The 288,358-nt window shown below is 42.1% G+C and overlaps 4 protein-coding genes, 2 non-coding genes and 2 pseudogenes across 10 annotated transcripts in view; 3 read left to right on the forward strand and 5 right to left on the reverse strand.

Moving 5' to 3' along the window:
- Positions 1–4,097: 4,097 nt before the first annotated feature.
- UBE2H (ubiquitin conjugating enzyme E2 H) lies at positions 4,098–113,455 on the reverse strand. 2 transcript variants are annotated; one of them, XM_059711784.1, is made up of 7 exons: positions 112,946–113,453; positions 50,657–50,733; positions 49,983–50,057; positions 31,526–31,565; positions 30,033–30,085; positions 14,342–14,470; positions 4,098–6,349 (listed from the first exon to the last, which is right to left on the reverse strand). In XM_059711784.1, the coding sequence occupies exons 1-7, from the start codon at positions 112,996–112,998 to the stop codon at positions 6,225–6,227; spliced, it is 552 nt and encodes a 183-aa protein (XP_059567767.1). In that variant the 5' UTR covers positions 112,999–113,453; the 3' UTR covers positions 4,098–6,224. The 2 variants fall into 2 exon arrangements, with proteins under 2 accessions (XP_059567767.1, XP_059567768.1); XM_059711785.1 differs by lacking the exons at positions 30,033–30,085; positions 31,526–31,565 and having other exon boundaries at positions 112,946–113,455.
- Positions 95,586–96,085, forward strand: LOC132242750 (large ribosomal subunit protein uL15-like; annotated as a pseudogene).
- A 27,511-nt stretch (positions 113,456–140,966) lies between the features above and the next one.
- On the reverse strand, positions 140,967–141,124 carry LOC132211569 (U1 spliceosomal RNA). Its single transcript, XR_009447483.1, has one exon. It is a non-coding gene; the product is annotated as a U1 spliceosomal RNA (small nuclear RNA).
- Positions 141,125–159,767: 18,643 nt separating this feature from the next.
- On the reverse strand, positions 159,768–182,460 carry ZC3HC1 (zinc finger C3HC-type containing 1). The gene is made up of 10 exons (XM_059711787.1): positions 182,265–182,460; positions 179,907–180,018; positions 172,451–172,601; positions 171,839–171,922; positions 166,229–166,356; positions 164,618–164,775; positions 163,632–163,875; positions 162,858–163,070; positions 162,337–162,543; positions 159,768–160,179 (listed from the first exon to the last, which is right to left on the reverse strand). Exons 1-10 carry the CDS (start codon positions 182,408–182,410, stop codon positions 160,111–160,113), a joined length of 1,512 nt encoding a protein of 503 aa, XP_059567770.1. The 5' UTR covers positions 182,411–182,460; the 3' UTR covers positions 159,768–160,110.
- Positions 182,461–186,135: 3,675 nt separating this feature from the next.
- On the reverse strand, positions 186,136–186,689 carry LOC132211337 (heterogeneous nuclear ribonucleoprotein A1-like; annotated as a pseudogene).
- Positions 186,690–201,614: 14,925 nt separating this feature from the next.
- KLHDC10 (kelch domain containing 10) lies at positions 201,615–253,730 on the forward strand. 4 transcript variants are annotated; one of them, XM_059711788.1, is made up of 10 exons: positions 201,615–201,908; positions 227,021–227,107; positions 235,382–235,603; positions 237,485–237,639; positions 239,673–239,821; positions 243,662–243,746; positions 244,794–244,860; positions 245,394–245,441; positions 247,705–247,844; positions 248,453–253,730. In XM_059711788.1, the coding sequence occupies exons 1-10, from the start codon at positions 201,737–201,739 to the stop codon at positions 248,660–248,662; spliced, it is 1,335 nt and encodes a 444-aa protein (XP_059567771.1). In that variant the 5' UTR covers positions 201,615–201,736; the 3' UTR covers positions 248,663–253,730. The 4 variants fall into 4 exon arrangements, with proteins under 4 accessions (XP_059567771.1, XP_059567773.1, XP_059567772.1 ...); XM_059711790.1 differs by having other exon boundaries at positions 201,617–201,812; XM_059711789.1 differs by lacking the exon at positions 227,021–227,107 and having other exon boundaries at positions 201,617–201,908.
- A 27,910-nt stretch (positions 253,731–281,640) lies between these two features.
- Positions 281,641–288,358, reverse strand: part of TMEM209 (transmembrane protein 209) — a 30,312-nt gene continuing 23,594 nt past the window's right edge. Inside the window, exons 12-15 of the mRNA XM_059711792.1 lie at positions 288,247–288,358; positions 288,055–288,152; positions 285,699–285,772; positions 281,641–283,054 (exon numbers count right to left, since the gene is read on the reverse strand). The exon at positions 288,247–288,358 is cut by the window's right edge and continues 3 nt beyond it. Of these exons, the coding sequence (XP_059567775.1) occupies positions 283,000–283,054; positions 285,699–285,772; positions 288,055–288,152; positions 288,247–288,358 (339 nt within the window). The 3' untranslated portion in view covers positions 281,641–282,999. The remainder of the gene's footprint in view (positions 283,055–285,698; positions 285,773–288,054; positions 288,153–288,246) is intronic.
- Positions 286,870–286,975, forward strand: LOC132211576 (U6 spliceosomal RNA). The gene has a single exon (XR_009447487.1). It is a non-coding gene; the product is annotated as a U6 spliceosomal RNA (small nuclear RNA).

Genomic DNA, 288,358 nt, shown 5'->3' on the forward strand with positions numbered 1-288,358 from the left:
GTTGTTTATAGAACTGGATAGAACGAAATCTGGGCTGAAGCTTTCAAAGGGAGCTGCTTGCTCTGCACAGGCTGACGTAGCTGGCAGGAGCCATGGGAAGAGCAGCTGAGACAGACCTGAAGGCCTAACCCCATAGCTGTCCAGCAGTCCCTCTCCAGGTCAACTGGCAATGACCAGGCAGCCAGAAGGTTGAGGTCTCTCTTAGGAAGCCCAAGGCTGTTCCTGCCACCACTTGACACCAGTCCTAGGAGCCAAGTTTGAGTCCCAAAGAGCTCTGAGGAACCCAGGTCCAAGAAGTGCTCCTTCTTCAAAACTAAACATCTTCCACCATGGGACACACACACACACACACACACACACACACACACACACACACCCCTCAAACAGAGCAAGAGGGGAAACACTCCGTCTTTTAGCTTCTAGCCATCAGGGTAACTAACTCTTCAGTTCCAAGTTCTGTGTGCATAAACCCCAAGAGAGGCACTGGACAGCAGGGGCGGCTCAAGATGGATTGATAGGCTCATCCTGGGATCTGGGTCCCTAAGAAGCCTGCGAGCTTTTCTCATCAGCAAGGCTGCTCATGGCAGGTGCTGCAGGGCCTCTGCAGGGCCGATTGTGAGCGCCCCGTCCCCCCTGCCCTGTTCTAGGTGGGGCGCAGGAAGTACCAGGCCACGTCATGGAAACGCATTCCCGGGGGAGAGAGCAGCCTTCAGAGACGGCAGAGAATTTAATTCCCAGGACAATATGCGGCAGAAACCCCAGGTGCCCTTCTCGAGGAAGGGGCAAGGCCTCAGGCAGCAGCAGGGCCGAGGATGAGGACGTGATTACGGGTGGGTGAGGAGATGAGATGCCAGCACCCCCCGCCCCCCCAACCCCAATGCACTGGGACTCCCCATAGAGCAGCTTTTAAAGGAGCTGCCGTGTGTGACCGCCATGGAATGGCTACTTTCATGACCCACAGCTCCAATCCCCCTTCGGCTGGAAAACAGGCGCTCTGAACTCCCGAAGCTCTTTGGCTTCCCAAACTCAACCTCTGCTCGTGAGCCTTGGTTTCTCGGGTTGGCGTGCTTCCTCTCTGAATACATCCTGCGACGTTTCAGAGCCTAGGTGGAGCTGAGTCAGTGTCAGAACCTACTAGTTTAGGGAACTTTATTTTTACAGATGAACCTGAGGCTGTACAGCTAGTTAGTGCAAGAGAGGAGACTAGAATTCACACTGCTGGTTCGGTCCTTTGGCCCATCCCACCCTTGGCTGAGGGGCCAGTGAGACCACCTGCCAAGAGCCTGTTCAATGCTTTGCTTCTGAGCACTGGAGGCAGCCAGGGTAGCTTGAGGTTTACTTGCCACTCGCACGGGACAGTCCCAGATGGCTTTACCTCTCTCCCCCTCGTAGATACAAAGCTGGGCTTACTGCAGAATACATGAGGACGCAACAAGAAAAAAAGAAAAAGGCGTGTGGGGGGAATGAAGAAGAAGAAACAGTGGAGAGTTGGGGGAATGAGAACATGTGATCAAAGGAACCCTTTGTCTTAAGAGTCTGCTGACAAAATCCAACAAATATTCTCCGATAAACTAGGCAATATCTCCATCTGGTGGCCACTGAGGGCATACGCCTCAGGAATGGAAATGCAGCGACAATGCAGTGGTCAACTTCTGATGAATACCCACTGCTCTCCCCTCCCTGGTTGAGGCGGGCACCTGGCACAGGGGGGAACCGGGTGAGGAAGACTGGCCCCCAGCAGGAAGCATTAGTTGCTGGGGTCTAGAAGGTTTGGGCTAACACAGGAGCCATGGCTGCTGATCCACTTGGGGTCACTGGGGTCCTTCGGGCTACAGGACTTCACAGAAGAGATGGCTCTTCAGGGCCCCGGGGAAGCCTCGCGGCCAGCCCTGTGCACAGCCAGCAGGCACCTGCGGCTCCAGGGACAGGCCACGGGAGGCAAGGCCTCTTGGTGATTACTGCCCTGAAGTGACACTCCCGTCCCAAGCTAATCCAGTCTGCCTTGTAAGAGCTTCTGTCAGGAAAAGGACAAGGAAAAGGAAAGAGGCCAGCTGTGGGCAGAGGAGCCAGAGGAACAGGGCGGCCGTCAATAAAAACAGGCTAAGTAATCATGGGGCCAATCTCATTCATCAAGGTCCAGCCATTTGCCAAGGTATATGCACATTTTATTTAAAAAAAGTTTACAGTTTTCATTATACACAACTATTAAGAGGTTATAGTCAGAGGAGGCATTTGTCCTGTTGACAGAAGTGCCCACTAGATCATCACAATGCAAGGAAAAAGATGGGAGGGAGGAGCTAGGGCGAGGAAAAAATAAGTGGTAAAGAGCTCAGATTTCAACTAAGGGCTGGCGAGTCCCTTTTATCTCTTCAAGTATCACACAATATGTACCAAATACAATCAGTAAATGATGGCCATTTCTTCCCAAGGCCACAGCCAAGGCCAGTGTTTGCTGAATTAAGAGTCCTGGCCCTTCCTCCGGTGAGTGGGGAACCTTCACACCTGCGGGCCCGTCAGCTCCCCCTCCCCCTCCCCTCCCCCTCCCCCAGAGGCCTCCGCTCCAGCCAGTCCCTAATGGAATCGCCACGGTGTCTGTGGCCAGAGGAACAGGAACATGGATTCAGAAGTCCAAAGAAGACCAGGTGTTTGTGCCCAGTCAGAAATGCTTTGATTTCAGCCAACAAGGCTGTGAACCCAGTTAGGGAGCTGGTGAAATAAAACTTACTTTTGTTAATGGCTTTCGCTTTTCTAACCGAGTTCCTAGAACACAGAAGGGTCACAGGCCACAAAATCAAACACTAGCTCCCGGAAGCTTGCCGCAAGGAAGCTAGTGAAAGCTGAGTCTTTCATGATTCTCAGCCATCCCACCAGGAGGCGTAATAAAAAGCAGGTGTCATAGGCCAAGGCCAAGTAGGGCTTCAGGGAGACTTTTGAGAGGGAACAATTCCTTTGAGGGGAAACACCCTCCAAGAGCTTAGATCAGCCAGTTGGCAATTAGAACAGCTTCTGAAGTGGAAGAAAAATGTTAGGTACATGGCAACTTCTGGTAATTATCTCACTAGTATAAAATGCTGGTTGAGACTGCACAGTCAAGTCAAGGAGGGCAATGAGACTGAAGACTGAAAGAGCAAAAATGCCATAGTCCAGGCTGGCTACCAATAAAGGCAACCCACAAGGCTGGGGCTCGGGCTGCGGAAAGCTGTGGGTCCAATGCCACAGCCACCTTGCTCGGTGTTGGCGAGAGCTTGAGTCGGTCATTTGAATAGGCGCTGGTAAACCACAAGGTAGGGTTTCAAAAATGATGAGTATTAAGGAAGGAAGGGAAACTGCCAGAAGCAACCCTGACTTACCACCGCCACCTTTAAAAGCAGGAACATGCAGCCCTTGTGAGGGGCTCCAGATGCGTCTGAGTGTTGTGATGGGACAGCTGGAAAGGTGCTTGGTGCAGAAACACCCCTCACTCAACCATCTATTTCTGGGGGCCCCGAGTCCTCAGATCCACGCCAGGCCTCTTCCAGCCCCCTCTGTACCTGTTAGTATGGTCTCCTACTCCCACCTCTTCCAGGTACTGGGAAGGGACAAAAAGTTAGCATTAAGAAGGGATTCTGTTCAACTTACCCAAAGTCCACTTCGAAGTGGAGAGGTAAAGACCCACACAGAGTGAAAAACATGCATGGGACCAAGGTTAGTGCTCCGATGAGACAGACTTGCACAGAATGAGTGATTTGAGTAGCAATTCTGGAAGCTTCCAGTACTAATAAAGAAGCCCTAATTACACCTTCACCCACAGACTCGGAGACCACACACACACACACACACACACACACACACACACACAGCAGCCACAGTCAGGTCTGTTTCTTAACGTCTGCAACCCCCTCCCCGTCTTCACTTGGGATTCTGCACCACCACATTTCCAGTGCCGAGCTTTCTTCACAGGCAAGCTGGTGTCTTTTCGTTAGAAAAACATGGATTCAGTTGCGGAGCAGAGCTGTGGCACATAACTTTCCTAAACTTGGTTCTGCTAGTTTTTGGGACAGGATTTAAAAGGATTATTTTTTTGGAAAGGTAATTAGAACACTATTGTTTATACAATATTGAAAAAATACAATTTTTTATTGTTTGAACTCAAATCACCACCCAGCACTTTAAGCCTACCCTAAGTCGCACCTACAATAACGGTTATAGCACAAGCAAACTGCTAATTCAGCAGGTAAGCAAGTTAGACAGTGCCAGCAGACCCTCCCTCCCCCAAAGCAATGAGAAGACAACGTGCTAGATAAGAGTTAAGTACACCGTTACATGTTAAAAAGTTAACACTACCCTTCCAACAAAGCCACAAATGCTAGATCGGCAACTCAGTACGGTTAACTAACCACAGCCCTACGTAACTGCACTTTTAATTTTTGTAAAGAAAACCTTTTGCTTCATGCCCGTAATTAACATAAAATAAGTAAATTCTTTGTCTTTTTTTTATTTAGGAAAATAATCATGCTAAAAGCAAGTTGTACTTTATATAGATTTTCAAAGAAAAGATTGATTGTGCTTTTTGACTAAAAAAGATAGGATATCTTCCAACCTCATTGACTCAAATCTTGTGGAATATAGCACTTCTAAACTAAAAACACACACCAGAAAGAAAAATTAAATTATCCCAGTGGGACATTCAAAAATTGTCTTTAGAAAGTTTTAGAATTGGCTATTTCTGTTCTTGTCCTACTGGTTGCGACACAAAACGAATACAGAGGTGCTGTCTAGAGTTCTCCAAATCCAGCAGGCAACACTCAGATCTGAGAGAAACTGCTGGCAACCTGGACATATGGTTAGCTGAGTACATATTTCATTAGCAGGCGCTGTAAACAGTCTGATTTCCTCTTAACATACACAGGGGAGGGGACTTCTTCCTTCTCACCTGTTTCACTACTACGGCACATTTTTGATCCTCTCCTCTATTCAGTCACACTCTGAAAAAAGCTGTGTTTTCCCCATGTACAGTCACTTTGGGTACAAGATACTTTATTTGTTCCAATTATTACTCATTTGAAATTTAGAATACGTGTTGGGTCTAAACTACCCATTTCCCACTCCCACAAGCAGATGATGACCAGGCCGCTGCCAAGAGCAGCAGCAGCAGCAGCAGCAGGAAAACCAAAACCAAAACAAAAACCAAAACGTGGAGGAGAACCCAGGAGTCGCAGCCACCAGAAGGGTCTTCCTCCCGAGTCTAAGGGTCCACCGAGCGGCTATCGAGGAGGAGGCCCTCTCTTGGCAGGTGAAGATTAAATCTGTAACCTAAGCACAAGTCACACACACACCAAAACCCAAACCCAAACCCCAATCAAAGAACCCACAGCCACCCTCCGATTTAAAGCTCTCAGCCAGGGGAGCGTCTCAAAGTGGCCAATCGCATGAGGATGTGACTGCACGTGCTGGAGAGGACTCATCTTCCCAGTCACTTTTCTCTTCCTGGCCTGTCCTCTCAAAAAAGGTCTGGATTGCAAGCTCTACCATAGAAAGAATCAAGTTCAGAAAACACTTCCCACAGGTTCTCCAAAGGAATACACTCGTGGCTGCAGGGCCGAGTAGCCAGAAGGGCAGGAATCTACATGTAAAAATGTACTTAAAATCCAAGTCAAAAATTGTTTTAAGTTTCAACACTCCAATCAGCTCCCTGTTTACACTGTTACTCCACAGAAACGAGGCCACCTAGGTCGGATCACAGGAGGGAGCAGCTCCGTGACGTGCTGGCTCTACACGCTCCCACAGCAGGCCTTTGCCTCCCAGTTTCCTCCTTCCGTTTTGAAAAAGCACTATTCTATCTTCACATCCAAGAGCTGGTTGGTTTGGTTTGTTTCTTTGGAACCATCAATAAAAGAAGCAACTTTTTCCTGTTATTTTTACTTGTCTACCTATCAGAGCGGCTATTTCTTTTGACAGTTAGTAGCACACAGGCTGACTTGGCCAAATGGACTTATGAATGCATGCATCCAGACCGCATATTGCTACCAAAATGGAATGTGGGAATATGCTATGCACCTCAGGTTGAGAAATGACCAAGAAATCAAGATCTAAGGGGTGATATATAATATATATATATCAATGCTATTATTCATAAAAACCTTGTTTAGTAATAAAAAAAATTGCTTTGTTTAAATATGAATATTATAGTCTGCTTCTCATGGTTAGGAAATAATAGTCTTTCTGAAAAGCAGGTGCCTTTTCTACTACAACTCCATATCCTGGGCCTCGTCTTCTGAAAAGTCAGACATAGAACTCTCCGACGAGCTGTCACCGGTGCCTTCCTCCTGCTCCTTCAGTGCCTCCTCCGTGGCGTATTTCTGGATGTACTCTGCACAGGGGACAGGGACAAAGAGAACACAGGGCAGTGAGCAGGCAGGCATGTGCTTCATGACCCCCATGCTGGCAAGTCCCAGCTCTCCCAAGATGGGTGGGTGGGTGGGGGGTAACAAAGATAACATTTGTGGTCACGAAAACGAAGGGAAGACTTTGGAGTTTATGAATTTTACCCCATTAGGCGGAGAGGCAAAGCAGGACGGGGACTTGTAGGGGAATAAATACATTGTTTCACCATCTGGAACTCCCCGGGCCATCACCTCTCAGATGTAAGAACACCTACCAGGTGGGTGAACACCCTCAGATGGATGTACACAAGGCAGCCAACCACCCTTGGGCCTTGGCTGCAAGGCACAGGAAGGCCAGCAGATATCCAGGACGATGCCCAGCGTGAAACGGCCTCCCGCCCTCTAACCTCCAGTGCGGCTGCCCTCCTCCAAACTTGATGGTTTGGGAAAATCTGTTCTCTGCACTTTCTTGTAACTTCCTATATTAACAGAACTATTCACTTCCAAGATAGCACTGGACTAGTTGTGATTCCATAGTAATTTATAAGGAAATCCCCCATCATTTTTAGGTTTGCAGTGATATAATTATAGCCGGCCAAATCTATTATGTTAGGAATAGATTTTAGTTTAAACAGGTCCTGCCTGTCAGGTTTCTGAAGCAGCTGGTGAAGCTTCTCTCAATCTGCTCAGGAAGGAGCTGCTGTCTGACAGCCACCTGGAGTGACTTCACCATGTGTTATCTACCTGAAGATTTGTGCTGCTGTGACCTAGGCTGAACAAACAGTTAGGAACTGCTGAACACACAATTCAACTTGTTCCAAGACCTCTAAGTGCACACTGCTCTCAAGTAAATAGCCTATGCACAATATGAAGAGACAAGACAGTTAGATTCCTGTTCGGAATGCCAGCAGGGAGACACACACATCCTCATATCCTTACGCTTTGTTTTTCCTCCCATGGGATTACTTAGGGGCTAAATAAGAGGAAGATGAGAAAAACGGCCAAATGGGCCTGCCAAATCTGAGTAAGTTAGTGTGGGAACCTAGACAAGGATTTTTAATTTTTTATTTAAATGATGAGTGAGAATCATTGATCAGCTGCCTCCTGCATGCTCCCCCCCACCCCACCCCCCGCCGGGAATCGAGCCCACAACCTGGGCATGTGCCCTGACCAGGAATCAAACGGTGACCTCATGGTTCATAGGTAGATGCTCAACCAATGAGCCATGCCAGCCAGGCTAGATAATAATTTTTTAAAAATATTTTTTTAAAGGGTTGTTTAAAAAGAGAAAAAGAGTATGTGACAGAGACTATATTGGCCAAATCTGGTATTTACAAAACAAGTTTACAGATTTCTGACTTCAAATTCATAGTGACAAAATTTTACGCTGAGATAATGAGTTGGGGGAAAAAAGCCCCTAACTAGGTAGAAACTGACATTAGCTTACCTTTTAGAGTGAGAGAAATGTTTATTAAAGCCCTAGAAATTTTATTTTTACTCTCTAATGGGCTGGCTACTTCGCAGAAATAAGCTGCTGCACTTTGACACTGTAATTTGATACTATCAGCCTTCTTAATTAAGTATATTCAAGGAAACACTTACATATTAAGTGCTTACTAGGACAAGGCCTTTCAGGAGAGAGAAAATGAAGAGCAAGGTCATTAATGAGGAGAAACCCATGAGGAGAAAAGGCAGTTAGTTGCTGAATTCATCAGAGGGAAGGAGTCGTGTCTGCACTGACCCTTGAAGGGCTTGGCTTCTCCACTGCAGCGCAGGAGCCACCAATCCAGGGGAAAGCCAGCGCCTGGCCAAAAGCAGAGGGAGACGGAAGTGGCTGGGATGTGAAAATACAACCTTAAGAGAGCTACATTTGTTTTCTTTCTTTAAAAAAATTTTGAAGCAAATAAGGCAAAATGTAGAGGTTCATCTAGTTGGGGGGTGGGTACAGAGTTATCATCTGTTTCTCTGTAGTGCTGAAACTTTCCCTGACTAAGGAAGAGGATATAGTTGGGTACCTGAAACTCATCCAATTTTACTGTCATATATTGATGGATTTAGAGGAATAAAGGCAAAGGTGTAGATCGCACACAGTGGCAGAGCGCCTGGATGGCAAGCTGAGATGCCACTCAGTGAAGGCTGAGCGGGAAATGACGGTGCCAATGATGGCCTGTTCCACAGACAGTCCAATATTCACAGTTAAAACAGCATCAGCTCAGTACAAGTGCTGGTAACGCTCATGGTAAAGGGTGCACACACCGACCTCTGTGTGATGTTAGGTGTGGAAATGTCCACGAGCAGCTCAGGGGAGAGTCACACCTAGACACATGTTTGTTTTATTTTTTTTTAAATCCTTTTATTGAAAGTATTACATATGGCCCATTTCCCCCGTTAGACACATTTTTGGAAATCATCTGCCTGAAGGGGATTAATTAATTTTAAAAAGTGTGTGTGTGTGTGTGTGTGTATATTTATTTATTTTTATTTTTATTTTTAAAAAATATATTTTTATTGGATATCTAAAAGATGGCGGCATAGGTAAACACCAGAGTTTGCTGCCTCGCACAACCATTTCAAAAATACAACTAAAAGACGGAACGGACATCACCCAGAACCACAGGAAGGCTGGCTGAGTGGAAATTCTACAACTAGAAGGAAAGAGAAAAGCATACCGAGTCTCAGAGGAGGTGCGGTGCGGAAGTAAAATACTAAGGTACAGAGGCGCACACGTGCCGGGAGCCGGTCCATCCTTGCTGTTTCAAGGGACCTGGCATATATGGCATACGGTTCTTAATATGTTTGCTCACCTTCCTGGCGCTGTGTTTTAACCAAGGTCACCTCTCCGAGAAAGGTTGAATCCCCAGGTAGGGATTTTCCCCTGAAGTTAGGGAGGGAATAAAACCCCTCAACTAAGTGCCAGGCGGGTAATTAATCACTTTAACTATGAACAATCATGCTTAAGCTACATAATCTTTACTCCCTGGAATGGAGATAAGAAACGCCCTAACCTTTGTAATAGAGATTGATAGGATTGAATCAACTGGTATGAATACAGATGTAACAAGACAGCAAAAGACAGAGCTTAGAAGAGAACCAAGAAGACAGAACCTACAGACAGAAGAACTTCGCTGGAGAGAACATGGCAAAAGATCCTGGACTGAACCTGACTACAGAAATTGGCAAGAGAACCTGACTACGCCTTTGGTAACCCCTGGACCCGCTGGGGCTGGACCCCAGCACACACGGAGCGGGCTGGCGGCTGAGGGCGCAGTTGTCGTTTTCAATCAGGAGGGAGTCTCAGGCTCTGAGCTCCAGTTCTGGGCGAGTCTCTGGGGACCCAGACTCATATGGGAGAAGCGGGACTGTCTGGCATTGGTCAGAACTTGAGGGCAGCTTTCTCTCGGAGGTGCTTGCAGCGATTGCTGGGACACTGAGAAGCAGAGCCTCTGAGGGCAGAACTGAGAGCAGCCATAACTGCTCGCTCTGCCCTGTTGATCCCGTGGGACCCACCCCGCCCAAGCCCTGCACAGAGGCTTTTGCTGGGTAGCCTCAGGCAAAGGCTAGATTAGCACCTCCCTAGAGATCCAGGAGTGAGTGTGCCCAGTGGTCAGAGTGGGACCAACCAGTTTGCAGCTCCTCGGACCCTTAAAGGACACACTCAGGGGGCAGACCCAGTGAGCACTAAAGTCCCATTGAAGCAAGTCTTGCCCCGGAGGGGTGTCTCCAGCACAGAAGTTCTCCCACTGCAGACACAGCTGATTCTCACAGCCAATTGGCCTGGAGGTCATTCTCTCCCAGTGATAACTACAACAATCAAGGCTTAACTACAACAAGACTGTGCACAAAGACCACAAGGGGGTGCACCAAGAGTGTCCTCCTCAGGTAATTGGGGAGCCTGGGCCACTGGGACCTAGAGGACACTTAGCACAGAAAACCACTTTATCAACACAGGGAAGCATAAAAAAATGAGGAGACAAAGAAACAGGACACAAATGACAGAAATGGAGGAAAGCAAACTACTGGATATAGAGTTCAAAACCACACTTTTAAGGTTTTTCAAGAACTTTCTAGAAGCCGCCGATAAATTTAGTAAGACCCTCGATAAGACTGGTGAGACCGCCGATAAATGTAGTGAGATCCTCAAGAAATCTAGTCAGACCCTCGATGTTATGATAAAGGACCAACTGGAAATTAAGCATACACTGACTGAAATGGAGGATATTATACAGATTCCCAACAGCAGACCAGAGGATCACAAGAATCAAGTCAATGATTTGAAATACGAAGAAGCAAGAAACACCCAACCGGAAAAGCAAAATGAAAAAAGAATCCAAAAATACGAAGATAGTGTAAGGAGCCTCTGAGACAGCTTCAAGCGTACCAACATCCGAATTATAGGGGTGCCAGAAGAAGAGAGAAAGCAAGATGTTGAAAACCTATTTGAAGAAATAATGACAGAAAACTTCCCCCACCTGGTGAAAGAAATAGACTTACAAGTCCAGGAAGCACAGAGAACCCCAAACAAAAGGGATCCAAAGAGGACCACACCAAGACACATCATAATTAAAATGCCAAGAGCAAAAGACAAAGAATCTTAAAAGCAGCAAGAGAAAAAAAGTCAGTTACCTACAAGGGAGTACCCATATGACTGTCAGCTGATTTCTCAACAGAAACTTTGCAGGCCAGAAGGGAGTGGCAAGAAATATTCAAAGTGATGAATGCCAAGAACCTACAACCAAGATTACTTTATCCAGCAAAGCCATCATTCAGAATTGAAGGTCAGATAAAGAGCTTCACAGATAAGAAAAAGCTAAAGGAGTTCATCACCACCAAACCACTATTATATGAAATGCTGAAAGGTATCCTTTAAGAAGAGGAAGAAGAAGAAAAAAGTAAAGATACAAATTATGAACAACAAATACATATCTATCAACAAGTGAATCTAAAAATCAAGTGAATAAATAATCTGATGAACAGACTGAACTGGTGATTATAATAGGATCAGGGACATAGAAAGGGAATGGACTGACTATTCCTGAGGGGGAAAGGAGTGTGGGGGATGCAGGAAGAGACTGAACAAAAATCGTGCACCTATGGATGAGGACAGTGGGTGGGGAGTGAGGGCGCAGGGTGGGGTGGGAACTGGGTGGAGGGGAGTTATGGGGGGGAAACAAGAGGAACAGATGTAATAATCTGAACAATAAAGATTTAATTAAAAAATATATTTTTATTGATTTCAGAGAGGAAGGAAGAGGGGGAGAGAGAGAAACATAAATGATAAGAGAGAATCGCTGACTGGCTGCCTCGTGCATGTCCCCTACTGGGGATCGAGCCCACAACTTGGGCATGTGCCCTGAGAGAAAACTGAACTGTGACCTCCTGGTTCATAGGTGGACACTCCACCACTGAGCCACACCAGCGGGGCTGGAGGGGATTGTTTAAAGTTGTGAGGGTTGAATAGGCTTCCCAAGGAGTGGGGTAGGCGGAAGAGGGGATGAAGGACAGAATCTTAAAGAGAATGACCATGTTTGGGAATGGAATGAGAAATGTTTTCAGAAAGGTAAGAGGTAAAATACCAAAGCTGCAGAGAGGTCCATGAAAACAGGTCTTGAGAAGGCTCCAAAAGATTGGGAAGAAATGAGATCATAGATTCAGTATAGGAGGGAAAACAAAACTAGACCTCAAAAGTCTAAGGCAAGGAAGCAAGAAGTTTGAAAATGAAAGGAATTAAATGGCAAGACTCCTAAAGGAATCCACAGGAGCAGATAAAGGCTTCTGAAATGAGGGTGCCTCTGATAGTCTAGGGCAGCGGTTCTCAACCTGTGGGTCGCGACCCCTTTGGTGGTCGAACGACCCTTTCACAGAGGTTGCCTAAGACCATCCTGCATATCAGATATTTACATTACGATTCATAACAGTAGCAACATTTCAGTTATGAAGTAGCAACAAAAATAATTTTATGGTTGGGTCACAACATGAGGAACTGTATTTAAAGGGCCAGAAGGTTGAAAACCACTGGTCTGGGGGAAGAGGTGGAACCAGGAAAAAGGGGATCCATGGGAAAACAAGATCACAGGTTGATGGGGGTAGTCTGAGAAGTAAGATGGGACATCTCTTATTTCCTATTGGAGGGAATAAGGGTACAGTAGGAAGTTGGGGTGAGCTCAGGTCTGACAGCCATGATTTTCTCAGATTACTAAGGAAGACAAAATGATAGCCAGCATTAACATTTCAGAAAGCTAGAGTTCCCTAAGCTAGAGCTGGCCATTCTAAGATAAAAATGTAGGCTAGGTTCCTTTTGCAATTGGTATTACAGCAGATATGTACTAAAACAGTAGTGTTCAATTGCTGCAGCATAGTTAACACAGAACTATAGACATATGTTCTGCACCAAGGTATCTGTGGGTTGTAGACACTGTTAAGTGATTCCTTTGTCAAATTTTTAATAGTCTCATAATAGGATTTTATCTGGTTGAAACTGACTGCCTTTTTCTTGATACCTGTTTGTTTGGCTATGTACATATTCTGCCACATAAATCAGATAACTTGCAAAGCACCTGAGACCTAAGTAAATTAGAGTAGATTTATTTCTATTTTATCTCAATAACAGTACTGAACAATACCCTGTAGAGACCAGAGGAGATGAGAAAACGAAGAGAAGGAAACCGACCATGATCCACAGTAGCCCCAAATGCTCCTGAGTGTCTCAGACCTGCAGAGTGAAGACCTATGTATTCAAGTTCTCATGAATTATTTCTACTGCCATCTCTTACAAATGCACCTCAGAGGGCACTGCTTTGCAGAAGATAATGTTCTGAACTGCTAGGCAGATGGGCAAATTGTGCTAAATATTGGGTATATACCAATGCCTTCCATTTGTTAAGACGAACAGGTCTATGAATTCTTTTCTTTTTTTGTAGAACTTTATGTATCTAGACTTTTCAATATGAAAGTTCTCATGACATTCATGTCCCATTAACATGTAAACAGTTTAAGATGGGAAAATGGTATTCTAAATCCTAAAGAATTAGAAAACTAGTGCTGCCATCACTAACACATTTCTAACTTTAACAGTACATTTCAGGTTTTAACAGAAAAATCCATAGATCAGGGGCAAGGTATGTGCAGTAGCAGAGAAATATGCCTACATGAAAACTTCCCAAAGTATTGGACCAAGAAAAGAAGCCAACTGAGTATACTTTTTTGGTTGTTAATCCTCACCGTAGGATATTTTTCCCATTGATTTTTAGAGAGAATGGAAGGGAGGGTTGGGGGGTGGGGGGGGGGAGGAATAACAAGAGAGAAACATCAATGTGAGAGAGACATATCAAGTATCTGCTTTCCACACATGTCCCAACCAGGCCCAGATCAAACCTGCAACCCAAGGTATGCGCTCTTGACCAGAAATCGAACCTGTGACCTTTCAGTGCATGGGTCAATGCTCTAACCACTGAGCACAGTGACCAGGGCTTAACTGGATATATTTAATTCAATAGGTAAAATATAATTCTTTAAAAGTCTAATGATGGATTTGGCAATTATTTTTCCAACTCCCAAAGGTAACTGTTTTATTGAAAGGCCAGGATGATTAATTATCTATTAAATTCATGTGAGATTATACCTTCCAATTAATCATTATTCTCAAGTCTAATTTTCTAACTTTACAAGATAAGAGGAAGTAAATGAAGGCAAAAATTCTTTTGGACATGTGTCCACATGGATTTCTGGCAGGGTTATACCTTCTACCACCCAACAGTTAAGCCTCCCACTCTCTCATCTTTCCATCTTTCCTTTTGCTCTTTCTCTGCTTCCCTTCTCTCGTGTTGGTACTGCAGCTTCCAAAGGTTGCCTCTGACCCTCAGCCAGCAGCTATGTCTTTTTAGGCCTGAGAAAAATTATTAGTAACTAAGAAGGGCCATCATTGATCAAAGCTGAATAGACTTAAGTTCTTCTTCTCTAGGTTAAACGATTTGCCTTCTTACCTTTAATTTTCTGCTTGTATTCTTCTGGTCGGTGGAGGTACATGGCTGCAGCATCACCATTGAGAGGATCTATGGGATTGGGATAGGCCAACAACTGGGGCAGGAAGGACTCAAATATATTGGTAAGATCTGAAAAAACAAACAGAAATACATCATGCACGGAACAAACAAGTTCACCTAAAATTCACTTGAATTCAGTAGTCAAAACTGCTTACCTTCCTAGATATTTAACCACATGGACATGTGCTCCATTATCTGTGCTGTACACTGTATATCCCTTTCAGTACCAATAAAAATTTTTTTAATTTAATTTTAATTTGAAGAACTAAAGGTATGCCTGATATTCACTTTGAAAGGCAATTTTCCCAATTCTAATTCACCCCGTTTTCTAAATGAGAATTCAGAAATACTATATACATTGTTTATTAATTAAAACCTGTGCCCCAATACTCTACTTCCTACAAAGTGAGTACTTGATCTCTTAACATAGCTTTTTTCTATAGCTTTGAAAATCACCACTCTGAGAAGTATTCAAGCACCAGATCTTAAAAGAACTGAACACCATTTTATAGGTCTTGACATTTAATCCAGTTCTCATAACTTCTAATGAAGGTAAGTACAACCAGTTATTCAATTATTTTGGGTAATGAGGGTAAGAACTTATATGGACAACTTAAAATCACAAATAAGACAGATAAGTACTAATTTACTGCATTTATCAATAATCATTTAATAAATATTTACTAATTCCTTCTGGCTAGATTCAGCACAAGGTACTGGGTATATACACATGACATCTACACACCCAGTTAACAAAAACCCTGCAGTTATATTGTGTTTCATCAAGTAGACCAGAAAGCCTGCAAAATTAACCACAGGTCCCCATCAACTTCAAAGATGATGTGACTTCCATCTTATTTGCTCCCCAGTTAGCAGACAGTGAACTGTGGAACCTCAGTGCACCCATTCCCCTGCCCTACTCTAGTTACTCTATCATGCTAAAGGAAACATTTCTGTTTCTGGAGAGATTGCTAATGTAGCATAAAATGACTTTTTAATTTATTCAGCTCTCTAAAGATTTTTTTTTATAGTATTATAAATGGATGTTTTGTCAAGCCACATCACTTCAGATTAGTGGTTCTCAGAGCAGGGGGTGGGGTGGTTTTGCTCCCCAGAGATGTCTGCAATGTCTGGAGAAATTTTTGGCTGGGTGTGGGAGGGGGCAGTGGTGCTATTTGTATCTCATGCACAGAGGCCACGGATGCTGCTAAACATCCTACAATGCACAGGACGGTCCTTCAAAACAAATAATTAATTAGTGCTGAGGTTGAGAAGCCTGGTCTAGACCAAAGGATTGGCAAACTTTTTGTAAAGAGAGAGTGAACACTATGGGCTTGTGGGCCACATTTGGTCTGTCATAACGACTCAACACAGCTCTGCTGTTGTAGCACAAAAGCAGCCATAGGTAAACAAACAGGTGTAGCTGTGTTCCAATAAAATGTTACTAAAAAAACAGGCAGACAGTATTTGCTGACTTCTGCTCTAGAAAACCCCACAAATAGGTGGCTCTTCCCTGTCACTGTAAGATTAAGGAACTGAGCAGTCAGAGAATAAGCTAAGGCTACATTATTCAACAGAACTTTCTGCAATGATGACAATGTTCTGTATCTGCACTGTCCAATATGGCAGTCACTAGCCACACGTGGCTACTGAACATATGAAATAGGCCAGTGTGACTGTGAGGAACTGACCTTCATTTTACTTAATTCTCATTAATATAAATAACTACAAGTGACCAGTCTCATATTGGACAGCTCAGGTCTAGCACAGTCCTGGTCTCATGCAGAGATATTGACACACAGCAGGTTTACCTTTAACCCCAAGTTATAGGCTTGGTATTATTACATGGACTGGGGCTATTTCATCTTCATAAAGCTAATTTTCCAAAGAACCACGTTACAGTAAGATTCCCATGTATCAGGAAACAAATACACAGATTCCTAATCAAAACAGAAAAAAAAAAATCTCCTAGGATAACCCCAACCATTTGCAGTAGATTTTCACTGCCATTTGACTTATAATTTTTTTGAAGGAGGCAATATATACAACAAACCAATAATTATCCATGATAAAAAAACAAAAACAAAAACATTGAAAACTGTTTGCCAAGGCTAAGAAACAGAGAAAAATGCTTATGTTGTAATGCTGGGAGGTGAAAATCTATAAAATGGTATGTCCTCTAGAATTACAACTATGTACAATATGCATTGTATACACAGAATATTTAAAAAGTTGGGTCAAGGCAAAAGGCTTGTAATTTCTACTTTCCACACCTCAAATGACACTTTACACTTTTTAACCTTTAAAAATAGCACTTTCCTATAAATATGTCCTTTCTACTCCTATATATGTTTGACACATTTAATAAAACATGACAAGCCTGAAATTTTTTCTTTTCCTCTCTTTATCCTTGGGTGGGTTATTAATACAGTGGTAGAAAATGCTGAAAGTAGGGCAAATGAAGAAGGAAAAACAAGGACTGTGGCAGTTCTACAAATTAAACATGATCCCAGAGCAAGGAAGAATTAAGAGTTACAATAACACTAATAGTAATAACAGCAGCAACAGTTTATACTTAGCACTTACTACAAGCCAGGCAGTCACCAATAGTTTACATAGACACTTTCATTGCAGCCAATGAGGTAGGTATCATTATATCCTCATTTTGTATATGGGAAAACTGAGGCAGAAAGAGATTAAGTAACTTGCCCAAGGGACTGGTTTTCAAACCTGGGCCTATCTAAAATGCTGCTGCTGTTACCAGAGAAAATGAATACTGACTGTCTTAACTTCATGATGGCATAAGCTCTCCATGTCTGCATCAAAATCACATACCCTCAGAGAGAGCCACCCTCTCCTCAAAGCTTTTCTTTTTCACAAGTTCAAGACCAGCAAGATGGTCTCTAAGTGTTTAGGCGTTTCTGTGGCTGAGCTGCCTATATTTCACAGAGGCAGGTGCTTGTTTTCAAAAGCGCAACCACAGGAAGTAGCCCAGGCTGTTCACAGATACCCACACACAGTGCACTGGGGGCTTCTCATGTCCTTACTACATGCCTGTGCAGAAAGATTAGCATACAACAAAATTTTAAAAAAAGTACAGGTTTTACTTGCTCTAAGTAATGTTCAGAAGTGCTTCAAGCCTCAAATATTGCAGACGTGTTTCATAACTAGATATTTCATGTGTTCCAGGAAGATTTTACTACTTTAAGTTCCTCAAGCTCCCAATAAGTGGCTCTGCCTAGGTATTTGTTCCAAACAAATAAAAGAACCCTCAATAATTGATTCTTCCTTCGTATGTCTACTTCCCGCATTAACATACTTTTTATCCATTTCACAGATGTGTTGTCACATCTGTAACACAGAAGAGCAGAAAAGGGAAGTATGGCACTCTCCCTCCATGGAGCATGCCTGTGCCGTTCCCTCCCCCTCTTCTTCCCCCAAAGGCACATACCCCCTAAACTCTAAGGGACCTCATGAGACTTGCAACCAGGGGAGCAATGGGCAGCAGCAGCTTATCCCAGCTAATCCCCTAAACCTGTCTCCAAGGCGCCCTATTCTCTGACTTCCCAGTGAGCCAGAGGAGCCCAGCCAGGCTCTCCTGTTGCTTCTTCTATGCCCTTCTGTGTTTCACACTCCTAAGTATATTTTTTGCTGTGGTCAATAAATTCTTGCTTGCTTCTCTACACTTTGTCTCTTGATTGAAATCTTTCCCTCAAGAGGACAGGAACCAAGGTCTTGTCATCTCCCTGGTAGCATCTTTTTGGCACAGACTTCACAAACACTTGCCTGCCCCTGGATTCCCAGGCAGGTCTGTGGAGATACTTAACACCCAGCATACTCCTTATATTAAAAAAAATAATAAAATTAAGTTTAAAAAAAAAGAAAAGAAAAGGGAAGGTATGCAGCCCAGTTTTGGCTATCGGTGGCAGCCTTTGAAGGCCAGGATGTTAAAGCAATGAAGCATTCCTTAAAGGGGCTAACAGAGTGATTCCCACCAACAGCATCCTCCCCAAAGAAATCTCTCAAACATGCAGATGTGCACAAAATCTTCTTTCAAATAAATATGTTGGCAGAAGAGACCTAAACTATAAAAAATGAAATAAAGATACTCATCTTTGGAAAAATGCATCATAACGAACATTTCCCCCTAGAATTGTTAATAATAAAAACATCTATCATTTCAAAAGTCTTTTTAAAAAACACACACATTAACTTCCACTTTTTGAAAGGGAGAGAGGCAGACATGGGTCACCCAATCTACACACTACAATCAGCTGGCTCCACTACTGGCTGCCTTCATTGTTAAGGAAGTCCCAAGATTCCTGAGAAGTATGGTTCACGATGAACAAACAGCTTCGAGTTCGGCCTTGGATTAAATCAGTACTTACCAAAATGCAATCCATTAGGACGGACTCTTCAGCCTGACCTTATTAGTATTCATGTTAACAATATTACAACATTCATGCCTCCATTTAGACACATAAACTAATCATTTATATTTAATTTTTAGGAACACTCAAATCATATTGATCTCTCATCTAAAGCAGCATCATTTATCCCAGTCAAGAGCAATGGCTTATGGGTGAATCTAGGTCCTGGCTGTTTGTCCATCAGATTTACTCACAATACTGAGGTCTCATACCCACCCCGAGGACTCTTAGGATTGGATGAAATGTGTGTGTGTGTGTGTGTAGAAATACAAAGCCAGAAAACACTACCTACCTATGTAACCTCTATCCTCAAGGACTGAATGAGAAGATGGCTATTTGCTTGTGGCTTCTTTGGTTCAAGAAAATACTGTCTTGGCAGCAATGCTGAAGAGGCTCTAGCTGAGGATCCCTCCCTGACCCTTTCCTCTTTCTTTCCTGTCTACCCTTTAAGTAACTATCACTTCCTCCAAGTGGAGGTATTCCAAACCACGGGCAGGAAAAAGTGGATCCATTTTAGCGAGGCATTAAAGGGATGCTTTAAAGTAGAATAGGTGGTGATGGGTATCACCTAACACACTGTGGACATCGAGTAGAGCAAAGTCCATTAAGTTGAACTGTTTCCAGCAAAAGGGGAGCTGGCTCCTTAGAAGTGAACAACAGATGGAAAACCTAGAGACCACAAGTCTAATTTCAGGCCTTCTACTGACTGGTTCTTAGGCCTTGGGCAGGTCTCCTTCTCTCTGCATCCCCAAAAGAAGTATAATCTGCAAAAAAGAAGTATAATACTGCAGTTCCTTACAAGGAAGAATTACATATTACTATAAATGACTACAAAATAGAGTTCAAACTGCATCAAAGAGGACTAGTCTAAAATAGTTATACAAATATGCCATTTTCTTAGAGTAGAAATTTCATCTACTTGTATCCTTTAAGGAATACATGTTAATTAAAATGAGTCACACTGAAAAAAAAAAAAAAAAAAAGAAAAGCACCAATTCTTAAAGTAAAGCTACCCTACTCCAGGTAACTCACAAAAAGATGGTTCATTGCTTAAAGGAGAAAACACGGGAGGGGTGAATCACACATCTCATGTTTTATTCTTGGCTGTTTATGAACCAGTGATCATAAGTTATTTCTTCTTTATTTCCTTTGAAAATTAAGATGAAAACTCTTGTAAAGCATGCTATATCTTCAGGTAAAACCCTGTGGACGCCCAAAGTTTCAGGTGGTCTGCCCCTCCAGACACCACAATTACCACGCAGGCAGTCATCTCAGAGACTTCAACTTGCATAATCTTCATTTGTTTTTCAGATTTAACACCCAATATGCTGTAACTCAGAAAACACCACCATCATACAGTAGTCATGGTCAGAAGCCTAGAACCATCAAATCCTTCTCAAATGCCACCTCTCACCCCTTTTCCAATTCTACTCCTTGTCTCCCAGATGCCCAATGACCTGGGTTCCTTCTTTTTAAAACCAACCAACACAGAAAAGCTTGTTTGGAAAGACATCAGTATTTAGAATTACCTTCTCTCACTCTGGGAAGCTCATCATCTTACAGTAAGCCTATGCTGATAACTACCAATTCTTTTTAATCAGTCTTTTGTATTTTGGTCTTATCGAACTCAACATGCCTAAAATTATTTCTCTGAACATCAATTCATGCCTGGATGATGTGTCTCAGTGGTTGAGCATTGACCTATGAACCAGGAAGTCACAGCTGATTCCCCATCAGGGCACATGCCCAGGTTGTTGGCTCGATCTCCAGTATGGGGCATGAAGAGGCAGCTGATCAATGATTCTCTCTCATCACTGATGTTTCTATCTCTCTCTCCCTTCCCTCTGAAATCAATAAAGATATATTTTTTTAAAAAATTAATTCCTTTCTCCTAATAGCTAGGTTGACCCTATTCCTTGGCTCCAAATCTCTGGAAGGACCATGATTAGGCTTTTCTCCTTTCTTCCTGTATGTCCATTTCCCAGACTTGCTATTTGTCCTAATAAAATGCTTCTAGTTCCTCTTCTGTTACCCCTGCCATGTAACGACATTAAGCTAAATATAACATTCCAGCCATGAATCAAGGCAAACATCTGCTGGTTGACCTTCCAGGCTGTTAACTCTTGCCTTTGTAATCAGCTTCCTTAAAACACTCATGTCAATTCTCATCAAGAGCAAGTTCTCCTTCACAATTCTTCATACTCCAGAAGCATGCTATGCAAGGGCCTAAGCCGCAGTCGGACATCCTCAGCACTGCCGCGGAGGCGGGCTGCTGCGCTTGCCAGCCATCAGCCCGGCTTGTGGCTGAGCTGCACTCTCCCTGTGGGAGTGCACTGACCACCAGGGGGAAGCTCCTGCATTGAGCGTCTACCCCCTGATGGTCAGTGCACGTCACAGTGACCAGTCATTCTGCCGTTTGGTTGATTAACATATTACCCTTTTATTACATAGGATTATTATATGTTATCCTTGATTTTCTACAGAAAATTAGCAGCTGACCTTTCAAAATCCCACTGACTGACTTCTGCTCATCTTTGAAGGAACTTTAACTAATTCATTATGAACTGTTAAGCAAGTCATGAATTTATAATGTATCCAAAATAAAACCATAAAATTCCATTTCATTCATTCAACAAGTGTTTGTGTTTGTTTGTTTGTTTGTTTTTTTTTGGGGGGGGGGACTATCTATTATATGTATAAAAAAATACATCCAAACATATATGCAGCCAAGTTCTTTGGTAAGATTGAAACAGGGCAAAGAAATAAAATTTCCAGATTTTCTTCAGTTACTTAAGAATTTGGGATTACAGTGGGGCCTTGACTTACGAGTGTCCCAACTAACAAGTTTTTCGAGATATGAGCCGTCGCTCGGCCGATTTTTTGCTTTGAGTTGCGAGCTAAAATTCGGTTACGAGCCAGCTTCAGATACCCCACCGCTAGTTGGCGCAGCGAACGTCACAGTGAACGCCACAACATCAGCCCAGCATCACGTGTCTCACTCGTTCCCTTTAATGATTTGACATACGAGTGCTTTAAGTTATGAGCTCGGTCACGGAACGAATTAAACTCGTAAGTCAAGGCCCCACAGTAATTAATAGATCTTTACTTTTCTACTCTTATCAGTTCCTAAGAAGTTACAACTTAACAATGTATTTGAGTGTCCTTTATTTTAATGTTCTCCTGCTTACAGTCTGTGAACACTAAGAAACAGTGAAATTCTATCCCTCAAAAGAGTAGTAGTCAGAAACCTATACACTCAATTGGAGGGTTAGCATTGTATCTGATCAAGCAGGTGGTATGTACAGAGTAAGCGTGGGCTAGAAGACTGACATTCCATCAAGAACTTCAATAAAGCCAATCAGGAGAGATGCCCTCAGACAGAAAGGGCATGAAAGAAGAAACGGCTTTGAGATTAAAAATTATTTTCTAAAATAAATAATTTGAACCCAACTTCAACGAGGAAAAGCTTATTTCTATACAGCTATAGGCTGTATCACCTAACACACTGTGGACATCGAGTCCATTAAGTTGAACTGTGTTCCAGCAAAAGGGGAGCTGGCTCCTTAGAGGTGAACAACAGATCAAAAACCCAGAGACCACAAGTCTAATTTCAGGCCTTTGGGCGTCCACCTGAGGCAAACATGTGGTGAGCTGAAGCAGACCACCACAAAGACTTTCAGTAGTACCAAGTCAGAACCAGCAGGCTATAAGGCTAGCCATGCTATATTTGGTTTACCAAGTGCTAATATGCTGCTAATGGAATATATCCAGCCACCAATTTACTAGATGATAAATTCGAGAATGTATCTGGTTACTTAACTGAGAGGGTCTTTTGTGTGGATAAAATATACAAAAAGTCTGAACTCATCAGATTTACGTATGTTCTCAGGTAGTCTATGGGGATTTTTATTTTTTAAATATATTTTTATTGATTTCAGAGAGGAAGGGAGAGGGATAGAGAGACAGTAACATCAAAGATGAGAGAGAATTATTGATTGGCTGCCTTCTGCATGCCCACCACTGAGGACCGAACCCTCAACCCAGGGAATGTGCCCTGACCAGAATGGAAACCATGACATCCTGGTTCATAGGTCAATGCTTAAACCACTGCGCACACCAGCCTGGCATCCACGTGGATTTTAAAAAGACAGAATAAGGTCTCATGAAAAGAGTCATGCAGGTACAAAACAAAGCACCTCCTTCCTCATCCCTCTCAAAAGGAGAAAAAAAGGACAATTAGTAGGAATTAATAAGAATTAGTAATTAGACAGTCAAAGAATTTTGCAATATACAATATACCTAATCTCACTAGTGGAAGCATTACTGTTTTTAAGTATTCCAAGCTGAAAATAGGTATTTCTGTTTTACGTGGGAAAGGACAATGTCAAAGATGTAGGGTACTAAACCCTGGAGGAATACCAGACACATTTAGCTAAGTGCCAGATTACCAATGAAAGGTATGTAGTTATGTAACGCCAACAGTTTAAAGCATTCCACCAACTTAGAAAATCATCTCGCATCCATTACCTCAATGCGGCTCCCTCTCCACAATGTATTTTAACTACAGAGATCTACAGAATAAAATGAATGCGAATACTTAGATCAGAACGATGAAAACAGGCTTTTGTTCATGAAAAACAATCCCTTTGTTGCCATGTCAATCTCAAAACACTTTCCACTTTACTTAAGTGTTCTTTGGAGGTCATCCTAGTTCTCCCACTTACTATCCCTGCTTACCATAAACCACTGCAAGCTAAGACATGGTGATAGGGTTTGTTATTAACCTTCCAGAAATGAGGGCAGTTAATGTTTAATTAACTACTTGAGTATTCTTACAGTCATACTAAAACTCATTATTCAAGTTTTTAATTACTAAACAATAACTTAATTTGTCCTTAACATCAAAAAAGAGCAAGATAATTTCATGCAATTACAAGATAACTGGCTATGCATGGAGACTTTACCTATACACAGTGATCACATGCAAATAAAGAGAAAACAAATCCATATAATCACAATTGAACTCTGAAACTATAGCCCCAAAGAAAGTACAACAGCCCAGCTGGTGTGGTTCAGTGGTTGAGCATTGACCTATGAACCAAGAGGTCATGGTCTGATTCCAATTCAGGGCACATGCCCAGGTTGCCAGCTGGTCCCTAGTAGGGCACATATGGGAGGCAGCCGATCAACGATTCTCTCTCATCATTGATGTTTCTCTCTCTCCCTCTCCCTTTTGAAATCAATACAAATATATTTTTAAAAAACAAAAGAAAGTAGAACAAAGTTGTGGCTGTCTCTCATAGTCTGGCCCATGTCCCATGATCTCACAGCCTGGATCACGCCATGGTTTTAATGTTGACCACCAATGAATGTGAATATGGTATTTTTAATGAATTTCTGCTAAGTTGTTCAAGAGACTCCATTTTCTTTTTCTTTTTTTAAATATATATGTTATTGATTTTTTTACAGAGAGGAAGGAAGAGGGATAGAGAGTTAGAAACATCAATGAGAGAGAAACATCGATCAGCTGCCTCCTGCACACTCCCTACTGGGTATGTGCCCGCAACCAAGGTACATGCCCTTGACCGGAATCGAACCTGGGACTCTTGAGTCCACAGGCCGATGCTCTATCCACTGAGCCAAACCAGTTAGGGCCAAGAGACTCCATTTTCTATGTATAGCTAAATTCTTGGGCCTCATACCCATAACACATCTGAATGTCTCCAAGCACACGAAGGAAGTGGATGATGGAGCTAAGTACTGCTGAAACCGTCAAATCCAAAACTCAGCATATCTCTCCTTTATCTACGACAGCTGACATTTCTCCCACTGTACCTGGCCTGTCTCAGAGACGCATAACATCCAGCTGTTCAAAGGCAGGATCATGTTTGTGATTCCAACATGGATGCATCAGTACTGTGTTTTCAAGCCTGTTCAAACAGTAGTTGTAGGCCAATCATCCATGCAGACAGATACATATATCTTTTGTCTATTTAACTACACTAAAAAGTCTAGAAACATAGTTAGAAAATACTAATTCAACATAAAGCATTATTTTAAGACTAGAGGCCCGGTGCACAAATTCATGCACGAGTGGGATCGGCTTGGGGGAGGGGCCACGGGTGGTTGGCTGGCCAGCCCTGCCCCCTGGTCAAACTCCTGGTCAAGGGAACAATTTGCATATTAGCTCTTTATTATAATAGGATATTTACATTCAGCCAAAATTTGCATTGTTTGGAAAGGTTCACAGGCTAACTGAAAAGAGGGATGGAATAAATATTTCCAACATGGGAAACTTAGTCATTTAGCAGCTTAAATTCATTAGGCCACAGTTCACTAGTAGTACTAGTAAATAAATTGTTTAAAATTTTTCTAAATGTCTAGTAAAAGAAACTTTGTTTCTTTTCTCTAACTAATCTCAAAATCTCTGAAGCATTCCTTTTGTTGTAGTCACTTTGTTATTGACTCTCCAGATGACCCAGGGAAAGTAATTTCCCCAAAGTTGATTTTTCTCACCAGGAAAATAAGAAGAGTAGCCAGTCCATTGGCTAGTAACCTAACGGTGAGAATAAAATTATAAACTGCCTGATTTTAAAAGAAAATTGCCTTCCACCTTCCATGTTCACAATTTAATCTACAAAATAAATAATTTACCAAGTCAGTTGAGAAATTAGTAAAATGAAAGTTGGAAAGATAAACACAATCTGCAGGGGTCAAGTATGCATGGCCCAGATGGGTGGAAGGGAAATTAAAGTTGTATTGCAGCAAAGGTACTTGAGCTTCCAAGAATTTGGGTTGAAAAGACAACTATAGATAAAACAGATCTTGGAGTAAAAAGAAAAACAAAAATACAAAGGGGAACTTACAAAGCTACCTATGGCTTAATGAACTTGGCTTCTATCAATCTTTAAAATTACAGTTGTTTTTGAAACTGAAATCCAGATGCCCTTGGCTGCATTTTAAGTTTTCCAGAGCTTTTATCACTGCTGTCTGGAAAAGCAAGCAGGAAGGGATGTAAAAAAAAAAAAGATGCTATCATACAGGAAGCCAAAATAAATCTATTTTGTGATGGCATCTGCTACTTTCCTTTTAATGTCACAAGTATAACAATAGAAACTTCATACTCAATAAGTAACTTCATACTGATGACAAATATTTTTAGAAAATTAGCCAAATTACCCACTGTAATTAGTTTTCTTACAAGGTTAAATAATATAAAATTAAAAATTGCTGAGTGATTAAACTACAATTATACCAATTCTGAGCTTCTGAATTAACACACTGCATGTATACTTGGCTAGGAAAACCAGGATGAGAACAGGAGCTATGAATAAAATGGACTACCAGAAATCAAATTTCTTTTTGAGGGGTGGGAAGAATAGAGGACTAGACTTGCTACGAACATGAATGCTGTTTATTTCCAAGTTATGATGAGTATAAATCTGAAATTTCTACTGGGAATTGCTATTATACTAAACAAATGTATATCCTTTGCACAGTACATGCCCTGGGGCAAAGTTAATTGCAGGAAATTCCCAAATAACTCCTTGCTCCCCACCAAACTGTATAGTAGAGGTGCTGGGTGGCCAGGCTAAGCCTTTTGCTTTCAGTTGAGTATTTGTGCTAATATGACAAAACTTTCTCATATTATTTGTTTTGTATTAAATTAGACTTTTTTTTGTCTTTTGAATAAAGATTCTCTCAAGAATTTATAGCACAAATTAGAGTAATTCAGAATTCAACACAATTTTGAATTAACCTTCAATGCCAGAGGCTTTAGCAACTTATAATAAAAATTCAGTTTAGATCTCAAGATCAGGTAAGTCTAAAAGAAACAAGGTAGCCCTGATTAGGTAGCTCAGTTAGTTAGACTGCCACCCAATGTCTGTCTGTCTGTCTCTTCTTCCTTTCTAAAATTGATAAAAGTAAAATAAAAGAAACAAGGTAAATTGAACCAGCCTTTTCTATCAGGACTTTGATGTAAATTGTATTTATCTGCTCCTAAAACTTTTTATGAAAAAAAAAAAAAAAACTAGTTTAAATAAAATTCTAAAATCTTCTTGAGGAATAGTTTGGGTTTGAGCAAAATATTGAAACAATTCTCCCATGCACAATATACTTCTGACTATATTCTAAACATATTTCTTCTGGTTTCCTGCACTTACCTGTAATGTTAGTATGTCCATGCTCTTGTATCATGGAACATAATTCATACTCATGTAATACAAAAATAAAAGTTCACTTTGACCGATCGGGTTTAATTTATGTTACTTATTAAATGCTTTGCAAGGTAATACAAGAACATGTTCTAACATTTTATATATGTGATGAAAACTTAGTCATGTTGGCCTTCTGCTCTTTTTCTTTTTTTAATATATTTTTTATTCATTTTAGAGAGGAAGGGAGAAGAGATAGCTGCCTCCTGCACAACCCCCCACTGGGGATCAAGTCCACAACCCAGGCATATGTCCTGCTGGGAATCAAACCCAGGATCTCTTGTTCCGTGGGATGACGCTCAATCGACTGAGCTACACCAGCTGGACTGGCCTTCTGCTTTAAAGTGTGTTCTGAACCTCTTACACTTGACACCTGCTGGTGGGAATGTAAAATGGTAAAACCACTTTGGAAAACAGTATGTCAGTACCTCAAATGGTTTAACAGTTACAGAAATTCCACCCAGTAATTTTGCCCGTAGGTAAAACACCCAAGAGAAATGAAAACATATGTCCACATTGAAATTTATGCACAAATATTCATAACAGCCAAAAAGTAAGAACAACCCAAATGTCCATCATCTGACAAATGGATAAAAATGTGATATTCCATTAAGGAATGAAGAACTAATACATGTTACAACATAGATGAATCATGAAGAGATCATATGCAATGGGGAGGGGGAGAGCCAGTCACAAAAGACCACATATTGTATAATTCTATTTATAAGGAATGCTCAGGATAGGCAAATCTAGAGAGACAGTAAGTAGATCGGCTGTTGCTAGACCTGGGAGGATACAGGGGTAATAGCTAAAGGGTAATGGGTTTCTTTTTGAGGTGATAAAAATGTTTTATAATGAGAATGTAGTAATAACTGCAAATATACTAAAACCTATCAAATCACACACTTTAAATGGGTGAATTTAATGTATGTAAATTATAATTCAATAAAGCTGTTATTATAAAAAGAATCTGTTCTGAGATGTGAGGTGCTTGAGAATTAGCAAACCTCTTCCACAAAGGTTATCTAGTCAACAGTAAAAGAATTAGTTAAACTAACGTCCAGTTTACTTTATTGTAATTGGAACCAGCTTGCAGTATTTTGTTATGTACATTTCTAAAATGTGAATGCAGTTTAAGAAAAGACATCATTACATCAGATATTCCAGGCAGCCTGCCATGAGACACTTTTACCCCCCGCCCATCCCCCTCAAAAAAAATCTTAAAAGGAATCCATTTAATCAACTTCAGAGTATATGTTCTTTCTTGTCACTTCTTTTCAGTAAAGAAGTGTAATTTCCCCAAAACTCTCGTTAAACAATACTGGGCACTGTTTTAGACATGTGTGTGTGTGTACATGTGTGCACAAATGTGCACACAAAATCCCTGCTCCAGTGGAGCTTACAATCTAATAGAACGAGATAGCCAGTAAAAAAATACTGGTTTGAAAGACAGGTTTTTAAAACAGAGTGCTGTGCTATGCCTGGCTATTATTTTAGATGGAGTGGCTAGGGAAAAAGGCTTCTCTAGGTAGGAATGTTTGAGGTGAGAAAAGTACAGTCACACAAAGATTAGAAAAGAACTCTAGGCAGAACACATAATTCTTTTAAAAAAATATTTTTATTGATTTCAGAGAGGAAGAGAAAGAGAGAATCAATGTTCGTCTGCTTCCTGCATGCCCCATATTGGGGATCGAGCCCGCAACCCAGGCATGTGCCTTGGACCGGAATCAAACCCAGGACACCTTCAGTCCACAGGCTGACGCTCTAGCCACAGAGCCAAACTGGCTAGGGCCAGATCATTCTTTAATGGCACAATTAGGAGGAGAAAAAAGGACTAACTGTGCGCTGCTGGTAAGCAACTTTCCTCTGTGATTCTCATGTACTATCCTTGCATAAGTGTGCCTGGTAAGGTTCTCACAGACTGTGGCTGGAAAAAGATGTCTTAGATACCTTAAACCTTTAAAAGGTCTCACAACTCTTCAACAAGAGGAGGCCCTCCCTGGTTAACCCCAACCTAAAGTGATCTTTCCTCCCTCTTCTTGTATCTCTCAACGATTGCTTGTTTGTATCACTCATTCTTTCAAATGCATTGGTGCAAGGCACGGTGTTAAGAGTGCCAGGACTTAGACAAATGGGACATGCACACCTTAGACAAAAATTAAGGCAGGAAAGAATCTAGTAGCTCAAAAAACATAGACAAAACAACAAACACAAAGTAAATGCAGGCCACAGAAAGAGCTATAACACATTAAGAGCAGCCAGAGGTTACTGCCAGCTTGAGCATCAGGGGAAGCTTTATGGGGTAGGGCATGAGAGCAGGGAGAGTCTGTGATGTCTGAGGACTCAGATATGTGGGGGGAAAAATATACTAATTTGTTGTATTCCTAATTAACTTTAAATATATTTTAAAATATTTTTAGCTCCCCAATCAAGTTACAAGCTAAGGGAGAAAAGGCCTGATACTCCTTATATTTCTCTGTGATATTTAGCATAGTATTTTGCAATGCTAAATTAGGGAATTCATTGTTGATTCACAGTACATAGATGTCAACTTCAGCACTAAAGGTAAAGCTAAATTATTATTTGCTCCATAGCAACGTTTAGGCCTTTGCAACTGATGATACCCCAAAACTCTTAATATATCATTTAATGTTCTTCTAAAAAATATTACAGATAAACATGTATACAATGTGCTTCTGAATACACACAGATATGCAAACATTTTAATATGTATCTCTATGTCTGCATATGTATATCACTATACCTTAATTTCAGAATCACACAAGATTATTTTAAACTTCTGCTAAACCAAAGTTTGAACTTGAGAAAAAAATTTTCTCACTGATCAAAACTTTCCCATCCAGGCCTTCAAAATCCCTTCCCATTCCCAACAAAACATCTTAAATCAGAGAAGAAAAGCCAAACAACATTTTTTTAAGGCAGTGTCTCAACATCTCTAAAAAAATATTCCATGGCCAAACTCACCATAGAGAGCTGTCCAAGTTTGATTAATTACATCTAGACACACAGTTCCTGACCTGAAACAGATGGAAAGAATGGCAATTTTTTAAAAATTAGAAAGTTAGTTGCATGTATCTGGCAACTAATTTTATTTAGCAAGAAAAATACTTTTAATAGATCATTAAAAAAAATCCCACTTGGGGAAAGTATGAAGAAAAGCAGAATACAATACAGGGTAGGGCAAAAGTAGGTTTACAGTTGTGAGTATGCAAAACAGAGTTTATTTTGGTATTATTATTTATTGATTATTTATTATTTTCCATACAAACAACTATAAACCTACTTCTGCCCCATCCTGTATGCAAAGTCTTAAGTGTCTCCGTACAGATTGAAAGGGAAAAACAATAGCTATACAATGGAGAAACCAACACCTGAGCCAGGTGATGAGAATTAACACTGGTAACCAGGGGCAGACAAACCTAAATGCCTCTGAACATTATACCCTGAGGAGGACACAATCTCACTTTGTGGTTTTCTAGACTTAAGTGAATACTCTTAAGAAATGTCAAACAAACCCAAATTGAGGTATAGTTGTCTTATAAAATAACTGGTCTATATTCTTTAATAATGTCAATTTTATAAAAAGCTGAGGAACTGTTCCAGATTAAAGAAACATGACAACTAAATGCAATGCAATACTGGAGCCTTTACTAAATGAAAAAAAAAGAAAAGAAACGAAGTGCTAAAAAGTACATTGCGAGAATATGGCAGTAGGTTCAAAGTACTACTACATTAATATTCAATTCCTGAGTCAGATGACTATATTGCACTTACATAAGAGACTATCCTTGTTGTTAGGATGACTGATACATAGAAGTATTAAAGGACAACGGGGCATGATGCATGTATACAACCTACTCACACAGTGTTTAGAATACCCCACATGTATGTGTATGTGTGTATGTGCATGAAATATCAAAACTTACAGCCAAGACAAGAAAAAAAATGCAGAATAAATAATCATGTATTCTAAACATCACCGAAGTAACAAAATAGGAGGCACTGGTATCACATTTAAAATATTACTAATATTAGAAGAAATAAAGGGGTAATTAAGATTCAATCACTGAAATGAAACTAATCATGTTTGCTTTACTCTCATGAACTGAGAAATACCTGAAAGGGCTGAAAATAATAAATCTGTATATTAAAAACAGATCTCTGAATTGTGTCTAACAGAGAATGGAGATGTGGAATATTACAAATGCTAGTTGGCTCTCAGGGAAAACGAAAGACCCATTCATGACAATGGAAAAACTAAGCATCCAATAGAATTTGACCTAAGTGGTTTAGAATGTCATATTCCTGGGACTTTATAGTCTAAGTGACCATTCAGATAGTCCTATCTGCTGATAAAATCCAAAAAGATAATTGAAGCTTCTGTATAATGAAGAGAGAGATGAACTCTAATCAAGAGCAGTTGCTGCTAAGATTTAAACATTTTTAAAGTTACTTACGCTTCATCAATGTTGGGATGGAAAATTTTATTCATGAATCCTGTAAAAAGAGATGTTAATTAGCAGCAAAAAGTACCCAGAGAACAATTAAAGTATTTCTGTATCGGAAACATTTTCAGATTGGGAAAAGGTGATGATACTCATAACTCATTACCTTTCAATCTTAGATCTTTTTTATACTGATAAGACTATATATTCTCCTTACAATGGCATTTACTTAAAATACATTAGAGTTCTATTTTAAAAATGCGCAAACTCTGAGAGCAATGCAGCCTCTTATACAAAATGATCATTAAAAGAAATGGTTTTCAGAGTTATGAAGGTACTCGCCAAGAAAACTGACAGTCTTAAATGGTTTATAACTAGTGTCCTGATAAAAGTTAAGAAAGCTACTGTCTGACTCCCCTCCCCCAAGTTTTATTGTTCAATCTCTAAATTAGGAGGTTCTGCATTTGAACTTCTCTTTCAGAAGCTCAGTTACTGGTATCGTTCTGCTACACTGTGTGCGGAACATGAATGAAACTGTTGAAATGCTAAAGGAGTACTGCTTCCAAACCACAAGGATTTCATAAGAGCGGTGACCAAAATGTTTCCTTTAACTTTAGTCTACTCATTCCAGGAAACCCAATTTTGATTAAAATTTGGGCAACCAAGGAATGAGGCAAGGTGTTGAAGAAAAAAAATTCTGTAAGATGGCTATGTCTGTCAGGGATCCAAGTTTTTTGTTTTTTTAAAAAATTTATTCCTAGAAAAAGAAGTATAAACTTTAACAAATGTATCGATATTTCAATTCCAAGAAGAAATGAATTTTTGTAATGTAAAACTGGTGATTTAATCAGCCTGTATGTATGCAGATGGCAATATTCTAAAACAGAGATCCACTGTCAAAGCTGTCATTTTACCACCCTTATCACCTTACTTCCTTTCAAAACTTCCTATTCCATTTCACTTTCAATAAATTGAAATTCCTTACTAAAGTGACCATCCTTATTTCCCACTCCCACTCTCTCACCCCCCCCTCACATGGTCTCACTTTCCTTTATTCAAAATATATTTGGTCAACCCCTATGTTTCAGGCCCTGTGGTTGTTTAGGGTACAAAATAAGTAAGACTACACTAGTCTCAAGGAGGTTGCTGTAGCAGTGGGATAAGAGACATGAAGAAGAGGCTGTAATGTGTGCACAGAGCTGATACAGTCAGGGAAGAGGAAGCTGACAGGAAAGATGCAGAGAAGTGGCGTCAGAGGAAGACCCTCAAGGATGAGTCATGACAGGACATTTCAGAAAAACCTAAGAAACTTCTTTAGACTTAGAAAAGGGGGATAATATACGAAATCCCAGGTATGCCAGTCTCTGCTTGCTTTAGCCACTCCAAGAATTAACTATGCTTCTAATTTTTACTTTTTAATCCTTTGTGTTGAAATAGCTTAATGTTTTATCTACTACTATTAAGAGAACCCATGCAATGTTTAAATTACTCTGATGTAGAAAGAAAAGCCTTATGTCCAATTACAATTTCATATTAATTTTTCATTATAGAAATGAAAGAGGTCTCAAAGTCTAGATTTAAGAGTTATGTGTTCATGAAGAGATTATACGAAAGCCAATGGAAATGCTCATGTTTTAAGGTTAAGAGGAGAAAAAGCAGGATACCAATCTACATGATCCTAGAAAAACACTAACACACGTGTTCTAGAAGGCCTATGAGGATTACTCGCTGCAGCATTATTTATAAAAGCTAAGAAACAAATTTAACCCCATCAAAAGGGACTGGAGAAACTGTAGTATATCCATATACTGGGAGTCCTATACAGCCAAAGTAATGAACTAAATCAGTAAGTACCAACTTGGATAGATCCAAACCTGAGAGGGAAAATAGTTGCAGAATGATATATTTACAGCATGACACCATTTAAAGAAACTAAAACAAAGCAACGCTACATATTCTCTATGGTAGCAAGTATGGAAACTGTACTGGACCAATATATATCAAACTTACAAAAGCAATTACTTCAGTGAGAGTGCAGGGCCAATGGTGGAATTAGGAAACAGAACGGGGAATGGTAATTAACACTAGATTGCCCAAGGAAGTCATTTTGACTGCTTTTTAATTTCAATTAGAAAAACAATTATGTATATAAGGACACAATGTCTTAGAATTTTGTGACTTTTTGTACAACATATAAATGCATTTATTAATAATTGTAGTTACCTCCCCCTCCTTCATTTCCGGTATATATATATATGTGTTATACCTATATTGCCCAAAAGCAGTCATTTTGACTGCTTGGGGAAATTTTAACTCTTATTATTGAATTGAGTAAATTTCTTATATGACCAGTTCGGCTCTGTATTGAAATAACAGTTTTCATTTTTTTTCGATTACTGTCACATGATAACATACAAGTACATGATAAATTGTCGATACTTGATAAGTTGCAGTTGCTCAATAAGCTAAACTAGTACTTGTTATTCGAATCTTTATGCAGTGATACTTGTTCTAATAAGTTGTTTATTTTATTTCTTTTGCGCCCTACATTCATGAAAGAAATGTCGAATAGAAGTGAGTTATTGGAAAAGCTAAGGAACATAAGTGAAGAGTGCTCCGATATTATTCTTTCACAATGCAGTCATTTTGACTGCTTTTGGGCAATATAGGTACATACTAAATTTCAGTCTTTCTATTGTTAAAGATGAATTTATCTATAATACTTATATGCCTTTTAAAAAGACAGAATGTGCTTGTATATTATTTGCTCCATTTTTTAAAACGTGTACACATAAAAGGAAACTGCAAGCAAATATGTACAACTGCTAACAGTGCTTAATTCTTCGTGGTGGAAATATTTTCTCCCATTTTCAAATCACACTCCCATTTTTAAATCACACTCCCATTCCAGACATAGGATCACAAGCAATGTAAAAAGGTCAGAGGGAAACAAACAAGTGTCCATGGCAGTCAACTTTAGAGACCCGCATTATTTCTACTACTACTTTTCTGACTTGCCAAAATGTCTACAATGTGAAGCTGAAAAAAAACTGACAAATTTTTTTGTTGTTGTTAATCCTCACCTGAGGATATTTTCCCATTGATTTTTAAATGTAAATATATATATAATTTTATTGATTTCAGAGAAGAAGAAGGGGGAGACAGAAACATCAATGATGAGAGAGAATCATTGATCAGCTGCCTCCTGCACTCCCCCCACTGGGGATCGAGCCCGCAACCCTGACAGGAAATTGAACAGTGACCTCCTGGTTCACAGGTTGATGCTCAACCACTGAGCAACACCAGTCAGGCTCCATTGATTTTCAGAGAGTGGAAGGGAGGGAAAGAGAGACAGAGAGAGAAACATCGATTGATGGCCTCCCACATGAACCCTGACCAGGGCTGGGATCTGAGGTCTGTGCCCTTGACCAGAATTGAACCCGGGACCCTTCAGTCTGTGGACCGATGCTTTATACACTGAGCCAAACCAGCTAGGGCAAAAAAAGCTTTCAAATAAAAGTTATAAACAGTATAGCAAACATTCTAAAATAAACCTAATTAGCCTAGCTGGTGTGTCTCAGTGGTTGAGTGTCAACCCATGTACCAGGAGGTCACGGTTCGATTCCCGGTCAAGGTGTGGAGGAGGCAGCCAATCAGTGATTCTCATTATTGATGTTTCTATCTCTGAAATCAATTTAAAAAAAAGTTACGGTTATTAAAAAAATATTAAAGTAAACCTAATTATACATAGGTTATCTAGTGCTGCAATCTTTTAAGGAAAAGCATCACTGAAATCAACTATTTTATTTGAGGTCTCACATTTTAAACACTTTGTTTAAATAATACAAATTCATTACAAAAAAACCAGAAGATCCTCAGGTTGTTAGGCACCTGGTCCCCAAGATTAGTTACATATATTAGGAACATACTACTATCACAACTGCCAAGAAACTTTCTGGTGCATGGAAAACACTAATGTTTAGGCACTATAAGGTTTAATTCAAGACACTTGTTCTATTATGTGAAAAATATTTTGCTTGAAGCTACAATTAAGAACTTAAAAATTCATCTTGATACTTAAAATCCTGCTTCTGCTAGAATTCTCCTTTATAAAACCTACTGAAGCAGCACGTATGGCAGAAGTTTCCTGTGCTGTAAGGAAAGTGCTGCCCGTGCGGGTCTTGTTCAGTGGTTAACGCATTGGCCTGCAGACTGAAGGGTTATGTATTAATTTCCGGTCAAGGGCACCTACCGTGGTTGTAGGCTCAATCCCGCATGCGGGAGGCAACCAATCAATGTGTCTCTTTCACATCGATGTTTCTCTGTGTATCCCCCCCTCCCTTCCACTCTCTCTAAAAAATCAATGGAAAAAACAAAAACAAACAAATGCTTTGCAGCGGTTCTCAACCTGTGGGTCGCAACCCCTTTGGATGTTGGACGACCCTTTCAGAGGGGTTGCCTAAGACCATCCTGCATATCAGATATTTACACTACGATTCATAACAGTAGCAAAATTACAGTTATGAAGTAGCAACGAAAATAATTTTATGGTTGGGGGTCACCACATGAGGAACTGTTTTAAAGGGCCAGAAGGTTGAGAACCACTGCTTTAGAGGGTGGCAAGGGTTATGGAGAAAACACAGCAAAGCAATGGACCCAGTGGGGGTCCTAATATATGGTGACGGAAGAAGATTTGACTTTGGGCGGTGGGCACATGGTGCAATATACAGATCTTGTAACATAGAAACCCACACCTGAAACCTATATGTTCATGTTGACCAATGTCCCCCAATAAATATATTTTAAAAAATTAAACTAAATAAAAAAAGAAGGGGACTCAGAATAGGAATGCTGGGGTGGGGGCTGAAATGTTAAATAGGATAGTCAGGGAGGGCCTTACAAAGAAGCTGACTTAATTTGACAGAGATGAGGGAGGATTATTCATTATCTAGGAGGAAGAGTGTTCACAAAGCACAAATAGCCAAGTGCAAAGTGCACCAGGAGTTTGCCTGATGTGTTAGAAGACCAGCAAAGTACGTAAGTAGTAAAACTAAAGGGGAGTGAATAAAGGACAGAAGACTAGTCGTGAGAACAGAGAGGTGATGCGTATTTGTGGGCCCTTTTAAGGATGCTGGCTTTCACTGAGTAAGGTGGGAAGCCTGCTGGGTAAAGAATGATGGGGAAAAGCAGATCCCAAGACTGAATGAAGTTTCAGCAACTTATGTCACAGGGAACTTCAAAAGTATACGTCAAGAAAAAAGCTATGATGAAAGACCTCTATATGTTTATCGAAACTGTCTCTGAAAGGTTAAGGTGCCTCCCTCCTTGTACAAGGCCTGGAAATTATATTTGGAATCAATACAGTTTCCACACTATTTTCAATTAAATCTAGATTTTTGACTTGGTTGAGTCTAAGAGTACATAATAGAGAGGGGCAAAAAGGACTTAGTAAACATATTCTTAAGTAATAAATGGTGGTTGGAACCCAGTCCCCAGTGCCCCTACTAAGTATAAAACACTATCTGAGACAGGGATAGAATCAGACTAAAAAGAGAAAAGTACTAACAGACTTGGGGCTAGTCTCAACTCTGCTATTAACTGCAGCAGACCCAGTGGGGGTGCTAATATATGATGACCTCACTTCTGTGGGCCTGTTTCCCTACCTGCAGAGAGAAGTAGCTAGACTATATAATCTCTACAATATCCAATATTATTCTGTTTGTAAAGGGATTATCAGCTCTAAAAATGTAGGATTTAATAACAATGGCCAGAGTTCTGAATACAGAAGACTTAAGGGGAAATGTCCAGAGATTAAGTCCTTAAAGAAAATTTATTCTATAAGACACATTTTTAGGAAAAGAAGTATTCTGGACAATACAAAGCTACCAACATGCTAAAATACCACCAAGAGACACAAAATCTGCTGACTCTTCCAAAGTAGGCAGAAAACAGGGTTTATAACCTGGCCTCTGAGGAGCAAGCACAGCCAGACCAACCAACTCTAACCATTTCCAGACTACAGTGCTCGCTTCCTATACAGGGCTTCTCAATTGTTAGAAAAATACCCAAAGCAAATAACTGGAAGTGAGCATATATATCTCTTGCACATCTGTTCTCAGAAAAAGCCATTCACATTCTGGATAACGAGGGCAACAATGGAACTGAACTTCTGGACGAGGAGGGGAGCCGATGAGAAAGAACAGGCTAGGAATTCAGAGAAGGAACGTTCTCAGGGCTGAGCATGTTTGCCCTGGCATGTTCTCCTTCCTTTTGGCAACGCTCACACCACACTAATGAATACATCTGCAACAGGAGAATTTTCCCAACACTTGTTTCCATTCAACCAGGAACTATTTTGAAGATATTTTAAGAGAATATATTTTGAAAACTGCTTTTATGGAAACATGATAAGTGGACGCAACAAGTCACTTTTAATCTACATGACAAGATTTTAGTCATTACTAGATATTTCCTAATTATTTATTTCAATGATTTAACCACAGAAAATTCAGAACTCCTTTGTTTTAAATCTTTTGGACAATTATTCTCTGGCATGGCTCAAGCACTTGTGAAAAAGGGTAGATAATAAAACAAATGTTTAACTACAAAGCTCACCACCTCTTTTTTTTCTTTTAGTAAAAGGGAATCAGGTGATTTATAATTCTGGAGGAGAAATGCAAATCATACTTAGTTGATGCAAAACTACATATTTAAAACAATAATTGCATAGAATATTAAAATAGAAAATGCCATGCTTTTGGTTTGTTTCACTCTAACACTCAACTGCTCTAGAATAACAACTCTCTTGACCCATAGGCTAATCGGCAGAGAAAGTAAACAACTTTGTGCCCAGTCATGCTGAAGAACTGTTTTTCATTTCAGCCTGTTTCTGTGTCAATTTCAAGAGGGGATCTGTACAAAGTTGCACACACTTTTAAGTAACTTCTGATATTGGGGTCAATATGTAAATAAAAGAGGCAAAGACTCCTTGCATTTTTCACCTTTGCTTCCTTTACTTATGAGGATATTTTTAATGATTAAATTTGTGGATAGAATGAAAGACTACCTAGGGCCAGTCATCTATCCAGAAATTTCATTTAGAATAATCTTCAAAATATGAGAGATCAAACGAGTGACTCATGAAACAAAGTAAACCAACTCTAAGGTAAATAGGTGAAAAAGTGCCAAAGGCAAAAAACAATAGCTCTCTCCCAGGGATAAAATGATCCTGGACTGCAGATGGTTGAGGCAGCTGTGGCTGATGCAATTTAATTATAAGCTTATAAAGTCCGTGAGAAACAAGAGAATACATTAAATTATTCTAATATTCCATCATCAGGACAAATGCCCACATAAAGGAGATCATTCAGAATCAAACTGATTAATTCTATTTTTTAAAGTAGGTATAATTATTTAAAATATACTTAAAGATTGAATCTTATCTTGCCTATCAGTATATCAGACTATATACGCTTTAAGGACAACAACCTGGATCTCCATCCCTAGCATGCAGGAGGAGGTGATTAGAGTTGGGGACACTGCCAGCTCTGTGCATTAATGCACATTTGATAGATTATCATCTTACCTCAGACAGCCAGGCTCAGCCCATGGCAGCCTGCACCTGAGTAGAAGTCTCTTCAGAGAGCTGAGCCTTCCCTACTCGGGAGAGATGGACCTGGGCCGGTCTCTTCTTGGGTGAGGAACCAAGCAAGGAGCTCACTCTCAATGCCCTGTGTCATGGGAACTTCTGAACTGATCCTGTGTGTGTTCAGGAGATCTAAACTCAAAAGGGGTCCTCTTTTCTGTTTCTTCCTTTCTCTCTGATAATATGGAGTCTGAGGAGGACTGGGCTGGGTGGATAAGAAAAGGTAATTTATAACTAAGAAAGGTGAAGTGTTATCCTTCAACAGCATAACCTTCTACCAACCTAGCAGATTACCAAAACCTACTCTTCTGTAGTTTCATTTTAGAAGATTGTAATCACTTTCCTGTTTCCACAGTTTATCTTTCACTTTCCTAGTCATTCATATAACCATACTGAGTCAGGCGGTATTTATTTTCATGGTCAGAGGCAGTAAAATATAGAAGACACTGGACTTCAAATTTCGAGACCCAATTCGAAGTCTCTGCCACTTATATTAAACAAAGTCATGGTGGAGGAAAAAAACACACAAAGTCATGGTGGTTAAAAAATCAGACTCCAGTCAGACCGCCTAAGTTCCCCTCTATGAACTTTGGGCAAGTTAGAGTTACTCAATCTCCACCTTTCTATTTCCTTAATCACAAAGCTAGGTTAAATAATGGTATCTACACAGAATAGGACTGTCATGAAGGTTAAATGAATTAATATATATATCTATATATCGCATTTGACCAATAAATGGTACACAGTAAGCACTCAATAATATTACAATTAGTTTAATGAGCTCAAGCAAGTAATTTCATCTCATTTTCCTCATGATAAAAATAAAAATACTACTTCTACATACCCATCCATATCTCAATCCTGTAGGAATTGTAAAGAGTAGTAGAGGATATTTTGATTATGGGACACTGGGTTTCCTAAAACCCCATCACACTGAAAATGGAAAAGTACAGTTGTTCTACTATTTATTATTAAAAAGAATACTCTGATTGCATTTTGTTTTTTGGTGGAAAAACACTAGCCTGGAGGCCAGAAGGCAGGCTCTGCAACTAGTTAGTTTATATATCCTCCACCTTCCTGAGTCTCATTTTTACCATCCTTAAGATGAAGCACCTGGATGGTATAATCTCTGAAATTCCTTCAAGTAATATGGTTTTCACCGGCATCAGAAATATAAACAAATCTTAAATTGTGTGAACAAGCTTTACAAAGGGAACTAGGACAATATTCTGACTTGTTTTTATTTTTTTTCTGACTTGTTTTTAAAAGAATTTCACTTTAACTAAAGAAAAATGAAGCCAAGAATACATGTTTTCATTGTACTAATCCTCAAGTGGAAGGAATGGATTTAATGCCAAAAAGATGACAGAATAACCAGGTCAAAAGCTAGAGGTCTCCTGCTCTAGTTAAAGCAGGGGCTAACCTAAACAGCAAGTTAGATAGGATTTTTATATAACAAATAGACAGTATAGAATAAAGAACTGCAAAATTAAAACTGACATAAGCCAGGTTTAAGAAGGAAGTGGACACTTCTAACAGAAGCAAGCATGTGCAAAGGCAAGGCTGCCCTTAGAGGTGGACTGGAGGAGGGGGAAGGAAAGCTAACTAGTATTTTTACTCTGGCTAATAAGAAGAAGAAGTTGAATGAACTGAGATATTACAGACCGCTAACAGCAGGTTTTCATTAATAGGGCCAATCTGACCACTGGTTTCTTCGGTCCCTGAACACCCGGCCCCCAAGTCTCTCTTTCCCCCCAACTCCTGTCATTTTAAGTGACATTATCACCTTTACAGACCACACTCCAGACACCCTGGCTTCTCAGTCAGTTCCTTAAGTTTCTCCTCAGTGACCTTTCCTCTATTCTATCTCTTTCATACTCCCAGGACACATCTTGAATGTTTTCATCTCCATAAACAGCCTTACCTCCCAACTCACAAATTCAAACACCCCCTTCCCCACCACAGTCTCCAATCCCTGTCAAAGAGCTTCCTACCCCATCAACAATTCTTTCATCTGTGAACTCTAATCCATTGATCCTCCCTTTTCTTCCTACCTATCAGCCCTATCTTTCTCCTTCGCTCAACTTAAGATTTAAGAGCCATTACCATCACCATTCTCTAACAATCCTTTGCAAATCCCTGACCTTCTCCCCAAATGCCCATCTACAACTGGAGGAAACCAAACATTCACATCCTCTAAACTTACGACTTGAGGATGTCACTAAGTAAGCATTCATTTATTTACTCCACAAATACAGCTGACCCTTGAACAATGTGGGTTTGAACTGTGCAGGTCCACTTATACGAGGAGTTTTTCAATTGACCCATGCAGTTCAAACCTGCATTGTTTAAGGGGCAACTCCTTGGTTGGGAACCCGCAGATTCAAAGGGCCAACTTTATATGTGATTTTCAACTGTATAGGAGGTCAGCACTCCTAACTCTGCACTGTTCAAGGGTCAACTGTATTCTTCTACAGAACAGGCACTGTATCAGGTTCTGAGACAGAGAGAAGGGCTTGTTAGTAAAACAGACCCAGAGACAGCCTTCATGGAGTTTCTATGGGTTGGCAAGGAAGAGAGATATAAGTAAACAAATGTACCGATTTTGGTCAGGCTGGCATGGCTCAGTGGATAAGCATCAACCTATGAACCAGGAGGTCACAGGTTCGATTCCCAGTCAGGGCACATGCCCAGGTTGTGAACTCGATCCCCAGTAGGGGGCGAGCAGGAGGCAGCCAATCAATGATTCTCTCTCATCACTGATGTTTCTATCTCTCACCCCCTCTGTCTTCCTCTCTGAAGTCAATAAAAAATATATTTAAAAAAAAAAAAAGTATGCTCAGCCCAGATGGTGTGGCTCAGTGGTTGAGCATCAACCTATGAACCTGGAGTTCACGGTTCAATTTCCAGTCAGGGCGGGCTATAGGGGTTAATGGGAGAAAAAGAGGGACATATGTAATACTTTCAACAATAAAGATTTTAAGATAAATAAACAAAACAAGCAAAACCTCCCTTATATCTTCCTCTTGGTATCATGCACATTTGTATGACTTCCTTAATTTAGCCAATTTCTTCAAAGCAATGTATATCTACACGGGAGTTTCTTCTCAGCTTTGGCCTCTTGATCCAAAACCATGATCCAAACTATGAGTATCTCTACTCTTTCCCTACATCAGTCGAGTGACCATTAAAATATGCTTAAAATCTTTCAATGGCTTTCCCATTTCATTAAAATGAAACTCAACCCTTTAACCTGGCCTTAAAAGCCCTAGGAGACTGTCAGCTGCCAGACATAAATCTTTTTAAAAATCCATCCTGAAAAACATTTTCAAAAAATCAGTAAAAAGAACTTTTGCCAATTTTTACATTCTCATAGCATTATCTAGAAAGTTTATAAAACTTCCCTATTAGAAATCTGTTTCTCTCTACTGGAATTCAAAAGCTATAGATCACTCACTACCAGAGTAGCAATTATTTAACTGTTTGAGACATGAATTAAATTCAAACCCAAGTTCATGAAAGTAGAGAACTATACAGGTGACCTTAATGGAATTATGCTCTCTCAGTCTAAGAATTCATTCTGTTTCTGGAAATACGGTGATTCAAGCAGGCCTTTATTAAATGACTAATCCAAAACCTCTCATGAATGACACACACTCCTCTAATCTAAATTCTGGTCCATCCCTGACTAAACTTAAGTTACTCAAACTAGTTCCTGAAGGAATATAATGTTTCCACCTATGAAGACACAAAATAAAATGGTAAATATTCTAAACTTTATAGTTAGTTAAGTTATACCATATTAGAAGACTCCATTCTAAAGATATTGTGAGGCAATTTCTGGTCATAGTGAAATAAAAATAATAATGACAAAAGAGTATGCCATTTGGGCAGTAAAGGAGGTTTAATCAGCCCAGCCAGTGTGGCTCAGTGGTTGAGCATTGACCTATGAACCAAGGGGTGAGGGTAGGGTGGGGTGTGTAGGAGGCAGCCAATAAATGATTCTCTCTCATCACTGATGTTTCTCTCTCTCCCTCTCTCTCTGAAATAAATAAAAAAATATTTTTTTAAAAAAGGTTAAATTGCTTCCCTGAATTGCTGGCATAAGTAAAAAGAATATGATGCAATGATTATTAGAGCATCTTTTAATTAAGAACCGATGGCAGCCCTGGTTGGTGTGGCTCAGTTGGTAGGAGCATTGTCCTGTACACTGAAAGGTTGAGGGTTCAATTCCCAGTCAGGACACATACCAGTAACCAATTGATGTTTCTCTCTCACATCGGTGTCTCTGTCTCTCTCTCCCTTTTCCCCTCTCTCTAGAAATCAGTGTACTTGTCCTTGGGTAAGGATTAGAAAAAAACAAATAAACAAAAAAACCTACAGCAAATTGGGAGATTTAGAAAGGGACTCTGACATGTTATTTAATCTAGTTTCCCTTGGAACAGGATGATCTCCAGGGGTCCTCAAACTACGGCCCGCGGGCCACATGCAAATACAAATATTGTATTTGTTCCCGTTTTGTTTTTTTGCTTCAAAATAAGATATGTGCAGTGTGCATAGGAATTTGTTCATCGTTTTTTTTTTAAACTATAGTCCGGCCCTCTAACAGTCTGAGGGACAGTGAACTGGCCCCCTGTTTAAAAAGTTTGAGGACCCCTGATCTAAACCATCCTATTTAAATGAAAATCTGACCTAATTGTGAAGGCCATTAGTATAGTGTCATATAGTATTTTAACTATTATTATTGCCTATGACTTTCTCACTTTGTCTCCATTTACTCAGTGGGTGTGGCTTATTCATGCTATATGCTACTGACATCCAATTCCACTGCAGAATGAGCAGAGGTTTTTCCTGGGCATTCTAATCAGCATTCAGCAAACCATTGAGTGGTCCCTCCAAAATCCTGTTCTCAGCCAACCATTCCTCTACATGCTCAGCTTTGGTATCATCAAACTGCAGTCCAGACACACAGCCTGCAGTACATACAGCCTGCCCCTGGGAGAGGCTGTTCCTGACTGTTAATATAGAGATACACATAAACAGCATTTCAAAAGTTAGTTTCTAGACTTGTTAGCTGGATCTTACAACATAGTTTCCTATTAAAAAAAAAAATAAGTAAATAGTGACCGAGTACCCAGACTGGTCATAAGGTTATTTACAAAAGATTCTAAAATATTCTATAGTTCTATCTGAAATTAGTAGAATGCAGTTCTGTTACTATATTAGCCAGTAATAATTTAAAAATAAGGTTAAATGACAACTCTCTTAAATGCAAAATGTTTAAGTAAAGTAGGTATGATCTGATGAAGACTACGGTATATCCTGGAGGGGACTTCAAGGTACTTTCAAGACCATTAGACGCTAAAAAACTCAAATCTACTATTTCGTGTCTATATTTTATTAGAAGATATATTATATTTTCCCTCAGTTTTAATGAAAGTAGTACTGTTGTTATTATTAGCTACGTACAGGGCCCTTTTTTAGTTCAAATGAAGAGAAAAACTGAGCAAGGGGGAAAACAAGTGGAACAGTCAGACTGAAGAGAGAAGCAGTAGGAACTGCTAGAGACAACAGCCCAAGAGACGGAAAAAGGTAAGCAAAGAAAGGAGTAAATAGTTAAGTGTAAAGGTGTAAAGACAGTACACAAGATGGAGTAAGCTAAACTATAGTCAGAAAGACAAAGGAAAGAAAACAGTATTTACACTTATGCACATAAATAATTAACAGTGAAAGGAAAAAAGAAAGGAAGCTGGTGGGAAACCGTGTGGGGGCAATAGGTCCTTAGCAAGCCACCAGGTGGGCATTCTAGCCACAGATAGCTTGATGGCTTTCTAGAGTAGAAGACAAGAAAACTACAGGCTCATACAAGGATGCAGACAGGATATTTAAAAAACATGTATTTGCCATATGTTTAAAAACATTTACTTTTAGAACAAAAGGGAACTTGTAGAATATTTGGAAATTTACAGAAAAATGTCTTTAATATACTCAATATTTTGTCATTCATACTTGGAATGTACATGGAAAAAAATAGTTACACTATATAAAGTTACACATTTTTCTGTGTGTACCTTTAAAGATGTGTTAAAACATGAGTAAAGGCTGTAAAACGTTTTGTTCATTAGGCTGTATCATAATTTAACTGTTGTCAACTGGGTCATTTAGGTTGCTTCCATCTTTTAAGTTTTAAAAACAACACTGCAATGTACATATTCTTGCACAGTAATCTTAGAGCACATCTCTGAATATTTCCTTTAGATAATTTAATTTTTAAGTAAAATGACCCAAAAAACATAAAATCTTTATTGATCAGTATGTCCGGCTAGGTTGGCTACATCTCATACCTTTTACCAATAACATCTAACCTATCAATTTGATAAGTCATATATTCTCTCATTAATAAATCTGCATTACGTGATTAGACATAAAACCATTTTATATCCTATGCTTATTGGTTATTCTTTATTTTTATAAATAATTGCTCTATATTTACCCTCTTTATGAAATCACTTATTTACTTCACCCCCACAGCAACTGTAAGTCTGTTTTCTTTGGTAAAAGCTTTCTCTTACTAGATGAGCACATCTGTAATGGCTGACTACTGTGACTCTGAAGTATGGAATATGGCAGTCTCTGTAGCAACTTCTTTGCTTAGAACAAAATCTTCATGGACTGAAAATTACTTGGGGTTTCAAAAGAGTATGTCTACAGATCTCATGTGCACTTTCACATCTCTGAAGCTTTGTAAAGACTATATTCTCAACACATGAAACACGTATCTCCTCTACACACTCTCTCCCCCTCAAATGAGGGGCCGCCTCACCCCTCTCCTAAAAAGCAATGGCACACTGTAACTAAAACATATGCAATATTTTATTTATTGATATATTTTATTTATATTCATCTATTGATATATTCTCTCCCTAACTGGTGAAAACCTTAAACCTTCCTAATTATCCAGTAGAATGCCAAACATCCTGAGTATTTTATACACTGGTCAATATCAAACATGCAGAGTTCATTTAATTATAATATCTCATTTTCTAGAAGAGGAAGCAACAGTTCAGATGGTATCATTCTCACGGTCAAGGAAAACCAGGGCCAGAATCACTCCACTGACCAATCACTCTCCTAATGCTACAGTTGGAGACACCCTGCAGTACTGCTAAGCATTCTAGGAATGTTTCTGAATGAGAAAGATAAAAGTAACTGAACTTTCAAATAAATCAGAACTGAAAGAATCAAAGATGATTTATTTCAAAGCAGTCCACCAGGAAAACTAAGCAAATATTTCAATGATGTTAAAGGGATTAAAGGAGTTTTATAATTTCTCGTTGAAAACTCCCATAGAGTCAGTTTATAAGAAAATCATAATCCTTTACTTAAGTCAATTTCATAATCATACATAATTTTTTATTCCAATTAATGATACTCAGTTTTCCCATTCACCTTATTCCCTGGGATTAAATGACCATTAGCCATTTCAAAAATTTATATCCAGCTTCAAAGCATCAAGGTTTGCCATCATTTACGACATTCAAAGAGAAAGTAAAATTCCAAAAGATGAGCTTACGATGTTTGGAACAATGATGGCATTGTAGGAGTAAATTCATAACCTCCCAAAGTGTCTATTTATATCCCTTTTCTTTCCAAAGAGGATCTGAGGTAGCTTTATTACTATTTTGAAAAAAACATTTAAAGATGCAAATTGTTTTTAAAAGGAAATTTTTAGTTATACCTCATCAAATCATGTAAATACAGAAAACTCTCTCAAACTATGTTTGGAGGACACCCCAAAGATAAGCATGTCAAATTATATTGAATATATACTTAAATATGCAGAAAAATATTTTAAAGTACATACACCAGAATGTAATAATGATATCCAGTGAGGGATAGGATTATGAGACATTTTAATTTTTGCTCACCTGGACTTTCTTACATTCCTACCATGGATATGGAGCATTTATACAATTAAAAAGTACGTGTGTGGGTGTGTGTGTGTGTGTGTGTGTGTGTATACACACACACACACACATATACACACATTTATATTTATATATAAATATAAAACAAAAAAGAATATATTCATATATATTTTTAATTCTAAGATCTAGGTATTAAGGAGGCTTAATCTAAATTCCTACATCTTAATATTTAAGAGCTCAAAATTTGGCTCAGGAAGGAGTGTATGCCTGCCTAGACCCTATAAGAGGCAGGGTTTATAAAGAACATTGAGGCTGGGTTTTTCTTATCTCCTTGCCCTTCTGTATAATTCTAAAACTATCTATATTACTTGAAAAGGAAGGCTTGCTTATTCTAAGTGAGCCACTACCCCTTGAAGTGTTTAAAGCATATTCCAACAGTAATTACATTGTTGATGACCTGAAAATGGGTCACCCAACACAACTGATTAAAACTCTCTTATGCAATCTTTCTTTGGAGGAAACAAGGGCAGCTTGTACAAATATTTCAACTACATCTACTTCCTTAAGAGAAGATGGTACACATTTGTAGGTATTACAAAGTTCTAAAAGCATTCAGAAAGGCAAAGGAAAAATTATGAAGAAGTTAAATTAGCCTAGTCATTTGTCTCAACCAATTTCACATTACATCATTAATATAAGAAAGTGCATAGGTTTCTGCTACATCATTAGTTAATAAATTAACAATGTCTACAGTGTAGATATTTTCACTTTGAAAGTTATGATGAAACAACTTTATTACCTGAAAAAGTATGTTAAGACAAGATTTGAGAAATAACTACATTTCTTCAGGATACATGTAATTGCATTTCTATAGATTCACTGTTCGTTTCAACAAGGTATACTGTTTCTTTTCTGATTAGGAATCTAGGGTAACAAAACTAGATTTAGCATGCCAATTTTTAAGTCTAAGTAAATAGGTCTAAGTAAATTTATGAAATGTCTTTGAATGAATTTATATGGTTTGGAATTCTGTTTGTAAAGGTTTAAAGATCACATCACTCAACCGCATAAGGGTTTAAAATACCTACATAAAGAAACACCCTAAAGTCCAGAAGTAAATGGGGGATAGGGTAGCACAACATGATAGAAAAGTTGTCCCAAACTGAGTGGAACCTACTACCCTAGAATGGCACTGGGATAGGGCTGTTGCCCACCACACAGATAGTAAAGCAGACATCCTGTCTCAAAGACTCAACACCTCACAGCTCCCTCCGAGTTCAACATTTGATAACTCTGCAGCTTAGAGACCCTTGTAGCAATGGGGATACTTCCAATTCAATTATCCACAAAGTACTTCTTCTCAGTTACTGAGTTTAGAAAACTCACCCAAGAGACCATAAGAGGAAATCACCAGTTTGTTCTTCAAATGAAAACTAACAGTTCCTAGCCTGAGAAGAAATGAGAGATGCTCTGTAGCATTTTTATAGCATAGAGCTCTAAAGCCTATAAAATAGCTAAATGTCAGGGGAGAGGCTGCTGCATTCAACTGAGAATTAGTCTGTGACTATCCTAACTTTTCTGCATTATTTATCCTAGGCAGAATTGTGGGAGCTTAAAATCAAAGCATAAAGCTCAGAATGTCTTTGATCTACCTCTTTTAAAAACCCTATTGTTGGGGCAGGCGAATGTGTCTAATTTCCTATTAGTTCCAAAGACAAGCCCACAGCAGCAGCAAGATGTTTTAAATCAGGCAATTATGAACATGAGGCTCGGTGTGACTGTCAGAGAATGTCCAATATATTCCAATTTTATATTCTCCTTTTCTTAAAATTGGCCAATATTTTAGAATATTTTAAAATAATCTATAGAACGAAATTTTAAAAAAATGGCTTAAGCCATAGCCGGTTTGGCTCAGTGAATAGAGTGTTGGCCTGCGGACTGAAGGGTCACAGGTTCAATTCCAGTCAAGGGCACAAAGGGGCTCAACCCCCAGTAGAAGGCATGCAGGAGGCAGCCAATCAATGATTCTCTCTCATCACTGATGTTTCTCTCCTCTCTCCTCTCTCTCTCTCTCTCTCTCTCTCTCTCTCTCTCTCTCTCTCTCTCTCTCCCTTCCCCCCCTCCTCTCTGAAATTAATAAAAATTGTATTTTTAAAAACTGGCTTAAGTTACTACCTTAGCTAAATTACTACCATTTTATAATCTCAAAATAATTAAGGTGTCAACCTTCAATCAGATATACCTCTATTGCATCTGACACAAAAATACCTAAATTGTCACAAGGGCCTTACTAGAGGTGACACCTTAAAAATATCACCCCTTTGGGCAGAAGGGAGATGAAGGTGAGGAAAACTTCTTTATACAATCTCACTGGGGTTGCTACGTGAGTTTCTTCAGCTGTTTAAAGGACTAAAGATTAGGAGTGAAGAGAATTGAAAATGGTCATTTCATTGTTAGGTACCCAGAGCTAGAGTGAAAAAAACAACAACAAAGTAGGATACAGAGAGGATTTTTAAATGACAGAATTAAAATAGAAACTATATAGTATTAATTCCAACAATCTGGCATTTAAAATGAAATTTGAGATATATTTATTATTGTATTGCTTGTAGCCTGAATAGACAGTGAGTGAGCCTTATAATTTGTTTAATCTGACCCTGAAAAAAAAAATCTAGAGTTGTAGTCATTACAATCAGGCAAAGGGTATATTTAAACATCTTCTGTCACACTATGGAAGCCCCATAAAACATCACTGATTAATTTAACCAAAGTAAAAAAAGGAAAAATTCAGTTAACAAGCCATTTCTGGAATTATCTCCCACAAAACATAGGATTTTTTTTCTTTTTCTCTTTAATATCAAAACTCTTTAAGGAGAGAAACTGGGTAATTACCTACCTATAGATGGAGATTTGAAAGGGTATTTATCAGGAAGATCCACTCTAACTTTCCATACTCCGCCTTCATAAGGTGCTAAAAGAAAAGTAAAAGTGTTACACATTAAAATATGTCTCCAAATTAGAAAATAAACCCGAGTGTAAATTAAACATTAAATCATAATCTCTTTTGATAACCTTGCAAATTCCCTTGAGAGTCAGGGACCTCTTATATTTCTATGTTCAGATTAAAGTACTTTTCTTTAAAAATCTACAGTTAGAAAATGAGAAAAGATTCACTTTCTCCCTTCAGGTTACCTGATTCTTTAAAGTATTAAACACTATCCAATTATTTGGTAAGTAATAACCTCTTATCTCAATCCAACCCATGCCCCCTCCCAAACACACATATTATAAACAAAAATAAAACAACAAAACACATTTCCCTAAGCCATCATTATAGTCATCCATACAAAACCCAGAATCTACAGTTCATGTTTAATACTGTCACATACAGATAAGAGAGAAAAGCATATGAAGTAACTATGATAACAGCGAGATTTCCTCTCTGGTTCTAAAGTTCAAAATTTACTTTTCAAAAACCACATATATCACCACCTGTCTTGGATATTTTCATTGTCTATTAAAGAGAATAAAAACTGTAATAGAAGAACACAGACCAACGCATGTACTTACTTCCTTGTGGTCCATAAAACTTCACTACAAATTCATTGAGTCCTCCCAGGATCGTAACCTCATGCTTACTCTCAATGCTAAGGTGGAAGGTAAAGGAAATCACACAGGCTTTATATTATCTAGAAGAACTAAAGATGACATCTTAGTTATGCCATTTTAAGTGTCATCAACATTTATATAAAACTGATGAAATATTTAAGAGATATAATAAATCTGGTAATTTAGAAGGCAATATATACTCTTGTGAAAAGCATATGAATGGGCTTTAGATTCAGAAACTGGAGTGCAAATCCCAGAACTGCCATTTACTGGGTTTGTGGGCCTAGACAAAATAATGTGAACTCACTCCCAGAGTCTTTGTTCTCTCCTTACAATTCAGGAAAACACCATTTCATAGGATTTCTGTGAGGATCAAATGGGTTAAGTATGTAAAATGCATGAGACGGCTTTTTGTACATCCTGCACATAAATGAAAAACAGGTACTTAATTTTTCTCCCCTCATACTCTCTCCTTTCTAGCTGATCCCCAATGAGCCTTTAACATAAATCCATTATCCCCTTTTAGTCGAATTCGAATACTCAGGGAAAACACCCATTCTCCTAAAATAAAAATGCTATGCTCCCAAAATTATGGATTTACTAAGAAAAGTCCCCACAATTTTCTCCCTGGCTTAGCAAATTGTCAAAATACAGACACAACCTTGCTACAAGTACTGTGCTACCAAATGCAAAAGACCAGCAAAATAAACAAATCATAGTTTAAATCTTGTCTGAAGTGTTTCTTTTCACCTACACTTTCCCTCCCTCGTGAACCTCCATCCCTCTTAGACTGGGGGGCTCTGGGGCTATAATCACAAAGGACTAACACTTCTGTGTTCTCTTCCTCAAAAACGTACCTTTCCTTGAGATTCTCACCCCTTTCAGGTACTAGGATTCAATTACACAAACCAAACCAATCCATTTCAGTAGAGGAGAGGGCTACTGGTCTAGTATCTGTTTTATGTCTCTGCTCTATGGTCTAAATAATAACTCTGATAGGAATTTTAGGTGGTGGTAAGGGCTTTGGGGAACTCACAAAGCCCACTCTAACGTTTATTTTTAAAAATATATTTTTATTGATTTCAGAGAGGAAAGGAGAGGGAGAGACAGAATCATCAATGATGAATCATCGATTAGCTGCCGCCTGCACGCTCCGATTGAGCCCATAACCCAGGCATGTGCCCTGACCTGCTGATTCACAGGTCGACGCTCAACCACTGAGCCACGTCAGCTAGGGCCACTGTAACATTTAAAAAAATATATGACAGATTGGTCTCATCTAAATCAGCAGTACAAACTGCATGTACTATTATGCAAAAGAGAAATAATCCAAAACATTTTTAAATGATCTCTTAAATAGAGAAAAATTGTATTTTTAAAGGTTTGAAATGAAGTATTGGTCTCTCCAATCCTGTATTGTAGGCCACAGAACAGAGACCAGGGTTATTTCTGGCAAAGTCTTGTTGAAGAGCCTTGAACAATATCCACTATAGACATTAAATAAAATGATTTAGTCTATGCTAAGTTGATCTAACTACTTTAGTAACATGCACACTGAAAGGATTCAAACAGTATCCACAATGGAAAACTGGCTTTATGTCTCATGGTCAAATGACACATACACATATGCTTTGGTGTACTACATTCTTCCTGACCAGTCACCCTCTGACACCTGCAAAATATTCCAAAGCTAATGCTAGTGAAATAAATAGAAGCGTACATGTTTAAATTGTTTTAAAACTTTAAAAAGTACCCTTGTGTTAGTGAAAGAAGTCAAATATAGTTACACTAAATATTAAATATAACCAATAAAGTCATCAAAGAAAACACTTAAAAAAAAAATCTTGGGGGTAAAAAGGCTTTCCCAAGACTGGCACCAAAGCCAGAAACCACAGAAGAAAAGAATAGCAGATGCAAGCACACACACACATTTAAAACTTCTATACTGTAAAAGACAGTTAAATCAAAGGACAAACTAAGAAGTAAAAGAAGTATAGCATATGACCAAAAATTTTATTTTAAAAAAATAAGGAGTTGTTACAAAGCAGTAAGCAAAATTAGAAACACCCCAACAAAGAAAAGGCCAGAATAGCAAAGTTAACAGAAGAAAATTCAAATGAGCAAAATTAAGCTATAAAAAGTTCAGCTCAGTTTAGAAATGAGACATCTTTCACTATAAATTGATAAAGATGAAAGCTAGATAAAACCTAGTGTTCAGTGGAGTATGAATTAGTATTCCTGAGGACAAATTTAGCACTATATCCCAAAACTTAAAATTAATTTACTCTTTTATTCAAATTTCACTCCTACGAAATTATGCTTCAAAAACAACCAGGCACTGCTGGTGGGAGTATGAAATGGTTTCAATCACTGGATACTTGACGCTGTAAAGCTGCACATATGCACACCCTATGCGCATCAGTGCTTCTCCTGACACATATGTATCGATCAGTTCACCACAACACATGCCTAAGGATGTTCACAGCACTATTTGTAATATTCAAAAATTAGGTTACAACCCAAAGGTTCATCAACTATAAAAAGTATAAATTATGGTATCACCCAACAGACTATAAATATACCCCCCAAAAATGAACTGCCACACATAAACGTAGATATTCGTCTCACAGATATAATAGTGAAAGAAACGATATAGCAAGGAGCATACACAGTAAGATTCCATTTACACACATTTCAAACAGGCTAAATGAATCAATGATGTTTAGATAGGATAGTGGTTAGGCTAGTGGAAACTGATAATTGGAAAAGAACTTTGAGCACCCTCAGGGACTTTGAGGGCGCTAGTTACACCTTTATTGTTCCATTTATCATTGAGCTACAAAAATTATTTATGCAGTTTTTGTATATATTTTATTAATAAAAAGTTCTAAAGACAGTGTGCCTGGTACTATGTTTATTAAAATTTTTAAATGGAAATAATCTAAATATTTATCAATAGGATATTGGTTAAATGAATTATAAACCATTTATACAATGGGCTGCTACTAGTGTCTACCTCTACCCACCCAGAGCTCCACTGATGTATGTTTCCACTCAATGTGGGCTATCCGAAGCAATCAACTGAATACAGTAGTATAGATAAAGATATTCCAGCCATTAAACGAAACTAAACAAATTTACAAGGATAATGAAAGAATGGAGTAAGGTAGAAGAGTAAATAAGTTTAACAAAAAGAAGTAGTAACCTAATTTTATAATATAAAAATCGGTAGAAGAAGAATCTATCAACCAAAACTAATATGCTATGAATGGCACTGATCTCTGGCAATTACTCTTTATTAATCATTTAAAATTATGAATTATCCACATGGATGTCTCTTCTAGAAAATTGAAGTATCTTTTCTACCCTTTACATGATGAATAAATCCAGGTTTCTTCCATTTTGTAGTCTGTTTGGGATACAGTCCATGCTTTTATCCATTTTCCAAAGATTCTCCTTTCCAAATAGTCACTCCAAATCTCTCTTCCATGATTAGAAATCAATGCTCCAAACCCCCTTTCCCATAATCCCTGATATAATCCACATGCCAGATACACTGGGTCTGTCTTTAACACTATATTGTTAATCAGGGGTGGGGAACCTTTTTTCTGCCAAGGGCCATTTGGATATTTATAACATCATTCTCAGGCCATACAAAATTATCAACTTAAAAATTAACCTGCTATATTTGGTCAAACACTTAATTAACTCACCCCTAATGCCTTGGCAGGGCCAGACCAAATGATTTCTCGGGCTTTATATGGCCCAAGGGCCAGATGTTCCCCACCACTGCTGTAAATTAAAGAGTTATTATAGTCCATTTCATATAAAAAGCTAAAAGGAAACTAAGTGAAACCTTAAAAACTTCTACCAAGTTGGTAAAATGAGAAGCTATGCTAAATTTATGCTGCCTTGGAATGGGGTACAGATACTAAGTTAGATGGAAAAAAGGAATTTAAGTTTAGTTGAATGAAAAATTACATTAAAAATAAGCCATTCCATCATCACAAATGAATGACTTGTCCACAAAAAATATATAAAGTTACTAGACTGCTGTTACCATGTGTATTTATGGTAGAGGCCATGACTTTCTCCTCTCTGCTGCAAGGTCAAGGGTAAGGAAGGCAATGAGAAGGCAGGATACAATGACAAAAGTAATGATCTATTTCTAAGATGTGCTTGTCAGGCTAGCAGACTGGTGAGAACTCACTAGAAGCTTCCTTCATTACTTTCTCAGTTTCAAAGCTTGAAAATATCCTTCAGATATTATTCTGGTAAACGTGTGTTAAACCCGTAAAATTACATTTTACTTATCTCTCATCTAAGTTATTTGTGAAATATTGCTTTTTTTGTTAATCCTCACCCAAGGATATTTTTCCCCCACTGATTTTTAGAGATAGAAGAGAGAGGGGGTCGGGGGGAGGGAGGGAGAGATAGAAATTAATGTGAGAGAGACACATCGATTAGTTGCCTCCTGCATGCTCCCTGACCAGGGCCAGGAATTGAATCTGCAACCCAGGTACATGCCCTTGACTGGAAATCAAACCCACAACCCTTTCAGTGCACGGGCCGATGCTTTAACCACTGAGAAACACTGGCCAAAGCAACAAAATACTGCTTTTTATTTACTTATCATTTCGCTATTAAAAAATAGTATCAGCATTTTTTAGTAGACTAATGATTAACATTCCTAGGAACCCAAGTTCATTTTACTTTTAAAATGCCAGCCACCCACTGCCTTATTTTCCCTGAATGGCATTATGATTATACAATCTAATATTTAAAGGCTAATGCCAAACTGTCAAGAGATAACTGACATTCTTGGCAAAACATGTCTATCAGGATTTTAGAAATGATTTTTATATAGTTCTGGAATTTTCCAGAAAGGGAGCCAAGGTGTAAGCCTGTGTCACAGGACTGGTGTTAACTGATCAAGGACCTAGGGTTCAGACAGCATTGTTTCCGAAGTTTACTAATAATGAGTTTATAAAATAAAAGAAGGTGGTCTCTCTGAACTATATCCATACAATTGAGGAACTGGGGTGAAGAAATGTGCTTCTCTGAAGAAGGTAGAAGCAATTTGTACACTACTCTCTTTCTCTGTATGTTGAGACCAGTTTGTTGACAATTCTCCTTGAAATTAATCACACTACAGAAGTTGAAGAAACTCAGCAACCTTCACTACCTTGTTGTCTTGAAAACAGCATGATATATTCGTTAATCTGTTAATGTGCAAAATATCATAAAAACAATACTTTGGGGTTATGTTTATAAAGAATCCTTCTCACCCTACCTGGTTTGGCTCACTGGATAGAGAGTTGGCCTGCGGACTGAAGGGTCCCAGTTTCGATTCTGGTCAAGGGCACATACCCGGGTTTCAGGCTCGATCCCCAGTAGGGGGCATGCAAGAGGCAGCCGATCAATAATTCTCTCTCATCCTTGATGTTTCTATCTCTCTCCCTCTCCCTATCTCTCTGAAATCAATAAAAGTATATATATTTTTAAAAAATCCTTCTCTTTTAGAGTTATAAATGGAAATATTTACAAATACATTATGTCTTAGATTTGCTTCAAAATAAGCCAATTTAGTGCCACTGGTGTGGCTCAGTGGTTGAGTGTTGACCTGTGAACCAGGAGGTCACGGTTTGATTCCCGATCAGGGCACATGCCCAGGTTGTGGGCTCAATCTTCATTAGTGGGCATGCAGGAGGCAGCCAATCAATGATTCTCTTTCATCATTGATGTTTCTATCTTTCCCTCTCCCTTCCTCTCTGAAATAAATAAAAAAACATTTAAAAAAAAGCCAGTATGGCCCAGCCAGTGTGGTTCAGTGGATTGAGCATCATCCCATGAAACAAGAGGTAGTCTGTTTGATTCCCTGTTGAGGCACATTGCCTGGGTTGCAGGCTGGATCCCCAGTAGGAGGAGACAGCCAATTGATGATGTTTCTCTCTCCTTGAGTTTCTATCTCTCTATCCCTCTCTGTGAAAAAAAAAAAAAAAAAAATCAATAAAAAAAAATCAATAAAAACATTATTAAAACCAAAAAAACCCAGTGTGGATAGAGTCAAGAGAGAAAGGTTTAGAAGAAATGGTATTGGCCCTGAGTTGATAATTACTGAATCTGAGTAATGGGTACATGGGGGTTCATTCTATTGTTCTATTTTTATTTATGTTTGAAATATTCCATAATAAAAGTTCTAAAAAAATTAATGTAGTCAATATCATTAAATACTAAAGTATTTAACAAGCATAAACAATTTAGAAGAACTTAGCTACTATAGCTCTCTTGAAAGCTCATGAAATGATCCAACGTTTTCCTAAGATCCAATACATAGTCTGAGGAAGAAAAAAATAGCAAGTATATAAGAAAACAAAGACTTTATATTGAAAGATAAGACTAGTCTGGGGGGTGGGCAAAATGGGTGAAGAGATCAAAAGGTACAAATTTCTAGTTCTAAAATAAGTCATGGGGATGTAATGTACAGCTTGGCTATTATAGTAAATACTGTATTGCATAACTGAAAGTTGTTAAGAGTAGATCTTAAAAGTTTTCATCACGAAAAATTCTGTAACTATGTTATGATAGACTAGAGGCCTGGTGCACAAAAATTTGTGCACTTAGGGGCGGAGGGAGAGCGGGGGTGGGGGTCCCTCAGCCTGGCCTGTGCCCTCTTGCAGTCTGGGACCCCTCGGGAGATAACGACCTGCTGGCTTAGGCCTGCTCCCGGGTGGCAGAGGGCAGGCCCAATCCCTAGGTGCAGCCCCTGGTCATGCACAGAGCAGGACCGATCAGGAGGTTGGGGAGCTCCCCCCGTCACGCACAGAGTAGGGCCCATCAGGGGGTTGGGGAGCTCCCCCCGTCACGCACAGAGCAGGGCGGATCAGGGGGTTGGGGCACCACCCTCTATCACCCACAGAGCAGGGCCCATCAGGGGGTTGGGGCGCCACCACTGTCACACTCAGGGCAGGGCCGATGGGGAGGTTATGGCTCTACCCCGTCACACACAGAGCAGGGCCCGTGGGGTGGGGGGTTGGGGCACCGCACCCTGTCACACACAGAGCCACAGGGTGATCAGGGGGTTGGGGAGCTCCCCCCTATCAGGCACAGAGCAGGGCCGATCAGGGGGTTGGGGCACCTTCCCCTGTCATGAACAGAGCAGGGTGGATAGGAAGGTTGTGGCCCTGCCCCCTGTCACACACAGAGCCACAGGGCGATCAGGGGGTTTGGGCGCTGCCCCCTGTCACGCTGATCCCGGTGCTGGGAGGCCTCTCAGCTCCGCTGATCCCGGTGCTGGGAGGCATATTACCCTTTTACTATATAGAATAGAGGCCTGGTGCATGGGTGGGGGCCGGCTGGTTTGCCCTGAAGGGTGTCCTGGACCAGGGTGGGGGTCCCCACTGGGGTGCCTGGCCAGCCTGGATGAGGGGATGATGGCTGTTTGCAGCTGGTCACACACCCTTCAGGGTGGGGGTCCCCACTGGGGTGTCTGGCCAGTCTGGGGGAGGGGCTGAGGGCTGTTTTCAGGCTGGGACTGAAGCTCCCAACTGCTCCTTTTTTTCTTTTTCTTTTTTATTCTGGGCCAGCTTTAGCTCTGAGGCTTGGCTCTAGCCTCTGAGGCCTCAGCTGCTGAAAGTAGGTATCTGGTTTGTTTAGGTTCTATAATCGAAACTCTGTATCACCTCCAGCTCTGAGATCCCAGCCGGCTGAAAGCTGGTTTCTGGGGTTTTGTTTAGCTTCTATATTTGTTACAATGTTTCTTAAACTGCAAGCTCAGAGGCCGGCAAGGCAGGTGGGGAACATTGCAGTCCTCTGTCACTGAAGCAAGCAAGCCTCATGTTCAGTTTAAGCTGCCTGGCTGCCGGCCGCCATCTTGGCTGGCAGTTAATTTGCATATCTCGCTGATTAGCCAATGGGAAGGTTAGCGGTCGTACGCCAATTACCATGTTTCTCTTTTATTAGATAGGATGTTAAAACTACTCTTATTGTGATCATTTCACAATATATATAAATACTGTATCATTGTGTTACATACCTGAAACTAATATAATGTTGAACACCAATTTAAAAAAATAAAATAGAATACTTTGCCAAGATAGTAAATCAATAGCTGATATTCTAGAAAAGTAAAATTTCAGTGCCTTCAAAAGGATGTCTAAGAAAAATCCAACCACACTGAGGGAAGATGAACATGGCTTTTGAATATCTATGACAAACAGCCTCTGGGCAAAATAATAATTAAAGATGTATGTGCCTTTGTTTAAATTGTAAGGAAAAATAGTCATGTACAATAAGCAAAGGCTCCTGGTTGAGAGGCAGTTTAATTATTTTAAAGTTTTTTAAAGGTTAGTGTTGGTCATATTAGGAGGACAGGGAACCCCATTCAAAGGAGAAATAAAAGCTACTGAGAAAACAGACATGGGGAAAAGAATAACAGACAGAAAGAGGGAGGGAAAAGGCTTCTACCAGTGATGAAATACATACATATAAAGAATAAGAATAAGGGCATCTTTTTATTCATTTATCTTGATCTGGGAAAGAAGCAATGATATAACATGAAGAGCAATTAACAAAACAACACCTGTGTCATAAGCTCAAGCAGTTTTAGTACCTGCATCCTTCCCCCCAAAATATTTTAAGCTTTCTACAAAAATAGATACCTGTTATGCTGACTTAGCATCTATTCAATCCACAAAGGTCACAGACTCTATTTCTATTAAAGTTGGTTTACTAAATATTCTACACATAAGTGCCTTAAGGAAAACAAAAACTCCTCTTACAACACAACCTGCCTTCAAGAAGCTTAAAATTTATCAAGGGAAGATGAGATCTGTCCACTAAGGAGTAAATGCTAAAAAAGAGTTTGCATAAAATGCTACTAGAGTTTAGAGTAGGAAGAGATTTCTTACAGCCTACAGGCAAAGACAGCAATGGTTTGCCAAGGAAGCCAAGGATTTACACAGGCCTTAAAACCAGTGTGTGATTTGGACATGCAGAGGAGGGGGAAAGGCATTTAAAGCAAAGACAGAAAAGGCACAGAATAGGTCCAGAGAACAGGGACCACTGCATTTTTATTTTGATGAGTGGACCATGGGGAGAATTAGAAAGTAGGTCAAGACCAGATTATAAAGAGCCCCAAACAGGTTTTATCAGGCAAACAGGGAGACAGTTGTTACTGCGCACATAACTGTGCTTTACAGAGATCACTGAGCTATATGTGCAGGACTGGCTGAAGGTGTGATCAACAGAATTAAAGCAAACAAGCAGAAGAGAAATGTTTAAGGTCTCAACTAAAATAACAGCTGTGGGAATGATTGGAGAAGATGAAAAGAAGACTTCATAGGCTCTGCAACTGACTAGACATGGGACAGCCACAAGAAAATCCAGTGTTGCTAGAATGTCTCATTTTCATGAGGAACCAAAAAACTAGAGTTCTATGTCAATCTCCTAATTTCAAAATGTAAACAAAGTACATGTGCTCCAATGTGAAGTTCCTGGGATCACCCTATGTATAACAGCAAACAGCTGCATTCCCACCCCTAATGTACTATATAGCCTACAGGATTGTCTGGTTTGTGTACTGCTACATTCCTAGAGCCTAAAAGAGTTCTGCCATATTGTAGGCACACAAATTAGTATTTATAAAATGAACACATGAATGAAGATGCAAGACAGCCACAATCTGAAGCTGCCAGTTTGAGATCTAAGAATAGCTTTAGCCTTGTCAGACAGGTGAAATGATACTATTAATAACAAAGTGGAACACAGGACAGAAGGAACAAGTTTTTTATGCAGGATGCTAAATTCAGTTTTGAACACATTAAAATTTAAAGTATAAATGTATAAACCAAGTGGCAATATGATAAGCAGACAGAAAACTCATGATTTAAAAGGAGTCACCTTGTAAACCACTAACTCTGAGCCTGTTTCCTAACCTCTAAAAAAGGTGAAGAAGATGAAATAAAAGATCTACAAAAGTACCTGACCCTACATCTGACACAATAGGAATTTTTTTAACGTAAAAGAAGTACACAAAACTCTAACTAAATTAATTCCCATACGATATTGTAAAAACTTTGAGTGTTGCTTAGGAAGTTTTAATCATATGGAAATTAATTTGTATTTTGCCAAAAGAAAAAGAAAACAAAAAAGAGGGTAAGCCTGGCTAATGTGGCTCAGTTGGTTGGAGCATCCTCCTATATGCCAAAAGGTTTCAGGTTCAATTCCTGGTCAGGGCACATTCCTAGATTGAGAGTTCAGTCACTGGGGTGCATATGAGAGGCAACCAATCAATGTTTTCTCTCTCTCTCTTCCTTTCTTTAAAATCAATAAAAATATATCCTTGGGTAAAGATTAAAAAAAAACATTCTAAGAAAGACATCCTCCAATAAACAAAATACATAAAGTAGGTAAGTTTTAGTTGTTCATTTGTGGATTTACAACTAGGTTAGTTAGCTGAAGTTGCCAACAACCTCTGGGGGAGGTTTCATATTTAAAAAGAGCCATTTCAAAATAAGTATGTATTGTCCAGAAGAAAAGCAAAAAATTTTGACAATTTACTATGATATACGAAACACTTAAAGGCTCATTATCTAAGCGGTAAAAAGTAGTACATATTTTAATATTTTTATATAGATAAGTCACAAAATTTAGTTATACAAAAAGCATGTTCATTACCACCCAGGAACCCAAAAATCACACTGCCTTAGAAAACAGTTTTTTCCCCACTCAAGTGTTATGCTTTCATTTAAAGCTTCCATGTCAGAAACAAAATAAACACTGGCAGGTTCCAGGTAAATGTTATTTTTTAAAATGAGAAAATCATCACTATTACTTAGTTCTTCCCTGGATGAATCATTCTGCAACCAGATTCCCAAGTAATGAGATTAAAAAAAATTTTTTTTAATTGAGTCATAAGTTAAGGAAAATACTTTTTTCAAATAGATTTTAGAAAAAAAGTGTTTAAGATATATAGGAAAACTAAGCCCCACTCCACCCCCAACAGAATGTTTTATAAAGCAGATTTACAAAGTCAAATAGTCAGAGATAAACCAGTTGCAGAGAAAGTAACAGAGAAAAGCAAAGAAAAATATGGTAAAATGATGCCATCTTGAGATCAAAGAAATACAGTCAAAACAGAAATAAAATTTATATTTTCTAAAAAGTTCATATTCCAGTTAAGTACCTCAAAATATTTAGAAATCAGAAGGCTATCAATAAAATAGAAATAGATCTTTAATAAACAAACATCACTGCTTTGCTATTTCACAGCAACAGTGAACCTTTGTTTACTTTTAACTGAAAATTTATAAATCCATGTATATAAACTAACAGTATATTAGCTAATTAAAAATATATTACTGTTAACTCATGAAAGGTTAATCAAAAGCTTAATTTTCACAATTTGGTTTCCTTGTTATAGCTTGATTCAAAGGTAGGAGATACAGTATGTTTAAAATAAATCATCTTCCCAAAGAATTGCATATTTTCTTAAATGTAATGGCATTATGGTTATTTAAGAAAACCCCTGGGATATGTCCTAAAATATTTCAGAAAAAAAGAGAAATAGGTACGTGAGAAAATACCAATAATTGCAAAATTTTAATTTGGGTGATGGGGATTCATTAAACTAACCTTTAATTTGTACACTTAAAAAAATCCTATATAATAAAAGCCTAATATGCTAAGGGTCTGACCATTCGACCAGTCACTATGATGAGCACTAACCACCAGGGGGCAGACACTCCAACTAGTAGGTTAGCTTGCTGCTGGGGTCCTGCCCATAGGGACTGGGCGAGACCCTGGAACCCTCCCGTGGTCCCTCCCCAGTCCCCGATCGTGCACTGGTGGGGTCCCTCAGCCTGGCCTGCGGGGATCAGGCCGAAACTGAGGGGTCTCAGATTGTGAGAGGGCACAGGCCAGGCAGAGGGACCCCACCGGTGCACTGGGCCTCTAATCTCATAATAAAAATAAATTATTTGCCTTTATTTAATTTCCCATACCTACCATTTCTTCTTTTTTAAAATCAGAAAACTGATGTATATATCTGACTATACCAGTACTTCTATGAAAAGGTGATACTCACTGTCAAAGAACTATTAGCCAGTCAAACATCCAGTTTAAAATGTGCAAACTTGGAATACAACTCTGAATTGCAGAGAAAAAAAAATTCTCAGGACACAAGACACCCCAGGCACATCAAGTCCTCAATGAAAATCCAAACAAATGATCTAGAAAAACTCTTTAAAAATATATTTTTAAAAAAATTTTAGAACGCACTAAGTTCCACATTAAAAGGTACTTAATCACAACTTCCAGTTTTTCTGTTCTCAGTATAGAGGCAGATGAACCCACTGTCCACATGTCAGAGAAGTGAAGAGAAGGAACCCTGTCACTCCAAAGGCAGACTACCTAATCACAGTAGGCTAAAGAAAAACAAATCAAAACCTTAAGGATGACAACAGCATCTGAACTTGAAAATTTCGAAGTCATAGGCAGCATACAATTTCCCCATGATACAAAAAAATGCAAATAGCCAGGTACCCTCTACAAAATCCTAATGGTAACAGCTATTTAAAATTCTGACCTCCCCTTCTGGGCTGTGCCTTCTGTGCTTTTTGCTGCACCATCCACAAAGGACAAAGCACACCATGAAGTAGCTTCTCATAAATATTACTAAGCGAAATTTATTTATTTATTTATTTTTTAATATATATTTTATTGATTTTTTTACAGAGAGGAAGGGAGAGGGATAGGGAGTTAGAAACATCGATGAGAGAGAAACTATCGATCAGCTGCCTCCTGCACACTCCCTACTGGGGATGTGCCTGCAACCAAGGTACATGTCCTTGACTGGAATCGAACCTGGGACCCTTGAGTCCGCAGGCTGACGCTCTATCCACTGAGCCAAACCGGTTAGGACACTAAGCGAAATTTAATAGGGCTTTATGGAATACCTATGCAGTGCACTTGGTATTCATGCTTCCAATGTCCTTCTCTTCTCTGAAAATCTTTGAGAACTTTACTTCCTTTATTCATTTTATTTATTATATAGTTTATTATCTCAGAGAGGAAGAGACGGAAACATCAATGAGGAGAGAGAATCATTGATTGGCTGCCTCCTATATGCTCCACACTGGAGACTGAGCCCACAACACAGGTATGTGCCTGGACTGGGAACTGAACTGTGACCTCCTGGTTCATAAGTCGATGCTCAACCACCGAGCCACGCTGGCCAGGCCACCATTATTCACTTTAAATACACTGGACCAGTTTTTACCCAAACACCTGACATGTGGATTGCAATGAAAACAGTATTAAGCTAAGTGTTTAATAATCCTTACCCACAAATGTTCTAATCAAGGGACGTGAATCATTCACAGTAATCAGTGACATTTTAAAGAAAATTTTTCTTTGGCCCTCTTTAAGTGACATATAATACAACTGCAAAGTGATACATAAAAAATTAATAAATACCAAACAGTGGTACCCATTTAGCAGATGAAGATTACAGAAGAGTGAAAAACAATGGATCACAGAAATGAGCAGAAACGGGGTGGGGGGGTGCGGGGTCTTAGCTATGTGGTCATCCTCTTAAGTAAACACATCCCAAAGTCATGGAAATACTTAAAGACCCAGGTCCACAACCCAGGCCATGGCTCTTCTTTTCTTTCTCTGTACTATGAGCTTGTATCTCTAGAGATCAATGATTCCCCATCATAATTTTATGACTTCAATAATCTCAAGGGAAATTTCTTATATAATTTTTTTATTGATTTCAGAGGAAGGGAGAGGGAGAGAGAGAGAGAGAGAGAAACATCTATGATGAGAAAGAATCATTGATCGGCTGCCTCCTACACGCCCCGCACTGGGGATTGAGCCTGAAACTCGGGCATGTGCCCATGACCAGAATCAAACCCTGGACCCTTCAGTCCGCAGGCTGACACTCTATCCACTAAACAAAACTGGCCAGGGCTCAAGGAAAACTTCTTAAAGCAAGCTCTTTCAAAATCAAATATACTGCCTGTAAACTCAAAGATAAGGGGGAAAAATAACATACTGCACATACAAAATGACTTTACCCTTACAAATCATTGCTCTCAAGCTCTGGTCACAGCGCCTCCTCATTACCTAGTGCTTGTCCAGAACATTAATGACCGACGCCTGATTTTGGTACTGTCCCCTTTACTACTCCACATGCATTAAACAGAAAGTGTCAAATATTAATAACTTTGATTTCATAAAAATTATAAGGGAAAAGAAAGCAGCACAGACTCAGGCTTTTTAAAGCAGTAACTGTGCAAAGAAATACGTAAAGGTTCAAGATCACTGTCAAGATTTTATACTGAAAAAAGGCGAACTATGGATGAATACATTGGATAAAATGCTAAATTGCTGTCTACCATAGAGAGAACTCTGCACTCCAAAACAAATGAATTTGCCTTCATTCTATTGAGCCTAGTTTCTATTATCCATTTGGAAGACTTATGAGAGGCAGAAGCAATTATAAACAGTATAGAAAAACAAAAGGATGAAAAGGTAATCTAAAGTGACATGGAAAAGAGCAGTGTCTTCTTGTTTGAAATTCTGCTAAAAAATTATCCAACGCCCTGACCGGTTTGGTTCAGTGGATAGACCATCAGGCCTGCGGACCGAAGGGTCCCGGGTTCGATTCCAGTCAAGGGCATGTACCTTGGTTGCAGGCATATTCCCAGTGGGGGGTGTGCAGGAGGCAGCTGATGGATGTTCCTCTGTCATCGATGTTTCTAACTCTCTATCCCTCTCCCTTCCTCGCTGTAAAAAAATCAATAAAATATATTTTAAAATAAAAAAATAAAAAATTATCCGAGACAACTATACTTTAATAAAAATATGAGTAAAATTATGTATTTAAAAAACTATATGAAAAGGTACTCATTAGGCAAATATCCTATTTGATATGTTCAAGTAGCTATTATAAAATACCTGTATTTATTATCTTTATAAATAATTAGAATGAAAGAACTAGGATAAAAACATTCAACAAAAACTGGGATGTTGCTTTTTTTTTTTTTTAAGTCCATAGTGAAAATAAGCCAAAGAAGTAAAAATTTTAAATGGTAAAAAGTTGCTTTAAAAAAACACATCCTATTATAAGAAAACTAAGATGCCCGGTGCACGAAATTCGTGCACTTGGGGGTTAGGGAGTTGGGGGGGGGGGGGGAGCAGGTCTCCTCAGTCTGGCCTGAGCCCTCTTGCAGTCTGGGAGCCCTCGGGGGGTGTCTGACTGCCACAGAGGCGGGAGAGGCTCCCGCCACCGCTGCTGCACTTGCCAGCTGTAGCCCAGCTTCTGGCTAATCAGTGCTCCCCCTGTGGAAGCACAATGACCACCGGGGCAGCTCCTGCATTGAGTGTTTACCCTCTGGTGGTCAGTGTCCCTCATAGTGACCGGTCATTCTGCTGCTCAGTCAATTTGCATATTAGCCTTGTATTATATAGGATAACCCTATAATATTATTAAATAAGCAAAAGACCCTAGAGCAGTGGTTCTCAACCTTCCTAATGCCGCAACCCTTTAATACAGTTCCTCATGTTGTGGTGACCCCCAATTTCATTGTTACAAATTGAACATAATTAAAGCATAGTGATTAATCACAAAAACATTATGTAATTATATATGTGTTTTCCGATGGTCTTAGACGACCCCTGTGAAAGGGTCATTCGACCCCCAAAGGGGTCGCGACCCACACGTTGAGAACTACTGCCCTAGAGAGTCAAGAGATGTGAGGTGAAAGGGGACTACAAACTAGGTGTGCAATGTGACACAGGATGAAGAGTGATTGGAGCTATTTTAAGCATCACACAAATAACAGTGATAGAGCTGAGGAAGTTTTCCAGTTGTGCTAGCTTAAGACCAATAGAAATGATTACCACATAGTAAGAAATGGGTTGTCAGGTATAATTAGATATGGAAGTGATAAATAATATGGAAGCTAGCCTAATAATTTAAACAGAAGTCTGAGATTTAAATATGTATAAACAGCAAGAGAATAAAGATCGTATTGTTATGCAGTACAGGAAGGAAATAAAAAATCAAGTTCTCACAAAGGGTGCTTCCTGAATAATTAAACAATGTGAAAAAAAAATCAAAGTTATTTAGCAAAACAAGAGAAAACTAACCTGACACATACGACAGTGGGTGTATATATAGTAAGAAAATTTGGCATTGAAAAGGTGACAGAACTATAAGGTTTCCCCTTCTCATGTTTGTACCATGGGGACAAGTAGGACTGATAGGCTCAGGTGCCACTGAGACAAACAGTTCTCTGGTACCAAAATCAGAGGGCAGAGCACAGTTCTGAGAACACCTTTCAACACAAATAAATAATCTCATCTAGTGAAGTATTGAGTTTTAGGCTTTAAACTGTGAATGGGGGATAAAGCAGCTTTTCCGCCCCCTAACCCTCTAGTCCCCCTGCCCAGACACTACAGTGTTGCCTAAATACTACCATTGTTTGTATTTTATACAGAAATGTTTATACATAACTACATTCACATCACCACAGAAACACAGATGTAAACTAGTCTGTAAACATCTTTCTCCAGGTACTATTTAGAGGACATCTTTCTGTATCAATACTTATAGATCTAAGTCACATCCCCCCTTTTTTAAAAAATATATTTTATTGATTTTTTTACAGAGAGGAAGGAGAGGGATAGAGAGTTAGAAACATCGATGAGAAAGAAACATCGGTCAGCTGCCCCTGCACACTCCCCACTGGAGATGTGCCGGCAACCAAGGTACATGCCCTTGACCGGAATCGAACCTGGGACCCTTGAGTCCGCAGGCTGACACTCTATCCGCTGAGCCAAACCGGTCAGGGCCACATCCCCTTTTTAATGCCTACACAATATTAATTTTTAAAAATATACTTTGATTTTTTACAGAGAGAAAGGGAGAGGGATAGAGAGTTAGAAATATCAATGAGAGAGAAACATCTATCAGCTGCCTCTTGCACACTCCCCACTGGGGATGTGCCCGCAACCCAGGTACATGCCCTTGACCAGAATCGAACCTGGGACCCTTGAGTCCAAAGGCTGACGCTCTATCCGCTGAGCCAAACCGGTCAGGGCCACAATATCAATTTTAACTAAGCATCCATTAGTGAACAGGTAGGTTGTTGTCAGTTTTTTGCCATTACAATGTTATAATGAACAACCCAGTACATATTTCTTGCTATACTTTTCCAATTTTCTGTTTGCAATTTCTGAAAGAACTTTAAAGTCAAAGGGATAAATACCAAATTTTGATAGTGCCTAAATGTCCTTCAAAAGATTGTATTCAGTTACTTTTTAACCACCATTATATCAGCCAATGGGTTTTCCTCACTCTCTCTCTAATACTGGTATTAAAGCTTTTAAACACAACCCCAATTGCCACCTGTACCCCTTGGAGGATGTCCACCCCAGTGGGGACCCTCACCCCATGGAGGTTTGGCCAGCCTGGGTGAGGGGCTGATGGCTGTTTTCAGGCTGGCCAAACCCCCTTTAGGGTGGGGGGGTCCCCACTGGGGTGCCTGGCGAGTCTGGGTGAGGGGTTGAGCGCCGTTTTCAGGCTGGACAAGCACCCTGGTGACGTAAGCTCCCAGCCTCTCCTTTTTTTCTTTTATTCTGGGATTTACCTTCTATAATTGCAACTTTGTTGCCTTTAGCGGAGGCCTGCGGAAAGCTTGGCTTCCTCCATCGCCAGGCGCAACCCACTCCTGCTTGCTCCAGCTCCGTGGCCACGGCAGGTATCTGGGGTTTATTTACCTTCTATAATTGAAACTTTGTTGCTCTCAGTGGAGCTCAGAGCTGGGCAGCGGCAGGCGGGGAACCTTGGCTTCCTCTATCACTGGAGCAAGCAAGCCTCCTGCTCGCTCCAGCTCCGTGGCTGCCAGCCACCATCTTGATTGGGTTAATTTACATATAGTAGCTCTGACTGGCTAGTGGGCATGGCTTAAGGCGTAGCAAAAGTATAGTCAATTTGCATGTTTGTCTTTTATTAGTATAGGATGATTAAGTTTTTTCTTTTTCTAAGGAAATAATCACTGCCTTAAAAAAAACTAAGCAAACAAGAAGCCAATGTATCTATCATTAATCTGCCCCTTAACTCTGATAGAACTGTCTCAACATGCTTAAACATGTCAAGATGAATATTTGAATGTTTTCTCTCACAAATATATTTTTCTTACTCTTGGGCTTGATCAGGTAGCATGCATTCTCTAAGCACATGCTGGCTAGATGGCAAAGGAAAGTGACTCATGAATATGCTAGTTGACAAAAGGAAACGAGACAGGGATCAATACCCGACTGCAATCTGCCCATGACTAATCCACAATTTTTCTGTTAAAAGGAACCACTAACAGCAATTTAAAATAAATAGAAAATATTAAACATCAGCATTATCTACATGGCAAAATCCAGGACTGAAGAGTCACATTGAGGAGACTGAGAAGACAGCAAATAAGTCCTAATACCCAACTAACCTTCCTGCCACTCATTTTCACAAAATCACCAGATTACAAAGCTCCCCCAATGCCAAAGAAAGAGGGCTCTTTTCAATAGAGATTCTGTAATATCATAAGGTCAGAATTCTAGTGGTTACAGAGTGGACTCATTCATTAGATTTAATCTCAGCTTCATCATTGACTTGCCGTAATGGTCTCGGGCAGGTCACTTAACCTCTGTGTATCTTGGTTTTCCTAAGGGTAAAAAGGGAGTAATAGTAAATACATCACAGGATTAAGAAAGGCTCACCGAAACCGGTTTGGCTCAGTGGATAGAGCGTCGGCCTGCGGACTGAAAGGTCCCAGGTTCGATTCCGGTCAGGGGCATGTACCTGGGTTGCGGGCACATCCCCAGTGGGAGATGTGCAGGAGGCAGCTGATCGATGTTTCTCTCTCGTTGATGTTTCTAGCTCTCTATCTCTCTCCCTTCCTCTCTGTAAAAAATCAATAAAATATATTAAAGAAAAAAAAAGAAAAAGAAAGGCTCAGTATCTGCTATTATTAATATACCAAAATCAGTATCCTACAATTTAACAGGGTACATGTTAGTTTAGTCTACCTTAGTTAATAACCTCCAAAATTGAAATTACATCTCTTCAATCTTGAGAAGAATTAAGTACATGTGATTTTTTATCTTTAAGTAGAGGCCCAGTGCACAAAAAATTCACGCACTGGGGCGGGGGGTGGGGGGCTACCCTCAGCTCGGCCTGCCCCCCTCACAGTCTGGGAGCCCTCAGGGGATGTCCTACTGACTGTGGGGAGCGACCGGCCGATCAGGGGAAGGCGACACCCCCATCATGCCTCTGCTGCTGCCACTACCAGCCGCCGCAGCTGCCTGAGCCTCAGCTCTCGCTCAGCCATCGTGACTTGCCTGAGCTTTGAGCCAGCCCTTGCAGGGGCAGCCATCATCTGTGGCTTGCCCGAGCCTCAGGCAGCCACTGCAGCTTTGTCCAGGATGTCCGGAAGGATGTCCGCTCTAATTAGCATATTACCCTTTTATTAGTATAGATAGGCTCAGTCTTATGCTGATATTAACAATTGCTAATGAGGGGATTATTAACCTATAACTTGTTCCAAAGCTGGCATTTAGCCCAACTTCTAGGCTGGTACAGCCCCTTCCCAATTCTTTAAATTATTACTTCCTCTTTTCAGTCACAAATATTAACTACAGCTAGCCCTTTTAGCATTTACAATGTGCTGGAAGCTACTCTAAGCCTTTTTACTAACTCATAACCCTCACAAGAGCCCAAGGAGACAAGTTATTATTACAAAGACAGGTTAAGTAATCCACCCAGGCCCACACAGCCTGTAAGTTGTGGAGCTAGGGTTGGAACATAGGCAGTCTAGTTCAAGCATGTGCTCTCATTACCCACGCTACACTCTATATCAGGAGTGGGGAAAGTCTGGCCCAGGGGCCACTTATGGTGCTGTGAAATCATGATTTGGCCCTGCTAAGGCATTAGGAATGAGTTAATTAAATGTTTGACCAAATAAAAAAGGCTAATTTTTAAGCTGATAATTTTGTATGGCCCCCAAATGATGTTATAAATGCCCAAATGGCCCTTGGTAGAAAACGTTTCCCCATTCCTGCTTCTATATCACAAAGCTGTTGGAGAGGTGTGTAGCATAATCAAACTTGTCCTGAAGATTAACCCCAGAGTGACTGCAGAGGATGGCAGGGAGACAATGGTGGGAGAAAGGCCAGAACAAGGACAGGGAAGAGGTGAAGGCAGCAGAGGCTGGAGAAGAAGCTACATTTCAATAAGATTTCTAAGAACTGAAAGAACTTCATGACTAATCGTATGTGAGGGAGAGAGAGAACTCAAGAGTATCTGATGTTTCTGACCTGGTAGATGACATTGTTCCCACAAAAGGAAAAGGGAAGGCAGGAAGAGCAGCAGGTTGGCAGTGGGGTAGATAAGAAGAATATGGGACATTAAAAGGTAAGATAATAAGACAACATTAAGTAATATTCCCTCATGTTTTATGTACTCTAAAAAGATTCTAAGTAATGATGAATTAATGAATGAAATACAACTTCAAGTTCTTACTAGTCTAAGGGATTATTAAATAAACAACTTACAGGCCCCCAATAAAACCCGTGTTCCACTGATGAGTTAAGGAGGATCTATAGAATGGTGGAAGGCTCTGCATTCAGCAAAACTGGGTTTGAGGCCCAGTTCCACCACTTCCTAAATAAGTAGCCTAGGACCTAGCTATTCAAGGTGGTGAACAGAAAATGGCCCCATCCCAGACTAATTAGGATCCCCCAGTGACTAACATGCACATTAAAGTTTTTGTGTGTTTTTTTAAATATACTTTTTATTGATTTCAAAGAGAAAGGGAGGGAGCAAGAGATAGAAACATCAGTGATGAGAGATAAATCATTGATTGGCTGCTTCCTACATGCCCCTACTGGGGATCAAGCCCGAACTCGGGCATGTGCCCTGACTGGGAATCAAACGGTGACCTCCTGGTTCATAGGTCAATGCCCAACCACTAAGCCACACCTGCCGGGCCACATTAAAGTTTGAGAAGCACCAACCTACAGCAAGTGACATTTTCTCTAAGTCTTGTCTCTTTCCTCACATTTACAAAAATGGAGATAATCATATTTACCCCACAGGGTAGTTGAAGATTAACAAATGCCAAATATTTACCAAGCCTCTACCAAGAGATGTTAGTGTCTTACATATGTTACTTCACTTAAACCTCTCAACAACCCTACTGTGCAGATACTTTTTCCACTATACAAATGGTCGGGCTGTGCCACTTTCCAAGGTAAGATTGTTGGTGAGCAGTAGAGCTACTACTCATTGTCTGCCAAAATACTCTGCTTCCTCTTAAGCCCAAGAATGCATATTCAATCTGGTGTAGTGAAAGACACAAAACAAGCTTGTGAGAAGGGAAGGAGAGAAGCCTTGCACTTAGAGAAAACCCCCCCAAAAAATATTTTAAAGTAAGTTAACACACCAATAAACATAATTCAAATACAGTACTCACACAAGTTTAAATTACTCGGCTGTGCTTATCTTGAATTGGTTTTCAGATGACGATTCTGCATTAATGCAGAAAATAACTATGGTCAATCAGTGAAAATTCTCAATATGATACAGATGGCTTATTTGTCTTTATTGTAAGTTCCCCAGGGATAGAAATGCAGGCACAGAAAGAAACTCCCTAAGAGTATCTGGCCAATTGTAGGATATACTGCACATAAGACTAAAATTCGAAGGGTTTTGTTCCAGTCATTATTTGTGAAAATTAACTTTCCAGAAAGGAATATGCAAAATAAATATTTAGAATCACCAATTCTAACAGATAACCAAGTACTAGTTCAAAACAAATCTAATCTACACAGATCACTGTATCAATAGTTGCCTAATCTCATTTATGTGAGCCCACAATATACTGAAACAGTATATTCATACCATATTCTTCCTCTCTGCCTTTCCAGCCACATTGGTCTTTCATTTCCTAATGCACAAGCAGCTCTTGTCCTCCTTAGGGCCTTTGCAATGACTACTTCAGGCTAGTCCTCACTTCCCTCTTCCTACAGATAGCTTGCTGCTTCTTATCCTTGACAGTGTGTCTTTTTATTTCCAAGAGGAAGGGAGAGGGAAAGAAAGATATAATCAATGAGAGACATATGAACATCAGTGATGAGAGAGAACCATTGATCGGCTGCCTCTTGCACACCCCCAACTGGGGACTAAGCCTGCAACCCGGGCGTGTGCCCTGACCAGTCATCAAACCATGAGCTCCTGGTTCATAGGTCGATGCTCAACCACTGAACCCCACCAGCCAGGCCCTTTATGGTCTTAAATGTCACCTCCTTTCTAGTCACCCGAAGTATACAACCCAACATACTCCACAAATATTCTCTACTTCAGCCTATTGTCTGTTTCTCTGTAGGTCTGGCCATAAGTACTATTTTATTTAAATCCTCTTCACCTCCAAAAAAATTCATATTCCCAGAGGGCAGGAAATCTTATCTAACTTGTTCTTTGTCTGGCATAGAGTGGGTGCTCATCAAATACTGGTTACATGGATAAAGTGAATGGGTGCCAAGCACTATGCTAGACACTGGGATCTGGAAATAAGAGAGTTCTTGCCCTCAGATATTCAAGTTCTATTGGAGAAGTAGACAAGCAAACAATTAGCAGTGAAATAAATGAGTGTTATAATAAGGGTTACTTGGAGAGTGCTAAAGAGGCATACTGAGGATGCTCCAAACCCCAGGAGGGTAGGGAAGGGAAAGGTGTTTGTAGGAGGTAGTGATGCCAGCTGAATACAAGGGAAAATTAGCCTTTTGTTCTTACATAGCAGCTACAATCAAGTTTTCTCCAAACACATGTAATAAGGTGGGCCTCAAAGTTTAACCTGAGATCAACGCATAATGAGTGAAAAAGAAGAGGTTGTAAGCCATCTGAAAGAGAAAACTTGGTTTCCCCTGGCAAGATTCAAGCAGAGCCAAAATGAATGTACTCATACATGTAAAAAAACAAGGTATCAACCCTAGGTGGTTTGGCTCAGTTAATAGAGTGTCAGCCTGCAGACTGAAGGGTCCCAGGTTCGATTCCAGTCAGGGGCATATGACAAGGTGCGGGCTTGATCCCTGGTGTGGGGTGTGCAGGAGGCAGCTGATCAATGATTCTCTCTCATCATTGATGTTTCTATCGCTCTCTCCCTTCCTCTCTGAAATCAATAAAAATATTTTTTTTTTAAAAAAAGAAAAGAAACAAGGTATCCGACAGCAAGGGTCCACCCTGCAAGCACTGAAGAATTTAAAGAAAGGCTGGCAAGGGCCATGGAAGCAATTGGGCAGGGGAGGAGGCCGAGCATTTGCTCACAGACATGAGTTTTCTGGTCAGAAGGAATTGCCCTATTAAGAGATGGTGGCGCCCTAGCCCGTTTGGCTCAGTGGAGAGAGCATCGGCCCTCGGACTAAAGGGTCCCAGGTTCAATTCTGGTCTAAGGGCATATGCCTGGGTTGCAGGCTCGATCCCTAGTGGGGGATGTGCAGGAGGCAGCCAATCAGTGATTCTTTCTCATCATTGATGTTTCTCTCTCCCTCTCCCTTCCTCTCTGAAATCAATTAAAATATATTTTAAAAAATGGCCTGTCTTAATCATCTGATTAAGACAGGCCATTAAACATTTGATTCACCTCACTGCTTTTGTTCTGATTCCTTCTCAGATAACCTAGTTATGGTATGGTCTCTTAGCTCTGTCTAGGAGATAACACACTGGTACACACTGAAAATTGCATACTGGCTTTCCAATTTTACCTTTCAGACTCATAAGCTTGGCTAATCTGAGGCCAGGAAAGTAGACCTGCTCATAGTTCACTAACTGAATATTTGGGGAGGGGGAGAATCTCCCTCCCAACAAAGATGACGTTAGCCTGACTTCAAACGGAGACAAGGAAAAAGACTTAAAAATATTTGAGGTAGAGCCCTAGCCAGGTAGCTCAGTTAGCGTATAGTCCTGATACGCCAAGGTTGTGGATTCGATCCCTGGTCTGAGCACATACAAGAACAATGAATGCATTAAAATAAATGAAACAACAAATTGATGTGTATGTGTGTGTGTGTGTGTGTGTGCGTGTCTGTCTGTCTCTCCTAAAAACAAACAAACAAAATCAACTAAAAAAGAAAATTTGAGCCCTAGCCAGTTTGGCTCAGTGGACAGAACATCGGCCCTTGGACTGGAGGGTCCAGGTTTGATTCAGGTCAAGGGCATGTACCTCAGTTGCAGGCTCCATCCCTGGCCCTGGTCAGGGTGCGTGCAGGAGGCAACTAATCGAGTGTGTCTCTCACATCGATGTTTCTCTCTGTGTGTCTCTCCCCCTCCCTTTCACTCTAAAAATCAATGGAAAAAATATCCTCGGGTGAGGATTAACAACAAAACAAAGAAAATTTGAGGTGGATCTGACAGAGAAAGTAAGGGAACAGGAACAAGCCAAAGATGATTCCAAGGTTTTAGGCTCAAGTTATTTGGGGATGGCAATATTGTTCAGCAAGAGAACAGTACAATAAGAGAGGTCTAAGATACAGAAATGTCCTGCCTGGGTCACATTAAATCTGTAGTCTGTGAAGGGCAACTAAGTAGAAATGTCCAGTACTCATTTGGCCATCCAAAGCTGAAACCCAAGAGATGCGAAATCTTAATTTTTGAGACAATTATGTTCAGGCAATAGATGAAATCAGACAAGAAAAGTGTTTCAATTAACAAGAGATGAGGACCAACTGTGGGACGTGAGTAAACCCATATTTAAAGGACAGAAGAGGAACCTTGCAAGGTAGACTGTGAAACAGAGACAGGCATCTAAAACTGTTCTAATTATTTGTTGGGTTATTGTTCACTGCCAGATTTCAACAAGTACATGTGCAATTTTTTTTTTTTTTACAAAGAAATTACCAAGTTTCAAAATAAAAAGAAAAACTATTTGCTAATAGTAAAGTTACCAAAAAAGAGACAAAAGTTCTTTCAGAATACCATAATATGGCTTTCCTGGGACAGGAAGGAAATCAATGAGGTACACCCTGACTTCTTACTAGTACTTCAAAAAGTAAAATAAAACTGGCTGAAAGGAACAAAGAATTTTCTTTTGGGACTATTTTAAATGTTTAAATCTTGCCAAGAGTTCAAAGTCCATGATACTAACCACCTTTGGTTGAATTCCAAGACAGAGATAAAAGTTCCAATGGGTATTTTAATGACTAACACTGTTTTTGAGAGACATTACTCTACTCTGAGACAAACCAAACCTTTATCCTCTAAGAGGTCTATGATATAGCAATACTATTCTCCCCTACACTATCATGAGTTGGAAGAGCCACTGAAAAGTTTATTGTCATTAAGGACCATTTACAAGTTGCAAAGTTAAGTGCCAAGTAGTAGTACAATAGGTCGTATGAGGAAGTTATTACTAAAGACTGAATTGTATAAGAAAAAAATGGGGTTTGAACTAGACTCATAAGGAAAGGCAAGACAGTCAAAACAAGAAGAAATATGAGGTGACAGGGTTACTGCAGGCAGGGTACAGACATGAGCAAAGACATACATGTAGGATCTGTGCTAGGAACCAGTGATTTTTTGGTTGTTGTATTTTTGTTGTTGTTTTTGCCACGAAGGTGTGTTATTTTAATAAGAAATTTATGTAGGCAGGCAGTAGTCCATACAGCCAGAAAAGCAGGCAAGAGGCAAGACAGTAGAGGACCAGGCTGCAGAATTCTGTACTTTATCCAATAAAGACCATGTAGCCAGTGATGGTTTTATATAGGTGGATGCAAAACAAGATGCTAGAAAAATTAATCTGGCAACTGTGTGTAGAAGAGGTAATACAGTATATCATGACTGTGGTGGGGCATACATCTGTTAAAACTTATCAAATTTTATGCTTAAAATTGTTGAATTTTATTGTATGTAAATTATACAGCAGAATGGCCAATTAAAACAACAACAAAACAAAAGACAAAGGTAAAAACAGGAATGAGATAAGTATTAAAAATACAGGCTGAAAAAAATATATAGGCTATAAAATTCTGAACGTTTGACAGCTAAGGTTTTAATTCAGCAGTGTGAACTAACCAGGTGCTTATATGCATTTCTTTCCAACTTCAAGTTCAGTGGCATCACATTGGTAGCCTAAAATCAGCCATGGTGGGGTTTCTACATCTTAGAACTCAGCAAATGCTACAAATCAGGCCTTTACCCCCACCCCCACCCCCACCCCAGTGGCAGGAAGGAAGTGATGATTAGGTACCATTTCATTTGGTTAATAAAATTAAGTATCATTCCTTAATCTGACCATCAGATGATGGTTACCAAAAAAGTAAGATTTAAGAGACTAACATTTTATTAAATTCAAGAACAAAAGGATGCCTATGAGTAAGACAGAAACCTTTGTGTCTCTCAATCAAGGTTTTCTAGCTATTATGTGGTTCCCCTGGGACTAACACCAACTGATAAAGATAACACACAAAAAAATTCCAGCATTTACTCTGTTATAATAACGGCTAATTGCATGGGTCCATTATTGGAATATGCTTTCCTATTTCAAACTAGTGCACTTCAATAGAGTAAAGAGCAATTTCTGGTGAAACCCTACTGTGAAAAGATGAACTTTGTGTTAACAACTTTAGTTTCAAAAACTATTCATTTATAGATGCCTATTTCACATCTCTGAAGTAAAATGGCTCATTTGTTATGCAGATTACTAAGCAGTCACTTAATAAAGAGGTTTCTTCTTTAGCGACTCCAGCTAACTATCTGCATAGGCTCAAAACCGGCTAAGTGTTCGTATAACTATGACAGCGAATAACGGATTCAGCTGCAGAGAAATCTCTATTGAAATGTGCACCTCCTTGAAATGTGAACCAAAAAAATTTACACCACTTTCCAACCCACCTTCCAGGAACACCCTGGGGTTCCTCCCAAGAAAGGATGCCTACATGGAGCTCCTGAGTCTCTATCTGTAAATGTAAATCGGGGTACAGAAGGGGGATGCAGTCAGAGATAGAGGATGTTGTTTTCTACAGTGACTCCATGAGTCCTTAACAGACTTCAGTTTTGTTTCAAAAGTTCTTAACTCCATTACTTACAATTCAGAATGTAATTTCTCAAAAATAAAAGCCAACTTAACTCATTTGTATCTGAGGTACATTATTTTACTTTAGCACATTAATCCTCATCTATACCAATGTTTCTACTAGAAAATGTAAATGCATTTGGAGTTCTAAAATGAGATGCTAACATGTTCATCATTTAGACTTCATTGCACCGAGAGCCCCTCTCTCAGTGGAAAGGAACTAAGAAGATTTAAGGAGAATATTCATGAAGAACTATGAGAATAAGAAACAGGGAGAGAATGTCAAGTGGGAGAAATAACTGGAAATAGGAAGAAACGTGTGTTAAGTATCACTATGGTATTGACATCCCCTGCCCTAATGATAACTAGGTGGGGAGAAGGGGTGGTAGGTATTCATTAGACATGTATACTCTGATGAAACACTCCATGAATTTCTGATCTGCACTCCAAATTAAGAACCACTGCTCTAGGGTGTGAGCTGCCAGGCCATGAAGAGCCAACAGGGGATAATCATAAGCCCCAGGCCATCTTTGTACCACAGACCCTAGCCCAAGGGTCTTTTCTTTCTCCCCTTCCCTACCCCCCTCCGTTAAAACTCACCCAAGGACATGCTTAGAGAGTGGAAGGGAGTAAGAAACATCGATAAACTGGCTTCCATACATGCTCCCACGGGGGATTGAACCCGCAACCCAGGCATGTACTCTGACCAGGAATCAAACAGGCAACCCTCCGGTGCACAGAAAGGCGCTCAACACTGGCTGAGCAAGGGTCTTTTCTTTTTTTGCTATTTTCCTTTGGCTTTTAATTCCCCTGGGAAAGTAGAAATAAGAAGACACCCCCAAAATGAAAAAAAAATTATACATGTGGCCCCAACTCTTTTCTACTAAATATTTACCCTTCCTTCAAAATGTCGAAGCCCAGATGTACAATGTACAGTTTGGAGTTGGGGATAAAGGTACAGAAGATACAGGATTTATCCTCCAATGAACAGCTTGAAAGCAGTGGGAGTTGGACCAAAGCACACAGTGGATTATAGAGTGGTAACTAACTGCTTATCAGAAGGGAAAACAAAGAGTGCTATTATTAAAGCATGCAGAAGAAAAGAAAAACATCTAAGGCAAATGTAGAGATGTGGAGAGAGGTACAAAGAAGGCTTTGAGGTAGATGCAAAGCTGGAGATAAATACTGAAGAATAAATGAAAGTTCTAACGCCAGAAGTGCAAGGGAAGGCTGGTGTACTGCAGGAGTGGGTGCAGCACCACAACTCGGACCTTCACGGTAGGAAGGCACTACACCTCTATTGAAATGATTCTTAAACCAAGATCAGCCTGAAACCACAGGCACTAAAGAACAATTAAGGGGTTTTAAGCAGGAAGTGGCATGATCAGATGTACTAAAAACAGGAGAGCAACAAAGAGACAGCCTAGATACAGGGAGCCCTGAAGTTGTGAGATGTTTTGCAACAACAGTCCAGGGAGAGCATGAGGGCCTGAATAAAGGCAGGGATGAAGAGAAGGGGGTGCGTAACAATCAAGGGGGCAGAATAAACAGGATGAAGGAGGAGTTAAGAGGACCTCAGGTTTCCCACTTGGGTAACATATGAGTGCGCGCGCGCACGCGCGCGCGCGCGCGCGCACACACACACACACAATATTCTGATTTTGGAGGATATAGCAATGAAATCAGTATGAGACATATTTAAGTTTTAGGAACCTGTTGAGATATTCTTGGAGAAGAGTTTGGAAGGCAAGCAGCTATATTAATATAGAGTTGGAAAATAACTGAAGGTGTGTATATATATGAATCAATTTATAGCAAATAATGTGCTATGTGAAAACTGAGGATAAAGCCCCATGGGAAAACCCTTTAATAAATCTACTTCAACCTACAGAGAGATTGTAGGATAATGTAGGATTTTTATGATGAGACAGAATTAAGTATGCTCCTTTAGTCTATGGGCCCACAAACTATAGCCCATGGCCTGTTTTGTAAATAAAGTTTTATTGGACCATGCCAAGCCCATTTACTTACATACTGTTGGCGGCTGCCACTGTACTATAATAGCAGCAGTGAGTATATGACCCACAAAGCCAAACATTTTACTATTTGGCTCATCCCTACTTCTTACCTCAGTTTCTCCATCTGAGAAACAAAAAGTACATTAAGTTTAAATGCAACAAGAACTTAAAAGGCTCATGAAAGTTGCTGATTTAATATCAAAGCCATTCATCAAAATGCATGTGCAACACTTAAAAATTTTGTTCAATAAAACAAGTGAATTTACAGTTAAAGTTAAGATTTTAAAGTATATGAAAATTTACAACATTTAATTAATAGATGGATCACAAAGCAGAATAAATCACCATCTCCACCATTACTGCCATCATTTCCTGAACATCTACCATGTCCGGATACCATGCTGAACATCTAATGATTGTTTGTGCCATTCAAAGTCCTATAATAACCCATGGGGGCATCCCTTCATTTTAGATGAAGAAACTGAGTCTTAGAAAGGTTAATAGTCTCATCTCAGGTCATCTAGCAGACAGGGGGTAGGAGAACAGGTAACACTGGTATAGCCACACTCTGAACCAGGTCTGACCTCAGAGGCTTCGTACTCACCCTCAACCCATACTTCATAGTTTGCTACCTACACCAAGGGAAATAACATTCATAAAGTGTCAAATGGAATCTGGAAACAACTAGGAACATCTATCTGTTTCCCTTCCTCCTCTGGAACTGGAGGCAAGTCTTAGAACCCAGGTTGGTATCACAGGCATAAGAAGGTGAAGTCTGCAATGGGGTATGGCCTGGGAACCACAACCAGGTACAGCACCCATTGCTAGCAGACAATGCATTCTGAGTTCCAAACCACCATCTCACAAATGAAGTTTTTAAACCAACCCCTCTATAAACTGATGGCAGCCAACACAAGAAATAAAAAGATCCTAGTAAATCAGATATTACAGTAATGTACCCTAAGAGGTAATATGATACGCTCAGTGGAAAGAACACAGGCTTTCACTTCGAGCTGACCCAGGTTTGAATTTTGGTTTCAACACTAGCCATGAGAGTAAATTACTTTTATCTACGCTGAGCCCGCTCCCTTGGGAAAACAAGACCACCAACCTTGCCACATGGTCCAAGGAAATATAAGCAGTGTAATGTAGAGTTCAGTGGTTTAGAGTCAGGCGTCCTGAGTTTATCCGAAACTTACTTGGCCTGAGACAGGGGCCTACACCTCAGGTTTCTCATCTTTAGAAGAGGAAAAATGACAAGATGAGCTACCACTCGGAATTATTTTGAGGATTAAATCAGATATCTAAGGTGCTTTAAAAAAAAAAAAAAAAGCACAGTGCCTGGCACAAAGTAAGTCCTCAAAGAGGCTTTTTATCAATTTAAGTTATAGACCAAATGACAACTCAGTTTCCAACTCTCCTAAAAATGATCTTTAGGGGAAGCAATATCTTTCCCTGAGGCTATGAAATTAACTTTTATAGCTTTAAAGGCGTGTAGAAACACATTTCCCAAGAAAAACCGGTGGCTTGGCTCCATTTTGTTAAGGAAGTTTAGAAAGTTTTCTTCATCTGTTGTCTCAAATCTTAAAATAAATATTAAATAATACTTCTGGTGGCCCCGCTGGCATGGCTCAGTGGTTGAGCATCGACCTATGAACTAGAAGGCACAGGATCGATTCCTAGTCAGGGCACATGCCCAGGTTGTGGGCTCGATCTCCAGTGTGGGACTTGCAAGAGGCAGACGATCAATGATTTTTCTCTCCTACTGATGTTTCTATCCCTCTCCCTTCCTTTCTGAAATCAATAAAATTATATTTTTAATAATAATAATAATACTTCTGGTGCATTCAGGCAACACCCTTAACCTATAAACAGAATGAGACTACTCCCCCACCTATGGTCTTCAGAATACCAGGAGGAAACACTGGAAAGGTGGATGTTTGGAAGCAGAACTTCAACACTGTCAAACAGCCTGATTGCACCTGTGGCCAAAGCAGAAGCAAACAGGCTTGGCTAAGTGGCCCATGACCCCAATTTGCCTGTCTTCCAAAAGATACCCCCCAACCCCCAGCATGCAGTCACCTTTGAGCCCCACTCCCATCTAGAAAGCAATAAGATATTGAGTTCCACAGGTTTTTCTTTCAATTGTTAGTTCAGGACATAGGAACAGAGCAGAGACAGTGACAATCTATAATAAAAAATTCTTGTCCTTTAGCAGCCTCATAAATGCATCCAGCCAAAATGTGTCTTTCACACCAAGTTCAATTATTAATGACAAGCCAGAAGAAATCCATAAAACCTTCTGACTCTCAGAAGGCTTTCTCAGATGCACTTTAAGTTTTCAAATGGCTTATATTCCCGAGCCTGCTAATTTTTCTTCAAATAACTTCAGCTTTTTTATAGGCAGATAATCACATTGATTTAATTCAGGATTTTAATGTCTAAAACACAAAGTTGTTGTTGTTTTTAATTTTTAAAATGTATTTATTGATTTTGAGGGGGTGGGGGAGAAACATCGACTTGGTCCACTTTATGCATTCATTGGTTGATTCTTTTTAAAAAATATATATATTTTATTGATTTTTTACAGAGAGGAAGGGAGAGAGAGTTAGAAACATCGATGAGAGAGAAATATCTATCAGCCACCTCCCGCACACCTCCCACTGGGCATGCGCCTGCAACCAAGGTACATGCCCTTGACCGGAATCGAACCTGGGACCTTTCAGTCCGCAGGCTGACGCTCCATCCACTGAGCCAAACAGGTTACGGCTCATTGGTTGATTCTTGTATGTGCCCTAACCAGGGATCAAACCCGCAACCTTGGCCTATCAGGATAAAGCTCTAAGAAACTGAGCTACCCGACAGGCGAGAACACAAAGTTTTCATGGGCACTATTACTGGCTTAACATAGAAAGCCTCTACATTAAACATCTCCACTTCAAGGGGGGAGCTAAGAAAAATAGGAGAACAGTCTTCAGTACTGCACTGGCTTTATCCACCACAGAAATCAACATGCTCATGGAATACAGACGTTAACAGATTTGTTTAAACTTCTCAGCCATTTGCTACAGAATATGTACAAGTGGTTAATATTCTTGTTTCCATCTCACTTTTTAATTTTACTTTTAAATATGCTTTTTATTGATTTCAGAGACAGGAAGGGATAGGGAGAGAGGGATAGAAACATCAGTGATGCAAGAAAATCATAGATCAGCTGCCTCCTGCACACCCCCTACTGGGGATCAAGCCTGCAACCCGGGCATGTGCCCAGACTGGGAATCAAACCGTGACCTCCTGGATCATGGGTAGACACTCAACCACTGAGCCACACCAGCCAGCCTCATCTCACTTTTTAAAAATATATTTTATTGATTTTTTACAGAGAGAAAGGGAGAGGGACAGAGAGTTAGAAACATCGATGAGAGAGAAATATCGATCAGCTGCCTCCTGCACACCTCCCACTGGGGATGTGCCCACAACCAAGGTACATGCCCTTGACCGGAATCGAACTTAGGACCCTTTAGTCCACAGGCCGATGCTCTATCCACTGAACAAAACCGGTGAGGGCTCATCTCACTTTTTTAAACCCTGTATCTATGCTCAAGTTCTAACAGAATTTTTAAAATCCTCACCAAAAATCCAATCCAGGACCAGAGCCATCCTCTTTAGCACTATGCAACAGTCTAATTCAAATGTACAAACCTTACTTTTGTTTTGAAAGCTAATAGAAGGAAAATAGCTTTTCTGTTTTGAATTTCATTCCTGGGGAAATGGGAATAGATGCAAGACTTAAAGGTTATACACTACAGAGAAAACATCCTGTCCACTTCTAGCATGCTCACAGCTAATGGCCAAACCACCTGCAGAACTCTCATTTCTTCAGTCTCAGATGTTGCCCATAAATTCAAGATTGTGCTGTTTCATTTTATTTATTTTAGAACAGTCACCTTGTATCCAACTGAGTCAGCCCACTTTCTGCTGCCAAAGTGTTAACATGTTAAGCTGTTAAATTGTATGTGTATTTGTATTTGTGTGTATATATTGGAAGCTGGGTGGCTCATAGACGACAAGGCTGAGAGAATCAACACCGGGGATTTCTGAAAGGAAAGGGCAAGGTAGGAATGTTGGGTGACACAAACTTCTGTCTAGATCTTTTAAATATATTTTTATTGATTTCAGAGAGAGGAACAGAGAGAAAGAAACCTCGATGATGAGAATCACTGATGGGCTGCCTCCTGCACACCCCCTACTAGGGATCAAGCCCAAAACTCAGGGATGTGCCCTGACCAGGAATGGAACTTCGACCTCCCAGTTTCATAGGTCAATGCTCAACCACTGATTCCCACTGCCAAGTTTCTGTCTAGATCTTTTTTTTTTTTTTTAAATTTTTATTGATTTCAGAGAGGAAGGGAGAGGAGAGATAGAAACATCAATGATGAGAGAGAGAATCATTGATTGGCTGCCTCCTGCACGCCCCCTATTGGGGATCAAGCCCACAACCCAGGTACGTGCCCTTGACTGGAATCAAACCCCAGAAACCCTCAGTCCGCAGGCCAATGCTCTATCCACTGAGCCAAACCAGCTAGGGCTGTATAGATCTTTTAATCCCAGATATGGTTCTCTCAGTAAGCACTCTCCCTGGACTAAGTACTAAACTAATAAAAAGCTTTTATTTTAGAGAGACTATGGAGGGAAGAAGTATGTATTTTAAAGTATCAAGTAGCTAAAAAAGACAACTAAAACTTTGAACTGCAAGATTTAGAAAAGTTCTTTTAAAAAATCTATTTGCAGTCCTGGCTAGTGTGGCTTAATTGGTTGAGCATCATCCATGCACCAAAAGGCCGTTGATTTGATTCCCAGTCAGTGCACATACACAGGTTGTGGATTTGATCCCTGTTGTGGTGCAACCGGATCTATGTTTCTCTCCTGAATGATATTTCTCTCTCATCATCGATGTTTCTGTCTCTCACCCTTCCTCTCTCTCTAAAAAGTAAAACATATTAATTTTTAAAAATCTACTTGCCTCTGAGTTTCCTAAATTAAAAATAACATCTGTGCAGCCCTGGCCAGTGTGGCTCACTTAGCCATGCACCGAAAGGCTGCTGGCTCCATTCCAGGGCATATGCTCAGTTATGGGCTCGATCCCCAGAAGGGGACATTCAGGAGGCAACTGATCAATGTTTTGCTCTCACATCCATGTTTCTCTCCCTCTCTCTCTCTCTCCCTCTCCCTTCTCTCTCCCTCTAAATCAGTAATAATATCTTTGGGGGGAAAATAACATCTGTTCAGTACTCACTGTTGCCCTGCATATCAAAGAACATATGTTTGAATACTCTCCATAAAACTAACACAAGCCGAAACCGGTTTGGCTCAGTGGATAGAGCGTCGGCTTGCGGACTGAAAGGTCCCAGGTTCGATTCCGGTCAAGGGCATGTACCTGGGTTGCGGGCACATCCCCAGTGGGAGATGTGCAGGAGGCAGCTGATTGTTGTTTCTCTCTCATCAATGTTTCTAACTCTCTATCTCTCTCCCTTCCTCTCTGTAAAAAATCAATAAAATATATTTAAAAAAAAAAAAAAAAAAAAAAACTAACACAAGTGTGAGGTTACCAAGAGCAAATACCAAGCATGCACACACCAACAAGTGTTTGCTGTTCTGTGCTATATGTTTAACATTTCTTTCTTTTAAGGCCCTGAGAATTTCAAAATAGTACAACTCTCTCCAACTTGGTCTCTAAATCTGCTATTTAAAAGGCTGGCAGGCCTCAACATTCATGCTGTAAAGCCAGACAAGTGCTCCTATTAAACAGGACTCACAGCTATGGAATGCCAAAAGTGGCAAGGATCCCAAAGAGATCTATCTCTTCTATCCTCATCTTCACACACACACACACACACACACACACACACACACACACACACACACAGTTGATTTAATAAGAGTCACTCAAGCTTTCTAAAGGAAGTTCTTTAGACTATATTCATACTTGTTATGATACAGCAATAATGAGAGAAAGATTGAAAATATCCTGATGAAAGACACTGTCCTAAAATACAAGCTCTTAAAATTACCAACCCTGTACAAACCTACACCCATTCTTATTTGACAATAGAAAGAAAATACCCTGAAGACTACCTGTTGTCATACTTCAAACCAAGCAGCATAGAAAAGAGCAAATATATCATATGCTTGGCTACAATGATCTTTATTTTAGAAATCAATGACCAACTTCAGTTCAAAGGAACAAATTTCTATTATCAGCCTGTTTCCAAAGCACAGAAATAAGAGGCAAGCTAACAAGTGAAACCGAAAAAACCTTCATTGACCAGAATCTTTAAAATACCAAAATTCACCGAAACTGGTTTGGCTCAGTGAATAGAGCGTCGGCCTGTGGACTAAAAGGTCCCAGGTTTGATTGCGGTCAAGGGCATGTACCTTGGTTGCGGGCACATCCCCGGTGGGGAGTGTGCAGGAGGCAGCTGATCGATGTCTCTCTCTCTCATCGATGTTTCTGACTCACTATCTCTCTCTCTTCCTCTCTGTAAAAAAATCAATAAAATATATTTAAAAAATAAAGATAAAATACCAAAATTCATTTCTAGACTTAAAAAAAAAATTCCTGTTAATACTCTGCTTAAAATCTTCACCAATTACTATCAGTGCCTGCAGTCCAAAACTCCTTCAGTCTGCCCACCCATCTGCAGATTCCCCTCTGCCTCTTCCTAGGCCTCCCAATCCTAGGACTCCACGCACAGTCATTAACACTCAGTAAGTTCTCTGAATGATGTGGTTTTACAGCTCCATGCCTTTGCCCAGTACCCTTCTCTCTACCTAGAACAGCCGTGGGCAAACTACGGCCCGGGCCGGATCCGGCCCGTTTGAAATGAATAAAACTAAAAAAAAAAAAAGACCGTACCCTTTTATGTAATGATGTTTACTTTGAATTTATATTAGTTCACACAAACACTCCATCCATGCTTTTGTTCCGGCCCTCCGGTCCAGTTTAAGAACCCACCGTGGCCCTCGAGTCAAAAAGTTTGCCCACCCCTGGGCTAGAATGTCCTTCAACTCTGTCTGAAAACACCTCCTCATGTTTCAAAACCAAGGTCAAGCTTCATCTCTCACAACAGCCGTGTTTCCAAGTGGACTGCACATTGCTCTGTTTCTGACACTTACAGGTTGACGAAACCTCCCTCTCCTAGGACAGGAGAAGTCATGTCTCAGTTCTCTTGGTAGCATCTTTACTGCTTTGCAAAGCGTCTGACAGAGAAATGGCACTCAGAATATTTGATCAGAAAAAAAGACTTAGAAAACACTGGGATACCATTTCACATCCATTATATTGGCAAATATTAGAAAGCTAGACAAGTGTTGGTTTTGATAGAAAAAAACACACACAGTAAGTCTCAAATGCTGTTAATGGAAATGTAAAGTTTACTACCACCACTTTGAAGAGTAAGATTTTCTTCTCTAGCAAAGCTAATGACTGTCACTACCACTAAGACCAGCAATTCTGCTTCAGGTTACAGACATTAACCACTATTTGCCAAATGTGGTGCCTGATTAGCATATTTTTTTAAAATGAGGGGATATACATATACATATACATATCTCATGGGTACATTTCACAAACATATGGGTAAATATCATTTTTGTAAAAGTACAGTGTCTAGTATGCATATATAAAACATATATGCTGGATATGAACATAAAGTACAATTCTTATTGTATCTACTAAATAAAAAAACCTGCCCACCCATCTGTGCTCAAAAAGACATTCATAAATGTTCATTACAGCAATATATATAATGCTGAAAAACTGGAAATAACCAAAATGTACAATAACAAAATAGATATGTAAAATAAAGTACATGCATGTAACATTATAAATGAATTAAAAGCAAAGTTGAGCTACTTCTATCAACATCGATGAATCCCAAAGGTAATACTGAACTAAAATGTATGACATCATTTATTTACAAATGCATTAACAATGCTACCTATTACTTATGGATATGCACATATATAAGAAAGTAAAAAAATAATTGTATAAGATTTCACATGGGGCTTCATTTTAACTTCAGGTCTTAGTTCCTTTTTTAAAACATATTTTTTATTGATTTTAGAGAGAGGAAGGGAGAGGGGTAGAGAGATAAAACCATCGATGAGAGAGAAACATCAACTGGCTACCTCCTGCACACTCTCCACTGGGGATTGTGCCCTGACTGGGAATCCAGCCTTGACTTCCAGGTTAAGGGTCCATCTGTACTCACCATTCCACATTTTCTAAGGGCAGAAAAGTGGATTCATCTATTTTTAAAAGATTTTAATATGGCCACAGCATTCAGACAAGAAGAAATAAAAGGCAACCAAATTGGAAAGGAAGTAGTAAAACAGTCATTTGCAGATGACATAATACTGTATATAGAGAATCCTAAAGATCCCACCATAAAACTACCAGAACTGATAAAGAAATTCAGCCGAAACTGGTTTGGCTCAGTGGATAGAGCGTCAGCCTGCGGACTGAAGGGTCCCGGGTTCGATTCCGGCAAAGGGCATGTACCTGGGTTGCAGGCACATCCCCAGTAGGAGATGTGCAGGAGGCAGCTGATCGATGTTTCTTTCTCATCGATGTTTCTAACTATCTCTCTCCCTTCCTCTCTGTAAAAAACTCAATAAAATATATTTAAAAAAAAAAAAGAAATTCAGTAAAATAGCAGGATACAAAATAAATATTCAAAAATCAATTGCATTTTTACACACTAATAATGAATTACCAGAAAGGGAAACTAAGAAAACAATCCCATTTATAATTGCCTCAAAAAAACAAACAAACAAACAACACTATGAATAAATTTAACCAAGGAGGTAAAAGACCTGTACTCAGAAAATTATAAGACACTGAGGAAAGAAACTGAAGGTACAAGTTAATGAAAGCATACACAGTGTTATAAATTGGAAGAATTAACATGATTAAAATGCCCATACTACCCAGAGCAATCCATAGATAGACTCAATGCAATTCCTATCAAAATGGTAATGGTGGTTTTTTCACAAAACTAGAATAATCCAAAAATGTATATGGAATCACAAAAGACCCTGAATAGTCACAACAATCTTGAGAAAGAAACAAAGTTGGAGGGATCACACTACCTGATATCAAACTATACTACAAGGCAATAGTAATCGAAACAGATTGGTACTGGCATAAAACAGAGATCAGTGAAATAGAATAAAGAGCCCAGAAATAAATGCACACCTATATGGTCAATTAATATATGACAAAGGAAGCGCTCTCTCTCTCTCTCTCTCTCTCTCTCTCTCTCTCTCTCTCTCTCTATATATATATATATATATATATATATATATACACATAAGCAAATAAGTAGCAGAGGACCTGAATACACACTTCTCCAGAGAACATTCAGATACCCAATAGACAGATGAAAAGATGCTCAATATCACTAATCATCAGAGAAATGCGAAAACCACAATGAGATATCTCACACCTGTCAGAATGGCTATCATCAATAAACAAGTGTTGGCAAGGATATGGAGAAAAGGGACCCCTCGTGCACTCTTGGGGGAATGTGGCATTGGTGCGGCCACTACAGAAAACAGTATGGAGGTTCCTCAAAAAATAAAAATGGAACTGTCTTATGACTCAGCAATTCCACTTCTGGGTATACACCCGAAGAAACCCAAAACAATAATTTGAAAGAAAATATGCACCACCCTGGTCAGTATGGCTTAGCTGGTTGAGCATTGTCCCATGCAGGCTCAATTCCCAGTGTGGGTCATGCAGGAGGCAGCCGATCAATGACCCTCTCTTATCACTGATAGGTTTCTCTCTCTCTCTCTCTCTCTCCCTTCCTCTCTGAAATAAATTTTTTTCCAATTTCTATTGAACAAAAAACTTAATACTGCCATATTATGCAATTTTATCTGAATCACCCATATCAACTAACTTCCAGAATAAGATGAAGTTTTACTCATAAAAATGTGACAGCTGAGAGAAAAAGTGCCCCCTGGCCAGTGTGGCTCAGTTAGTTGGAGCATCCATCTCATACACCAGCAGGTGGTGAGTTCTAATCCTGGTCGGGGCACATACTGAAGATTTTGGGTTCTATCCCAGGTAAGGGCACGTGAAAGAAGCAACTGATCAATGTTTCTCTCTCACATCGATGTTTCTCTCTCCCCGCCTTCCTCTCTCTCTAAAATCAATTTAAAAAACTAAAAATGTTGAAAACAAAAAGGATCTATGCCCAGCCAGTGTGGCTCAAAGGCTGAGCGTCGACCCAGGAACCAAGAGGTTGCTGGTTCGATTCCCAGTCAGGGCACATGCCCGGGTTGCAGGCTCGATCCCTAGTGGGGGGCGTGCAGGAGGCAGCTGATTGATTGATGATGTTCCTCTCTCATGGATGTTTCTATCTCTCTATCCCTCTCCTTTCTCCTCTCTGTAAAAATCAATAAAAACCTTTAAAAAATAAAAATAAATAAAAGAAAAAGGATCTACAATAAGGCCAAGTTAAAAGCCTACCACTATATTTTAAGCAAATATTACTGCCAACCTAGAATTGGTTCTGCAATATTAATCATAATTTAAAACAGCCCTTTCTTGCTACTGAACAAGCTTAGACACTTTTTATGCAACTATACGTTAACTGTTTGAAAGAATTCGAACAAGGGCCTTACCCCACCTACTAAACCATACTGCCTTTCAAGAGGTACTCTATATTGCCTGGTCAGTGTGGCTTAGTTGGTTGAGCATATCCCAAGAAGTCGCCGGTTCAATTCCCAGTCAGGGCACATGCCTGGGTTGCAGACTCAATTCCCAATAGGGGGCATACAGGACGCAGCCTAACCATGTTTCTCTCTCATCAATGTTTCTCTCTCTCTAAAAAATCAATAAAAACATATTGGGGGGGGGGGGAAGAAATACTCTATATCAGTGGTTCTCAACCTTCCTAATACCGCGACCCTTTAATACATGTTGTGGTGACCCCCAACCATAAAATTGTTTTCGTTGCTACTTCATAACTGTAATTTTATTACTGTTATGAATCGTAATGTAAATATCTGATATGCAAGATGTATTTTCATTGTTACAAATTGAACATAATTAAAACATAGTGATTAATCACAAAAACAATATGTAATTATATATGTGTTTTCCGATGGTCTTTGGCGACCCCTGTGAAAGGGCCGTTTGACTCCCAAAGGGGTCGTGACCCACAGGTTGAGAACCGCTGCTCTATATGAAAAACAAAATTGAAACAAAACATAAGGGAACCATAAGATTCCTTCTTATAAAACATATAATGAGCAGGTACACACTTGCCCCAAAGAACAAAATCAGCTTAAGTTGGCTGCTCCTCATTACCAGACAAGGACAGTGACATCTCACCTCAATTCCAGCATCTGTAATTATGGCAACAACTGACGCTGTCATAGAGTTGGTCAAGCATGGTAAACAAAGCATTTGAATTCTCAGGTCAGCAGGTGATGAGTTAACACTGGATAGCATTTTAATAATTACAATTTCACAATACTTAACCCCTTGAGTGCCGGGGAGCGCGATCGCGCTCATCCTGTCTATCACCAAAAGTGACGGGAGCGCTATCAAAGCTTCGAAATGGCGTCCAGTTCTAAGTCTGCTTTTATTAATGATGATGATATTGCTAAATATGTCAATGTAGTAAAGGTTTCTTTAAGTGTTTGAATATGTAACTTCATTTACTTGCGATTCATAATTTTTTTCCTAAACTGCTGTAAAATCAGCAAAAATGCCTTGGCAATTTTAGCATAGTTCCTAGGATACTGGTTGGCACTCAAAGGGTTAATTCTAGGGATGCATTTCTAGAAAGGAAAGGGCAACAAGTGCTACTGGCATAAGACAGGGGCTTTTCCTACTCAAACTTTTATTAATGCAGGTTTCTAAATATGAAGCAACATCTTATTACCATATTTCAAAGTCAGAAAGGAAGATGTCAAGGTTTTCTATTTCATACTTCTAAATACCCTAGTAAATATTCATACAATATTCATACCAAGAAAGTAATAAACTGCAGAACTTATTTTAACTATCCATATCCATCTGTAAAGATAATTATATTCAAAATAAGATTTTAAATTTGTTAAAAACTACTTTCAATTCTCTATTCCCTAGAAGGCAATACATATGGCTATGAAAGTTTTTTACATTTTATATATGAAAACAACCAGAGTTATATACAAAATGTCTACAAATAAAATCAGAATGTTCAACTTGCAACGACTTAGAATCATCCAGCCAACACCTTATTCCATAGGTAAGGAAACAGATACCCAAAAAGGAAGTGAAAGGCACAGGGCCCCATGGCACTGAGCAACAGAGCCAAGGGCAAGAACCCTGGATGGTCTACCAGGCAATTTTCACACTAGACGCTGCCTCTCCTCTACCAAACTCCCACATTAGGTCCTCAAGCTAAAGTTTGAAGATACCAGCTAAACTATAAATAAAAAGAACCAAGTTAATATTTCTTCTTTTCCCTTAATGCCCAAAAGTAAGTAATTTTATCATATAAGCCCCGTCTTCTAGCAAAGCAGAACCTAGAAGACACTGGATAAAGGTAAGAGTAATTTTATGGACTGGCATTCAAGGCATGGGTCGCCTAAGCCAGGCCTAAATGATGCTCCCAAATACGTAAATAAAAGAAAAAATAAAACTTAACATTCACTGTGGCAGACACTGCTGGTGAACCAACCCAGTATCTATTCTCCCCTTCTTCCTTACTAATAAAACTCCGATTTTATTAAAGGCAGTTCAAAAGCAATGGTTCTTAGCCTCTCTTGCACCTAGGTCAGCTGACATCTCTTGCCCAGGATAAAAGTGCAATTTGTAAGGAAGATCACCCAGAAAAGCTTTTTAAAAGTTGGGGGAGAGGGGGTACAAGTCCTGGCCAGGTGGATCTGTTGACTGGAGTGTCATTCTGATGTGCCAAGGTTATGGATTCAACTCCTGGTCAGGGCACATGCAAGAGTCAACAGATAAGTGTGTGATCAACAAATGGATGTTTCTGTTTCTCTCTCTCTCATCAACTAAAAAAAAAAGCTAGAGGGTGATAAAGTCTTAGCTAGTTCTTATACCTTTGCCTTCCTCACCCTTTTCTTCCTCCTCCTGCATGAAACATTAATGTTATGGTAGGAGTGGCCCCTTGAAAAACTAAGCCACACATTAAGTCTGGGTAAAAAGACAGAAGGAATCTAGGTCCCTGATGACATCAACGTTGCCCTTATGTGCCTACCTGCTAACTCCATGTTATAGCTACATTATTTCAGATCTGTTACTAGCAGCCAACTAGTTATTCACTAAGCAATTGCTGTTATTCACTAAGCAATTACATACTAAATGTATTCACATATACTATTTCGTGATTCTTCAAGCAATCCTATAATGTGGTATTTTCTTCATGTTTTGGATGAGGAAACAAAGGCAGATGCAATTTAAATCTGTGACTGAAACCGATGGTCAATCCACTCTATTTTACTTTTCAAATGTAGTACATATCTGAAAAAAATAGTTATGCACTCCAAAGTACTATCTTAATCATTTCTCATAAAATGTGTCACAAAATCATGCATTCCATCTATAAAAACCATTAAGCCCAGCCAGTGTAGCTCAGTTGTTGAGCACTGACCTATAAAGCAGAAGGTCATGGTTTGATTCCCAATCACAACACATGCCCAGGTTGCATGCTTGATCTCCAGTGCGGGGCGTGCAGGAGGCAATGATTCTCTCTCATCACTGATGTTTCTACCTTTCTCACTCTCCCTTCCTCTCTGAAATCAATAAAAATATATTTAAAAAACAACAACATTAAAACCCTGCCAACTCATAATCAGATTTTAACAACCTCTATGGGTATGTTCTTTACTAAGAGTCCTCCTTTGGTTGACAGATGATGAGAGATCATACCTCCAACTAAGTATCAGATGTAGCCCTGAGTGTCCATTAAATCCTAAATTGGAAAAAGCTAGCCTATTCAAATTACATCAACCCTCATAATCTTGGTCACACACACTGCACTATAAAACTACATTCTTAACAGGGACTACGTTACAACCTCTGATCTTTAAATCAACCTAAGCCACCAGACACCTCCCATCCTCACAGGTACCCGCCTCTATGGCATTCAGCTTCCTCCAGGAAACCTTCTCAAGGCTTGATACACTCAACTCCACCCTATTCCAAGGTTCTACCCTCTTTTTAAACTTATTTTTACGCTTTTAAGTGCCTATAGTCTTTATTTGTGTAGTATCTTTAGGGGTGCTGACCCCCTGCACAATCAAAAACCCATGTATAACTTTACTTATTTATTTATTTGTTAATCCTTCACCCGAGGATATTTTTCCATTGATTTTTAGGGAGAGTGGAAAAGAGAGGGAAAGACAGAGAGAAACATCAATGTGAGAGAAACACGTCCATTGGTTGCCTCCTGCACATGCCCTGACCAGGGCCTGGGCCGGGAAGAAGCCTGCAATCAAGGTATGTGCCCTTGAGAATCGAACCAGGAACTCTTTAGTCCACAAGCCGACGCTCTATCCATTGAGCCAAACCAGCTAATTTTTTAAAAAACTGATTTCAGCCGAAACCAGTTTGGCTCAGTGGATAGAGCGTCGGCCTGCGGACTGAAGGGTCCCGGGTTCGATTCCGGTCAAGGGCATGTACCTGGGTTGCGGGCACATTCCCAGTAGGAGATGTGCAGGAGGCAGCTAATCGATGTTTCTCTCTCATCGATGTTTCTGACTCTCTCTCTCTCTCCCTTCCTCTCTGTAAAAAAATCAATAAAATATATTTTAAAAAAAACAAACTGATTTCAGAGAGGGAGGGAGAGGGAGAGAGAGACAGAAACATCAATGATGAGAGAGAATCATTGATTGGCTGCCTCCTGCACAACCCACACTGGGGATCGAGCCGGCAACCCAGGCATGTGCCCTGACTGGGAACTGAACTGTGACCTCTTGTTCACAGGTTCACACTCAACCACTGGGCAACACCACCTGGGCCATGTATAACTTTTGCCTCCCTAAAAACTTAACTTCTAATAGCCTACTGTTGACTGAAAGCCTTAGAGATAATGTAAATGGGCAATTAACATACTTTTTTTGTTATATGTATTATAAAATAAAGCTAGAGAAAAGAAAATGTTAAAATCACGAGAGAAATTACATTTACAGTACTGTATGTATTTATTGAAAAAAAATCCACATTTAAGTGGATCTGTGCAGTCCAAATCCATGTTATTCAAGGATCAATTGTATCTCCGTGTTATAGTCCTAATCGTTTTTATATAAAATTAACAGAAGCACAGTGTTAATAATAGGATTTGATAACTTATCTTTAAATAGACTTATTCGAGAGAACAGAAAAAGCTCTCAAGATTAAGAAATGAGCAGCTGTGCCTTTTAGGTCTTCATAAAACCATGTAGAATAAATATTAACAGTGCTTAGATTCAGAATAACAGAAGCCAAAAGTAAACTTGTGATTTAACTCCTCAAGTTTCAGTAAAGTATTAATAAATTTAATGTTTTTAGTTAAAAGAAAATTTTTAAAAATTTATTCTGCTACTCTTCACTCCTTTTCCAAGAGCTACACAGTAAAACCTCCCAAGGCCTGCTTTACACAGAAATGGAATAACTCAATACTTACCATTATGTTCCCACCAACAATATGATTAAAAAGAAAGGCAGGCAGCTCGGCCACAGACATGCCATCCAGACTAAGGAAGACCTGAAAACTTCAGGGCCACGTGAGCCACAGCCACATCGGCAAGCACAGGAAGCACGGGGGGGGGGGGGGGGGGGCGGAGTAATGCTGGTGGCTTGCATCATCACAGGATCAACTTCGACAAATATCACTCAGGTTACTTTGGGAAAGTTGGTATGAGGCATTACCACTTAAAGAGGAACCAGAGCTTCTGCCCAACTGTCAACCTTGATAAGCTGTGGACCTTGGTCAGTGAGTAGACACAGGCCAATGCTGCCAAGAGCAAGACTGGAGCTGCTCCTATCACTGATGTGGTGTGATCAGGCTATTACAAAGTTCTGGGGAAGGGAAAGCTCCCAAAGCAGCCTGTCACTGTGAAGGCCAAGTTCTTCAGCAGAAGAGCCAAGGAGAATATTAAGGGTGTTGGTGGGGCCTGTGTTCTGGTAGCTTGAAGCTACATGGAGGGAAGTTCATTAAAATGTCCACAAGTAAAAAAAAAAAAAAAAAAAAAGGAAAGGCAAAAGACTTTGCATATAAAAAACAAAATTTGTAAGTTTTACATTTTATTTTAAAAGCCAGAATTCTGGCATTGAAGTCTAGTCTTCTAGCTTGAAATAAAGATAACTGCTTTATTGCCAAAACCGGTTTGGCTCAGTGGATAGAGCGTCGGCCTGCGGACTGAAGGGTCCCAGGTTCGATTCCGGTCGGGGGCATGTACCTGGGTTGCGGGCACATCCCCAGTGGGAGATGTGCGGGAGGCGACTGATCGATGTTTCTCTCCCATCGATGTTTCTAACTCTCTACATCTCTCCCTTCCTCTCTGTAAAAAAATCAATAAAATATATTTAAAAAAAAAAAAAAGATAACTGCTTTATTAATGAAATATTCTAACAATGGGTGCCCACTATCAGCTGTCCAGAGTCAATTCCGTGTCTGATAAAAATAACATTTAATACAGCATATCCTATAGCCCAAGAAGTAAACTGCTATATCCATTGTATTTCTTCGTCTCCACACAAAAGGAGGCACTACATTATTTCATCATATCAATGACACAACACTGTTTTATGACACAACATGAAAGAAAAAAGCTGACAATCAAAATGTGACTCACCACCAATTGGAAGATATCTCAATTTCAAGGATGTTAAGATGCAAGAAAAAATGTCTTAGAAGCTGTAACATATAGAACAAATCTGACATTCTTCACTAACATGAAAACATTTGCCATCTTCACACCCCACCAATTTTCTTTCTTGGCTAAGAGTATATTTACATGGTTTATTGTACAATTCAATTCAATCTGATTCAAATATTTTATCAAAGATCATAGTATTATGCCAACACTATGCTAAGGACAAATGAAGTACATCTTAGACTTTATAACATGACAACTTCTCTTCCAACATAGAGTAGCCCCCTTATCTGTGGAGAATATGTTCCAAGACCCTCTGGTGGATGCCTAAGACCTCAGAGAGTACCAAACCCTATATATACTTATCTCTTTTTTCCTATACTTATCTTTTCACTTAAAGGAAGCACTTTACAGCTTCTCTTTGGCATATCTGAATTACCAACATCACTACTCTTATATTTTGAGGTCATCATTAAGTAAAATAAGGATTACTGCCCTGGCTGGTTTGGCTCAGTGGACAGAGTGTGGGCTTGTGGACTGAAGGGTTCGGGTTTGATTCTGGTCAAGGGCACATGCCCGGGTTTCGGGCTCAATCCCCAGTAGGGGGCATGCAGGAGGCAGCCAGTTGATGATTCTCTCTCATCATGTATGTTTCTAGCTCTCTCCCTCTCCCTTCCTCTCTGAAATCAATAAAAATACATTTAAAAAATTAAATAAGATATGGGTTACTTGCACGTTAAAAGGGATAAAAGCATAAGAAAGCCTAGCTGGCTCCAAACCCACCACTAGGATGACTTACTCTATGATCTCAACACTCAACCAACCTGTGTAGCCCGGGTTTTTATCTCAAAAAAAATGGGTCATAACATCTCAAAGCAAGATGCTACAAGAATAAATGTTAGAATGAGAAGTATCACATTACTGAACAAGTTATTAGAGAAAAAGAAAGGTAGAAATGAGGATAGAATGGGCCAGCAGGATAGAATTTAGCTACTTGCTACTAAAAGATTTTTTGAAAAAAGTACAAAGGTGAATCTGAAAAAAATTAGAAACCATTAATAGTATTAGCTCTATTTAGTCAAAGTGGCTCACTAAGGTGAATGGACAAACAAACCGGTACATTCAAACAATGGAATATTACTCAGTGCTAAAAAGAAATGAGTTATCAAGCCATGAAAAGACATGAAAGAAATTTAAATGCACATTACTAAGTGAAAGAAGCCTATCTGAAAAGGCTTTATATACTGTATGACTCCAACTATATGACATATGGAAAAGGCAAAACTACAGAGACAGTAAAAAAAATCAGTAGCTGCCAGGGAGTGGTGTGAACTAGGTGGAGCACGGAGGATTTCAGGGCAGTGAAAATACTCTATGATACCGTAACGGTGGTTACAAGCCATTATACCTTTGTCCAAACCCATAGATGTACAATACCAAGAGTGAACCCTAATGTAAACTACTTTGGATGACAATGATGTGTTAATGTAAGCTCATCAATTATAACAAATGCATCACTCTGGTGAGGGATGTTGATAATGGAGCAGGCTGTTCATGAATGGGGGGCAAGAAGGATATGGGAAATTGCTTTCTATACTTCCTTCCATTTTGATATGAACCTAAAACTTCTCTAAAAAAATAGTCTTGATTTTAAAAAAGGGCTATTGGGCATGTAAACTTCAGAGAGTAAGCAACGGAAAAGAGGTTACAAAGAAAACAGCTGAGCCCTGGCTGGTGTGGCTAAGTTGGGCGTTGTCCTGTGCATTGCTGGTTTGATGGTCAGCAAACATGCCCAGGTTGTGGGCTTGATCGCCTATGGGGGGAGTGCAGGAGGCAGCTGATCCCTGTTTTGTTCATATCAATGCTTCTCTCTCCCTTTCCCTTCCTTTCTCTCTCAATAAAAAATAAATTTGCAAAACAGCTGAACACCTGCCCAGGGTCATCAAGACACTAGGATGACCCCACGTGTCACACTATTGACTCTTAGCATCTACATGACATCCAGATGCTGGCAACGGGCAAAGGTCTGAAAATGTACCACCAAGGTAACCAAATCATCAACAGCTGGTTATAAACACTTCTGACTTATATACAACACAAAAACCCAGGTGTCCCCTTGAGTTGATACATAAATTCTGAACTGCCCTCTACAATCTCAAAATAAATAATTTATTACCACTATAGTATTTGTAATGAATGAGATATTTCCCACTAACATTCAGTTTCTACCTTTTTTCCTCACTATTTTCAAGGAAGCCCCTGAGAAATAAATACTTTGGCTTAACTTTTTAACCTACATCAAATGGGTTAGGCAAAATTTTAATATCTTATTGCTGCTTTATAACGTTGGCTCTAAATAGACTCTGCTCAAGAAAATAAAGCTTTGTATATACCTTAAAAAATATTTTTTTATTGATTTCAGAGAGGAAAGGAGAGGGAGAGAGAGATAGAAATATCAATGATGATAGAGAATCACTGATCGCTGCCTCCTGCACACCCCACACTGGGGATCGAGCCTGCTACCCAGGCATGTGCCATGACTGGGAATTGGTCGGACGCTCAGTCACTGAGCAACACTGGCCGGGCTAAAGAAACCAATTTTACTATAGACTAAATAATATAAATAAGAGTTTAGTTCCTGCAGTATCTCATCAGCATTGTAACAAAATGACTTTTGTGCCGAAACCGGTTTGGCTCAGTGGATGGAGCGTCGGCCTGCGGACTGAAAGGTCCCAGGTTCGATTCCGGTCAAGGGCATGTACCTGGGTTGCGGGCACATCCCCACTGGGGGATGTGCAGGAGGCAGCTGATCGATGTTTCTCTCTCATCGATGTTTCTGACTCTCTATCTCTCTCCCTTCCTCTCTGTAAAAAAATCAATAAAATATATTTAAAAAAATGACTTTTGATAACCTGCTCTAGTTAGTAACAAAAAGATATACTGAATGTAATAGCATTTTATATTACCTTAGCCCCAAGTTATCTTTCTGATCTAAAACTTTTTAAGATGATAGATTTCCTTTAGTTTTAATGCTCTTAATAGGTTTGCAACTCATCCTAAGTTTATCTTCACATATAAATGTTATAGATCTAAAAACAGCCAAATGTAGAAAGTTAAATTTACCATGCAAATAGCTAAACAAATCCACCAAATCTGTGTGCTTCTAGACCACATCCTCATACATTTATATCTGATCTTATTTCCAAAGAGGCAGTACCAATTACACTTCATTCAAAATCAAATATAACTTCTATACAAAAGCCACTAACAACTAAGATGAATGCACTGCTACATTAATTATCAAAAGTTAACAATTACTCCCTCCAGAGATGGAGTGTAATTCTTCCAGCTCCCTTGAGTGTCACCTTAACTACACACTTAGTGACTAGCTTCCAAAGAATAGAATACAGAGGGAAAAAACAGTAACTTTACAGTGGAGAAACCTGGCAAGCACCACCTTAGTCACGTGGATCAAGGTTACCGTAACCTGTGCAGTCATGAGGGGGCACTTCCCCTCTGTGGTATTCTTTCCAAACATCCACAATGAATCTGGCCAAATTTTAAAACCTTATTATGATGACGTCTAATCATGAGAGGGGTGGTGGTAGGGGGATACCACATAAACAGAAATTGAAGAGCACTCCAAAAAAATACCTGATCAGTACTGCAAAACAATTAAGGTGATGTAAAACAGTGAAGGCGTGAGGAACTCGACTTAAGGAGACATGACGATGATATGTAATGTGGTATCCTGGAATGGATCCTGGAGCAGAAAAAAACATTCATGGAAAAACTGGTGAAATCTAAATAAAGCCTGGAGTTTAGTGTACCAACACTGGTTTCTTAGTTTTGACAACATAAAATGGTAACATAGGCCCTAACCGGTTTGGCTTAGTGGATAGAGCATCAGCCTGCGCACTGAGGGGTCCCAGGTTCGATTCCAGTCAAGGGCATGTAACTTGGTTGCGGGCACATCCCCAGTGGGAGGTGTGCAAGAGGCAGCTGATCGATGTTTCTCTCTCTCTCATCGATGTTTCTAACTCTCTACCCTCTCCCTTCCTCTCGTAAAAAATCAATAAAAATATATTTTTAAAAAATGGTAACATAGAGATAATTTCTATATTATCTTCACAACTTTTCTGTAAATCTAAAATAAAAAGTTTAAAGATACTAAAACATGAAGCAAAACTGATCCACTATAGGCACTCAGAACTTAAATATCAATAAAAATGTTGGCACCTAAATTTTCTGCAAAATATATATTTAAGATATCTGAAGAGTATTACAAAGCATAATGGGAAAATATTTAAATGCTTAAATACAGAACTGTTTCAAACTCTGACGGGATCCTATCCTGGCTCTGGGAATATTATTTTACTCAGTTATACTCCCATTCCCTAATTTACCTTTTAAAAAACAAAATATAGCCCTAGTTGGTTTGGTGCAGTAGGTAGAGCGGTGGCCTGAGGACCAAGGAGCCCCAGGTTCGATTCCGGTCAAGGACACGTACCTTGGTTGCAGGCTACTTCCCAGCCCGGGCCCTGGTTGGGGCTCGTGCAGGAGGCAACCAACTGATGTGTTTCTCTCACATCAATGTTTCAGTCTGTCTTTCCCTCTCTCTTCCACTCTCCCTAAAACTCAATGGGAAAATATCCTTAGGTGAGGATTAAAATAAAAAGTACGTAATTTAGGTAATTAAATATATAAAATTTTGAAAGGAACAGCATGCTGCCATTCTAGCCTGATAAAAGCTTCTATAAATCAGGCACTCTTACGGTCTTATTTCATTTTTTAAATTGACAGAGCACATACAACTCAGACACCTCAAGAATACTAAAACATGCCCTCACCAATTTGGCATGTACGGGAAGAAGCAACCAATAGATATGTCTCTCTCACATCAATGTTTCTCTCTCTCTGTCTCTCCTACCTTCCATTCTCTCTAAAAATCAATGGACAAATATCCTCAACACAAATATCCTCAACAACAACACAAAAAAGACTTAAAAAAGAATACAAAACACAATGCCATGTAATCTATTGTTGTACAGAGATACCAGAACGTTTATATAAAAACCTACTAAGTCATTTTGTTTTTATTTATGACTCTTAAATTCATAAACAAGATTAAGTGAGGCATTAGGCTATCCTGTTTTAATTATATTTTTCACATAACGAAAGTGACCACTAAGTGGCGAAACTGATTTTATAATTCACTAATAAAAAAGTAGACATTTCAACTTTGACTTTTTTTTCCTATCAATAATAAAAACAAAGTTATCAGAATTTATAGCCAAGCATCAGTATTTCACAAACTGTTACAGAAGGCCACAAATGATATTGCCTAGAAAGAATACAATTATTAATTTCAACTAGAGGAGCCCTTATATTCAGAAAGTAACCATTGCTTTGTAATACTATTATTTGCATTGCAAGTTTTCTCCACATAGAAGAACATGCTAAAATCTATGTAAGATTCTAAAATTTCACTTTAAATAATAAAATGTCATCAGAACTTCATCAGAGTTGACCAAACACTCTAAGAATGACATTTAAGAACTAAAACAGCCAGAACAGACTAAAATCATTACATTTTATCCAATTCATTCAAATGAGTAATAAGCCCAGCCGGAGTAGCTCAGTAGTTGTGTCAGCCTCTGAACCAGGAGGTCACGGTTTGATTCCTGGTCAAGGCACATGCCCGGGGTTGAGGGCTCCATCCCTGGTGTGGGGTATGCAGGAGGCAGCTGGTCAGTGATTCTCTCTTATCACTGATGTTTCTATCTCTCTTTCCCTCTCTCTTTCTCTCTGAAATCAATAAAAATATTTTAAAAAAAGAGTAATAAACCCCAATTAAATGTGGATTTGGGGGGGGGGGTAGGGGCGGGGTTTTTTTGCTTTGTTTTAGAGAAAGGAAGGAAGAGCGAGAAAGAGATAGTAACATCAATGTGAGAAAAACATCAATTGGCTGCCTCCTGCATGCCCCACACTGGGGACTGAACTGGCAGCCTGGGCATGTGCCTTGACCGGGGATTGAACCAGTGACCTTGTAGTACATAGGACAACGCTCAACCGAGTCACATAAACCAAGGCAAGCCCCAATTTAAAAGCACCCAAGTCATACACTATTTTTTTATTCTGTAAAAAATATAATTTCAAATTCTATTTCCCATCAATCAAATAAAAGGTAAGACGTATCTCTGTCAATTAAGATAATCCAGTTCAAAGGCTTGAATATATATAATTATACTACGTCACCCCCCAGAAACAGAGAATAAGCACAAGCAGACATTCTGTTAGTCATTCTTTGAATTATAAGATGCAAAGGGGCCAAAACTCTGCCGGGAATGAGCTCCCATAGGGCAGGGGACTACTATTCCCTTTTACCTTTTCTGAAGAGCACAGGAGGGTACTGGGTGATAGAGACCTCTAGGCTTCCTACCTTGAGGACTTAAAGGAAATAGTTAGTAGCTTCTGAATCTCAGGAACACTGACAGGACTGTATAATATTAACTTAGAAAAAACGAACTCTTCATAGACAAAGAGAGACCAATACCTTTAAAATATAAGAACACAAAATTCAGGCGCCATGTTCCAGTGTGCCTGACTTCACTAAAAACTAAAGCAAATCTAAGGCAGAGCCTAGTCTTACATTCAGAAGGTATGTAGCAAAGTTGTAAACTACTATACATTTTTAGCATAAATAAGTATGAGTTTGATAAATAACTGCCTAGCTGCACAAAGTGAAATAAGCCAAGTATTCTCTGATTTCCAAATTCCTAGAAAAAAAGGACCTGGCTTCACTACTGCTTTTAATAACCTGGCATGTAAGATACTGTAAAGGATCTGGAAATACCTTCTCCCTAAAGGTTTATTTATGTATTTTCCTGCCAATGAATTTAACTGTCTTGCGTGATTTCTAGAAATTAGTCAAAATATAAGCTAGGGCCCTGGCTGGTTTGACTCAGTGGATAGAGCATCAGCCTGCGGACTCAAGGGTCCCAGGTTCGATTCCGGTCAAGGGCATGTCCCTTGAGTGCGGGCACATCCCCAGTAGGGAGTGAGCAGGAGGCAGCGGATCAATGTTTCTCTCTCCTCGATGTTTCTAACTCTCTATCCCGCTCCCTTCCTCTCTGTAAAAAATCAATAAAATATATTTAACAAAATATATATATATATAAGCTAGGAATACTAATAGAAAACAGACATATACATTTGAAATACTGTATGAAATGATAATATAGTCTTTACAAGCCAACGACAGTCTTCCTGATGTATTACGGTTTACATGTTATACAATTCTTAGCTTAGTCTCAAAGGAAAAGCCACATTAATTAAAGACAGAAAGAATCTGGTACCTAACTCTTCTAACCCAAGAGCCTACAGAAAAAAAGATAAAAGCAAATGTGTTCACAAAAGCATGAATGACTCAATACAGGTATACTTAAATATATGTCATTTGATAATCAAAGACAGCATTCAAGAACTGCTATTCTTTACTGCCAGGAAAAAATGGGCAGCAATCCAGATAATTAGACTAAAGAACACACTCAAAAGCCCTACTTCCTCTCCTCCTTCCACCCATAAAACAAATCTGACTTTAAAAAAAAAAAAAAGAAGTTTTTGTTTTTAATCCCTAAGAATACAAATGAATAGAAAGGCAAAAGACAGGTTTTTCCCCCCTCTATATCAAGCTGGTAGCTATGGCGAATTGAATGAATTAGTTGGTAAAACTAACAGTTGCTAATAATGTCAAATTGTGTTGCCAAGATCAATGATTCTGCTATCAAACATATATTATATTCTACATTTTAATATACTTATATATACTCTACAGCAATACTGAGATCAGCCACCAAGTTAAGATAGCTAAAACTCCTTTTGTCAGAAAAAGCCTCAAGCATTTAAAATGCATTTCCCTCCTATGCTCATCCATTTGAATGTAAATATAATTTGTAATAAAAATCTGAAATATCTAAGACCTACATCATGGCATGCTTTCACTGTAGGAGCCTTAGTATAGATTAGTGATCTAACCAAGTACAGTGGTTCCTCCCCCCACCCCCACCTCCTTATGCAGTTTCCCTTTCTGTGGTTTCAGTTATTCATGGTCAAAGTAATAAATGGAAAATTCTAGAAATAAACAATCCATAAATTTTAAACAGCATGCCTTTCTGAGTAGCATGACAAAATCTCGCGAAGTCACGCTCCACCCCACCCCAGGTGTGAATCATCCAGCATATCCCCGCTGTCCACACTACCTACCCATTAGTCATTTAGTAGCCATCTTGGTTATCAGATCTACTGTTAAGGTACTGCAGTGCTTGGGTTCAAGTAACCCTTATTTTACTAATAATGAATGGCCCCTGAGCACAAGAGTAGTGATGCTGGCAATTCAGATAGGCCAAAGAGAAGCTGGTAAGGGTATGTATGTATAGGCAAAAACATAGTATATGTAGGGCTCAGTACTATCTGCAGTTGTAGGCATCCAGTGGGAGTCTTAGAACATATACCCTGCTGATAAGGGGGGGGATGACTGTACCAGCTGACAGTTGTGGGACCCAAAAGCTATACATAATTTACCATTTGTTAATAATAATATTTTTTTAAATCCAGTTTATTTTCCTATAGAGTGAAATAAAAAGGGTTATGTAGTTTCAAAACTTTGTTGCTAAATTAGGAGATTTACTAATTTATTCACAGATTTAGACAAATAACTAGCAAAAGAGCAAAGATGCAGTACTCTCTATAAGACCATAAAACAATATATGCAACTATATCACACCTGGTGGTCTCTCATAGACATGATTCCTACCAAATCAACCTTCTACAGACAGACACTACACTGGAAATGTTTATCTGCATTTTTTAATTTTTAAAATTAATCTTTCAGAAATTGTCTATGTAATATAAAGTCAACTGATTGAAAGCACTATCCAGATAACCAAAGTTATACTGGTACAATTTAAACAAAAACAGCTACATTTACTTTCACTAATATAAGTAGTACTCCAATTGCTTTTAAGGTAACACGAACCAGGCACATGCTGTATCTAATTTTCTATTTATATTACCTCAACTAAGATTTTATAATCCAAGAAACCTTGAACCCCAACCGGGTATCGCAGATAGCTAGAGCATAATCCTGATATACAAGGTTACAGGTTTGAACCCCAATCAGGGCACATACAAGAACCAACTAATGAACATATCATTATCAATAAGTAGAACAACAAATCAATGTTTCTCTCTCTCTAAAAATCAATTAAATAAAAACTAAAAAGGAAGAAGTACAAAAGTATCCCTAATTTGAAGATCACCATTATCACAAAAAACATGAAAGTTTCAACAAAGAGATCAGAACTCATCTTTCATCACTATATCAGGCTGGCTGCTTCAGTGCTGAAATGACACCAAGAAAAACACAACAGAACAAAATGAAAACCCATTGAATGTGGGCCCCCAAATTTTTAATTAAATATTTTACTTCAAATGTTTACCTTCTTGGATATAGAATCCCATTTTTAGAAAATAGAAATAACCCAAAAATACAGGAAAAGACTTATGCATGAGGTTAATTTCAATCTTATTTATCACAGAAAATGGCAAAGAAGTACACCAATGAATGTCATATTACATCAGTTATTCATTATGTCTCATATATTTTTAACTGTGAAAAATAATTGCAAAAATATTAAGCAAAAAAACGGCACGCACAGTATAAGCAACAGGTTGAAAAATATATCCTGGTGGTGTGTGCATGTGTGTGTAAAGGTTGATGAAAAAGACATCATAATGGTCAATGGGAGGAAAAGGAGACTTATGTAATACTTTAAACAGTAAAGAATTTAAATTTTAAAAAAACCACATCATAATGTTAACATTTACAGACAATGGTTATTACATTGTGGTCCCTAGACCAGCAGCAATAGCAGCAGGGAACTTGTTAGAAATGCAAGTTGCCTTAACTGGTTTTGCTCAGTGGATAGAGCGTGGCCTCCAAACTGAAAGGTCCCAGGTTCAATTCCAGTCAAGGGCACATGCCCAGGTTGCAAGCTCGATCTCCATTGGGGGAGCAGCCAATCAATGATTCTCTCTCATCACTGATGTTTCTATCTCTCTCTCCCTCTCCCTTCCTCTCTAAAATCAATAAAAATATATTTAAAAAGAGAAAAAAAGAAATGCAGGTTATCAGGCCACACTCTAGACCAGTGAATGGGACAACTCCAGGGGTGAGAACCAGCAACCTATTTTAACAAACCTCCAGATAATTGAAAACCACTGTCTAAAGCAGTGGTTCTCAACCTTCCTAATGCCGCGACCCTTTAATACAGTTCCTCATGTTGTGGTGACCCCCAACCATAAAATTATTTTTGTTGCTACTTCATAACTGTAATTTTGCTACTGTTATGAATCATAATGTAAATATCTGATATGCAGGATGTATTTTCATTGTTACAAATTGAACATAATTAAAGCATAGTGATTAATCACAAAAACAGTATTATATACGTGTTTTCCGATGGTCTTAGGCAACCCCTGTGAAAGGATCGCTTGACCCCCAAAGGGGTCGCGACCCACAGGTTGAGAACCGCTGGTCTCAAGGGTAGAATTATAGATAACTATTTTCTTTCCCTTTTTGTAACCGACATTTTCCTCAATTATTTTAGTACTTGTATAACCCAACTAAGTTTTTTTCATGGAAGTATTTCATGAAAATGTACACTGTGGGTCTACAGTTGAAAACCTATTGTGCCCTGGCCAGGTTGCTCAGTGGTTAGAGCGTCGGCTGGTAGACCAAAGGGCCGAGGGTTCGATTCACAGTCAGGGGCACGTACCCCAGTTGCAGGCTCAATCCCCCACCCTGTGGCCCCAGTCAGGGCAAGTAAGGGAGGCAACCAATCCATGTGTCTCACATAGATGTTTCTCTCTCTTTCCCTCCTCTCCTCTTCCCTCCCTGCCACTCTCTCTAAAAAAAGAAAAGCTATTTTATAGGTCTGAATTATATGCCTAAAAATCAAATGATTCTTGGAACCATTAAATCTGTTAAGACTAAACAAGATACTAAATTATAAACACTATATATAAATGTAGGCCAAGGTACTGGGGAAATTACACACTAGGAACCAACAAATCCATGGTTTTCTAACACATGCACACAAACTGGGTAAGGGACTTTTACAGGTCACATGTGCAAAAGATTTTCCCCCCAAAAGCCAACTTTTTAGGCTTGCGTGTAATTTACTAGAACTGCACTGCAGGAATCAGATGTCTTGAAGCTGTGAATGCTTACTCATATAGGTACCTGCTTAACCAAAATAAGTACTAGTATGTTATATTTGTCACCAAAATCTAGGCAGAGGAGACAAATTCAGAACACTGGGAGTTGCCAAAGCCTTGACTCTGAGCTTAAAAACCATTCAACTGTTCTACCTTCTACCTCATCATCTCACTAAAATAGAGGCCAAAGGAAATAAAAGGCAAAACACAAGTTCCCAACTGACGCTGGAGCTAGTTAAAATATTACATAATTGTCTACACTTTGAGCACAAATCAAAGAATAACAAAGATTACTAACTTAGGAATAGAATAACTACTGATTAATAGCAAAATACTAACACTGATGTCCAAGACAAATAACTACACATTTTAATGTTTCTTATTTCCATTTTTTTAACATCTTTTAAATAACAGGAACACAGATTCCCATACATCCCATCACATAAAATTTACATTTTAACCTTTCTATTCCTTGAAAAGTAAAGTCTGAAATTAAATACAAATTATTCAGAAGGGTGATACAGTGCTAACCTTTAAAAAAAAAGTTTGACTAGTTACAGAAGCATCATGACTACCCACACTGAATTTTTCCCTACTAAACCCCCAGCACCTTACATCAAACCTGGCATCAAGGGGGTACTCAAACATTTGAGGGGATGAACTGTTATTAAAAGCTTCTGAACCCGCCCTAACCAGTATGGCTCAGTGGATAGAGCGTCGGCCTGCCGACTGAACGGTCCCAGGTTCGATTCCAGTCAAGGGCATGTACCTTGGTTGCGGGTACATCCCCATTAGGGGGTGTGCAGGAGGCAGCTGATCGATGTTTCTCTCACATCGATGTTTCTAACTATCCCTCTTCCTTCCTCTCTGTAAAAAATCAATAAAATATATTTTTTAAAAAAAATAAAAAAAGCTTCTGGACCCTACGGCAGATAGCCAGGATTCTGTAGGAGTCACTAACACTGTTAATGAATTTAGTGTAAGTCATTGCCCCTTTTCTAGAACTCTGCACACTTTTGCAGGGGAAGCTTACATTTCTACCATACTTTTAAATCTCTGCATGAGTCAGTTAAGTATACTTAAAGTAGCAACATATCCTGTTTTAAATTTCTGCACTCCCTCTGAAAAAAGGAATCTGAAAATTCTTGGTATTATAAAGTAAGTTCCAAAATCTCACAAAAACAAGTACAGTGTATGCCAAATTCCCATTATTATCGCATTTACTTTTCTGATTTAGCCTTGAACATTTCTTTCACTCTATGAGATCAGATTTTCCTCGCTTCCTTTTAAACCTTGAAAACGCACTTGATCCTGTAACACCACCCACAAGACCTCCCCAGCCACCAACTTCTTTTGCATGTAAACACTCTTCTGGCCACACACTCCATCAGCTGTTTGGTGGTAGCTCCACCCCTCCTCCTTTTCCGGGTAGTAACAGAGCAGCCAATGAGCTGTGAGGAGCTGTGCCTGCGGCCTTTTGCCTGCATACGCTTTTCCAAAACAAGCAGCTCCAGCCTTCAGCAGGGGCCACTGGTTCACAGATAAAAGGATCACCAGGCTGTGCAACAGGGTGAGCCGTCTGACCCCACCAACAAGGAAACCCGTGTAATCTGAGCTGTTTGTTCCTCCACCAGGGAGAATTTAAACTGATATTCCTTTAGGGCAAATCACGATTTAAGGTCACCAGAGTCCCAGTTCTTAGACAATCTAAATAATCAGCAGGGTTTGAGATGGAAACCTCAAAGGTTGCCAAACTGGAAACAGCATAGTATCACTAATCTACCTGACTTTGCAGACAAATGGCCACACTATTCACAGCCATTCCACAGGATTGGGGCCAACTGCACATTTCTTGACTGGGACACATTCTTAACTAGGCCCCAAAGTCATGTGTGTGCATCAGTTTCTAGGCTCCTGGAGAGGTTTGCACAACACTCAGCAAAGGATCAGAAGAGAAACAATGAATGAGTCAGAGTTTCAGAACATAGTCGCCCAGAATCGGTGCAAAACACTCACTCCCTGTATAACTTGGGAGTCAGTTCTCCTACCAAGCCCCGGCTCTATAAACAACCAGAACCGGAGTCTCCTAGCCAGGTGGTGGAAGGCAGTGGCCAATTTGTTACACATCCTCTTCCCTCCCTACCCCCACACCACTACTCTCCTATTATACAGGTTCCCTACGAGGCTGTAAATCGTGGTGGCATAATTACACTCAGGAGACATCCAAAAATGGGCTGAAACAGGAGACTGCAATGAAACCAGTTATCAGCCTCCACACCAAAGAAATCACCAAGGGACACTGAGGGGCAAAAAGCAAGTACATTCCTTCAGACCTTTTCTACTTCCTCTCCTCTATCTTTCCTTTTCAACCCCCAGCCCTTTTACACAATTGTACTCATTTTCATAGTGGGCTGGGCCATTTTTTCCCCCTTACATTTTTGGCTAAATATACCATGCTCAAAAACTGTTGGCTCCATTTGGGCCTACTCATGTGAATTCAACAGAGAAAGGAGGCCACCTAATCCTTCTACCCCACAAGACACATGCACACACAAAAGGAAATAGCGAAAAATTTAACTTCCAAACTATGTGAGCCCAGAAAATAACAAACACAAAAGATAACCTCTGCCTTTTAAATCCCCAGACGGTTGTCCTATCTCAGAGATCTATGATTTTAAAGCGCCTCAGCTTTCTTTTGTCAGAAAGGAGGAAGGTGGGGAAAGAACAGAAGGCCAATGCATCTTAGCCTTTCTTCATCTTCTACTAAAAATAAGCTATGAAACAAGCCACTTAGGGGAAGGAAAAAAGAAAGACACCCTGCTGTTCTTTGTCTGTTTTCCTCTCCCTCTCCGCCCCCCACACCCCGACTCCTAAACGCGGTAATCATTCTAGATGCCACAACTACTAAATGAACAAAAGGCACTGTATGGAAAAAGGCATCAGGTCAAGTTAGGCCTCACCCTTCATCCTCAATCTTCTAAAAATATATGTATATAATTTGAGAATCTGACACGGATCAAAACCAGCTGGCCTCCTCTCACCCACCCCCATCCCAATTAAACATTAGGTAGAAATTTACATTAGGTGTGACAGTAACTCTCAAGTCAGGATAAAAATATCTCAGAATCTGCCACCATGTCATTTCCTAGTTTCTCAACAAAAAAAAAACACCCGAAACTGCTTTGTGTAAAATGTACACACTGCCATAGTTACAAGTTTTCCTGAAACCTTATGAAAAGCCAACATTACTGGTATCATTCACACATTTACAAAACTCAATCAGAGCCACAAACAGCTCAGAGAGTCTCACTTACGCCTGGAAATACGTGTGGTACATAATCTGTATTTTATTACTTGCTCCTCTCTCTCATCTCTACTCCCACCTCCCCCAAATTCCAAACTTGAAACCCTAAAACTCAGAAGTCTATCTGTTCCTAAGGTCTAGCCAAGTTTTCCCAAGTGAGGAGATAAACACCTTCTTATTCCTAAAAAGATTATGAAAAGAAAAATCTCTTGCCCAGGCAACTTCCCTCCCATCCCCCCCCCAAAAAAAAAACGAAATGCAAAAACTACTTGTTTAAAACTTCAGCGAATTCCATAACTTAGTATTTGACAACTATCATCGATTGCTACATAGAGGTGAAATGCCCAATCAAAAACAGTAACAAATGAAAAAAGGAATTCACCTGAACAATCTAGCCAAACAACTTGAGTTATATAAACAAAACCCTGCAACAGGGGGAAATGGTGGGGGGATGGGGGTGAGAGAGAGGCAGCAGCAGCAGGAGACAGGACTTTTTAACTGCTTCACACGCTAACACTTCCCACCCCTGTGTCCCCCTCTCCTCCGTGGTGAGTTGTTCAGAAAACTGGGCTCATTTCCTCTCCCCCCGCCCCAACCCCTAAATTACCCCTCAAAAATGTTCTCCATTTGTCAGAGGAACCTTCGCGACTTTCTCTAGTTGTCATGAAATAATCAGTCTGGACTCCAACCAAAACCACTGCCTGGAGGACTCTTATCAGCTACAGCTTTTCCCACTGCTACCTCCAGAGTGTATAAAGTTGGGGGGCGGGGGAACAGGACAATAAAAGGTGTCATTTGGCAATTACTCCCCAAGAACCTTGTCTTCGTAGAGGGAGTTGGCTTAAGTGGCCAGGACGGGGGGCTACTTGGCCACGGAGATCCTCTTTCCCTCCCTGCCCCCAGCTGTCACCGCCACAACACGGAGGTGGCCTGCTGGAGGCCCTGGGGGCCCCCGCCACGTCCAGCTACGGGTGGGATAGGCTTTGTCACGGGAAAGAAACACGGTGGGGCTCTCCTAGGGGCCAGGAAAATCAGCAGGGGTCTCTGATTGACAACACCCGGAGCTCTTTTCCGCTTACAAGAAGGGGCAACGAGCAGACTACTCTCTTCCTAATATAGAAAGGAATTAGGGATAAAGGAGGTCACTCGAGTTACCCCAGTTCAAGCAGCACTGCGAGTGGGGAGAATGGAGACATCTCAAGAAAGGGAGAAAGGCTCCCCTCTCGGGAATTCCTACCTCCAGTTCCCAAATCAAGGGCAAGCAAGAGGAAAGAGACCCTGAAGGTGGGCTAGGTGGTGGAGAGAGACAGCCGATCTTGTCTCCTCCCCCCCCCGCCCCCCCCAAAAAAAGCCGTCTTGGGAGTCCAAACGTCGTGGAGCAAAGTCACAGGCACTGGGGGGGTGCAGGAAGAGCGAGGAAAAACGCACATTTCGGGGTTCTGCAGATAAAGGGGAGCTGAAAAGGCTCTCGGTTCCTGGGAGGTGCCAAGGAGCCGCCGTAGGCACTGGGGGCAGGGAGGGAGGGAGCGAGCCCGGACAGTGGCCTGGAGCGCCCCGGGGCCCTGGCTGGGTTTCGGGGGCGCCCGAGGCATCGCCGCACCGCCCGCTGCCTACACCCGAATCCCCCCTCCACGAAGGATACAGCTTGACCACATCCGTGTCCATCCGCCGCTTGCCCGGACTGGGGGATGACATGGTGTCGCCGCTGCCTCCCCGTCGCCTGCGCCGCCGCCGCCGCCTCTCTTCCTTCCCCCGCCGTCTGTCACGGGCCCCGGGCCCCGGCTCTGAGGAGCCCGCGGCCGCGCCGGCTCCTCGGTGGAGGTGGCAACACCCCCGCGGTCCTGTCGGGGCCAGTCAGCCGCCGCCGCGCCCCCCGCACGGGGGAACACCGGGCACTGTCCGGCCGAGTGGGGGTGGGGACCCCGGGCGCCCGGCTCGGGCTGCTCCTCTCCGGCTGTGGTTCCGCCGCGGCCCGGCCCGGCCCCGGCGCTACGCTGCGCCGCGCGACGCTCCCTCCTGCCCGCTCTCGCTCTCTCGTCTGCTCGCCGCTCACCCTCTCGCTGGCTCCCTAGCAGCCTCCTAGACCAGCAGACGACTCCAGCTCTGTCGGCCTCTCTACCCCAGCCTCGCTCTGGGCGCCGTGACGTCACCTCTGTGACGTCATCGGCGGGGGCGGGTCCCGCGGGCGAAAAGGGGTGGGCCGCCGCCGCGACGTGGACTTTCCTTGGGGGATTCTGGGAGATGTAGTTTCTCTTTCTCCTGCCTGCACAGCCCTCTGCCCCCCTCCCCCTACTTCCTCACACACTTAGTCGCTCAACTGCCAGTGTCGTTATCGTCCTCGTAAACGATAAGAGTAAATAATAGCAATCATATTATATTCATGCGTTTTAGGGTAATGAGCCCCTTTCTCACAGACACTATTAAAAAGTCTGTTTGTTTGATTTAAGGAGGCCAAGATGGCAATTACTCAGGCACCAAAATCTGGAAAATTACCACACCAGCAGGCTCCCTGCACTCTGCTCCCTCCCTGGATGGAGAGAATTTGTTTGCTGAGATTGTGGACTATATAGCAAGGCTTCCTCAGAGCTTGCAAACTAGGGTTCAGTACCCTTCATGTGTACAGAACCACTATTTCAAGGATTAGATTTGAGGCACCAAGGTGACAACGCCAAACATAGTTTAGTACTCACATCCTCACTCAACAGAGTATGCGGTAATAACTGATAGAAACAGGAACACCTTAAATATGCTGTAGTTCAGGACAAAGATCGTCTGCTCTCCAAACTCCTATACCAACCCTAGTACTCTGTCATTCATTCAATAGTTATTGAGCACCTACTGTATACTAAATAATCTGCTGGACATAAAGATATCATGGTAAACTAAGAATGACTAAGTTTACACAACCCTCCTGATATGGTCTGTGGATCTAGTGTCAGCATCACCTGGAACTTATTAGAAATGCAAGCTGGAGGCCCAGGCCCTGGAGCTCAGCTGGTTAGAGCATTATCCTCATATGCCAAAGTTGTGGGTTCAATTCCCAGCTGGCCAGGTACGTACCTGGGTTGTGGGTTCAATCCCCAGTTGGGGTATGCTTAGAAAGCAACCGATCGATGTTTCCCTCTCACATTGAATGTTTTTTCTCTCTCTCAAATCAATAAATAAAAAGAAATGCAGACTAGAACTTCACCTCAGACCTACTGAATTAAAATATGCAGTTTAACAAGGTCAGCAGGTGATTTATATGCTCATGAAGTGTGAGAGACACTACAAGGCACTCCGAAAGAGTGATTAAGTGATGTGGAATCCAGGAGTCAACCAAGCAAAGGGGGCAGGAAAGGGTGCTCTAAGCATCTCTCTCCCTCTCTCTTTTCACTGCCATCAGTTTTCAAAATGTTCATCTATGAATCCATTTTTTAAAATCCTCACCCAAGGATATTTTTCCATTAATTTTTTTTTTTTTAGAGAGAGTGGAAGAGAGAGGGAAAGACAGAGAAATATAGATGTGAGAGAAACACATTGATTGGTTGCCTCCTGCAAGAGCCCTGACCAGGGCCTGGGGCTGGGAGGAGCCTGAAACTGAGGTCGTCCCCTTGACCGGAAACTAACTCGGGACCCTTCAGTCAGCAGGCCAACACTCTATCCACTGAACCAAACCAGCTAGGTCTCTATGAATCCATTTTTATTTTGTCAGTCCCCTTACTAACATCACACACATGCACACACACACACGTACACACATCTGAGGCAGCAGCAATCAGCTAAAGTTGAATGTTGTTTGCTCTTGTCATTACATCCCTCAAAAAGACTGGCTAATTTGTGTGTGTGTGTGTGTGTGTGTGTGTGTGTGCGCGCGTGCGCGCGCTAATATAACAAAATTTGCCATTCTAACAACTTTTTTAAACAAATCTTTTTTTATTTTTTAATATATCTTTATTGATTTTAGAGAGAGAGGGAGAGAGAGATAGAAACATCAATGATGAGAGACAATCATTGATTGGCTGCCTCCTACATGTCCCCCACTGGGGATCAAGCCCAAAACCCCGGCATGTGCCCTTGACCAAAATCGAACCTGGGACCCTTCCGTCTGCAGGCTGACGCTCTATCCACTGAGCCAAACCAGCAAGGGCCATTCTAACAATTTTGAAGTGTACAGTTCAGGAGTATTAAACACATACACTATGATGTGCAACCATCACTACCATCCATTTCCAGAACTTTTTTTAATCATCCCTAAACAGAAACTCTGTACCTATTAAGCAGTAACTCCTCATTCATTCCTCACTCCTCCCAGCCCCCAGTACTCTCTAGTCTACTTTCTGAACAATATGGGCTATTTTAACTGCTTCTAAAACGTGCGCATTCGTCATCCGTACTGCACATGATAATTCTGTCAGAGGAAGGACGTGCCTGAATGAAGGGATTTCTAACCCTTTATATTTCTAACACTTCCTCTTTGTTAAAGGAAGATAAGGATGGAGCAGAAAATTGTTCCTGACTGTTCTCTAGGTCCTTCAGGCTCCTGTTGCTGCTGCCTCCTCTCCCAGCATGGCTCCCCACTCTCCTTCACCTGTAACTCCCACTCCCGTGCTGAGACCATGCTTCTCAAGCTTTGGTAACTTCAGAATCACCTGGGGAGCTTGTGCAGTTCACAAGCGACCAGGCCCCACCCCTGGGATGCTGATTCAGAAGGTCTAGGTGGGGCTTGGACATCCATGACTTTAACAAGCTCCACAGATGATTCCGACGCAGGCCAAAGTTTGAGAACCACTGCTTTAGGCGTTAGCATTTTCAAAACACCTGTCTGACTCCTCAGGGTGGGTCCTGTGCTTCCATAATGTCCTATGCAAATGAGGGTGTTTCTTCCCCACCTGAGAGCAAGATGGCAAGCTTAGGGGGCCCAAAAGTGTTGTCTCCAGAACAGAAAGAATTGGTCAAGGATGGGACCCTGAGAAAGAAGGGCATGGGGTGGATTCTAGACATTTCCCCTGGTGCTTTAATCTTCACAGATGCGATGCTGCTGTGATCCAAGCATCAAGCAAAACTAATCAAAGGATTGTTAGTTCGGGAAACTTGTTTTGGACAACACTGGAGAAGTTAGAGTCACTCTGCCTAGAAATGCAATGGAGCTTTAGCGCTCTGAGCAGTCATTGAAAATGAATCACCCTTCCCACTGTGTCTAGTAAGCATCGTAGCTCTGGGTTACTTAGGACAAACCTGTCCCTCCCCAGCTCTTAATTATGCCTCAGTTAATTGCATATATCCTCCTGGAGCCTCAATTTTCTCATCTGTAAAATGTGGTTCATAACTTGAGTGGGCTGATGGAGGAAATGGAAAAGCCCCTTGTAAACTACAAATTGCTTTTCATAAAGTTAACCTGAAGTGTTCACACAAGGTGTAATATAATATGGGTGGCGGTATTATTGTATTATTAATATCAACACCCCCCCCACTTGCCCCACTCCTTGTACACTGTATATTATTTAAGGAAAATGGCATTCACATTTTAAGGGGTATTTTTTACAGATGTCATAGGGTCCATTTCTCCTCTTTTTGAAGATATGTTCACATTTTTATGATATGCCTTTTTCTCTCTGGGCCTTCTGCCATTTGCTCCTTCATAAATCCATCTTCCCTCTTCTGACTGCCCGCCCCACCTCCGTCCCCTCCTCTTTCCAGAGTGTGAGGACTCCTGAACCCTGCCCTTGACCAGGTAGGTTCAAGAGATGGCTCCAAATGGTGCCAAATGACACCAAATAGTTTTACTTGTTTGGGCTTATGAAACCTGGAGCTTATCTCGAGCGGAGTGAGTTTGTGCTCACCTTTTCCCCCAATGTTCAGCCATTCAGAATGTCAACAATTTACTCTAAAACAACACCGGGCCCGGGAGTGTCTGTTGATATGTGCGCGTGCACATGGCAGCGTGCTGGCATGAGCCATGTTCTTCCTTATCAGGAGCAACCAGGGCCCCCGTGAGGGAGCAGCTGTCCGACCTGCTTGACTCACCAGTGTTGCAATCTGGGAAGCATATTCGGGCCTGTTTATCTCTCCCCAGGGCAGGGCCAAGCTTGACCAGCAGAGCCTCTGATCTCAGGAACAGCTTCTCAAAGGCAAGAAAATAAGTTTGGAGCAAATGCAATGCTTTGAGCAAGACACGGAGCGGGAGTAAGATGAAACCAATCATTTGTGGAGTGGAAGAGCCCAGCCCAGAAGCTATCTCTGAGGGGACCTGGGAACCCACCGGCACTGAAACCAAAGTGAACTTATCACTGTCCCACCCATGTGACAGTCCCCCAGACGAGGCCTTCTGATTCCATTTGATCATTGCTAGTGGGAAATAGGTTCATCTGAGCTGACATTCTTGGCACCTAACATCACGAGTCCAGAACCCTCTATGGCACCGGTTCTCAACCTGTGGGTCGCGACCCCTTTGGCGGTCGAACGACCCTTTCACAGGGGTCGCCTAAGACCATCCTGCATATCAGGTATTTACATGACGATTCATAACAGTAGCAACATGACAGTTATGAAGTAGCAACGACAATAATTTTATGGTTGGGTCACAACATGAGGAACTGTATTTAAAGGACCAGCCAGAAGGTTGAGAACCACTGCTCTATGGGCAATAATATCAGCAGTTTCCTCGCTGCTATAGAAATAAAGGCTTAAAACTCATTTCAAGTTATCTCCATGTAACCCTGTTACAATCTGTTCCTACAGAAGCAGCCATTGGGAGCACAGCAACATGAAGGCCTCACAGCAGCAAGGATGCAAAGATTTCGTCTCTTGCTTTGCTGTCATTTCCACCTGTCTTTGCTGCCTCTGGGCAGACACCAACCCCCAAAGCAGCATGATTCAACCCCCAAAGAGCTGGAAACTTAGAGACAGAAGACTCCTTCCAGTCCCAAGTCAGCTACCTATGACTGATGTACAGGCAAACCTCGGCGATAATGTGAGTTCGGTTCCAGACCGCTGCCATAAAGGGAGGGTCACAATAAAGCAAGCTGCCATCATTTTGCTGGTGGAGGGTCTTGCCTTTCATTTGTAAAAAATGCAACATCCACCCCATCCACTGGCGTGGTTCAGTGGTTAGAGCATCAGCCTGCGCACTGGAGTGTCTTGGGTTCGATTCCTGGTGAAGGGCATGTACTTGGGTTGTAGGTCTGACCCCTTGCCCCTGGGCATGGCGTGTGCGTGTGCGTGCATGTGTGCATGTGTGTGTGTCCAGGAGGGGGTCAACCAATCAGTGTGTCTCTGTCACATCAATGTCTCTCTTTCTCTCTTTCTTTCTCTCTCTCTCTCCCCAACCCCCTTCCCTTCCACTCTCTCTAGAATCAATGGAAAAAATATCCTCACTCCTTGACTGGGGATTTTGTTTTAAAAAGCAACCTCTATGAAGCACAATAAAGCAAAGCGCAATGAAATGTGGTGTGCCTGTAATTTGGGCAAGTAACCTAAACTTTGTGCCTCAGTGTAGGCACCTGTATGTGCGATGGGATGACAGCACCTACACTCCCCTTGCCTAGGTCAATTAAAAGAGATGGTGCAACCTCCCAAGTGCTAGTCATATATAAGATATTATCACGTCCCCTCTATACACACACACACACACACACACACACACACACACACACACACACGACTTACTTTCAAATGCCAAGGCTCAAAGAAGGTGCAAGGTTGGAAATTATTCACGCCTACCCGCAGGAGTCCTCACCTGGGCCAACTCCCCTGTGTGGAGCCCTTGTTTTGCTAGTCATGGCCACCTGTGTTTCTTTTGCTGCTTCCTCACCTCCCTGATCTGGAAATGCCAGATGCCCCAGGCTCAGTCCTCAGGCCTCTGTTCTTCTTTATCTACATTTAAATCCTAGGTGACCTCATCCAGGCTCAGAGCTTAAACTGCCATCTATACTCAGACTCCCTAATGTACTTTCTGATTGGGGCCTTGCCCCTGAATTCCAGACACATACCTGTAGTTTCCTATTAGACACTCCCTCATGCCCATAAATCAACTTCTGACAACCTCTCTACCCCTTCCTCACATAGTCTTACCCACCTCATTAAGTTGAAATGTATGAGATTACCATTTCTAAAGTTAAGAATAGTCAAATATGTCAATGTCAGTACATCCTTTCAGCTGCTCAGGCCAAAGGCCTGGGACTACAATCCTTGACCCCTCTCTTTTTCGACTGCCCTGTATGTAATCGATCAGGGAATCCTGTTGGCTCTACTATCAAATATATCCAGGATCTTTATCCCATCACCTCTACCAAGTCAGCATTATTACTACAGTTGCTTCCCAACTGGCCTCAACTCTTCAACCCTTGAATTTACTCAGATAGAAGCCAGTGATCCTTTTAAACCATAAATCTGATCTTGTCTCCCCCGTGTTCAAAACCCTCCAAGGGCTACACATTTCACTCTGTGTTAAAGCCAAAGTCATCACAGGCTTCCCAGGCCTACAGAAGCAAGCTCCTGCCCCAGGGCCTTTGCACTTGCCACTCTCCCAGTCTAAAACAGAAATATCACCATCTCCATAGAACCTTACCAGCACCTCCTCTTCTCCTTCCCTGTTTAGCTTTTCTCCCTAGGACTTACCACCATATCACATATTACATACTGTATTTTCCTTAGCTATCTGTTTGCCTCCTCTCTCCACCAGAAGGTAAGCTCATGAAGATAGGCATTTTGTCTGTTTCATTTATGGCTATACAGCTGCCGATGCCTGGAACAGCATGCGGAGCACAGTAAGTCCTCAAATATTGAATGAATAAAAGGAAGCAAGTGATACTCTATCTGAAAAGGTACCAAAAGGTTAACAGCTTGTAGCAGTCCCTAATGGTCTCTATAGAGTGGCAGGAATATATTGAACACCTACTCGGTGCCAGGTGCTGTGCCAAGGTGTGTGACTTAGGACCTAACAACCTGGCAGGTTATTTTGCCACCTGTATGGATGAAGAGCCTCAAGTTCAACGAAGTTAAGTAATTTGCCCAGGTTCACCTACGTGGTAAGTAGCAGCATCAGGATTCAAATCTAGATCCCTAACGTCAAAGCCCATTGCCACTTGCACTCTGCTGTGCCACCTGTTTGTTGACACAAATGAAAAACGTAACTTGTTGACATTGATGAACTCGTTATTTGGAAAACCCTACCTAAATCTTACGTCCTTCATGACTATAACTGTGAAGACGTCCAGGCTATGATAAACCAAATTAACGTTCCTGTGAAGAGGAAAGTCTGTGCACCCCCTCAGGGTTTTGCCGTCTCAGCAAAAGGCACCACCATTTGGCGGGTTGCTCTCGCTATCCTTGGAGTCTCCCTTGACTTTTTTCTCTCTCACATCCAATCCGTCAGCAAACGCCATGAGAACTCCCTTCAACGTATTTGCCAAACCTGTGCCCTTCTCCCCAAGTCCGCCTCACCTGAGACACCGCCCCCTCTGCAATAAATCCTCTGCATTGACTGGCCTCTCTGCTTCCACTCTTGCCCACCGTGACCCCGCCTTCATCTCGCAGTCTATTCTCCACCCAGGAGCCAGAGAGCCGTCTTACAATATGATTCAGCCCAAGGCACTCCCCATTCACAGTTCTTCACTGGGTCATCCTGAAACTGAGACCACAATCTCCCTTCTGTCGCCCTGTGAGGCTGTATAATTTGGACTTTGGCTAAGCTTTCAATTTCATTTCCTGCCCCCTCCCATCTCCTCAGCCACTTTAGTTGCTTATATCCCTCTTTCTGGAATGCCCTTTCCTAAGGTCCCATGGCCAACTCGCTGCTTTCTGCACTCAGGTCTTCATTCAAATGTCCTAACTTCAAAGAGGCCTTCCCTGACCACGCTGTTTTTAAAGGTACATTGATCTCCTTACCTTGCTGTAGGTTTTTTTTTTTTTGGTAATATTTTTAGATCTTTACTTTATTATTCATTTTTATTTTGTTATTGGAAATGTTTAAATATGCTGGAAAATTGAGGGCATAGTACAATGACCACCCAAATCCCCATCGTCCAGATTTAACAACTGCTAACATTTTGCCATTTCTGTTTTACCTGCATGTAGGCATGTGTGTGTGTGTATTTTTAAAATCTTATTTACAGTATTTATTTTGTTGAAAGAGAGAGGAAGAGAGAGGGAAACATCGATTTGTTGTTCCACTTGTTTATTCATTCATTGGTTTATTCTTATATGTGCCCTGACCTGGAATCAAACCGGTAAGCTTTCAGTGTACAGGACAATGCCCAACCAACTGAGCCGCACGGGCCAGGGCCAGAATCAGGTGCTCTTAGCTACCCCCTCCATGGCTTTTACTTGTTTGTTTTGAGCCAGAATTCATTGAGGATCCACATAATGTGTTTTGACTTTATATCTCTTCAGTCAGAGGACAGTTGGGGAATGACATTTTACATTCATAGTGCTTTTGGGTCTCGGCCCTCCTGCATCCCCTTGTGCACCCACTCCCATCTCTGTGCTATGTACACAATAGGCAGTTAATAAAGATTGATAAGGACTGGCAGGAAAGTCCTACTCCACACAAAAACTCGTTCACGAATATTTATAAGCAGCATTATTCATAATACCAAGAAGTAGAAACAACCCAATGCCCATCAACTGATGAATAGTAAGTAAGATGTGATATATTCATACACATGGAATATTATTGAGCAATAAAAATAAATGAAATACTCATACATATTTATACCAAGGATGAGCCTTGAAAATGTTATGCAAAGAGAAATAGGCCAGGCCCAAAAGAAATGCATGTATGATTTCTTTTATATCAAATGTCCAGTACAGAGGTAGTGTCCTCTCGCTGGGGGGACTAGGAAGAACGGGGGGCGGGCTGGTGACCGCTAAGGGATGCAGGGTTTCTTTTCGAGGTGATGAAAACACCCTAAAATTGATTGTGGTGATGGTTGCACAACTCTGTGAATATACTAAAACCATTAAATTGTACACTTTGAGTGAATTATATATGTGAATTATAGTTCAATTAAGGCTTTTTTTTTTTTTGACGTCCTAAATCTTCCTTGTTGCTCCAGATCACAGGAAATGTTTAAAGAGAGAGGAAGAGAACGGCCTCTTCCCTCCTCTCCCGTCTCCTCGTCTCCTCGGACTTCTCCTCCCTTTGAACAGGGCAGAGGTGCTGAGAAAGAGAGAAGGAAGCTTCCTTACCTTCCGGTCTGCTGACCGAGAAGAACCACAACTTCTCTTCCCACTAAAGGTGCGACTTTGCCCTCTCTGGGACGGAGTCGCCTTTCATCCCACCAAAGGTGGAGCTTGCCCTCTCCGCCAGCCTGTGTGGCTGTTACAGGTCAAGGTCCCCCTCAAGGGCAAACAGAGATGCCCATCTGAAACCATCCACTGGAGTCCAGGGCAGCCTTGCCAGGTTCCACGTGGACAGAACACTGCTATTTTGTGGGTGTCGTGTGGTTGAGTGACTACTTGTTTCCCATCCAGCTTCCTTACTGCACTGTGAGTGGGAATTGTCTTATTCATCTTTGTATTTTCTGTGGCTAAAACAGACATTTGCACTCAAATGGTAGAATGTGTGGCCCGGCCGGTGTGGCTCAGTGATTGAGCTCCGACCAATAAACCTGGAGGCCACAGTTCAATTCCTGATCCCAGTTGTGGGCTTGATCCCTAGTAGGTGTGCAGGAGGCAGCCAATCAACGAATGGTATCATTGATGTTTCTGTCTCTTTCTCTCCCTTCCTCTCTGAAATAATATATACATATACTAGAGGCCTGATGCACAAAATTCATGCAAGAGTAGGCCTTCCTTCCCCCGGCTGCTGGCCCCGGCTTCCCTCTGGCACCCGGGACCCGGGCTTCCCTCCCAGCTCCAGCTTCGTCCAGAAGGTGGTCTGGAAGGACATCCAGAAGGACGTCCGATCTAATTAGCATATTATGCTTTTATTATTATAGCTATAAAGGTAGAATGTGTGAACTCTGCCCTTTGGGAAGGAATGGGGAGGCTCCAGCCCTGTGGGAGATGGCTTCAAGCTCTGGGATCCTGAATTCCAATCCCAGCTGTCACGGGGTACTTGAGGAATTCATCAGCTCACCCCTGATAGACTGTGGGGGGAAATGGGCTAATCAGGGAGGTTACACTGAATCAGGAACGTTAAGTGTGAAAAGATTTAACCAAATTTTTCTTATTCCTCTCAATGCCAACCAGGGCTCTTCTGCTAATTTTGAAGAAGAAGTGGAGTTGCATTAGGGGAAAGTGAGATGTATGGGATTTACTTAGCTGACCAAAGACAAAGAAGGCCAAAGTGAAAAACTGGGACTCCTAGTTCCTTTTCTTTCCCAAATTTCTCCCCGCTGACTTTTTCCCAAGCTTTCAAGAGGCAGTTTGGTTTTACTCAGGGCACACTGGCTGCCTTGGCCTTCCTCCAGTGGTCACATGGCAAAGGGTCCAGGAAATGTGCTCTCAGGACTGGCCTGTGACAGCGGGCAGGGGGAGGGGAGAGGCTTGTTACCAGACTCTGCAATGATTGGTTTGATCCAGTCACCTTCTTCTTAGTTAAAAATGATCATTTTGCAATGTATACGTATATCGCATCATGTTGTGCAGCTGAAACCAATATAATGTTATATGCCAATTATATCTCAAAAAAAGTATACATTGATATATGCATACATAAAGTAATAAAAAGGTATGCATCAACATAATTTTTATTTATAAAAGTTAATTAATTAATTTATTTTTTATTAAATCTTTATTGTTCGGATTATTACATTTGTTCCTCTTTTTTTTTCCCCCCATAACTCCCCTCCTCCCAGTTCCCGCCCCACCCTCCGCCCTCACTCCCCACCCACTGTCCTCATCCATAGGTGCACGATTTTTGTTCAGTCTCTTCCCACATCTCCCACACCCCTTTCCCCCCCAAGAATAGTCAGTCCATTCCCTTTCTATGTCCCTGATTCTATTATAATCAACAGTTCATTCTGTTCATCAGATTATTTATTCACTTGATTTTTAGATTCACTTGTTGATAGATGCATATTTGTTGTTCATAATTTGTATCTTTACCTTTTTCTTCCTCTTCCTCTTCCTCTTCTTAAAGGATACCTTTCAGCATTTCATATAATCCTGGTTTGGTGGTGATGAACTCCTTTAGCTTGAAGCTCTTTATCTGACCTTCAATTCTGAATGATAGCTTTGCTGGATAAAGTAATCTTGGTTGTAGGTTCTTGGTATTCATCACTTTGAATATTTCTTGCCACTCCCTTCTGGCCTGCAAAGTTTCTGTTGAGAAATCAGCTGACAGTCGTATGGGTATTCCCTTGTAAGTAACTGAGTTTCTTTCTCTTGCTGTTTTTAAGATTCTCTCTTTATCTTTTGCTCTTGGCATTTTAATTATGATGTGTCTTGGTGTGGTCCTCTTTGGATTCCTTTTGTTTGGGGTTCTCCGCGCTTCTTGGACCTGTAAGTCCATTTCTTTCACCAGGTGGGGGAAGTTTTCTGTCATTATTTCTTCAAATAGGTTTTCAATATCTTGCTCTCGCTCATCTTCTGGCACCCCTATAATTCTGATGTTGGTACGCTTGAAGCTGTCCCAGAGGCTCCTTACACTATCCTCGCATTTTTGGATTCTTTTTTCATTTTGCTTTTCCGGTTGGGTGTTTTTTGCTTCCTCGCATTTCAAATCATTGACTTGATTCTTGCGCTCCTCTGGTCTGCTGTCGGGCGTCTGTATAATATTCGTTATTTCAGTCCGTGTATGCTTAATTTCTAGTTGGTTCCCCAATATAAGATCGAGGGTCTTATTAGTTTTCGTGTAGATCTCATTAAGTTTATCGGCAGCTTCTAAACAGTTCTTGAGAGACCTTAAAAGTGTGGTTCTGAACTCTATATCTTCCATTGACAATTTTGTCCTGTTTCTTTGTCTCCGCATTTTGTTATGCTTCCTTGGTGCACCCCCTAGTGGTCTTTGTTCGCAGTCTTATAGTTAAATCTTGATTGTTGTAGGTAATTCCAGGGAGGGTTTGACCTCCAGGCCAAGTGGCTATGAGAATCAAAAGTTAATTTATTGATTGATTTTAGAGAGAGGAAGGCAGAGGGGGAGAGAGAGAGAGAGAAACATGGATTTGTCATTCCACTTAGTTATGTGTTCATTAACTGATTTTTGTATGATCAGGGATTGAACCTGATCAGTGTATCTGAACAACACTCCAACCAGCTGAGCAACCCAGCTAGGGATAACTTTTTTTTTCTAACATATTTTTTTAAATTAAAATGTTTTGCCCTGTCCGGTGTGGCTCAGTTGGTTGGAACTCGTCCTGTACACCAAAAGGTGGCATGTTCAATTCCATGTAAGGACACATACCCAGGTTTCGGGTTTGATCCCCAGTTAGGGTGCGTGAGCCAGAGAGCTGATCACTATTTCTCTTTCACATTGATGTTTCTCTATCTCTCTGAACTCAATAAAAATAAAAATAAATTTAAAAAATTAAATTAAAAAGTTTTGTTTCTCAAAGGACACATCAAGAAAGTGAAGAGATTGCCCAACCAGTGTGGCTCAGTGGTTGAGTGTTGGACCCATGAACCAGGAGGTCACAATTTCGATTCCGGTGAGGGCACATGCCCGGGTTTCAGGCTCAATTCCCAGTAGAGGGGGCGTGCAGGAGGAAGCTGATTGATGTTTGCATCTCTATCCCTTTCCCTTCCTCTTTCTCTAAAGTCAATAAAACATATTTGAAAAAGAAAAGAAAAGTGAAAAGACAACCCACAGTGTGAATAAAGTATTTGCAAACATACTCTCCAGAATATATAAATAATGCTTACAGCTCTAGCTGGTTTGACTCAGTGGATAGAATGTCAGCCTGGGGACCAAAGGGTCCCGGGTTCGATTCTGGTCAAGGGCACCAGCCCAGGTTGTGGGCTTGATCCCCATTAGGGGTGTGCAGGAGGCAGCCAATCAATGATTCTCTCTTATCACTGATGTTTCTATCTCTCTCTCCCTCTCCCTTCCTCTCTGAAATCAATAAAAGTATATATATATTTTTTAAAAAGCCAATCACTACAGGCCACATGTTGTATGATTCTACTCACATGAAATGTCCAGAGTAGGCAAATGCATAGAGACAAAAAGTGGGTTAGTGGTTTCCTGGGCTAGGGATGTGGAAAATGGGAAGTGACTGCTAAGGGGTATGGGATTTCATTGGGGGTAATGATAATGTTCTAAAATTAATTGTGCTACTCATTGTACAACCTTGCAAATATAGTAAAACCCCTGAATCGTACAGTTTAAATGGTTGAATTTTAGAGTATATGAATTATATCTCAATAAAAAAATATAATGATACCAAATAGGACTTGAAAAACTTTAAAAGAAATAAAAATGATGCTGTTCCAATGCCATGTTTTGGGGCTAGTGGTTGGGCCAATGATCCAGGCCTTTTGCACAGTTGCAGGCCCAGCTCAAACATTTACGGCCTCTGGGCCCTTGCAGACAGTTGCATCATCTCATCGTGAGGAGAGAGAACACAAGAAAGCTCTCGATTCACATCCTTTTTGTAAAGCCAGAGCTTACCGAAGTTGCAGCCATCTGACTGCCTACATCATCCGGGCGAGTTCAGAATAAGACAGTAAGTCAGTGTTCTGGGCCCGGTATGTACACCTTCCTGGATTGGCCAAGCCCCATCCCTTCCCAAGCAATCTGGCCAGGCCCTGCCCTGCAGCACCGGCTTCTCTCTGTGGCCCTACAGTCACAGCTGCTGCTGTTGCTCTAACTCGCTCAGGGTTGTCTCAGCCTCCCGTGGGAGCTCCAGCTCTCAAGTCCCACTCACCGAACTCCAGGAGCCCCTGTCTGCCGAGCAACTGCTCAGAGGGGCTCCTACCACCCAGACAGGAGAGGAACACTCCAGGGGTAAACTTTGGCCAAAAAGAGAGGGAGGCCTGGGAGCAGCTGCCAATTGCTGCTCCTACGTCTCCCCTCCCGACTCTTCCAATCCTTGGAGATATCCCAAGTGAATGAGTGGCAACCATGTGGACTTTCTTGCGAGGCAACTAGCCAGCTTCTATTTGCTTTCCGTCCTTCCCTCTGGCACTTTACCTCCCTCCTGTTGCCCTGGGTTTGAAACCTCCCCTGTGAAACATTAACCCTTGGGCTTTGCCTCAAGCTCTGTTTTCTTTGGGTTATCTTCATCATCCCTCCTTCATACCTTGCGAACAGGAACTTCTGCTCCCTTCTCTGGGAGGGGATGGTACTGGAAAAAAAAAATAGTTTGAATCCTCCCTACCTCCTGCACTCCGCGGGGGGAGCCCCCAGGCCTTGGCAGGAAGGATGGGGGTGTTTGCCCTGCTTTGCCGAAGACTGTACATTTAATTCTGTGAGGGAAATATAGGGATCCTGCTTGAATGGAGGTACCAGCCACATTTTCTCCGATTCAGCTTTATCAGTAATTAAGCTATGTCTTCATCTCAATTTATCTGGTTCTCAAGCCCGGCTATCATTCAGTTCAGAACCCGCGGTAGTTGGGGAGGGTATTGCTATGAGTATGACGGTGATGATCATGAGCCCTCATGCCCCCCCCCCCGCGTGCGAGAATCGATATCTAGAGACCACGACTCTTCTTTGGCCCAGAGCAGCCTGCTTCTCGCCCACGAACGGCTCTCTGAGCGTAGTCCAGGCATAGCAGGCAGGCAGGGGCTTCGTAGGAATAGGGTGTCAGCATTATATTAGCATGTCCATCTTTTGTTTGGGGCATACACATTATAGTTTAGGTCATCGTTGTGTTGCTGGCAGGCATGCTTTTTAAAATGAATGCTTTTGTTAAAAGACGACATGTATTCTAGGGATTTTTTTCCCCCACAGTGGCTCCGCCTCAAAGGGTCAGATTGCAAATCCCAGTGGCGTGTTGAAACGTGGGTTACAGGTGTGCAGAGGAGAGATGGACCCCACGGCCCTGCAGCAGCTGGCGCCTGGTGACGGCTTGCAGCCTTCCACGATCGGCTCATCCCCCGTGTCACACGAATATGACAGTTCACCATGATGTGGGCCCGGACATGAAAAAGTCTGGGAAGCATGGAGGTAAGTTACGCTTTTAATAAGGGATATTTTGCCTCCCCTGAAGTAGCCCGCTAATTGAAAATGCTTGGGAATTGTTGATGAAAGAAGAAGGTCAGAGGGATATTGGTTGAATGAATCAGCGAATCATTGAAACAAAATGAAGGCAGCCTGTGTCCTCCTGAGGTCCCTTCTGGGAAACAGGTGGAAAACACACCCTATCTATCTGAGCAGAGAAGCCACGTGGAGCAGGGTCACAGGGAGGAGGAGAGGACACACTTGAGGAAGGACAACAGAGTGTCCCCAGTTTTCCCCTCAGGCTGCTCCGCTCCAGCCCCTGAGAGATCTTTCCTTTTGATGCATTATGTGTATCTCTTGCCTCAGAAGTAACCTATAGGCCCTGAGTTAAAGGTAGACTTTCTGATCCCCTGAGGCCAGTTCCCTTCTCCTCCTGCCTCTAAATAGATTACCCATCCTTCCCCTGGAGGCCCTCAATCCCCTCCCCTCAGTGGTGGCTGTGCCAGGCACACAGGTGACTCCTAGGTTACCCCACATTTTCAAATACTGAAAGAGAGGAAAGGGGGTACAGTAGCTGCTGGGAATGCCTGTCTTCCCCACAAGGAAGGTGCCAGGCAAAGTCTCCAGAGGGCCCAGCTTGCTGCCCCCCCAGCAGACACTTCATTCCCCTTCCTCACCACCAGTCTCAGTGCTTTTTGCCTCCTCTTGAGGCCAAAGGCTCCTGCCAGGCCTCTGCTGCTACCCCAAATGGAAACAAAGAGAGAGCCAGGCAAGAAGACAGGAGAAAAATTAGGAATTCATGACTCAACCACAACGGCTTATGTTAGGGTTGCTGAAGGAAGGTGAGAGATTATACCTTTATTAGGTCATTTGGAGACCAGATGGGCCGCGCCCCAAAATGGCACCAGCACCAGGGACGGGCAGGCAGAGGTTTGAAAGTGCTAATGACGTTCGTTTTCAGCACAGGTGGAAGCATTTGATTCGGTCAGTTGTATTAACACCAAGAAGCCAAGGTTTTTATGGAGCAAACCCAAAACAAAACTTCCCCCCGCGCGCGCACACTTAAACAGACAAGCCAACAAACGCCCTGCTCATTCACATAAATGGTCTTCCAATGTTTTTCTTGGGAGAAAATTTCTCACATGAATTCGTTTCCTAAATTATTAACACTTTGATTATTAACTGCCTAGAATCAGGAAAGTCAAGTCTACTGATCATATTTTAAATATATATTTGTATTGATTTCAGAGAGGAAGGGAGAGGGAGAGAGAGAGAGAAACATCAATGATGAGAGAGAATCGTTGATCGGCTGCCTCCTGCAGACCCCACAGTGGGGATCAAGCCCGCAACCAACCATCCTGACCAGGAATCGAACCGTGACCTCCTGGTTCATAGGTCGATGCTCAATCTCTGAACCATGCCAGCTGGGGAGGGTACTGATCTTTACACGCTGTCAAAGAATAGGCCAAATATGATAGAAAATTCCCGTACAAACACTCCACCTTAAACAAACTTGTCCCCGGTCTGGGAGGACAAGCTGCTATCAGGCTGTGAAAATCAGGAATTCTCTTGGTAAAAGAGAAAGCCCGAGGCCTTGGTATTTAAGCCTTGTAGCATGGCCAGTCAGCACAATATTGTATTGAGCATTCTGAATTCCACGGGCAATTCATTCCTTCATCCATTTATTATGCGCTCATCTTGGGGATACAAGCTTTGTAATATGGGCTATCTGTTCTCAAGATATTTCTAAGCCCATTAGGAAGATTGAGGCATACATAATTACAGTGCAGGTGAACGTCACCTCTTTTTTCTTTTTTTGGTTAGGATGAGCTATAAATGTATGATGTATGTAGCATGATACCTGTGGATGTGTCGATTACAATTGAAAATCAACTGTGTTTGTTTATGTGGTGCTGGATACCTGAGGAGGGAATGAAAGGTATTTCCCCCTCCCTTATGGTAAACAGGCCCCTTAGATTTCTGGGAAATCTTTACCTCCAGGAGGTGATAATAGGAGGAGGTGGTGAAGGTCATTTATAAATCCCCTATCAGTGAGATTGCAATTTATTGTCTAAGGAAGGGTTGTGGGGGTGGGGGTTGGAAAGGGGCAGCAGCCAAATGCCAGGAGAATCCAAGGATGGGGAAGAACTAGGTTGGTAGAGGCTTTGGGACCGCAATGTCGAGCGGGGGTCCGGAACCAGACCTGAAGCAGCACTTTTGGCTCACGGAGCAGAAACAGCAGAGCCAACCAGGGCCTCTTCCTGTTGGGGGACGGGAGTCTCGGGGACCCCTTTTATTTTTTTCATATTGATTTGAGAGAGAGAGAAACATCGATTTGTTTGTTGTCCTACTTATTTATGCCTTCATTGGTTGCTTCTTGTATGTGCCCTGACCAGAGATCAAATTCCCAACCGTGGTGAATCGGCTTGATGCTCTCACCAACTAAGCTACCCGGCCAGGACCCGGGGGGCCCCTTCTAAACACTCCAGGGTTGAGTGGTGCTCCGAGGGCACGGACCCCATCTCTGACACAATTGATATCAGGCTTCTCTCCAATCCAGGGGGGTGAGCTTGAGGTGGTTTTAATTAATGCCAACAACATCTTTTAAAAAGTAACCTATTTACCATCTTCATTGTGGTTGAGCAGTTCATACCTAGTACATGTGTGGGATGCTACCCCAAAGTGAGGAAACTGGGGAGGACTTCTTGGAGGAGGTGACCCTTAGCTGAGCCCTAAGGACATCTAAGTGAGCCAGGCTAGGGCAGGGTTTGGGGTGGGACAAGAGGACTGCGGGGAAGAAGAAGCTCAATTAAAGGGCAGGAGGCGAGACGATGGTCAGAGAGAGCACAGCACGCGTGTTAGATGAATTCCTGGTACTTCTGTGTGACTGGAGGGAGAGCGGGAGGGAAGAGAGAAGAGGTTCAACATCTCACATACCATAGAGTCCGGAGGTGGGTCAGATAACCTCAGGACCTCCCTAAAACCACTTCTCCCTCCTTCAGAACTGCCATGTCCTCAGCACATGAGCCTCAGCCCATGCCAGCGACCACACCTTGATAGCAAAAATTACTGAGCACACAGACACCCTTTCCTTCTTGCTACAACAACTCCAATTTTGTTTCCTTTACACAGATACGTGCTTCAGTAACCCAGTCATGAGCATCTTTTGCCCATGCTAGAGATTTGTGTAGGAATGGAAATGTGGAAGAATTTCTGACTCAGACATAAAGGAAAGACAGCGGTAGGCATTCTAGGAAAGATCTTAAAAAATATATTTTATTAGAGAGGAAGGGAGAGGGAGAGATAGAAACATCAACAATGAGAGAGAATCATTGATCGGCTGCCTCCTGCACGCCCCCGACTGGGAATTGAGCCTGCAACCCGGGCATGTGCCCTGGCTGGAAATCAAACCCTCATCTCCTGGTTCATAGGTCGATGCTCAACCACTGAACCACACAGGCTGGGCCTGGGAAAGATTTTTTTATTTTTTTTTTTTTGCTTTAAAGGTGCATGGAAGAAATAGTGCCTCCTCTTCTGTGAGATGTTGCTAAGTCTGCCTGTGACCCCGGAACTGGGTCAACCATCATGGAGACCATTTAAGAAGCCAGCCAGAGGACGAGCTGACAGACCGAGGGTCCGAGAGTCCTTCACTCTGATCATCACTTCCTATTTTTTCAGCCCACTAACTTGAGGACCTCCCACCCCATTGATTCTTCAACCTCATCAGAGCAACACTCCAGTGTCACCATGTACATGCTGTTCATGTCCTCATGTCCCTCTTATCCACTGAGATTCCATGGTGCGTCACTGTGTTTGCTTGCTAGGGCCGCCATCACAAAATATCACAGACTTTGTGGCCTAAACAACAAATTTATTGTCTCCTAGTTCTGGAGGTTGGAAGTCCGAGATCAAGGTGCCGGCAGGTTTGGGTTCCTCTGAGGCCGCTCTCCTTGGCTTGCACATGACCTTCCCGTCCTCCCTGACTAACACTGTCGCCTTCGCCCCACGTCCATTAGTCTTTATCACGTCAGCCTGCTTTTATTTTCTGCAGAGCACTTCATAGCAGACGCTGTTGGCTGCCTCCCCAAAGGCCATTTCCCCTCTGCCTCGCTGACAGAACTCTGATTTCGTTCAGGTGACCGCTCCCCCTCCCCCATCTCAAAAGTGAATCCTAACTCGTCTAAGCCAATTATGGGGCGCCCAGCCCCTTTGCCAGCACTTGCTTTGGGATTGGGCATGTGATGGCATTCTGGCCCATGAAAAGTGAGGGGACTTGACTGGGGGGCTGCGAGGAAAAAGCTTTGTTTTTCTGAAGAGGAGACACGTAGCATGAAACAGTCCCTGTTTTCTTCCAGGGAATGTGGTCCTACCTGAGTGTCATGCCTGGAACTTTGAAAACCAACTTACACCACGCCGTGAGCTGAGCACCAGGCAGAAGATGGCACAGCAGAAGGGTGAAAGGGACTTGAGGAAGCCATTGTTTCCCTGACTTAATCAAGCCTGGAGCTGTCTGACCACGGGAGTTCTTGCTGTCTGAGTATGTTAGTCTGTTAGGGATGCCGTAAGTAAGTCCCACAGACTGGGTGGCTGCACGACAGAATTTGTTTTCTCATAATTCTGGACTCCAGAAGCCTGAGACCAAGGTGTTAGCAGGGTTGGCTTCTTCTAAGTCCTCCTCCTTGGCTTGCAGATGTGTCTCCTTCCCTTGTCTTCACAAGGCCTTCCCTCTGTACCTGTCTGTGTCCTCATCTCTTCTTTTATTTCCTTTTCATTTTCTTTTTTATTTCCTTACTGATTTTAGAGAGAGAAGGGAAGGGCGGGGGAGAGGGAAATATCGATTTGTTGTTCCACTTATTTATGCATTTATTGTTTGATTTGTTTGTTTATCCTCACCTGAGGATATTTTTTCCCATTGCTTTTCAGAGAGAGTGGAAGGGAGGAAGGGAGGGTGGGGGGCAGGAGGAGAGAGAGAGAGAAACATCCATGTGAGAGAGACACATCAATTGGTTGCCTCCTGAAGGCGCTCTGACTGGGGGTGGGGAGTGAACCTGCATCTGCTGGTTGCTGGCTGCCCTTGACTGGGAATTGAACCTGAGACCTTTCAGTGTGCAGCCGATGCTCTAACCAGGGGTGGGCAAACTTTTTGACTTGAGGGCCACAATGGGTTCTTAAACTGGACCGGAGGGCCGGAACAAAAGCATGGATGGAGTGTTTGTGTAAACTAATATAAATTCAAAGTAAACATCATTACATAAAAGGGTACGGTCTTTTTTTTTTTAGTTTTATTCATTTCAAATGGGCCGGATCCGGCCCACGGGCCGTAGTTTGCCCACAGCTGCTCTAACCATTCAGGACACCAGCTAGGGCCATTGGTTCATTCTTGTATGTGCCCTGACTAGAGATCAAACCAGCAACCTTGACACTCTAACCAACTGAGCTACCAGCCAAAGCTTCACCTCTCATCTCTTCTTCTTTAATCCTTACCAAAGGATATGTTTTTATTGACTGTAGAGAGAGAGGAAGGGAGAGGGAGAGAAATATCAATGTGAGAGAGAAACATTGATTGGTTGCCTTCAGTACGCGCCCCAAACTGGGAATGGAACCCACAACCTAGGTGTGTGCCCTGACTGGGAATCGAACCCACGACCTTTCAGTATATGGGATGATGCTCCAACCAACTGAGCCACACCAGCCACACCATCTCTTCTTCTTATAAGGTCATCAGTCATCTTGGAGTAGGGCCCACCCTAATGACTTTAACATAACCACCTCTTTAAAGGGCCTGTCTCCAAATATAGTCACATTCTGAGGTGCTGGAGGTTAGGACTTCAACTTGAAATGGGGGGGTGGGGGGGGGGACAGACCACAATTCAGTGTTTTGTCTATAACAGTGGGGTAGGCAGTACTCTTATCATTTAAGCTGGTTCAGTTGGAATCTTCTGTTATTTGTGTTTGAGAACATCCTGATTCAATTACTGTCTGAAGTGATTTTATGTACTTACTAGAGGCCCAGTGCACGAAATTTGTGCACTAGTAGGGTCCCTAGCATCTGCTGGTTTCTGGCTGCCGGCTGCCAGCCAGCTACTCCCTCACTTCCCCCAGCCACCTGCCACCATTGCCATCGCCGACCAGGGCCTCCCTCCTTTCCTCCGGTCAGCCCCGCCTCCTGGTTGAACTCCCAGTCGAGTGGACAATTTGCACACTATGCTTTAATTATAGAGGATTTGCTCATTTATTAACTGTCTCTCACCAGAATGTCAGCTTCATGAGGGCTGGGACCCACTCTGGCTTGTTCAGTGCACTATCCCTAGTGCCTGAAATCGTGTCTGCCTTAGACTAGCTGCTCAAGAAATGCTCTTGCCTAAATTAACTATACCAGGTGCCCTCTCCTGACCCCATTACTCTTGTTCATAATCCTCACATTTTACATTTAAAAAGCAGAGCCTGATAGGCAAGAAGCATCAACCCTATGCAGATAGGAAGGTCTTCACTTTGGAGATCTGGTGTCTGCATGATTTCAACAGACACTTTACTTTTTAGAGTCAGACATGATCTGTGGCACTCCGCTGGGCCCCAGGGGCTTCCAGGTTCAATGAAACAAGGAGGTGAAGATCAAAGAGGACCTGCTGAGGAGGGCATTGACTCTGAGTTGGGTGTGAATCAGAGTCACCTGGAAACTTGCTGCCATAATCCAGACGCCCGGGTCCACCACATAGACTCTGGTTTAATGAGTTTAAAGTGGGGCCCAGGCATCTGTGTTTTTAACAGGCCGTCAGGTGATTTTAACAAGCCACCTGTGTTTTGAGCCCCCCATGACTAGGGCCTGCTGGAGGAGGAGTCTGTGCTGAGCAAGGCTGGGCTGTCAGTGCCCCCAGGGCTGTGATCGGGCCTTCAGCCAGGCCCACCTGGGCCTGCCAGGGGCAGAGGCTTGGAGACCAAGCACCCTTCTGTTCAGGCACAGCTGGGCCTAGAACTATTTGGACCTGGTCAAGCATGAAGAGAAGGTGGTCACCTCAGGCCAAGACTTGTCCCCTCCCAGAGGCAGCTAGACATTTGACCTTCCCCCGCTCTCCTGTGCCCTGTTTGTTCTCTGCTTCTGGGTCAGCTCTGGGGAGGAGACAGACCCGGCCTGAGTGGCTGAAAATGCTGCTGGTGGCTTGGGAGTGTGTTCAGGACTGGAGATGACCCAACCTACCACAGGTGTCTAAAAATAAAACCAAGCCAGCGAGATGCCAGCTGGTGAGGGAGCCCGAGGCCCTCCTGGGTGAGGAAGAGGCCGCTGAGGCGTTGTAACCCTCTGGGAACCACAGCCTTCTTTTCAGCACCGCCCTTGGCAGCGCCCAACGAGTCAGGTAGCTACCGCTTGATCCCAAGACAAAGCCACTCTTCTCCAGAGCAGCCAGCCAGGCCTGCAGGCCGCAGGGTTCAGCCTCAGGGCCACATGGGTAGGTGGGGACCCAGCAGGCCTTGCTAGCCCGCCCTGGCCACCAGGAGGGCTCTATTTTAAATGGTGATTGGATGGTCCCCATGGAACAGGTGAGGCAAGTGCTTAAAATAGAGGGCCCTCTGTTTCCTGCTCCCACCCCACTCCTGATGCACCCTGCTCCCCAAACCCCACTGCTGCCTGCCTGCCTGCCAAAGAGCAGAGAACTGCCGCTGAGTCTTCAGACCACTGGGAACCAAGGCCCCGCAGAAGACATGCTTACGGGCAAGTACCCAAGAGGAAGGGAGCGGGCAAGGGGCTGGTGTCTGTGTAAACACGTGTGCACTAGTATGTCAGGACCCAGAGCTCTTGGAGGGGTGCGCGTGTGTGCTTTCTTCTGGAGTAAAGTTTTACTGAGCCTGCACCGTGTTGATAGCTCCATTCTAGAAACCATGAAAACCAAAGAGCATGCCTGGTCCTTGCGCCTCAAGAACTAACATCATCATTAGGGATGACTCATTCATTTACGGGGCCTGAGCTCACGCCAGGCACTCTTCTCAAAGATAGCCTCGCACTGTCCTAACTCATTTAATCTTCACGACTACCCTGTGCAGTAGTTACAAGGTGTTAGTGATAATAGTAATTTTTATTATTATTCTAAAGATGAGGACACTGAGGCAAACAATTTGCCCTCGGTCACAGCTAGGGAGGGGCAGGCCTGAGAGGATTCAGGCGCCATCAGCCGAGGCGAGGCTGCCCCTTGGGCTGCCCCTTGGGCCACCGACAGGGGGCTGGGAAGATGCCGCCTAAAGCCCCGTCCTCCTCTGGGAGTTCATCCGTATGAAGTAATGAGATCGTTTTTTATACAAAAATAGAACCCTAAGTTCTCAAGTTTGGAAGGAACTCAAAGGTTGTGGAGTGTAACAGCCCAGCCATTCTCTGGAACTTCACATCCAAATAACTGCTGCCCTTTTCACCTCTGGAAGGCTAAACAGCGATGCCGCTGTGGCTCCGAACTTTCTTGGCTCTCCTGTTGGGAAGCTGCTTCCAGAGATAGTTTTTGAGACTGACAAGAATCCGTCTCCAGAGAGTCACATTTTAAAAAACATTCTGCCCGCGATGTGATTGCCCAGCTTCATCACACTAATTTTTGGCCAGACTTAACTCTGAACGCCTTTTAACTGTTTCTAAGTCAGAACTGCTACAGACCACTCACAGCTTTGCCTCCACTGAGGTTATGCAAGAGAATATGCCAGAGGCTCTTAAAAGCGATTTCGAGAGAAAAGCTAAAAAAACATACACAACCTGCCCTGACCAGTGTGGCTCAGTTGGTTGGAGCATCATCCCATTCATCAGAAGGTCACGGGTTCAATTCCCGGCCAGGGCACATACCGAGGTTGCGGGTTTGGTCCCCAGTTGGGCCTGTATGGGAGGCAACCGATCAATGTTCTCTCTCACATGTTGCTCTCTGTTCCTGTCTCTCTCCCTTCCTCCCTCACTAGAATCAATAAAATTAAATTAAAATAATTTAAAAAACATACAAAACCTTCTGAACAGTGGCAGCTTTGTTAGAGGCGGGATGGGAGGGGATCATCTCCTGTGGTGACGTTTGGAGGGGAGGACTCATTTATTTGATGTCTTAATTCTGCATGTTTGTTAGAAAACCAATGTCACTGCCTGATGGTCATCATTGGTCCACTGGGTCGTACACTGTGGAGGGCAGGTGTCCATTTTGCCCACCGTTGTATTCCCAGCGCCTACTACAGGGCCTGACCCACAGTCAGTGCTCCATAAGTGCTTGTTGAATGAATGAATGAAGTGATACACCAAGTACTAAGAGGAGCTATAATCGGTAAAGAGCTATAATCAGAGGCAGCCAGTCAAAGATTCTCTCTCATCATTGATGTTTCTAGCTCTCTCTTCCTCTATGAAATCCATATATATATATATATGTTTTTATTGATTTTTAGAAAGAGAAAGGGAGAGGGAGACATAGAAACATTGGTGAGAGAGAAATATCATCTATACATTACCTCCTGCACACCCCTCCGCTGGGGGTTGAGCCTGTAGCCTGGGCATGTGCCCTGACCAGGAACCAAACCAGTGACCTCTTGGTTCATGGGTCGACGCTCAACCACCGAGCCACACCAGCTGGGCCAGAGCCCACATTCTTAATCATTATAATGAAGCGAAGATGTTTCCTGAAAAATGAGCAAGAAATAAATGTGTGTTACAGGCAGTGAATACTGTAGGGGTTCAGAGCAACGAGTCGTGTGAGCTAGTGTGAAATTGGGATGAGAGCTGAGTGTAAAGGGTGGGTTCAATGCAGACAAGGAGAGAGACACAGGGAAGGGCATTCCACTCCTGGGAGAAAGGAGGGCATGGGCATGCAGACCGGGCTGAGTACGGTTTGTTCAGGAAGTATAGTCATAGACCAGCGTGGCTAGAAGAGAATTTTCATTCTCATGCAATTAAAATGGACAGATTGTTGAAATCAGACTGAGAAAGCGCCAGTTCCATGGCTAATGGGGAGTTGTTGAAGGATCTTGAGAATGATGGACCAACTCGTCTGGCAGGAGTGTGTGCAAGGTGGGTCAGACCACGTAAAGTCTGGAGCAGGGCCATCCTGGACAGCAATCTAGACAGGATGTCAAGAGGGTCTGGGCCAGGGGAGGCAGGACAGTGGGGAAGGGAATACACAGGCTGTGGGAGATGCAGGAGGGATGAGGCCACAGGGTTTGGGGACCGCGATTGATGGTGGCCAGAGAGAAGGGGACATTAAACATTAAAGATGACTCTGAGGTTTCCGGCCTGAGTGGCTAGGATAAAAACGATGACACTGATAGATGACAAGAAGTGCCGTTTGGTTGTATTGAATTGAGGTGACAATAGGACATCCAAGTGGAAACAGTCAGGAGGCTGTGGAAAGGTGACGAGCTGGGTGAAAAGTCTGGGCTAGGGGGAAAAAATAGGAAGAAATCTTATAAGGAAAACAAGAGCGTATCAAGGGGCGGTCCCCCAGAGCCCCACTAGCAGCTCCAGTGCTCTCAGGGCCCTCGCTGCCACAGGGTCCCAAGCCTTCAGCCAGACAGAAAATGACACTCTCATGCTGCCACCTGGTTGGAGGGCTGAGCCCCTCCCCAGCTTAACTTAGGATGCAAACATTTCCTTTTCTCTTTCTTCAAAAGGGTAGGTGGCATTTTTCACACTCAACATTTTCTGAGGGCGCTCTCTATGAGCTCACACCCAATCCCTGACGGTTACTCGGTGTTGAATGAAGGGTAACCAAGGCTCAGACCATGCAGGATACCCACCCTGCAAAACCCCAGCCCGGAAGCTGGTGAGGACCACACATTCTCTGCCTGCAGGGGAAATACACACCCTCAACAGATCTGAGGCTGCAGAGCCCTTACCTTCCGTTGCTGGAGTAGATATGCAAGCCGACTCCCAGATCCAAAAAAGCTAAGTCCTTTCAGGAAGAAGGAACTGTGTGGATGATGACTGGTCTACTGCCTACTGCCTTAGAAACTCTAAGGGAAATATGCCCATCACCAATATCCCCCCCACCATAAAACAAAAAAGCAAAAGGCAAAGTAGCAGTTATAATGCATAGATCACTTTATATATGTGTGTGTGTGTGATATATATATATATATATATCACAAAAGGCTAATATGCAAATTGTCCCTGCAGGAGTTTGACCACTTGCTATGATGTGTGCTGACCACCAGGTGCGGTGCAGAATGAAGGAAGGCCCTGGCCAGCAGCCAGCAGCTGGAGGAAGGAAGGCCCCAATTGGCCCTGGTCGCCAGCCAGGCCTAGGGACCATACCCGTGCATGAATTTTGTGCCCTTGTGGCCTCTGTATATACAGTAGGTCCTCGGGTTAAGTCGGAGGTCTGTTCCTACAGAACGACGTAACACGATTTTCACCGTAAGTCGAACCCACCTACATAAGCACCTACGTCATCACATGGAGCACATACACAGCAGTAATGAAGTGAAACAGTAAAAAACTTAAAAGAAAGATAACAATTCCTGACCTTTACTTGTGGTAAATAAATAATAAAAACATAAAGCACATATATACATACATTGAAATGACGGAACTTTTTTTTTTTATAAATAAATGGGAGATGGCGATGTAACCACGAAATGACGTACGTCGAGTCCAACGTAACCCGAGGACTGTAGGTATATGGTGTCCCCCCAAAATGCATACACACTTTGAATGATTATTAATTCCAATGGATTAAATCTGAAAAGAAAGAAATATCAATTGAGCTATCAGGAAAAAAAATGTATTCATTTTTTGGGGACACCCTGTATATGTATATATTCATTCAAATAGTATCTTACCTCACTTAAACCTCGTCATAATGCTGTGATAAAGGTAACGGTATAATTAATATCTAAGTTTTATAGATGTGGAAACTGAAGTTCAGAGATGCAAATGACAAGCTCACTGTAACAAAGCTAGTAGGGGCAGAGTTGGATTTAAACCCCAGGTTTTGTGACTTCAGATCTGTTGCTCCCTCTCCCCATACACCGTAAATTCATCATGTACAGTTGGATAGGTTGGTCAAAATACAAACAGTTCATTCTCCGCTAGAAAGACTTCATATGGACCAGCTGTAGCTCTGGCCATACGCTATATCACAATTTAAAAAATATTTTATGAAAACACTAGAGGCCCAGTGCATGAAATTCATTCCCGGGTAGGGTCCCTAGGCCTGCCAGGAGATCAGGGCCGACCGGGACCTTCCAGATGCCAGGGCCTTCCTTTGTTCTGTGCCATCCCCCGGTGGTCAGCGCACGTCATAGCGAGCGGTTGAACTCCCAGTCGGTCGAACTCCTAAGGGGACAATTTGCATATTAGGCTTTTATTACATAGGATAAGGCTTTATGTTTTACCAGGTGTTTTCAGACAGCCCTTTCCTTTAATTCCCTGTTGCAGTGTTGTAATGCAATCGATAACAAGTAAAGTACAGTAGACGGAGTACAGGGCCCCGAGTCGGACAGCCCTGGGTTAGAGTCTTTACTCCATTTACTGACTGAAAAAGGAAATTGAGGCTAATGTCTGTTTACCTAATTCTATGGAGTTGTTATAGGGTTAAATGAGACAATGAACGGGTAACATTTTTGTGAATGATAAAGCTCCTTACAAGGTTGCTTACCTTTATTTTATTTTATTTCTTTCTTTATTTTTTCTTCTAGCGCGAACGCAGCCCCCCACTACCACAAATGATGCAGTTGAGTTTCTCACATTTGGGGAAATCGCAGGGGCCAGCACATCTGGAGTGCAATGGGTAAGCCTCACCCTGGGAAACCACCTTCATGATCATGGCATCTCCCCTGACAGGCAAATATTACCTTTGTTTTAATTAAAAAAATAAAATCAAGGCCTGGCCGGTGTGGTTCAGTGCTTGAGCATCGACCTATGAACAAGAAAGTCACTGTTGGGTTCCCGGTCAGAGCACACTGGGACTCAGTCCCCAATAGGGGGAGTGCAGGGAGGCAGCTGATCAATGGTTCTCATCCTTGAAGTTTCCATCTCTTTCTCCCGCTCCCTGAAATCGATAAAAATATATTTAATACATAAATAAATAAACTCAAGAATTTCCAAACTCAAGTTCTCTCGTTTACCTGTTCTGTGTTGAGAGCATCAGGTGAGATGGAGAGGAGCCGCAGAGTGTATGTTATGTCAAAATGTCCCTGATGTGTCAGAGTCAGATCACACACTTGCTGCACTCGGGCCCCTTCTTTACTTCTCAGCCTAAACATAGCCCCAAATTTCCCCTTTCCAGCCCTCAGGTAATTTCCCCTTTCACTTCCCACACCGGTCTGCCTTCTCATCAAGAGGAGGGCAGCCCAGCCCGCATGGCTCAGTGGTTGAGCGTCAACCTGTGAACCAGGGGGTCACAGTTCGATTCCCGGGCAGGGCACATGCCCGGGTTGAGGGCTCAGTCCCCAGGGGAGGAGGTGTGTGTGTGCAGGAGGCAGCCAAATCAATGATTCTCTCTCCTCATTGATGTTTGTATCCCTCTCTCCTTCTGCCTTCCTCTCTGAAATCAATAAAAATATTTTTAAAAAAGAGGATGGCGGATGAGGACACATTTGTAATACCTTAACTAAAAAAAAAAAAAAAAAAAAAAAAAAAGAATGTAAAAAAAAAAAAAAAAAAAAAGAGGATGGCAAATCATGTCTTCCAGACCCCCATCAAAGCAGGTTATCAGAGGGATCAGAACAGGTGTCCTTGTGGCCACACTATGGTTGCAAGACAAAGTGAGCTCTGCCTCCAAACTTCTACACCAACTACCAAGATCTCCTTGTTCATTCATGCAACAAATATTTCCTAAGCACGTTCTCTGTGCCAGGCACTGTGCCAGCTACTGGGGGTACAGTCCTGGGGAAGACCTAACAAAGTGGGGGGGGTAGATGAAGCAGTTAGGAAGTTCTGAGAGATCACAGGTGTTTGACACACGATTTCACATTTTCCAGTGCTCAGCTGCATACTCCCTCTCATTTATTCCTCAAGCCCTTATGAACATGCTCTGATGAAACTCTGCCCTAAGATTTTCAGAGCCTAAGGAAACAATCAAAACCAGCTTCTCCTTGGAAAAAGCTTCAGCAAGCTGAGACCTCCCAGTTCCTTTGTTTCAGGAGAAAGCATTGAACTTGAACTTGTGGATATGGAAGCGTAAAGGAGTTACTTCTGAAATGGAGATGTTGGGTGGGTCCTGGCTCCAGGAAGCTACAATGGCCTTAGGGTGCCAAAGAGAAAGGGTAGAGGGAGAATCCTGGTGGAGAGGAGGCCTGACCAAAAGGTGTCCCCCTCTTCGTCAGATCCTTGGTCTAGGTTCAGGCTCCATGGTTTGAGGATAAGGGTCAGAAGCTAACCAAACCGTTCACAGATGACTTTGGGAGACTTGGACCGAGCACTACAACTTTGAGATGCACTAACAACGTTTAGCACTAAATTGGGGAGGTGGGCAAGGATATTTTCCATTTATTTTTAGAGAGGGTGGAAGGGGAAGAGTGAGAGAGAGAGGCATCGATGTGAGAGAGATACATCAATTGGTTGTTTCCAGCATGCACTCCAACTAGGGCTGGGGCTTGAACCTGCTAACCCAGATACGTGCCTTGACTAGGAATTGAACCCCAGACCCTTTGGTGCATGGGGCAACGCTAACCACTTAGAAACACTGTCCAAGTGTGTTTCCTATTCTTGACTCAGATACCACGGTCAACTCACCTGAACCCGTGGCAACCCCTCCAATCCCCCAAGTAGCTTGTGTGGCATGTGTGTCCATGATAGACTCCCACACTTTTCCCAAAGGCTCCCTGGCCTCAGCGATAAGTTGATAAGTATCCCCACCCTGACTGGACAGATACAGAATGAAATGGAGACTGACTTTTTTAAGGTCACCAGAGTGACAGCCAGAGCTGGGCACTGGGACAGCCAGGCTCCCTATCCCAGCTCAGGGGTCCCCGATGCCTCTGGAGTACTGAGCACTGGGCACATGGAGATTGTGTGTCCCAACTTTTATTTTATTTTATTTTATTATTATTTTTTAAATCCTCACTCGAGGATATGTTTTTATTGATTTTAGAGAGAGAGGAAGTGGGGAGAAAGAGAGAGAGAGAAACCTCGATCAGTTGCCTCCCATACACCCCTAACCTAGGTATGTGCCCTGACCAGGAATCCAACCTGCAACCCTTTTGGTGTATGGGACGCCAATCCACCAACTGAGCCACCTGGCAGGGCCCCCGTCCTGTGTTTAAATGGCCATGTCATTTTCGTGAACTCAGGCCTCCTCGTCAGACCACGTGTCCCAACTTTCCCCCAGAGTATGTGGTGATGAAGAGTCTGCTGGAGCCACAGGGTCCAGGGCCTGTCCTGGGGCTCAAGCCCGAGGCCTTGTCAAGCGGATGCAGAAGATCACGGGACCACCCTGGCTGACCTCTGCTGCGGGAAGCCCCTGGTTGCTCCTTGCCCACCAGGACCTTCAAAGGTCAGGGCTGGGAGTCACCCTCGGTTGGCAGGTGAACCAGAAAGCCAGTCATTATGACACTGAGGTCATGTTCTTGTCAGCAAGGCCAGAACTAGGCCTTCCTCCACCCTCCCGCCTCTCCCTCCCTGCAGGGGATAAGCTGTCGTCAGCCTACTTCCTGCCAAACTAGAAAGCACGAGGGTGATGGGTGGCTACAGGAATGCTGAGGCTTTAATGGGGCACAGATTGCACGGCAGGGGTGCCACCCCCAAGCCTGCAATTACTGGGGGAGCTGCAGGGGCAGAGGGAGCCAAGCAGCAGGCACAGCTGCGGGGAGGCAGGGCCCAGCCCCGGGCAAGTGGCCTCTTGGCCAGCGCTTTGTTTTATGGGGCTCTTTAGCTCTCTGTCTTGAAGGAGGAGAGAACCACATTCCTAAGCTTCGGGGATTACTGCCTTAAAACACTGCTTCCTGTGTCTCCTGTCCCCACCACAGGTGTCCCCATTTGGCCTTTACCCGCTGTGCCACAGATGGGCCCCGCTGTGGAAATCACCCAACGTTGTAAACTTCCTCCAGGTTCCTCAGGGGGACCACACCTTTACTCCTCTGTCACATCCTTCTTGTTCCCCTCACACAGTGAGGCAGAGAGGGAGCAGGGGGCTTTTCCACTTTATACTGGAGGTTCCGTGCACAAAATTCATGCACTGGTGGTGGTGGTGGGTTCCTCAGCCAGGCCTGTGCCCTCTCGCAGTCCAGGAGCCCTCGGGGGATGTCCAACTGATGGCTTAGGCCCACTCCTGGCAGTCGGACATCCTTAGCGTTGTTGTGGAGGTGGGAGAGGCTCCTGCCACCGCCGCTGCACTTGCCAGCCATAAGCCCAGCTTCTGGCTGAGCAGCGCTCCTCCTGTGGGAGCACATGGACCACCAGGGAGCAGCTCCTGCATTGAACGTCTGCCCCCTGGTGGTCAGTGCCCGTCATAGTGACTGGTCATTCTGTTCGGGCAATTTGCATATTAGCCTTTTATTAGATAGGATACCTTTCAAAGAAGCATTTCTAGTTCTACTCTATTTTTATTGATTGATTGGTTTTAGAGAGAGGAAGAGACAGAGACAGAGACAGAGAGAGAGAGAGAGAGAGAGAGAGAGGAACATCGATTTGTTGTTTCACTTACTAGTATTTATACTTATTCATTCATCGGTTGATTCTTGTATGTGCCCTGACTGGGGATCAAACCCACAACCTTGGTGTATCGGGATGATGCTCAGCCAGTCAGCCAGGGCTAATTTATCGTAACTTGAAAACTCTTTTTGTGAATATAGCATCAATTTTCGTCCTCATTTCACTTTGGAAAACCCCAGGCTGAACTAGTGGGAGTTGAGCCCAGATCGGTGGTGACTTGCAGGGTTGGCTTGGGGAGTGCTATGGCCCTAAGGGGGGCCCAGGGAGCGCTCAGTGGTGTGTTGGTGGCACGGAGGCAGGGACGAAGCTGCGGCCCTGTCCCTTCTCTGCCTCTTGGTTTCATCTCTGATGTGTGGAAGTGCTTTTCCAAAGGCTCAGGGACCTCGGCCCTGGTTCTGCTCACCCAGAAAGGGCCCTGGAGCTTTGGCTTGTTGTCGAGCCTGGCCAGGCTTCGCTCAGTTGGCGCTCTGCCTCTGCAACCAAGCTGCCTGGACTTGCTTTCTGAGAGGAGAGCAAGCAGGAAGTGTGGGCACTCACCAGGTTCGGTGTGCAGAAGGTTCCCGACTCCTGGCAGCCTGCTGGTCCGACCCCTGGCGCAGGTGGCTGCAGGATGGATGACTCAGGTAAGAAGTGCTGGACAAACAAGCCGGTGTTCTCATCCCAGCAGGGTGACGACTCTAATGAGCTGTCCTGTCATCGCTGTACCACCACCTTCTGAGGGTGGGCTTGCCAGGCCCAGAGCCAGGGCCCGAGGGACTGGCAGGAATGTGGTTATCTTGGCCTGTGTCTTGTTGCCCTAGATGTTTCTAGAGCTGGGCTAGGAGCTGAGCCCGTGGCCCCTGCATTGTCTGATGATGTCATGGAGGCTGTTGGGCTAAAAGAGCCCAACTCGGAGCAAGGACGTGCGGTGAGGAAACACTGGTATGTGTCTCCTGAGCCCAATACCTCTTGTGTCAGTGCTCCCTGGCCTCAGGAGACACAAAAGGCCAGGCAAATTGGAGAAACTTGGCAAGAGAGATGATTGGGCCGAAGCCAACAGGGTAGCTGAGGGGCCAGGTGTGCAGCTAAGGGTTGTCATACCTGCCTTGTTTAAATAATACTAAAAAAAAAAAAAAAAAAAAAAAAAAGCTACTATTTACTAAGCACTTACTATGTGCCAGACACTGTTCGAAGCACTTCACATGTCTCATTTAATTCTCAAAACACCCTTAGCACATAGCTGCTAGCACTCTCCTCATTTCACAGATGGAGAAACCGAGGCATGGAGTAGCTGGCTCAGAAGCACACAGCTGGTAACCAGTGACCCCAGGATTCGAACCCAGGCTACCAGAACTCCCACACGATACAACCTCTCTCCTGCTGTCACGGGGGCTGCAGCGCAGGAAGACTGAGCACTGACAGGACCTCAGGCTTCTATGTCTGGCCCAGCCACACCACCACCTGTGATCTTGGCTGTCATTGCTGAGTCTGGCCGCCAGTAGAAGCAGGAAGGGGGCGGGGATTGTTATGCCAAGTAGGCTTTGCCACGGGGAGGTTCTAGTCCAATGTCTCTACCCAGACTGTAAACAGCCTGAGGAAAGGCCCCTGTCCTCCTCCCCTGGGCAGCCCTGTGGGAAGTGTTTACTCCTGACTTTCAAGGGCAGCTTCAAGGGCGTGTGAGCAGGACAGCGATAAACTCGCGGCCTGGTGCCCCTGACTAATAGAGCCAAGCTGCTTCCCCACTCCACGCCTCAGTTTCCCCACTTGATTCATGGAGACACTGACCTCTTTGTGCTCAGTGCTAATTAGTCAGGGTTAATTAGCATTAGTCACAGACTCTGGAATCCTCACAATCAAAGGGTCATCTGCTGGGTCGCGGCTGCACTGTGGCCACGATGACATCAGTCAGGCGCGTGCCGTGCCCTGTGCACATGTCTTCAGAGCGTCCTTGGCGGCTTGCTCACTTTCTGGTTGGTGCTTCCTCCATGAGGAAGTCCCCTCAGGAGGGCTGCCGCCCGTGTGCCAACGTGGCTGCCAGTGGCTTACCGGCCCCTGGGTTTCCTCTTGCAGCTGAATTACCATTTAGTCTGCTTCTTGTCCTTGCTACCCTGGCCTTTAATCCTGGACACAGGGTCCTAACCCTGACATTTTCCCCCCTTTCTTTTAAAAAAAAAAAAAAATATATATATATATATATATATATATACACACATATATATATATTAATATATTTTATTGATTTTTTACAGAGAGGAAGTGAGAGGGACAGAGATTTAGAAACATCGATGAGAGAGAAATATCGATTCAGCTGCCTCCTGCACACTCCCTACTGGGGATGTGCCCGCAACCAAGGTACATGCCCTTGACCGGAATCGAACCTGGGACCCTTCAGTCCGCAGGCCGACGCTCTATCCACTGAGCCAAACTGGTTAGGGCTTTTTAATATATTTTTATTGATTTCAGAGAGGAAGGGAGAGGAAGAGAGAGAGAGATAGAAACATCAATGATGAAAGAGAATCATTGATTGGCTGCCTTCTGCACACCCCCTACTGGGGATGGAGCCTGCAACCTGGGCAGGTGCCCTTGGCCAGAACCGAACTTGGGACCTTCAGTCCGCAGGCAGAGACTCTATCCACTGAGCCAAACCGGCTTTCCCCCCTTTCTTATCTCAATAAACATCCATTCTCTCCATATTGCTCCCTGCTGTTTCAATAAGTGTTTTTGGCCCTAACCGGTTTGGCTCACTGGATAGAGCATCAGCCTGCGGACTGAAAGGTCCCAGGTTTGATTCCGGTCAAGAGCATGTACCTTGGTTGGGGCACATCCCCAGTAGGAAGTGTGCAGGAGGCAGCTGATCGATGTTTCTCTCTCAACAATGTTTCTAACTCTATCCCTCTCCCTTCCTCTCTGTAAAAAATCAATAAAATATATTTAAAAAAATAAGAGTTTTTGGTCTATCTCTCTGAGCCTGCAGTAGAAACAGAGCAGCTTCAGCCTTCAAGGAATGTGAGTTTGGTTAGGAGAGAAGACCTGTAACAAAATGACAAAGTAAGAATGATGCTACCCTAGCCGGCGTGGCTCAGTTGGTTGAGCGTCATCCAGTGCACCGAAGGGTCACCGGTCTGAATCCCAGTCAGGGCACATGCCTGGGTTTCAGGTTCGATCCCTGGTGGGGGTGTGCAGGAGGCAGCCGATCAATAACTCTCTCTCTCTCACCAATATTCTTCTCTCTCTTCTTCCCTCTTCCTTTCTCTCTCTAAAATAAATTTTAAAAATGATGCTGAAAGGGACAATAATTTATTTGAAAAGCATTGCCCACCAATGCTGGTCTGCTAGTGATGAGTATAAATGGGGAGGCAGGTTTGCCTGGTCTCTGTGAGTCCAGCTAGACTGCAGTGGTTCTCAGCCCTGGCTGCACATTAGAATCACCTGGGAATCTTTTTAAAATCCTGATTTCTGGGCCTCATCCTCCGGTAATTCTGTTTCTTTGTTACTAATGTTGTGGCCCCACCCCATAACAAAGAAACAGAATTTCCGGAAGATGAGACCCAGAAATCAGGATTTTAAAAAGATTCCCAGGTGGTTCTAATGTGCAGCCAAGGTTGAGAACCACTGAGCTAGAGGAAGTCAGATGTGGAGCACGGGCGCCATCTAGTGGCCGTGGAAGGAACTGCTTTATTACTGCGGGGCCCTAGGGCCACACACCTGGTCTGGCCTGGCAGGCAGGCTACAGTGGCTGCAGTTCTTTGGGAACCGGGCATGATGGTTAAGGAGGGGAGATTTTCTAGGCACTTAATATCTAAAAAGTTGCTTTTCACTTGACATCTAATTTCTTTGGATCTACAGAAGAAAGGTCTTGCTTCTGGTTTCACATCCATTTTCTTCCCGTATTAGAGAAGCGACTGAAGCTCATGGAAGACCAGGACCATGGCACTGCTGAGCCATGACCCCGAGCCAGGACGTACCAGGCACACCAACAGAGGAAGAGGGGTGACGACTGTTGCTGCCCAAACCTAACAGGAGGGAGTAAGGGGACAGAATTCAAGAGTGGTCTTGTTCTGTACATATGAAAGGTGGACCGCAGTAGAAGTAGCCATTTCTTTTTAATGTGGTAAAAACACACACCCCCAAAAACAAGATAACATAAAATTTACCATCTTAACGACATCTGAGCGTACAGTAAGCAGTGTTAGCTACATGCATACTGTTGTGCATAAAACTCCAGAACTTTTTCATCTTGCAAAACTGAAGCTCTGTACCCACTCAATGCCAACTCCCATATTCCTTCTCCCAGCACCTGGTAACCACATTCGACTTTCTACAAGTCTGACTCCTTTATTTTTTAAATATATTTTTATTGATTTCAGAGAGGAAGGAAGAAGGAGGGAGAGATAGAAACATCAATGATGAGAGAGAATCATCGATCAGCCATCTCCCGCACACCCCCCACTGGGGAGTCAACCGGAAACCCGGGCATGTGCCCTTGACCAGAACCGAACCCGGGACCTTTTGGTCCGCAGGTCTTCGCTCCATTCACTGAGCCAAACCAGCTAGGGCAGGGTTTACTTCTTTTTTAAGGCTGAGTAACATTTCATTGTACGTACACACCACGTTTTCTTCATCCATTCACCTGCCCATGGGCACTTAGGTTGCTTCTACCTCTTAACTATTGTGAATAATGCTGCTGTGAATGTGGATGTGCAGCCATTTCTTTTTTTTCTTTTTTTTAATATTTTAAAAATTGGTTTCAGAGAGGGAGAGGGAGAGAGAGATAAAAACATCAATGATGAGAGAGAATCATTGATCTGCTGCCTCCTGCACGTCCCCTACCAGGAATCGATCCTCAACCTGGGCATGTGCCCTTGACCGGAATAGAATCCGGGACCCTTCAGGCCACAGGCTGACACTCTATCCACTGAGCCATGCCAGCTGGGCTGCAGCCATTCCTTTTTAACAGCTATGAAGAGGCCCAGCCCAGAAAAGGCTGAACTAGATTCCTCACTGGAGTGAAGGTGGCTTGAAGGTGAATGGAAGGAAGGGTGGAGAGGCCAGAGCTCCTTCTAGTCTTACTGTATGACGTCCTGCCCAGCCTATAAACTGTGGAAAATGATCGCCAGTAGGAGCTAGTAAGCTACAAAGAATGTGTTTGATATATTTGTTTGCATATAGAATATTTACCAAAAGTAGGCAATATATTATTTGGCAACTCTCAAGATAAAACTATTATTGCCCTGGCTGTTTTGGCTCAGTGGTTAGACTATAGGCCCGTGGACTGAAGGGACATGGGTTTGACACTGGTTAAGGTCACCTTCCTCAGTTGTCGGCTTGATTCCCGGCCCAACTGGGGAGCATGTGGGAGGCAACCAATCGATGTGTCTCTCTCACATCGATGTTTCCCTCTCTGTCTCTTCCCCTCACTTCCACTCTCTCTAAAAATCAATGGAAAAGGTATCCTCAGGTGAGGATTAACAACAAAAAGAATGAAAAACATACAACTTTATTATTATTGACTAGAGGCCTATTGCACGAAAAGATTCATGCAATAGGCCTTCCCTTCCCTTGGCTGCTGGCACCAGTTTTCCCCTGGCACCCAGGACCCAGGCCTTCGCTCTGGCTGGGCTCCAGCCAGAGCTCCCCCCCCCCCCCCCAGCCATCAGGCTTCGCTGCTCTGCTGATCCCAGGGCCAGGAGGCCTCGCAGGTCTGCTGATCCAGGGGCTGGGAGGCCTTGCGCCTCCGCTGATCCTGGGGCCATGAGGTCTTGCTGCTCCGCTGGCTTCTGGGCCATTTGGCTTTGCTCCACCGCTTGGAGCCTATGTATGCAAATTAACTGCCATCTTTGTTGGTGGTTAATTTACATATCGCCCTGATTAGCCAATGGGAAGAGTAGCAAAGGTACGGTCAATTACCCTTTTTGTCTTTTATTAGATGGGATTTTAATGTTGTCACTTACTGCTATTACTTGGATGTTTTTTCACCTACTTTATATCAAAGGCATACAAAAAGAATCAGAAAAACAATTAAATAGAAAAACTTTTTAAAAAATGTGTTTTTATTGATTTCAGAGAGAGAGTGAGGGAGAGGGGGAGAGAGAGAGAAACATAGATGAGAGAGAAGCATCAACAGTGATCAGCTGCCTCCTCTACGACCCCCGCTGGGATCAAGCCCACAATCCAGGCATGTGCCCTGACCATGATGAATCCAACTGGCACCTTTCAGTGCATGGGTGATGCCCAACCGAGCCACACCAGCCAGGGCTGTTTTCAACTTACAGGTTATTTTCAACTTATTATAAGTAACCATGTGCTGAACATCTTCATGTATACAACTTCTCCTCTTTTGAACTCTATTTTTGGTGAGAAGGCAGACAGTATAGTTAGGAGCACAGGATTGAGTTTGAATTCTGGCCTTTTTACTTACCGGCCGTGTGACCTTGCGCGAGGTGAGCTATGTAGCAGGTAGAATACGTAGTGTATACTTGCTGTGGTAGCTACTTGCAGTAGTGAGGATGTCGATGTTCAGGGTTCTCCTGTTCAGACATCTTCCTCTCTCTCGTGTCCCAGAGGCTGACCCCACCGCAGTCTTTGCTTCACTGTCACTTCAAAATGGCTTGAACCCCACCGGCCCCTCTGGTACTCTCCTACGGTTTCCTTATTCCCCTTTGGGTCTAGTTACGGCTGGGCAGGACTGGCTGGGAAATGGACGTGGAGGCTAAAAATGATTTTCTTATCTCTGGGACCTTGGTTTCCTCATGAGACCAGTGAGGCCTCGTTGTAAATCTGGAATTCCCTCCAGGTCTGACATTTTATGTTCCTATTTCCACCCTCTTGAGGGCTGTGGCAAACAGCCCATTTTATTCTGGACCTAACCACTGGGAGAGTGACAGGGAGCTGACAGGAGGGAGGACAGAAAGCTGAGAAGCATATGATCCACGCGGCCTGAGTCTTTGGGTAACTCTGGGTAAACTACCAGCCCTGCCCAGAGACCTTCCTACAAATTTTGTTCCCGTTTCCCTTTCTTACTAATTGGCTTCACAGCTACCTGATGCTGATTGGACTAGAGAGGCGTGGTGGAAAGAAAGACTATCACCACCACCACCTTAGCCAAGGAGCCACGAGAGAAAAAGCCGGCAGAAAGCCGGGATGAATGGGTTCTAATTAAAGGGCTCAGGTGCGGCCTCCGCTCTGAGGGCATGGGTCAGCGGGCCCAGAGAACAGCCACATAGGCCAAGGAAAACCCAGAACAGGCATAAGACTAAATATAGCAGGGAAACTGAGGAGGAGGAAGTGTTTGTAACTTCTGCTGTTGGTCAAGCTGTACATGCAGCTGTTTTTGTTGCTAAAATGGAAGGCCGCGGACGGATGTAAAAGCTGGCTCTGAGGGCAGCCACAACCGGTCTCTGCGTTTGATGGGTAAATGAGAAAAGCCCCCAGAGGGAATGTTCCAGCCGCCGAGTGTATTGAAGTTGGCTAAAGTTTTAAAGGGCCAGGCAAAGGACTCACTTCTGGACAGCCGTGTCCCATGAGCAGATGCAAGGCATTCCCTGCTGCGGTGAGAGGCAGATTTTGACTTTGTACTTGGGAAGGAGGATCAGAGGACTGCCGTGCTGGAAGGGATCCCAGCTGTATTATAATGAAAAGAACAGAAGGCTGGGAAATGGAGCGAGTGCGGCTCTGCCACATTCTGCCTAGATGGCAGAGCTTGTTACTAAAAGTCTTTGAGCTTCGGTCTTTCCCTCTGTGAAAACGCCATCAACCTAGATGGGAAACGCAACCTTTGTTCAAATAAAACACAGAATCCTGGAGGCCTTAGTGGAGAAAAACAATACAAGAAGAGTCTGAAGGCTGGGAGGACTGGCCAAGCTAGGGAGTCTGACTAGCCTTGAAGAGCAGGGGGGCTTCGAGCTACCCCCACCGGCTCGGACGCTGGGACCAAGGTGGCAAAAAAGGCTCTGATGTGCGAGGCAGAGAGGAAGGCTTGGAAAGTTCTCTTTACCAGCAGGAAACAAGGAGCACAGACGTTGTACGGCATCGCCATAAGCTGCCCAGTGTGGCTAGTGCACGTGGGGAACGTCCTTAGGATGATGATATAATGCTCCCTCCGTAGATATTAAAGAAGCAAAAAGATGAAATACGAAAAGAACAGAATATTTTAGGCCATTATTTACTTTAAAAGGATCTGCCAAAAAACCCAAACATTTTTCAAATAAAGAACCAAATTAGGAAAAGTGGGATCCTAGAAAGGCCAAATCAGAACTTTGGAACAAGCCACAAGAAGAATGAACAGCCTGGGGTGAAGCGATGTCCTAGTATGTGGAAGACCACAGAGGCTCTGGGAACAAAGTTCATGAGCTCAGTCCCATCTGTGTTGGTGAGAATTCTCCAGAGAAATAGAACCAATCGGATATGTAGGAGGTTTATTATGGGAATTGGCTCACAGGGTTATAGAGGCTAAGAAGCCTTTTGCGAGCTGGAGCCAAGGAAAGCTGGTGGTACAGTTCCAGCCCCAGGCTGAAGGCCGGAAAACCAGGACAGCCAGCGGTGTAAGTCCTGGCCTGAGTCTGAAGGCCTGAGAACCAGGAGTTCCGATGTCGAAGGACAGAAGATGGATGTGCCATCTCAAGCAAAGAGCAAATCGGTTCCTCCTCTGTCTTTTTGTTCTCTCTAGGCTATCAGTGCATTGGATGATGCCCACGGGCACTGGTGAGGGCAAGCTTCCTCACTCAGTTCACGAATTCAAATGCTCATCTCCCCCTGAAACATCTTCACAGACACATCCAGAAATAATGGTTTTTTTTTGTTTTTTATATTTTATTGATTTTTCACAGAGAGGAAGGGAGAGAGATAGAGAGTTAGAAACATCGATGAGGGATCAGATTGAGCCTGCAACCGAGGTACATGCCCTTAATCAGAATCGAACTCATGACCCTTCAGTCGGTAGGCCGACACTCTATCTACTGAGCCAAACCAGCTAGGGCTGAACTCTCAACTGTTATCTCCAAACCTTCAGGGAACTTCAGTTTCCTGATGGCAAAACGTGGGCTATAGAAAATGGGGAGGAGGAGAACCAAGATGGCGGCATAGGTTAACGCCGGGGTTTGCTGCTTTGAACAACTACTTCAAAAGTGAAACCAAAAAACGGAAGGGACATCACCCAGAACCACAGGAACGCTGGCTGAGTGGAAGTCCTACAACTAGGAGGAAAGAGAAATGCATACGGACACCCAGAGGAGGCGCAGTGCTGAAGTCAAATTCTGAGGTGCGGAGTGCGAGGAGCGGGCTGGCGGTGGAGGGCGCGGTTGTTGTTTTCAATCGGGAGGGAGTCGCAGACTCTGAGCTCCTGATCCGGGCAAGTCTCTAGGGACCCAGACTCAAACGGGAGAAGCGGGACTGTCTGGCTTCGGTCAGAGCGAGGGCAGCTTTCTCTCCGAGCTTTGCAGCGGGTGCTGGGACTCAGAGAGGCAGAGCTCCTTGGGACAGGACTGAGAGCCGCCATAACTGCTCTCTCCGGCCCACCCTGTTGATCCTGTGCGACCCGCCCCGCCCAAGCCCTGCACAGAGGCATTTGCCAGATAGCCTCAGGCAAAGGCTAGATTAGCACCTCCCTAGAGGACAGAAGTTCTCTCACTGCTGACACAGCTGATTCTCATAGCCACTTGGCCTGGAGGTCAAACCCTCCCTGGAATTAGCTACAACAATCAAGATTTATCTATAAGACTGCGAACAAAGACCACTAGGGGGTGCACCAAGGAAGCATAACAAAATGCGGAGACAAAGAAACAGGACAAAATTGTCAATGGAAGAAATAGAGTTCAGAACCACAATTTTAAGGTCTCTCAAGAACTGTTTAGAAGCTGCCGATAAACTTAATGAGATCTACACGAAAACTAATAAGACCCTCGATCTTATATTGGGGAACCAACTAGAAAGTAAGCACACACGGACTGAAATAACGAATATTATACAGACGCCCGACAGCAGACCAGAGGAGCGCAAGAATCAAGTCAATGATTTGAAATGCGAGGAAGCAAAAAACATCCAATCGGAAAAGCAAAATGAAAAAAGAATCCAAAAATGCGAGGATAGTGTAAGGAGCCTCTGGGACAGCTTCAAGCGTACCACCATCAGAATTATAGGGGTGTCAGAAGATGAGAGAGAGCAAGATATTGAAAACCTATTTGAAGAAATAATGACAGAAAACTTCCCCCACCTGGTGAAAGAAATGGACCTACAGGTCCAAGAAGCGCGGAGAACCCCAAACAAAAGGAATCCAAAGAGGACCACACCAAGACACATCATAATTAAAATGCCAAGAGCAAAAGATAAAGAGAGAATCTTAAAAACAGCAAGAGAAAGTAACTCAGTTACCTACAAGGGCATACCCATACGACTGTCAGCTGATTTCTCAACAGAAACTTTGCAGGCCAGAAGGGAGTGGCAAGAAATATTCAAAGTGATGAATACCAAGAACCTACAACCAAGATTACTTTATCCAGCAAAGCTATCATTCAGAATTGAAGGTCAGATAAAGAGCTTCACAGATAAGGAAAAGTTAAAGGAGTTCATCACCACCAAACCAGGATTATATGAAATGCTGAAAGGTATCCTTTAAGAAGAGGAACAGGAAGAAAAAGGTAAAGATACAAATTATGAACAACAAATATGCATCTATCAACAAGTGAATCTAAGAATCAAGTGAATAAATAATCTGATGAACAGAATGAACTGTTGATTATAATAGAATCAGGGACATAGAAAGGGAATGGACTGACTATTCTTGGGGGGGAAAGGGGTGTGGGAGATGCGGGAAGAGACTGGACAAAAATCGTGCACCTATGGATGAGGACAGTGGGTGGGGAGTGAGGGCGGAGGGTGGGGCGGGAACTGGGAGGAGGGGAGTTATGGGAGGGGAAAAAAAAGGAACAAATGTAATAATCTGAACAATAAAGATTTAATTAAAAAAAAAAAAAAAGAAACATCGATGAGAGAGAAACATCGATCAGCTGCCTCCTGCACACCTCCTACTGGAGATGTGCCCGCAACCAAGGTACATGCCCCTGACTAGAATTGAACCTGGGACCTTTCAGTCCGCAGGCCGATGCTCTATCCACTGAGCCAAACCGGCTATGGCCAGAAATAATGTTTTAACAGCTATCCGGGCATCCCACAGAAAACGAACCATCACCCCATCTGAGAACACCCATCATTGTTTGAAAGTATAATACTCAGTCCAGCCTTGTAGTGTATTTGCCAGGAATTCTGACAGGGCGCCCTGAGCCCTCAGAGACACAATTGAACAGGCTGGCATTAAGATCCTGTGAGAAGACAATAAGGGTTCACTTTACATGGTTCTATTGATGCTGAGCATTCAATTTCAACACATGGAATCCTCCTCTCCTAACCTCAAGCACATCATTTCTTTCTAATTTTTATTTTTTTAAAAATATTTTTTTATCAATTTCAGAGAGGAAGGGAGAGGGAGAGAGAGATAGAAACTCAATGATGAGAGAGAATCATTGATCGGTTGCCTCCTGCACGCCCCACACTGGGGATCGAGCCGCAACCCGGGCATGTGGCCTGACTGGGAGTCAAACCTTGACCTCTTGGTTCATAGGTCAACGCTCAGCTACGGAGCCATGCCGGCCAGTCTCTAGCACATCATTTCTAGACAGATACCGAACTCAAAATGTTAAAAATCTAACTATTATCTTCCCTCTCCGCCTGAGTTCCCTATCCTGATTGGTTAGGCCACAAACCTCAATGTCGTCCTTGATTCCTCCCCTCTTCCTCACACCCAGAATGATCATGTAGACGTCACTGCGGACATTTCTATCGATTATCCACGTCCCCTGCCGTCGTACCTCTCAGAGCCTGCTTGTCTCCCAGGGCACACTACCCGCAGACACCAGAGTGACCTTCCTAAGCACAGATGTTAGTGCCCTCCTCAACAATCTAACAGCTTCTCTCCTACCACAGACTCCAGACCCAACTCCTCCTCAGTACAACACACAAGACTCCAGGCTGGCCCAATCTCTATTCTCTTAGCCTCTCCCTCCTACTCTGGACCGTGAAGGTCCAGCCACAGCAGAATACCTGCTCTTTCAGGAACATGTGACACTCTGCTTATTTACTCACCATGTCCCTTCAGCCTCAAAGGCTCTTCTTTTATTAAGTGTCTACCATGTGCAGTTTTTAAGTGTTAAGATTATAAAACAGACAAGGTCCCTGTTCTCACGGTGCCTCCACCTCCCACTCATCTGTCTCAAACCTATGTCCTGACTGAAATTCTCTCCAATTCTGTACATGAGAATTAAGTTCTTGTATAATTCTCCTAGAGTATTTAACACTCTATCTTGTGCAACATCTGTGTACAAATGTGTCTTTCAGCCTGGGCTATAAGCTTTTCGAAGGTAGGAACCAAGTAGTCATTTATTTTTGCATTATATACAGGGCCTCACACGTGGAGGAGACTTAATGCTTCTTGAATTATACCATGTCTATTCCGACCTGTTTCCACTTATAGTTAAAAAACAACAACAAACCCACACAAACAAACAAACAAAAACGGTGGAGCTTTGCCAACTTTAAAGAAATGTGAGTCCTTTTTTTGGAGGGAGGTATAGATTTAAAATTATTGTGGGAAAATGTACGCACTCCTTAAGAAATGGTCACCTGGAAGCTATGGCTTCTAGAGGGCAGACTTCAAGCTCAGTCACCAGATGGCTTCCCACCTTGGAGCAAAGGTCTCATTTCTGTAAACATTAGCACTGCCATTAGTCAACCTCTAAGCAGTGGTTCTCCACCTTCCTAATGCCTGACCCTTTAATACAGTTCCTCATGTTGTGGTGACCCCCAATTCCATTGTTACAAATTGAACATGAGTAAAGCATAGTGATTAATCACAAAAACAATATGTAATTATATATGTGTTTTCTGATGGTCTTAGGCGACCCCCGTGAAAAGGTCGTTTGACCCCCAAAGGGGTCGCGACCCACAGGTTGAGAACAGCTGCTGTAAAGGGACCATGGAGACGATGATGAAGAGTCACACCAATCAGCACTGCCAAAGGCTGAAGAGCACCTCCCGAAAAATAACCTGGAAGCAGCTTCTAATGGCCTCTCCCACTGATAGAGGAGAGAGCAACACTAGTTACCATTTTAAAAGTCAGGATTAGAAATGACAGATTTAAAATCTGACATGCATGGATGGCCCTGGCCAGGTGGCTCAGTTGGTTGAAGCATCATCCTGAAGTGCCAGGGTTTGGGTTCAATCCCTGGTCAGAGCACATACAAAAATCAACCAATGAATGCATAAATAAGTGGAACAACAATTCGATGTCTCTTTCTCTCTAAAGGAGGAGAGGGGGAGAGTGGGAAAAAATCAAATTATGCATGGGAAAAAGATCTCTTTATAGTAAAGACATTTATGCAAACCATGACCTTGAACTGAATCTTGGTTTGGACAAATCAAATGTAAAGAACATCTTTGGAACAAATAAAAATTTTGAATATGGACTGGATATTAGATGATACTAGGGGATTATTAATTTTTGTTGGGTACAATACATAGAAAAATGTTCTATTTTTCATAAAGTTTAGCATGGGTGAAATATTATAATGTCTATTATTTTCTTCATTTTTTAAAAAAAATATATTTTGTTGATTTTTTACAGAGAGGAAGGGAGAGAGATAGAGAGTCAGAAACATCGATGAGAGAGAAACATCGATCAGCTGCCTCCTGCACATCTCCTACCGGGGGTGTGCCCGCAACCCAGGTACATGCCCTTGACCAGAACTGAACCCGGGACCCTTCAGTCCGCAGGCTGACGCTCTATCCACTGAGCCAAACCGGTTTCGGCAATTATTATTTTCTTTAAAATACTTTAGGATAGCCTGGCAGTGTGGCTCAGTGGTTGAGCGTCAACCTATGAACCAGGAGATTATGGTTTAATTCCTGGTCAGGGCACATACCTGGGTTTCAGGCTTGATCCCCAGTGGGGGACTTACAGGAGGCAGCCAATCAATGATTCTCTCATTATTGATGTTTCTAACTCTTTCTCCCTCTTCCTTCCTCTCTGAAATCAATAAAATAAAATAAAAATTAAAAAATAAATAAAATACTTCAGTATAAATGGTCTGGGTTATAAAGCAGCCGTGGGCAAACTACGGCCCGCAGGCCGGATCCGGCCCGTTTGAAATGAATAAAACTAAAAAAAAAAAAAAGAAAGACCGTACCCTTTTATGTAATGATGTTTACTTTGAATTTATATTAGTTCACACAAACACTCCATCCATGCTTTTGTTCCGGCCCTCCGGTCCAGTTTAAGAACCCATTGTGGCCCTCGAGTCAAAAAGTTTGCCCACCCCTGGTTATAAAGCCAACCAACCAGTTACTGAAAGAAAATATGACATTTCAGAGAATAACTACTTTCTAGTCTTCATGGCTACTTTATAGTGGGCAGTCTTATTTAGATGGGGCGGTCAGTCTTCACCATGGTGACTGATGCTCCCACCAGCATGAAAGCCTGGGGAGCCCCACTCAGGGGAGCCAGGCATTAGAAGGCACACTGAGAGGGGTCTCTGCTGAAGGGCCTTCCTCTCCTATTGTTGTTATTAAAGTGAAGAGAGAATGATCGGCTTACTACTCCCTGAAGACAGCAGGAGATATTCCTGGTGACATAATGGACATCATCTTGGCTCTGGTTTAGGAATACCTTCTTTGACTAGAACCACAAATAAATTTTAGGCTTTGCAACTAATCTGAAAACTAAAAATTTGACTTTGTTTACTGATCCACTGAAATTTTCTGTTTCTGCTTCCTTTACATCAGCCCAGAAGGCAAGGAGGAGAACAACCGTCCAGCATAAAAATTTTACCAAAAATTTATTAACACAGTCATATTCTTGGGATATATGAGTCCTTAAAACACTGCCTCACACTAAAGACACTGAAAGTGCTCATGTACTTGGCCCTCCGTCTAGTTCCATGGAACCAGGTTTGCTGTGCCTCATCACGCCCACATCCCCGTGTGGGAATGGGTTCCCCTCAGTCCGACGCAGGCGGTGACACTCAGTGCCTCTGGGAGGGCAGGAGCTCCTTCCGATTAAACCAAACGGAGACAGACTTGGCATCCGCTGATCCAAGGAGATGCAGGCTTTCTTTTTCAACATCACTCATTCCACTTCTCTCCAGGAAGGGCTGGGATAGCTTCAGGATGAGCATAAAGATTCCCACTGCCGGAATATTCGGAATACTTTCCTTGATTTCTCAGACAGACTCTATGGGTAGAAAGGCTCATTATTAGAGACTAAACTTTTTTCACAGAGATGAAGGAGACATAACAGCATTAGGCTTGGTCTGTACATTTCTCCAACAATGATCTAGATATAGCCAAGAGCCAAGACTGAGTAAAGCAAGTTAACTTTATATAGTGCTATACATAATATATACCTAAAGCCAGAATAAAAGTCGTTAAATTCTTGCTATCACACTCTAAGTTTCTAAAATATGGCTCATGTTTTCTCTCCAAATATCTTTATTTGTCCTAATCTTTCTATGTGAGGATGACACTTCTGACCCACCAGAGCGCAGCACACGTTTTTCTCTGGTTTCTTATCTGTGATGCTGAATTGGTCCTAGTTCATTATTTCTTGTGAACAAGGACTCACATTTACGTGATGCCCAGCTGGAGTTAATGATATAACCCAAGGTCACGGAATAAAACAAAGGTAAATGACCAGTAAGAGTTTAAACTATAACCTTGGTCTTCTCAGCTTCATGTTTTAGCCAGCAGAGCTAATAATAGGCAGAGTCTCATTGCCACTTGATCCTGCCTATGAAGTGATCTGAGATTCTGAGAAATGGTGTTACAGGGAGACAAAACAATTCCCTAAAAGATAAAAAAGTTCTCAGTGATTTGGAACACTTGGTTCTCTCTGCCTTTGAGTCACAAGCAGTGAGAGCACAAACAATATCTAACAAGATAATCCATAAAGTCACCCCGATTTCTGACATAACGACACTCTCACTGTTTTCTTATCTCTGTGCATGAGTGTCTCAATAAAAGAAAGTCGCAGGAGGGAAAAGTTTGAGCTCTTACTAGAGACTGAGAGCAATTTAGTTAATAAAGTGACAAAGTTGAAACAAGCAAGTTGAAGAACAGTGTAAACTTTTTTCCAACATCAAGATCCCTTACCACAGCCTCATTAAGCTTTGTACTTCCCAGCCACAGCAGCTGTGGGGAGGTTAAAAGACAAGCTGCCAAAAAGGATTTCAAAAGTCCTGGAACCCAGGGCCAATTATGAGGCCAACTTTTCCCACTACCAAAAAAAAAAAGAAAAAAGGGGCCTGTGGGATTTCTTGTTAGTCTGAAGTGAGGGAGGAAGTTAATAAAAACTGGCAGTACATTATTTCATGAAGCTCTAGGCAGAGAGAATTTGTGTGCAAAGAGAGATCTAATCTTTCCAATCTGAGAGGTAGGCCAAATATTTATTTTTCAGATAGCTTTATATATTTTCAAGTTTTTAAATTGGAAAAATGCAGATTTTTTTTTCTGCAAAGACTTGGAAAAACCTTCATCTGTACATTTACTAAGGGTGCAAACGTACATCCTTGGGCTTTTAGCATCACTATAGTTCCTTCCAGGGGGATCCTGTGACCCTACAGGACCAAGCCTGGAAATGCTTCTTGTAAACGTCTGTCGAGTATTATTTTACTTTGTCTTTGGAGGGAACAGAGGTCAGAAATTATCATATTTATACCAGGCAGGCTACAAGGCAACTTAGGGAATAAGCCAGCAAAGAAAAGAGAACCCAGTTGTCATGGTTCCTTAATGCCCACCTCTTATCACTTCCAGCCTTTGCACAGAGCAAACACCTGCCTTGTTTTCTCAGCTGTCATGACGGATTGGCGCTTCCCCATCTTTGTGACTGGCAGCAGTCGTGACTGCGATGGCTAGCTGAGGTTCAGTGCACAAGTCTGGGGCCGTGTTTCAGGGCAAAGGAACCAAAGTAACCTGCCCACTGTGAGGAATGAAACTGCAGTCTTGGCGCCAGAGCACAGTGCTCCAGGCAGCTAAGTTAACGGGCCAGGATCCAAATGCCAGTGACAGCAACGGATGGAAAAAGCAGCTGTTCCGCCACATGAGGCTGGAGCAGCTGCTAGTGATCTATTTCCATTTCTCTACTCCGCTTCCTTTTGAGACATTTTAATTGCAAAGACAAAAAGAATTTCTCAGAACCTGCTAGAATGCCATATTCTGAAGTGCAGAAAGATCGAACCAGTTTCATGCCTATTCTCCAGGATGAAGCCAAGACGGAGTCTAACGGGACTTACGAAAGCTGAGGGCAGGCAGGGTGCTAATTATAGGACTAGCTCTGCTCCTCAACCCATAAACGGCGAGTGCCTCACACACTCCAGACAAGGGCTCATCTCACCAGGGCATCTGTTTCAGTTGGCTGGTTAGACTGCTTATGGGCCAGGAGGATGTTCAGCACTGCCTTCCAGCCTGGCTCTGCCAGGGCGCTGGCACTGTCCTCAGTTCCACCATTCTCCCTGGTTTCCTTGCCAGGTGTGATCTTCACCCAAGGGCACCAGTCTCTATGCTGAGAGGTGGGATCAAAGAAGCTTCGTGAAGACGTGTCCTGACGGAGGACAAGGAGAAGAGTGTTAATGAAGGGTAGTGCTACGTAAATTCAGAGGCACTATTAGTGTCTGGTCTGTTCCTCTACCTCACTGCTGTCCTACCCTGACATATTTATTACCTCTCCAGAATCCATCCCAAAGAAACAAATGACAAAACCCTTCAATGTTTTCCCTTTGGTCACCCATCTTTAAACTTATTCACATGGTTAACCTTCAGCTACAGGAAGAGCGCATGCCTGCTTCTCTGTGCTGTGGGTGAGGGTGTCGCATGCTCTTTGTGCTCAATGGTTTCCGTATGTACAGGTGGACTCACTGAGCTGCTGGACGAGCAGAAGCGGGCTCGTTTGGCTCTCCGAAGAGGACTGGATGGCACTTCCAGGCCAGAGGTGTCTCCTGTTCCCATGCTCCGGGTCACTGGGCGGGTCCTGGTGGTGGGACTAGCGGCCTCTGGCTCAGGGCGGTCAACAGGACTGGAAGAGTCCCAGCTCCGAGTTCGAGAGAAGATGGGTCCTGGGCTCCTTTCAGCCTGAGGAAGGGGAGATGATAATGGAAACACACCAATGTTCTTAGTGACCATGGTCAGGAGAAGGATTTCTAGAAGCATGTGAAAGTACTTTAGAGTTTAAATGATAAGAATTTAGTTTCTGAGAAGATTAGATTTCTATACAAAACAATGAATCTAGCTTTTCCATTGCAACTGGTAAATAAAACCACTATGTGGTATCAATGTGGTTAGAACTGACTCCTAAGTGAACTCCCAACTTTTCCACCAACAACATTTTTGGCAAGAATGCTGTTTTTATTTTTTAAATTTTATTTATTGATTTGAGAGAGGGGAAAGGAGAGAAGGAAAGCAGGGGGAAGGGAGAGAGAGAGAGAGTGGGAGAGAGAGAGAGAGAGAGAGACCCTGATTGTTGTTTCATTTATTTATGCATTCATTGGTTCATTTTTGCATATGCCCTAACTGGAGATTGAACCTGTAACCTTGGTGTATCAGGACGAGGCTCTAACCAACTGAGCTATCTGGCCAGGGCCAAGAATGCTGTTTTTAAAAAGTTCACCCCAAACAAGCCAATCAAGTCTATACCTGCTCTGAACTTGGGGAAGACGAGGCATCCTGGCTCCGAGTCATCATCCTCCGAGGAGACTCGGGCACCAAGAGGAAGCGCTCCGGCCGCCCCTCAGGGCCAGGGATGGGGGAGCTGGTCAGGACAAAGGATGTGTCCAGGTCCATCACAGATGACTCAATCTGCTGGAAGCCCCAGAGCCCCACTTTCCTCATACAATGTGAACACGTTATCAGGGAGAGCTGCATGGGTTCCAAGGAAGAACTAGGTAGGAACAGAAAAGACAGTTTTCTCAAAGGGTAATATTTCCAAGGGACTAGGTGTAATGATTTGCAAGTATGCTTTATTTCATCCAACAGATCTCTGAAACAGTCCAGTGACTGGGGACACGTCTTCTCCGGGGCCCCAGTCCTCTATCTCAGGACCCCCACGGTCATCGTGTGTCATTTATTTCCTATAAAAATACCTAGTCTTGGTGTGCTCTTCTATGGCAAGACTTTTAAAAGTTATGTTTTATAAACTTCTCTATCCCTCTTAAAACTTTCCCCTTTTAAATGAAAATTATTCCTTCATCTACCAAAGAAAGCATATTAAAATAAATCAAGATTGGTTCTGATAGTCCTCTATCTCAGAGGGAGTCTACGCCAAATTGAGCAGCTAGAATGGAAACACCAACATGGGGGCCTAGAAGACTCCAGCTGGTGTTTCCTTTGCTAGTTTTTATCAACTGAACTCATTTTTCTTCCTTTCTGAAAGTAGAAAGGAGCTTCATTGTTTATAGGAACACAAATTCCCAGCTGGGAAGTGACAGTGAAAGAAACAAAGTGCACGAATGTTCAAAAATTTCTGCGTTCTAATTCTGGTTAACTGTCCCCTCATGCCCCCACCTCTTCAGTTTCTCTCTGTCTCTGCTTTCCTTATAGGAAACACCATGTGATCTCCAAATACTATTAGTGACTGAGGTATATGGGTGTATGAGGCCCCCCGGCCAAATCTGCTGACTAACCTACACGCTACCCAGCCACACACAGAGAGAATACAGGCAGTGACGTGGACTTGGATATCTGAGCCTAATTTGGTGGCAGTTTTTCTCTCATCAGTTCCGTGGTCAAGTTCATCTTCAAGTAGGTGCAGGAGAAGACTGATCTTGTCTTCTGTAAAGCACTACAAAGGAACCAAAAAAAAGCTTCAAGTTTTAGTCACCATGAAAAGAAAATTATACATCTAATACACCTAGATAATTCAAGGCAGAAATCATGACAGAAATGACAAACACAAGACAGTTCTCTTCACTGGAGAAGCTGTCCTGGGACCCCGCTATGTGACGGCAGCACACAGGAGCTTCTGAATTGCCCCAGATCTGCTGATTGAGAAGGTGGCAGTTTTCCTGGAACCACCAAATCTTTTCATACTACCAATTTGTTTTCAGTTTACCAACTGCACATTTTCTCTGAAACCTGTACACTTCAAACCCAAATAATGAAAAAAGGTCACTGTTTGTATCTTGGCCTGACAATGGATTTACTTTTTGACAGAATAACAGACCTTGCCACAGTTTTTAAAGAACGATGACAGGGTGGAAAAAAATTGCCGTGGGCTCTGGCTGGGTGGCTCAGTTGATTGGAGTATCGTCCCATACACCAAAAGGTTGCAGGTTCGAATCCCAGTCAGGGCACATATATAGGTTGTGGATTTGATCCCTGGTTGGGGCACATGTGGGAGGCAACCAGTTGATATTTCTCTCTCACATCAATTTCTCTCTCTCCCTTCCTCTCTCTCAAAATCAATTTTTAAAAAAATCCATATCCTCGGATGAGGATTTAAAAAAATTACCTTGGCTAGGGACAGGGTGAAATTTGTAATAGGCATCAGAGGTTTGATGCTAAAATCCGTAACTACCTCTCATTGTGAAGAAGCAAAATAATAGCTTCTAGTTCCTACAATGAAGCTTGTTTTCAAAGTACTTACCAGGTGAGGAAATGAGACAGTACACATTCAAAGTACAGACGGGCCAGAACATTTCAAGATTTCTATTCACAAGAGAGGAGGGAGTTTATAACTTCTCCTCTAGCACTTTCTTTGGGAAATGATAGTCAATAAACCATATGAAATAACATTTCAGTATCTTCTGTTAAACAGTTTAAGTAACAAATCAGGATAAAATTGAATTTATGCCACTTAAAGAATCATATCTAAAAGTTTAAATGGAACCCATTTACTTAAACACTTAATAGTCACCTTTCTTTTTTAAAAAAATATTTTTTAATTGATTTTAAGAGAGGAAGGGAGGATAGAGAGATAGAAACATTTGTGAAAGAGAAAGAGTAATCGGCTGCCCGTGGCACGCCCCACACTGGGAATTGAGCCCACAACCAGTACATGTGCCCTGACCAGGAATCAAACCTGTGACTTCTTGGTTCATGGGTGGACAACCACTGAGGAACACCGGCCAGGCTCAATAGCCACCTTTCTGATGAAAACTGAAAAAGGACAATTGAGTCACAAGCCAGTTGTTCTCTTCAAAGCAATCTGCGTCCTCTTGTCATTAAAAGAAATGCTTCATATATAAATGCTGGTGACAACTGAAGCCACGGAAGGCTAGTCAAGAAAAGCTCACCATAGTTTTCAAGTCCTCTGGCTTCAGCGAAGGAAGCTGAAGGTCCAAGTGACAAAGGCTTTGAAACCGATCTAGGAATTCACTAACAAGAATAGCAGGCTCATCCAATGGCAACATCCCAAATCGATCTGCGGAAAAAATAAATTGGAGGATTATATTGGTGCAAACTGTAAAAGAAAAAAAAAGTATAACACTGTGAGGAGCCCCAGCTGGGTGGCTCAGATGGTTAGAGCATCAACTTGTAAACCAAAAAAATTGTGGGTTCGATTCCCCGTTGGGGCACATATCTAGGTTGCAAATTCGATTCCTGGTCAGGGCAGGTACAAGAGGCAACTGATCCATGTTTCTCTCACGCTCTCTCTCCTTTCCTCTCTCTTAAATCAATAAAAACATATCCTTGGGTGAGGATTAAAAATAGACAAAAAACCACATGGGATATGTAAAACTGATAAGATATTTTATGATATTAACAATTATTGATTTTTTTAAAAAATATGTCTTTATTGATTTTAGAAAGAGGGGGAGAAACATCTGGCTGCCTCCCGCACACCCCCTACTGGGATTGAGCCCATAACCCTGACCAGGAATCGAACCAATGACCTTTTGGTGCACGGGAAGACGTTCAACCATCTGGGCCATACCGGCCAGGGCTACTGATTTTTTTTTTTATGGGGTGGTGACGATACTTCTGTGATTATGTTTAAAAAGTAGAGTCTCAGGAAAGGTTGCTCAGAAGCAGTCAAGTCTAACCTGAATTCGAAAGACCAACAATAGTGTGGTAAAGCTACGGCTCAAGAATGGCACATTTGGGGAATTCTAAGTAGTTTCACAGTGTTGGAACACAGTATGCCTACGGGGAGAGTAGCAGGAGATAAAGTTCATGTAGACAGTGGCCAGACCATGACTTCATTAATGTATGTGATGAGAAATTACTGAATCCCTGGCCTGGTAACTCAGTTGGTTAGAGCACTGGTCCAACACGCCAAGGTTGCAGGTTCGATCCCCAGTCAGGGCACATACAAGAATCAACCAATGAATGCATAAATAAGTGGTCAAACAAATCAATGTTTCTCTCTCTCTAAAATCAAGAAAAATTAAAAAAATAAATTACTGAAAGATCTTTTAAAAGAAGAAAGTGATGTTACAGATAACACCCATTAGTTTGGAGTAGAGATTGTAAGGGGTCTTTGGATGCAAAGAAATAAGCTTAGCAGACATCAAAGTGATATTAAGTAATAATTCCTGTCAGATACCAGTGGCATAAGGATAGAGGAAAGAGAATCAGTATTTTAAAACTCTAAATGATGAAACCTCATTAAAAAAATAATTGAAAACCTCATTATTGTGGGTATAATAATATACAGCATTAAATTGGGAAAATGAACATAAACTCATGATGTTAAGTAGAATTCTAGTAGCGACAGTTTCATGAGTGTACAAACTTGTCAAAACTTATCAAATTGTATACCTAAATATGGGCAGTTTTATATCAATTATACCACAACATGCTGTTTTTAAAAAAAATCTTTTTCAGTTTTGTTATTAAAAGGGGCCCCCAAAATAGTAACGGTAGCATTTTTGTCCACCAGTTAGTCTATCAATAGCAACCAAATTTTGGTCTCTAATATCATTAAATTATTTAAAGTTGTTGCAAGTAACCAAATATACCAAAACACATGACATCACTTTAAAATGATGCATCATTTTACTAGAAAAGTCAGGTTATAAAAAACTAGAACAATGGAACAAGTATGGACTTTAAAAAACTAAGTGAGGTTTAAAAATAAAAAGGATACCCAGCTGGCGTGGCTCAGTGGTTGAGCATCAACCTATAAACCAGGAGGTCAAGGTTCGATTCCCGGTCAGGGCACATGCCCAGGTTATAGGCTCGATTCCCAGTGTGGCGTGTGTAGGCAGCCAATCAATGATTCTCTCTCATCATTGAAGTTTCTCTCCTTTCCTCTCTGAAATCAATAAAAAATATATAAAAAAAAAATAATAAAATAAAAATGAAACTTGTTTGAGTGACCAGTGGCTTAGGTTTGACGTAACTTGGGAGAAGAAACCAGGTCCCAACATCTTTCTGATCATCCTCTTCTAATTTGCGGTATGGTCTGATTGCTACAAACTTAAGAAAGTACTAATAGCCTAGCCAGTATGGCTCAGTAGTTGAGTGTCAGCCCATGAACCAGGAGGTCACAGTTCGATTCCCCATCAGAGCACATGCCTGAGTTGCGGGTTGGATCCCCAGTAGGGGGCATGCAGGAGGCAGTCTATCGATGATGTTTCTCTATCATCGATGTTTCTCTCTCTCTATCCTTTCCCTTCCTCTCTAAAATCAATAAAAATATATTTAGAAAAAAAGAACATATTAATAAAAACTTACTAAGGTGAAAGAGAAAAAATAAAATCCATCATGCAAATGTTTTAACATAAGTTTAAATATACCTTTTATAATTAACATACGTGAATATTTGTCTACTTTTAGTGTTTAACATGTTCAAAACAATCAGCCCTAGTAAATTAGTGATTGTGATTTAAAAATTTTAAAGGGATTTAATTTAGTTTGTAATTATTGTTAAGTGTTAGAAAAATATTATCTTCAAAATTGTATTTATTGAATATATTTAATAAATTTAAGCATTAATGTATAAATACTTGTGGGTATTCCTTTCTCCACTCAAGTCTCTTGAATGTTAAAGAACCAAACCCAGGTATAGTATAATTGGAAGGTCCTGTCTGAGATCTACTTAAGAGGGAGAATGGCCCTGGCTGGTTTGGCTCAGTGTATAGAGCATCAGTCTGCGGACTGAAGGGTCCTGGGTTTGATTCCGGTCAGGGGCACATGCCTGGGTTGCGGACTTGATTCCTAGTGAGGGGCGTGCAGGAGGCAGCCTATCGATGAGTCTCTCTCATCAATGATGTTTCTATTTCTCTCTCCCTCTCCAATCCTCTCTGAAATCAATAAAATTATATCTGGAAAAAAAAGAGGGAGAATGGATTGGACCAGGGGAGGTGATGGTAATGGGGAAGACATCTAAGATGACTTCCAGGGTTCTGGCTAAAACAACTGGAGGAGATTAGTGTCATTTACCTCATGGAGAAAATATAAGAGAACCAAGTATTAAGTATCAGATGAAGAATTTAGGTTTGTTTATGTTGAGTTCTAGGTACCTGCAAAATATTAAGTAGAAATGTTTAGAAAGATACAAGTCAAGCTCAGAAGAGGAGTCTGGATAGGAGTTAGAGGTTTGTAAGTAAGTGGTAGCTGAAGTTATGAACAGGATCAAGAAAGAAGTGAATAGCGATAAGAGTTGGGATTCACCAACAGAACTCCAGGCAGACCCTTAAAAACTTGGCCTGAGCACACTGGCCCCAGATGAATTCATCCTCATAGGACTGAGTTTGTTGTACTACACAATGAAATAACCAGGCCAACAGCAGGAAATCCTTCTTACACAGTCATCTTCCATTTTCTTCAGTGAGGCACTTGAAGCTTTTATCTTTCAAGAGCCTTTCCCCAAATCACACTAACTGGGAAACTTACTTACAATTTACTCCAATAACATTCTCTTTCCATGTACCATATTTCATAAAGATAATATTAAAATAAATTCATGCCTATATTATATCAATTTCCAAGGGGCTAAAATTATTTTAGATATTTAACACCATAACTATCTGTGCTCCTAAATCTACTGTAGGCAAAATGAATGTTTAGAGACCAAAGCCAGCTGGGAGAAACGTACACTATCCACTTGGTGTGTCTCAGTGACTTCCTTCTGTTAACCTTCCTCACGTGATGAGGCAGTCAGACAGCCTGAGGGATTTCCCATGTGTATAGTATCATCTATTAATTTCAGAGGCATCTTCTAAGACTGTCTTCTCCATAACTTAAAATTAAAAATTTGGATCTCAGAATTTCAATTTATTTAAATTTAATTTTTCAATTACAGTTAATATTCCATATTATTTTGTATTAGTTTCAGGTGTACAGCATATGGTTAAACAATCATATACTTTACAAAGTGTTGTCATTTTCACTTTAAAATATTATTTCTTAGTAATTTATTTCCTATCACCTCTCCATTTATCAGTAGATGGCACCCTAGTCACCTTCTATATATATTTTTTTCTTTGTGGTCACTCGTGGAATATTCCTAGTCATCAGTAACCCTGAAATGAGCCTCAGCTATTCTACTAAAATTAAAAAATATATCTACATTTCACTGATTTCTGGTCAAGGATGAAATATATGGATTAACAGTGTTGCTCTGTAACCACTGGTCCAAAGAGTTTTGTACCCAGAGGGCTCTGCAGCTAAGGCTGGTTATATAACCAGCAAAATACATATATGTAAAAAAAATTACACTTGAGATCTCATTTTGGGCTCTCTTGTTCTACAGTGTTTTGCACCCATATCAGTGGTTCCTGATTCAAGAGTGTATCCTACCGTGGCCCTTATACAGCGAGAACAGGTGCTTGCACCTGGCTGGTCCAGACCACTGTGGGGGCAGTCTTTGGCTGTGATGACATTCTTACTTCAATGCTGTTGTTAGATTGTGCCATTTTACTGTAATAAACTGTAGATTTGCAATCACTCTTATTTCAGGTCTGTGAGTCTTCCTTAGCAACCAAACTGCCATCATTAGGGCTGTTAGTGCACCGAAGGAAGCCAAGGTAGAACACGGGGCCCCTTGTTATCACAGGAAGGGCAGAGGGTTTGAAAGTAGATAACCCTAGTTAAGGCTCCTCACTAGTTGGTTTTAAGATTCTCAGTTTCCTCACCTAAAAACTGGGTTGAACCTGGGGGGTAGTAAGATCTGGAAAGAGGGGGGTAAAGAGGCGGGGGGATGGGATATAGCTACAATATTCTCAACAATAAAACATATCCTATATAATAAAGAGGTGATATGCAAATTGACCATCACACCCTCACACAAAGATGGCCACCCCATGTGGTCACAAGATGGCTGGCAGGGGAGGGCAGTTGGGGGTGACCGGGCCTGCAGGGGAGGGAGGGCAGTTAGGGGCAACCAGGCCTGCAGGAGAGGGCAGTTGGGAGCAATCGGGCCGCCAGGGGAGCAGTTAGGCGTTGATCAGGCTGGCAGGGGAGTGGTTAGGGGGTGATCAGGCTAACAGGGAGAAGCGGTTAGGGGCAACCAGGCAGGCAGGTGAGCGGTTGGGAGCCAGCAGTCCTGGATTGTGAGAGGGATCCCAGATTGGAGAGGGTGCAGGCTGGGCTGAGGGACCCCACCCTCCCGTGCACGAATTTTGTGCACCGGGCCTCGAGAGAGAGAGAGAGAGAGAGAGAGAGAGAGAGAGAGAGAGAGAGAGAGTGTGTGTGTGTGTGTGTGTGTATAAACTGGGTTGATAATATTTATATTCCAGGGCCCCTATGAGGATTAAATGGAATAATGTATGCATGGCTAAGCCTTTGGCATGTCAAATGCACTTAATAAAGTTAAGCAGTAACATAATAAGTGAATGAATGTTAAGTCAGTTCTTGATAAAGACCAAGAACTTCAATTAGATTTTCATAAATAAATATACAATATTAGAAATGCAATGACCAAGAAATGGTAAATGGGAAATCTTGGAAGTAAGTACCTGGAGAGGGGCTATCTGGCCAGAAACAGAACTTCTCATGGGCAGCACACAAGGCTTCCTTCAGCTCGGCACATCGTTCCTTGTCTGAAGCCCACAGAGGAAACAAAGCTTTAACAACACTATAGAGATTCAGAGCCTTAAGAATATAGACTCAAACATGAAAATAACTAAGAAAATTACAAAATATATGAAATATTAGCAACTGCATCATCTTACTATTTCTACAAAACAAGTTTTAAATCCAGATCCTAAGATCAATAACAAAGAGCGTATCATGTATCTTATAAGGCAGGCATTCCAAAGTGTGAGCCTTCACCAAGTCCTGTCTCTTTGCCTAAGCATAAATTTTGGAACCATAAAGTAAACATGCTACTGTTAGTTTCCCAGAATACATAAAATCAAGTTCATTCTAGTTTAGTTTTTTAAAAAAGGAATGCTGAAGAAAAATAAAAGGAATGACTGACGCTCATACAGTGAAGACTAATACAAATTCACCTTGTTCTACACAGTAGTACACATTCTTTAATCAAACAAGTGGCCAGTCTTTTCTGAAAAAGTAGCAGACTCTATCTTTGAATATAGAGAAAAATGTAATTTGTATTTTATACTTACATCTGTCAAAATCAAAAGCTGGTTGTAAACTGGCACAGAGAAAAGCTTGACAGCTGGAGCACTTGAGCATATCACATTCAACCGTGACCCAGCCATATTTTGCACAGACAAGTGGAGACAGCTCAGGGGGCTTACCTGCCCATTTCAAAGAGTATTCATGTTAAGAAAAACAACACTGCAAGTACATTAAATTGAGTAAGTCAGAAATTAAACCTTTCACTTATTCTTTATGTATACAGAAATAAATATATTAAACTGAGGGAAAACGCAGAAAAAAGTGTTAAAACAATTTTTATTTATTTAAAAATATTTTATTTATTCATTTGAGAGAGATAGAGAGGGAGGGAGGGGAAGGGAGAGGGAGAAGGACAAGGAGAGGGAGAGAAAGAGAGAGATATCAATTTATTGTTCCACTTATTTATGTATTTATTGGTTGATTCTTATACTAGAATGTGCCCTGACTGGGGATCCAACCTGTAACCTTGGTGTATTGTATTAAGATGATACTATAAGCAACTGAGCTTCAAGGCCAGGGTTTAAACTTCACTCAAGGGTATGTTAATTGATTTTAGAGAGGAAGGGAGAGAAACATTGATGTGAGAGAGAAACTGACTGGTTGCCTCTCGTATACACCCCAACCAGGGACTGAACCTGCAACCTAGGTATTTGCCCTGACCAGGAATCAAACCCTCGACCTTCCAGTGTACAGGACAATGCTCCAACAGAGCTGCACGGGTCAGGGCTTAAAACTATTTTTAACCCTGGCTGGTGTTTCTCTGTGGTTAAAGCATTGATTTTCATACCAGAGTTCCAGGTTCGATCCCTGGCTCCAGTTGGGGTGTGTTTGGGAAACAACCAATCGATGTGCCTCTTTCATATCAATGTTTCTCTCTCCCCCTCCCTCCCTCCCTTCCACACTCTCTCTCAAAAAAAAAAAAAAATCAATAGAAAAAATATCTTTGAGTGAGGATTAACAAAAACAACTATTTTTAAAGAACAGACACATACAGGTCATTTAAGTAATAAGCAGAGAAAAAAGTTATTAACTTTTTTTCTAGGAAGCCCTATGTATTTCATATGTTTAAAATGTCTATTTTAGCCCTGACCGGTTTGGCTCAGTGGGTAGAGCGTCGGCCTGCAGACTGAAGGGTCCCAGGTTCGATTCCGGTCAAGGGCATGTACCTGGGTTGTGGGCACATCCCCAGTAGGGGGCGTCCAGGAGGCAGCTGATCGATGTTTCTCTCTCATCGATGTTTCTAGCTCTCTATCCCTCTCCCTCTCTGTAAAAAATCAATAAAATATATTTTTTAAAAAAATAAATAAAATGTCTATTTTAACCCTGGCTGGTGTGTCTCAGTTGGTTGCAACGTTGTCCAGTACACTGAAGAGTTGTAGGTTTGGTTCCTGGTCAGGGCATATATCTAGGTTCTAGGTTCAATCCCCAGAAAAGGCATGTACGAGAAGCAACCAATGTTTCTCTCTCACACTGATGTTTCGCTCTCTCTCTAAAAAATTAATAAAAATCATATCCTCCTAGGGGGATGAGGACACATTTGTAATACCTTAACTAATAATAATAAAAAAAAATCATATCCTCGGGTGAGGATTTTAAAAATGTGTAATACTTTAAATAATAAAATGTCGCCAAAACCGGTTTGGCTCAGTGGATAGAGCGTCGGCCTGCGGACTGAAAGGTCCCAGGTTCGATTCCGGTCGGGTGCATGTACCTGGGTTGCAGGCACATCCCCAGTGGGAGATGTGCAGGAGGCGGCTGATCGATGTTTCTCTCTCATCGATGTTTCTGACTCTATCTCTCTCCCTTCCTCTCTGTAAAAAATCAATAAAATATATTTAAAAAAAAAAATCTATTTTAGCCTGAGCTGGTTTGGCTCAGTGGGTAGAGCACTGGCTTGCGGACTCAAGGGTCCCGGGTTCGATTCCAGTCAAGGGCATGTACTTCAGTTGCAGGCTCCTCCCCAGCCTGGGCCCTGGTTGGGGCTTGTGCAGGAGGCAACCAATCAATGTGTTTCTCTCTCATCGATATTTCTGTCTTTCCCTCTTTCTAAAAATCAATGGAAAAATATACTCCAGTGAGGATTAAAAAGTAAAATAAAATAAAATGTCTACTTTATTACTGGTGTGGGGTGGCATACAGAAGCCATTCACATGCACCTGCTAGGGATGAACACTAGCAAAAGCACTGGGATGTGCCTAAGCAATAAGGCGTAGTGAAAACCAAGCAAGCAGAAATATTTTTCACCACTCGCCTATGCTCTCCTATTGTACCACATCCACTTTTACCTTCCAAAGAATATTCAGTAAAATTAATATTCTTCATTATTCTCCCTGCCCCCCAATTTTTTAAAATCCTCACCCGAGGACATCCAATTTTTTGTAAAAAATTGATCTTAGAGAGAGAGGAAAGGAGAGGAAGAGAACAGGAGAGAAGAAGAGAGTGGGAGAGAGAGATCAATGTGGGAAAGAAACATCGATCAGTTGCCTCCTGCACATGCCCTGACCGGGGACTGAACCCAAAACATGGGTATGTGCCCTGACCAGGAATCAAACCCCTGACTTTTGCATGTACGGGATGATGCTTCAACGAACTGAGTCATACCGGCCAGGGACCCTTTGCCCCAAATTTGATTGTTATGTACTAATGTGTGTGGCCTAGTCTATGTGTTTTCAATAGGTTGAGAGCATCAAGAACATCTATAGGTATGTGCTTGGGAAAATGTCCTGAAACACTTATTGATCTTTAATATTCAACATTCAGCTTTTTATATTTTACCTAAAGAGCTCTTTTTTCACAGCACATGGGGAAAAAGGGATAAAACATGAAAGAAGATGTAGGAAAGTTCTATATTTTTATAAGGAATATGAGAATTTGAAAAATTCCAGTATCAGCAAAAGGAGGACCAAAGGCTAGAAAACAGAATTTTAAAAAATATATATATTATTGATTTTTTACAGAGAGGAAGGGAGAGGGATAAAGAGTTAGAAACATCGATGAGAGAGAAACATCGATCAGCTGCCTCCTGCACACTCCCCACTGGGGATGTGCCCGCAACCAAGGTACATGCCCTTGACCAGAATCGAACCTGGGACCCTTGAGTCCACAGGCCGACGCTCTATCCACTGAGCCAAACTGGCCAGGGCTAGAAAACAGAATTTAGATATAAATGTTAAAGGAGCTGGGATTATCCTGTATAATAAAAGGCTAATATGCAAATTAACCAAACAGCATAATGATCAGTTGCAATGACATGCACTGACCACCAAGGGGCAGACACTCAATGCAAGAGCTGCCCCCTGGTGGTCAGTGCGCTCCCACAGGGGAAGCGCCACTCAGCCAGAAGCTGGCTCATGGCTGGTGAGCGCAGGGCAGTGGCGGACATCCCCTGAGGGGTCCCTACCCCCACCCCAGTGCACGAATGTTGTGCACCAGGCCTCTAGTCTAGAATAAAAGTAATAGAATCACTTAACTAGCTTAAGTTAAATAAATTATCATATCCAAAGTAGTAATCAATTTATATCCAATGAGAACAAAAAAGAATAAAAGGAAATGGTTCTAAATACTTTCTTAAAATCAGGCCCTAAGTGAGTAGCTCAGTTGGTTAGAGCATTGTCCCAATATGTCAAGGTTGCAGGTTCAATCCCAGGTCAGGGCACATACAAGAATCAACCAAAGAATGCATAAATAAGTAAAATAACAAATATATGCTTCTCTCTCAATCTCCCTCTATCTCTCTCTCTCAATCTTTTCTTCTCTCAAATCAATAAATAAAATAAAAAATACTATATTAAAATAAAAAATTAGTCCAGGGACAACTGAAATACCCAAATATATAATGATAGTAATGGATTATAACCTATTAACTAAAAGAAATCATGAGCCCATGCTGCTACAAATAAATTACATAAAGTTTGATAAGGTTATTTACCTAATTTCAAAGCACTTCCCCACAAAACACTTTTAAAAAAATATGTATTTTTATTGATTTCAGAGAAGAAGGGAGAGGGAGAGAGAGAGAGAGAAACATCAATGATGAGAGAGAATCATTGATTGGATGCCTCCTGCATGCCCTCACTGGGAATTGAGCCTACAACCTGGGCATGTGCCCTGAACTGGAATCAAACTGTGACCTCCTGGTTCACAGGTCAACACTTACCACTGAGTTATGCAGGCCAGCCACAAAACACTTTTTAATTACTTTACAATGGAGAAGACTGACAGACCCTCCCTTTTATCAAGTATCAAAGTGATCACTGCCAGTAAAGGGATAAATCAAAATCGTGTGTCACCTGGTAGGATGCAATGAGAACACAGCACCACTTCTGTGATGCTCCTGCATTACCTGAATCTAATCACAAGGAAACAGCACACAAATATGAACTGAGATACTACAAAATAACTGGCCTGTAATCTTCAAAGTATCAAGATCATGAAATTCAAGGAAAAACTGAGAATTCTCAACTGCATCCTTTTGCTATAAAGAACATTACTGGACCCTGGCTGGGTAGCTCAGTTGGTTAGAGTGTCGTCCCCATACACCAAGCTTTCAGGTCTTGTTTTTGTTTTTATTTTAATATATTTTTACTGATTTCAGATAGGATGGGAAAGGAAGAGAGAAACATCAATGATGAGAGAGAATCGTTGATTGGCTGCCTCCTGCACACCCCCTACTGCGGATCGAGCCCACAACTGGGGCATGTGCCCTTGACCAGAATCGAACCCAGGACCCTTCAGTCCGCAGGCCAATGCTCTATCCACTGAGCCAAACGAGCTAGGGCAAGCTTTCAGGTTTGATCAAGTGGAACAACAAATCGATGTTTCTCTCTCTCAAATCAATAAAGTGAAAAACAAAAAAACACATTATTGGGGCAATAGATGAAATAATTTGGGTCAGAGGGTTAGATGATAGTTGTATGAATATTTTTTGATGGCTGCATTGTGAGTATATAGAAGAAAATTCTTGTTTGTAGGAAATACTTGGGGGACAATGAGGTATCTCTTTGGCAACTTATTTTCAAGTATCTCAGAAAGAAAGTTCTTTGTAACCTGTGCCACCTTTCTGTAAGTCTACAACTATTTAAATTTAAAAAAAAATCACTCTAGTGAATAGAACCTGGAAAAAGTGATGGAATATCTTCTGATATTAGGTTACAAGGAATCCAGCTTCTGTCTTGCTCTCTCTCGCTTGCTCACTCTGATGGAAGCCAGCTACCATGGAAAGGCCTATGAAGCAAGAAACATGAAGGTCTCCAGCCAACAGCTAGTATATAACTGAAGCCCTCAATCCAAAAGCTACAAGGAAATGAACCCTATCAACAACCACATTAGATGGAAAGTAGATCCTTTCCTAGCCAAGGCCTAAGATGACTACAGGCCCCACCCTATACCTTCACTGCTATCTGTGAGGACCTTGAATCAGAGGACTCGGCTAAGCTGTACCTGGATTCCTGATCCACAGAAATTGTGAGATTATAAGTGTTTGTTGTTTTAAGCCACTGAGTTTTAGGGTAATTTGTTATACAACAATAGAGAATATACAGAGGAAAATCTAGAAAAAGACAAAAAGTATAGTAGTCTCAAAAAATATTAGATTTGGTTGCCAAGAGCCTTACGCTATAGTCCTGCCTCTGCCACTTGCTAGCAAGTTGACTTTTTTTTTTTTTTAATATATTTTATTGATTTTTTACAGAGAGGAAGGGAGAGAGATAGTTAGAAACATCGATGAGAGAGAAACATTGATCAGCTGCCTCCTGCACATCTCCTACTGGGGATATGCCTGCAACCCAAGTACATGCCCTTGACCGGAATCGAACCTGGGACCTTTCAGTCCGCAGGCCGACGCTCTATCCACTGAGCCAAACCGGTTTCGGCTCAAGTTGACTTTTGGCAAGTCACATAACCTACCTGAACTGCTTCCTCTTCAGTAAAATGAGTATAATAATAATACCTCATTTTCATTGGTTTAAGGTAAAGATCAAATGTGACAATATATGTGAGAACACATATAAAAATGTTAATTATTGTTGCTTCTCCTCCCTGGCTCTTAGTTGGTTTTTTTTTTTTTGTAAAATGTTGGATCATCTAAAACAGTGGTTCTCAACCTTCCTAATGCCGTGACCCTTTAATACAGTTCTTCATGTTGTGGTGACCCCCAATTTCATTGTTACAAATTGAACATAATTAAAGCATAGTGATTAATCACAAAAACAATATGTAATTATATATGTGTTTTCTGATGTTCTTAGGCGACCCCGTGAAAGGGGTGTTCGACCCCCAAGTTGAGAACCGCTGATCTAAAATGTTTCTTTGTGCCGAAACCGGTTTGGCTCAGTGGATAGAGCGTCAGCCTGTGGACTGAAAGGTCCCAGGTTCGATTCCGGTCAAGGGCATGTACCTGGGTTGCGGGCATATCCCCAGTAGGAGATGTGCAGGAGGCAGCTGATCGATGTTTCTCTCTTATCGATGTTTCTAACTCTCTATCCCTCTCCCTTCCTCTCTGTAAAAAATCAATAAAATATTTAAAAAAAAATGTTTCTTTGAGAGATGACATTTTATGATACTAATTTTCCTATAAGATTTCTTACCAAGCCCAGCTGGTATGGCTCAGGGGTCACAGTTCGATTCCTAGTCAGGGCACATGCCTAGGCTGTGGGCTCCAACCCCAGTAGTGGGCTTACAGGAGGCAGCCTGTCAATGATTCTCTCATCATGGTATTTCTCTCTCTCCCTCTCCGATATCAATCCTATATAATAAAAGGCTAATATGCAAATCGACCAAATGGGGGAACAACTGGTCACTATGCTGTGCACTGTCCACCAGAGGGCAGATGCCCAAAGCAGGAGCTGCCCCCTGGTGGTCAGTGCGCTCCCATAGGGGGAGCGCCGCTCAGCCAGAAGCCAGGCTCACGGCTGGCGAGCACAGCAGCAGTGGCGGGAGCCTCTCCTACCTCCGTAACAGCGCTAAGGATGTCAGCCATCAGTCGGACATCCCCTAAGGGCTCCCAGACTGCGAGAGGTCGCAGGTCGGGCTGAGAGACACACATCCCCACCCCGAGTGCATGATTTTTGTGCACTGGGTCTCTAGCAAAAACATATTTTTAAACATTTCTTACCAAGTTTAATTTTTTAAAATATATTTTTATTGATTTCAGAGAAGGTAGAGAGGGGAGAGATAGAAACACCAATGATGAGAGAGAATCACTGATCAGCTGCCTCCTGCCTACTGGGGATTGAGCCCACAACTTGGGCATGTGCCCTTGACTGGAATCAAACCCAGGACCCCCCGGACCACAGGCTGATGCTCTATCCACTGAGCCAAACCAGCTAGGGCCCAAGTTTAATTCTTAAATTTAAAACATCAGAGCAAGTAGTGTTATTCCTGGGGAGTAACAATTCCAGGAGCAGGCAGAAGTACAATTCGCATGAACTACAAAAAGGATATAGAAAACGTTTCCACTCTGCTAAAGAAGGCTTCTTTGCTTGTAGATTCCAATGGTGGCTGTTCTGTTTGGGGTGATCCATTAACTGATTGGAATGTGGCTGATGTCTCTTTCCTAAAATAAAATGGCAGAACTATTAGTAATCCTCTCGTGGCATCATGGCATCACTTTGCTTAAACATTTTGTATCTAGCTTCTCGGCACTCCACATCCTCATCCACACCGCACTGGATTTTAACCTTGCTGAAAACCACTGCAGCCGTGTAATTCCTCTGATAACAGTTTCAGTGGTTTCACAATACAGTCAGCCCTCTGTATCCACAGGGTCCACATCTGCAGATTCATTCAACTGCAGATATAAAACATTTGGGGGAAAATGTTATGTTTTTTGCTGACGTGAACTATGTAGTTAGGCCTATGATGGTTGTGTCTACACTGAACATGTACAGACCTTTTTCTTGTCATTATTTCCTAACGACTCAGTAAACAACTACTTACATTATATTAGGCATGATAAGTAATCTAGAGATGATTTAAAGTATATGGGCGATGTGCACAGGTTATATGCAAACACTATGTCATCCTATATAATAAAAGGCTAATATGCAAATTGTCCCCTGGACCTCGCGTTCAACCAGGGGGTGGGGTTGGCCAGCCAACCACGCATGGCCCCTCCCCCACACCCTATAGGGGCAATCGGGGCCAGCTGGACCCCACTGTGCACAAATTCGTGCATTGGGCCTCTGGTTTTAAATAAAGGACTTTGGGCGCCTGGGAGTCTGGGTACCCGAAGGGGGTCTTGGATGACAGCACTTGTTAAACAGAATCCCAATCCTTCCGTCTCTTTTCCGTGTGGCCACACCCTGGTTCCAAGCAATACCTACCTCTGCGGTGGCTAACCGTTCCCCTAGTTCACTTGTGCTCCCCAATCATATTTTGCACAACTTTAGTAAACACAAAATAAGAGCCTGGGCTTCTGTGCATTATGTAATTGGACCACCTTAGACATTTAATTCGTTTAACTGTAGAAGAAAACAATCCTGGCATTCCTACCTAGATCAGGCAGTGATACCCACTCCTCCCATCAACGTACTAATTTGAAAAGTCAAATCAAAGTAAAGATCTTTAGGCAATTTCATGAAAAAAATTTTAGGGAGAAAAAACCCAGCAAAAACCATTATTTTATTTGCAGGGAAAGGTATGTCAACAGCGACCAGGGTGAGGTACTGGGCGGGAGAGGTACTGGGCGGGAGAGGTACTGGGCGGGAGAGGTACTGGGTGGGAGAGGTACTGGGCGGGAGAGGTACTGGGCGGGAGAGGTACTGGGTGGGAGAGGTACTGGGCGGAACTGCTGAAGACAAGAGTCATTTTAATAGAAACAGGATTCCACCCGCTATTGTAACCGAAAGGAATTTACGGTCAGAATTCTTCCCGGAGCCTCAGAGAGCCTCAGGGAGGTGCGGTTCTTGGGAAAACCTGAGGACTCATAAACTTGGGAGGGGAAAAAAAAATGACACTTATTTTACTAACCTCTAACTGAAATTCAGCACTCTTTCAACTACGAATGAAGGTAATAAAACCATGGCAGCCTCGGCAATCCCTGCGAATTCGTGACGAATGGAAACTGCAGCCATTCTGTCACATTATGGTGGCCGCACGTGCTCTGGAATATCACTGATGCTGCTATCACGACTTCAACACTGTGGCAGCTACAAGACGGGTGGCTAGAGAGTGCCTAACGCGTTAGCAATGAAGAACGCGGCTGCATCCCCTTTTGCTACCACCTTCATGACGGAATTCCAACAGAGTCGACGTCCTTTAGCACCCTAGGTCATTATTTACTCATTTACTTCAGACAGGGGCAGGGAGCGGGCGGGCGGCAGGAACACACGGGCTGCCTCCCGCAGCCCCGCCGGGGAGGGAGCCCGCACCCCGGGCTGTGCCCCGACCGGAACCCCACTCGCCACCTCCGGGTCATGGTTCGATGCTGCCCCCCTGAAACACACCGGCCGGGCATCATCCTATGCAATTGACTTTGTACATTTAATAATATTATGCCGAGAAGGGGTTCGTAAGCTTCAGCGGGCTGCCAAAGCTGTCTACAGCTCCAAACAGGTTAAGAAGCCCAACTGAGAGCAGTCAGGTGCACATAGCGGTCTTCTTTCTTCCTTCTCCCCCAAACCTGACCACGGCAACCCCGCACACCCCGAGGTGATTAAAGCCGATAGTGACCCCAGTCTCTTTCAGATCCCGGGACGAAGCCATCCTCGCCGCCGGAGTCGCCCACCCAGGGGATCCCCACAGGCCGGACAACCCTCTCCAATCAGCCGGAGCTGGACCAGGGTGGACTCGCGAACTCACGCTTCAGTGCCTCCTTCTTCCGGGGCAATCCCCTCATCTATCAGCTGCCGGATTTTCTGGGGAGTCCCTTCTGGGGAGCGAACAACTGCACCCCAAGTCTTTTCAATCCCCGCAGCAAACGCTGTCCCCTCGCTGGGCGCCGCCATCTTGGTCCGTTGCCGAGTTACTTCCCCGCGGCTTTGAAGGCTCGGGGACTTCCGTTCTGGGGCGGTTCAGATCCCCTCTCCAGGTACCCTTCCGCGCATGCCCACCGCACCCACCCCTCCTTGGCCGTTTTAGGGCTTGGTACACCACGGGGCGGGGGCTCGGGTGTTTAGATTGAACCTTAATTAATTGTTTCCTTTATGCAAGAGCATATTGGGGCTGATAAAGGGGAGTTTAGAGCTCTGTCTCTCCAAGTTAAGCAGGAACAAGGGCCCAATGTAGTCTTCAAGTAATGAACTTAAATGGGCCGCCTAAATGCTAGCTTCCTACAAGCGAGGAATTGGCGACTGTCACCTGAGGATAGATAATTTAGAATCCTTCTTAGAAACCGTATGGCAGGTGGGTTTAGAAGTCTGTGGCATTTGGCATTATTGAACACTTCCTCCTTCGTCCAACAAATACATTATTGGGCGTGCCCTACTGACGCAGCCCTAGGAGCTTGCAGGGACCGTCGTGAACAAAGGAGACATAGTTCTTAGCGGACTTCGACTTCAAACAAACACGTTTTTCTATAGTTTTGAAATTGTAAGTGCTCCGAAGAAGAAAGGTATAAAAGGAAGACCTAATTTAGTTTGCAGTCTCCTGAGAGTATCCGGTGCTGGAGCTAAAATGGATGAGGTAGCCCGAGCGGGTCTGGCTCAGTGGATAGAGCTCAGGCCTGTGGACCACTGGTGGTCCCTGGTCCGAAAGGTTGGCCACCGCTGGACTGAAGGGTCCCAGGTTTGATTCTGGTCAAGGCCACATGCCCCGGTTGCAGGCTCGATCCACAGTGGGGGGCATGCAGGAGGCAGCTGATCAATGATTCTCTCTCATCATTGATGTTTCTATCTCTCTCTCCCTCGCCTTTCCTCTCTGAAATCAATAAAAATATATTTTTTAAAAATGGATGAGATAGTGATTGGAAGGAGTTTGTCTCATATAATAAACTGAAAAAGAAGACTGTTGTGGCTGAGCAGTGGGCAGATGAAAATGGGACCTCCCCACCCCACCCCTTCAGCTAACTCCCTGTGGGCTCCTAACTTCAATTATCTTCCCACCCACCAGGACCTTTAACCTGTTGATCTAACCACCTCCCACTGTACCAAACCTCATCAGCTTATTTCTTCTCTCCTTAGGTAGCTTAAGTTTGTCAGCAAACATTATCATCACTTTGCAAAATTTGAATATGAGCTGAGAATTAATCAATCTTCCTATATGATAAAAGGGTAAAATGCAAATTGTCCCCTCCACCGGGAGTTCTGCAGCAGTTCTGCAGGGGGTGGGCTGGCCAGGGGGAGGGACCATGGGATCATGATTTGATTCCTAGTCAGGGCACATGCCTAGGTTTTGGTCTCAATCCCCCTGTGGGGGGTGTGCAGGAGGCACCCAATCAATGATTCTCTCTCATTGATGTTTCTATCTCTCTCTCCCTCTCCCTTCCTCTCTGAAATCAATTAAAAAAAAAAGAAAGAAGATTGCAAAATGTTTTATTTGTTGGATTTGGGTGACAGGCTCATGAGGATTCATTATATTATTCTTTCTACTATTGAGATGTTTGACAATATCATAATAAAAAGCAAAATAAGCTCAAAATAATACATTATCTTGAATACCCTCTCAAGTTCCTGGAACCTTTCTTGCTTTATAGTACTTATTTGGCAAAACCTCAATCACAGTTAAGTTCACGTCTCCTGCACCCAGTCAACTGAATATGAAAGAAAAATGCACGACACGCTAATTTATTTCTATACTAGAGGCATGGTGCACGAAATTCATGCACTCATGGCGGGGGTCCCTCAGCCCAGCCTGCACACTCTCGCTGTCCAGGAGCCCTTAGGCCCTGGGGAGCAGGCCTAAGCCATCATTCGGATATCCTTAGTGCTGCCGTGGAGGTGGGAGACGCTCCCGCCACTGCCGTTGCGCTTGCCAGTCTTGAGCCTGGCTTCTGGCTAAGCAGTGCTCCCTCTGTGGAAGCGCATTGACCACCAGGGGGCACCTCTTGCTTTGAGCGTTTGCCCCCTGGAGGTCAATGCAGGTCTTAGCAACCGGTCGTTTCACTGTTCGGTCAATTTGCATATTAGCTTTTATTATCTAGGATTTTTTACCTCAATGGGCCCTTAATTCTGCACATTAATCATACTACAGTTCTCTAGTCCAGTGGTCGCCAACTTTTTGGACCTTGCGGACAACCAGTGGTCCATGGACCACTGGTTGGCGACCACTGCCTAGTCCACTTCCTCTCCTACTTTCATACGTATTTTATACCTTTTTTCTTAAACCTTCAACACCTACACCTAGCTATTCTCCCTGTCTGCTGAGGGCTTTACTTCCTATTTCACTTTTTAAAAAATTAAAGCAGAAGAAAACTTCCACAAATTTCCACCACCACATCTATCCACTAGCATACAGAGTACTGAGAATTTCTTAACTCCCCACACTCCCATGGGAACAAACAGAAATCAGAGCCAGTTTAAGTTCAGTTGATCAATTGAACATGCTTTTGCAACCCAACAACTACCTGTTGATTCTGAAAATAAGCCAATCAGAAAGACTCACTTCAGTAAACATGCCCCTGAGTGCCAGCCAGTCAGCAATAGTTTCACCCAAGTTATCACTTCTACAATGATGTCAACAGAATTAGACTCCTGAAAGTTCACCAATCCCTGAATTACCCACTTTCTCAAAATCCAGTATGAGATTAGCAGTCTGGTTGGTCTGCTTGAAGCCATGCCTGACCCACATGGCTATGACTATCTCTAGTATAAGCAATAAATTCAGCTTTGTCTTTTTATTTCATACTAGAGGCCCAGTGTATGAAATTTGGGCACTGCGGGGGCGGGGGAGGGGCTGTCCCTCAGCCCAGCCTGCACCCTCTCTAATCTGGGACCCTTGTGGGATCAGGCCTAAACCGGCAGTCGGACAACCCTCTCATAATCCGGGACTGCTGGCTCCCAACCGCTCGCCTGCTTGCCAGCCTGATCACTCCCTAACCACTCCCCTGCCAGCCTGATTGATGCCTAACTGCTCATCTGCCAGCCCGATTGTCCCCAACTTCCCTCCCCTTCAGGCCTGGTCGCCCCTAACTGCCCTCCCCTGCTGGCCTGGTCACCCCCAACTGCCCTCCCTTGCAGGCCTGGTCGCCCCCAACTACCCTCTCCTGCTGGCCTGGTCACCCCTAACTGCCCTCCCCTGCTGGCCTGATCACCCACAACTGCCCTCCCCTGCCGGCCATCTTGTGGCTGTGCGCGCCGCCATCTTTGAGGGTGGGGCAGTCAATTAGCATATTCCCTCCTTATTGGCTGTGGGCACTGCCATCTTTGCAATGGTGTGAGGGTCAATTAGCATATTCCCTCTTTATTAGATAGGCTATTGAGTGGTTGTCTTATCATTCTCTGATAGTACTTTACCTTCCCCCCTGTTACTATAGATCAGTAGTTCTCAAGTGAGCACAGTTTTGCCTCCCAGGGGCTATTGGCAATTTCTGGAGACATTCTTGATACCTGGGGTGATGGTAGAGGTCAGTGATGCTGCAAAACATTTTAACACAATGCACAGGATAGTCCTCCCTCCCCAACAAAGAAGTACCTCTCCCAAAATGTCAAAAGTGTGGAAATTGAGAAACCCTGCTATACTCTGTGTTCCTCTCTAAGGCCAACCTTATACACTAGACCTAACAATCCCCTCTTGCCTACTCAAGGACATTGGCCAAGTTCTCCCCTCTACTGAATGTTCCCATCAGCATCAAGATGTTATTTCTGCCACTCACAGTAGGGTCTTTCTGTACGACAGTCTTGTTTACAGGGTCATGGTCATCAAAGGTTACAAAAGCAAAGCCTCTCTTTTTGCCACTGCCTCGGTCAGTCACGATTTCAATCCCTTTAATTTCCCCATAAAATCCAGAATAATCTCTTAGGTGATGTTCTTCAGTGTCTTCTTCAATACCACCAACTAAAATCTTTCCCACAGTTGTGTGGGCACCAGGTTTTTGAGACTCTTCTCTTGAGACAGCCCTCTCTGGTTCCACAACTCTCCATCCACCTCTTCCACAGTGGCATGGTGACACACCCAAAGCCTCTGGAGCACTTGGTTTGGTCTGGAGCACTCTCTTCACCACGCAGTCTGCGAATGTCCCCATTGTTCGACATGGCTCCTCAGACTCTCTTTGGTAGTTTCAAAGCTCAACCCCCCGATAAAGAGCTTCTGCAGCTGCTCCAGCTCTTTGGGAGACTCTGACTTAGACATGAGGACTGCGGAGGGGGGACTCCAACGATGCTTACTCAGCAGAGTCCACCAGCAGAAAGGCAAACCTAAGAGGTCTTCACTCCTCATGTTTCCACCAAAGGTGACAGAAGAATGGCTGCAGCTTAAAAAAGAATTTAAAAGTCCTGTTCAAAAATAATAACACATCCAAGATATGTTGTATAAAAGAAAAGCCATCCGCAGTATGCATTCTGTATAATCCCATTTATGTAACAAACGAAAATAGTATAGCTGTATAGGTCCACATAAGTGTATGTAAATACAGAGAAAAAGATCTGGAAGGACAGGCACCAAACTGTCTTTTGGAGTGGAAAGTAGGACCAGGTGGAGAGTGACGGGGAGATTTTTACTTTTTCTATTTATTCCTCTACTAGAGTCCTGGTGCACAAAATTTGTGTACAGCGGGGGGGGGGGGTTCCCTCCCCAGCCTGCACCCTCTCCAATCCAGGACCCCTCAGGGGATGCCTGACTGCCAGTTGGGATTGGGCCTAAATCGGCAGTTGGACATCCCTCTCACAATCCTGGACTGCTGGCTCCTAATCACTCACCTGCTTGCCTGCCTGCCTGATCACCCCTAACTGCCCCCCGCCTGCCAGCCTGATCGCCCCTCACTGCCTCTGCATGCCAGCCTGATAGTCCCTAACTGACCCCCCTGCTGGCCTGGTCACCCCTTACTGCCCCCCACTGCTGGCCTGGTTGCCCCCCAACTCCCCCCCCCCCACCAGCCTGGTCGCCCCATGCAGCCTGCTTGTTCAGTTGTTTGGTCGTCCCTCACTAACCCCCTTGCCGGCCTGATCGTAGGCAGCCATCTTGTGAGGGCGTGAAGGTCAATTTGCATATTACCTCATTATTATATAGGATTTACGGATGATTACATAATACAGACATAGTCATCATTTTAAAAATTAAAATTGAATTTAAAGACATAGTGGTGTAGTTACCCATATGGCTATTGGACTAATCTTGGGACTATTACAACTTTATATATTATTATTTTTAAAATATATTTTTATTGATTTCAGAGAGGAAAGAAGAGGGAGAGAGAGGTAGAAACATCAATGAGAGAGAATCATTGATTGGCTGCATCCTGCACGCCCCCTACTGGGGATCGAGCCCACAACTCAGGCATGTGCCCTTGACTGGAATCAAACCTGGAACCCTTCAGTCTGTAGGCCAACACTTTATCCACTGAGCCAAACCACTAGGGAACAAGTTTATATTTTATTATATTATTTTACCTCTCCCAGCTGAGTAATTAAAAAGCATTTCTGCCCTAGCTGGTTTGGCTCAGTGGATAGAGCGTTGGCCTGTGGACTAAAGGGTCTCAGGTTTGATTCCAGCCAGGGGCACATGCCCAGGTTGTGGGCTCGATCCCCTCCCCCAGTGGGGGATGTGCAGGAGGCAGCCAATCAATGATTCTCTCTCATCCTTGATGTTTCTAGCTCCCTCCCTGCCTCTCTGAAATCAATTTTTTTAAAAAAGCATTTCTTAAGAATCTACTTTGTATAGTAAATATTACATTGGAATTTAACTTTACGGTTTGCATCTATATCTTACAACTCTATAGGTAGTATATTAATTAGAATGTTATTGACTTCCCGTTAGAAAACTAATTTAACTTAAGCAAGATGGAGAATTTGGTAGAACCATATTTCTTAAAATTGAGTAATGTTCATTTCACCTTTTAATTTTGTTCATCTTGTTTTAAACAGAAAAAGAGGCTCCTCAATGTTGACAAGTTATTTTTATCAAAATGTTATTTAAATGCATAAATTATTTATAAGCTTATTATGCTTACAGTGCTTATAAAACATAAAATAAAATAAGCTTATAAGTTAAATAACCATAAACTCAAAACATCATATTAGTGACATTAATTTACTCTGATGAATGATGTTGCTTTGCTAAACTACAATTACCAATGTTGGGGAAAAATAGAAAAATGTGTCCCCATTTAGTTTCTCTATTTAATCTGCTTGTGCAATTTAGTTTTAATAATATTAACACATGCAGAGAGTGCCTGTTCATTTAAGCTTGTTAGACCAAAAATGCAAAATGATATTAATAATTTCAAGGCCCTGTTTACTTGTTTGAGATAATTGGATGTTATACTTCACAAATGTTTGCCAGAGAGCATTCCTCTAACGTCAATTTAACGAGATGTCACTTGATAGTTTCATAAAACTGTCTTGTTCCCTTGTAGTTAAGTTAGTGTTACATAAAGCCGCATCAAATGAGTATAGAAGCCAGTTATTATTGGAATTGGGAACAGGAAAAAAAATCTGAACTTCAAGTTCAATATTGCAGATGTTGAAAAAAAAGTGTCTAGTTTTAACCCAGAACTTTCTATTAGATTATTGGAGGAAATAAATAAACAAATGACTCATTCACATAACTTTAAAAATGTGGGACCAGCCCTAACTGGTTTGGCTCAGTGGATGGAGCGTCGGCTTGTGGACTGAATGGTCCCAGGTTCAATTCTGGTCAGGGGCATGTACCTTGGTTGCGGGCACATCCCCAGGAGGGGGGGTGCTGGAGGCAGCTGATCGATGTTTCTCTCTCATCGATGTTTCTGACCCTCTGTCCCTCTCCCTTCCTCTCTGTAAAGAATCAATAAAATATATTTAAAAAAATAAAAATGTGGGACCGTTGTTCAGTTTTAAAAAATAAACTTCCACTTTTCATTGAACTTGGCGCATTAGGACCACTACGAAACTTGATTGGGATTTCCTGCTGTGACATCATGCAGCCTTCATTTGGTATGAGTGCATGTTTACATGTTATATGGAGCCTCTGTCCTCTTCTCATTAGCCTGCAAAAACTAATGTAATATATTACTGTGTCACATCATGTCATTTTCCAGATGTCAAGTATAAAAAAAAACTTATTAAATAACAATAAACTACAGTTGACTTCTGTTTTAATCTTTTGGCCATAAAACACCACTACGCGAGCACTGTTATTATAATTGATGGTTGTAAGATTACGTGGCTTAGTGCTGGGGCCGTGCTACATTTAAATCGCAGCCCAAACAAGAATGTCAACCTTTCATCGTATTGCTCTTACACGTGCACCCTGTGGCATGACAGATGTCTATGTGGCCGGTAGAAGATATTTCGGAGGAGAGTTCTTTGCGCTGAGCTGCTGTCTATAGCAGGTTCACCCATGCGATCGGGCAGCCTCCAGCGCAAATCCTCAACCCAGTCACTGCTGTGACCTTTGAAAACAAATCTGACCATGTCACCTCTCTGCTTCAGGACTGCCATGGCTCCTCAATCCGTTAGGATTCAACCTAAGCTCCTCGATGAGGCTTGCCTTTACAATGTCATCTCAGAGTTGTTTAATTCCTTCTCTACTCTGGGATGAAATCTTGGTTTTACCTTTGCAAGGCCCAAGGTCTTTTAAAAAAAATGTTTTTATTGATTTTCAGAGAAAAGGAACGAAGTGGGTGGGGGGGGAGAGAGAGAGAGAGAGAGAGAGAGAGAGAGAGAGAGAGAGAGAGAGAGAATTGATGTGAGAGAAAAACATCAATGGGTTGCCTCCCATACACACCCTGACCTAGGATAGAACTTGAAGCCTGGGCATGTGGCCTGACTGGAATCGAATGGGTGACCTTCTGGTGCAAGGGATGACACTCAACCGACTGAGCCACAGCCACACCAGACAGGGCCAAGGTCTTTTTTCTAAATATCAAAGGCAAAGTCAGTCTTCAAGTCCAGAGTTACACAAAGAAATGTGGAAGCTTTGAACTTAGTTTATTTTATTTAAGTGGGGGTGTGAGAGGGGAAAAGAATTGCCTTCAAAATTTCCATATCCATTTCTTAGACAAGGTTCAAGTTACCAGACTTCTGGGATCCTAACCCTTTGCGAAACACATTAGTTGCCTGCTCTAATGCAAATCAAATGCCTGCCTGACAATCATGAGAGAGTTTAAATGCTCTCTAGTTCAAGCAGTCCTCCAGAACATGGCCTTTTAACTTGAACACCTACAGGCAAGGTGTTTCAAGATAATCCTGGTCCCTTTGCACCCCCACCCTCACTTTAAAAAATATATATATTTTTATTAATTTCAGAGAGGAAGGGAGAGAGATAGAAACATCAACGATGAGAGGGAATCATTGATTGGCTGCTTCCTGCACGCTCCCTATTGGGGATTGAGCCCGCTACCTGGGCATGGCCCCTTACTGGAATCAAACTCGGGACCCTTCAGTCCGAAGGCTGATGCTCTATTCACTGAGCCAAACCAGCTAGGGCCCCACTTTTTTACATTAAAAGACTTTTATATTAAAAGACTTTAGGTTGCCAAAACCGGTTTGGCTCAGTGGATAGAGCGTCGGCCTGTGGACTGAAAGGTCCCAGGTTCGATCCCAGTCAAGGGCATGTACCTGGGTTGCGGGCACATCCCCAGTAGGAGATGTGCTGGAGGCAGCTGATCGATGTTTCTCTCTCATCGATATTTCTAACTCTCTATCTCTCTCCCTTCCTCTCTGTAAAAAATCAATAAAATATATTTAAAAAAATAAAAATAAAAAAATAAATAAAAGACTTTAGGTTGCTCTGTCTGTGGCCTCCTCTCTGTCTCACTGCTTCATTAATAAACTCCTTTCACTTTAAACTCTAAAAATAAAATAAAAAATATTATTTTTTAGAGCAGTTTTAGGTTCACAGCAAAACTGACTGGAAAGTAGAGTTCACATCTAGCCAGTCTCCCCCACCATCAATATCCTGCAACAGAGTTGTACCTTTATTACAACGGCTAAACCAACTTTAATACATCATTTACCAAAGTTCATTAGGTATCATTCTTAGGTGTATATTCTATGGGTTTGAAAAACATAATGACATTATCCATCTTTACAGTTTCATACGGAATAGTTTCATTGTCCCCCAAATCCCCCATTCTTTAATAATTTATCCCTTCCTTTCCCCAAACTCCTGGCAACCACTGATCTTATTACTATCTCCATAGTTTTGCCTTTCCAGAATGTCATATAGTTGGAATTATACAGTATGTTGCCTTTTAAGAGTGGTTTCTTTCATTTATATATATATATTATATACATATATATTATATATATATGCGCCTAAGCAACAGTCCAAACTTTCGATTGTTCGACTGTTTGACCAGTAGCTATGATGCACACTGACCACCAGGGGGCAGACGCTCAATGCACAGGCATGGAAACATGGAACAGACTGATGAATCTCAGAGGGAAGGGGGAAGGGGGAGGGCAAGGAGAGATTAACAAAAGATCTTATATGCATACTAGAGGCCTGGTGCATGAGGGGTCTCTCAGCCTGGCCTTCAGGGGTTGGGCCAAATCTGTGCACCGGGCCTCCGACATCCCCCAAGGGGTCCTGGATTGAGAGAGGGCACAGGCCAGGCTGAGGGACCCCACCGGTGCACAAATCCGTGCACCAGGCCTCTAGTATGATTGTAAGTTTCCTCCATGCTTTTCAATGATTTGATAGCTCATTTCTTTTTAGTATTGAATAATATTACATTGTATGGATATACTACAGTTTATCTATTCATGCACTGTAGAGCATTTTAATTGCTTCCAAGTTTTGGAAATTATGAATAAAGCTGCTATAAATATCTGTGTACAGGTTTTTGTGTGGACACAAGTTTTCAACTCCTTTGGATAAATACTAAGGAGCATGACTGCTTTATTGTATGGTAAGTGTATGTTTAGTATTGCAAGAAACTGCCAAACTGTCTTCCAAAATGGTTGCACCATTTTGCATTCCCACCAGCAATGAATGATACTCCTGTTGCTCTGCATCCTTGTCAGCACTTGGTGTTGTCTGTGTTTTGGATTTTAACCATTTTAATAGATATGTAGTGGTATTTTATTATTGTTTTAGCTTTCAATTCCCTAATGACACATGCTGCTGAACATCTTTTCACTACCCAAATATCTCTTTTGGTGAGGTATGTGTTCGCTCTTTGGCCTATTTTTAAATTGAGTTATTGTTTTCTTATTGTTGAGTTTTAAGACATCATTTTTATATCTTGGTTAAAAGTCCTTCCTCAGATAAGTCTTTTGTAAATATTTTCTTTCAATCTGTGGCCTATGTTACCTGCCCTAATGTTGATCAAATACCTGCTTGAACATTGTGAGAGGGGAGCTTAAAGTTTCTATAGCTCATCCAGTCCTCCTTCCAACTTGCATACCTAGAGGCAAGGTATTTTAAACCTTTCTGATCCCTTTGTAATCCTCATTTTTTCTTGTACTCATATTTTTATTTTCCCACTGTATTTCATTTTAATATGACTAGTTATACTCACTAAACTGATTTCATGACTTAATGTTTCAAAAATACGATGGTAGGTCCCTAGCCAATTTAGCTCAGTGTATAGAGAGCCAGTCTGCAGACTGAAGGGTCCCAGTCCGGTCAAGGGCACATGCCCAAGTTGCGGGCTTGATCCCAGGTAGGGGTCATGCAGGGGGCAGCCAATCAATGATTCTCTCGCATCATTGATGCTTCTCTCTCTCTCTCTCTCTCTCTCCCTTTCTCTCTGAAATCAGTAAAAATATATTTTAAAAAATTACCAAAAATATACTATGATAGGTTAATCTGCCCATTTTATTTTTATTTAAAAATATCTTTGTAATATATTTTTTATTGATTTTTTACAGAGAGGAAGGGAGAGAGATAGAGAGTTAGAAACATCGATGAGAGAGAAACATCGATCAGCTGCCTCTTGCACATCTCCTACTGGGGATGTGCCCGCAACCAAGGTACATGCCCTTGACCGAAATCAAACCTGGGACCTTTCAGTTCGCAGGCCGACGCTCTGTCCACTGAGCCAAACCAGTTTTGGCTAAAAATATCTTTCTAAATTGAATTCAGAGAGAGAGGAAGGGAGAGGGGGAGAGAGAGAAAGATCAATTTGTACATTATTTATACATTCATTGGTTGATTCTTATATGTGCTGTAATTTGGGATCGAACCCCCAAGCTTGGACTATTGGGATGATGCTCTAACCAGCAGAGCCACCTGGCCAGGGCTAAGCTGCCATTTAAAGAGTCAGTACACATGGAAGTGTCTAGTTCACAACAGGTGACGCCTCATTTTTCTTTTTCTTTTCCTTGGGCAGCCAAACTTAACTTGAGCTACAATTTATGTTTTGCATTTCTATGACATCTATATGCGTAATGCTTATGTGTGTAATGATTACATGTATAAATGCTTATGCTTTTCATAATTAAGTAAACTAAAGACTCGTTACTTTGGGCTTCTCCATATCAATGCTAATTTGATCTGGGCTGATGATAAGCAGTTAGTCACATTTGACTCTTCACCAAGGAATTTATATGATCCTGAGTCATATTTAATCTACAACAAACTAACCAACGGCCCAAGAAGTAAACATTTTTAAAGGATTGCTATACATTGATTGCTAACATGTAAACATGACCCTACATTTACATAAAACAGTATACTTTTCCATGTATTTTTGCATATGCTACTTCATTGACCTCTCACAATAATTCTCAGTTGCAGCTAAAACAGAAGATATTACTCACATTTTGCACTTGATGAAACTGGGGTGCAGAGGGTTAAACTTGTGTTCTCACCCTGGCTGTACATGGGAATAACGCAGGGAACTTTGAAAAGATGGCCAATGCGCAAGCTCCAGAGATTCTGATCCAAATGGTCTGGATGGAGCTGAACATCAGTATTTTCCAAAATGTCCTCAGGTTAGTCCAATGTGCAGGGAGAGTTGAAAGCCACTGGGTCACACAGTGCTGAGTTTAAGATGCCAATTTGACAAATAAAACTAGATTTCATAATATAGCAAGTGCTTTTTTTTTAAAAAAAATATGCTTTATTGATTTTTTACAGAGAGGAAGGGAGAGGGATAGAGAGTTAGAAACATCGATGAGAGAGAAACATCGATCAGCCGCCTCCTGCACACCTGCTACTGGGGATGTGCCCACAACCCAGGTACATGCCCTTGACCGGAATCGAACCTGGGACCTTTCAGTCCGCAGGCCATGCTCTACCCACTGATCCAAATGGGTCAGGGCTAGTAAGTGCTTTTTACCACTCCCCCAATCCTCTACTTCCCCACTTTGCAAGTGGTCATGATAGAATCTCTGTGGGAAAACAATTCTGGAAATTCATTTGAATCACTGTATGTACTCAGCATTTATAAAATAAAATTCCCTTGGAATATTCCCAATACAGACTTCTTGCTAATTCCGACTGCCTTTCCCCCTGAGTTAGTGTGAACTGAGAGTTCTTATTGCTCCTCACGCTGTGTTCTTAGGTAAGCACCAGGAGAGTGGAGGTGGTCCTGCTGTCTTAAGGCATTATCATTGTCCGTTCTTTTTTCTTTTTCTTTTTTTATTAAATACATTTTTATTGACTTTAGAGAGAGAGGAAGGGAGCGAGCGGGAGAGAGAGCTAGATGGCGTCTCAATTTCCTGCACGCCCCCTACTGGGGATTGAGCGGGAAAGCCAGGCATGTGCCCTGACCGGGAATCAACAGGTGACCTTGGCGCGTGGGACGATACTCAACCAACGGAGCCACACTCACCAGGGCATGACAGCCCATTCTTAACCATTTCATTATGCATTTAAAAAGCAAAGAGATTGTATGCTCTATCCTTGATATCATTATCACGCCTAAGAAATATAACATTAATTTCCTAATAGTTTCTGATGACCTTTCCAAATTCAAATATTTTCCAATTCTCCTGAAATTATCTTTTATGTTTACTTGTTCAAGAGAACTACATACAATTTGTTGTAAATTCCCTTTAATCTGGAATTGCTTTTTAAAGAACTATTAAAAACACTTTTTATAAAGGAAAAATTTAAACTATAAAAGAAAGTAGTGCAATTAACTCCAAGTACCCCATCACCCAGCTATACTAAGCATCAACTCTTGGCCATCCTTTCCTGGATTATTTTGAAGCAAATCCTAGACATTATAGCATTTTACCTGTAAATATTTCAGTATGCATGTGCTCTGACTGGGACTTGAACTCTGACCTTCTGGTTCATAGGTCAGCGCTCATCTACTAAGCCAAACCAGCCAGGCTGTTTTTCTATTTTATTTTTTATTTAACTGATTCCATTAAAATTGGTATTTATATTAAAATAGCTCTTTTAAAAAAATATATCCACAATACCTAAAAAAAAAAAATTAACAATGATTCCATTAAAAAAACAGTTGGCTCATTCTAATCAAAAAGCAAACAAGACCAAACACTACATTTGATTGAGATAGCTCTTAAAACTATTAATCTGTTGATTCTCTTTTCCTCGAAATATAATGTTGAAGAAAATAGGCTGCTTGTTTTACAGCTTTCCACATTATATATTTGGGAGGTTACATCCTCAAGATACCATTGAACATATTTTCTGTCCCCTTTATTTTTTGTAAACTGGTAGTTAACACTAATGGTTTGATATTATTCAGATTTTTTTTTTGTAAGACTCCTTCAAAGACGATTATGTGTACTTCTGTCAGCAGACACATAATGTCTGGTTGTTTCTTTTTGTTATGCTAGGAGCTATTGATTATCATTGCCTAGATCTATTATTTCATTAGGGGTTACCACCATCCCATTTTGTTTTTGTGTTAGTTCATTTTGTTTTTTTTTGTTATTTATTTATTTATTTATTTTAATTAAATTTTTATTGTTCAGATTATTACAGTTGTTCCTCTCCCCCCCCATAGCTCTCCTACACCCAGTTCCCACCCCACCCTCTGCCCTCACACCTCCCACTGTCCTCATCCATAGGTGTACGATTTTTGTCCAGTCTCTTCCTGCACCCCCCACACCCCTTTCCCCCACAAGAATTGTCAGTCCACTCCCTTTCCATGCCCCTGGTTCTATTATAATCACCAGATTACTCTGTTCATCAGATTTTTATTCACTTGATTTTTAGATTTACTTGTTGATATGTATTTGCTGTTCATAATTTTTATCTTTACCTTTTTCTTCTTCCTTTTCTTAAAGAATACCTTTCAGCATTTCATATAATACTGGTTTGGTGGTGATGAACTCCTTTAGCTTTTTCTTATCTGTGAAGCTCTTTATCTGACCTTCAGTTCTGAATGATAGCTTTGCTGGATAAAGTAATCTTGGTTGTAGGTTCTTGCTATTCATCACTTTGAATATTTCTTGCCACTCTCTTCTGGCCTGCATGGTTTCTGTTGAGAAATCAGCTGACAGTTGTATGGGTATTCCCTTGTAGGTAACTGACTGTCTTTCTCTTGCTGCTTTTAAGATTCTCTGTCTTTTGCTCTTGGCATTTCAATTATGATGTGTCTTGGTGTGGTCCTCTTTGGATTCCTTTTGTTTGGGGTTCTCTGTGTATCCTGGACTTGTAAGTCTATTTCTTTCACCAGGTAGGGGAACTTTTCTGTCATTTCTTCAAATAGGTTTTCAATATCTTGCCCTCTCTCTTCTTCTGGCACCCCTATAATTCGGATGTTGGTATGCTTGAAGTTGTCCCAGAGGCTCCTTACACTATCTTCATATTTTTGGATTCATTTTCATTTTGCTTTTCCGGTTGGGTATTTTTTGTTTCTTTGTATTTCAAATCTTTGACTTGATTCTTGGGATCCTCTTGTCTGCTGTTGGATCTCTGTATATTATTCTTTATTTCAGTCAGTGTATGCTTAATTTCTAGTTGGTCTTTTTTCATATCCTCCAGGGTCTCACTAAATTTATCGGCGGTTTCCATAAAATTCTTGAAAAACCTTATAACCGTGGTTTTGAACTCTATATCCAGTCGTTTGCTTTCCTCCATTTCTGTGACCTGTTTCTTTGTCTCTGCATTTTGGCTGCTTCCCTGTGTTGGTAGAGTGGCTTTGTGTGCTAGGTGTCCTATAGGGCCCAGTGGCTCAGCCTCCCCAATTACCTGAGGTGGACACTCTTGGTGCACCCCTTTGTGGGCTTTGTGCACAGTCTTGTTGTAGTCTTGTTGTAGTTAAACCTTGATTGTTGTAGTTATCACTGGGATGAATTGACCTCCAGGCCAATTGGTTATGAGAATCGGCTGTGTCTGCAGTGGGAGAACTTCTGTGCTGAAGACACCCTTCTGGGGCAAGACTTGCTTCAGTGGGGCTTTGGTGCTCACTGAGTCTGCCCCCTGAGTGTGTCCCTTATGGACCTGAGGAGTTGTATTCTGGATGGTCCCACTCTGATCACTGGGTACACTGGCTCTTGGATCTAAGGAGGTGCTAATTTAGCCACTGCCTGAGGCTACCCAACAGGAGCTATGAAGAGATCTGCAGATTCTCCTTCCTTTTTGGGGGGTTTGGAGGTGCCCAGATGAGGCCCAGATGTGAAGCAATGCAAGCTGCTGTGGGGCCTTGGGCCTTCTCTTGGAAGTTCTGGGTCTGTCTGGCCCAGCTGCAAATTTGTTAGGTAATTTTCAGATTGCAAAGGACCAGGGCATTCATATGCAAAAGCCTCTGCTGCAGCCTGGGTGGGGCGGGGTCTCAGGGAATCAACAGGGCGGAGCAAGCAGCTGTGGCTGATGGTCAGCCCTGCCCTAAGGGGCCCGCATCTCAGTGTCCCGGAAATTGCTGCAAGCACCTCTGAGGGAAAACCGCCCACAAATTCCAAGTTCTGCCTGCTGCCAGACCGTCCAGTTTCTCCCCGTATGAGTCCTGGCTCCCCAGAGACTTCCCGGAACTGGAGTTCAGAGCAGTCGGGAGCTTGTGACTCCCTCCCGATTCAAAAAGACAGCCGTGTCCTCAGGTACCAGCCCCTTTCCGCTCACTCGAGCCTCCGTACCTCTGCACTTTACTTCCGTAGCTCCTCTGAGTCCAGTGTGCTTTTCTCTTTCCTTCTAGTTGTAGAATTTCCACTCAGCCAGCCTTCCTGTGGTTCTGGATGATGTCTGTTTTGTCTTTTCATTGTATTTTTGAAGTTGTTGTGGGAGGCAGCAATTTCCGGTGTTTACCTATACCGCCATCTTGGTTTTTCCCATTTTGTTTTTCATGATATTGACTTATACTGACGAGACTAGGCTGGATATTGTGGAGACGGTCCCCCTGAATTTGATTGTTTCACATGTCATTTAACTTGTTCCTTTCCCCCCTGAAAGTTCCTGTAAGTGGATGTTATAGGTTAAATCTTGATTAGATTGAAGTTAATATTGTTGGCATTATTACTTCATAGGCAATATTGTGTGCTTGCTATTACATTGTGTTAGCGGGTACATATTGTCTGTGTGCACTTATTTTGAAGGTCCCTCTCCAAATCATGTCAATACCCAGCAAAGTGTACTCACATTCTATGCTAAAAGAATTTGGCTCTAACCTTTAAAAAAACTTTTAAAATAATGTAATGCTTTAAATTTAGTCAAGAATAAATCTTTCATTTTGTTTCTGAAATTTAACATTGACATATACATAAAACTATGAGATAATTTTCAGTTGTTTGTTAATATAATCTTATTTTTCTAGACTATTTTTTCCTTTTTATTATGAAGACCTGCTAATATATACAAAGGTAGACAGAACAGTATAATGACAATTCTCATGTACTCATCACCCAGATTCAGCTAATGGTTAATGTTCTTTCATCTAGCTCCCCATCCACTTCTCCCTTTCTATATTATTAAATTTTTAAAAAATGAGATATAACTTACATGCCATAAAATTCACCCTTTCAAGTGTACACCTCAGTGGTTTAAATATATTAACAAAGTTGTACAACCATTACAGTACAATGATTTTTAGTGTATTCACAGTTATACAACCTTCACAAGTTTCCTTTTAACCTACACATCTTTCCCTCCAGATCGTTTTCCTTTGCAATTTATTTGTTGAAGAAACTTGTTTGTTTATCCTGTAGAATTTCAATAATCTGAATTTTGCTGTTTGTATCTCTGCAGCATTTTTTAAAAAATATACCACTGTAGCATTTCCCCTCGTCCTATGTATTTTCTATAAATTGGTAGTTAGATAGAGACATGTGATGAGATTAAGATTCAATTTTTTCCTACAAGACACTTCATTGTATCTTTATGTTGTAGAGACACAAGTCTCATCTTTCATTTTGTGATGCTAGGATGGTTAATGCTCAATGGGTTGATTTCTGAATTCATCAGGGGCTGCAAAATGGTGACATTCTATCATTCACTCTTTATTTACTTGGAATAGGTACTTCTAGAAAAATAAAATTTACTTTATCTGCTATTTGGTTACTCTTTAGAAAAGTAACATTTACTAAATTTGGTTTTTATATTTTAGAGCCATAAACGTTTTTTTCCAGGTCTCCAGTATTTTCGTAAGCAGTGTGTTATAGTGCTTAATGGGTAAAATACCTGGCGACAGGGACTGAAGTAGAATAATAAGAAGATGGAATTAGTGGCCCATGAAATTTGCACCAAGATGTATGCATCCTCAGCTCTAGCCCATTTTCTTTCTTTCTTTTTTTTAAAATATATTTTATTGATTCTTTACAGAGAAGAAAGGAGAGGGATAGAGAGTTAGGAACATCCATCAGCTGCCTCCTGCACACCCCCCACTGGGGATGTTCCCACAACCAAGGTACATGCCCTTGACCGAAATCAAACCTGGGACCTTTCAGTCTGCAGGCCAACGCTCTGTCCACTGAGCCAAACCAGTCAGGGCGCACATTTTCTTTTTTTCTCTGCATCACATGAGGTTCTCTCATATGAAGCAGTACACACACACACACACACACACACACACACACACCATCAGGGAGAAAACCTTGAAAAGTTTTGTTTCCTTTGCGCAATTTATAAGCCTTTCCCTCATCGTAGATAGACATCAGTGAACAATCTGTATTTTCCCACTTTGCACCGCGCCCAGTAAGTTCAAAGCCACATTTTCTGTTTAATTTTGGAACAATAGGCATTTCTGACCCGTACATCTACACTTTTCTTCGATCTCGATCTTCCATTAACTGTTCCTGTCTTTAAGCTGATTAACATTTTCTAGGAGCAGAAGGTGTTTGATGGAACAAAAACGTTTACATAGCCATCGGCAGCTATGAAATTACCTTTTTCTTGGCCCTCTATTCTCGGCTGGGTGTTACTTTAAAAAAAAATCTTTACTAACGTAATGATCCAGAGCAGGTTTCTCATTGGGGAGGCGAGAGGGGCGTCTTAATTCGTGTTACTATAATTACCGGCGAGCTGGAACATTTTTCCATGTTTGCAAAGCAGGTTTAAAATGGTTTGCTCGGGACGTGGCTTATAGTGAATTAGGGAGTTGTCGGTCCACTGAAAGACAAGAGAAATGGAACCCGGGAATCCCTCCTTACATTTAAGTTTTGCCTCCGCCCTTGAATTCCCCCCCCCCCCCCAAAAGAGCCCTTTCTGTGTGTCATAGGCCAGGGAAAGGGATCTCCGTCGGTAAAGCTGGAGGAGTACGGTCTGCACCTACGTATATGTGCATATCCAGTGGTTCTCAACCTTCTGGCCCTTTAAATAGTTCCTCATGTTGTGACCGAACCATAAAATTATTTTCGTTGCTACTTCATAACGATAATGTTGCTACTGTTATGAATCGTAATGTAAATATCTGATATGCAGGATGGTCTTAGGCGACCCCTGTGAAAGGGTTGTTCGACCGCCAAAGGGGTCTCGACCCACAGGTTGAGAACCGCTGGATGCTAATCGATCTTCCTCCAGGACTAGCCGGCGCCGGCACTCCCCCCAGGCGTGGCCTCGCTCACTCGGCCTTTGATTGGCCCGCCTGCCCCCGCAGGCGTCGCCGCGGATTGGCTTCCGCGGTGGGTGCGCGCGAGGAGCGGCTGCTTCTGCCTTACTCAGACCCCACTTTTTCCAACCATAGCTATGGTTACCACGTCTCTCCCCGCCTCCCTCCACCTGCCAAGAAGACGGCCGGCCATTGGCTGCCTGTCACGAAGTCAGCCAGTCATTGGTCACTGGAGAAACCGGGCGCTCCCCCTTCCCTGTCTCCTGGGTCTCTAGAGGAGCCCTGCAAGGAGGCTCGGCTAGTGCTGCCGGGCCAAGGGCTGCCGGGACCGGGCTGCGGCAATCGCTAGCGGGTCATGTCGGCCGCCCAGGGCTGGGACAGGAACCGCAGGAGGGGAGGAGGCGCCGCGAGCAATGGTGGCGGCGGCGGAGGTAGCGGGGCCGGCGGGGGCAGTGGGGGCAGCGGGGGTCGGGGGACTGGCCAGCTCAACCGCTTCGTGCAACTCTCCGGACGGCCGCACCTGCCAGGTGAGTCGTGGGACGGGGTCCCGTGGCCCTGACAGCTCGCGGGCGCGGCGGGCAGGTGGCTGCTACCTTTGCTTTTCTCCCTGGCTTTCTTTCCCTTGAGAGGAGGAAAGGCAGGCCCCACACATCTCCGAGGGGCCGGGGCTTAGAGAAAAGGAAAGGTGAGGTCAGGGAGGGAACAGGAGCACACGGGGAGGTGGGGGGGGGGGGGTATTTTTGCTCTGTTCAAAAGCTTTGTGCTGAGAGTTGTGTTTTCTTTTCAAAGGAGAGCCCGCTGTCTCACTGACATCCCCAAATGTTTCGCTCACTCGGTTCCTAGTCTCGTCCTTCCCCGCAGTTTGATCTTGTAAAAGAAAGACACTGGCTTCTGGCTGTGGACATTGTCTTTTCAAGGGGTGCTAAATTGAGGAGAGAAGAGGGAAGAGCATTCCAAAGAGTAATTTTTGTAAAAACCATCTGGAGTGTGTAGAAAAAAAAAAAAGTTAGGCATTCTGAACCAAGAAAGGGGGGGTAGGCGTGGAGTGGAGGGGTTGTTGGGAGGTGGGTGGGAAACAGAAGAACCAAGAGATTCAGGGAAAACTAGTTACATTATTCATGTTTTAGAATGTCCAGAGGCAGAATGGATAGTGTGGCTGGATTTTTAAGGGAAGAAAACGAAGATCAAGAACATACTGACAAAATTGTGCCGTGTCTGCTCTATAAAAAACAGCTGGCTAAGAATTGGAAAAATGTACCCAGTGTGACTATTTTTCACGTTTTGGCCCACAATTCCATCTCCTCCATCCAGTTCAGATGCCTTAAAAAACAAAGACAAGTCCAGTTGATCTGTATGTCCAAGACCATTGTGAAACTATACATTTATAAGTAAATGATCAGCGTCGTAGCAGGAGGGGCAGGGAATTAAATGCCACATAGAAGGTCAAATATGAACTGGGCAAGCTTTCTTTTTACCACGAAGAGAACTCTCAGGATGATGTGTTAATCATGCACCGTGTTTTGTGTGTGAATACTGTTGAAGTTGGTTTTATCAGTGATACATGTAGCTGATGGATTTTGAGAGCATGATGGTTTTTGAATTGTGTTTATTACCGTGCCTTGTACTTTTACGTAGTCGAAAATTGTTATTTGATTCATTTGAAGGTAACAAAGGGATATATGCAATGAGAGTTGCTTCTGTCTGTGATACAGTTATTGATGTGTGGCAGAGATACATGTTAGCCCATTCTTAATGCGCCATTGAAATGAACATTGAAGTACTATTAAATGGTCAAGTGTGTAATGTACCAGGAGTTGGTTTTGAGTTGATAGTATCAGATTGGGTATTTTGCAATCACTAAATGGTATGTGATTTTTCTTTGAAAACAGGAGTCCTTTTTTTCCCTCACCCCCAGTTAATAACAGATACTTACATTTTTGTGTGCTGACACATTAGAAGATAAGTCTCTTACCAAAACCTATCGCCGGCTTGCCCTTTACTACTGAAATCTTTAGGTCTTTGATCTTAGATTAATTATATCATGGGCTTCATAGAGACATTTCCGGGCTTCAAGAACCTGGTCGATGCACTTCCTCACTGCCACCACTTGGTGGCAGTGGAAGCCATGATTTCTGATAAGGGGCCTCAGTGTGGAGCTATTATTTCTGTATTCCCTCAGCACCAAAGGCCAAGAAAGGCTGTTTGTCCAGAGGTAAAGATAAACGTGTTTAAACTGTGAGAATTCAGGCTTTGGGATCATCAGCCTCTTTCTTTTTCTCATCCTTTCTTCCCCAAGTAGGCAGCCTCTGTCTTTTCTTTATTCTCAGAATTGGAACATCTGATATCGCAATATATACTTTGAAATTCTTTCACACCAATGCTTTCTTTTCCTAAGTATTGCATTTAAGCTCACCCTCCCCCCTTATTTTGAGATGTTTGAAAAGATTTTAGGTGATGGGGAGGGATAGAAATGTCTAGGCCTGTTTTGTGGCTGAACCTGGAGGTAAAAAATAAACAAATAAATAGAGGTTTAAGTTTTTGCAGCTAATGTTCTCTTTCCTTTGCATCTAACCCCATTTTTCATTTTTCATCCTTTTCTACAAAGATTTCCAGATTCTGAGCACCCAGATCCCTTCCTTACGTTTTGTGCATCTCCCCTCCATCTCTCTCTCAGTGAAACAAAACTGAACCATCTGGTCTTCCTGGAGCATCTCCCTTTCAGTGATAGCACCCTGACCCACGTTGTGATGCAAATTTGAAATTTGGGCATCCTCTTTAACATTTTCTTTTTCCTTGCATTTCGGGTATAATCAGTTACAAAGTCCTATTTGTTGTATTTCTGCCCTAACTCCGGTCCATGCTGCTATCATCTATCACTTAGGTCTCCTGCAGTAGCTTTCTAAGCAGTCTTCTGATTCTACTCTTGCCCGCAATTCGTAAGCATGCTGATCTTCTGCTAGCACACGTCTGTTCCCATGTCTGTTTACACCCCTTTGCTAGCTTTTCATTGCTTTTAGGATAAGGCAGAAATCCTTAATATGGCCTAAAAGGCACTACACAGTTTGTAGTTAACTCTCTAGTTAATTCTACATCATACGGTCTTGCCCTTTGATCTTTTCCCACTTCCTCAGACATATCATGCTCCCTTCTGCCATGGAGCCATTGCACCCGCTCTCCCATCATTCAGGAACCCTCTTGCTCTCCATTTTCTCTCTCTCTTTATTTTTACTTTTTCTTCCATTGGATCTCAGCTTGATCACACTGCTTTTTCAGGGAAGTCTTCTCAGACCTTCTGATTTATTCTTTTCTCCCTATACACACTCATAGCACCATGTGGTTACTGGGTATACCTTCCATTTGTGTGTGATTCCTTGGTATGCATGAATTGATACTCTACACACACACACTGTGTCCCAAAAATGTATACACACTTTGGCTACCATTATTAATTCCAGTGGATTAAATCTGAAAACAAAGAAACATCAATTGAGCTATCAGCTGTTAAAATGTGTATACCTTTTTAGGGAACACACCTGTATATATACCCACTTCAAGTGACATATGTATATACACATAATTACTTACATACATATATATTCTTAAATTCTAAATTAACACTTTGGCATGTGTAAGCAGTTAGTTTCTTGTGAATTCAATTTGATTGATTTGGTTCATTCCTCTAGAGCAGGGAGGGGAACCTTTTTTCTGCCAAGGGCCATTTGATATTTATAACATCATTTGAAGGCCATACAAAATTATCAACTTAAAAATGAGCCTGTGGTCAAACATTTAATTAACTCACCCCTAATGCCTTGGCAGGGCCAGACCAAATGATTTTGAGGGCCTTCTACAGCCCTTGAGCCAGACATTCCCCACCCCTGCCCTGTAGGCTCCACTGACTCTGGACAAATGGATAAAAATCAAGTTCTGAAACATAAAAATAGTGGACTAGACTCTCCATAGTGACAGTACAAGTGATATTTTGTGAAACCTTGTTTGAGCAGCCTCTTCTTTTTGCTGTCTCTTAAAATAGAGTAGTGACTGTTTGCCCCATAGGCCAAGGAATTTCATAGCTTCTTGGTCCTGGATTTTTACTAACTCATCATCTCCATACACGCAAGGAATAGGGAACAGATCTTTTTGTAGAGGAGATGCAGTGGTAGAGCTCTGAAGCAAGGAAATGATGGGGATAATGGAACCCAAGTTAAGATTAATTGTGAGTTTGATTAAATACCATGTACAGTATTAGCTGGGGAAACAGTTAAAACATTGGTAATGTAGGAATTAGAAAATGGATTAAAAAAGGAGGAGGGAAAATGTAACAATTGGTAAAGCTGGGTAAAAATACTGAAATCTTAAGGTTTTAAAATGTGATATATGTTTGTGATATAAAACCCAAATGTTGCAAAAGAGCATGTGTTAAAAAGCAAGTTTTCCTTCTAGTTTTGATTTCAGCTAATTGGCTTCCTTCCTAGAAGCAACCAGTGATAAATTTTTTTTGTGTATCCTTGCCAGAGAGATGTGGGGTTGGGAGGAGAGGAGGGAGGATGGTAGCATTTCTTTGTTTGGCTGGGCATTTAAAATGTATACAGTTGTGCTAATGCAAATGATGATACAATGAATATTCTTGTGCATATATAATTTTGTACATTGAGTGAGTCTGTCTTTAGGATATATTCCTAGAAGTTCAATTGCAGGTCAAAGGATATATACTATTTAAATTTTTTTCCTATTTTTGTTGTTGTTGTTTGTACTATTTAAATTTTGATAGATTTTGTCAAATTGCCCTCCACAGAGGCAGTACCAGTTTATGTTCCACTATTATTGTTGGAGTATTGACTTTCCATACCCTTGGTATCAGAGTAGGTTATCAAACTTCTTTAAATTGCCAGTGTAATAGGTATTTTTTTCATCTTTTCAATAGGTATAAGAACCATATTTGTTTCCTTTATTTATAGCATTTGCTTATATTTTTTATTCATCTGGATATGTATTTTTTGTTCATTTTTCTATTGGCATGTTTAATCCTGTTTGTGGGAACTCTGTTCTTAGGAAATGTTTTTGAGGTCTTTGCTACATGTTGCACACATTTTTCACAGTTTGTCACTTGGCTTTTGACTTTGTTTAATAGTGTATAACTTTAAAAGAAATGAAAAAATTTTTATAGTTGTAATTATCAGTCACTTTTGGATTTTAAGTTTTGTGTTATAAGATAGGTCTTCTCTATTTCAACATTATTTCTAACTAAAATTAAAATTCTTGTTTTTCCCTCCTGATACTTTTATAATTTTATTTTTAAGTTAAATACACGTATCCATACAAAATATAAGTTGTGTAGAGTATAGAGATGTATAGGAATCCAACTTCACTTTTCTTCCAGGTGGCTACCCCCTTATCACAGTACTGAAATATTGTCTATAGGTGTACTTAGTTCCTACATATAATTTTGGTTTCTACTGGACTTTTATTGTTTCATTGATTAGTTTACCTATTTATACCTAATGACTTCATTCTTTGATTATAGTCCTCTCTCATTCTACTTCCCAGGGATATTCTTGCTTGTTTATTTTTCCATAAAACTTAAAATTAGTTTATCAAGCTACCCTACCCTATCCTGTTAGTATTTTTATTGGTACTGCATTATATTTATAGATTGATTTAGATATAATTGACATCTACTTGAGGTTCAATCTTCTGTTCAAGAACAGGGTACATATTCATTTTTTATTGTTCAAGTTTTCTTTTGCATCCCTCAATAAGATTTAAATTTTTTTCATATGGACCTTTCACATTTCTTGTTTTGTTTATTCCTTGGTATTTTCTCTCTTTTTGTTGTTGTTGTAAATGGAGTTTCTACTTCTATTATGTCTTTTATCTTGTTTGAATATAGGAATGCTATTAATTTCTGAGTATTAATTTGTACATAGATACCTTTGGAATTATAATACTTTCTGTAAATAGTAATAAAAAGATAGTTGTTGCCCTGACCAGTATGGCTCATTTGGTTGGGTGTCCTCCTGTGCATGAAGAGGTTGCCAGTTTATTTATTTTTAAAAATATGTTTTATTGATTTTTAAAGAGAGTGTAGGAAGAGGGATTGAGAGATAGAAACATCGATGAGAGAGGAACATTATCAATCAGGTGACTCCTGCACGCCCCTACTGGGGATTGAGCCTGCAACCTGGCCAGGTGCCCCGACCAGGAATCAAACAAGTGACCTCTTGGTTTCTGGGTCAGCATTAAAAAAGCAAACCCCACCAGCTGGGCCAAGAGGTTGCCGATTTAATTCCGGGTCAGGGCACATGCCCAGGACTTGATCCCTGGTAGGAGGGGGCATACAGGGGTGGCCAAGAGATGTTTTGCTCCCACATAGATGTTTCTTTCTCCCCTCTCTCTCCTCTTTCTAAAAATCAATTTTAAAAAAATCTTTAAGAAAAAATAAGAGAGTTGTTTTCCTTGGGTTTTATAGTTAAATAATTATAAAATTATCAAATAAAGATATTTTATCTCCTTAACAATTTTAAAACTTATTTCTTTCTTTTATCAAATTGATTTGTCTAGTACTTTCCAAAAATATTAAACAATAAGATAGTAGTGGATCTTTGTCTTATTCTTTTTTTAAAAAAAATATATTTTATTGATTTTTTACAGAGAGGAAGGGAGAGAGATAGTTAGTAACATCGATGAGAGAGAAACATGGATCAGCTGCCTCCTGCACATCTCCTACTGGGGATGTGCCCGCAACCCAGGTACATGCCCTTGACTGGAATCGAACCTGGGACCTTTCAGTCCGCAGGCTGACGCTCTATCCACTGAGCCAAACCGGTTTCGGCATGTCTTATTCTTGACTTCAGTGGCATATTGTTAGTGTTTTCCTATTAAATTTTGGCCTGACTTTAGATTAAAGTATACATATTTATCATGTGAAAGTAGTCAGCTGTTACCATTTTATTCAGATTTTTTAATATGGAAGTAAATTTTGTCAAAGGCCTTTTCAGCCCCTATGAGGACTAAGGTAATTTTTCTCATTTGATCTAATATTGTAGTGAATTGTACTAATAGATTTACTATTACTGGACCATCCTCATATTCCTTAATCCATTCACTCTGTCGTTCTGTTTTATCTATATATTCTATATATATAAAAGCCTAAGCAACCGTTTGTCCAGTAGCTATGACATGCACTGACCACCAGGGGGAAGACACTCAATGCAAAGCATGGAAACATGGAACCAGACTGATGAATCTCAGAGGGAAGTGGGGAGTGGGGAAGGTGGGAAGAGATTAACCAAAGATCTTACATGCATAGCAGAGGCTCAATCCGTGCACCGGTGGGGTCCCTTGGCCTGGCCTGCAGGGATCTGCCAAAACTAGCAGTCTGACATCCCCCAAGGGGTCCCAGATTGCGAGAGGGCTCAGGCCAGGCTGAGGGACCCCATTGGTGCACGAATCCATGCACTGGGCCTCTAGTTTTAAATATATTGCTTGGTTCTGTTTGCTAAACTTTATTCAGAAATTTTGCATTTCTCCTCATAAGCTAAATTGCTTGTAGTTTTCTGTGTTTTTTTCTTTGTTGAATTATGCCACTTGCATAAAAACAACTTCAAACTTTTCTTTCTTTTTCTATGCTTTTTTTCCCCCTTTTCTTTCACTCTCTGGTTAAATGGTATTAAAGTTAAAGGTTTGGTTGAATTGCCCATGAAATTATTTGACCTTGAGTATTTTGTGGAGATAGTAGCTCTTTGGCAAGATCTCTACTTCTATGATACTTTAATTGCTTAAGTTTTATATCTTTTGGGGGAAGCTTTGATAATTTATATTACTAGTATCCTAGAAAAGAATCTATTTCATCCAAGTTTTCAAAATTATTTGTGTGAAGTTGAGCAAGATATCATTTTATGAGTTAAAAAAAATTCTTGTGTCTTTGATTACATTTTCACTTTACTCACTATCACTTCTTATTTTGTACATGTGAGGCCTTGCCCCTTTTTCTTGTTTAGAGCCAGCTCTCGGATTTTTAAAATTAGTTCTCTTTTTTTATTTATTAATTTTTTCTTTCATTGTTTTAAATCCTTCCTTTAGTTTTTGTTTTGTGATTGTTTTTCTCTCTTCTTATGTTGGATGCTTAATGTTCTTTTCATTCTTTCCAGGTATTTAAATTATGATTTCTTTTGTATGGTGCTATAGTTGTGTCCTGTGGGTTATAGTTGTAGTTATTTTATAAATGGTTTGCAATTCCATTTTTGATTTGTTTTCTATAGCACAAGAGTACTTAACCCTTTTAAACTTTTTCTGAACATTTCCATTTATATTTTAATAGATTTATTGAGATATAATTCACATACCATCCAACTTACCATGTAAAGTGTACAATTTAGATATGTGCAATTTTATTTTATTTATTTTTTAAATATTATTTTTATTTCAGAGAGAAAGGGAGAGGGAAAGAAAGATAAAAACATCAATGATGAGAGAGAATCATTGATTGGCTGCCTCCTGAAGGCCTCCCCGACTGGGGATTGAGCCAGCAACCCAGGCATATGCCCTTGACCGGAATCGAACCCGGGACCCTTCAGTCCGCAGGCCAATGCTCTATCCACTGAGCAATACCAGCTAGGGTAGATATGTGTAATTTTAAAACATTTTTCATCAGTCCAAAAAGAACCCCCATATCTTTTAGCTGTCACTTCCTTATCCTCCTGCCCACCTCCTACCTCCCTCCCTCCCCAGCCTTAAGCAACTAGTAATCTATTTTTTGTCTCTATAGATTTCCCTATTTATCATATGAATGGAGTCATATATTATATGATCCTTTGTGACTGCATTCTTTCACTTTGTATAATGTTTTCAAAGTTCATCACAAGTATCAGTATTTCATTCCTTTTGTTGGCTAAATAATATTCCATTGTATGGATATGCCATATTTTATTTATCCATTTATCCATTGATGGACATTTACATTGTTTCCACTTTTGGGCTATTATGAATTATGGTGCTATTAAGATTTGTGTACAGATTTCTGTGTAGACATATGTTTTTATTTCTCAGGTATATATCTAGGAGTAGAATTGTTTAGTCATATGGTAATTCTATGCATGTTTAACCATTTGAGGAACTGCCAATCTGTTTTCCAAAACAGCTGGAATTTTATATTCCTACCACCAGTGTTATGAGGATTCCAATTTCTCCACATCCTTGTCAATATTTGCTGTTATCTGACTTTTTCAACCATCCTAGTGGATATGAAGTGGCATCTTATTGTAGTTTTTTTATTTGCATTTATGTGATGACTGATAATGTTGAACATCTTTTTTCTTTCTTCTTTCTTTTCCAGATCCTCTCTCTCTCTCTCTATATATATATCTATATATCTATATATCTATATATCTATATATCTATATCTATATCATCTATATCTATATCTATATCTATATCTATATCTATATCTAGATAGATATACATATAATTGATTTCAGAGAGGAAGGGAGAGGGATAGAGAGATAAAAACATTAGTGATGAGAAAGAATCAATGACCGGCTGCCTCATGCTCGCCCCCTATTAGGGATCGAGTCTGCAACCCAGGCATGTGCCCTGACTGGGAATTTAACTGGTGACCACCTGGTTCATAGGTCGATGTTCAACCACTAAACCACATCCGGCTGGGCTTTTCCAGATTTTTTGAGATGTAATTGACATTGAGCATCTTTTCACGTGCTTGTTGACTAGTTCTATGTCTTCTTTGGAGAAATGTCGGTTAGATCCTTTGCTAATTTTTAATTGGATTACTTGTCTTTTTTATTATTGAACTGTAAGGGCTCTTTATATATTCAAGAGATAAGTCCCTTATCAGATACATGATTTGTAAATATTTTTCCCATGTCTTTCCATGTTCTTTTTTTTTTTTTTAAATATATTTTATTGATTTTTTACAGAAAGGAAGGGAGAGAGATAGAGAGCCAGAAACATCGATGAGAGAGAAACATCGATCAGCTGCCTCCTGCACATCTACTGGGGATGTGCCCGCAACCCACGCACACGCCCCCGACCCCGACCGGAATCGAACCCGGGACCCCTCAGTCCGCAGGCGGACGCTCTATCCACCGAGCCAAACCGGTTTTGGCCCATGTTCTTAATTGTGTCCTTTGAAGGACGAAAGTTTTAAATTTTGATGGAGTCCATTTTATCTACTTTTGTGGTTGTGGTTCTTGCTTTTGGTGTCTGATCTAAGAATCCTTTGCCAAATCTAAGATCATGAAGACCTACCTGTGGTTTTTTTTATAGTTTTATAGTTTGCTCTTACATTTATGTCTTTGATTCATTTTGAGTTAGTTTTCATGCTTTTGTGAAGTAAGGGTTATCTCAATTGCTGTCTTATTGTCCCAGCCCTGTTTGTTGAAAATACTATTCTTTTCCCATTGGCAATCTTATAAAAAATTAGTTGACCATAAACATATAGTAGTTTATTTCTGGACTCTCAATTTTATTCCATTGCTCTGTATGTTTATCCATGTGCCAATACTATACTGCCTCAATTACCATTGCTTTGTAGAAAATTTTGAAGTCAGAAAGTGTGAGTCTTCCTACTTTATTCTTTTTCAGGGTTTTTTTGGCTATCCTGGGTCCCTTGCAATTCCATTTAAATTTGTGAATCAGGTTGCCAATTTGAAGAACTCAGCTAGGAGTCTTATAGGGATTGTGTTAAATATGCACATCATTTTCAGGAGTATAATAATAATGTTATGTCTTCCAATACCTGAACATGGGAAGTTTTCCCATTTATTTAGGTCTTCTTTCATTCTTTCAATAATGATTTATGGTTTTCAGAGTTCATTTATATCTTGTTTGCCTTTCTTAGTCCTGTCGTCCATATCCCTTACTATGTTTTGAGCAGTGTTTGTCTTTTGTATTACCTGCAATGAGATTTCATTTCTGTGTTGGTTTTATTTTTCCCTTCTATTTCTTTTCTGCTTTCTGCCTGCTTATATTTTATCTCTTACTATTGTCTGTCTTCCTTGAGTTAAAATATCTTAAATCTTTTCTGCCCTTGAAACACCATTAATTTTGGTAAAGCTCGTTGTCTTCCAACCCCTATAACCACCTCTATAAAAGGAATATAAGCTCATTAAAATTTGTAAAATGTTGAAAACTTGAAACAAGGGAAAATCATCTGTAGTAATTCCACGTAAAGACAACTATATCAACATTTTGATACTGTTTTCTTTTTAGTTCATTATCAGTGAATGTTTTGTTTAATACTATGTAAAAATTATATATAACTAGTAGCAGCGGGATTCTCTTAAAACTTCTATATTTACATGCTTTACTAATAAACACGTGTTTATATTTTCTGTTATTTTATCAGGTAGAATCTGTTTCTTCTCAACTTATCACATGAGTAAGGTTTTTTTCCCGAGACAATGTCTTATTTTACTTCTTGCCTTCACAGCCAAGCTTTCAGAAAAAAATAGTCTGTTGTTTATTTTAATTTCTTCTTTTTTCTCTTCAATCTATTGTAGTCTCACTTCTGCCTCCATCGTTCTACTCAAGTGCTCTTGCTAAGGTAATAACTTCCTAATTACTAAATCCTTTAGAGACCGCTTAGTCTTCATCCTATCCAACCTGTCTAGATTTTGTTTTGACTACCTCCTTAGTAGAGCCTGGCAATACACAATGATTAGACAAAGTCTCTGTTTTAAAAGAGCTCTTAGTTATCCTTTTATTTCTTGAACTTGTCATTGGCTCTCCTTTATCTGCCCTGAATATTGGTATCTGAGAATATATCTGTTTGTTTGTTTTTCTTACTCTATTTTCCATCGCTGACATCATAATATCCTGGCCATGGCCAAATCTGTCTCCAACCCAGACCTCTTTTCCTGGCCTGTTTGCCAAGGGCTACTAGACATGGCCACCCAAGTGACTGATGAGTACCTTAAATTCAACATGTCTAAAAACAAATTTATCCTCTTTTTTGCCATATCTGTTCTTCTGTGCTTCTTATCTTGACTAATTTAATGTCTATCTCATCAATTTAGTGACTCTAGCCTGAAACTTGAAAATGTGGTCAAATTTCTTCTTTTTGCTTATCCCTTATCTAATTGGTCCCAAAATCTTGTCAATTTTTCCTCCTTACCCTGTATCTCCTGTTTACCACTTTTTACCTCTCCAACCTTATAATTTATTTCTTTCATTTTAATGTCCGTTATATAGAAATATTTGCAACAAATAGTTGCCTTAAATTCTTTGAATAAGATAGGTTGGGAGAAATAAAAAAAACAACAACACACAAAACAGCTTGACCTGGCTGGTGTGGCTCAGTTGGTTGGGCATTATCCTGTCTACTGAAAGTTGCAGGTTGGATTCCTGGTCAGGGCACATGCCCGGATTGTGGGCTCAATCCCTAGTAGGGGGCCTGCAAGAGGCAGCCGTTTGATGTTTCTCTCTCATTGATGTTTCTCTCTCTCTCTCCCTCTCCCTTACTGTCAATAAAAACATATTTTCATTTAAAAAATATACTGGGAAGACAAAAATCTCCTTTATACCCTAGATCCCTAGTTCTGTAGTCTCACTCCAGAGGTATCATCTATTAGAGTTTCTGGCGTATCTTTTCAGAAATAGAATGTGCACATATATGCATATAGGTATATGATATCTTTAATTTTAAACAAATTAGAGTACAACATAAAGTATTTTTTCTGAACCTGTCTTTTTTTTAACTAAAAATATAATTTGGGGATTGATCTCTATTAGCACATTAGATTGATCTGATTTTTCTTCATGGCTAACAGTATTGCATTGTATGGATGTACAATAATTTACCAGCCACACAAATGATAGTTATTTAGATTGTTTTTGGTCTTCCATTTAAAAACATTGCTGCAATACATAGTGATAAGTATTGCCAACTTACTCTTTCATATTTGTGTTTTTAAAGTTTTCTTCAAGTTATAGAACTTAAAAACTCACATATATATTTATTCCTTTTACTCAACTTTTCCCATCCAGCTAATCATTAAGTACTTATGTTTTATTCTCATAATAATATCACTAGCTATAAACCTTTACTCATAACTGACTCTTATTGTCTCTTTTTTATAGAGAAGGAAGCTGAGGCTGAGGGCCATATAGCCAGCAAGGGACAGAGCCAGGATCTGAACATGATCAGTGTAGTTCTAAGGTCCATGAGCCTCACCATTGTGTTGTGCTCTTCTTTGTTGCCTGTCTTTCCCAGTTCTTTCTGATATTACTGTAATTCAGGCCTCCACTGCCTTAACCTGGAATATACTAATAATGTTTCTGTCATTTCCAGTGTTCATTTCCTATTCCCAGTCTTCCTTTTCCTCTGTGCTGAAAAAGAATTATCTTCGAAAGCACAGCTAGGATTATTGCTTCCCAGCTCAAAAGTGGCTTCCTGTTGCATTTAGAGTCCAGCCTGATCTCATGCACTTCCCTTTTATATTTGCTACACTGTTAGTGAATTTGCTCCAAGCTTTATGTAAGATACGATAATTGAATTGTCTATAAGACTAGATAGTAAAATTAGAAGTATGATAACTAGCAAAAAAAGCGAAATAAGAATCTTTGGAGTTGAATGGTACTTTTTTTGAGTTGTTTCCCTTTTTACCCATAGTAGCTCCTGCCATATGGTTTCAACAAACTGTCAACTCAGTTAATTTAAATCAGATGTGTTATTGATCAAACGCTAACTACAAACATCTTGGTGTCACATAAAACACATTCCTTAAAACATGCAAAACCCCACAAACCTGATGGAGGAATATGAAATTTCTAAAGTGCACTCTAAACTTGGTACTTTATTATTTTTTAAAAAAATATATTTTATTGATTTTTTTACAGAGAAGAAGGGAGAGGGACAGAGAGTTAGAAACATCAATGAGAGAGAAACATCGATCAGCTGCCTCCTGCACACCCCCCACTGGGGATGTGCCCGCAACCAAGGTACATGCCCTTGACCGGAATCAAACCTGGGACCCTTGAGTCCGCAGGCCGACGCTCTAGCCACTGAGCCAAACCGGTCAGGGCTAAACTTGGTACTTTAGAAAGAGGTAATATATTTAGCTTTAAATACACATGCATATACAAAACAAAATATTGAGAAAACCTTTCAGGAAGAGAAATAACTTCTTAAAACTACATCAATTTTTCTGATCAATTGTGATTTGAGGTTTGAAACTTATCTCTCCATCTATAGATGTGAAATGTTATCCTTTGACAAATGTTATCCTTTGAATAGCTGTTCTTTCCGAATATAATGCTTCCTACAGATGTCTTACTAGACATCATGTTTACTTTGGCAGTATTCGTATCTGATATTTTTTAGTTTTGCATTTAAGATATTTTTATTGGCTCTCTGCTTGTTACATTAACAGAATTATTATCAATTTTTTAGAGTAGCTTGTTTTTAAATATTAGAGTTTTTAAAACAGTTTTTAAAATATCATGCATTCAAAGTTGAGCCTGGCCAGTGTGTTTCAGTGGTTAAAATGTTGACCCATGAACCAGGAGGTCTGGATTCGATTCCTAGTCAGGGCACACGCCCGGGTTGTGGGCTTGATCCCCAGTGTGGGGCGTGCAAGAGGCAGTGATCCATGATTCTCTCTCATCACAGATGTTTCTATCTCTCTCTTTCTCCCTTCCTCTCTGAAATCAATTACAAAAAACTGTTTAAAAAATTGTTGTTTAGTGAATGCCTTGTTGCCTTTTGCTAGAATTAGTCTAACACAAGCTTTTATTACCTTTAGTTAAGTCTGGGTATTGCCTTGAAAGATATTGCATTTGCCAACAGAAAGTGGTGACTTGAGATAAGGGGAAGTGAATTCATAAAGAACAGTTGTGTTTTCACTTTCAAAGCTGATTACTTTTCTAGTTTTAATCAAGGAACAGAATGAGTAGTAAAAGTAATAAATGACATTTCTCAGTGTAATCATTTAACATTAGAATGTGAGGATTTCCTTCTGCTTAGTTCCTTAGTTTTACTTACAGAAATAGGGAAGCCTCTGTGTCTATAGAGCTACCCATCTTTGGTGCTCCTTAAAGGAGGGAGGTTGCAAAATTTTAGTTCATCAGGCATTGTTAAAATGTATTGATTAAAAGTCTATTTTTCATATTTAGTCTCCTACGTCTACATTTACTTAATACATAGTCTTTCCTCTCTCTTTCTCTCTCCCTCAGGGATGTTTTTGAAGAGAGGTTATTCTCTGAATACTAAAGTTAGAGTGCAAGAAATCCAAGAAGCAAGAAAAGACCAAACAATGTACTCTGATTCTTTCCCCCCCCCCAAACATTTTATTGATTTTTTTAGAGAGAGGAAGGGAGAGGGATAGAGAGTTAAAAACATCGTTGAGAGAGTAACATTGGTCAGCTGCCTCCTGCATATCCCCCACTGGGGATGTGCCCGCAACCAGGGTACATGCCCTTGACTGGAATCGAACCCGGGACCCTTCAGTCCGCAGGCTGATGCTCTATCCACTGAGCCAAACCAGTCAGGGCTGTACTCTGATTCTTGAGTGGGTTATTACTATAAGTTTTATTTCAGTATAATTAGGATACAAATTTTAGTTGATAGTAAGGAAACTGATTAGGTTATTTTGTAGGGTTGTAGGATGATTTCTATACTTACTCTTTTAAAGAATAAAGTTTTGCTGGGGATAAAAAGTAAGGAGGTGATATTAAATCAAAAACATCTTTTGGCAATAGTTTACGTTTCAAGACAGGCACATTGACACAGCTACACACAGAATACAAATGCAGGCAGTCTTTTTTAAAAATCTTCAACACAAAACAACCTTTAAGCAGTAAAAAAGGTTTAAAATCAAATTTTTATATTTTTCCTTTTCTTCTTCTTCTTCTAAAACTCCTTAGGATTATAAAATGTTAAAATTGAAAGATCTCAGAAGTCATCTTGCCCTACTTCTATCCAGTGTGGGGAGTTCTTTCAATAATAGCTCTAATCTTTTTGTTTTTAAACTTTTATTTTATTTTTAAATTTATTTTAGAGAGAGAGAAGAGGGGAAGGAGAAACAGCAATTTGTTGTTCTACTTATTTATGCATTTATTGTTTGATTTTTGTATGTGTCCTGACCTGGGATGGAACCTACAACCTTGGTATATCAGGATGGTGCTCTAACCAACTGAGCTACCTGGCTAGGGGCTAAACCTTCATTTTAAAGAGGTCTACTTATTTCAACCTGCTTATTGCTTTAAGAGAACTGTCAGATTATTTGTTGGCTTTAATTATTACAAAGAGTTTCCATAAATTCAACTGCAGCTTTTACGAGTTTCTCCCAGCTTTGTCATCTGGTAGAATATGGAATAAACTTATTCCTCTTTCATTTAACTACCCTTTTGAAAATAACCATAAAATTCTGGGTCTAAATTCTTTTTTTATTTTTTAACCTGGGTCCAGCAATTCATGAGTTTGGGGCTGGTTTATCATATGTAAAATTGTGAGTATATATGCATTTTTCTGGAGAGAGAGCCAATGAATTTTACTAGTCTCAGTGGAACCTGATTCCCCACCAAAGTTAATATTCTAGACCTACTTGGGTTGGACTTGGAAATCTGCTTTTTGTTTTTATTATTGTTATTATTATTATTTTGTTATTACTTGCCCAAGGATACTTTTTCCATTGATTTTTTTTTGTTTATTTGTTTTGTTAATCCTCACCTGAGGATATTTTGCCTTTAATTTTTAGAGAGAGTGGAAGGGAGGAGAGACACAGAGAGAGAAACATCAATGTGAGAGAGACACATTGATTGGTCGCCTCCTGCACTCATCCCGACTGGGGCCATGGATGGAACCTGAAACCTAGGTACATGCCCTTGACTGGAAATTGGACCTTCAACCCTTTTAAAGCTGGGCCTATGCTTTAACCACTGAGAAACACTGTCCGGGGCTAATTATTACTATTTTTAATAAGCTTGCAATGAGCCGGCTAGTCTAGCATCTCTGGAACCATTGCACTAGGTGAGTTTTTATATTCTTGGAACATTTCTTTCTTTTTTTAAGAGAAGATGGTTTTGCTCTAAATGTTTTCCAAAGTTTTGAACTACTCTTGGTTTAAATATATTTCTTTATTGATTTCAGAGAGGAAGGGAGAGGGAGAGAGAGATAGAAACATCAATGATGAGAGAAAATCATTGATCGGCTGCCTCCTGCACCAGGGATTGAGCCCACAACCCGGGCATGTGCCCTTGGCCGGAATTGAACCCGGGACCCTTCAGTCCACAGGCCGACGCTCTATCCACTGAGCTAAACCAACTAGGGCTTGGAAAATTTCTGATTTCATTGAGAATTGTATTATTTTTAGAGCTTTAGAGACTATCTGGTATACATATAATTTATGGTATATTTATAGTTAGTCTTTCAAAAGATACAACTGATCCAAAGGGTGGGGCTTTATTTAAAAATTTATTTCAGTCTTGGCAGTCATCACAAATGTTAAGAATGTGATGAGACCCTGGCCAGGTAGCTCTGTTGGTTAGAGCATCATTCTAATATGCCAAGGTTGTGGGTTTGATTCCCAATCAGGGCACCTATAAGAATTAACCAGTGAATGCATAAATAAGGGGAACAACAAGGTGGTATTTATCTCTCTCTCTTTCTCAAAGAAAAAATCAGTGAATGAAAACAAAAAGAAAAGAACGTGATGATGCTATTTTATTTTAATTTTTTATTTACTGACTTTTTAGAGGGAGAGAAAAAGAGGAAGAGAGAGAGAGAGAGATCGATTTGTTGTTCCACTTATTTTTGTATTCACTAGAGGCCCGGTGTACAAATTTGTGCACCAGTGGGGTCCCTCAGCCTGGCCTGTGGGATTGGGCCGAAACTGGCTCTCCGACATCCCCCAAGGGGTCCCAGATTGCAAGAAGGCGCAGGCCAGGCAGAGGGATCCCACAGGTGCATGGATTGGGCCTCTACTATGCAAATAAGATCTTTGGTTAATGTAACTCCCTAAAGATACATTTCCTGTGTGTGTGCATTAGGGAAGTACCATAGAAGCCAGTAAGCAGTCAACAGCTTCTCACACCCTAGCTTGAAGGCGCTTAAAAGAATCAGAGTGCGTGTTCACATTGCCAGCACAGTTGTTCTTAACCATTTTTTGACTCCTAAAAACTTAAAGGATGGGAAATATTAGTTATTTCATTAGTTACAATGACTTATAACTATAGTTTTTATTCTTAATAAAGTGGCAATATGGTGGTATATTGGGGGATAAGACTAGACAGGATCTTGGGAGATGAGAGCAACTTCATTGTGGGGTTGGGAGGGTTATATCTTTGGTTGAGAATCATTACTTTTATATTTATTTATTCAACAAGTATCTTATCAGATGCCTCTATTAGACAGTTTTTCAGGTGCCAACTTGAATTGTGACTAAGAGCATTATTGTAGAGTGGTTAAGAGTGATTTGGATCCAAACTTCATGGGTTTGAATCCCAGATCTTTCACTTAGTTAAGAGACCTTGGGCAAATTATTTAACCTCTCTGTATCTTAGTTTCTAGATCTGTAAATTGTGAATCATTATAGTATGTATCTCAGAGTTGTGGTGAGGATTAAGTAAGTTCTTGGAAGACTATTATTAAGGAATGCAGTTGTTTTTACACACACACACACACACACACACACACACACACACACACACACACACAATGCCACGACTAATTAAACCATAACAGAACAATACAGTACTGTAACTCATATTTTAGTTTGTAATGATTTATACACTTCGTTTCAAAAAGATTTGAGAAAGAACTGAGGCCTCCTAAGGAATAAGCTATACCCAAGCAGCACAACAGAACTAAGATATGGACTCATATTTCCTTGTTTTGAAAGGCAGAAATTTAAAAATGAGTATATACAAGTGCTAGGAATAGACACCCAATAAACATTATTTCTCTTATGTTTAAAAGAAAGTTATTTACTGAACAAGTGGGTCACTGTTAGCCCAAAGTGTACCATTGTGCAACATTTTAAAAAATGCCTTTTTCAGGTAGATATAAATGCTATGGGTGCATTGGGGAATAGAGTACAGACTGGACTTTAGTCCCCACCCCCACGTAGCCTCTTGGCGTGGAGCTCTTGTGCAGTAAGCAATCCGCACAATTGTGCAGTGATTCTAAATCCAGTATTAGTTTGCTTCTCTTGAAATTCTTTATAGATACTGAATTGTATAAAGTGGTAGGACCATACCACAGCTCTAGCCACCTACGTCAGAATTCTTAGAGTGTGTTCTCTATCAATAGTTCTCATTATTAAAATATTTATTGTCTCAGACATATCATTTTGAATGCAGTCTGCCCAATATCAGCATCAATTTTATTTATTTATTTATTTAATTTTTTTATAGTTTTTACTTTGAGATATTGTAGTTTCACATGCAATTTAAGAAATAATAGAGAGATCTATATATTCTTCATCCAGTTTCCTCAAATGATAACATCTTGTTACTATTGTACAATGAACATAACCAGCAAATCAACTTAAAAAATGTTTTTAATCCTTACCCGAGGATATGTTTTTATTGATTTTTAGAGAGAGAGGAAGGGGTGGGAGGAAAGAGAGACATACATCGATGTGAGAGAAACATCAATCAGTTGCCTCCCATACTCATCTCAATCTAGGCATATCCCCGGACTAGGAATCAAACCCACAGCCTTTTTGGTGTCGACGCTCCAATCAACTGAGCCACCTGGCCAGGGCCAGTAAATCAGCTTTGATACACCATCCACTGACTTTACACAGATTTCATTAGTTTTACAAGTGCGCGCGCGCGCATGTGTGTGTGTGTGTGTGTATTGTGTATGTATTGAGTTCTAAACAGTTTTATCAAAGGTGTAGATTTGTGTGACCACCTAGTTAAGATATAGAACAAATCCATCACCACGCACCCTCATGTTACCCTTTTATAGCCAACCCCTGGCAACTACTAATCTGTTCTCCATTTCTATAATTTTATCATCTCAAGAATATTATACACATGAAATCATAAAATATATAACATTTGAAATTGGCTATTTTTATTCCCTTGAGAGCCATCCAAGTTGTTGCACGTATCAGTAGTACATTGATACTGGGTAGTAATGCCATAGTATAGATGTACCGCAGTTTGCATCCATTGGAAAGTTGTTTCCAGATTTTGGCTATTATGAATGAACCTTCTATGAACATTTGTGCACAAGTTTTTGTGTGAGCATAAGTTTCTTTTTTCCACAATTACTTGGCATTGAATTTTATAAAATGCTTTTTCTATATTTATCAAGAGGATCATATGTTTCTTTTCCTTATTCTGCCAATGAGGTGAATTATACTGATTTTTGAATGTTAAGTCAGCCTTACATTCTTAGAATAAATTTCACTTAGCCATTATGTATTCTCCTTTTTACGTAACTTTGATTTGATTTGGTAGTATTTTGTTTAGAATTTTTGTGCCTATGTCTATAAGGATGTTGACCTGCAATTATTTTTATGTCTGTATCGGATTTTTATATCAGGGTTCTTCTAGTTTCACAAATGAGTTTCTGTGTTCTCCAAAAGTGTTTGTGTAGAGTAGGCATTATATCTTCTTAAATGTTTGAAGTGAAGCCATGTAATATTCTTAATCTTTTTTACTTAATATTTAAATTTGTTTTCTATTGATATTTATGTTAATCAGTTTCTGTTTCTTCTGAATAAGACAAGGACTTTATAATTCACCTGCTTTCCTTTCTCCCAACCCCTCTTCTTACCCTCAAAATTACTCCTGTCAATATCATATAGTGTAGTTTTGAATATTAGTAAGCTGTTGTGTTTTGCTTTTTATTTCAAATCAACACTTAAAGGCTTTGCTGGTTTCTCTGCTTTACTCTTCTTGTACCTTGATTATTATTTTGGATTTTTTTTTTATTCCAGATATGTATATTTGAGCATTTCTCTCACCAGAAATCTGAGGGAAGCAAAATTTTTGCGTCCTTGTAGATTCAAAAATGTCTTAATTGTACTCTCACACTTGAGTGAGAGTTTGAGTAGATATATAATTCTAGGTTTAAAAGTATATCCAGTTGTCCCAGGACCGTGTTGAAAGACTATTCTTTTCCCATTGGATAGTCATGTCACCCTGTCATAAGTCAGTTGGCCATAGACACAAGGGTTTATTTGTGGACTCGCAATTCTGATCCATTAATACATGTCCGTTCTTATGAAAGTACTACATTGTTTTGTATAATGTATTTTTATAGTAAGTTTTGAAGTCAGGAAGTGTGAGTCTTCCAGTTTAGTTATTTTTCAAGATTGTTTTGGTTTTATGGGTTCCTTTCATTTCCATATGAAGTTTAGGATTAGCATTTCTGCAAGAAAGGCAGTTGAACTATTGATAGAGCTTACTCAATTCTCTTTTACATATTAAATTTAAAAATGATTTTCACTTCTTCTTTCTATACTGTATTCTGGTGAATTTCTTGGCTTCAGATTACTAATTTAATTTGTTCTTCTTTTTTAGTCCTTATTTAAGTTTTTTAGTTCAGTGATAAAAACTTAACTTCAAAGAGTTCCAGTTGATTTCATTCATTTATTTATTTTAAAGAATAGTTTATTGCTTTTTAGAGAGAGAAGAAGGAAGAAGTGAAAAACATTGATGTGAGAGCACAACATCGATCAGCTGTCTCCTCCATGCTCCCTACCTGGGATCTAGCCTGCAAACCGGGGCATGTGTCCTGACCCAGAATCGAACCAGCAACCTTCTGGTGCACGTGACAACACCCAACCAACCGAGCCATGCCAGCCAGGACCAATTGATTTTATTTTAAATAAATGTTATCTTGCCTATCTCTGAAGATATTAATTGTACTTAATCTAAGGTCTTATTCTATTTAATGTATTGTCTCTTTCTTTAAGTGTGAGTTCTGTTTGTGACATGAATGCCTTTTTCACGTTCGAGTCTTGGTTTTGTGCTCATTCATCTTTGTTTGAGCGTCCTGGTTAGCCTCCTATGAATATGATAGTGTGTGTTGCAGCCGATATCCATTGATTGTGGGTAGTGATGAAATATGCAGTGAGATGGAGTGTACCAATTACCAGTCTTCTTTTATGTGTCTCTACTTCTGCCTCAGGCTTAATGTCCACCCAGGGCTCTGTCCAGTCTCTCTCATCCAAGTGTTTATACTCACTGTTTTTCCTGGCAGGGTGACACCTTTACACCTCTATTCTATAATGCTTGACCCAAAGAGGTAAAACAGGTGGGAGAGGTTGACCTGCTTTGTGACTTCTGTGCTACCCTCCAGCCAGTTATGCTGTAAATTCTGTAAATTGTTTTCGTTCTTCCTGCTGTCTTCCACCTCTGGGCTTAGTTTATACTGAGGACTCCAACCACTTGCATATAAGATTGTGGTTTCCTCCTTTAAACTGATTCTATCAGCTTTTCATCTTTCAGTGATTCCTCATAGTTTTAGCTCACTAAGGACATTTCTTGGTTTCTTTTGATGATTGCCTTTTTAAAAAATGGCATTTTTGTTATTTGTGGGGTTAATGGGGAAAGGAAGTTTGCTTGCAGTGTTCTTAGCCTACCATCTTGATTCAGTCAATGATTATATCATTTTTAGTGAAATAAATCTAATAAAGAGAAAAAATTTTAAATCTAGCAAAAAATGAAATATTTATAAAATGATTGAATAAATTATGGTTTTTGTTTTGAAGAGTAGATGCAATCATAAATGAAGATTGGCGGTTTAAATACATAACAATGAAAGCTTCAGTAAATAAAACTTCAGACCAGGAATATATTTACATGAAATTGGAAAGGCATATATTTGTGATATTGCTGGTTTTTCTTGTTTTCTGCTCTTTGGGAGAAGGAAGAAAACATGGGTTCTGAAGTCAGTGTCTACATTGTTTGAATAACCTCTATAGAGGCAACATTAGCCTATGCCTGTAGACTTACGTTGGTTGTTAAGGGAAAAACAGGCCAAAAATGTTTGACAGAGCTCTGAGAAAACATCATAAAAGGATTTTTATTATAACTTCGGTTCAATAATTTTCATTGTTATTCCCTCACTGTTATTCTAAATTTTAAAAAATATTTTTCCAGTATAAAATAATATGTCATAGACTTTTTGGATATTATAAAAGAAGTGATAACCCTCAATCCCAGTCACAACCACTGTAAACACTTCAGTATATTTCTTTATAGTATTTTTTTAAACCATAGCTTTAAAACAAAATTAAAGTAATATGGTATTGTTTTTCTTCCAGTCCAAAAGTAATGCCTACTCAATGAGAAAACTTGGAAAATAAAGACCAGCACTAAGGAGAAAAAGACAAAAAGCACTCATAATAACCACCCAAAGATAACCACAATTGAAATTTGGTGTATATGCTTCCTATATTTTTTATGAATATATACAAATAATTTTTTCATTATTAATATGATGTCATAATCGAGTACTATTCTGTACTTTGCATTTTTCATTTGCAGTATATTGTGAATGTTTTTGTATGTTAGTAAATATTCTTGTATATACTTTTTAGTGTTACATAGAATATGAACATATTTAAGTATGTTTATTTGGCATACTTAACCACCTCCCTATCATTGGACATTGAAAGTATTTATAACTTTTTACCATCATAAATAATATTATAGTGACTATCTTTGTCCCTACATTTTTCCATGCATCTATGATTGTTTCTTTAGGAATAAATTCCTAGAAGTGGAATAGCTGGGTAAAAGGGTATGTACATTTTAATGCTTTTGGTACATAAAAATGTCAAGTTTTAAGCTAATCACTTGTTATATTCTGTCTTGTATTGCTATATAATTGTTTTATGTGTCTGTCTTGTCTCCCAAATTAGAATATAAGCTTCTTGAGGTCAAGGGAAGTTTCTTACACATCTTACGTATCCTTTGACAGTCTGTGGTTTACAATGTTGGATTTATGAGGAATCAACAAATATTGTATTGATTTAAACCTGTGGTTTTACAGGCTTTTGAATGTCATAAACCTGTAAATTTAGAAATATATGTATTTTGGGGATACACAAGGCTTGCAAATTTTCTATTTTTCCAAGAAAGGATATTAAAAAAACCAAAACTAACTGCCATTTTCTACAACCTCCATCTCATAAAATAAAGAATGCTTAATAACAAAATGTTTCTAATCTCTGAAAAATGGGCAGGTTTTTAAATGGAACATTTTAGCTTTTAAAAAAAACTCACTGCCTTATCCATATTTTTCTCATTTTGTGTTGGACGGTTGAATCTTCATCTTAGTCAATCAGTGCTCTGTAGACTAACATTTGAGAACAACTGATTTAAAAGACAGAGGATTAAAAGATAACCCTTTTTGCAAAATAAATTTCTTCTTGCCCACAAGCCTGTCTTTTTCACAATAAGTACACAAGTGCAGGTAATACCATTTTTTAATTACACAGAATTTGTGTATCTCAATGTACAAGTACTGCAGTAAACAAAGCAGACCTTGCTGATGAGCATTTAAATATATTCCAATTGCCCAAACCAAAAACTATATGCTTTTTAAGAAATTTGAGACAGGTTAAGTGTGGTGTAGTGGAGAGAAGGCAGATATTTGAGTCAGATGACCCGGGTTTGAATCCTGACTCTAGCATTGCCACTTATTTCCCTTTAGCTTCCTTACTTGTAAAATAAGATAATATCTTCCTCCAAGAGTTTCTGTAGCTCCAGTTCTGGCAGTTACTTCACTGTAATGAAATTATTTGTTTAGAAATCTGCCTTCCTCACAAGGCCATGAGCTCTTGAGGGTAGGAGTCATAGCTTTCTTTCCCTATGCTAGAGCCTCGCCTAGGACTCAGGCATAGCAGGTACTTAATGAAATGACCATTGAATCTGTACATGATTGTTGTGAGGATCAAATGAGGTAATGTGTAAAAGCTCTTTGTAAACTTTAAATTCCATACAAATGTTAATTGTTTTTATTGCTAATTAGAGCTATCTTTGGGAGCTATCAAAATTTTGGGTAGAAACAAAATTACCCATTTCACAGTTTTATGTTTCCCATTTTTCTTTTATTTTGTAAGAAAACAAGTTTTAATTGGATTAAGATGGAGCTAATTTGCTCCTTGGGAAGGCAGATGAATCCCTTCACCCCTGGCCAATGGAAGTGCCAAGAGATTATTTCATATTTAAAGAATGTGGCCCCTTATTTTATCCTCTTAACCATAAAACTTGTAAAAGGATGCCAAACCTGGAAGAGAACAGGAGCCTACGTTAATTTTAATCAGTACTTTTTTTTTTTTATATATATTCACTGACTTTTAAAAATGTCTTGGTTTCTAATCTGTTTGTAAAGCTTGTGAATTTTTGCCACAAGATGGCATTGGTGATTATTGAATGCATGTTCTTTTGACCCAGAATTCTGAAAAATGGAAAATGGTGCACATAATTGTTTGTATTCTTTTGGGGATGAGCTGAAAACTTTCATCACTGCTTTAATATTAATTTAATTTTGTTTTGACTCCTAAAACAGGGTTAAATGCTACTTTACATCACTTCTTTCTGTATTCAAGTATTGTTTTGTTTCCTGTTTTTCTGTCTTTATAACTACAGTAACTATGTATTATTTGCCATGTGTTGTATGTGTCTGACTTATTGCTGATAATTGTGGTAACAGGTAAGAAGAAAATACGATGGGACCCTGTTAGGAGGCGCTTCATTCAGTCCTGTCCCATCATAAGGATCCCTAACAGGTTTTTGAGAGGTGGGTGTAACTAGCAAGAGATCTGTGCTTCATATGGGTTGAAGGGAACTTGGAATGAATTTTATAAACTCAAAACTCTGGTTTTTAAAAATTGTCTAAACAGCCAAGATTGGAATAAGATAAGTCTAGAGCAAATTTAAGCCCGTGTTTCATATTGACCACTGTTGGAATTGTAATTAAGTTTTAGGGAGTTAGAATCACTTAATGTGTATTAGATGATAGAAATAAATGATCTCACTGATATCACTATTATTCCACTGTAACCATATTAAAAAGAACTTTGAATAATTTATAAAATATGGGTGTGGGAAAGAGTTTTCTAAATATGATTCAAAGGAAGAAATAATTTATGTGACTAAAATATTAAAACCTCTTATGGTAAAATATAATAAATAAAAAGATATAAGGGGAAGTATTTGTAACAAATGGTTAATATTATGAATATATAAAGAGATTTTGTAAATCAACAGTTTAAAAACAAATGCCCATGCCCACTAGAAAAATAGGTAAAAGAACATGAATAGGTAAAAGAATATCAGTTGATAAAAAAAGAAAGTTCAATAAATATGAACAAATATTTCACTATTGTTATAAGCATGATAATTCAAATAATAGATATCATTTTCACCTCTTAGATTTGCAAAGACTAAAAATAAGAATACCCAGTGTTGGCAAGGTTATGGGAAAATGAAGCTTATATATTAAAGAAGGTGTAAATTTAATACAGCCTTTTTGAATTCAGTTTGCCACTATGTATCAAAAGCCTTAAAAATGTTCACATTCTTCGACCTTGTAATCCTCACTTCTATTTTTATTTATTAATTTTTAAAATTTTCATTATTGACAGTATTACAGATATCTCCCATTTCCCCCCACATACCTTCTATTTTTAATATTTTTCTACAAAAAATAACTCCATAGTGAAAAAAGAAAATTTCAGAAGAGAATTGAAAACTCTGGTTCACACTATTTCTAGATTAACAAATTGTCAGATAAGCATGCTTAATGTTGTAATTTAGACTTTATTAAATTACTTATAAATCAGTGTATCTGATTTTAACTGAAGAGATTATATTTTAAAAAACTAAAAAGAACCTTGCTGCTATAGATGTTTTTAGTACCTACCTATTTTAACAGCCAAATTCCAGAATTTGAAAATAATAAAATCTATTTTAAATGGGTCAAGATAAGATACTTAGGGTGGTGTGCTACCCGTTAGCATAAAAAAATTATTTTATTGATACAAATTAAGAGGTAATTTTAGTGTTATGTGACAAAAAGAACATAGTGCACACACATGGCCAAGCAGGCACATTTAATTCTGTAACATCTTTTTCTTTTTTGTGTTATAAATTAGAATGTTAATTTATTGATTTACAATGAGAAAGCTAACTTAGGCTGACTAAATTTAAAATGTAATTAAGACATTGTTTAATTAGGATATACAATTTAATATAATATCAATTTTATAAAATATAAACATAAAAAATACAAAGGAAGTAGTGTTATATCTGGATGGTGGGATTTACTTCTGTGTATTCTCTGTTTTTCAATTTTTTAATCATGGAAAAAAGGAGATTAGCACAGGTAAGTTTTTTACCTTTGATTATTTTGTCAGCCCTAAATTGCCTCAAACAATGGCTGAGAAAGACGGTCTCTGACAGTACTAAGAATGAGGCAGGAGTAAACTCAGTATTAGCAATAGCAAGGTCACCAGTGACCACCTCTAAATCAGTGGCCTTGACTTAGTTCATACCTTCTTTGACCTGTTCGTAGTGTTTGGTGCTGTTGACCCACCTGCACCTTCTTAGATTTCTCTTCTTTTGGGTTAGTTTACTGTACAATCCCAGATGTTTTCTTCCTACTTCTTTGATTGTTCATTCTGTTTCCTTCACTAGCTTCTTTCTTCCTACCCACTAAAGGTGGGTATTACTTCAACGTTCTGTCCTCCCCATTATCTCCTTTAGTTATCGCATCAGCTTTCACAGACTTAACTATCTTCGTTCGTTCGTTCGTTCGTTCGTTCATTCTTTCATTTGTTCAGTATTTCTTGATTGCCTCCTAACAGGCACTGTGCTAGCTCAGTGATCTAGATAATAGAGAATCAGGTAAAGAAACAGTTACAGAATAAATTGAGTGCAATTCTTTGTGATAAGTGTCCTGATGAGGTAGTATGATATGGGAGCATACAGAAGAGGTACCTGGCCAGGCTCGTGGGAGGATGGAGAGAGGGTGGCCATTAGGATGACCTTTCAGAAGAGATGTACTTAAAGGCTGAGTGGGTGTTAGGAAGGGAGTGTTGGAACATCTCAAACCACAGGACCAACCAGCTTGAGTAAAGGCAATCAGGCAAAACAGCATGGTCTTTCAGAGAACTGCAGGAAGTCCAGCTCAGTGGGAAAGAGTGTGGAGAGAAGTTGGAGAGGGCCCAGGTCAAGTGGGGCACCACCGAATGGGAGTTTTCAGGATCTGTTTGTTTCTCAATTAGTGAAGAAATTTAATTGAAAGGCCAGTGACACGGTGATTATAATTAATTATTAAGGTGAGAAATGATGGCAGCTACAAGTAAGGCAGTCATACATAGTAGGAATAGAGAGGAGGGAATTGATTTGAAATCTAAGGAAGTGGAATTAGTTGAGATGACTTATTGAAGAGGAGGAGGGAAAAGTCAAGAAAGCTTCCAGCTTTCTGTATGGACCATTGTGCTTGTCACAAGGTGTTATATAGATGGATGGAGGAGCAGACTGAGGTGAAAGATGACAAATTTAGTTTAATCTCCCCAAACTAATAATAGTGGTTTAGGGAGATTAACTCTTAGATTGAACACTCAGTCTATGAGTTATTTCCTGGGAAACCGTCTTGGAAGGCCCATCTCTTTGTTCTGATGGCACCCTCTGTACCCGCCTGTATCATAGCACTTATCACACTGAATTATAGTTGTTTACTTGTTTATGCCTGCCATAGACTGTAAGCTCTATAAGGGCAGGGACAGTGCTTTTGAGTGGGATTGTATTATTTGTAAGGCCACTGACAGGGAATAGGATGGGACTAAAAATGTAGTACGTTTCAACTTCTCTTTGGTGGTGGTGACAGTAAATAAATGAGTTTCTGAGAATATGAAAATGCTGCTGTTTAGTGTTTACTTAGATTAAAAAAACCTTATCTATGCTTTTGAAATTTCCACTTCTAGGTCTCTCATTTTGGGAATCCTCCACATTACCTGTGTTGATACTGATTGAACACTAATGCATATGGCTTGTTTTCTACCACTAGAGTCCTTCACTCAATCTTGTGCCATCTCTAAAATACATTTCTACCAATTAAAATTGTGTGGTGTGAAAACAATACTGATACAGTGAAAACAATGAGTTTCCTTTGATGAACCTAACATACCCATTTACCTTTCCATGCTTTTCAGATATTACTGAAAATGACAAAACTGACATATGAAAAAGAAATCATAATTGTACTGAAAAATGGAAAAGGGAAGCTTTGAAGTCAGGTTACCTAGGTCTGAATCCAGGCTCTGCCATTTACCTATTGTGTGACTTTGGGCAAGTTTCTTATTTTGGGGGGCTCAATTTCCTCAGCTGTAAATTAGGATGGTGTTGGCCAGTGTGATCAACCTTGCTCACCGAAGGGTCTCTGGTTCAATTCCCGGTCAAGGGCATGTACTTGGTTTGCAGGTTTGATCCCCGGCCCCTGTCAGAGTGAGTGTGGGAGACAGCCAGTTGATATGTCTCTCTCTCTCTCTCTCTCTCTCTCTCTCTCTCTCTCTCTCTCTCTCTTTCCTCCCTTCTACTTTCTCTAAAAACCAATGGGGAAAAATATCCTCGGGTGAGGATTGACAACAACAAAAATAATTAGGATAATGATAATAGTACCTACTTCCTAGAGTTGTTGTGAGGCTCAAGAGAGAGAGAGTATGAGCAAAGACCACCTAAGAGAGTTTTTCCATTTAGCCAATTCATGTTAGCTGCTATCGTTCTCATTATTGTTATTATACCAGAAAATTGGTGGAATTTCAGGGTAATAGAAAGTAGTTGGAATTATAATGATTGAGAAACGAGAACAGAATAAAATACAACCTCAATGAGTGCTCCCGGGGCATTCTGGAAGTCAGGAGAATTTCTTAGTAGGGCCCCTTTTCTGAAACTCTAAGCCTAGAGTCAGCAAATGTAGAAGGAAGGAGAAGGTTTGAGAAAGATGAAATATTAGGGCAAATAATTAAGGGACTGTCTCTAAAACAGTTATTTCCCCTACTTCTCTCTCTTCGTGGAGATTTGGAGACAGTAACACAACTATTGAGGAAACCCCTATCTCCTACAATTGTCAATCAATATAGTCCTTCATTTATTAATATGAATAGATGATCAGATATTTGAGGGAAACGAGACTTGAAAGAGGGTGACTAAGATGAACAAATAAAATAGCTGGCCGTGTCGAAAGCAGAGGTAATGATGAAGCAGATTGGAACTTCAGGAAGTTCTGATCATAGGAGGTTTCCTCAGTCAAGAGTAATTGGATCCATAAATAAACCAATACCGTGGAGAAAAAGGAATGACTAAAGAATTAGTTCTATATTGAAACTTGATTGCTGAAATAAATATGCAGTTGGAGGCTTAAATAATATATAGGCTTAAGACCAACCTTTATGAAAATAAAGCAAAGGAAATATCCAGACCATAAAGCAAGAAGACAAAAAAAGAAAGTACATAGGAAAAGTACACTTTGAGGACCGTTCTGTGTGATCCAGTATCCATTCATAGTGTTACAAAAGGAAGGACAGAGGAAGGGAGAAAATAAAGAGTATTTTTCTACTTTGAATAAAGATTCTGAGTTTTCAAGTATAAAGGGCCCACTAGGGAACAAGCTGGAAGACAACAACAACAAACAAAAGCATCTGTCTATACATTACTGAACTGTTCATGATTCCAGAGATAAAGTTCAGATTATAGAGAAAGACTCAAGACTAAGAAGCAGACTGGTGTTGCATTTCTTACCTGTAAACTAGTTTGCCTTCACTGTTACTGTTTTTTTTTTGTTAACCCTCACTCGAGGATATTTTTTTCATTGATTTTTAGAGAGAGTGGAAGGGAGGGGAAGAGACACAGAGAGAGAAACATCAATGTGAGAAAGATACATCAATTGGTTGCCACCTGCACATGTCCTGACCGGGCTGGGGATCGAGCCTGCAACTGAGGTACGTTCCCTTGAGCAGAATCGAACCTGTGACCCTTAAGTCCACAGGCTGACGCTCTAACCACTGAGCAACCAGCTAGGGGTTGCTTTTAGTGTTCTGAGGGGAAATTATTTTGAAGGCAGAACTATACCCAACCTCACTAATGTTTAAATAGGGGTCAAAATAAATAAGAACTCTGAAAGTTTATGACATACACTCTTTTTGAGAAAATTACTTGAAGAGGTACTCCTGGTAAAATGGAAAATCTAAGAAAGAAAGTTTTGGATATAAGAAGCAGTATTGTGCAAAGGAGCAAACAATAAAACTTAGAGTTGCATCTAAATTAAGGAACTGTGAAGCCTCGTATAAAAGTTAAAGAGTTCTAGCCTGGCCAGTGTGGCTCAATGGTTGAGTGTCGGACCCAAGAATCAGGAGGTCATGGTTGGAGTCCAGTCAGGGCACATGACTGGGTTGTGGGCTCGATTCCCAGTAGGGGGAGTGCAGGAGGCAGCCAGTCAATGATTCTCTCTCATCATTGATGTTTCTATCCCTCTCCTTCTCCCTCTCTCTGAAATCAACAAAAACTTAAAAAAAAAGAGAAAAGATTTCTAAATATATAGAATAATAATACTAATATATGTGTATGTGTATGTATGTATCTAACATTCTGTAACGTTTCAGATGATTTAAACAAAGTGTGGGTAGGGATAAAGTAACACTGCTAAAGATCTTTTAAATTTTTGTTTTGAAATTTATAAGTATATAGTATATGCTTATTAACATTCAAATAATATGGAAATACATAGGGTGAAAAGTGACTGTATCTCAAGCATACATACAAATTTGTACAAATCAGTAAAAAAAAAAAAAGACATCTCAATAGAAGAATGTATAAAAAGGTTAAGCAGGCACTTCCCAAAAGGAACAATTCAATTGGCCAATAAACATGAAAAGGTGTAATGAGAGAAATGCACATTAAAACCACAATGAGATAGGTCTACAAACCCACAGGAATTGCTAAATTAAAACTACAATACCAATACTAAGTATTTTGTAAACAAAAGTTTGGCCTTATTTAGTAAAGGTAAAGATTTTCGTACATCTGACTCAGAAATTTCATTTTTAGATTTATAGCCAACAAGTGTGGGCCCCGTGCACCTGAAAACATGTACAAAAAATGTTTATAGCATTAAGAGCCACTAATTTGAAACAACCCAAGTGTCCATTCCTACAATATAGACTGGATAAATTGTGGTATATATTTATACAAGGAAATATTATTTGGCAATGGAAATTAACAGGTGGCCTTTACCCCCAGCAACGTGGATGAATCTCAAAGACATAATTGTGAATGAGAGAGTCCGGTATAATACATCTGTGATGAGGACACTGAGAGTTAGTGAGGGTCAGTGACTTGCTCAAGGTAACAGAAAGAACCTGGGTTCAAATCTAGACATTTGTAGGAGCCCTTGCTCTTTCTTTCACACCACACTTTCTATATTTCAGGATTCCTAAAAAGAGAAATTGAGTTCTTTACCTGAAGTATTCACAGCTCATGAGTAAATTTTCTGATTATAGTGTGCCTAATATTATATGTATGCATGTATTTACATAATTATGGTATAATAATCTTATTAATTGTACCTGTATACCCTAATATTTGAGTACTAGGGTACTGAACTATAAGGGCCCTAGGGTTTGTTTAGTTTTTTGATGAGAAAGAGTGTATGGGCTGTACTTGGAGGTATTTCCACAACTAGACATTGAAGGGTAGGCAGACCAGGCCAAGGTCTAAGGGAAGGACTCAGCTTCCCAAGCAGAGAGACAAATTTAAACAAGCAGGAGTGTAAGAGCTCAGGACAAGACTAGGTCGTGAAAGGCTCTAAATTGCTGGTTGAGGACGTTGAGCAGTAAGGAACCATTAAAGACTCAGGACTGATAGTTTGGACTTGAGTGTTCAACACGTTGTGGTTTGTTTGTTTTCTGGTTTCTCTAGATCTGTACAATTTTCGTTCAGTTCTTGTTTAAAAGCATACCCTAGGAAGTGGAATTATAATTTAAAAAATAAATACATGAGTCTTACGTTAGGTTGGTAATAAATGTTTATTTATATAACAGATGCTTATTAGGTATCCAGCATTGTCCTAAATATTAATTAACATCATACTAGTATTTATTCCTAATATGTGAAAGTAGATAAGTCTTTAGGGTAACAGTCAACTATACAGTAGTAGCTTCTTACCATCCAATATATATATTTAAGCATATTTGGTTCTGCAGCTATGTAAGGGTTTGTGTAGACTGGTATAAAAATTATAAGGATAATAGAAATAATGTAAAGTTTTGGGATTTTTTTTTACTCTAAAATAATCCCGAAATAATTTTTAGTGAACTGGTTGACATAATTGAAACTTCAGAAAGCTTTCAAATATAATTGTAGAAATAGCTTTTCCTAGTGTGGAGCTCTCATTAAGAGCTCTTTTAGATAAATATAAGGATATTTTTTGTTAACTGACAGAATATCTGGAGTATTTAAATTCTACATTTTGCTGTAACTCATTGAAAAACCAGTTTTCTTTTTAAGTGAATTATTATATATTGTGGAAAAATAATAGGTTTTATGTGTGTGTATTTTTATTTATACATGACTCATTCACATTTGTGATTATATTTATGTAGTTTTCTAATATTTTCAGTTAAATTTAGTTGGCCTGTGCTTTTTTCTCCTCTAAGGAAATAAGAAAATTTATCCTTTTAGCTTTTGGATTATTAAACCCCTTCTCTTCCTTTTCTTGAAAATTTCAAGTTATCAGCCATTTTCTTGAGTTTATAACGCTATTTTGCCTCCCTTGGGAAAAATCTTTTTACAGTTATCAAAATCTGAAAGCAGTCATATGAAATAGAAATGGAGACCAGCTCCCTAAAATCTTTAGGTTGTGGGAATGTATAAAAATAACCCCAGCAAATAAAAAGTACATCCATGTTATAAATCTTCCCTGATCCATTTTAAAGCTAAAAAGATTGTTACCAAATTTTGTTTATGTTTTTTATCTGCTGGACCATCTGTGGAAAACTGTCCTCCTCTCTCCTAGGCCACAGACCTCCACCTGCACGAAGTGGACATCGTTGTGTGGCAGATAATACCAATCTATATGTATTTGGAGGTTATAACCCAGATTATGATGAATCAGGAGGGCCAGATAATGAAGACTATCCTCTCTTCAGGGAGCTTTGGCGCTATCATTTTGCTACAGGAGTATGGCACCAGATGGGCACGGATGGGTACATGCCCCGGGAATTGGCATCTATGTCACGTGAGTGCAAGCAGTTCTGAACTTTTGACTTCATGAACTGTCTGAGAGGTCCTGTTCAATGTCACTTGTTCTTTGTTAATAATTTATAGTAACACTGTAATATGATTAAACCCTGTTCATGGATAGTTCACACATGGTATCAATTTAATTTTCATAACATCCCTACTGCAGGTACTGGATATATTGCCATGGTACAAATGAAGAAGCTGAGGCAGAGAGAGGCCCTCTGGGTAGTGGCTAAGAATACAGGCCCTGGAGCCAACTGCCGGGATTGAATGCTAATTTGGCAAGGTTCTTTTTAGGAAACCTTCAACAAGTGATTTAAACCACTTACCCCTTCTGTTTCATTATCTATAAAATGGAGAAGATAATAGTTCCTACCTCGCAGGGTTATTGTGAAGATTTAATTTAGAGATTAAGTAACTTTCCTGGGGTCACACAGGAATTTAAACCTAGCTTTTTGCTGGTTCTAGAGCCCATGCTGTTGACTCTTACACTCTATTGAAAGAGTGGTAAAAATGCCATTGAAATAATATGGTAGAACTATTTTGGGAGTATTTGCCATCAGAGAAGGAAAGAAGGTATGTGTGACTGTGTGTGTGTGTTGGCAGGAATAGATGAGATACAGAGAAGAACACCAAAGTTACCAGCTGTGATCAAATGTAGAGATCATTCCCCTGGCAAAAACAGTGATTCTTTTACCCTTTCATTCTGAGTCCCACTGGTCTTTGCTGGACCAAGATGATACTTCATTTTCCTCTGTTTCATTGTACACTTGCATTGTCCTGAGCAGTAGTGGTGTACTATAGTTCATATCATTCAATATTGTTACCCTATCTAATAAAGAGGTAATATGCAAATTGACCATCACTCCAACACACAAGATGACCAACCCCATGTGGACAAAGATGGCCACCACAAGATGGCCAGCAGGGGAGGGCAGTTGTGGGCAATCAGGCCAGCAGGGGAGGGCAGTTGGGGGGGGACCAGGCCAGCAGGGGAGGGCAGTTGGGGGAACCAGGCCTGCAGGGGAGGGCAGTTAGGGGCGACCAGGCCAGCAGGGGAGAGCAGTTGGGGGTAACCAGGCCAGCAGGGGAGGGCAGTTGGGAGTGGCCAGGCCTGCAAGGGAGGGCAATTGGGAGAGACCAGGCCTGCAGGGGAGGGCAATTGGGAGGGACCAGGCCTGCAGGGGAGGGCAATTGGGAGGGACCAGGCCTGCAGGGGAGGGCAGTTGGGGGGGACCAGGTCTGCAGGGGAGGGCAATTGGGAGTGACCAGGCCTGCAGGGGAGGGCAGTTAGGGGCAACCAGGCTGGCAAGGGAGGGAAGTTAGGAGTGACCAGGCCAGCATGGGAGGGTAGTTGGGGGTGACCAGGCCTGCAGGGAGGGCCATTGGGGGTGACCAGGCTGGAAGGGGAGGGCAGTTAGGGGCAATCTGGCCGGCAGGGGAGCAGTTAGGTGTCAATCAGGTTGGCAGGGGAGCAGTTAGGCATCGATCAGGCTGGCAGGGGAGTGGTTAGGGGGTGATCAGGCTGGCAGGCAGAAGCGTTTAGGGGCAATCAGGCAGGCAGGCAAGCGGTTGTGAGCCAGCAGTCCTGGATTGTGAGAGGGATCCCAGATTGGAGAGGGTGCAGGTTGGGTTGAGGGACACACCTCCCACCCCATGCATGAATTTCATGCACCGGGCCTCTAGTATGATATATTCCATATAGCATGAATTAGATCTTTTTTTGCAGAACTCTGTAGTAGTTAGATGTCAGTGGTTTGAGCTATCTTCTGAGGGCATTTAAGCAGACATTTTGAGTTTCTCAGATATTCTGAGTTTGTGTGGGAATACATCTTAGGTACCCAGTACATAAACGGAATTTGTGCTTCTTCCCCAGTTGTGCTGCATGGAAACAACCTGTTAGTGTTTGGAGGTACAGGCATCCCATTTGGTGAGAGCAACGGAAATGATGTCCATGTCTGTAATGTGAAGTATAAGAGATGGGCTTTACTCAGCTGTCGGGGGAAGAAACCCAGTCGTATATATGGACAGGTACCAATCTATGGCTGGTCATGGTGGATTATTTGTTTGGATTTTTCTAGTTCTGGGAACAAACAATGTCAGAATCTTTATATTACTACCAATTTTTGTTTGTTTGTTTTTGTTAATCCTCACCCGCAGATATTTTCCCCATTAATTTTTAGAGCAAGTGGAAGGAAGGGAGGGAAAGGGAGAGAGAAAGAGAGAAACATCGATGTGAGGGACACATTGATTGGTTGCCTCCCGCACGCACCCTGACCAGGGACCAGGGCTGGGGATTAAACCTGCAACCCAGGTACGTACTGTTGACCAAAATGGAACCCAGTACATGGGCCAACACTCCAACCACTGAGCCACATAGCCATGGCACTACCAATTGTTTAAGTGGAGAGTAAATTCACTGTAGTTAATATTTGTTTTTTCAGTTCTGATGTGAAATTGTAATTTGTAAATCTGGTATCTTGCCTTCTCTCCTTTATTTCTAATCCAATTTAGGATTATGATGTAGACCTGTATGGAAGATTCTTAAATGTCAGGACCCCACCCCACCTTCACTCCCATCCCCAACAAGAAATTGGGCTCCATATGGTCTGGGTCTTGTCATCTTTAGAGTGAAAGGATTCTTTGAAGTTTTTTTTTACCTAAGTAGCAGAGAATGTGATCCCTGCACTTACTTAAGATCTGAGCTAAAACACAGTATGTAGAGATTAGTTTCCAGTTAGGTTCAAGTGCTTCAAACTTACGTTTGAAATGATATGTCCAAAAAGTTAGGGTGCAACTCACCATACATCAGAGACCCTTTGAGAATAATGGCTAAGCTTAAAATAATCAGTCTTTGTTTCTTACTTGACTGGCTGACATCAGTACTGATAATAGCTTCTGGCTATGTGTAGAGGCACATACTGGATAACTCTATATTTCACAACAGGAGGCATTTAAACTCTTAAGAAATGACAATAAAAATAGCCAAACTTACTTTGAAGAAGAGAGTCTGGTGGAAAAACGTCAAGTTTTGGGGACTGACTGTCAACTCTACTAGTAGATCTTACCTAAGGAATTCTGGTGGCTTATTTTCATTTCTGCTCCTTCTGCTTGAGAGCATTTTTCTTCAAATTGCTTAGGAAGAGAAACAGTTTTCTTTTTCTTTTTAAAATATATGTTTTTATTGATTTCAGAGAGGAAAGGAGAGGGAGAGAGAGATAGAAACATCAATGATGAGAGAGAATCATTGATTGGCTGCCTCCTGCATGCCCCACATTGGGGATTAAGCCTGCAACCAGGGCATGTGCCCTGACTGGGAATTGAACTGTGATTTCCTGGTCCATAGGTTGACACTCAACCACTGAGCCATGCTGGCCAGGCGAGAAGCAGTTTTTAATGAAAATGCTCACGTCCATGATCTATAAATTCTTTGGTTGACTAGAAGCCCTAATGATCCTCTGACCCCCTTGCCAATCTAGGTGGAACTGGCTTTCCAGTTGAGTAAACTTTACTTTTCTAAAAATAATCTCTGTGCTCTGGCCAGTGCGGCTCAGTTGGCTAGTGTAGCTTAGTGTGGCTCCCATGCACTGAAAGGTTGCTCTCACATCGATGTTCCTCTCTCTTTTATCCATACCTTCTCCCTTCCCGTCTCTCTCTCAAAATAAAAATAATCTCTGTGTTCTCTAAAATCTTTAGTTCATTAAGGGTCTTGTGTTTTAGAAGGTTAAAAAAAATACAAGAGGCCCGGCTGGTGTGGCTCAGTGATTCAGTGTCAAACTATGAACCAGGAGGTCACGGTTCAGTTCCTGGTCAGAGCACATGCCCAGGTTTTGGGCTCAATCCCTAGTAGGGGGCATGCAGGAGGCAGCCAACCCATGATTCTTTCTCATCATTGATGTTTCTGTCTCTTTCTCCCTCTCCCTTCCTCTCTCTGAAATCAATAAAAATATTTTTTAAAAATACAAGAGCATTTCATAAAACCTGATTTGGGGGTATTTAATAAGTTTATATTCTTTAATCAAGTGCTAATGAGTGAGTCTTTTTCACCTTTCCCTGTTTTTCAGGCCATGGCTATCATCAATGGCTCCCTTTATGTCTTTGGAGGGACAACTGGCTATATTTACAGCACAGACCTGCACAAATTAGATCTTAATACCAGAGAGTGGACACAACTGAAACCAAACAACCTATCCTGTGATCTTCCAGAAGAGAGGTCAGGTTCTAAGATTAAAGCATATTTATTCTTTCTTCCTAAGATTTGGCTTTTTTCCACATATTGGTAATATGGTTTGAAGAAAATGCTTTGGCCTGGTTAAAATACCTAACTGGTTGTTACATTCCAGTTCATCATTAAAAAAGGATCTCCTGGTAAGGGAGTGATATTTCCCTCTGAGCTCTAGAATTTTTTTTCATGTTATTTTCTCTTATACTCAACTTTTCCTGCATTAGGAAGATAGTAACACTTTGAAGAAGAAACCAATGGTAGTAATGTAACTAAATTTCATATCACAGGCAAAACAATTACTTTCTAGTTATTTTTTTAATATTCCATCTTAATTTGTATATTTTGATTCTTTGGCTCATTTGCTCACACCTGTATCATCAGTATAGGGCTTAGTACCATGCCTATAGCGGTACTCAATGAAAATTGATTGGATGGATGGATGGATGAGAAAGAGGAAGGGAGGTATGGAGGGAGAGAAGAAGAAAGAGGGAGGGGGTGGAGGGTTCTTCAAGTTCTCTGTTAAACACTCAGACAGCACATGATTCACTCTAGTTGCCTTCTAGTAGACCCTAGATCTTTCACTTTTCTTTCCTGATCGTGGTTTCTGCTTCTTAGAGTTAAACTCACTGGAAAACTTAGAATGATCTTTTGCCCTCTAGTTTAAAAGCAAGGGTATAGTAAATAATTTTTTAATTATTTTGGTTAACCTAAGGTCTCTTTGTTGTCTTTAAGCAAAATGGTATATAGATGCTAAGGAAGAATTTATCTTTATTTTAGTATAGTAGTGGGCTGACTTGCAGAACTTACCATGAGAGGACTTGGGAAATGGAATAATTTTTATGTAATTTATTTTATCAGCATTTATTTCCTTCATGGAAAGGAGGAAATAGATGAAGTTTTCAAAGCATTTTAATATGGTTGCCTTCTTTGAATTATTTTATGGACATATTATAAATTGTTTCAGCTTGTAGCTAGGCTGCTTGGATAAAAGTTCTGGTAGGCATTTCACATTATATTCACAGTTCTGTATAGCATAACTTTCCTGGTATCTTTGTATCTGTTAAGTAAGTATTTTAGTTTGAAAGCCCATGGTCTAGAGCAGCCGTGGGCAAACTACGGCCCACGGGCCGAATCCGGCCCGTTTGAAATGAATAAAACTATTGCAAAAAAAGACCGCACCCTTTTATGTAATGGTGTTTACTTTGAATTTATATTAGTTCACACAAACACTCCATCCATGCTTTTGTTCCGGCCCTCCGGTCCAGTTTAAGAACCCATTGTGGCCCTCGAGTCAAAAAGTTTGCCCACCCCTGGTCTAGAGTTTCTAATTAAATGTAGGAAGATCACTTTTTAAATCTCTATAATAGCTTCCCTCCTTATGCAAAGTTATCACAAAAAGATTATAAAAAATCTAGAAGATACAAATAAGCAAAATGAAGAAAATATAAAACAAAATCTAAACTCAGAGATAACCAGGGTTAATATTTTGGAATATTTTGGAATATTTTGGATGTCACCTTATAATCATTTTTCTTGCATATTTATGTATCTATCATTTATTTTTCTTTTGAGAGTACATTTATTAAAACTGGGGACACAGGGCTTGGGGCACAAGAAGCAACAGGAGAGCGCCTAGGCAGTGCTCTGCTTTGGCTCTCCAGAAATGGTAGAGGAAAGAAGTGGTCCATGGCGGGGCTGCTGCTAGCTCACTGAAAAGTCAGAAGAGAGATTAAAAATGGCGGCAGAGTAGGAGGATGCTGCATGGACATGCTCCCAGGAACAAGCTGGGATTACAACTGAAATACGAGAAGGCTTCCTGAATAACCAATGGAAAACTCACAGGAGAGAACCCTGATACCCAAGGACCAAAGGTGGAGCCGGCATAGAGACTGGTAGGAGGGGGCAGAGATGTGACCCACGGAGGGGAACTGAAGTCCTGGAGAGATATCTCAGCCAGTGGTGGAGCAGGGGGAGGTGCCACTGAGAATTCTGGGATCTAATCCCAGAACTGGGCTCCCCAGCAGAGAGCACCAAAGCTGAGGAAGGTATCCACGTAGCATCAAGCTGTGAAAAGCAGTGGGGTGCTGTCTGCCAGGGAGTGGCAGCTGAAAGTTCAGGCACCCTCTTAAAGGGGGAGCTATGGGACAACATGAAACGAAACAACATACGAATAATAGGGGTGCCAGAACAACAGAAAGAGGAACAAGGGTTAGAAAACCTATTTGAAGAAATAATACCAGAAAACTTCCCAGAGGTGGGGAAGAAAAAAAATCACACAAGCACAGAGAGTCCCAAACAAGGTGAATGCGAAAAGACCCACACCAAGACACATCATAATCACCATGGCAAATGTTCAGGACAAAGAGAGAATCTTACAGGCTGCAAGAGAGAGACGGAAAGTTACATACAAGGGGTCTCCCATTAGATTGTCAAACGATTTCTCAACAGAAACACATCAGGCCAGAAAAGAATGGACAGAAATTTACAAAGTGGTACAAAGCAAAGGACTGAATCCAAGAATACTCTATCCAGCAAGGCTATCATTCAAAATTGAAGGGAAAATAAGAAGCTTCACAGACAAAAAAGGCTAAGGGAGTTTATCACCACCAAGCCAGCAATGCAAGAAATGCTAAAGGGACTGGTGTAAAAAGAAGAAATAAAAAGATCAGAAAGAAAACAGCCACACAAAAAAAGAAATGGCTACAAACAAGTACCTTTCAATAATAACTTTAAATGTAAACGGACTAAATGCTCCAACCAAAAGACATCGAGTGGCTGAATGGATAAAAAAACATGACTCATGCACTTGCTTTCTACAAGAGACCCACCTCAGAAAAAGGGACTCACACAGACTGAAAGTGAAGGGATGGAAAAATATCTTTCAGGCAGATGGAAATGAAAAAAAAGCTGGGGTAGCAATACTTATATCGGACAAAATAGACCTCAAAGTGAAGGCCATAACAAGAGATAAGGAAGGCCACTTCATGATACTAAAGGGATCAATACAACAAGAAAATATAACCCTGATAAACATATATGCACCCAATGCAGGAGCACCCAAATACATTAAAAAAAAAAAAGTCAGAGGAAAGGCGGCCTTGGAGACAGGTTCAGGGGTTGCTGGCGCTGCTCATGGCTCCCCTGGTTGCAAGTCTCATGGGGACCCTTAGAATTTAGGAGAGAAGTAAAGATGCATTCAACGAACATTGCCTAGCCCAGTGGTCAGCAAACTGCGGCCCCTTGAATATGGCTCTTCCACAAAATACCACGTGCGGGCATGCAAGTACAGTGCGATTGAAACTTCGTGGCTACACTCAAGGGGCCAAAGAGCCGCATGTGGCTCGTGAGCCGCAGTTTGCTGACCGCTGGCCTAGCCCTTCCAGTCCTTCCTTATTGCACACTAACACAAAGCCATTAGAAGTCTCATCAGAGCGGTACAATGTTAAGGTGCCAGGAAAGGGAAGAAAGGAAGACGTGGGCCTGCTCCAGAGAGAGCCTGCAATTATCTATAAATTTTTAATGGAATTACAGCCTATCTGCTCTTATATAACTCTCCCCCCCCCCCACCCAGTTAGTGACATAAAAACAACTTCTCAACATATTAATTCTCAACATATTAATTATTTTGTAAGCCAACATCTTCTGGTTACATACTAATCTATTTTATGTATATTCTATAATTTATTTAACCAATTCACATTATTAAACACTTAAGTTATTTCTAATAATTTATTATTACAAATAATAATCCAGTAAGAAGCCTAGTGGCTAAATCTTAGGTAGATCATTTTTCACTTAATTATAAACGTATTTTATTGTGTATTTCAGATACAGACATGAAATTGCACATGATGGACAGAGGATTTACATCTTGGGAGGTGGTACTTCCTGGACAGCTTATTCCTTAAACAAGGTATATATATTTTTTTTTTAAAGAGAGAGAGAAAAGAGGGAGAAGTGTAGAGGGAGGCATGTGCTATGCTAAGTAAGATAATTCTGTTACTATAGATACCTTAAGTTTTGAAAAGGTTCTTCATTAACATCTATTTTATGTTGCATGCTCTTTATCATGTAAGGTTGAGCTCCATGCCCCTAATATGCTCTCCATTTGACAGCTGCATTATCGCACATTGAATATACTTCATGAAAATTATCCTCTCACGCTGGATGAGGAAAACGACTAAAAGGAAGAAATAGTAGCTTGAATGGAGCAACTAATTGGAATTGGAACCAGCATTCTCAGAATGTCACATCCTTATCATCATCAGTGCTCTGTATCTAAAAAGAACAGGCATTTTTAGGGCCATGCATCACTAACTTGAGAAAGCTGAGCTCTGAAGGGCTTTCAGTTCTTCCATCCCTATGGCATTTCTAAATGCACGTATCCAGGGGAAATCTAAAGTAGGATGCAGAACTCCTGGTCTGTCTGGAACCTTAATGATCTTTTTTCAGTTTGGTTAAAACTGCATTCGGGTGCTTTCTTACCAACATTTGCTTTATTGTTTTTTCTTCTTTTTTTTTTCTAAGCAGTTTGCATATTTATTTTTTTTAAATTTCTTTATTGATTAAGGTATTACATATGTGTCCTTATCCCCCCTTTGCTCCCCAACCCCCACTCATGCCCTCACCCCCCTGTTGTCTGTGTCCATTGGTTAGGCTTATATGCAACACTTGCTTTTTTCTGTTATAAAATCATACATATTTATTGTAGAAAATGTGGAAGTTGCAAAATTCTAATTTTTTTCTTCATTATTTTCTTTGTTTTTAAATATTGAGATAACCTATGTGCTTAATTTTTAACTGTTAATGTTTAGTCTTAGAATTAGCAATAAATCAGATAAAAACAGGGAAAGAAGACTTTTCAAAAAAGAATATATGTTTGTACAGGCTGTTGTTTAAAATCCAGTTTTCAGGCTAGCTAACATGATCTGTGTGTATCTTCTTTTTCTCTCTCTCCAAGATCCATGCATACAACCTTGAAACAAATGCATGGGAGGAAATTGCAACAAAACCCCATGAAAAAATAGGTAAACTTATAGTATTGACCCGTTTGTCTTTAACAAATGTATTTTATACTTTACTTGTTTGGGAAGGGAAAAATTAATTTTATTGAGTTATATGACAAGTAAAATATCTGTTGAACTGTTATTAGAAATTACTTGTATTCCTGAGCCCAATTCTTCTTCTTCAGCAGTTGAGCAGAGACTTTTAAAGGGAATTGCCGAATTCTGTGCAAGTGAGGGATTATGGGTGGGATAAGAAATAGGTACTTAAATCAAGATCTGTCTACCTGTTTGTGGGTAAGAGTGCTTGGGAAACCCACTAGTAGCCTGACCTCTGCCACCCCCGTGTGTTTTCCTGCACCTTAACATTGTGCCGCTCTGATGAGACTTCCGCTGGCTTGTGTTAGTGCCATCAGGGAGGGCTGAAGGGCTGGGCAGTGTTGTTGACTACAGCCAAGGGGTTGTTTTAGGTGAGTTGCTCGTAGGATGTCTGTCACTGTGTCGTATCAGTGTTATCTCTGTGAACAACGGAATTTCTGTGCTTATGTGTCTGGCAGGTTTCCCTGCAGCCCGAAGATGCCACAGTTGTGTTCAGATAAAAAACGGTAAGGGTTCTAAATAACTCTCTGGTTCCATTTTTGTAATTATATGTACGGAGAATGCCTTATTTCCTAATGATAGCAGCTCCTTACAAGACACATAACTCTGGGAACAGCCTGTTTCTTATAGTTTCAACTACGAGGAAATTCATAAAGTTATGCTTCTCTCAGCAGTTTTTATAAAGTCAACTCGTATGTTTGGGTTCCTTCAGTTATCAGAGAACTCAAGACTTGGTGATAAATAAGCTTTTATTGTACCCCCTGATTTTCAGCACCCCACCGCAGCAGATGTCGGTGGTTATGGTGGGGAACAATAGAGACCTCAGTGAACATTGTATTAAAACTGTAATCACTCCTTCTGGAGTGTTATATCGTGAAGTTTATTTTGTTCTCTGTCTGATGCCAAGCAGAACTGTGGGCTTATTCCTGGGCCATATTACAACAAAGGCATTGTGTGGCTTCAGAGAGCAGCTGCAGCTACTTTATCTAAGCGTGATGAATGACTCCTCTTTGGATAACCTTTCTGTCTTTTAATTTACAGCTTATTTTATAGTTTGATATAGCACCTTCCATGTGTTTCTGGGAGGAAGTTGTATATAACTGATTTGATAGCCTGCATCCTTTCAGCAGCTTCGTTGGATTTTCCCGGGATTATGCTGCCGTCTCTTGTACAGAGGCTCTTTTTACTACGCTTCTGCTTTTTGGATAAGATTTACAGATAGTGGCCTTGTTCAGCTTTGCCTCTCTATCAATGGAGCTGTACTTTTCTTGAATCCTAGTCAAAATGGTTTCCTGTGTATTTTATCGTTTGTTTAAGTATTGGCTTCAACTTAATCAAGACTTGAAATAAGACAGCTATTATTTTGATTCTTTGAGACCAGGCACCGTACAGACGGAATTCAGCCTTAGTTCTGGGCATTTAATTTGAAGGCTCACAAAGCCTTTGTTACAAGTTGTCTAATTAGTTATAACTAACTGAATCCATAAAGCCAAAAACAAACAAAACAGGCGCAATGAAAAACTTTGATTTTGGTAAGGTTTTTTCCCTCTGATGTAAATACACATCAAATGGGTCTTCAGACTGTCCTCTTTGGGCTGGAGAAAACTTGGAAGAGCCTCATTTGTGCCCCCAATCAGAACAGCCCAACAGATGTTTCTCCTCAGGTTAATGTCTGCATAAAGAGCATTTGTCTCTACGTGCAGATAAGTCGATTCTTTCCAGGATGTTATTTAAGAGTTTACAAACTGATGGTCTGCAGATGTGTTTTATTTGACTCATATGTGTATTAAAGTTTTTTGAATTACTGACTAACACTTAAAAATCAAAATGCTTCACTTTTAAAGAAATCCAGATTTCTTCTTCTTCCCTGGGAACCCAGTGTGTGATACCAGATTTCTTGCATGATTACATGAGGTGTCCAGTGGAGGAATGTAGTTCCCCTAGCTGAGAAGCTTTGCTCTTTTATTTATTTACTTTAAAGAATAGTTTATGCCCTAGCCAGTTTTGCTCAGTGGATAGTGTCGGCCTGCGAACTGAAAGGTCCCAGGTTCGATTCCAGTCAAGGGCACATGCCCAGGTTGTGGGCTTGATCCCCAGTGGGGGACTTGCAGGAAGTAGCCGATCAATGATTCTCTCTTATCATGGATGTTTCTATCTCTCTCTCCCTCTTCCTTCCTCTCTGAAATCAATAAAAATATATTATAAAAAATAGTTTACAGATTTTTAGAGAGCAAGGAAGGGAGAGAGAGAAAGAGAGAAACGTCAATGTGAATATCGATTGGCTGCCTCCTGATCAAGCCTGCAACCTGGGCATGCACCCTTAACTCGGAATCAAACCGGCAACTTCCTGGTGCATGAGCTAACGCCGAACCAACTGAGCCACACCATCCCAGGCTAGATTTCTGTAAGGCAAACCTGGCCTTAAGTCTGGCATGGTGTTAATCACCTGGAGCCCCATTGCCATCTCCCCTATGGAGCATGTGCACTCCTGTTTGTGCCCTGGACCTGTTTCCTTCTTTCTATGCCTGGCACCCACAGGTATCGGAACCCAGACATGAAGCCTCCTTAGAGGTTTGCTTCCTTTGTCCTAGCAAAGATCCCAACATAGTGTCCATCGAGGGACAAGGCGGCAGCATGAGGAGGCCCACCCAATGAAGCCCTCTGTGGTTTGGGGGAATCTGCTGAACTGGTCCCAGGCCAACTAGCCGTGCGCTAGAGCTGTGGCTCCTTTTCTTTGTGTGATCTTGGCTTTCTCTTTCTGTTTGATAGATGTGTTTATTTGTGGGGGCTATAATGGAGAAGTGATCCTGGGAGATATCTGGAAATTGAATCTGCAGACTTTTCAATGGGTAAAGCTCCCAGCTACCATGCCAGAGCCCGTTTATTTTCACTGCGCAGCTGTTACACCAGTAAGTTTTTATTTTCATATCTTCCTTACATAGTTGCAGATAAAGAAATCTTTTTAGGAATATTAGCAAGAAAAAAAGATTCTGATATCAGCAGATTCTGGATTAAGAATGTGTTTTTAAAAAGTTCTTCCAAAGCTAGCGCTTCTCCTGAGAAGCAGGGAGAAAACATCATATACAAGTTTAAGAGAGCAGCATAAATGTAAAAGAAGTGCTACGTGCAGCATTCGGGCCCTGACAGTGCTATCAGAGGGGTTTCCTGGACGGCAGAATAGATTTACCCCATGATGCCAGGTTATTGAGAATTCTTCTAGTTTTTTTTAACGCAAAAGCCTTGATTTTCATCTCTGTATTTCTAGTATTAGGCACAATGGAGAGAAACCTTAATGTTTGTCGAAGTTGTTGAAGTCTAAAACAATCTATAGTTTCCCCCTTATAATCTCATTCATTATTTAAACCAGTTGTGATCACTGCACTATGTTGGGATCAGTGAGAAATTTTTTGTTTCACCTCATCTCAGTTCAGCCCACTTTGAATTTTTTTTTCTTTAGTCCGAGTGTCTGTTTCTCTCCCATTTGAACTTATCCTCTTGGACTGCCATTTGTTCATAGGCTGGTTGCATGTACATTCATGGAGGAGTGGTGAACATCCACGAAAACAAACGGACTGGCTCGTTGTTTAAGATCTGGCTGGTGGTACCTAGCTTGCTGGAACTGGCATGGGAGAAGCTGCTTGCGGCCTTCCCTAACCTAGCCAACCTCTCCCGAACACAGCTTCTGCACCTTGGACTCACACAGGGACTCATCGAGCGCTTGAAATGAGGATTTCTGGACTGTTCATTGATACTGGAAATGTTAAATTAAAGAGACTCCTTTATTTATGGGCAGTGTAGAATGTGCTACAAAGAGGATTGGTTACCCTGATCAAGGCCTTATTCAGAAAATACATCAGATGCCTTTCTGTACATTGGTTTTGGTTTTAAGTTTATGGAATCTCACTTTCCCTTGTGTTTCTTTGCTTTTCTCCCTCCCACCCCAATACATACACACACACTCACATACTCCCTCTTCCTTGATGGCATTGAGGGAAAGTCTGAAAGTACCTTAATAATGTTATGAATCAAGATAAGATAACGAATTTTTTAAAGAAGTTTTGAACATATGACCATGTCAGCCAATGCTCTATAAATGAAAGCAACATCATCAATGAAAACAAAAATAAAATTAAAAAATTTTAAATCCTGCAACAAGACGTTTGGGGGATAGAATAAGAAGGCTAACCTTGAGAGACGTGCAGATTGTGTGTAAAGCTAGTGTTTAACGTACTGCTTTCAGAGATATATCTGAAGAGCTGATTCTGACGGCCACAGTGGTAGACATCTTGCTGCAGAGATACCCAAACCTAAATTTTGACTTAGGAGGAAATTTAAGCAGCTCAGCAACCTTGATGAGTGATTTCTTCTTTCATCCTGTGGTGCCAGCACTCGTTAGAGGTGGCTTGTCGAAAGACTTATGTGTGTCATAGTGGTGCTGTTCGTTGTGGCTCTTAGACATTAGGACACCAAGAATGCTTCACATCAAGAAACAGTGGTGGTCCAAGTTCTTTGTTTGAGCAGTTTTGAAATTCTCCTGTGCTTATGAATGCTTCAGGTATCACTTTGGCTTCTTCTTCGTGGGGAATTGTAGACCCTAAGTATGTGGCACAAATGCTGTGAGACATAAATGTAAGTTCGTGAGAGGCCAGAGGAGAGCAGGGCCGGGAGGGCTTCCGCTCTGGGCTGAGAGCTTCGACTGCCACGGTGCCCATTTCCTTTCAGAACTTGCTTCTTCTCTAACTCTGGGCCATGCACCTGCCATTTTCTTAGGTGACAGGTTTATCTCTAGAAAGCCAATTGGCCCTTGATTTTTCTCTTAACTTATTGCCTCCTTCTCCATCTGCTTTAATGTGCATAGTGCTGTGAGTACTTGTCTGGTAAATGGATAAAAGGTCCTGGGGGAAAAAGCCACAGGTCATCTTTCCTGAAGAACTAAGCATCATTTTAAAAACTAACATGAGGAGCCCTGGTTAGAGCATCATCCCGGGACCTAAAGGTCTCGGGTCCCATTCCTTGTCAAGGGCACGTACCTCAGTTGCAGATTCAATCCCAGGCCCTGGTTGTGGTGTGTGCAGGAGGCAACCAATCGATGTGTTTTCTTTCTTTCTCTTTCTCTCTCTTTCTTTCTTTCTCTCTCCTCTCTCTCTCTCTCTCTCTCTCTCTCTCTCTCTCTCTCTCTTCTACCTCACCCCTTCCACTCTCTCTAAACAAACAAAAAAACTAGCAAGAGGAAGGAATGAAACAGGATCATTCGCTTTTTGGTGCGAAATTTTAGTTCTGGTTTGTTTTGTGTTGTTTTTAATTCTAGGAAAGAAATGACTTAAATTTTCACTTGCTCTGCCATCATGCTGCTAGAGTAGTTCAGCATTTGGAAGGCCTTGGGCGTATGAAAGGTGCTAAAGGCACACAGTGCTGGTCATCCCATTGGTTGCCTCACCATAGGAGACTCGGATGAGAGATTTAGGACACATTTTCCTTTAAGTGCCTCTTTCTCACTTAGCTTTTAAAGTTATTCTTTTTCCTTCATCCCAGAAGGGATATCTTTAGCTCATGTGTGGATTTAAAATCACCTTTGAGTTAGGCCTAAAAGTTACCATTGAATGTTCAGTGCTAGGGAAGAGAAAATTGTGGCCTCTAGACTTGAACTCCTAACTTGCAGGCCTTATTATAACATCCCATCCATGTGGGGTTGAGTTTATGGAGCCTGAGTTTGGCAAGGTCTTATAATAACCATTCATCTCTGAGTTTGGGTCCTTTTGCAGGGAGTGAGGGGTGTGGAGAGAGGCAGGAAAAGGAGCCAGTCCCCTAGAGGCCCCACCCTCATTTTGCCATGACCAGTCTGTTTGGCATTAACTTTCCATCCACTGCTAGGCTTGTTGCTATGAGGAGCTCTCTCCAGAGCAAGTCAGTCTGAGCAGCCCCATTAATTCAAAACAAAGCTTTGCTGCATGACTCCAGTGTCATCTCTGGATCATTGGGGGAAATATGTCTAGGATTAAACAAGTCGTGCAGTCTAGGGTGGTGAACGGATTTTGTCATGGATTTACATAGGGACCAAAGACTGAGTGCTTCTCCTTTCATGGCTCTTGGGATATAAGTAGGTCTCTAGTTCTTCTACACAGAGAGAGAGAAAGGAAGCCTGGCTCAGTCCATACTTGCTGGCGTTCTGTTTGTAAAGCCGCCTAAGAGCGGTCATCTTTGAGGTAGACTTTGGAGGCCTGACATCCAAGACCTGTGTGTGACGTTTTCATACAAGTACATATCTTTGGTCCAAAATGTCTTCTTTTAATATAACACTAGTGAACATGATGTAGTATGACCAACTCTGAGTGCTGTAAACTACACTTTATGCACATGTTCTGGATGCCAAATGAGACTGTGTGTGTGATGACTTAAATGTAGATGACTAGGATTTTATATAAAGGGCCACCAGGCATTTTAGTATATCTATAACCAGCTTTTAAAGTTATTCTTGAACTTTAACTCTGAATTCCTGACACTTACTTGATTTAGGAAAGTTTATGCCTGCTGCTTCTCCACCTCTTTGAGGTACTCCCTGCTATCTTACTGCAGCCCTGAAGTTTAAGTGCAATATAAAGAAACACATACGGATATGTACAGATTATATATAGGATATGACTATAAGGCAGGTAGCCAACTTTCTTGGGGAAGCCAGCTCATCACTGTAGAGTCAAACTATAACCAGAATTTGAGTTGGGATCGGCTGGCTTAAGCCAACTCTTGGTAGAGCTGGATTTTCAAGTCAGTGTTTTGTTACTCCAGTCCTTGGGTTTGTTAGCTTTGAGACTTCCCCCAGTCATCTTTGTACTCTCTCGTGTTTGCATATCTGCCTACATTTCTTTGCCCAGGAACGAGGAAGTCTATCTGTGAGAGTTTCCTACGTGGAGAATTAAAACCTAATATTTAATACTACCAGTTCTCCCATGTATATACTAATTTATCTGTGAATGTCAGACTTTAAGTAAAGAAAATCATGCTTTCTTAATTTAATAGAGTGTTTTCCACATCCTGGAAAAATCTATAAAACAATATAGACTAGATTGAAATGTTAGGGGGCCAAACTGAAACCCTTTCCACTGGCAGAATCTTCTTTTTTCAGGGCCCTAGTGACATGATGTGAAACTTCGCTCTAAACTGTTCATGTCTATGACATAGCTAGATTTAGATGTATAATAAACATTAACATTTCTAAGCAAAGGTATATTAACAGTGACCTTTGGTTACCCAGAGTAGCAAGAGTAAAGCACAGATCATTGAAATCCATAGATAATCAGTGTTTCAACTTTTCTATCACACTTGATTCATGTAGTTTTTCCTTCCTACCCCTGTCCCCATAAGCACCTTCTCTTCAATGGGTGGAGCTGTGCGTGGTTAGAAATGGAAAAGGAAGAATCCTGGTCGGGTTTGGAAACCAGTAGACATACAAGCAACCTGATTAGCTCAGGCAATCGGCTGACATTAGACCCACTGGTGGTAATCCTGAGTTTAGCTTTGGCATAGTTCCCTGCCCCGAGTTCTAGGCCATCTGTCGTCTAACCATCATAGAACTCTCAGCACCTATGGGAAGACTACGCAGTGTGTGAGGAGGAGAAAACCCATCATGTCAACACACTTCTTTAGCTTTTGACATATACTTGCTTTCCCACTATCCATGCAGGAGTCTTAGTTTTTCCTTTCCAGCCATATTGCTGAGCATGTAGGAAAGGTTGGATTATCTTTGGAGACTATGTTGTCTTACTTCTGTAAAACCCCCTTGTCTCTAGGTGGTCTTACAGACATCTAGAACGAGGCCCAGGTCACCGAATTGGCTGCCTGCCAGCACTCTGATGCAGCACAAAAGGCCCTCCTCCTTACTCTTCACTGTGCTGGCACTGAGCTTCAAGATGGGCAAGGGTTTATGGTCCCGTGGTCATCAGCCCCCAAAACTGTCACCGTTACTTAAGTAGCTCTGGTTCCCAAACACCTGAGGACTCTGGGAGCGTTGGCCAGGCCTGAGGTAGACTCAGCCGAGGTCTGTAACCTCTGCGTTCCGTTCGTCGCCACCAGGTCATGCCCAGCAATGGTGTATCCTTCTAAGGTTGTTAGGTTTGGTGTAAAGCAACCTCCTGTCTTGTCTGATGTGATAAAAAGAAGTTCCGAGTTGTGCTTCAAAAGTGGTGCCATCTTTTTAGTATAATTTTCATGTTTTTGATTTTCCCCCCCCACTTTTTAGAAGTTTCTTAAGGGCCCTGCTTAGTGTACAGGGTGAGTCAGAGGCAGTCTCACCAAGCTTAGTAATTGCTGTTGTACTAGTTGCACATGTAGAATACAAAGGAGGCGTCAGAAACACACTGACCTTCTCTCGAGCCACTTTCTTGTACGGAGTCTGAGCAGGGACAGCGCCAGCATCTCCCTGTAAAGGCACCTGCCAATGAGGATTTTCTGGAAGAACCTCGGCAAGAAAGGGAAACCTCCCCCACACACAACCTCTGAGGGTGAGCCTGGGCGTGGCTCTTCGTACAGGGTATGCTTAGGCCACACGCGATGCTCGCCTTATTATAAAGCTATTGCCACAGTCCCGTTAAATAGTGTGGAAGTCCTTTTGCAGTCTGGTGTGCATGCCGTATGAGCAGGACAGCTTTTCCACCTTACCTGGGTTCCTACAAACAGGTAGGAAATATAGTGAATTTACCCTAAAATGTCCAATCTGTATTTATGTACCTTGTCAGTGTTTTGCTGTTGGTTTTCTAAAAATAACATCAATAAATCATCCAAATCTATGTGGTTCAAGGCTACCTTGATTGTCTGATGGTAATCTGTGGGTATGTGAGCTCACCTGTGTGACCTAAGCATCAGTCACCACCACCACCTACTTTATACCCCACCACGGTCCACTTTTCTCTCTAATTTCTGTGGGTCATCCACCTTCCACTCCCCTCACTGGGGGCTGCTTCTCTCTGCTTAGCATCTGGAACTCCTGGACAACAACAGTCACCAGTCCCCTCAGGACGTCAGCAAGGGTGTGACTGTGGGGCAGGTCCCACTCCCTTTTCCTCGCCGCCTGTATGTTCCGCAGGCTGCCACTACACAAGTTTGTATGGACGCGTCAACACTTTCCTTCCCTTTTTTTTTTTTTTTTTTTGGTGCCCTGACTAGGAATTGAACCCGGGACCTGTCAGTCCACGGCCCGACTCTCTATCCACTGAGCCAAACCAGTCAGGGTGCATCAACACTTTTCTGAATGGTTGGAGGAGCCACGGAGAATTGAAAGGGGAAATTGTGAACTTGTATAGTACAGAGTCACAACCGTCTTTACGGTTCAAGGGAAAAGCCCCAGGAGGAGCTGAGCCCTTCACGGAGGTCCTTTGGGGACGAAACCAGTTCCTACTCTGGCTTTGCTCTTCCACACGTTTCCCTCTGCAAACCTGTGCTTTGCATCACTTGACCCTCTAAGACAGCGGTTCTCAACCTGTGGGTCGCGACCCCTTTGGGGGTCGAATGACCCTTTCACAGGGGTTGCCTAAGACCGTCGGAAAACACATCTATAATTACATATTGTTTACAGTAGCAAAATTACATAACTGAAGTAGCAACGAAAATAATTTTATGGTTGGGGGTCACCACAACATGAGGAACTGTATTAAAGGATCGCGGCATTAGGAAGGTTGAGAACCACGGCTCTAAGAGGATCCCTTCTCCCACAGCTGTTCCCCACTCCCTTATGCCCGGAGTAGCGTCCCTTTCAGATCTAATGTTCTGTGATTATGACCAAAGGCTTGGAGCATAACGGTGAGCGTCAGACGTGAACACTAAGATTGGACCGGGTTAGCTCGTCACCTTGATCTTGGGATTCAGATCATGGGTCCTGCTGCAGGGGCAGGTCTACTGTAGAAGCCAGGCCGTCCTGTGAGTGCCGCAGTAGTGCAGGCTCCGAGTGATGGTGCTGGCACTGGAGCTGCAATAGAACCGGTCCAGCTGCTGGCCCACCTGTGACCCACTGGTTTCCAAACCATGAGGCAGGCTTGTTAAAAACACAGATTCCTGGGCCAAAATCCCAAAGATTCTGGCTTAGTAGGTGAAATTTGAACAAATTCCTAGTTGATTTCCATTTAGCTGGTTTGTGGCATATGGGAATCCAAGCCCCACAGCTGAGTAACTGCCTGGTGCCGGCTGAGATGACTGATAGAGACCTTGCTACCTTACTTGTCACTGTCATTCTTTTTTTTGGTTTAATTTTTTTAAATTTTTATTGATTTTTGAGAGAAACATTGATCAGTTGCCTCCCACACACGCCCTGACTGGGGATCAAACCCGAAACCTGGGTATGTGCCCTGACCAGGAACCAAACCCACCACCTTGTTGGTGCATGGGCCAGGGCATCACTGCCGTTCTTAATTATCCAGCAGGGAACTAGAGCAAAGGCCAGAATGAATGCTTCCCAGTCCTTGTTCTGCTAAAACTCTGTAAAGATGGCAGACTGGCCCCCCGCGTTGACCTCCTCTCCCTCTTGGAGAACTGTGGAGAGCGGCTACAGTGTTCGGACAGGTTCAAGCCTTGGACTGATGAGAGGGCACAGTCCTCTCATTGCCACGTGCAAGTCCCAGCTTGGAGGGCAGGGACCTCCCAGCACAATTATAGCCAACAGCTGTAGTTGTAAGCTTGAACCTATGGTTGGAACACATGGCCCCACATGCCTGAGTGATGTGGGCTTGATAATGTTCAGGTGCATGTAATAGAGTAGGATTGAAACCCACGAGAATGTTGTAAACATCTTGACCACGCCCTTACTTTGCCTCGTGGAATCTGGCTATAAAATAAAGACACGGCTTGTAGTCCATGGCGCTGTCGCTAGCTCTCCAGCAGAGAGGCTCTCCATCAGAAAGGACAGCATCCCACCCAGATCCAGCTTTCATTCTCTTGTCTGTCTTTTCTAAATCCGTCACCGCCCCCTCTCAGGGTCACCCTTGGCCGTGCTGGCGCAGCACAGAGAACCACTAAAATAATAGTAAGATGGCCTTACTTTTCTTTTCCCTAAAATGGGGCCAGTAATAGTAACCTGTCTCTTGACATTATTATGTGGCTCAAATGAGCAGGTATGTGTAAAGTGCTGCCTGGCATGTAGTAAACATTATTAGGCATTTATTATTATTGTTCTCTATAGCTGATGGAACAAGAAACACAGGTGAAATATTTACTTAAAATTACAGTTAAGGAGTTAAATATAAGAGGGTGAGGCAGGGGAGGTAGAATTATGTAAGTGAGCTAAGTCCTCGTCTTCCATAGCAGGAAGGCAATATATGGAGTGTCTCAAATCGAAGCAATAACCAGTAAAGCATGTTAGAGATGTAAAGGACGGTATCCTAAAAGCAGCCCAAAGAGCGAACAGTAACGAGACGGGTAGGGAGGGAAGGGCTGCGGGGACGGCTGTTTATTTCTTTAAGTATGTTCTTGGTTTTGGTTTTGTTTCCCCCCCCCCCCTTTATAAAGCAGAACCCCTCATAGCTCTTCCAACTCAGTTCCTCAGGATACTGTAAATATGGGTCCGATTGTAAATGATCGAGTGTTGCAAAGGGTGGAGCGGGAGCATTAGTATTTTTAATTTCTTCATTGATTCAGTTGAAGCCTGACTGGTTTGGGGGATTCTTTGATTTAAAAGCCAATCTTGGAAGCTAGTAGAAGGAAAAATGCAGGGAGGGAGGGACTTTTAAAAAAATACACAGTCTCTCCAGGTTCAAGTGTGGTTTCATCCTATCACCCAGAGCCTATTCCTCATTATTCCATCCATTCATAAAATCAAGAACAATATTCCAGGGCAGACGGTCTTTTACGCCATAAACACAGCGAGGTGAGAGGAGGTAGAGGGTTTCTGAGTGACATACAAAGCAGACCCAGCAAATCCATCCATCCTGCACAGGCCTTGGGGGTCTGGCCCGGAAGCTGCAAAGGCAGAAGTGAGATACTTCTCTCAGATTCTTATACACAAAGCGTGTGCCAGCTCCGCTGCAGCAGTCAGCTGCGCAGGAAGACCTCGGCAGCTCCCGCAGGAAGGAAGATGCCAAGCCCTGCTCAGGAAGGGCAGCAGCCACCTGGCCCACACCAGGGCTGCGGACAAGGGCAGGCAGGGGGGAGCCGGCCACTTATTTCCGGACCTCCCATCAGGCCAGGAGCTTTAGAGCAGTCTTGCACCTGGCAGCTGTGAAAAGAAGAGAAAGCAGCTGTCGCTCTGTCTGTCACCTTAGAGGGGACAGACTGGTCAGTTCATCCTTTTTTATTTTTATTGATTCAGAGAGGAAGGGAGAAGAGAGACAGAGAGAAACATCAATGACAGAATCGTTGACTGGCTGCCCCCTGCACGCCCCACACTGGGGATTGTGCCCGCAACCCGGGCATGTGCTCCGACCAGGAATCCAACACCGTGACCTCCTGGTTCATAGGTGGACGCTCAACCACTGAACCACGCACGTCAGCTGGGCAAATCCTTCTTGAACCTTCCACCTAAAGCTGTCTTGCTACTGGAGCTGAGGTGGCTGTCCCCATGACTGCGAAGGGTGTTTTCAAAATCCCCTCCATCTATAATAATAAAAGCGTAATATGCTAACTAGGCTGGACGTCCTTCCAGACGAAGCTGGGGCTGCCAGGGCCGAGGCAGCTACCTTGGCAGGTGGGGCTGAGCGCTTGTGCATCGGGCTGCTGGTACAACAATAAAGGACCAAACTTACTTGCTCTGCCAACCACAAGTGCATCAGGCATCTGGGGTCTCAGTTTCCTCCCTAAGCCTCAGCCTAGAGGAAAAGGCGGCGTGTGCACTGACACCGCCAAGGTCGGGTCATGGTTCAGGATGGCAACATCTGCCTCTTGCCCCCCTTGCGCTGCCCAGACGCCCTTGAAAGTAAGAGGCCTTGGAGGTCGCTCAGGGGGCATGTGCGCGGGGTGCACCAGGGCATGGGGGCTGAACTGCAGCCCTGCTTGGTCTCACCATGATCGCAGAGCCCAGCCTCTGCCTCCCGCATGGCGGCCAAGCATGTTCACGGTCCATTTTCTCCTCAGCAACCCGGTGTTGGAACGTCAGCCTGGAGGTCTTAGCCCATTTCACAGGTTGGTAGGCCAAGACACGCCAGTGGTTTGCCAAGGGGGTTGGCCAGATGCGCAGAGTTCAGGAAAGGGGGGCCCTGCCTGCAAACCCAAGAAGTTTCCTTTTAAGAAATGTCACCCTCTGGGCGGGTGACAGCCAGTCCTGAACGAGGCCTCGAAGGGTGTCTGGAGAATCGAATTCCCCCTCCCCTCCTCGCCCCCCAGTCGGACGGCGGTGGGGTGGGGAGAAGGGTGGCGCTAGGGCTACGGGCGCGAAGACTAAGGGGTGTCCCAGCGCCGCCTTCCCTCCGGGAGGGAGACCCCCGCCGCCCTCGCCCCCGCCCCGGCCCCGCCGCACCCGGGGCTGGGCGCCCGAGTGGGTCCCTTCCTGCGCAGCGAGGCGGCCTGGTGCGGGCTCCTCGGCCACCCCCGGCGGGAAGCAGGGCCGATCGGACTCCGCCAGGAGGGGGCGGCCGCGGGGCCAGGTTCCCGAGCTCCGGCGGGAAGGGGGCGGCGGGGGAGTTGGGGGGGAGTTGGTGAGCCCGGGACTGGCGCTCCCCCTCTGGTCCGGTTACCGAGCACCTGGCAGCCCGGCGCCGGCCCCGAAGGCTGCCTCGGGGGGCTTCCATGAGATGGGGTGCGGGCAGCCAGCTCACAGGGAGGCCACCGGAGGCCGATGCAAGGGGGCTGCTTGACACAAACCAGGGGCGCCTCGCTGCGGGCCCGGGAAACGTGCACGAGGAGCTGGAAAGCGCATGAGAGAGGCTGTTCCTACGTCAGGACCAGAGCCTTCCAGAAGCCCTGGTGTCCCGGGGAGGGAGGGAGCCATGTGGCGGGGCGGGGAGGAGGCCCGGGAGCGGGCAGAGTCTGGCTTGTGTCCTGGGAGCTCGGGGAGCTGGGAGCCGGGGGCGGGGGGCGGGTAGGGGTTGGTGCAAAGCGCCCCTCGGGCAGGAGGACCCGCGTGGTGCAGGGCCAGCGCGGGCTGGTTTCAGCTCCATCACGCCCCCCCCCCCCCGCCCCCCTGCAGGGCCCCGGGGAGCGAGCAACTGCCCAGCTCGGAGCGGAGGCCCAGCGGCCGGGGGCTGCGCCACAAAGGCCTGGCTCCCACCCAGCGCGGCGGGGGGAGGCCGGCCGGTGGGGGAGGGGGAGGGGTGGGGTGGGCAGAGCCGCCTCCAGACTAAAGCGGCCCCGGGCCTCCCAGCCCACCCCGCCCGGCGGAGAGGCGCTCTGGACCGGAATGATCTGGTTTGGAGTGGCTGCTCCCCCTCCTCCCCTCCCCCGCCCGCCGCCCCCCTCCTCCCGACAGGCTGGTTTTGCCGCAGTCCCTGACCAAGGTAAACAGGGAGAAGGGAAAGAATGCCCCGTTTCCATGGCAACGCAGAGGGCAGCCGAGGTGCTCTCGGATGTCAGTGACGGGGAGAACAGGCTCACGAGGAAAACAAGGGGGAGGGAGGCCCCTGCACAGGCCCGGCGGGGTGGGCTGCGGGTGGGGGTGCAAGGAAGGGGGAGGTGGGGGGCCGGCACCTCAGTGGAAGGCAGACGAGCAGGAAGGCTGGGGGTGCACAGACATGCTCTGGGGCTCAGTCCTCACACTCAGGGAGCAGAAAACTGCCCCAGTCCTCCTGCGGGCAGCGCAGCCCGGGGGCAGCCACGGAGGTGGGGCCTGGGGCCGCAGGGTCCAAAGCAGGTTTTGTCTGAACCGGGGGCCCACGCTGGTCCCCAGCTGCGGGCGAGCTGGGGGTCCCCGCTGCCTCTTCTCGGTGCCCCTCGCAGGCCTCCCGGGCCCTCCGCTCCCCCTGAGGCCCCTGGAAGGCCGACCCCTCCCTGTGGCCTCCTGGCTGGAGGGTGCGTGTGATGGGAACAGTCACTCTGCACAGGATCACAGGATGGGGGTGTGTGTGTGTCTCAGAGGGGGCCCCCCTCGCCCCAGCGGAGGACCGTGTCGCTCTCCAGCCGCGGAGGTAGCCCTGTCGCACGCGGGGGTCTTCTCCCAGGGGCAATGTGAGGCCATCGGAAACTTATTCGGGGTGCAGGGCGCACATTTGCTCCACCACCAATGGGCCAGGAGCCTCCCCTAGCTGTTCGGCTCTCACCTGTGCGCGGGGAACCTAGGACAGAGGCAGGATGTAGGTGGTAAGCTCCTGCCCCAGCAAAACAAAGAACTTGGAGGGGTTTCCCAGGCCAAACAGAATCCTGGCAGGGGCTCAGGGCCCAGGAGACGCGCACCCACGTGCTCTCCAGCCCACACCCTCGGCATGGCCCTCACACTGCAGTCTGCCTGCGAGACCCCTTCAGGACAGAACCGAGGGGTGGGAGGGAGCGCCGGGGGGCGGGGGGGGGGGCGAGAGCAGAGCAGACAGACGCACGTTTCCCTTGCAAAACACCCAGATATGCCGCGTCATGGCCCATGGATGCCGACCGTCTCAGACCTTAACTCCTGCCCCTGCCTCTGGGCTCACTCTGTTCCAGTCACAGCGCCTCGTTGCTGATCCTTCATCAGTCAGACATGCTCCCGCGTCAGGGCCACATGGCTCAGTCTCTCCCTCCTTTAATCCAAATGTCATCTTTTCAATGAGACAGAGCCAGGGCGAGGATGAGGTGAGTCAGCCTGGCCTCCAATGATCCTTCTACATAAATTGCATACAACACCTTCCCCCAATACTCGCAGATCCTCTTCCTAAAGAATGGAACACCATCTCAGGATTTATCTTGTTTACTGTCTCACTTCCTTTGTTAGAATGAAGGTGCCAGGAGGGCAAGAATTGTCCCTGTCATGTTGTTGTTTTGTCTGTTTTCCCCAGAGCCTTGCACAGAGTAGGTGCGCAATATACATTGCTGAATGGATGGATGGATACAAGGATGGATGGATGAATACAAGGATGGATGGATGGATGCAGGGATGGGTGGATGAATAAATGAGGCCACAGGTTCAGTGGGTTTTGTTTTTATTGTCTAGTCTCAAAACAAGTGAAAGGTGCACTGCAGCCTTAGAAGAGGCTGTCAGAGTGATCTAACCCTCTCCTGGCAGGGCACACATGAGATGCACACAGGACTTACTATCAGAAAGAAGAGCCTGCCCCGGCCGTGTTGCTCAGTGGTTAGAGTGTTGGCCCGTGCCCTAAAGGGCCTCGGGTTTGTCTCGGGTTCAATTCCTGGGTAAGGGCGGGTGTCTGGGTTGCAGGTTGATCCCCAGTCCTGGTCCAGAGGGTGCAAGAGGCAACTAATCGATGTGTCTCTCTCAGATCAGTGTTTCTCTCTCTTTCTCTCTCCCCCCTACCCACCCTCCCTTCCACTCTCTCTATAAATCAATTTTTTAAAAAAAATCCTCTGATGAGGATTAAAAAACAACAAGAAAAAAAAGTAGCTTAAACAAAAAATGAAGATGGATGCTGCTGTTTATACCAGGCCGGACAGCCCCAGCAGGCTCTATGTGAGACGCCTTCTATGCCACAGCGCTGATAGCATGGTTGCAGTGACCGAAGTCACCCTGAGGTCCAAGAGCCTGCCCACGGGGTACAGCAGGGTTGGAGGGCAACAGCCAAGGTGAGCTCCTGCCCCAACCCCAGGCTGAGGACTTGGGGGATTTCTCAGGATGGGCGACTCACATGGAGGTCTCTGCCACCAAGACACTCAGCTGGTGCATTGGGAGATGTGAGGATGGGGGTGGGGAGGGAGCCTTGAGACCTACAGAAGGGGCTCCACGTGACCCCTGCTTCCTGAAGCTCCACGGTTCCTCTCATTGGCTTCAAGTCCCTGTGGCTAATCAGCAACAGCAGGTTCTAACAATCCGTCAGTCAGTCAGAACTCCCACTTGCAGCGTGAGTCACCTTCAATTTCCTGCCTGCCTGCCTCTTTCCTGATTGACCTGATAAATTCAGGACAGCTTTTATTGCTTTTGGCAAAAAACTGCCATTAAGATTTGCAGAGCCAAAAGCTGGTACAATGTAATCTTCATAGTAATTTACACACTGAGCATCAAAAGATGGAAAGTTAGCATTTCAGAGGTAATTTCATAAAAAGGATTATCAGATTAATCACGGCGTCAATTTAATAGCGGTGTCTAAAATAATTAATTAGCTTTCTTGGAGTCAGCAATGCAAAAAGGGCTCTAAAAGGTATAAAAATGACTGTGTCAGACAGTATGTTTTGGGTAATAGATCTCGAGAGAATTCACATTGGAGTTGCCCCGTGGAATGTCTGGCGTGGGTTCTGTGGCACAATAATACGTTGGGGGGGGGAGCTCTGGGAGTGCCCACGTCTCTCAGACTCTGGATGTGATTGGTGGAGGCCCCTGGGCCCCTGCTGAACAAAGGCTGCCCTGCCACGTGTTGACTTGTCCTGCAACACCTGGAAAATGTGTCTAGCCACACTGCGTGTTGACAGGCCGCTCTGATGAGAGCCAGGTGTGAGCTGCAGCCCACTTGTGAAATTACTTGTGAGAGCTCCGAGATGGAATAAAAGCAACTGGGCCAGGGCTATAAACAGTCTGAAGGGTCCAGAGCAACACGGCACTCAATCAGCCGCCACATGTTGGGGCAAGGCTGTGTCCTCGGTGGGAGTTACGTGTCCCCTGCAAAAAGAGATCCGCTGCGGCGCTCACTCCCAGTTCCTCAGAATGCGCCCTTATTCCGAGACAGGGTCTTTAGGGAGGCAGTCCAATTAAAATGAGGTTATTACGGTGGCTGGTTCCTAATCCAATATCACTGGTGTTCTTTTAAAACGGGGAACTTTGATCACCCACCCAGAACTGCCCGAGAACAGGAAGGCAGAGATTGGGGCGGTGATTCTTCAAGCCGAGGAACGCCAAAGCTTGCCAGCCGGCCACCAGAGCTGGGGGAGAGGATGGGATAGGTTCTCCCTCGGAGCCCTCAGAAGGAGCCAGCTCTGCTGACATCTTGATCTCGGACTTCTAGCCTCCAGAGCCCAGTGACAATACATTTCTGTTGAAGCCACCTGGTTTGTGGTACTTCCTTATGGCCGACCTAGGCATTGTGGAGACTTGGGTGTCATTGTTTTTAATGTTTCCGTATTTTTTGTTTTTTAAAAAGACTAATGTTTTTAGAGTAGTTTTAGGTTCCTAGAAAAATGGAGTGGAAGGTGCAGAGATTTCCCATATGCCCCCTGCACACAGGCACAGCCTTCCCAACTGTCAACATCAGGTGCCAGAGGGTCCACTTGTTACAACCGAGGAGCCTACGCTGACAGCATTCGCACCCAGAGTCCATGGCTCATGTTAGGGCCCACCCTTGGTGGTGCACTCTGTGGGCTTGGACAAATGTACAGGGACGTGTGTCCACCATTATAGTGTCATACAGACTTCCCACTGCCCTAAACATCCTCCCTATTCTCCCCTCCCTCTAACCCTGGCAACAACTGATTTTTTTTTTTTTTTTTTTTTTTTTTTACTGTCTCCATAGTTTGGCCTTTTCCAGAAAGTCATAGAGTTGGGATCATATAATATGTCGCCTTTTCAGATTGGCTTCTTTCACTTAGTAATGATATGCATTTAAAGTTCCTCCATGTCTTTTCACAGCTTCATAGTTCATTTCTTTTTTTAAAAATATATTTTATTGATTTTTTACAGAGAGGAAGGGAGAGGGATAGAGAGTTAGAAACATCGATGAGAGAGAAACATCGATCAGCTGCCTCCTGCAAAACCCTACTGGGGATGGATGTGCCTGCAACCAAGGTACATGCCCTTGACCGGAATCAAACCTGGGACCCTGCAGTCCCCAGGCCGATGCTCTATCCAGTGAGCCAAACCAGCTAGGGCCATAGTTCATTTCTTCTTAACATCAAATATCATTCCATTGTTCAGATGTACCACAGCTTACCCATTTTTATATTACTCTTTAAAAAATTTTAAAAAACCCCCACACACTGGCTCAGGACAGAATGAAAAGATATGACAAAGCTAGGTGGTAGGTGTGCCGAGCCAGCACGGCCATGGGCGAACCTGAGGAGGGGCGGTGAAGGATTGAGAAAAGGCAAGAGAATAAAGCTGGGGCTAGGTGGGATGCTCCTCTCTGATGGAGAGACTGCACCACGGCCCAAAAGCCCAGTCTTTATTTCATAGCCAGATTCCGCCAGGCAAAGTAAGGGTGTGGTCAAGATGTTTACAACGTTCGTTCTCGAGGGTTTCAGATCTACTCAGTTACATGCACCTGATCAAGCTTTGTTTACTTGTTGCACCTCCCCCAGCCCATATCACTTAGCCACGTGGGACCACAGGTTCGGACCTTAAGGTCGAGCTTACAACTATAGCTCATTGGTCCGAGGCTTGAACCTGTCCAAACACTGTGGCCACTCTCCACAGTAGGTGAAAGAGTATTCTCAAGACTTTCTTGCAAAGAATGAAAAAGATTCAGCGTTTTCCTCCTGGGGTTGCTCTGAGAGGGAGCTGTGGGGGCCTGTGGCCTCCACTCGGGGAGAGCCTGCCCCAAGAGAGCAAGCCGGCGGGTGGAGGGGGCTCTGGTGCCTGTGCACCTGGCCCCAGCTGACCAGGTGTCTTGGTTACCTGAGCTTTAAACAATACATGGCTTTGGGTCCCAGCAGTTCTTGTTAGAATGTGGCCTCTGGGCCGTGCCTGCCTTCTCTCTAAAATTAGAAAAGCCAGCCCTGGCCGGTGTGCACAGAGGTTAGAGAATCGGCCGGTGAAGGGTTTAGGGTCTGATTCCTGTCAAGGGCATATACCTGGGTTGCAGGTTTGATCCCCAGTCCCAGTCTATGGCGGAGGCAACCAATTGATGAGTCTCTCTCACATCCACGGCTCTCTCTCTCTCTCTCTCTACCTCCCTCCCTCCTTCTCCCCTTCCCTCCCTTTCACTCTCTAAAAATCAATGGGAAAAATATCCTCAGGTGAGGATTAACCGAACGAACTAACTAAATAAAATATGACAATTCGGCCTGGAAAGGTTGTGAGGATCAGGCGCAGGAAGAAAGTCGAGGTGACCGGGAAAGTGCCAGGACACTGGTAGGTGTCCGGTTAGCTGCTCCCTGGGCCACTGACGCAGCATTCAGCAGCCGGGGAGCAGCTCTGGTCCCAGCAACGGAGCTGGAGCCGCACCACCCGCCAGACCTCTTCTTCCCTCGGGCCCTTGCGGACTTTGTGCGGGTCTCTCTCTGGGGTGCTTCCTGGGAGGATGACGGCCAGTTCCTTCAGAAAGGGCACAACGGCCCAGATGCCGATGACCTCTGGGTGCATGACCAGCACAGGTGGAGCTTCCACAGCTGTGGAAGAAGCTTCTGCGGGCTTCCATGGGCTGCGGAAAAGGAGTCTGAGGTGGGGCATGGCCGAGGAGCAGGGCTAGTCATGTTCGCCGGAGGAGGGTGTGAGGGAATTTCAGGGAGGCCTTCAGGTCTAGGAACTTCGGCTCCTTGCAAACTCGAAGGCCACATGAACCACCAACTCTCTTCTCTGCTCCCTCCGGGATGCCCCCCCCGCCCCGGGCGGTCTGCCTCCCTCCCTCTTTCCTTCACAGACTCAGGTTTAGGTTCTCCCCGTGAGAGCGGAGGGCTCCAGGAGAGCACTTGGCCTTGGAGGAAGAATTCCACAACTTTTCAACCACTGGAATTTATTTCCTGCTTTTAGATTTTCCACCTTTCTTCTTCACTGGGAGCTCTTAAATTCCATGTTGGGAGTTTGGACCCAGAACAGGGAGCAGAGGTGGGCTGGTTTGGGGGGGCAGTGGGATGCAGGAAGCAGATGTCTTGGATATAAGCAGTTTGGGGGCACCGCTTTTATTAATTTGGGAAGTAAGTTTTGTTGTCAACTTGGGTCCTACAATGGTGTGTTCGCTCGCTGTCCCCCGGGGTTGGGGGGGGTCAAGCCCAGGTGGCATGTCCACTCCCCGTGCACTCTGGCAAGGCCGCCGGGAGGACCAGCTGGCGGCTGTCTAGTTACTGTAGTTATTTTCTTCTTTAACGCCCTACTGAGTAAAGTCCTTAAAGTTCAAGAGGCCAGGTGGAGGCCAGATAATATAGTCCTTTTGGTTTCCTCTTAATGAGGTCAGGACTGAGAGAGCACCCGGAACAGAGCTGGGCACCTGGACTCGCTGACCAGAGGCCTTGGTGCCCCTCGAGTCACTCTCACCCTCTTCACCGCAGGGCGTGTAGTCAGTCTCTGTTTCCAGAGACTCGCAATGGCTTCCGTGGGACTCTGTGCTTCATGGCTGCAGTTAAAACTGGACCCAGCTTGGGGGGTAGGGAAGCTAAGAGGCCTGTTAAGACCTTTGACCCTGAAAGCCCCCAAATCCTGCTCCAGCGGGGTGGAGGGGGCAGTCCCCTAGGCCCTGCTGCCTGGGGACGGGCCATGGGGTGCAGGCCAGGACCTGTTCCTTGCAGAGGAGCTTGGAGCAGCCGGACAGCAGCGGGCCTGGGGGCTCGGGTTCTGCTGGGCAGGAAGCGCCCGCCCCAGCCTACCCAGCGCTCAGCCAAGCGGACCCAGGATGGCCACCTGCTGCCCTGCCTGCGCTGCACCCACGCCTGCCCCGGGGCTGCCTGCGCTGCCTCAGCCTCGTCTAGTGAAGGGGGTGCGGGAGGGCAGGCGGGCCAGGCAGCCACCCGTGCCGGGTGCGGGTGCTCAGGAGGCAGCGCGGGTGTGTGGGCTTTGCAGCCAGGGGCCCGCCACCCCTCCGGCACCGCCCACGGGGCCTCTCCGAGCCTCACTCCAGGTTGTCACCTTTTCATTCCGCAGGCAGTTTAGCACCAGCTGTGTCCAGAACCCCACATTCGACCCTGGGGAGTGAAAAGGAAACAAAAGAAACAGGATATTCTCAAAGGGCCAGGAAACACAAATCTACACAACATGACCTGAGCACGGAGCCAGCCGGCGGGGCACATTTCCGACGCATCAGCACCAGGCTTCAGGAGATGGGGCAGAGGTGGGAAGCAGAGGTGATGGTGAAAGGTCAAGGACACTAGCCTGCAGGGGACAGCTGCGGCCCGGGGAGCTGTTTGCTATGAAGCTCAGGATGGGCCAGGCCTCCCAGCACCTGCGGGGGGCAGGGGGTGCTGAGGGAAGCCACAGTGCTCCCTGCAGGTGGGGTGGGTGTGCACCCACCGGGTGGAGTGTGCAGAACACCCAGCTGCACACAGGCTGAGAGGACCTTGTTGAGGAGGACACCTTCTGAGGCCCCGCCCACACGTAGGTCCTGCCTCAGTCAACTGGGGTGAGCACAGAGCGTCCTCTTCAACAAGGCCCAGGATGGCTCTGTGTGAGAGCTGCTGCGGCCGCGCCGTGGGGGTCACTTTCAGGAGCTCAAGCCAAGGCCCTTCCCCAGAAACCTCAGGAAGGGGACGTTAAGGCGGGGATTTTCCACTGTGTAAGCCTCCTCCACAGGCAGCACCCTCCATGCCCAATGCCTCCCCACACACCGCACACTCCTCCATACCACACCGCACGCGCACACACACACGCACTCACGCACGCACACACCCTGTCCTGGGCCGGTTCCGGCTGGACTCTGTGATGCAGGCAGGCAAGTGCGCTGTGAGGCACCGAGGCAGCGAGCAGGTGAGGACGATGGCCCGTTGCCCGCTTCTGTCGTTGGGGACGACGTGCGTCATCGCCTCACTCTGGCCTCGCTGCGCCGCTGCGCAGGCGGGTGAAGGCCCCGGGCTATTGTTCCTTCAGCAGCTCTGCTGCGAAACAGCCTCTCACCTCGGCAATGAGATTTATCGATCTCATTTTGCAGACGGAGAAAACAGATACAGGGGAGGAAAGTGATTAGCCAAAGGTGGAAGCAGCGAGGCCCCGAGCACATTGTGTTCAATAAATTCGCAGATGGAGGAGGAAGGACGGAAATGAGACTGAAGTGTTGCAGCCAGATCCCTTCTCCCGAGGCCCCCAGCAGGTGGGCAGGATGGAGGCTGGGCGGGGCGGGGCTGGCCCTTTCCTCTCCCAGGGCTGGCCGCGCAGAGGGGCCTCCAGCTTCCTCCAGCTTGTTGGTGCCCCCCATGCCCTCCTCTGCGACGGGCGGAGCAGCTTCTGACAGGAGAGGGGCAAACATAAGTGACCACTAACGGGGGGGTGAAAACCCCCCTCATCCTTGGGAGCCATTGGCACAGCTGTGGACAGGCTAACATCTGGATGGGGCACCCAGTAACCTGGATCCAGACAGAAGCTCGGCTCAGCCGAGGGAGCTGGTGCTTGAATAGCCACAGGGACCTTCCTCCCTCTCCCTGCCCAGCACAGACAGACACAGCTCAGCAGCAGCCTCCGTGGAGGCAGAGTTTAGAAACACAAGCTCCTCCTGGAGCTCCCCCACTTTCCAAACCAGTGATGGCGAGCCTTCTGAGCTCGGCGTGTCAGCATTTTGAAAAACCCTAACTGAACTCTGGTGCTGTGTCACATAGGAATTTTTTGATATTTGCAACCATAGTAAAACAAAGACTTACATTTTTTATATTTATTTTATACATTTAAATGCCATTTAACAAAGAAAAATCAACCCAAAAAATGAGTTCGTGTGTCACCTCTGACACACGTGTCATAGGTTCGCCATCACTGTTCTAAACAGTCCCTCCGGCGGTGACAGGCTTCCTCTCACCCCAGCTACAGCCCCTGCCCACGGCCATCCACCCCTCAGGCCCCTCTGATGCTTCTGTGAGACCCAGAGAGCTCCGGAGAGGTGTCCATCAAGGTTCCCTGGGGCAAGGGGGAGGGGGAGGGGGACCAGGAGCCTGCAGGATGGGGGCTTGGCGGCTCAGTGAGCTACTCCCAGATCTTGAGCCTACAATAGGGGATGAAAAACAGTTGGTGTCTTTTGCCCATGTCACCAGAAGGACGTGGTCAGCAGCCTGGGTGTCATGGAGAGGCCAGGACAGAAGCTGTCGAGGCTGAGAGCACCTGGGCATGTTGGATGGGGGTGCCCTTTCCTCCCTTGGGTGCGGGGCATGCCCTACGGGCACTGCCTGGGCTTCTGCTCCCACTGGGGCTCAGGTTTTGTCCTCTAAGGGCCACCAGGTTGGGGAGGGAGACAAGGGAGTGAAGGGCACAGCTCAAAGCTCTTTAGAAACTCTAGTTCTTCAGTGTGTGGTGCGGGAAAGGGAGGAGGAGGGGGACTGGGGGGTAAGGGCTGGAGGGCGGGGGCTGGGGAGGCATCAGGCCTGCTAAGTCAGGGCTGCCCCATGTATTCCCCCAGAGGCAGAGATGCCTTGGGATTCAAGCCAGGAGCAGGTGGCCATTAGATCCCCAGCCCCCAGCTCCTGAGGCCCCCCCAGATAATCTGGCACCTTTCCAATGCCAGCTGTGCAGCCTGGCACCAGGTCCTGCACCCAGGAGAGCCCATGGTGCACACGGCCACCTAGGGGACCGGATGCATGACTCACTCACTGCTTGCTAATCACTCCCCTCTCCTTCGCCTCACATCTCACACAGCCTGCCTTCCCCAGGAGAAAAGCGAAGCGTGCCCATCTGACACCTCGCCTGCCTGCTCCCTGTGACACATTCATCTGTTCTCACTGCTGCCCCTGCTGTGCAGCACCCCACCCCCAGCTTCCTGCTCCAACCTCCACCAGGACAACTCTCCATGTGTCTGTCTCTCCCCTCCCCCCCCCCGCCCCGCCCTGTCCAGTGCTGTCCAGGTGAGCTTGGCACCTGGGGGCAGGTGTGTGTCCTCCGCACCCCCAGCCTGGAGGTCCGTGGAGAGGAGTAGCAGAGCGCAATGGCCAAGCACTCCCTTTTGGAGCCACCATTCGGCCTTTCTGTGACCGGTGGCATCTCCCCTAAAGGGAGTCAAAAGCCAAAACCTGGCTCCTGGTTGTGTCTCTGCTTTGGCCAGAGGCTGGGAGAAGGGACCAGCCCAAGCAGGTCCTGGGAGTGTCAAAGATACCCCTGCCCTGGCCCCACAGAGCCAGCCCGAGGCAGACTTCCTCCTGCAGTGCGGCCAGGGGACGCTGGGCTCTCCCAGGCGCCTCTGGGCTTCTGTAACAGGAGACGATCCAGCTGCTGGTGCCCGAGACCACTCCTAAGCTTTCTAAGCTGTGACAAGAAAAATAACTCGCCTAAAAGCTGGTCTGCAAAGCAAACACCGCTTGTTCGTGGTATTTCACGATAGAAATAGCTCCTTTGTTCTACTGGGCTAAACGGAAGTGGCCTCCCAGGCCTGCCACCTGGACAGTCACGCCGGACCCTCCACTCAGAAGTGTAACGCTCTGCTGTGGCCGTCTGTACATGACTGCGCAAGGGGCCGCACTTTCATTGTGTACGGCCCCGCAGTTCTGCAGCTGGTGCGGGCTAAAGGTGCTTGGAATGCCCGCCGGGGAGGAGCCGCGTGGACGTGTCTGCGATGTTTTGTTCTATAGGGTGTTGGCACCTGGAAAACAGAAGTTGAACGTGTCCTCATTGTCACTGCCTGGGGCAGGGGGAGAGGGTGAGCCAATGAAGACAATGCTTGTTGGGAGTTAAACTGTTCCAGGGAATGGTGGTCCCAGATGCAGTGCAGTTATTCTCCTTGGAGCCAGACATCTCCTGTGGTGACAGCCTGCTAATACCCACCCTCTCCTTTTCCATGCGGGGTAGGGGGTGGTGTGGAGGGCACATGGCCTGCCTCCAGGTGCCATGCTCACCTGGACAGCACTGGATGGGGTGGGGACAGGCACATGGACAGCTGTCCTGGTGGAGGTTGGAGCAGGAAGCTGGGGGTGGGGTGCGGCACAGCAGGGGCAGCGGCGAGGACAGATGTATGTGTCGCAGGGAGCAGGCAGGCGAGGTGTCAGATGGGCACGCTTCGCTTTTCTCCTGGGGAAGGCAGGCTGTGCTAGGATAATGAGCGGGCCGTGGCCATTGTGAACAAAAACTGCTTTTCCCAGAACCCTTTGCAGCTAGATGCGTCCAAGCGACTAAGTGCTGGCCAAGGGGATGTACCTGGGAGTGTCTGCCACCATCCAGGAGCCTTCAGAAACAGTGGGTGCGTCTCCTTTCTTCTGAGTCGTATGGCAGAGACATTTTAAACCTTTAGGCTAAGATCCGAAGCAGTCAGAAAAACACATGCTATCTGTTCTTTCACAATAGAAATTTACGTAAGGGTGTATTGGCACATAGCTGCCCTTTAATTTTTTTATTTTAATCCTGACCTGAGGATATTTTTCTCATTATTTTTCAGAGTGGAAGAGAGGGAGGAGGAGGAGAGAGAGAGAGGAGGAGAGAGAAACATCCATGTGGGAGAGACACATCTATTGGTTGCTTCCCACATGGGCCCTGATGGGGAAGGGATAGAACCTGCAACCCAGGTAGTTGCCCTTGACCAGGAGTTGGACCGGAGACCCTTCAGTGTGTGGGTGGACACTCTAACCACTAAGCTGCACCGGCCAGGGCACAGTTACCCTTTAATGTTCAGTTCTTCCAACAAGTCCCGTCTTTAAAGCGGATAGGAGATGCTGGTGGGGGAAGCAGATAAGTAAAAGCTCAGGCATGTGCAATGAAGAGGAGCTGAGTGGGGTAAGGGGGATGGTGAGTGACAGCGGTGCTATTTTAGGGTGACAAGAACGGGCCTGAGGAGGTGCTATCTGAGCTGTAACAGACAGCTGGGGGAAGAGCACTCAGCGAGAGGAATACGTTCAAATTGTTTTGCCATAAAGGGGATCCCTTACTAAGACTCAGACTTAAGTTTCCAACTACCTGTTGTCTTCTCCATCTGGATGTCCCAGTGGCAGCTCAGACTCCACGTGTTTACAATTTCTCTCCTGCTCTGCACCAGCTCCTCAGCCTCCCGGCTGTACTTCTGTTATTAGTGCCACTATCTCCATAATCACCTGGACCGAAATCTTGGACTTGTGTGCACCAGGTTCCCAGGTTGTGCTCATGGCTTCCACAAATGCTCTCCTCACAGGCCTTCCTGCCTGCAGCTGCTCTGGCTTCTGCCCACCTGTGGTCATTCAGCTTCTTTCAGCTCTGCTTTGACTTAATTCCCCTCTTGAAAAGCTTGAGTGTCTCTACAAATATAGCCTGCAGTCCTTACTCAGAACGAAGGTCCCCCTTTCCTTCCCACCCCATCTCCCCGCAGTTCCCCAAAGACAGCCTCTCCACACCTGTCCGGAGCCTGGCCGCTTCCTCCTCTGACTGAAATTCAATCGCCACTTCTCCCATGAATTCTCTCCTCGGTTCTCACTCAGCAGAGCTTTCTCTTCCTTTGACCTATAAAATTCTATCTGCACCCCCTTTTTTTCTGGCCCTTTTCGATTGTAACATTGAGAAAAGTATTGAAAATGAAAATACAATCATTCATATTCCCATTTCAACAAGTGAGTTCACATCTGACTGGGGTAAAGGGGATGGTGAGTGAAAGAAGATATTCTTTTCCAGGCCTTGGCTATCTGAATGCATACTTTTATATAATTGTAATCACAGTAGACAGACAACGTTGTTTTGACTTCTACCCAACATTTTCCCCATCTTCCTACAGTCTTTTGAAAATTGTAGGAGTTTCAAAATAAGTCTGTAAGTGTCTCATTCAAGGATGTATCTCACAGAGTTGACCTAGCACTGGGTATTGGATGGGTTTTGGTTTGGGCTATTATAAACTAGAAGCTTTCTGAGGGGGAAAAAAGATCCTAAGTCTTCTCTGTATTCCTAGCACCTAGCAAACTACTTCAATCAGTATTTATTAGGTGAATATATGACAAAATGCATACAACAAACATCATTAGGCATAACTTTTTTTCCTGTTGATTATTTCCCTAGGATATATTTTCCTGGGCTCAGTGAACCAGAGTAACAATATTTTGGGGGAGTGTGGGGCATTGCACATTGTTTATTGCAGGCACTCGGTAAATGCGGGTACATAAATGTTCAAAGTATATATAACCAGGGTACGCATTTGTCAGACTGCCCTGGTCAGGAGGCAGACTATGACCATGGACTAGCCAGGGGTGGGCAAACTTTTTGACTCGAGGGCCACAATGGGTTCTTAAACTGGACCGGAGGGCCGGAACAAAAGCATGGATGGAGTGTTTGTGTGAACTAATATAAATTCAAAGTAAACATCATTACATAAAAGGGTACGTTCTTTTTTTTTTTTAGTTTTATTCATTTCAAATGGGCCAGATCCGGCCCGCGGGCTGTAGTTTGCCCACGGCTGGCTAGACCATCCATGTCAAACTCAAAGGCTAACACGGGCCAAATAGACAAGGTTTAAGTTTCTTGGGCCACAAAAAAAACAAAAGCTTCAATTTGCATAGAAATGTAGGTTTATTTCGATAGAGACATGCTGAATACAAAGGGCTGAAATAAATGAGTCATCGTTAACATAAAATAATAGAACATTTTAATAAAAATTAATATTTTTTCTTGAACATTAACTTACCAGACACTGAATAACTGCACAAATTCATAAGGGTAATGCAAATAAACCTATTTTTCTAGTTCTCCAAAAGTGAAATATTTCCTGTTGCACACACCAAACATGTCAGTTCAAGACTAATGGCATGGCAATCGGCTGCTAAAGTATTCGCTGCTGGTATTAGTGGAGAGAAACGGTGCGCCTGCATGTAAGGGAAATGAATAAACACGATTATAGTAATCAGTCATTAGCGAATGTTGTGGTTTGTTACTAATAATTATGTATAATACGGTATTGTAAAATTAAGTTACAAAATTTTTATTAAAAATTTCTTACATACCGTTATATTGGCTGGGCTGCAAAAATATTCGTTGTGGGCTGCATGTGGCCCGTGGACTGCGAGTTTGACATGCTTGGACTAGACTAAGGCTATCTTTATTTATTTTTTTCCTTTGGAGGGGGTACCCGGATTTGAACCGGACTAAGGCTATCTTTAAAAAAAAAAAATGTTTGAGAGAACCAAGATGGCAGCATAGGTACGTGCCAGTACTCGCCGCCTCCCAGAACCAAATTAAAATTATAATCAAAATACAGAACCATCATCATTCAGAACTGCCTGAAAGCTGGCTAAATGGAGGTCGTACAACTAAAAAAAGTAAAGAAGTACATTGAGACTGACAGAAGGAGTGGAGGTGAGAACTGGCTGGTCCGACCTGGCATGTGGCTTTTTTTTTTTTTTTTTTTAAATCGGGAGAGAGAGAGTCTCTGTGGAGGCTGCCCATGAGGAGCAAGGGGTCCCAGCCCCACAACAGACCCCCAGCCCAAGGTTCCAGACTTGCAACTACGGACAATGAAAAACAGCATGGATTGTGGCTGAGTGACAGGGAGCTTCCATTTAAAGGACCAGCACACGAACTCACTTGGATTCCCAGTACCGAGTGGCTTTAGGGAACCTAGACACATATGGGGAGGAACTGGATTGTTTGGCATCAGGGCAGGAACTTGGGGGTGGCTTTTTCCCAGATGGGGGTGCTCCCAGGGGTCATTGTTCCTGTGCTGGGCTGACTGGCAGCCATATCTGAGTCCCCATCATCCTGGAGCACACTTTTTTACCCCCTGGGGGTTCCCTGAGACCCCACCTCATTGAATTTGCAGCCCCACCCAAGCTGTTTGCAACAGCTTTTCCATATGAATGGCCTGTCCATGCTCAGGTTTCAGACTTTACTAAAACCTCTGAAACAAGCTCCATTTGGTGACAGCATGCCCTGAACCTATCAGTAAAAAGGCCCATAATCCAGCACTAGCACCAGCTGCCTTGCTTCACATCTGGGCCTCACCTGGGCACCTCCAAGCCCAATACAAATAGCAAATAGCAGACATCTGCAAATCCCTCTGCTGCTCCTGCTGGGTAGCTCCAGGCAGTGGCTGACTTTGCACCTCCCTGGAGGCTCTAGAACAAGTGTGCCTGGTGGATAGCTTCAGTCCAATAGCAGATTACAACTCTATACAACCACAAGCGATACATTCCAAAGTCAGACTCAGTGAGCACCAAAACCCCACTAAAGCAAGTCCTGCTCCATAGGGGTGTCTACTGCACAGCAGCTCTCCCACTGTAGTCGCAGCTGGTTCCCACAACCAATTGGCCTGGAGCTCAATTCCTTCCAACTGCAATCAAGTCTCAACTACAACGAGACTGTGCACATAGCCCACACAGGGACATACCTAGTGTGCTCAGCTCAGGTGACTGGGGAGGCTAAGCCACTGGGCCCTATAGGATACCTACTACACAAGGCCACTCTACTAACTCAAGGAGATGTAGCAGCTCTACCCAATACATAGAAACAAACACAGGGAAGCAGCCAAAATGCAGAGACAAAGAAACATGTCACAAATGAAAGAAATGGAAGAAAGCAAACTACTGGATATAGAGTTCAAAACCGCAGTTGTAAGTTTACTCAAGAATCTTTTTGAGACCTCCAAGGAACTCAGTGAGACTTTCAAGAATCTTAGTGAGAATGCCAAAAAAATGGAAAAGGACCAGTCAGAAATTAAGCATACACTGACTGAAATAAAGAATAATATATGGGGATTCAACAGTAGAGAATTCTGAGAATCACATCAATGATTTGAAATATGAAGAAGCAAAAAACACCCAATCAGAAGAGCAAAAAGAAAAAAGAATCCAAGAATATGAAGATAGTATAAGGAGCCTTTGGGAACATGTACCAACCTTTGCATATGGGGGTGCCAGAAGAAGAGAGAGAGCAAGATATTAAAAATCTATTTGAAGAGATATTGACAAAAAACTTCCCCTACCTGGTGAAAGAAATAGACTTACAAGTCCAGGAAGCACACAGAGCCCCATACAAGAGGAACCCAAAGAGGACCACACCAAGACACATCATAATGAAAATGCCAAGACGAAGAGAGAATCTTAAAAGCAGCAAGAATAAAAGCAGTTAGTTACCTACAAGGGAGCTCCCATATGACTGTCAGCTGATTTTGCAACAGAAACTTCGCAGGCCAGAAGGGATTGGCAAGAAATATTCAAAGTGGTGAACAGCAAGGGCCTACAACCAAAGCTGTCATTTAGAATTGAAGGTCAGATAAAGAGCTTCACAAACAATAAAAAGCTGAAGGAGGAGGAGGAGGAGGAGGAGGAGGAGGAGGAGGAGAAAAACTATGAACAATAAAATGGCAACAAATACATATCTATGAACAATTGAATCCAAAAATCAAAATAAGTGAACAAGAAATCGAAAGAACAAAATATATTGGTGAATAAAATAGAATCAGAGGCATGGACGCATGGAACAGACTGGTGAATCTCAGAGGGAAGGGGGCTGGGGGATGGGAAGAGATTAATCAAATAGTTTATCTATGAACACAGACAGTAGGGTGGTGAAGGCCTGGGGCGGGGCAGGAATGAGGTGAAAGGGGGTAGTGGGGCAAAAAAAGGGGGAACATCTGTAATACTCTCAACAATAAAGATTTTTAAAAAATGTTTAATATGTTTTTATTGATTTTACAGAGAGAGGAAGGGAGAGGGAGAAACTTTGATTAGCTGCACCCCCCCCCCCCCCAACAAACTCCCTATGGCAGTGGTTCTCAACCTTGAATGAGGCCCAGAAATCAGGATTTTAAAAAGATTCCCAGGTGATTCTAATGTGCAGCCAAGGTTGAGAACCACTGCCCTATGGGGATCCAACCCACAACGCAACCAGGGTGTGAGTCCTGACCAGCAATTGAATCAGTGACCTCTTGGTACACAGGACGCCGCCCAATCAACCAAGCCACATGGGCCAGGGCAACTAAGGCTATCTTGATTTCCCCATGGGAGAAGGCAGATTCCAGAGAAACAGCTCAGAAAATACATCCTGTAGTTGTTACATACATATTTGGAGAAAACTCTATGGTTTCAGAGAACAGGATAATGGTGTCCTGTGACTGGATCAGAGCGTTCCCAGCCCTCATACCTTGCATTCACCCAAATACATTCCCAGCTATGAGGGCTTGTGATGCCACCAATTTTGCATCCTACTGAGAAACTACTGGCAGATATGTATCTAGATGGCTTCCCCCACCCCCAGCCATATACACACCCTATACTATTGAATGTTTTCATAGAGCCCACCACAGAGGAATGCATGGACATGCAGAGTGGGCCCTCTGGCCTTCCCTTCTGAGTTTTGATCCAATTGCCAATTGCCAGGGACTTGCTTCTCTTCTCTATCACACTTATACTCACCAGCCAGAGAGCTCTTCATGCCCTTCAGCATGAAAAAAGTGCTCACTGAAAATTTCAGTCCAAAAAAAGGCTTGCTTTTCCAGTGAATTCTGCTTACTTAACCCAATTATTGATTCAACACATATTTACCAAGCATCTAGTACACACCTGCTCTCAAGGAAGCTGCAGTCTTGTTTACAGGAGTTTCATCCAAGAGACCTGCAGCTTGCCTTGGGTGTTTTTCTAGCTTTTGCTCCACTGTTGCACCTGCCAGGATGGGGGCAGGAGAGCAAACCAGCAACACTCACAGCTCCCTCTCTGATAGAAACTACGGGGGTGGGTGAGTGGAGAGGGGGTATGTGTGGGGAAATAGAGTTGCAAGGTGGGGAAAAGCAGCAACGTATCCAGAGTAATACAGTAACCTCGAGGAAACGTAATTACTCTGGCTACATAGAAAACATCTAGTCTTACTGAAGAGACACTATTCTAGGATGCGGATTTTGCCTCCGAGTTCTGTCCAAGGCGCTTGGTCTAAGTGGAGTCTAACCACCACTTTAAGGCATTTAACTCCAGGAAGGTTCAAAATGGCATAAAAAAGACTTTAAAGAACTCAAGCAGAACATTGCACTGACTTTCTTTTTAAGGGCGGGTGACAAACTTGAGATGGAAGCTATACAACACTTTCTCAAACCACCAGGTTTGGGGGCTGGTGGCTTTAGTTCAGACTTTCCAGGAGTTAGCTGGACCCCTCTCCGCCCCTCAGGCTGTCCAGGGGAAGATACCCCTCCCCGTTCGGAACACAAGGAGCCTTTCTTTGGAGTTGGAGCTCAGTAAGCTAATGCCTGTATCCTGAGCCAAAACCATCACAGAGCTGCCTGACTCGTTCACACACCACGTGTTTGAGGAAGAAGCATGCCTGGCTGCTGCTCCTGAAAAAACAAGTTTTGCCCCCGACAAAGCAGATCACCACCTTCTGACTTGCCTCCTATGGGTCGCAGTTCATGAAAGCAGAGTCTGATTCAGGATTGTTATTTTTTCCCTCCGGTTTAGAAATGAGAAAGGAGAATGTTTTCTTGGTAGACCAGAAAGCCCAGCCGCTAGGCTACAAGGACAGTACTGTTATGACTGGGGATGGCCTTGTCTGAGGGGGTAGAAGAAGGGGGGAGGGGGGCGAAGGACAGAGGAAGGACACCACAGATACAGTTGGGCTAGGATGGTTGGGGTGTCAAGGCCATGAAGATCTGTAGTTCAGCACGACCCCAAAATGAGATAGTTGTGTTACAAAGCCAAAGGGGCCATTTCCTATGTTTACACTAATGTTATTTTGAGAGACTTTTAAATGCTTTTTTTTTTTTTTTTAAACTACCTAAAAGTACTATCACTTTTAGCTTCTCAATGATCTGAGGCATCTTTATGTTAATCAGAAATCACAGTGTAAAGGTTAATTGCCCTGCCCCAGTCAGTGACAAAGCTCAGTCCTCACAAGTTACAGCCCATTTAGGCCACTAACTGTCCTAGTTTGACAGGCGTTGGAATATTCATTTTGTTTTTAGGGCATGAAAAAACTTACTTATAGCTTTCAATTTCATCCACAGCAGTGCCCAGGGTTGTTTGTGTGTGACTTTGCGATGAAATATCTTTGGGGTCACTGCTCTCCTAGGTGGACAGGGTCCCAGGGACACACAAAGCTGTTCTCCATGTCCATCCTGCTGTATCAGACTCTTCTCCCTAATCCCAAATAAGGTGCCACCCCCATAGAATCAATAACCTGTTCCCCAGGTCAGTGCAGCTCCCTCACTGTGGAAATGAAGTTGCTGATGGCCATCCAGGGAACAAATTGGCGATATGGCTCACAGCTAATGCCTACTAATCCTGCAAATTCAGCAGAGCCACTGTCATACCCAGCGAGAGACGTGGCAGTCCCTGGGCCCAAGAAGCACAGGTGCTGACTGTGCAAATCCCTCTAAGTGGCAGACAAGGGCCCCACACAGATCCTTCCCCGAAGCCTTCTTGCCCGAGAGCTCAGCCCTCTGCTGCCTGCCCTCACACACTGTCCGGGACAGCTGGAGGGATACGGGAACCGGTGGCTTCTCCCATCCCTCCCGTGGGCCCTGGGGCAGCTGGGACAGTGTGCTGCTGAGTGCAATGGAAGACCCCAAGAGTCCATGGAACCGGTGGTGTCGTTTTCCTAACACCTTCACTTTTCACTTTCAGGCAGCCCCCCTGCGGCAGCTGTCCAGGAGCGTGTCCTCCTTACCTAGCCACAAAGGAAAGCCGCAGCGCTGGGCTGCTCAAAAGGTGCCTGTCCTTCAAAGAGATGAATGTAATGTAAGCCTTTCTCAAAAAGCAGCGGTCTTCACCGAGTTCTCTTCAACAAGCAGTACAGCTGTACAAAAACTGTTCTTTTATGAGGATGAAGCAAGATATAAGGATACTCTGTTAGAGAGACTAGAAGTCATTCATGAATCCATTCATATGACTGCTGGGTACCAAGAAAGGGGCACAGATCTAATCACCCTGGGGAGAAATGGCTGGCAGCTGGAGTAGTCAGGACCAGCTCCAAAAGGTAGCAAGTTTCATTAGAGTGCAGTCTGTCAGCAGGGTAGACTGTGGAGGCGGGCGGGGCATCCCCAGGGAGTGACCAGGATGACCAGAGGTAGCTTGCAGGGGCCCAGCAAGGAGCAGCCTGCACCAGCTAGAGCCGAGGCCTGGGGGGTAAGGCTAGCTTGGGACCAGATTGCGGAGGGCTTTAAATGTCAGGCTAAGGAATTTATCAGGGAAATGAAATGATCAAACAGGTGTTTTAGGAAGATGAATTTGAAGAGAATGTGCAGGATGAATTGGAAAATCTGGAAGCATGGCAACCATTAGGAAGCTGTGAGATTAATTAGGCTGTTGCAGTAGTCCTATGTGAGTTGATAAGGGTGTAAATGAGCATAGCGGCAGCAGAAATGGAAAGGGACAGCTGCAAGAGACATTGTTAAGAAAGAATGAATGAGGTTTGCTGCCTGATTGGATTGGGGACCCAGGGAGCTCAAGGAATCAAAGATGACACCAGAGTTTTGAGCGTAGGCAACTGCTGATACACTGAACAGAAAAAGGGATGTTAGAAGAGGGAGCTGTTTTCAGCAGATGCGAATTCAGTTCAGACAGAGCCTGCAGGATGCCTAAGTGGAAATGTCTGACAGGTCACAGGAAATTTAAACTAGAGCTCATGAGCGATGTTTTGGTTGGTGATGAACTTGAGACTCTCAAGTGCAGAGAAGTGATAAATGAAGTCGTTGAAGGAATGAGATCTCTAAGGAAAAGCCTAATCCAGTGAAACAGAGGACCAAACACTGACCTCTGAGGAATGCCCACACTTAAAGGGTTTCTATGACAAACCCGAATTTAGAAAGTGCCATCCACATGCTGCCTGTCCTCACCATTAAAATCAGTTTAAAGTGTGTATCAGTTTGAGAAACCCAAGCAACATAGCATTTTTATGACTCAGTAGGAACTAAATTATAATAACCTAACTATTCCCCTAAACAAATTTGGCTGAATTCAAGGCTCATATCCAGAGAAAAAAGAATAAATGATATAGTGAACATAATCTAGAAGATTAGTAGATTTAAGCCCACAAGGATGTCAAGCAATGAAAACTTGTGAAAAATATCCTATAAATAACATTTAATTAGAGAAAAGTAAATATTTACTCATTTTTAACATAGGACCAATAAATTTACCATATTTGCAGTACACTGTCTTCCTGAGTGTGAGTTTTTTAATAAAGGCTGCATTAAAGCATAAGCTGGCTCAAACATTTGTGAAGATGAGTTACTATAGGAAGGCTACCCAGAGTACAGTAAGCCCCACTAGACTTAGCATGCAAACAGAATATCTTTTCTTTTTTAGGCCTAGTCTTTTCACTTGTATATTTACAGTATATTGTATTTTTTGACAGTCATTTAAAAAAAGGAAAATATTGTAGCTTTGAATTTTTGGACTAAAAGATGCCTTAAATCCTATAAAGAAATATTTTGTTTTATGTATTGCTAACATTTTCTCCTTATGGCCTTTAATAAAGAATATGCACCAAATAGTCTAACAGCAAAGCAAATGTTATCCCATGACACCTTTAATAACTCCTGAAAGAGTAGAATTAGCCCTGGCTGGGCGTGCTCAGGGACAAGAGCAGCGGTTCTCAACCTGTGGGTCGCGACCCCTTTGGCGGTCGAACGACCCTTTCACAGGGGTCGCCTAAGACCATCCTGCATATCAGATATTTACATTACGATTCATAACAGTAGCAACATTACAGTTATGAAGTAGCAACGAAAATAATTTTATGGTTGGGTCACAACATGAGGAACTGTATTAAAGGGCCAGAAGGTTGAGAACCACTGGGCTAGAGCATCAGCCTGCGGATTGAAGGGTCTCAGGTTCAATTCCGGTCAAGGGCATGTACCTCCACTGCAGGCTTGATCCCAGCCCCGGGGGGCAACCAATAGATGTGAGAGTCTCACACTGATGTTTCTCTCTGTCTCTCCCGCTCCCTTCCACTCTCTCTAAAAATCAATGGGAAAATATCCTTGGGGGCGGATTAACAACAACAACAAAATGAAACAGACTTAGACCTTAACATGTCCTCACATTTAACACGTTTAATTCACATTTTTCTCTAAAATATCATAGCAAACATATCAACATATATCAAAAGCAGTTAAAAGATAGAAACACCTTTCCAGTGGACATAAGACTTTTAAAAAACAGAAACAAGTTTAAAAAAATTTACAAATTATACAAAACGGGCTGCACATAAAATACTGACATGCAGTTATTCAGAAGATACTGGTTTTAGTTATTTCCAGGTGATGGGAATAGTCTAATATGGCAATCCAGAAAATATATGCAATTGTTGGCTGGCCTTAGAGGTACTACATATACACATTAAAAAAAAATAGTCATGCAAAACTTATAAACCTGGTAACTTCTCATTCTCCAGATATTTTGAATACCTAAAAAATGTAAACATATCATCTTAACGGGAACTCTCATGGAATGAAACTTTTTAAAGTAGATGATACAGAGATAGGCCTTGACTTGAGTTATTAAAACCAAAGCAGCGCTGGCCAGTATGGCTCAGTTGATTGCTCTGTCCCATGAACCTAAGGTCACTGGTCAGATTCCTAGTCAGGGCACTGCCCACATTGCCAGTTTAAACTCTGGTTGGGGCGTGTTCAGGAGGCAACCAATTGATGTTTCTTTCTCTCCCTCTCTCTTCCTCTTTCTAAAATCAATGAAAATACAACAACATATAGAGTGAGGATTAAAACAAAAAACAAAGCAGTAGTTTTCTTGATGTCCTCAGCTTTCTTAACTAAGACCAAATAGTAATTCTATCAGCTAAATTTAATCGAAGAGTTGACTTTTTAAGCACAATATGGTCAAACTTCTTTCATCAAGTTTAAAAAATTCACAGGAACTAACTAATCCATTACTTAGGAGTTGATTTCATTTTTAAAACATGGGTCTTGGGCTGATTTGCCAAACACTGGGAAAAGATAGAGATGAAAAAAGTCAGACAATTTGCTTGTTTCTTTTTAAGTACTTACACTAAATAATGTAATTGACGAGTCAATTTTTGTGGGGAAGAATCAGGTAGATGATTCTTATTTGAAAGTTACAATGAAAAGGGACTCATCTTTATTTAATTAAGGGGGGACTGCACTGCTTTAGGTTAACAACAATCCTGAAGGGTTGCAGTTTTGTAAGCAACTGAAAAATCTGAAATATGATAAAAAATCGAGAGTAATGTCTGTTGTTGAAGATATAGGACATACTTTCACAAGAAAGTTTCCAAAATAGCGATTTTTCATTAAATCTAAAGAGTCTGTAATATACACATGTCATAAAACAAAAGAGGTGGTGACTCAGAGATACTTAGATTCAACTTCTGATTCAGACAAATAAAAGTCCAAATGTTTGGAATTAAATGACCAACTACTCGCCAAAAATCCACAAAATATTCACACCAGAAAGACCAAGATTAACTCTCCTATAAAGAAAAAAGAAAGAAGTTTTAGTGAAACTGATTGCCAAGCATTGAAGGTCTTTTCTCATATAACTAAACACAGAGTACATGTTTAACTGATGACATTTAACAGTATTCTATAATAAGTTATGGTCCACATGGTTTATCAGGTGAATTCTAGTAACAGTAATTACTTTCTTAATTGTGCTTAAAACCCAAATTTAGAATAAATGAATTTACAGTGTTGAAAATTAATTTTTCAGTGAGCCTCAATAACTATTATATCAGGTAGAGTTAACAGGATCATTTTAGTAGGTAAAATCAAAGTGAATGTGTAATAAAATTTTTCTAAATGGAGAATATAGAGACAGGCCTCTTAGAGAAATTTACCTATTTGATTTAAATTAGGAATTTTCCAATATTAGAGATGCTTTAGTGGATTTGCATATGGGCATTAATATAGCTTAAACTAAACCATATTTCACATATAAAAAAAATCACTGAGGGGGTAGGTAGGGGCTGGGAGGAGGGGAATAAGGGGGGGAAACGGGAGATATCTGTAATACTATCAACAATAAAAAATATATTAAAAAATAAATAAAGAAAAATCACCCTAGCTGATCTGCTCAGTGGTTAGTGGTGGCCCACACACTGATGGATCACAGGTTTGTGCGCAGGCTCGATTCTCGCCCTAGTTGGGGGGCGGAGGGGTGTGTGTACGGGAGGCAACCAGTTGATGTGTCTCTCACATTGATGTCTGTCTGTCTGTCTGTCTCTCTCTCCCCTCCCTTCCACTCTCTTTAAAAATTAATGGGGAAAAAAATATCCTCGGGTGAGGATTAACCAAAAGAAAAATTGGTTTCTACTCCAGAGAGTAATATAACTGTATTTAAAGTGTGAGAAGAGAGCTATAAGAGAGATAAATTACTCATCTAACAGAGTAAGAAATCAATCAACTATGTCCAACACTGAAGAATCAAGAGAGAGCTGCACACCTCTATTACTTGGAATCATAGGAGTAATATCAGAATGAAAAGCTGCAGGAGTTTCAAGTGGTGACTTTGGGAAGTGGGCTTGGGTAATACAGGGAACTGCTTATTTCTGTCATTAACTTTTAGCACTATATGATTTATTAAATTATGAGTATGTACTCATTTTGATAAAAATTAAAAATATATATTACAAAAATGCCCTTCAAAAAAGGTAATTTCTATCAGCCATTATTTTCCTATTTTTTCATACCCTCACCGACACACAAATGATAAATCTCAATTTGATAGAAAAATGTTTTAATTTGGGCTTGTCTATGAGGCTAAGCATCTTTTCATGTTTATTAACCATTTGCATAACATTTTCTATGAAAAAGTCTTTTGTGTCTTTGACCACTTTCTATATTTGTCTTTTCTAATTAACTTACATGCTTTACATGTGATGAATATTAACTTAGGTTTGCTATATGTCTTGCAACTATAATGCTTTGTTTCAGGATGACATTTAACTTTAAACTTTATTTATGATGTCTTTCGCTGAACAGAACACTCACATTACTATGTGGTCAATTCTGTCTAGATTTTTTCCCCGTTGGAAGTAAAACATTCATCTTATTCCAGTAACGACACAGATACGTGGCATTAAATTAAAAATGTTTTTGGATCAATCTGCTGATTTACGGGCATGATTCCAAATGGAGTATATTTGAGCCACTTGCTATTTCCTTTAAGATACGGGGTAGTAGTTTTTAACCATTTCGTTATTTTAGAATATATTAAAAAGAGTAAGCAATCATACTTTTAAATTTAATTCAAAGTTATTTTCCTTGGTTAAAAAAAAAAACCCAAATAAATAAAACACAAATTAGTCTTGGTCAAAAATGTTTCATTTTCTACAGATAAGTTGTACACTTAAAGATAAGCACTGTATCAATTTGTTTTTGGCCTTTGAGTAAATTATTGTTTCATTGAGTACTTTTAAAGCTTTTACATTTTTATGCATATGACAAATTGTATATGGCACTCAACATAAGATTCACACCATCATGGCAAATCATTTATGCATCTAAATATCAATTTGGATCTACAGAAGAAAAGATAAATTTTCAATTAAAACAGAAACTAGCCCTAGCCAGTTTGGCTCAGTGATTGGAGTGTTGGCCCATAGACTGAAGGGTCCTGGGTTTGATTCCAGTCAAGGGCACGTACCTCGGTTGCAGGCTCAATCCCCGGCCTGAACCAGGGCCACCAATTGATGTGTCTCTCTCACATCGATGTTTCTCTTTCTCTGTCTCCTCCCCTCCCTGCTACTCTGTCTAAAAATCATGGGAAAAATATCCTTGTGTGAGGATTAACAAAAACAAAACAAAAAGACAAAAAACTAAAACTTCATTGTTTACTTAAAATATGTCTAAAGCTCCAACCAATTGAGCCACCGTGGCTAGAAATTACCATTTTTGAAGGGCATTTTTATAATACATTTAAAAAAATTTTATCAAAATGCATACTCATAATTTAATAAATCATATAGTGCTAAAAGTTTATGACAGAAATAAGCAGTTCCCTGTATTACCCAAGCCCACTTCCCAAAGTCACCATTTGAAACTCCTGCAAAATCTTAAAGGAAGAAAATCAGTTAATAAGTTATGTACTTGTGTTTTTAAAGCACAAATACCTACCCAAGCATTCCTGACTCTTTGGTCTTTATGATGTAAAGGAACATTAATAATGTATGAAACATATTATTTCGGCCCTGGAACAAAGACAAAGACAGCAAGATTTAAACTAAACCAAGCAAAAGAAAACAACAATAAAAAACAAGCAAAAAACCCCACAAAAACTAAACCAAGCAAAAGATTCAGTCTGATGGATAAATGCAGATCCTATCAGTTCACATTCTACAAACTCAGAATGCCATGTAACTCAGATTTTCACTCACTCATTAAAGACAGTGCCTACTTTGTGCTAGGAAGTGGGAATACTGAAGTGAGTAAGACAGAGAGGATCCACTAAATCAAGGAGCTTAAAGTCTAGTAAAAGGCAGACAGAAAATTCAGAATTACAAAAAGTGTGATGAATGTTATGAGGGGGAGGGGGAAGGTGCCATGGGAACACATGTGGGCCTCTGACCCAGACTGGTGAACCAGGGAATGCCTCTCTGAGGAAGAGATTTTTAAGTTGAGACCTGAAAGATGAGCAGAAAGTAAACACACTGGGAAGTTTCTACACATGGAGAGTAGCATTTACAAAGGCCTGGAAGAGAGCTATTGTTAGGCTGGTGGCCCTGCATACTATACACACAAAATGCTCTATCACAAAAATTAACAGCATAAACAAAAGTATGGGGATTAAAAAACTTTAAATCATACTTCAATTATATGTTAATGACAATATAAGTAACAGGTTAAACATAAATTTATTTTATCTACAAGTGACTACACGGCAGCATTTTGCTAGCCCTAAAATCACGCAATGATATGTAATTCCTGGTCTTTAAACTAGCTTGTAACTTAGGTTTTCAATTCACTGATCAGCTTGTACCTACTTACTCTGATTCAGTCTTTTTACTCAAGAATCTAAGGATATATGATTTTTAAAACAGTGTTTCTTAAAAAAAAAAAAAAAGATTTCAAAGGAAGTTCAATGGCCAAAATATTTATACTTTTAGAAAGTTGAAATATTAAAATTGAAAAAATGAAATTAATATTCTTCCTCGGGAATCTGATGGAGAACACATTTTATAATTATAGTCAATGTAAAAATTTCTTAGTAAAGGCACTGATAACGAAAATAACTGCAAAGGTCATCAAAAGAACTGATGTTAATAATCAAGAATAAAACCCCTGGGTAATGCTGGCTTCAGAAGCACATATACGAAGATTAGAACAATACAGGGAAGATTAGCATGGACCCTGCACACAGTAACACACAAATTGGTGAAGTGTTCCATATTAAAGACAAACAAACAAAACCCTCGACAGAAGTGTAAATTGGTACAATTCCCTTTTTTATAAAGTAGTTTGATACCGATTTTAAAAGCCTTGAAGATATTCTGTAACCTAGAATTTTACTTTTGGACTCTGAGCTAAAGAAATCACCCAAAATGCAGATAGCTATACATATAAAGATGAATATTCAGCAATATTTATGGTAATTAAGAATTAGAGCACTGTCAGTGTGGTTCAGTGGTTGAGCGTCAACCATGACTCAAGAGGTGACAGGATCGATTCCAGGTCAGGGCACATGCCTGGGTTGTGGACTCAATCCCCAGTAAGGGGCATGCAGGAGGCAGCGGATCAATGATTCTCTCTCATCATTGATGTTTCTATCTTTCCTTCTCCCTTTCTCCCTGAAATCAATAAACATATATTAAAATAAATAAATAAGTAAATAAATATAAATAAATATATTTTTTAAAAAAGTATTATGAAGATTTTTAATGGTATGGAAATTATAAAGTTAATCTTTAAAATCATTTATGTAAATGATTTCAACCCATAAAAAAGAAGAGAGGGCCCTGGCTGGTGTGCTCAATGGTTAGAACATTGGCCCAAGGATGAAGGGTCGAGGATTTGATTCCTGGTCAAGGGCGAGTACCTGGGTTGCAGGCTCCATCCCCGGCCCTAGTTGGGGCACATGCAGGAGGCAACCAATCAATGTGTCTCTCTCACGTTGATGTTTCTCTCTCCCTCTTCATCTTTCCCTTCCTCCTTTCCAGTCTCTCTGAAAAATCAATGGAAAAAATATCCTCAGGTGAGGACTAAAAAAAAAAAACTACAGAAAAAGAGCAAAATGAAATTTACCGAAAACAATACACCAAAATGTTAACAGCTGCCTCTAAGTAATGAGTGATTTTTATACTTTCCCCAATTAAACATATATTTTATAGTTAAAAATGGGCTGAAGCAAGAAACACATTTTCCCTAATTTAAAAAGTTTACCTATTCCATAAACAAGAGATTCTAATTTTAAAAACATCATCAAAGCAAGTCATCCATGACATTCTATAATAGCAGCTTCTACATTTAGAAGTACCTTTGGAAGATTGTAGACATGACGCTGGTAGATTAGCTCATAATGGGGAGGGTTGATAGCACTCTGATAAATGCAAAAGACATTCTCATTTGTCACATCTGTAAAGGAAACATGCTACATGAAAATCAAACAAAATCACCAGATGTATTGCATGTAAAAAGTTCAACTCATTCTTTTAGAAGAGGCTTATACCTGGTTTATTTGGTGTCTGAACAAAGTGCTGAGAAGTAAATGTTTTTCCGTCAGGGTATTTAGGATGTGGAGGTAATCTGGAATCGAGGTAGGTGCAAAACACATGCATAAT

The sequence above is a fragment of the Myotis daubentonii genome, chromosome 10 (assembly GCF_963259705.1).
Source record: "Myotis daubentonii chromosome 10, mMyoDau2.1, whole genome shotgun sequence".
NCBI lineage: Eukaryota > Metazoa > Chordata > Mammalia > Chiroptera > Vespertilionidae > Myotis > Myotis daubentonii.

Excerpts from the sequence above, each read along its gene's own strand:
- UBE2H (XM_059711784.1), bottom strand. The coding sequence starts at position 112,998 with ATGTCATCCCCCAGTCCGGGCAAGCGGCGGATGGACACGGATGTGGTC. Across the intron at positions 30,086-31,525 it reads CATCCCAACATTGATGAAGC|GTCAGGAACTGTGTGTCTAG; the intron begins GTAAGTAACTTT and ends CATCTGTTTCAG. Across the intron at positions 6,350-14,341 it reads ATACAAGCAGAAAATTAAAG|AGTACATCCAGAAATACGCC; the intron begins GTAAGAAGGCAA and ends TCCCCTGTGCAG.
- ZC3HC1 (XM_059711787.1), bottom strand. The coding sequence starts at position 182,410 with ATGGCGGCGCCCAGCGAGGGGACAGCGTTTGCTGCGGGGATTGAAAAG. Across the intron at positions 172,602-179,906 it reads GCAGAGTGGAAACGTTTTCT|TCTTTGAAATGGGCAGGTAA; the intron begins ATATCCTTTTTG and ends TAACATGAATAC. Across the intron at positions 163,876-164,617 it reads TGTGGCTGGGTAGCGTGTAG|TTCTTCCTTGGAACCCATGC; the intron begins GTTAGTCAGCAG and ends GTTCCTACCTAG.
- KLHDC10 (XM_059711788.1), top strand. The coding sequence starts at position 201,737 with ATGTCGGCCGCCCAGGGCTGGGACAGGAACCGCAGGAGGGGAGGAGGC. Across the intron at positions 227,108-235,381 it reads CCCTAACAGGTTTTTGAGAG|GCCACAGACCTCCACCTGCA; the intron begins GTGGGTGTAACT and ends CCTCTCTCCTAG. Across the intron at positions 245,442-247,704 it reads TTGTGTTCAGATAAAAAACG|ATGTGTTTATTTGTGGGGGC; the intron begins GTAAGGGTTCTA and ends TCTGTTTGATAG.